The following is a 288358-nucleotide window of genomic DNA, read 5'->3' on the forward strand; positions in this document are numbered from 1 at the left end:
TGCATTTTTCAAACAAACAAAAATGGCAAAAATACAAGCCAATAGGAAATATGTCTGTCATGGTGAGAACAATGTCCTCACCAAAACTTGTAAATATCAGACAAACTCTGTGGCAACCACAGTGATAAACTCATTCAAAATGTTAGGGGGTGCTATGGAGTCCACTGGCCACACCCTAGACAAATGATAAAATAATTCTAAAATCTTGCCAAACTTTGACGGGTGTGCCAAGTTTCAAGAGTTTTGAAAAATGAAATATGCATTTATGAACTAGGGAGCACTGTGGAACCGATGAGTCATGTCTATGCTGACTTGCAATATCAAATCAAAAGATGTCCTAAGACAAATGTATGTGTAAACTTTCATATGTTTTTAGCCATCATAAGCCCCTCAAAACACCATGGGAAAATGTGAAAATCCCACATTCCATCCAACATGGCTGACTTCCTGTTGGGTGGAGTCAAATACAACCAAGTGAACTTTGTCTAACATGATGAGAGCAGTAACCATACCAAGTCTTGTGCACATCTGAGCAACTTCATCCCTACCAATGCCTGCGTTTGGAGGCGCTGTAGAGCTCCTCGACCACACCCAAGCTTAAACACTACATAACTGTTTGATTTTAAGCAGGTCTGATGTGTGTGCCAAGTTTCTTGAGTTTTCAAGCATGATGAATGCCTTATAAATGGGTGAATGCGATAAAAATCAAATTAATAATAATACAAATAAATATAGCTGCAAGCAGCGATGAAGGGCCCAACCACTATGGGTCCATTTCCACTCGGTGGCTTTCGGAAAACAAAGCATGATGGACACAGCAACAACTCAACATTAATGTAAACTTGGACCCTAAACATACAATGTGTATTAGATATATGCCACCATTCCAGTTTGACTACAACTTCATGTAATTTAATCCATTGCCATGACAACACTATTAAAGCTATCAAGCATCCCTTCAAAATGTTCCATCAGCAGTGTCTAAACAATTTAAGCAATTTGGGTAAATGTAAGAGAACTTTTTCAAAGTCTGTTTTAAGTGCCACACTTCCTGCTGCCAGTTGGTGGCACTATGACCATGACCCACAATAGCCACATACATGTGATTAGCCCCCAAGAAAAAACATACAACTCAATTTTGATCTAAATCACACAATGAATGCAGAAGATATGAGACACTTCCTGTTTGCCTATTTTTGCCATTCATTTAGTGAATCGCCATGACAACACCATACGATATTTAAAAATCTGTTCGCAGTTTAGCATCATCGATATCTTGGCATAATGTTGTCTAAATGTGGTGAAGAACAGTCTAATGAATCACCATTCAGAGAATCTATCTATCATCTATCTATCTATCTATCTATATCAATTTTTAATTGTAATTTAAACATTTTTGCTAACTGATTAATTTTAAATTTTTGTTATAATTTATTTATTGAAAAAAATATGTAGATCTAAAGATTATATTGCAATTAAATTATTTACCATTTTTATTTATCCATAAACCAGCTTTAAATTAAATTAACAAATTTAATTCATGGCATTAGGTGTTAAGGTTGTCTAAGTAGGTTTTAATATGAGCACATAAGTCATTTAGGCTTGTAATTTTGTTGCAATTCTGTTGTTGCATTTTTTTTCACTGTGCACTGTCAAAATAAATTTAAAGTATATTAAATTTGAGTCTGCATTTGTTATTCATACGCACAACTGTTTAAATAGTCTCTAAATTAATGTAGGGCAAATGAGGACATAAATTAGTTTAGAATACTGCATGTTCACACTGACCACACCCACAAGAACAAATAAATCAATCTGACTGGCAGATGAATCTGACAATCTGACTTTAGATGCCTATTCACGTGCACTGTTGAGGGATTCTGAAGGCATGACGGGGTGGAGCTCAAACTCATGCGCTGCTTCAGCTAACCAGCATGGCTTCAGGTATGCGATTTGTGAAACAGTTGCCACACTTTGCTTGTAAGCATCAAGGAATAAATTCTGATTGGATACATTTTTTATTATTATTATTATTAATTAAAAAACAAAATGCCGTAAAAATTCGAAAAACTTTGGAATATATCGGCAAAAATTCATTTTAAGGTAGCAAAACGTCATGGTTACTGGTGTAACCTCCGTTCCCTGATGGAGGGAACGAGATGTTGTGTCGATGTAGTGACACTAGGGGTCACTCTTGGGAGCCCGAGACACCTCTGGTCTTTGATAAAAGGCTAATGAAAATTGGCGAGTGGTATTTGCATGCCACTCCCCCAGACATAAGGTATAAAAGGTAAAGACATCATAAAGACGCGAGGAGACAGGGACAGGCCGAAAGGGAGGACTTTGTACTGATACACCTGACCCTCGAACGCGAACCGCAGGAAGGGTCTGTGTCGAGGAAGGATCGAGACGTGAAAGTACGCATCCTTCAGGTCTACCGCCGCGAACCAATCTTGATGCCGGATGCTCACCAGAATGCGTCTTTGTGTCAGCATCTTGAATGGGAGTCTGTGTAGAGCCCGGTTCAGTACTCGCAGGTCCAAGATTGGCCTCAACCCACCGCCTTTTTTCGGTACGATGAAATAGGGGCTGTAAAACCCTTTCTTCGTCTCGGCTGGAGGGACAGGTTCTATCTTGTCCTTCCGTAGGAGGGTAGTGATCTCTGCGCGCAGGGTGGCGGAGTTTTCGCCCTTGACCAAGGTGAAGTGAATACCGCTGAACCTGGGTGGGCGCATGGTGAACTGAATTGCGTAGCCGAGTCGGACGGTCCGGATCAGCCACCGCGACGGATTGGAAAGCGCAAACCATGCATCCAAATTCCGCGCGAGGGGGACCAAGGGGACAACGTCGTTGGACTTACCGGCAGGTGGGGCCTTGCGGCGGGGTGGAGCGCGAGGTGCCACAGCATGTCGTGGCCGTGCTGAGTCTAGGGACATTGAAGCACTTACCTGGCTCCTTGTGACCACCCCCGGAACAGCCTGGGACAGGGGAGGAAGAGGCCTGTCCTCGTAACCCATGGAAGCTGCCACATCAGGGGCGGCTGTGTGCAACAGCTGGGCGCTCAGGGGCGGAAAGGGCACCGCTGGAGTGCCAATGCTGCAAGAAAAAGCCTGTGGATGGTAGTCGTGGTGACGACCGTACGCACCGGGTATGTGACCCAGGGAGGAAGGAAGCCGCTCTTTTGCTGAACTGTTGGGTACCGCAGCCACTTGGGCGTGCAGCGAAATCAAACAAAAAGGCAACAAAAGATTTTCCACCCGGCCCTCCACTGAGGGATGGAGTGGTCTTCCTACCAGCTCCACGTGAGTGGGTTCCCTCGTCCCTGGGTTGCTCGTCTCAGGGGCACTTCGAGGACCTCCGTGGGTTCTTCGGTGCTGGCTGTGAGACGGGTGGCGTCGGCTTCCTGCGGTGGGCTCCATGCCAGGGCCGGGCCGAAGGGGTGGGCTGCAGTCACCGCAGGGGGACAACCTTGGCGACAAGCAGATGGGGTGCGGGATCTTGAGACATGCCAGGCAGGATGTGCCGGATTGCCTCCGTCTGCTGCTTCACCGTCAAGAACTGCTGGGCAAAGTCCTCGACGGTGTCACTGAATAGGCCCGCCTGGGAAATGGGGGCAGCAAGGAACCGTGTCTTGTCGGCCTCGCCCAACTTGACCAGGTTGAGCCAAAGGTGGCGCTCCTGGACCACTAGTGTGGCCATCGTCCACCCGAGAGACCGCACCGTGACCTTCGTCACCCGGAGGGCGAGGTCGGTCGCCGAGCGCAGTTCCTGCATCAAATCTGGGGCGGAACTACCCTCGTGTAGTTCTTTCAGCGCCTTGGCTTGGTGGATCTGCAGGAGAGCCATGGCGTGCAGGGCAGAGGCGGCTCGTCCAGCAGCACTGTAGGCTTTAGCCGTCAGGGACAACGTGAGCCTACAGGGCTTGCACGGGAGCTTAGGGCGTCCATGCCAGGTGGCGGTGCTCTGCGGGCATAAGTGCACCACGAGCGCCTTATCCACCGGGAGAATCGCCGTATAGCCCTTGGCCGCCCCACCATCGAGTGTAGTGAGAGCGGGGGAACTGCGGAGTCGGGGCCGGGCAGTGAAAGGTGCCTCCCACAACTTCATCAGCTCCTCATGCACTTCCGGGAAGAATGGCACTGGAGTGGGGCGTGGCTGCTTTGAGCGGCGCCGCAAGCCCAGAAACCAATCATCAAGCCTCAAGGGTTCAGGGGAGAGCGGAGGGTTCCACTCTAACCCGATGCTCGTGGCCGCCCGGGAAAGCATGTCCGTCATTTCGGCATCGGCCTGTGACTGAGCGATTGTCCCCGAAGGGGGAAGCTCAGCTGAGGCTTCTGTGTCCAACTGGATAAGCCCGCTCTCCGATGCTGTGCTGGAGAGCTCATCGTCTTCGCGAGCTCCGAACAAGAAGCCAGACTCGCCATGAAATGAGCCGGCGAACTCATCCGGAAGACAGATTGGGGCAGACGAGTGTGCTGGGGAATGGGAGGTCCGCGGGGGGATACCCGGCAGAGACGATCCCATTGGGGTCCCCAAATCACCCCCAATGCCAGCCGCGCTGGTCTCACACCCATAGGTAGAAGGACCGAGGCGGGGAGCCGCGACCACAACATTGCCATGGTCATGTTCACGCAGTGAGAACATGAACCATTCACAAACACTGCTTCCGTGTGGGTCACGCCCAGACACAAAAGACAGCGATCATGACCATCCGAAGTTGAGAGATAACGACCGCAACCAGGAATAACACACAATCGGAAAGGTATCTTTAAAAAGACGCGTCTTTAAAAAGACGTTCCGTGTGTGCGCTCTTTTAGAGAAATATATACTCTTTTAGAGGGGAAAAATGCTCTTTCAGAAAATATACTCTCTAGTTTTTCTGCCGAAGCGCCCAGGGGCGTTCTCTGCAGTGCACCAGTGCAGAGGAGGGAGAAGCCACTGAAATGCACCGTCAGATCCAGCAGAGGTGAATGAACAGTGATATTCAGCTCAATGTGCATGACCGTTCGGCTCCGAAGAGAAAATCTGAATGAGTGGTTGCATACCAGCTCCTTTTATACCCGTATGTCCAATTTTTATTGGCCTTTTATCAAAGACCAGAGGTGTCTCGGGCTCCCAAGAGTGACCCCTAGTGTCACTACATCGACACAACGTTAAGTGAGTGACAGATAGGGAAGTAAAAATTCACGAGTCAATTTTCTTCTCTGTTTTTACCATTTATTTAAAATGAGGCAAACTTGGTATCATTTTAATCTCCAGTCTTTTAGCTAACATCTTACATAGACTTTTAATTCTCAGATAGCCAGCAGAAGTGACCAGCCCAGTTTAAATCCCAGTTGTTCCTACGAGGCACGTTGTAACATTGTGTTACAATGTGCCCCAATTCCAAAAAATGATATGCAATTCCATGCAGTCAAATATGTAATTTACATAATTCCCCTCAATACGTGTGTGTGTAACACTGACTCAGGCTGAGTGCGATCCATGTGCGGTTTATTAACACAACAAGTTCAGAGATCAAACAGGCATGGGTAACATAACCAGGGCAACCAACAACATCAGAGACAGGGCAGTAACGTAGCCAAACAGGCAAAGGATCGGGGCAGGCAGCAAAACAACAATAGAGATAGTCCAGGCAAACACAGTAATAGGCAGGCAGCAGAGAATTGTACAAGGTAAATCCAAAGCAGAGTCAAACATGGGTAGATCAACAGAGTAATTAATAATGCTCAGAAATGTAGCTGGAGCAAACAAGTCTTCGCAATGAATGAACATATCTGAGTGATATGAGGCAGGTGTAGGGTAATCAATTCAGGCAAGTGGGCACTTGGGAAGTGTAGTTCAATGTTAATATTCAGGTGAGTGGGACATCCAGTGGTCGATTGAGGAACCTTCACCGGCGTTCATGACAGAGCGCCCCCACCGCGAGCGGCTCCTGATGTGAGAGCACATAAATACGATAATAAGCACGTTATTGAAGGCGATATGACACAAGATTGATTTGTCTTAGGATTTTGAACGGACCCACATACCTGGGACTGAGCTTCTTGCAAGGTAGACGGAGATGAAGGTCCCGGGTTGAAAGCCACACCCACTGTCCTGGAAAGTAGTTGGGACTGGGACAATGATGGTGGTCCACTTGTTCCTTTCCCTGTTGATGGCACGCTGTAGATGGACATGAGCTTGATCCCAAACAGCCTCACTATGCTGAAACCAGTCATTAACAGCAGGTACATCAGACGGTTCACCAGACCATGGAAATAGAGGGGGTTGGAACCCCAGAACACACTGAAAGGGCGAATCAATTTTGTGGAGGGTTTGAGGATCGAGTTCTGCGCATATTGTGCCCAGGGAAGAAAGCGGCTCCAGTTGACTTAATTCTGTTGACAGTACATGCGAAGGAATTTGGTGAGTTCTTGATTCAGATGTTCCGTCTGGCCATTAGACTGGGGGTGATCACCGGAAGTGAGACTTATATTGACATTTAGTCAAAAGAAAGCTGTCCAAACCCTAGATGTAAACTGAGGGCCCCGGTCAGAGACAATGTCTTCAGGAAGACCATAGTAGCGGAACACATAATGGAAAAGATGTTATGCAGTTTCAAAGGCTGATGGAAGCTTAGACAGGGGTATTAGTCGACATGCCTTAGAAAACTGATCAATGACAGTTAATATAGTGGTGTTAACTTGGGAAATGGGTAGATCGGTGACAAAATCAATGGCGATGTGGGATCCATGTGCGGTTTATTAACACAACAAGTTCAGAGTTCAAACAGGAGTGGGTGGAAACAGGTAACATAACCAGGGCAACCAACATTATCAGAGACAGGGCAGTAACGTAGTCAAACAGGCAAAGGATCGGGGCAGGCAGCAAAACAGCAACCGAGATAGTCCAGGCAAACACAGTAATAGGCAGGCAGCAGAGAATCGTACAAGGTAAATCCAAAGCAAAGTCAAACACAGGTAGATCAACAGAGTAAGTAATAACCCTCAGAAATGTAGCTGGGGCAAACAAGACTTTGCATTGAATAAACACATACATTGGGCTTAAATAGTCTGAGTTATATGAGGCAGGTGTAGGTTAATCAATCCAGGCATGTGGGCACTTGGGAAGTGTAGTTCAATGTTAATTTTCAGGTGAGTGAGACCTCCAGTGGTCAATTGAGGAATCTTCACTGGCGTTCGTGACAGTGTGTGTGTTTTGTCATCAATCCTTGCATTATTTCGGTCAATGCTGTGGCTTTGTTGTGTATATATTGTCAAGTGTCACAATTATTGTAAAGTTAATAAATGGCTTTTACTGACATGAAAACTTAGTTTATCTTCTAGGCTTTTACACGCTGTATTCATGAAACAAGACCAAATATGTGTAATAGACACGTGTGAAATTAATGTGAACAAAGAAAAATACATCGAACCCCAAGTGCATTTACACGAACGTAAGAAAACCAAAAAGTTTTCGTTTGTGCCCTGCTCTCTCCTACTGTATTAATAACACTTCAAATTCTAATCACATTTTATTACACAACTAATGGGGATTTTAAGTGAATGTTAGGGATTCTTTGTATAAATGCGGATTTTTTTGTCTCATTCTCAGCACGCAGGGTGAAGATTAAATGCAAGCTGTGATGTATGTGTGCTGTCTGCGGTGCCGCCAATGTTTAGAAGGATACACCGTTAATATGTAGATTATACAAACAGCTGCTGTAAATTTGGAAATGTTGTGACTGCTTCAGACTTTAAGCATTTGTTTTGCCGCAGTCAAACATAAAGTAAAGGGATGGGATTCCCATAATAACATAATACATTTGATAACTTCATCTCTATGTGTGTTATTGTCAGACATGAGATATTGTACGTCAGTGGAGAAGTACATAAATCAGCACTGATAAAAAGAGTCCGACTGAGTTGGATACATTTTTTTTTTTTTTTTGCTATTTGTTTGTTGATGAATTATGAGTGGAAAGCGATTGAAAATGCATAGGCAAAAAGGTCAATCAGAATGAAAGAATGAAAAAAAAAATTATTTATTAGGCATGTTATGCCAGCAGAGAAGGCTTTGCTGGCCCTGAGAAATCGCCACTGGCCATATACGAACAAATACAATTAGAGTTCATATATTTTAGCATTTATGTACACATTTAAATTCCACAAGTGTTTAAAAAAACAAGATACATATATGAAAATTGTAATTTTTGTGATATTGTCATATTCTGTATAATGCATATATTTACTGTATATACTTGACTTTTATATCAGTAAAAATATTTATGAAAACTTACTTTCAGCATACAAGTGTTCAGCATATATTGCCATTTTCAGATTCGTAGCCTAGAGGAGCGCGGGGCACAAACTAGCACAGGGTTAGTTGTCACACACATTGTTTAAATGTTTGTCACACATACTTGTTGTTATATCAACACTGTGTAGATAAAAAAAAAAAACAGGAAAATCCGCTCCAGCACGGCCCCAAAGCCGGTTTCGCGAACGTGGGAGAGAAAGCAGCTGTTAGTTTATCACTCAGAGATGCGGTGGACGGCTCGTAAACTGCCCCGCGGTCTTTGATTCTTTAATGGATAAACTCAGTGTTGGTCTCACCCGCGATGGCGGAAATACACAACAGTCCAATGTGGTTGGACTACAACACAGCAGATCTCATTCGTTATAACCGTACATTAAAGTAATACCTTGAATATTCTTAGCAGCAATGAGCGGACTCAGCGGTCCGTAAACTGCACAAGCAATAACCTTGATACACAAGAATAACACACTATAATATTCTATCTCTGCCCAGACGTAAACCTCTTACTTGAATCGCATGAGGATGCAGCTAGAATGTGTGTTCATCCGTCCTTTAACTCCGACTTATTTCCTTGAGGCTCGGGTGATGACGGGAGGCCGTTTCCTCGCTCTGTCGGCGGGCGGTACGGCTGCTGATTCTCGGCAGGCTGGGGGAGAAATCAGCGACGTCGACTTGATTGAAAATGGAAGATAAATCTTTTATCTCTTCACTTCTGCAGGCAAACGGATGAAGATGCGGATTGCTCGGCGGTCTCCTTCGGATCCGTTAGAGTGTTCGGTGGAACACAGAGTAATCTCAACTCATCCAGCAAGATGGAGATTGTATGGCCACAGTTTCAATTCAGACGTTACTTCTTTGTGCCACAAGGCTATACCTGAGAGCAGCGATGAGCTGCGTCTACGCACGGCGAGCAAAGTTGCTGGGAGCAAATCCCAGAAGCATCTCAGAGATATTTCTACTCCTGATGATGTCATGGTTGAGGGGCATTCTGTCGTCTGCCTCATCCAATAGGAGTTGAGAGTTCGATCCTTTAGTGAGCAAGGTTTCATGGGATTTGTAGTCTGTTTTGGACTCCCTTTGTTTGATTTTGGCATGGTTTTTATCAGTAAGATTTATGACGGAGTGTGTGGGCCTCAGTTAGGTTTTATGACTGAGTTAGGCCTGCCTTTGTCTTCTATCTGAATACATGAGGCCCAACACCAGCCATGAAACACTCAGTTTATATAGGAAGGAAATACACTGCGTGCCAGCGCTGCACATTAACAATCAGATTAAAACCTGGTTACCCCACACCTGAGAGCGATTAAGAGAGAGAGAGAGATAAAGACAAAACACACGCTCTACATACACACAAACAATATGGCCGAGAAGGCAATCACAGTGGGGGACATATTTCGCTTTTCTGTTTCCTGGAAAAGAGCACGAGCTGCATAAAAACTTGCTGACACTAAACGACATTGATAACAGCCAGAACAAACATTTATCATAAATTCAAAATAACACATTCCAGCGCCAGATCGGCAATCAAAACATACACAGATCAGATTAAACAGAAACTCCAACTCAAGAAATGGAGATGTTTAACACATGAAATGAGAAATATAGTTAACTGAAGAACGTAGTTACACATACTTCATATACATAATGTATGAAAGAGGGATCTCTTCTAGACAGACACGAACAATCTTCTCAGTGTTATTTTGGGAATCATTCATGGAGCTTGGCTGCCCTCTATTGGACATTTCTTGTAATTGCCACTCAGACCTGGGTTACATTTATGACATATTTTTCTATTATTTTTACATTTCAGTTGATATTTGACAGTTGAACACAGTCCCATCACCATCAATGGAGCACCGGTGGAGAGAGTCAGCAGCTTCAAGTTCCTCGGTGTCCACTTCACTGAGGAACTCACATTGTCCGTCCATACTGAGGCCGTTGTGAAGAAGGCTCATCAGCACCTCTTCTTCCTGAGATGGCTGAGGAAGTTTAGAATGAACCGTCACATCCTCACAAGGTTCTACACCAGCACTGTAGATAGTATCCTGACTGGCTGCATCACTGCCTGGTATGGCAATAGCACCGCCCACAACCGCAAAGCCCTGCAAAGGGTGGTGTGAACTGCCAGACACATCATCGGAGGTGAGCTTCTCTCCCTCCAGGACATACAGTATATACCAGGCGGTGTGGTAAAAAAGCTCGGAGGATCATCAGAGACTCCAGCCACCCGAGCCATGGGCTGCTCTCACTGCTACCATCAGGCAGGCGGTATCGCAGCATCAGGACCCGCACCAGCCGACTTCATGAGAGCTTCTTCCCCCAAAGCAATCAGACTTTTGAACTCTTGATCTCTCACGATAAATATAAATCAGCACTGCACTTTATTAATCTTATTATCTCACTGGACTGTTATAAATGATATTCTCTCTTAACAACACACTGGCAACTGACTATCAACCTATAGCCTGAATGTCAATATAGTACAATACAAACTACTGTATATTTTATATATACTATATATACTATTTTTATTGTATAAGGTGTATTCTATATTGTGTGTATTGTATACTGTACATTGTATATTATAATTTGTATATTGTGTTGTGTGTAATTATGTGTATATTAGATATGTAAATTGTGTTGTGTAAATCTGATTGTAAATTGGTATATGTCTCATCACTGTCATGACTGCTATGTTGCTCGAAACTGCACCCAAGACTTTCACCCACTATTGCACTTGTGTATATGGTTGTGTGACAATAAAAGTGATTTGATTTGATTTTGATATTTGTATTATATTTTATTTATATAAAAAATAAGAAATATGTTTATTAACAATAAACTTTAAAATCCAAGCATGCCAAATACCTCAAAACATGTGAATATGCACAAAAAGGAATGATGACATTAAATGCATTGCCATGCCAACAGTATTTAAGATATCAAGAATCCCTTCAGAATTTTAAATCTGCACTTTCTTGACATTACTAAATTTCTTTATCGAAGCAATTCAGGTTAACATAATAGGGATATTTCAAAGTCTGTTAAAAGTGACACACTTCCTTCCCCCAGTTGGTGGCGCTACGACCGTGACCCACAATAACCACATCAATTTGATCAGCCTGCAAGGACAAACATTTGGCTCAATTTTCTTGTAAATCTCACCATGCACGCAGAAGATATTTCTTAGGGCCCATTTCCTTATTCCAATTTTTTGACATTATTTTATTGCATTGCCATGGCAACACCGTTCTATATATCAAAAATATTTTCACAATTTAGCATCGTCAATATCTTGGCATGATGTTGCCCACATTTGGTACCTGTAACATGAAATCCCTGGGAGTATATCAAATTCCAGAGCATGCATTTTTCAAACAATCCAAAATTGCCAACTTCCATTTGGGCAGAGCTTATGACTGTCAGCATGAAAGTTGTCTGGCTTGATGAGATCTATATGTGTAGAATGTTTGGTGACTGTAGCTCAAAAGGGATGTGCTACAGAGCCCCCCGAACATGCCCATGTTCTAGGTGGTGCTGCAGAGCCCCCCCACATGACCCCCCTGCAACTTTGCCAAGCCCTAATGGCCAGCAACTCTTATGTGTGTGCAAACTTTCATGAGTTTTCATGCATGTTATGTACCCCAAAAGTACCGAAAACCTTGAAAATAAGAATAATAATAAAAATAAAAATAATAAAAAACATTCAGTGCTTGGTCCCTAATAATCCTTAGAAGAACAATAGGGCCTCGCACTTTCAGTGCTTGGGCCCTAATAATCCTTAGAAGAACAATAGGGCTCTGCACTTTCAGTGCTTGGGCCCTAATAATAATAATAATAATTTTGAAAAAACATTCCAAAAACAATAGGGCTTTAGCACCTTTGGTGCTCGGGCCCTAATAATAATCCTTAGAAGAACAATAGGGCTCCGCACTTTCAGTGCTTGGGCCCTAATAATAATAATAATTGTGAAAAAACTTTCCAAAAACAATAGGGCTTTAGCACCTTCAGTGCTCGGGCCCTAATAATAATCCTTAGAAGAACAATAGGGTCTCCGCACTTTCAGTGCTTGGGCCTTAAATATAGCTGTAAGCAGCAATGACAGGCCCAAGCACAACTGGTCCATTTCCACCCGGTGGCTTTCGGAAAACAATGCAAGGTGGAGACATGCATTTGGTATTTGACATTATTCTAAACAATTTTGAAGTAATTTGGGTAAATATGAGAGGACTATTTTAAAGTCTGTTGTAAGAGCCACACTTCCTGCTGCCAGGTGGTGGCGCTATGACCGTGACCCAAAATAGGCACATCCATGTGATAAGCTGCCAAGACTAAACATACATCTTAATTTGATCTAAATCACACATTGCACACAGAAGATATGAGACACTTCATGTTTCCTATTTTTCGCCATTAATTTAATGCCTCGCCATGGCAACACCGTTCCATTCATCAAAATTTGTTTGCAATTTAGCATCTTCAATGTCTTGGCATAATGTTGCCTAAATGTGGTGCCAGTCTTATGAATCACCTAGGAGTACTTAAAAGTTCAGAGACTGCAATATTAAAAAAATGGCTAACTTCCTGTTGGGCAGACCTAATGACTATAATTATGAAAGTTGTCCGGCTTGATTAGAACTATATATGTACCAAGTTTGGTGACTGTAGGTGAAAATGGGGGTGCTGCAGAGGCCGTCTTACACACCCATTTTCAAGGGGGCGCTTCAGATTCCCCTGCACGCCGCCCCCCTGCAACTTTTTCCCAGCCCTAATAGCCGATGACTCTGATGTGTGTGCAATATTTCATGAAATTTTAAGCATGCCAAGTGCCTCAAAAACACCAAAATATAGGAAGAAAGGAATAATAACAATTAATGTGTTGCAATGTGTTGCAAAAATAAAACAGTATTTAAAACATCAAATATCCCTTTACAAATTTACATCAGCAGTGTCTTGACATTATTCTAAAGAATTTGAAGCAATTCATGTAAACAAAAGAGGGCTGTTTCAAAGTATGTTAAAAGTGACATACTTTCTGCTGCCAGTTGGTGGCGCTATGACCGTGACCCATAATAGCCTCATCAATGTGATCAGCCCTCATTACCAAACATACAGCTAAATTTTCATCAGAATTACACAATGCACACAGAAGATATGTCACTTCCTGTTTCTCATTTTTCACCATAAATGTATCGCCTCGCCATGGCAACACCGTTCGATATATCAAAAATCCACTTGCAATTTAAATGTCTTCAATGTCTTGGCATAATATTGCCTTAATTTGGTGACAATCACATGAATCCCCTAGGAGGAGAATTCAAAAGTTCGGGTCCTGCAATTAAAAAAAAATGCACATTCAATCCAAAATGGCTGACTTCCTGTTGGCCAGAGCTAATGACTGTAATTTTAAAAATTGTCCAGCTTGATGAGAAACAAAATATGTAGCAAGTTTGGTGACCGTAGTAGAACTGACCCCACCACTTTTGCAAAAGGTGGCACTACAGAGCTCCCAGGCCACGCCCACTTGTTAACTTTTGCCCAGGCCTAATGGCTGACAACTCTGATGTGTGTGCAAAGTATCATGAAAATTCAAGCATGCCAAGTACCTCAAAAACATGTGAATATACAGTACATAAAAAGGAATAATGACATTTAATGCATTGCCATGTCAAGATATTAAGAATCCCTTCAGAATCCCTTCACAATTTTAAATCTCGACATTATTAAAAACAATTTGAAGCAATTCAGGTAAACATAAGAAGGATATTTCAAAGTCTGTTAAAAATGCCACCACTCTTCCTTTCGCCAGTTGGTGGCAACCCACAATAGCCACATCAATGTGATTAGCCCGCAAGTCCAAACATAGGGCTAAATTTTGATGTAAATTACACGGTGCACGCAGAAGATATGAGACACTTCATGTTTCACATTTTTTATGTTATTTTATCATGTCGCCATGGCAACACCATTAGAGATATCAAAAATTTATTCGCAATTTGCATCATCAGTGTTTTGGCATGATGTTGCCCACATTTGGTACCTGTAACATGAATCCCCTAGGAGGAGTATTTCAAATTCCAGAGCATGCATTTTTCAAACAATTCAAAATGGGAGACTTCCTGTTGGGCGGAGCTTATGACTGTCAGAGCGAAAGTTGTCCAGCTTGATGAGATCTATATATTTTCCAATTTTCGTGACTGTAGGTGAAAATGGGGGTGCTACAGAGCCCCCCATACATGCCCATTTTCAAAGGGGCGCTACAGAGCCCCACCTGCAACTTTGCCAGCCCTAATGGCCAACGGCATTCAAGAGTTTTCACGCATGTTAAGTACCCCAAAAGTACCGAAAACCTTGAAAAGAAGAAGAATCTTTAGAAGAACAATAGGGTCTCCACACTTTCAGTGCTTGGGCCCTAATAATACTTAGAAGAACAATAGGGTCTCCGCACTTTCAGTGCTTGGGCCCTAATAATAATAATCCTTAGAAGAACAATAGGGCATCCACACTTTCAGTGCTTAGGCCCTAATAATTTAATGAATCAATGAGGAACCAATGAGGTTTGATACTATCGTTTATGTACAGTACTTTATTAATTATTTTATTTTATTTTATTTTAGAGTGAATAACTATTTAAATTATGGTCTGTTCATCAAATGATCATGTGACTTCAGAAGACAGAAGGCACAAGCCGCATGGATTACTTTTATGACATTTTTGAGTGCTTTATTAAGTGTTACAAAGTGAGTCACTATGTACTGCCATTGTATTGAATTCCACCAATGGGACATTCATTAAATGTTTTACTTGTGTGTTCCATAGAAGAAAGTCATATGGGTTTGGAACGATATGACGGTGAGTAAATGATGACAGAATGTATTTTTATTTTATTTTTTTGGGGGGGTGGGGGACTATTCCTTAAATAATCACACTGCAGTCAAAAGTTTGGACACATTTGACTGAATTTGTTTCTCATGATCTTAAAAACCTTTTGATCCATTGTTTAAATGGTTGAATTAGTTTTGTATACAAATATACATTTTGCATCAAATGAATTTGTTTAAAAAACTAAAACTTTTCATGATTGTATTAATTAATTAATTAATTTCATAATTTTATTAATGAATTAGTTTGACCATCTAATGAAGGAAAAGCAGTCAACAAAGTATGCAGTGTACTCATGAGATCCACTACTGTTTAAAACCTTCCCAGGTGGCACTTTGTGAAGTAGGTTGAGAGAATATATTTCAAAATTCTACAATGTGGAAATTAGAAATATTTATGAATGAGCATGTGTGTCCAAACTTTTGACTGGTAATGATGACAAAGTGATGAGGTACCATTATGTGAGACATGAGGTGTGTTTCTTCCCACTGCCAGGGATGTAGTTAAGTTCAGTCACAATGCTTATACTACATACACTGATGTTGTATACTGTTTTAATATACACCAGGGTGCAAATAGCATATGCCACTATTTTCAACAAGTGTAAATATCATCTACTGTAGCCTACCATACCATAATTTGGTAATTTAATTATCTTGTTCATTTGCACATCATTTCATTAAAAATATTTATTAATTTGTTGTCACATCTAGATGTGTTTTTGTTCATGTTTTGTGTTCATGTCTTTTATTTTGAAAAGTGTTTCCATGTCATGTTATTTCCTGTTTCCATGCCATGTTTGTTCCTGTTTCCTTGGTCATGTGATTTCATGTTTCCCTCCATGTTCATGTGTCTATTTTTCATTGGTTTATTGTCTTGTTACCTTATTATCAGTTTTGTCTTGTCATTGGTTATCATTGTCATGTTTCTCTCTTGTCCATGTATTTAAGCCTCATGTTTGCCATTGTCCATTGTCAGGTATTGTGAATGTATCTTTGTTGGATTGGTTATGTCATGTCATGTCATGTCATGTCATGTCATGTCATGTCATGTCATGTCATGTCAAGTCAAGTTTAGCCAAGTCAAGTTAAAGTCAAGTTCATGTTTTTGTATTTTGTTCACGTTGGGAGTTATGGTTTTTGTATTTCACGATTGATAATAAACTGACTTGGGTTCATCACACATCATCGTCTTTATTGTCTGCCTATCATTGCCTGCATCATTACAGAATACCTGACCGACCTAAATGAACCCAGCAATCCAGCTTCTTCATTTTCACCAGGGGAATCGTTCCCTGGAAAATTATGTGGAGGACTTCTGCGCTCTGGCCTACTGGGTGGACTTTAATGAAGTCGCCCTTAAGGACATTTTCCGGGTGGGATTGAATTAGCCAATCTTTTCCCTGATGCCTGGCGGTCGCAGTCCCCTCAATCTGGCTTAGTATATTGACCTTGCCCTGCAGATTAGTGGTTCTATGTTCACTGCGGGGGAGGCAGATTCCGAGCCGGAGTCCCACGTCATGGCCGCCGAGCCCGAGTCTCACGTCATGGCCGCCGAGCCCGAGTCCCATGTTATGGCCGCCGAGCCCGAGTCCCACTTCATGGCCGCCGAGCCAGGGTCCCACGTCATGGCCGCCGAGCCAGGGTCCCACGTCATGGCCGCCGAGCCAGGGTCCCAAGTCATGGCCGCCGAGCCAGGGTCCCACGTCATGGTCACCGAGCCAGAGTCTGCTCCATGCCATGTCACAGCCACGTCTGAGTCTGCTCCATGCCATGTCACAGCCACGCCTGAGTCTGTTCCATGCCATGTCACAGCCATGCCTGAGTCTGCTCTATGCCATGTCACAGCAACACCAAGGTCCAGGCATGCCTCTGTTCCAAGGTCCAGGCCCGCCTCTGCTCCATGGTCCAGGCCCGCCTCTGCTCCATGGTCCAGGCCCACCTCCGCTCTATGAGCCAGCGCTCACGCCTGCCACGGCCAAAGAGTCAGCATCCACGCCTACCATGGCCAAGTCAGGATACTGCCGTACCATGTTACCACGTCATGCCATGTAACCACGTCAAGTCGCCACAGCCCCCCCCCCCACCCCCAAGCTCCCTCTTAAACTCTGTGTTTTTGTTTTGTGGCGTTCATGTTTGCCATTGTCCATTATCAGGTATTGTGAATGTAAATTTGTTGGATTGTTCATGTCAAGTCAAGTTTAGCCAAGTCAAGTCAAGTTAAAGTCAAGTTCATGTTTTTGTATTTTGTTCACGCTGGGAGTTACGGTTTTTGGATTTCACGATTGATAATAAACTGCACTTGGGTTCATCACACATCATCTTCATCATCTTCCTATCATTACCAGCATCGTTACATTTGTGCATGTTATATGTTTGTTTGTTAAAAAAAAAAACTTTTTTGTACTTCTGAAGTAGATATACCTGTGCTGATAAACTACAATTGATAGTTATACATTTTTAAGCTTTATGCTTTTGAATAAATAGAAATGTTCATTTGCACAATTTAAACTTGCTTGGTTATTGATGTTGGGTGTGTTTGGATAGGTGTACTTGTAGGTAGGGGCCCCCCCAGCTAACAATTTTTGGTTCCTAGAACATTCTGGGAATGTTAGTTTTTGGTTCCCAGAAAGTTCCCAGAACAGACATTCTAATGTTCTCTCTTGGTCCGCCAACACGGAAATAGAACGTTCCCTGCAGGTTTGGAGAACGTTCCCATAATGTTTAACTAACATTATCCTAACGTTCTCCTAACCTCTTACAGTATATACAGTAGATAGGCTCTACTGATATCCTTTCTGCAACCCTGCACCTCAATAAATCTACAATCCATGTCTTGCTCTGATTTATTGTTCAGTTATTTTTTTTAAAATAAGTTAAACACATCATAGCACATAATATGGAGTGATGGACAAATCAATATCCATCCATCCACCTTTTTTATCCACTTATATTGTTGCGGGGGTGCTGAAGCCTATCATAGCTAACTCAGGCTGAATTAAGGCAGGAAAACACCCTGAACAGGTGGATTAATAAAATATGTAAGATGGAATTCTTCCATTAATGTGTACGATTTAAAAAAAAAAAAAAAATTTTTTTATCTAACATTGTACCATACTGAAAACTGAGCTTTGATTTTTACCTTTCCTCATCTACCTCAGCACCAGACATTAATATACGTATATTGAGGTAAATTATTCCAAATAACCAATGACTTCAACACAGTCGAGGGTTTTTAAAATCAGAAATTTATTTACAGACATTAAACATTTAATAAACATTTAATCAACCTTAAGGGGCTAACATTTGAGTCATTTCTTACCACTGAAGTGTACAATTTAGCGGATACGCCAGCTTCTCTTCATTTGTAGTAAATAATCAAAAAACTTCTCAGTTACACTCCTACTGTCATGAATCCCGCCTCTGTAGTTCCTCCCGCTCACCACCAGTGGGCTCCATCACCTGAGTATTGACACTAACTCTTTAACATTTCCCATAATCCCCGTACCTGGCACTGATTACCTCCTCACCTGTTGCCTATCTACTCATCTATTTAAGACTCACTCTCACTCTCTCTCATTGCCTAGTCTTGTTTTGCCCTGGCTGACGTTTCTGAGTGTTATCTGTATTTACTGCTTAACCTGTGTATGATCCTGGACTGTTTACCCTGTTTTGACCCTTTGCTGCATGCTTACTGTTACTGCTTTGTTTACCTGTGATTGCCTGCCACCTGCCCTGACCTCTTGTCTGTTTTGTGATTTCTCTCTGATTTTACTATTGCTGGTGATTGACCCCTGCCTGTCTATATTACTATGTATACTGTTAATAAAGCTGCACATGGATCCCAACTCCGCTGACGCATCACTACACCTACATCATGTTCTTTTCGATTATATGAGTCAAATCTTTATCAAATCAGTAAAATTTTAATTGAATCTCACATCTAAAAATAATTATTTATTGAGAAAATCGACAAATGAATGTTAGACAGCGAGTTACTCCACCGGAATGACAGTTCATTTTTTAATTCAGCAGATTTATATAGATCAAGAATGATTTCCAATCGAAAGTTCACCCTATTCACTCTGAAGGACAGAGCTGTTGATCTGGACACTCTGAAAAGAACATGGCATTACTGTATGAACGTAATCTTCGCTAGCAGTCTTGTGGAAAGGCCCTTTGTGGGATAAAAAACAAAGGTCACATATTCATGACGACACAGATGGCATGAGAAACTTTGTCCAATCAAATGCTTTCTAGACATAGAACACTCCCTCCCCTAGCGTGTCTGGCTGTGTTTTAGCTGACGCTGATCATGCCTTCGCAGGGTACTTCGAAAGGATCACAGTCCATGTTGTAGTGTCAATTCTAAACAGATTTTACGATAAGAATCGGTGTTTTTACTTACTATTATCACCTTTCAGCCTTCTGAAGCTCTCACAGTTGAATGCAATTGTCTTCGTATGGAATAGATCATAGGAATGATGACTTCTAAATAAGACACACTGACCCTGAAGCTGTACGAAAGGAAACTCGCTGGAGTTTATTTATATTGTTCTGCAGATGTATGTTTCTTGGATATACCGCTCAAGTAAGTGTTCTTTATTCTTTATGCTTAGTGTATTGTGATACAAAATGTGGACAAATTAGCTTCTACTCACTTGTTTCACATTCATCTGTATTTGCACAATGGCTCCAGTCTTTTTCTCGTTTGAAAAACCGTTTCACTCGGAAGTACGTCACAATACAGTAGTAAAGTCGGTCATAACTTCCGTTTCATGGCGACTTTAAATAATTTTGCGAAGTGATATGGAACCGTTATGCGTTCAAGACCTGGAACTACTTCATAGCCATGCATTTACTGGAAAGTAATTGCACACCTTAGAACTGCTGTCAACCAATCAGAATCAAGCATTCAACAGCCCCATGGTATTAGACGTTTGAATGAACTTGAGTCTGTATCTTCTATACAAGTTATTATTAATAGTAATACATTAACAGTAAACAATTCACAAATTCATACTAAACACAGGATGATTGTATTAAAATTAGGGCTGGGAATCGATTAAAATGTTTTAACTAATTCATCGTACAATCTTCTGTAATTAATTGCAATAAACATCATAAATATATTTAATTTATACTTTGTCTTGAACTTGCAAGCAATTGGTTAGTCATCATTTATTGTTATTGTTCAATAATATTATGTTCAAATGTTCAGGGTGTTTTTTTTTTTTTTTGTGGATAGAGTTAATAAGACACAATTTTAAAGGTATTAATCTTTGATACAAGTATACGTATACATGACATAAAATCAATGGACATGCTGACAGCTTAAGGTTATTGTGTTACAGTGAGATTGTTCCTCACTGTTAGGAAAGCATAATGCTGTTATTAAAAGTTGAGCAAAATCCTCTGATTTTTTCCAGAATCCACCTCTTTTTTTCCAGTGGACTTTGTTTAATAATAGGATCAAATGGGCAGATTCAATTCATATCAAACTTTATTGGCAAGAGAAACTTAAGTGTACATTGCCAATGCATTATTTGAGACAATACATACAGATATAAAACATATTGAATGCTAAAGTTTAATTTGCTGAAGTTTAAAATCTCAAAATTATTATTTTCTCCGGCTTATTATGAGAAAAAGAAAGATTAGTTCACCTCTGGAATCTTCTTGTCGGAGTCGTTCGTTCTTTTGTCACTGCATAGCGTATACGGCTGTCACGTGACAGAAGACACGAGAGGTGAACTAATCATTTTGGTTTCCTTTGTGAGCAATGCAAAGTGTATACGGCTGTCACGTGACAAAAGAACGAACGACTCGGACCAGAAGACTCGGGAGGTGAACTAATAATTTCTGTTTCCTGTGTGAGCAATGCATAGCGTATATGGCTGTCACGTAACAAAAGATCGAACAACTTGGACCAAAAGACTAGAGAGGTGAACTAATCATTTTTGTTTCCTGTACAGCGCCTATGTGGTTTTCACGTAATAAATGAACGGAGGTTGCGCAATGCACATGCGCGGCCAGCACAAAATGAACGAATCACTCTTTGAGACTACTCGTTCTTCTGAGTCACATAAAAGATTTGTTCAAAATGAACGAATCGTTCATGAACGACCCATCACTAGTCTGCAGCTCGCTGAATGGACACATCCTTCAGTCTCTATCATGCACACATGCAGGGTCTCTCTTTCGCGGTTCCTCTTTTGAAACTGGCTCAGACAACAGTAGTTGCGCATTTACAGCAGCTTGCCCGTATCTCTCGCATGCCTGGTTCACACAAAGTCTTCATTCTCCATGCAGTAAATCCGCTCCCCAGTTTATTATGCCCGGGACATGTGTCTCGTGTAACGAAACGTGCACTGCTCCAAACAATTAGTTTCTGTGCTAGGATGTGCAGTCATGTCGAGTGTGTACCTCCTGAAAATGTATATATGCCAATTAGCCACAGAAAGTGGGGAAAAACATTAGTGAAGTTTCGCCCATTGTACAAAGGTGCCTCTGTTTGTTCCAGGCAGGCAGCATGACCCCGACCCCACCCTATTCGTAACCCTATGGAGCCAGTAAGGCTGAGTGGCCTGCCAGGAATAACCAGAGACAACTTTCTCCCCTCTCGCGAAGGCTCAGGAAGGGAAAAAAACAGATACTGCATTAATTGCATGAATTTGTTTTAACGCGTTAAACAAAAATTATTAATCGCAGAAATGAACACGTAAAATTTCCCGCCACTAATTAAAATACTCTGAGCTGAAAATATATTTAGAGGAAAATACCAGTACTCACATTTATTTAGTGTATCTATTTAAATTATATTTATACAGAAGGCTATATGCCATGCTAACTGCTGCGACTTTTTCATGTTTTCTTATATAGACCTCTCAGGGGGTTCACTCAAAACAAGGTGAGACAGCGTTTAGCTACTATGCCACCCGCAGCTGGAACCAGAGTTTAGATGTGCCCCAACATTAGCCACATTTAAATCCAGACTGACAACACCTCTGTTTAGCTGTGCATTTTCTGACTGAGCATTGTGCTGCACTTATTGATTTCACTGAATCATTTTGATTTTGTCTTTCTTTCATTTTAATTATTCTATTTTATTCTTTTTCTTTTATTTTTATATAACTTTTTCTCAATGTGTTTACAAATTTTGGTTATCCTCTGTTTAATCAGGGAAGGTTAACAACAGTTTCGGATGGTGTTAACAACTTAGTTATCCTCTGCTGTGCAAGGGAAGATTAACAATAATTAAAGTGTGTGTTAACAATTTTTGGTTATTCTCTGTTTAATCAGGGAAGGTTAACAACAGTTATGGATGGTGTTAACAATTTAATATTATTTTTTTTTCCTATTCATTTTAATCATTTTAATTTTTTTCAAATTTATTTTATTACTTTTTATTCTTATTTCATGTTCTTCATTTTTTTTTTCTTTCAAATGTTTATGTAAAGCACTTTGAATTACCATTGTGTATGAAATGTGCTTTATAAATAAACTTGCCTTGCTTTGCCTTGTATAAATAAAGCTTTATTTGAAGAAAAATGTGTGTCTTGTGTGTCTTTTGAGTTTCAAGCTGCACAACACTTACAGTTTATTATTGTTATTGTTAATGATTAAGTTGCCAGCTGGTGGCGCCCTAGGAGGCTGCCTAGTTTGCCTATGGCTAGAAATGGCCCTGGATGTCAGCATGTTTTCGGCTCAAGAATTAGAAGACTGTCAATGGGACATCTTGAAGAGCTCATCACTTGTTTTTTTTTTTTTTTACTAGCCAATAGGCTTTATTTGTCACAACCATTATTTGATAGTTGGTTGCACTGGGAACAAGGGTGTGGCATACTTATTTTAGAGAGCATTAAATTGGGAAAAATCTGTGTAGTTCAGGATGAGTCATCTATATTTCTGAAACACTGTAAATATTATATCTTATATCTGCTAAAAGTTAATTGTGTGAACTTTTAGGACTACACTACTTTATATGGGTTCAAAGCTAATAGGCATGGACTCTAATTTAGGTTTCATGGGGTCTTTAAATTTTTACTATGAATCTCCACTTTCACTTTCTTTTGTTTTTGTTTTTGGCGATTCACATTGTTTGTGCATATCGCCACCTTCTGTGTAGGGAGGAGAATTTATAGTAAAAAAGGACTTAAATATTGATCTGTTTCTTACCCACACCTGTCATATCACTTTCGAAGACATGGATCAAACCACTTGAGTTGTATGGATCACTTTTATGCTGCCTTTAAGTGGTTTTTGGAGCTTCAAAGTTCTGGCCATCATTTACTTGCACTGTATGGACCTACAGAGCTAAGTGGTTGTTCTAAAAATCTTTGTTTGTGTTCTGCAGAAGAAAGAAAGTCATACACATCTGGGATGGCATGAGGGTGAGTAAATGAAGAGAGAATTCTAATTTTTGAGTGATCTATCCCTATAATCCCTTTAATCCCTTTATTTATTTTTTTGCAATTCAATATGCTGTATCCTTCTGCTCATCTAAATTTAAGGAGAGAGAGGTCTAATGTTACAGGTACACAGATAGTTTAGGGCTTTTTGTTAAGAAAAACTGCCATACACAATAACACTGTGTGTGTGTGTGTGTGTGTGTGTGTGTTTGTTTGGGCAGGTTTAAGGGGTTTACGAGGACTTTTTAGGTTACAAACTGGTCATTACAAGGGTATTATGTTATAAATGTGGTTTATGAGGATATTTCTAGTGTCCCCATAATTCAAATAACTTAAAAAAACATACTAAATTATGTTTTATTGAATATGTAAAAATGCAGAAAGTTTTTTGTGAGGGTTAGGTTTAGGGGTAGGGTTAGGGGATAGAATCTATTTATACAGTATAAAAATCATTATGTCTATGGAGAGTCCTCATAATGATAGCTGCACCAACATACGTGTGTGTGTGTGTGTGTGTGTGTGTGTGTGTGTGTGTGTGTGGCACTTTCCTGACTGTATGTGTGTTTCATACTTGAAAAGAAGTCCTTTTCATCAGAAGTGTTAGAGGTATAATCTGGTGACTGGGACATGATTTCTTCTCGCAGATGGTCTCTGAAGTAGTCCTGACCTAACATTTAATGATCTTTAATTGCTACTAAACTTTTTTGCAAACATGCAATGCATTTTCCACATTTTTTCCACATTTAGAAGAACAAGACCTACTAGTCTATTTTAATTTAATGCTATTTATTAATTTTGTACATTTCAAAGTAGCGAGGAACGGCACATTTTTTAAAAATGTAGTGGAGTAAAAAGTAAGATATTATGCTTTTGAATGTAGTGAAGTAAAAGTAAAAGTTTCATAAAATAAAAATACTCTGATAAAGTGCAGATACCTGAAAAATTTACGTAAGTACAGTAATGAAGTAAAAATACTTTGTTACTGTCCACCACTGCACAGCAGTGCTGGTAACACAGTGGTTCTCAACAGGGGTGTTCAAAGGATGCCAGGGGTTGCTGAGAGCAAATTAGTTGAGAGGGGGGCATTAGGCCACAAATGGGGGCATTTATCAGTCATATTAATCAAATCTATCGTCAAGTTCCTCTTTGCATAAACACATTTATTTAGACTTGGAGTGTACAAGTTCTCCATTATACGGGCTGGTACGCATTTTTACCATGGTCATCTGAAGTATCTGGATTAATGACTTCAGGTAGACAGGTGGAGTCACAACCTTCACTAATGCACCTTTTTGGCTCTGTAGATGGCTTCATGGACAGAGCAGCACGAGCCCAGAGCAGGTGCGTTTTTATTCGCAGACTGGTCTCGATCTTTCTCAGTGCTGCGAGAACCACGGCGCGAGATGCGGAAACCATTTACATTCAGCACAGAATTCTCTGGTGCAAACCTCTATGAAAACCCTCAGTGAGTAAACTAGTTTAAAACCACATTAAACGGCCCTACATTCTAAATAGGATTAACAAGATGAACAAGAGAAAACACGGCGACATGCACAAATTACAAGTCTTTTCATACATCACCACCCTTGAATTTACTATAGTAACACTAAATGTACTTTAGGCAGAAACAGACAAGGTTGGAGAGTAACAGAATACATGAAACGGGATTACATATTTAAAATACAAAATATAAGCAACTGTATTCCATTACAGTTACAATTTAAATCACTGGTAATTAGAATACAGTTACATTCAAAAAGTATTTTGATAACTGAAGAGATTACTTTGCAGTTTATTTTCATTTGTTTCATTTAATATTTAGTCCTTTCAGATGGAAAACATTTATACATATAAATGATGCGATCCAAAGTGCATTTGAATAGCGGTGAAACGCTTTCTTATGATGGGTTACATTCATATGAGCAGACAGAGAAGTAAGTTTGAAGTAAGTTTGGAGCAGAAGAAATAAAAATAAACCTTGTGTAAATTGTCAGCTTTATGCTAAGCTAAAATGCTATTTCTAGCCATTTTACATGCACATGTTACCAGGCACGATCATATTTTTTTATCAAAAAAATTCACGTTGGATCATAATTTATTTTTTCTAGTAAGACCTATCAGGGTAAAAATCATATACTTTATAATAAGTTTTGTATGTTTTCCTGTAAAAATATCTAAAAATCCTTAAAACAAGATAAATTAGATTATTCTTGTTTTAGAAACAACACTGCATAAGATATTTAGGTTTTTCAGAGAATGTTTTTTTAACGTGTATTTTGTCTTAATGTACTGGCAGAGTTTTTATAGTCAAAACACGTGAAAAAAATCTACCAGTGCTGAAGAAGTAATCCAAAGTATTTAGAATATGTTACTGACTTTGAGTCATCTAACGGAATACGTTACAAATTACATTTTACCCTCCCAATCAGTTCCAAAAATAACCCTCCCAATCCTGGAAACAGATACATAATAAATATGATCATAATTATTGTATTATATTGTAATAGGCTACATTAGAGGAGTGAGGGAATATAATTCATTTTTTACATATATATACATATATATATATATATATATATATATATATATATATATATATATATATATATATATGATACATTTTCATAAGGGCAAAATGCACTTAATTTTATAAAAATGTAATAGAAATGCCTAAATAAAAAAAAACAAAAAAAAAAAACAAGAGATGACTGAATTTGAATCAATAAAAACCTGATGAAAGGAGAGTTACAACTGTCAGAATAAATTAGCCACATAAATTTGGTGTTAAGTTTTCATATATGACATAGATAACCTTACTGTTGTTAATATCAGTAAATTTACATTTAAATTTACATTTACTACATATGGGGTCAGGGAATGATGTAGGGGGGCGTTCATCCAAAAAAAGGTTGATAACCAATGTTATAGATGTAAAAAAAAAAAACAATGAACAAATAATATCAGCAGTCTGGTTTGCCTGTATGTATTGTTTGACTTCTCAGACATTGTGTGTGTGTGTGTGTGTGTGTGTGTGTGTGTGTGTGTGTGGGCAGGTTTAAGTGGTTTACGAGGACTTTTTTTTAGGTTACATACTGGTAATTACAAGGGTATTATGCTATAATTGTGGTTTATTATGATTTAAATCACTTTAAAAAACATACTAAATGATGTTTTATTGAAAATGTAAAAATGCAGAATGTTTTTTGTGAGGGTTAGGTTTAGGGGTAGGGTTAGGGTTAGGGGATAGAATCTATAGTTTGTACAGTATAAAAATCATTGTCTATGGAGATAGCTGCACCAACAATGTGTGTGTGTGTGTGTGTGTGTGTGTGTGTGACAAGCACTTATGTAAACAGACTTGGCTGTGTGCATCGGATAATCACACTCGATCAACATGTTTTCACTGTGAGTATACGAGTTTTAAACTGTTATCGTGGTGCTTTTGTGATAGTATGGCTGTCTGTTTCCGAAAACAAACTTGTTATATGTCTGAAAAGACTGTTTGAGTTGCTGTTTGTGTGAACGAAAACTGCATCTGCATCTAATAATTAGACGTGGCTGCATGCATGGGAAGATCGCGTTTAGATGTGATGGCTGTGTATATACAAGCTGTGAACTGTTTTCGTGGTACTTTGGTGACAATTAGTCTGTTTGTTACATAAAATAAACATATTATGTGTTTGAAAACACTCTTTGAGTAGCTGTTTGTTTGATGAATGACAACTGCTACTAATGTAAACAAATGGAAGAACGCTTCAGAGGAAGACTGTGTTTGACGTATTGCTTGTGCGTATAAGAGCTGTAAACTTTTTATTATGGTAATTTGGTGACTTTTTTGGTGTGGTGAGTTGGATGTATGTATATAAAATAAACTTATTCTGTGGTTTAAAAGATTGCATGAGTAACTGTTTGAGTGAATATAAATTACAGATGCTTGACATGTGCAACCTGTGTCGGCACTAAAGTGGATTTGAATCTGGCAGCTTGTAACATAACTGGCTGTTGCAGAAGCACATATGTGTGACGCTACTCTGCGGGGCCCAGTTATTAACCGTGAGTTGCCTATGGGCAGTTAGATTGGTATATTGCTTCAGTATGGAGTGTAGTCTCACTAAGCTTGTGGTATATCTGTATTATTGTCTGTTATGTTTGTTGTTGAAATGTCACCACTGAGACCTCAATATTTTAATTTCCTCTATAAGACCTTGCTTGTATTAAATTAATTGTTTGTATTACGGTTATCTTATCTTATATCTTACAATTTGTATCTAGCCTAAAGCTATTCGGAAGCAAACCACATACAGTATCTGTTTTATGTAATCAAACATTCAGATTCACTATTAAAACCAAACACTTCTATTGCCAATATCTACTAGTTTATAATTTCTAATATAGTCAAATCTCTCCTTTGTTTTAAAACCTGCATTTTATTATGCCCATTTTTTGAAGGAACTCACATTCTAACCTTGTAACTGAAACAGCCACCAGAGTGACAGTGTCCAGATTAATGCTTCCTCTTTAGTGATCCCTGTCTCTCAGAGCCATTGCCCTGGCCATGAAAATAAATTACATGTTGCCTCATCCATCCATCATGTTTAACTAATGCCAAAGTGTAGAATTTCAATGTGACACTTATCCCCAAATTCAAAAGATATGAGATGTGCGGTCTCTTGTCTCATTAAAAAACCTAGGGAGAACAGGGGCCAAAAACAGATGAAGGCATTTCCTTTCAACATTGACATTCAATCAACGTCTGAGTGTGTACATAGTGGGGAAAAGCTGATGAAAGACTAACATAATCAGAAGACTGACAGGCAACTTTAATAAAAATTCACATGAGGACAAGCCATGAACAGCTTAATTAATTAATTTGTTCATTAGTTCATTCATTCATTTGTTTGTTTGTCTGGTTGTTCGTTCTTTTGTTCATATGTTCATACGTTGGTTCATTAATTTGTTCATTAGTTAATTTGTGTGTTTGTTCAATTGTTCATAGGTGCTTTCATTGATATGTTAGGCAGTTACTTAGTTGTTGATTTAGTTTGTAAATTTGCTTATTTGTTTCCTTGTTTGTTCATTAATTTGTTCATTGATTCATCTGTTTATTCATGCATGCATTCATTCATGACATTTGATACATTTATGCATAATGTAATGTAAATTTATGTTAATTTCTTTGGCCATCCATAACTCATCACAGGTGTGACATCTAAGAGAATGAGTCTGCATATTTTGTCTTGATTAGTAACTGAACTATACACTTATGGCAGCTGTACTGCTATTTTGCTGCTCATTTTACATGAGTTAAAATGTAAAAATGTGTGCATATTTCACACCTGCTCTCCATGTAATAGCAGAAAATAACATAACCTTTCCATTTGTGCCACTTCTTTTCAAGCTACAGTATAACTTACCTATACCTTATATACCTTTGTAGCGCGGAGGAGGGCGGGGCCGGGCCGGAATGATGCACACCCAGACCCCAATCAGCCTGATGATGTGAGCGAGGGATAAAGGCGACCGGAGAGGGCAGCTCGAGAGAGAGAGCCCTGCATGTGTTTGTGTGTTTTTTTTAAGTTTATTATTAAATTATTATTTATATTGGCAAGCCAGTTCTCGCCTCCTCCTTTCCCTCTAACCCCTTTACACTGGTGCCGAAACCCGGGTTTCGGGATTTGAGGATCTCTGCCAACTGGGAGGACTCCATGGGGCGTACTTCAAGATCCCGGGTTTCGGCACCAGTGTAAAGGGATTAGAGGGAAAGGAGGAGGCAAGAACAATATATAATATATTGACAATATAAATAATAATTTAATAATAAACTTAAACAAAAACAAAAAAAAAAAAAACACACAAACACATGCAGGGCAGCTGCCCATAATTCTCTCTCTCTCGAGCTGCCCTCTCCGGTCGCCTTTATCCCTCGCTCGCCTCATCAGGCTGATTGGGGTCCAGGCGTGCGTCATTCCGGCCTGGCCCGCCCTCCTCCGCGCTACAACCTCATATTCTCCTTTCATTTACATATGATTTGTCACCATAAGCCATGTGATAAATGCTTGATGATGCTATTTAGTTTCTTTCAAATAGGCAAATGACACAGGATTTTCCTTCGCTTTTATACTGCAGAAACATTCTCATTCTGATCTTTTGAGTATGGAACGGTGTTCCTTTAATAAAGTGTACCCAAAATGACACAAAATGTGGTGAGGAAGAAACCAAACTAGTGAAGGCTACAGATTGAGACATTACAAAGTAGTGGATAATGTACTGGGGCATATATTATGGCAGTGGCAGAAATGAAACCTCCATATCAGATACAATGTTTATTTGTTTGTGAACAAGCCATGATTAAAATCAAATCTTTCCCTCACTCATATATACACACTGATGTTCCCACATATGTATACAAGATGGACATCTGCAGGAAATGAGAGGCTATCATGTTTTCCACTGGTATCCTTTTCTCCATTTCACTGAGGTGTAACACACACCGTTGTGATTGTCTCAGCAGAGCCTGTGTTTTGTCACAGCAGTATAGAAGCCTAGCCTGATGTCGCACCACTGTGTGCACCCATGAATGTCAATAAGCTAGTGGCCTCTGACTAGCCCACTGTCTAACGGACCATTACCCACTGTGATGAATTCTGTGTTTATGTCAACACTTTGACCCAGCACACTGTCCTGCTGTTGCTTTTCACAATGTGTCGACTGTATCACATTCAGCGAGGATGAAAGTTGCCATTGTGATTAGAATCATCAAATGAAGACAGTGCATAATTACAATTAATTACAAGTATCTCTATCATTGAGGAAAAATCATTATCATTTCATAATTTTACCCCCATAATAAACAAATACACTATGAGATCCACGCTTTAAAGTGATTTTACCACAGGCAACACACTTCATAGCTTTTTCAGTTTCCAGAAATGTGCCAGACTCAAAGATTTCAGACAAAATGTCTAAATTGATTATATATTTTTTAAATTTATTCTTGACAAACACATACTGTAGCTATTGTTGATCAGCATAAACCCCAACCCAAACAGAGTGCAGAAGATATGGAATATATTGCCAACATTTGGGAGTGATCATTTTGACAAGTTTCGTGGTTAGATTTGTAATATGATCCATTGAATCATTTCATATTGATGTACTGCTCAGTGTGTCCCAAACACAGCAGTTAGAGGGTGCCGCTAGCTCGTGCAGTGCTGACTGAAGTGCTCAATGCAGACTGTTTTAAAATGAATTTTGCGATTTAGTAATTGTGCAAGGCCATATCACAATTTCAATCTTAATTCAATCCATAATGTTGCCTTGATTTATTTCATATCAGAGTAGTGGAGTGGTGGTGGTGTAGTGGACTAAAGCACTGAACTGATAAGCAGAAAGTTGTTGGTTTGATCCCCATAGCCACCACCATTGTGTCCTTGAGCAAGGCACTTAACTCTAGGTTGATCCAGGGGGATTGTCCCTGTAATAAGGGCACTGTAAATCGCTTTGGATAAAAGCATTTTCCAAATGCATAAATGTAAAATGTAAATGCAATGTCTCTGAGGTCAAAATATGCATGTTTTAAAGTGTATTGGAAGGTTTTCCCTCAACGTACTGTAAGTGCCACTTTTCCAACTGCCATGCTGTTTTTTCCAGATTAATGTGACAAATACAATGAATACAATTTTTATATTACATGTTGTGTAGTGCCAGAAGCAGCAGTGGCATCATCCGAGGGAAGGTTGAATGACACTTGTTGAAGGGAAGGTTGAAGACAGGGCATTGTCATTAAGATATTAACCCCCAATGAAATATGAACAACCCCTGCTCTACCTTTTTTAAGTGATTAACACAATTCTCATGGGTCACAGTTTTAGTTTGAAGAAAAAAAAAAAAATAATAATTCCAGTTTAATCTGGAAGAATCTCATCCCTGCTTTATGGCTGCAGATCAATGTAGTTACTTGACTTATTAATATAGAATGTGTAGTCAAAGGTGTTCACACAGACTGATTATAACGTGAATTCTGGGATGGGATGTCGAATATTTTTGGGTTGAATGATTGAAAGGTGATAAGCATTGCGAAGGTCCAACTTCGTAAATGTAACTATGCTGGCAATGACAGGCAGACAATGATGATGAAGTGTAGAACCCAAGTGCAGTTTATTACTTGAAGCGTGAAAAATAAAAACGTGACTACAAAACATAAACATGAACTAATCTAGACTTGACATGACTTGACTTGACTTGACATAACATAACTTGACATGACTTGACTTGACTTCCAAACAACGTTACATAAACACAATACCTGACCCTGATACAATGGAAACATGACATGGGAAACATAAACCAATGAACAAACAGAACTCTAAACAAGATAACAAGACAATGAGCATAAACCAATGACATGACAGAACCAATAACAAGACTATGAACCAATGGAAAACAGACACAATGAACATGAGGGAAACAGGATGATCACATGACTTGACATGGAAACGGGGAATCCCATGACATGGCAGGGAAACAGGAAATAACATGACATGGAACTACTTTTCAAAATAAAAGACATAAACACAAAACATGAACAAAAACACATCTAGACGTGACAGTAAAGACGGAAGCTCCCTGCAAGAGTTCAAAGGCCGAGGACATCAACAGCAAAGAATAACGATTATTGACCGTGATGTCATTCAGCCCCCGATAATCTATGCAGGGATGCAAAGAGCTGTCTTTCTTCCCCACAAAGAAGAACCCCACCCCTGCCAGAGAGGAAGAGGGATAGATGATACCTACTGCTAGAGAAACACTGATATACTTCTCCATGGCCTCCTTCTCAGGGGCAGAGAGCAAATAAAGCCGGGAAGGAAATCAATAGCACAGTCATACGGGTGGTACGGAGGCACAGAAGCAGCTCGGGACTTGCTGAACATCGCCCTCAAATCGTGGTAGACCTCGGGTACTCCTTTGAGATCCACTGGCTCCTCCTGCACCACAGAACAAGACAAAACAGGGGAGAGAGCAGAACGAAGACATTGTGACAGACAAAAAGGACTGCAGTTTAATACAGAATTCTCCACCCAATGTGGGTTGTGTTTTACGGTCCACGGTTGTCCCAGGACCACTGGAGCTGAGGGAGAGTGGATGATGTAAAAACTGATTTCCTCCACACAGTTGCCGGAGATTGTGAGTATGAGAGGAGCAGTGATGTGAGTGACTTTGGTGAGAAGAGTTCCACATAGTATGCTGGTGGAGATGGGTTCCCTTTAACGGAATCTTGGGGATAGCCCACTGAGAAACCAAGTTAAAGTCCATGAAATTTCCTTCAGCTTTAGAGTCGACAAGTCTAGAGACATTATGAAGCAACTCCCATACTGTAACCTGGCCAAGAGGAAAGTCCTACTTACAGGGGATTTATCCAGCGGAGTCACGCTCACCAGTAACCCCCGTCCTACTGGTGAGCTGTCTTTTACCAGACAAAATGTGGCGTTGTGCCACGGTCGTCCGCAGTAAAGACAGAAGCCATTGGTAAGGCGGTGATAGTGTTCCTTGGGTGATAGCCGAGCTCTCCCAATTTGCATGGGCTCAGCATTTACTCTTTCATCTCTGCCATTTTTCAGCATGCATCATTTTTTTTTTTTTTTTTACGCATTATTCTCTTATCGGATTTCAACTGCGTGCATTTTTCCGCATGCATCCGCTTTCTATTTTTATTGCGATTAACCTGTGTGAATTTTACCGTGCACACCCGTTTTGTCCTCTGTGTTACACGTGTTATTGCATTGATCTTAAAGCACTGCTTATCAAGAATAACCATAATAACAAACAACTGCGTGAGGGATTCACATTGATCTCAAACCATCGCCACTCAAGAACAACCATAACAACAACAAACAATTGCAGTAAGTCATGGTATCCGCTCATGTTATTGCTTCCTGCATTACATGCCACGTTTACTATAGCTTATTCCATCAGCAGTGAGGGATTTACATGTGATAAATGTAAGGAATTAGTCAGGCTGACAGAGAAGATTAATGAGTTAGAGACACACATCCGAATGCTAGTGGAGGTCAGTGAGAAAGAGAAGCCGGTAGATACTGTTTCGGATGCGGGTAGTACAGCGAACAACACACACACTTTGGTTCCAGCTGTAGAGCCCCCGCAGCAGGGTGTTTGGGTGACGTCTCTGCGGCATTTTCGCTCAGCAAAGCGACACCACTCTCCCGTTCCTGTTAGTGATGCACCCACTGAGAATCATGTTGAAAGTGCCCTTGTTATAGGAGATACTATTGTAAGGAATGTGGAAATAGAGACTCCAGCCACTATTGTTAAATGCTTTTCAGGGCTCGGGTGTCTGACATCAGATCAAATTTACAAGTGCTGGCTAATGCTAAACAGAGATTTTCTAAAACTGTTATTCATGTCGGCACTAATGATGTCCGGCTTCACCAGTCGGAGATCACTAGAGGTAATGTTAAAGAGGTGTGTGAACTTTCAAAAATTATGTCAGACACTATGATATGCTCTGGCCCTCTCCCTGCTAGTCATGGTGATGATGTTTATTGTAGATTAGTGTCACTGAATGGCTGGATGTCTGAGTGGTGTCCAGGGAATAGCATATGATTTATAGACAGTTGGAAGAGTTTTTTTAGCTGACCTGCTAAAAAGAGATGGAATGTGCTGCTCTCCTCTCTAGTAATTTGGCTCATAGTCTTAATAGTGATAGTATTTGACAAACTGGGGCCCATGTCAGGAAGCAGACAAACTGGCTAATTCGAACATCTGCTAGCTTCCTTGAGATGTCACACAGGTCACATAAACTACAACACACAGAGACTGTATCACCTGGACATGGACTCAAGATGGCGCAGAGTATGGCTGCTGCGTTGCGAGCTCCGACACAAGATGGTAGTGTTTTGTTTGTTTTGTTCACAATTCTTATGTTTTTTGTCTTGGATGTTGTCTGCCTTATTGTCTACAACAGACAAACACTTTTGGACATTGGTTCAGCAATTTCACACCGTAAACCGGACTTCAAATTCCTCAATGCCGACCCGCTGTTTACAAACAAGTAGAGCCCTTTGTCTGGGCAGTCCGGATGTGGAAACGCAAAAGGAAAAGGGGAAACAGAGCCAGCGTTCTCATCAGAGTAAGACGCCGCGCAAATCGACCCCCGCTACCCACTTTTCTACTGGCAAAAATTGAGTCTCTGGATAACAAGTTCTGCGAGCTGAAAGCGCGGATCCCTTTCCAACGAGAGACGAGGGACTGCTGCATTATCTGCCTTACAGAAACTTGGATGTCTGCGGAGATTCCAGACTCAGACATTGTAAAGGTAAAAGCAGAGGTGGTTGTGTATGTTTTATGATCAACAAATCCTGGTGTGATCAGAGGAACATACATTCTATCAAGTCTTTCTGCTCTCCTGATCTGGAATTTCTCATGCTTCTGTGTCGACCATTCTGGCTACCGAGGAAATTCACAGCGGTCATTATCACAGCTGTGTACATCCCCCCACAAGCCGACACAGACCGGGTAATCAAGGAACTGTATGGGAGTATAAGTGAGCAGGAAACCGTGCACCCTGGGGCCACGTTCATTGTGACCGGGGACTTTAATAAAGCCAGTTTCAAATCAGTCGCACCAAAATACCACCAACACATTAGTTTTAACACACGAGGGGACCAGGTTTTGGACCATTGCTACTCTCCCTTCTGGGATGGCTACAAATCCCTCCCCCGCCCACCATTTGGCAAATCGGACCACTTCCTGTTTCAAACTGAAACAGAAAGCACCCACCCTCAGAACGATCCAGTGCTGGTTGGACCAGTCAGACTCTACGCTACAGGACTGTTTTGATCACACGGACTGAGAGATGTTCCGGTCCGCCTCTGATGACGACATCGAGCTTTATGCTGATAGCATAATGTGTTTCATCAAAAAGTGCGTGGAGGACGTGGTTCCGACCAGAACAATACGGATCTATCCGAACCAGAAACCATGGATAAATAGCGATGTTCACGCGGCACTTAATGTGCGGAGCATAATCAAGCCAGTTATGCCCTCCGAAAAACAAAGCAAAATGCCAATACAGGAGCAAGATTGAAGGACAGTTTAACACCTCCAACTCTAGAAGCATGTGGCAGGGAATTAACATCATCACGGACTTTAAAGGGACTACAAACTCCGCCATGAACACCGCTGCCTCTCTCCCAGATGAGCTAAATACTTTTTATGCTAGTTTTGAGGGAAATAACACCGCCCTCGTGGAGAGAGCTCTCGCGGCTGAAGCTACAGAGGTTACTTCACTCTCCGTCTCTGTAGCGGATGTAACCCGATCCTTCCGACGGGTGAATATCCGCAAAGCCGCGGGCCCAGACTGCATTCCGGGCCATGTCATCAGAGCGTGCATGAACCAGCTGGCTGGTGTTTTCATGGACATTTTCAACCTTTCCCTCTCTTTGTCTGTAGTCCCCACATGCTTTAAAACATCCACCATTGTGCCTGTTCCAAAGCAATCAAAAATAACTTGCTTAAATGACTGGCATCCTGTTGCTCTGACCCCCGTCATCAGCAAATGCTTTGAGAGAATAATCAGAGATTACATCTGCTCTGTGCTGCCTCTCTCTCTTGACCCATTGCAGTTTGCTTACCGCAACAACCGCTCCACTGATGATGCCATTGCATCTACAATACACACTGCTCTCTCCCACCTGGAAAAAAGAACACTTATGTGAGAATACTGTTTGTAGACTACAGCTCAGCATTCAACACCATAGTGCCCTCCAAGCTAGATGAGAAACTCCGGGCTCTGGGCTTAAACAGCTCGCTGTGCAGCTGGATCATGGACTTCCTGTCAAGCAGACACCAGGTGGTTAGAATAGGCAGCAACATCTTCTCATCACTGACCCTCAACACTGGAGCCCCACAGGGCTGTGTTCTCAGCCCATTCTTTTATTCCTTGTACACACATGACTGTGTGGCAACACATAGCTCCAATGCCATCATTAAGTTTGCTGATGACACGACGGTGGTAGGTCTGATCATTGACAATGATAAACAGCATACAGAGAGGAGGTGCACACTCTGACACACTGGTGTCAGGAGCACAACCTCTCCCTCAACGTCAGTAAGACAAAGGAGCTTGTGGTGGACTTCAGAAGAAAAGACAGAGAACACAGTCCCATCACCATCAATGGAGCACCAGTGGAGAGAGTCAGCAGCTTCAAGTTCCTGGGTGTCCACATCACTGAGGAACTCACATGGTCCATCCACACTGAAGTCATTGTGAAGAAGGCTCATCAGCTCCTCTTCTTCCTGAGATGGCTGAGGAAGTTTGGAATGAACCGCCACATCCTCGCACGGTTCTACACCTGCACTGTAGAGAGCATCCTGACTGGCTGCATTTCTGCCTGGTACGGCAATAGCACCGCCCACAATCGCAAAGCACTGCAAAGGGTGGTGCGAACTGCCAGACACATCATCAGAGGTGAGCTTCCCTCCCTCCAGGAAATATATACCAGGCGGTGTGTGAAAAAAGCTCGGAGGATCATCAGAGACTCCAGCCACCCGAGCCATGGGCTGTTCTCACTGCTACCATCAGGCAGGCGGTATCGCAGCACCAGCCGACTTCATGATAGCTTCTTCCCCCAAGCAATCAGACTTTTGAACTCTTGATCTCCCACGATCAAAATACATCAGCACTGCACTTTATTACTTTTACTCTTATATCTCACACCGGACTGTCATAAATTATATTATTATTATATTATATTCTCTCTTAACAACTACTATCAACCGACAGCCTGAATGTCAATACAGTACAATACAACCTACTGTACATTCTATATATACTATATATATATTTTATTTTATTTTTTTTATTGAATAATGTGTATCTATATTGTGTGTATTGTATACTGTACAGTGTATGTTATTATTTGTATATTGTTGTGTGTAATTATGTGTATATTAGACTTTAAATTGTGCTGTGTTAATTTGATGTTATTGTAAATTGGTATATGTATCATCACTGTCACGACTGCTATGTTGATCGGAACTGCACCCAAGAATTTCACACACCATTGCATTTGTGTATATGGCTGTGTGACAATAAGTGATTTGATTTGATTTGATTTGACCTAGATATCATATAGAGACTGTGTCTGTTCTCTGAACTACCAAACACAAAACTCTCACTAAATCATTTAGAAAAAATCTGATTAAGGTAAAATTTGAAAATAAAAAATAAATAAATAAATAAATAAATAAAATAATTAACATACGCATCATATAAAGGTAGGGCTACTAATAAAAAATATATTTTTCAACCAAAGCACTAATTGTAAATTAAAAGATTACAGATCATAGTTTAGATGCACTCTGTTTGACTGAAACCTGGCTTAAACCAGATGAATATATTAGTTTTAATGAATCTTGGCACCAACAAACATGCCACGCTCCAAATCACTAAGATAAATTTTTTTCCCCATTCTGATGGTTGATGTGAACATTAACTGAAGCTCCTGATCTGTATCTGCATGATTTTATGCCACACGACTGGCTGATTAGATAATCGCATGGATGATTGTTGGTTCCAGATGGCTGATTTGAGTATTTCTGTAAATGCTGATCTCCTGGGATTTTCACACACAACAGTCTCTAGAATTTACTCCGAATGGCGCCAGAAACAAAAAACATACAGTGAGTGGCAGTTCTATGGACGGAAATGCCTTGTTGATGAGAGAGGTCAACAGAGAATGGCCAGACTGGTTTGAACTGACAAAGTCTACGGTAACCACTCTGTGCAGTTGTGGTGAGAAGAATATCATCTCAGAATGCTATTCTGAGATGTGGGTTGGTGCAGCTTTGAAGGCACGAGGGGGACCTACACAATATTCAGCAGGTGGTTTAAATGTTATGGCTTATCGGTGTATATTCAGGAAGCCAAAAATTCTAGAAGAACTTGATGTAATAACAGAAAATATAAATACATTCTTCTTTAGTACTCTTGATAGTGTCGCACCCCTTCAATTAAAGAAAATTAAAGAAAAAATCCCCGCACAATGGTACAATGATCACACTCATGCTCTCAAGAGAGCAGCTCGGAAAATGGAGCTTAAGTGGAAGAATACAAAATTAGAGGTATTTTACGGTGCATGGAAGGATAGTGTCTGTAGCTACAGAAAGGCACTAAAAGCTGCCAGGTCAGCATATTTTAGCAAACTCATAGAAAATAACCACAACAATCCTAGATGTTTATTCAGTACTATGGCTAAATTGGTTAGGAATAAAGCCTCGACTGAACAAGATATTCTGTCGCAGCTGTTACGACCCTGGCTGTCCTCTTCCCATGGCTGCAGCATGATGGAGTTTTGGTTGGCTGGAGGCATAATTGTTTAATTGATTGGACTGTGGTGTGGAGTATAAAATAGTAGTTCTCCCTAGAATCGATGCTCGTTGGCATGCTCGCTCGTGGGCTGTTTGGCTCACTTGCTCTGGTTTCTCCTCATGAGTGAAGGTGCACCTCTTCAGAGGAGTCTTCGATACAACTCTGGCTTGATTCTCACTGGCAGCTTCAAGCCCATGTGATATTTGCTTTTGTTTAACCATTAGACATTCTTGTTATATGTTTGTTTATAATAAAATCAAATTTTAATTGCACCCTTGAGTTTGACTCCCCTTTATGTTGTGGTCTCAAATGAGCTGGCCGTAACACAGCACAATAGTAATGACTTCATGAAATTCTTTACTGCTAAAATTGAAATCATCAGAAATAAAATTGGAACTAAGCAATCATCTGTCATAGTACCTCAGAAAACAGTGTCTCATAAATTTCTTCACAAACAACTTCAATCCTTCGCTGTCATAGGTCAAGAAGAGCTAACAAAACTTATTGAAACATCAAAAGCCACAGCATGTATGTTAGATCCAATACCAAATAAGCTCTTAAAAGAGGTATTCCCTGTAATCTCAGAACATCTTCTTAATATTATTAACTCCTTGCTATCCCTAGGACATTTCCCAAGAAACTTTAAAATGGCTGTTATCAAACCGATTATTAAGAAGCCACAGCTTGATCCTGGAGATTTGGCTAATTATAGATTGATTTCAAATCTCCCATTTATGTCAGAAATACTAGAAAAGGTAGTGTCCACCCAACTATGTTCATTTCTACAGAGAAATAGTATATATGAACAATTTCAGTCAGGATTTAGGCAGCATCACAGTACAGAGACTGCACTTATCAGAGTTACAAATGACTTGCTCTCATCTGATCGCAGCTGCATTTATCTACTAGTGCTCTTAGATCTTAGTGCTGCCTTTGACACCATAGATAGATTCTCTTGGATATGCTTGAGAAATACACTATATGGCCAAAAGTTTGTGGACACCCCCTTCTAATTAACGAATTTGGTTACTCCATTAAATCCAGTAAAGAAAAATCTTAATGTTTCTTTATGTAATGGCTTGGGCTTTGTGTGCTTCCAAATTTGTGGCAACTGTTTGGGGATAGCCCTTTTCTGTTCCAGCATGACAATACACCTGTGAACAAAGTGAGGTCCATAAAGAAATGGCTTACCATGTCTGGCATGGAAGAAATTGACTGGCCTGCACAAAGCCCAGACCTGAACCCCACTGATCACTTTTGGGGTGAACTGGAACAGCAACTGTAAGTCAGGCCCCATCGAACAAAATCAGTTCCTGACCTCACTGATAGCCTTGTGTCTGAATGAGAGCAAATCCCTGCAGACATGTTACTACATACAGTATAGTGGAAAGCCTTCCCAAAAGAGCGGAAGCTGTTATTACAACAAAGGGGGAAATTGATGCCTAAGGTTTTGAAATCAAATGTTCATCAAAAACATATGGTGTCCACAAACTTTTGGCCATATAGTGTATGTTGGCATTTGTGGACTTGCATTAGCATGGTTTAGTTTATTTAGCAGACTGCTACCACTTTGTCTATGCAAATGAGGAATTGTCAAATCAAAAAAAAGTTATGTATGGAGTGCCACAGGGATAAGTTTTAGGGCCTCTGCTTTCCTACTTATATATGCTTCGCCTGGGAGATATTATCAGGAATGATGGAATAAGTTTCCACTGTTATGCCGACGATACCAAACTTGATATTTCTTCGAAACCCGACGAAATTTCACAATTATCCAAATTAGCAGAGTGTATCAATGAAATAAAAGATTGGATGGCCAGAAATTTCCTTCTACTCAATTCCAACAAAACAGAGGTACAAATTATTGGACCAAAAACCTCTAAAAATAAGCCGCTAAAATATAATTTAACTCTTGATGGATGTACTGTTACATCGTCTTCTACAGCAAAGTATTTAGGTGTTATATTTGATACCAACCTGTCCTTTGAAAATCAAATTTCCAGTGTTTGTAGAACAGCATTCTTACACCTCAGAAACATTGCTAAGTTACGACACATGCTCTCTGTTGCTGATGCCAAAAACTAATTAATGTGTTCATGACCTCAAAACTAGATTATTGTAATGCATTACTGGTAGGATGTCCAGCAAGTTCAATAAATAAACTTCAACTGGTTCAAAATGCAGCAGCCAGAGTGCTTACTAGAAGCTAGAAATATGATCACATTAGCCCCATTTTGTCATCATTACATTGGCTACCTGTTAAATTTCATATTAATTTTAAAATGTCATTAACTACATACAAAGCCTTGAATGGCCTAGCAATACTTAAGTGAACTTCTACCACGCTATATTCCATCACGTTCATTAGGATTGCAAAATTCACGACAAATGGAGTTATTGACTCCCAAAAGAAAGAACCGATTCTGAACACCTGAAACGAGTCGTTAGTAATTCCAGACTTACTTCCTGTACTAACCTACGTAATTTGGTAACAAAAAACTCGCCTCTGGTCTTCATTGGCTGCTTGCGAACAACTTTGACCTGCCCTCAAACACTAAGCGGTAGACCAGTCACAACAGACTGGGACATCCGACCAATCAGAGCAGAATAGGCTTTCTGAAAGGAGGAGTTTAGAATGAATCATTTAGAATGGATCATTGAATCATTGAGTCGTTTTTGACACTGGGAAAAAAAAAGGTAATGCTGCAATTTAAATTATGAGCAAATTAAAGTGTTTTTTGACCTTGGATGCATGTAAATCTATTGTATGAGACCTCTAAAACAAAATTAGGCACGTTTAAAAACCATAATAGGTGCTCTTTAAGTCTAGACTTGAAATGAGTCTTTCATTTATTTAGCCAGTCATACACCTAATTTATCCTTCAACTCACAACAAGGCTGCTTTAGTTAGGTCTGCTGGAACCAGAAACATTTATCATGATCTATAACTCTGCAAAAAAACTGAATGGCATCTACACTAATATTATTCTATTTGTTTCCCTGTCTCAACTGATTCATATCCCGAGGTTAATAGAGCCAGCCAGATCCAGCTCCGTTCCTACTTGTTGTCGGACTCCACTGCTACGTGTCTCTGAGTGATGATGACTAAATGTAGCCGGTGCCAGCCAGACATCACTTCAGTCTATTATGATGGACTTCAGAGAATGAACTGATGCCCATAAGTCATGGGATACTTCATATGCCACTGCCTGAACCTTGGACTTAGGATAGACCTCACCGAATGACCTGATGGTTGAACTGTGATGCAACTCACTGATCTCTGCCTGCATCACCTTGGTCTAACGATGGACTACACTTTTAAAATGGAATATATAGACTATTAATTAATTGCCAACAAAAGCTTTCATCAGCCAACTAACAAAGGACAATGCATCTATGTGAACTTCTGCAGTTAATCCAGGATGAACTTCAAAGACTTTAATCTTACAGTTAATACAAAATCTTTGTTTAAACATTGGCCCTTAACACTTACTTAGTTTACTCATTTTAACCATGACTTGCACTGCACATAAATAACCAATACTGGCATTATATTCATGCTATTTAGCCAGAAGGGAACTGCCCCCCACAGTGAGCCTGGTTTCTCCCAAAGTTATTTTTCTCCATTAACCAACATCTTATGTGGTTTTTTGTTCCTTGCCACAGTCGCCTCCCACTTGGTCACTGGGGTTCTATATACAATTGTTATTTATTTATTTTTTATAAACAATTTACAATCATATTTAATCAAACTACACAATTATGACTCTAAGACTTTATAAACACTACAGTTTCATTTTCTGTTAATGCATGATTTGAAATGATGTGCATTGTGAAAAGTGCTATACAAACAAAAATGACTTGACTTAACTATTGGCTGCGCAGTCACTGAACGGAGTGACCTGATGGTGGCAATGGCGTATGGCTAGCCTGTTGTCAACCCTGATGACTAGATCAACCAAGTTGTCCAGACAAGTGGGGAGGTTGAGTGCGTAGATCTCATTCTTGACCCGGTCAGAGAGACCCTGCAAGAACCAGTCCCACAGGGCTTGCTAATTCCAACCACAAGATGTGGCAAGAGTGCAAAACTCGGTCAAAAAGTCAGAAACTGACCGGTCTCCTTGACGGAGATCCGACAGCACCTTCACCGCTTCACTTCCAATGGTGGCACGGACAAACACCTTACAGAGTTCCACTGAGAAGGAACGAAAAGTCGAGCAGCACCTGTGATTGTTGTCCCAAACCACTGTTCCCCACTCAAGAGCCCTACTGGTGAGAAGGGTTATGAGATATGCCACCTTAGCAACCTCATACGGGAACAACGACACTGGAGAGCAAAAACCAGAGAACACTTGGACAGGATAGACTGGCAGGATTTAGGCTCAGAGTGTCTGGAGACAGTGGGTTCTACTGCAGGAAGAGTGACAGCTTTGGTGGGGGAGGGACCGGTTTTGGGAGAGAGCTGTAGTTGTTGTACCAGCAATGTTAATTCGGCTATCTGCCCAGCCATGTCCTTAATCGCTTGACTGGATGCTGTGAGTTGTTCCTACTGATGACAGAGGACAGCACCTGTTGAGAGATGGCATTGCAAAGACTGGATTTCTCTGCTGAATCCATGACTGGCCAGACTGCTCTGTCACGGGGTGTGAGAAGGAGGACTTAAATGCAGAGGAATCAGATATAACATTCTTTATTGAAAACAAGGTGAAAAGATGTGATACAGTGAGTATACTCTGGCACAGGTTGCAGCAGGGAGAACAGATGGAGATGGCAGACCGATGATGGCGTGAGAAGATGGTATGAAGAAGTGATGGTGTGGAGACACTCGGGCGGAGAAGGGTGGCAATGAGGCAAACAGAGGTAAGTAAGTGAGAAGAATCCACAGGATAGAGAAACACAGTCAAAGCGTAACGTAATCCACCAACTGGTAATTCCACACTGGAGAACTGGGCGAGAGAACACTAACAAGTCGACAGAGAAGCAAGACAACCTGAGAAAACGTACAAAACAATCTGGCGACCAACACAACACAAGAGGGATAATATATAGGCAGCGGTAATTGGAAACAGGTGAGAGTGATTGCCTCGCAAGTGGCGTGAATGAGCATTGCCAAGTAAACGCTAATCATGCCAACCGCACATCAAGATAACCAAACATGGAGAACAAAAACACACAGACAAACAGGACAAAAATAGATAGACCCACTGAGACCATGACACTTGTATCCAAAGCATCAGTGGAAAAGGTGAACACATTGAATTTAGGCATGGACTTTTTCATGTAGTCGAGTACTCTAACCCACAATTACTCGTAAATTAAAATTTAAGTTAAAAATAACAAGTATGACACAAACGTGAAATAAAAAATTTGTTTTAGTCACAAATGTTACCAAGAACGGTTTCAAAATAAGCTAGCTTTTAAAATTTCACATGTTATTACTCAGAAAAACAAGTGGTGAAAGTTGGCTTTTTTTTTATAAAATGCACTCTGCGAGATTAACACACATACACACAAGCTGGTCTGAAAAGCTTCTGAGTTTCTTGTACCGCTTCACATTGTCTTTCCACCTTAAAAGCAGATCCCTGACTGTTGGTATGTATAACTAACAAGAATAGAAAACCAATAGATTCAAATTAAAAAAGAATCAAAATATTACAACTATTGCCACACTTGTTGAAAGCAAATGATATCTCCTTCCCTCATCCAACACCTCGACGACACATGTCAACAGCGATCCCCAGTTGACTGAGTTGTAACTGCAAGATCTGGTGAGAGATTTAGAGGGAAACTACAGTATAATTCAGCATTGCCCACTGCAGGCAAATGCAGAAAAGGAAAATCAATTTGCAATATTCAAGTATTGTTTTTAATAGTCAACTAGCTGGTGGCATTTGGCAGTATCAGCAGAATGGGTTTGATTTCAGGGTCCTGACATTGATTCTGAAGTGTATCATCGACAAAAGTTTAGTTTTAAGAATTTTCGCTTTGCTTCAGGGCTAAATGCTCCCTGACACTGTGTAACACAGATGTCAGATTAAGAGATCAGATAATAGGCCCCTGTCAAATCCAGTCATTTTAAGTCAATGCTATGGCTGGAGGGCCTGGTTTAACTTCGCTCTGGAAGTATTGGGATGTCAGGTCATTTTATATTAAAGCTAAACCATACTCTGATCATGCAGCCAAATGTATTTATCATCATAGGCATAGACAATGCCAGTTATAATGGTATTTTACACTAAACACTATCTCTACATTTGGTTTTATTTTCTCAAGTAAAATAATGAGCTCACTTGTTTTACATACTTTTTGGTCAGGAGCATAGAGGATACAAAAACATAGAAAGCATTTAGGAAAGCTTTGCAAATGTATGCTCCTTAGGTGTGCAAAGTTTCCATAAAAGTGCATAAAAATGTAAAGTGATTGTTGATTTGTATGGATATGAGATTTGTATGTTGGAAAAAAATGGTCTGCAAAGCATTAATAAATTGCTAGTTTTTAGGCTTGATTCAACTATATTGCCTATATTTCAACTGTATTGCCTATGAACATAGTCAGATAATAGAGATGACATATTTGAAATAAATGTCAAGCAGGCTGTTCTGTTATTGCATATACTTCTATTTGAGAAATGTCAGGATTTGGCTGAAAGATTGTGATTATAGCAAGTTACACCTTTGAGTTCTGTGTGAAAATGTAACTATTACCATTACAGAGAGTCATTTAGTGGTCATCATGGGAGATACCCCAGACTCTACACTAAAAGTTCTAACCTCAGGTACTTAGAACATACTACAGTTTGACAGTTTAGCAAAACACATTTCCGATCTTTGGATGTCAAGTGATTTATGGGGTTGTTGGTGCAACTATCTTGCTTTAGCTCTGTAATGGAAAAGAGAACAGCAATTAGAGCCATGAGGCCAGATAACTGTTGAAAATTTATTCACAACAGATTGAGATAAATTGACTGCTGCAAAAAATGAGGCTGCTAGCTTTGCAAAATGGAAGTGATGTTCAACTGTTTTTGAATGCAAAAATGTGCTAATAGAAGGCTTATGTTTTAACAATGTTTACATACTGTATATGCCCCATAATTGCTGGGATAAGAGCCACAAATCCATATTCCAATGTATTTAAAATATAAGACACAGGTATCTCGCTAACACTTTACAATAAGGTTTAATTTGTTAAAATTAGTTAACATGAACTTACAATGAACAATACTTAAGCATTTATTAATCTTAGTTAATGTTAATTTCAACATATACTAATTGTAACAGGGGTGTCTTGGAGAGGAAGAGGAACAGAGGAGACGCAGGAGTAGATTCCTTTTAATCTTTCAATTATAAACGTTGGAGTGGAACAATCGCTGGAGTGGAAACAAACACTGGAGTGGAAAACAAACTATAAAGTAAAAGAACTATAAAGTATAAAGCTAACAATACAAAAACGTAACATAACACTTCAAGGACTAACCATGACTTGACAAAACTAGAGGGTATAGAAGTCAGTTGCAGATGATGAAGAACTGATAGAAGTGATTAGGGAAGTGAATCCTGGGAAATGGAGTCCGGGGGGGGGGGGGACTTCAAAATAAGAGTCCTTGAAAAAGAATGAGGGAGACAGAGTGAGACATTAATACATCTTTAAAATCAAAAGTTGTATTAGTTCACATTAGATAAAGCACAATGAATTAAAATGAACTAACAATAAACAATTGTATTTTTATTAACTAACATTAACAAAGATAAATAAATGCTGTAACAAATATATTGTTAATTGTTTATTCATGATAACTAATGCATTTACTAATGTTAACAAATGGAACCTTATTGCAAATTGTTACCGGTATCGCTTTATAGACAATGTTTCTTTTATTTGTCTTAAATATAGTTTTCCCTCTTCCCTTTGTAGGGCTTTACTGGTTGTTTAGATCAGTGTTACTATCAGAAATAGTCAGTATTATTTATTTAGTTATTAATTAATATTTAAATTAATTAATTGAATCTAACTCATTAAAACCTCATATGGGACTCCAGTAAATGTAGTGCGCTACGTTTAGGAGCAGGTTTGGTTATTAGCAATAATTAATAATTATCAAAGATAATTATTAATGATTAAAATCAATAGAACATTGATGAGAATCAATGTTAGCTTTTCTAATCCTTTAAATCAACAATTATCAAAGATAATCGTTAATTGTTAACATCGATGAAACATTAATTAAAATTAACACTAGCTTATTGATCAACAAATTCAACAATCATCAAAGATAATTATCAATTATCAAAATCAATAGAATATTAATAAGGATTAACATTGATGGGGAACCACCCTGGAATCAGGGACTAATAACCAGATGGTATAACAGTCTCAATATTAGACTGTTTTCTTAGGAAAATCGACAATGAAAACAATGAATGAAGGCTTAAATCCGAGCACTGACATCCCGTCAGCATGACACAGGTGTATGCAAAACAAACCAAAACACTTCTCTTTGTAATATAACAAAGTTTATTTATGCAGTAATATCAATTAATAATTAATACAATGCAGTCAATAAACTTCCGACATACAACTACAAACTAAACAGTGATATGATTAGATATGGAAACTAAAATAATCCTATAACACATAAGGTGTGTGTGTGAGAGTGTGTGTGTGTGTGTAAGGAGGGACGTGCACAAAATGGCGGACGTGACTCTCATGGAGAGTATGTCACGTGAGACTTCCGGCCAAGGAATATGGCCGCGAATGTGGGCGGAGAGAAACCAGTCAATGGTAGCTTAGGGACAAAGCTGAGCTTTATCACGAAGCTATCTACTAGCCAAAAATGTGTGCCAGAATGTTTGTGAGGGGTCGCGTGTGTGTGTGTGTGTGGTTAGTACGAGAGAGAGAGAGAGAATTAAGTGACGACCCCAAAGCCGATTTCGTGATCGTGGGAGAGAAAGCAGCTGTTAGTTTATCACTCAGAGACGCGGTGGACGGCTCGTAAACCATCCCGCGGTCTTTGATCTTTAATAGATAAACTCAGTTTGCCGGTCTCACCCGCAATGGCGGAAATGCACAACAGCCCAATGTGGTTGGACTACAATACAGCAAATCAAATTTGTGATAATTAATATCCTGAGCATTATTAATGAGCGGACATGGCGGTCCGTAAACTGTACAAGCAATAACCTTGATACACAAGAAAAACACACTATAATATTTTATCTCTGCCCAGACATAAACCTCTTACTTGAATCACATGAGGATGCAGAATGTGTGTTCATCCGTCCTTTAACTCAGACTTAGTTCCTCGAGGCTTGTGTGATGACGGGAGGCAGTTTCCTCGCTCTGTCGGCGGGCGGTACGGCTGCTGATTCTCGGCGGGCTGGCGGAGAAATCAGCAACGTCGACTTGATTGAAGATGGAAGAGAAATCTTTTCTCTCTTCACTTCTGCAGGCAAACGGATAAAGATGCGGATTGCTCGGCAGTCTCCTTCGGATCCATTAGAGTGTTTGGTGGAACACAGAGTAATCTCAACTCGTCCAGCGAGATGGAGATTGTATGGCCACAGTTTCAAGTCGGATATTACTTCCTTGTGCCACGAGGCTACACCTGACAGCAGCGATGAGCTGCCTCTACACACGGCGAGCAAAGTTGCTGGAAGAAATCCCGGAAGCATTTCAGAGGTATTTCTACTCCTGATGATGTCATGGTTGAGGTGCGTTCTGTCGTGTGCCTCATCCAGTAGGAGAGTTCGATCCTTTAATGAGCAAGGCTTAATGGGATTTGTAGTCTGTTTTGGACTCCCTTTGTTTGATTTTGGCATGGTTTTTATCAGTAAGATTTATGACTTATGTGGGGGCCTGAGTTAGGTTTTACGACTGTGTTAGGCCTGCCTTTGTCTTCTATCTGAATACATGAGGCCCAACACCTTTAAACACTCATAGGAATGTAGGCATATACTGTATAGCATATTCATATAGTTCGTAGAAAATAATTTTGGTGTAGAAAACACTCTCTAAAGTGTACTGAAGTGTGTAAATTCTGTGCCACTATAGCAATACTAAACGGAATTGCAAAAATAATCATTGTTTTTAAACAGATTCCAGAAAACTCACCCCTTCTTCCATTGATTGTACAAAGATAGTTAAACCACACCTCAAACTATTGGTTGAGCCTTTGTTGCAGTGTTGGGAAGGATGAGCTGCTCAAACAAAAACAAAAAAGCGATGTCGTAGACAGGTGTCAATAGGGCTGAAAACATCAATGCATTATGACTACATAATAATATTTAGCGTGGTAAAGTTGAAATAAAGTTCAATATTTCTTAAATATTTGCTTATGGTTCATAAGAGATCATCTGAAAAGTCCACACACTGTGCTAAAACGTCACTGGTGGCCAAGTGTTCAATGTAACTGCCTTGATTGTTCTGTCTTAAACACTTATTAAAAAAAACATTAACACATTCTAAAGATTGTAAATTGTATGCATAACTTACACTTTAATTGAATGAATGAATGAATGAATTAATGAATGAATGAATACTTGGACACCTCCGACAGTTTTGTGCTGTGGGTGGAATTTTCAGATAGTTGCTTACAAGCGCTTGTTATTGAAAGCACATCTGAGTTTTTTTAGGCATAATTCTCCAGCCACAACAAGCACTGACCGTTTGAGTTCAGTGTTTTATGCCTGTATGATATAGTCATATATTCTTTAATCTAACTGTGCTGATTATATCGTTTTAAAATTGTCTGCTCCAGAGAGCACGGGTAGGAGAAACCGAATGTCAAACGAATAACGAGTCAACAACTTCTGAAGATAAGGTTCAGCATTAATTGAGCATTTTTGGATACCTGCCAGCTCTAGTTTCAGTTCTACTTAATGTGGATTAAACGTTATGGTGTAAATGTAAGTGTAAGTTAAGTTACTTTTATCAAAAATCAAATCAAATCACTTTTATTGTCACACAACCATATACACAAGTGCAATAGTGGGTGAAAGTCTTGGGTGCAGTTATAGCGCAATTTCCCGCGTTATTATCATGAAACCCTTATCTGATTTTCTGCCTTACTGAATGCACCTGAGCCCATCTCGCTATAGATCGCTCTTATTTGGCAAGTATTCATTATAAATTGTATGTATATCTGTAGTGTTTTCTTTTCTGGAACAACATACAGTACACACTTATTATAAATAACATGAGGTATTTTTTCTCACTGTCTTTAATTTAGTGTTCCCTGTCTGTCACACACTCAACGTTGTGTCAATGTAGTGACACTAGGGGTTCGATCTTGAGAGCCCCAATCACCGTTGCTTAAAATAGAAAAGGCCACTGAAAAATTGGCGAGTGGAATTTTCATGCCACTCTCCGCCCCGGACACATGGATATAAAAGGAGATGGCGTGCATCACTTATTCAGATTTTTTCTTCGGAGCCGAATGCATGCATTGTGTTCGTCCTCTCACCTTTTGCTTACGCTGCTGGATTTTATGCCACATATCAGCGGTCACCCTCGCACGGTCGAGTGTTGTGCTTCCCCTGGGCGCTTCGGCGGCTGAATCCGCAGGTGCTAAAAGAGTATATTCAAAAGAGTTTATTTCCTTCTAAAAGAGCTTGCACAAATGTTTGGCGTCTTTTTAAAGATGTCCTTCCATGTTTGTGCTACTGGATGTGGTCATTATCTCTCTCTCCTCCGGACAGCCATGAAATGCTTGGGGCCCCAGCACGCAGAGGCAGCTTTCGTGGAAGGGTTATGATCTCATTGCGAGAACATTCCCATCAGAACATTGTGGTCGCAGCTCACTTGCTTCTTCATGAAGCAAGGAGCCACCGCGGCTGCTCCCCAACCCACTCAGTCCTGGGCTGATGCTCAGCCGGCCGGGTCCGCAAGCACGGCGGGCAATCTGGATGTGAATATGGGAGCGTATTCGCCGGCTCAACCCCCACGGACCTCCCATCCCCCAGCATGCTCGTTCTACCCGAAAGAGCTGTCGAGTGATACAGGCGGTCCACCTCAGGGCGGATTTAATGTGTCGTTCGTGGCTCGCGACGAGGATGAGCTTTCGGTCGCAGCATCAGAGGGTGGGCTTCTGCTATTGGAAGTGGATGAATCTTCTGAGCTCCCACCCACGGGCAGTAGAACACATGATGAGGCGGACGCTGAGATGGCAGCCGTGCTTACCCGGGCGGCTGCGAAATAGGGCTGAAGTGGAACCCTCCACCCTGCCCTGAGCATTCGCGGCTGGATGATTGGTTCTGGGCTCGGAGCGCGACTCACGGCCACGCCCCTCCATGGTGCCTTTCTTCCTGTCAGTGCACAAGGAGCTAACAAAGTCGTGGAAGGCACCTCTTTCTGCCCGTACATGCTTCGCGGGCTTGTCCATCCTGACTACCCTCGATGGCGGAGCAGCTAAGGGATATGTTGAGCTTCCCCAAATAGAGCGCACAGTAGCGGTGCAATTATGCCCGCAGGGCGCAGCCACCTGGCATGATCGACCAAGGCTCCCTTCCAAGGCCTGTAAGTTCCAAGGGGGGCTTTTTTTTCAAGGATTTCGCCCATCAGTTCTCAACAGTGAAGAAGCAGACCGAGGCGATTAAACACATTCTGCCACGGCGTGACCCGGCCGCCTTCAGGCCACAGAGGTCCCACGCCCAATCTGCTTCTCGCCAGAGCCGTTCCCCTGCAGTACCGGCCCCGGCTCCTGTACCATCGGAGCCCACACGCCGGCCTCAGAGAACATCCTCCCACGAGAAGTCGGCTCTACCTGCACGTCAGCCGGCCCCCAGGAACCCCAGACGGGCTTCGAGGCGGCCCTGGCATGGGTGACCCAGGGATGAAGCAACTGACTCCGACCGGTCAGCGCATGGTAAGTATTATACCGAACACATGGTCGGTAAAGCTTCAGTCTCCTCATTCCCTGGGTCAGCGCACTCGTGACGGCGCTGGAACTCTTTCCGGTCAATCAGGAGTACCTCCTGTTCCCTCGTTCTCTGTCGAGAGACAGCCGGCGAACAGGTAAGTGTGCTGGTCTCTGGGGCCGCTCGCCCACCCCAGTCACCGACCACCGTTGCGGGCTTGCAGACCAGCACGTCCCCCCTGGGCTGTCTTCCAGGTGGGGTGCCTGCTCTGCCCTGTCACGAACCACCCTGCCTGGGAACGGTAAGTCCAGTCATCCCCCTGGTGCCACTGTCATGGAGGCTGGAGGCCTGGTTAGCGCTCTCCAGCTCCTCACGTGGCTCATCAGGACGATTCGCCTCGGCTACGCGATCCAGTTCGCCAGACGCCCGCCCCGGTTCAGTGGCATCCTCTCCACTCTCTGTCCTCCGAGCATACCAGTACAAGGTCCTCCCTTTCGGTCTTTCCCTGTCTCCTCGTGTCTTTACCAAGGTTGCAGAGGCAGCCCTGGCCCCGCTGAGGGAGAAGGGCATACGCATTCTCAATTATCTCGACAACGGGCTAATCCTAGCTCACTCGCGAGATCTATTGTGTGCGCACAGGGACTTTGTGCTTCAGCACCTCGACCGACTCGGGCTTCAGGTCAACTGGGAAAAGAGCAAGCTCTCCCCTGTGCAGAGCATCTCTTTTCTCGGTATGGAGTTGGACTCGGTCACTCTCAAGGCACGTCTTACGACTGAACATGCTCAGCCAGTGCGCACCTGCCTTCAGGCAGAAGGTAGCGGTGCCAGTTAAACAATTTTAGAGGCTCCTGGCACATATGCTATCCTCGGCTGCAGTTCTCCGCCTCGGGTTTATGCATTTGAGACTGCTTCAGCACTGGCTACAGACTCGAGTCCCAAGACACGATCACTCAGGCCAGGGCCCCCTCTACGAGGCAGCTGTATACCTTGAATTGGCATCTTTTTGCTAACTGGTGTTCTTTCCATGGGGAAGACCCACAGAGATGCACCATCGGGACTGTGCTGTCTTTTCATCAGGGGCTGGAGAGACGGCTGTCTCCCTCTACCCTGAAAGTGTACGTGGCTGCCATAGCAGCTCACCATGATACACTGGACGGCAGTCCCTCACGACAGCGCGACCTGATCAACAGGCTCCTCAAAGACCTGCAAGTGCTCCCTTCAGAGGGGGAAGACCCAGCCTTGTGGTTGCTGTGTCCAGTTCACACCCTGTGCTTCTATCTGGACCAAACGCTGAGCTTTATATGCTCAGAGCAGCTCTTTGTCTGTGTTGGAGGACAGCGGAAGGGGAAAGCTGTCTCCAAGCAGAGGTTGGCCCATTGGATTGTGGATGCCTTTTCTCTCGTATACCAGTCTCAGGACTTGCTGTGCCCCTTGGGAGTCCAGGCACACTCCACTAGGTGCTGCATCCTCCTGGGCACTGGCAAGGGGGGACCTCTCTGGCAAACATATGCAGAGCTGCGGGTTGGGCTATGCCCAATACCTTTGCGAGGTTTTATAACCTACGCATAGACCCGGTTTTGACCCGTGTGTTATGTGGTAACAGCAGGTAGACCGGGCGCCCGTTTGGGTGTACCGCTTGCATTGCGCCTTTCCCCTTTTTCAAAGGTGATAATGTGCACTTTTTGTCCATAACAGTTCCCTGTACTGGTGAACACCGAACGCCTCTTTATTTCTTTAGCACTATCTGGTGACGAACGTGGCTGAGGAGTAACGCCATCAGGCCCAGTACTCGTGGTATTCCCCTTTTCAGGTGAGCCCGTGTACTTGATTCCCCTTTGGTAATCCCGTATGATGAGTTTCCACTGTTCGGTTTTCCCCTTAGGTGAAACCTGTGTTTCCCCTCGTCAGAGCTTTCTCTGTCTCGGCCACTGTGCTGCGGACCTCTCTGTAGATAGGGTCCTCCTGTGGTATCATTCCATATGTGTACTCCCCGTTGGTAAGTCCATGTGAGGTATGCTCCACATGTTAACCTCCCTCCGGCAGGATGTGGTCTCCGTAGTGCTCTCCTTCCTGGAGAGGGAAGAGCACTTCCTAGCGCTATTCTAGAAAGTGCTCGGCGGGAGATTGCTTAACAGCAAATTGAGAAAGGCACCGCCGGTAGCCTACTTGGGTAAGTGCCTCTTCCCCCTTAACGGGACTAGGGAGACGCCTTACCTAACTTGCTGGAAGGTCACAATGTGGTCGAGCGCTCACTGCAAGGCACGCAGCAGCTTGCCCGTGTCTACTCTTCCATGCCTCGTAACACGGTTCAGTGCCTGCGGCGTTTCCTATAGGAACCCCTAGTGTCACTACATCGACACAACGTCGAGTGAGTGACAGACAGGGAACGTCTTGGTTACTGATGTAACCTCTGTTCCCTAATGGAGGGAATGAGACGTTGTGTCCCTCAAGCCGTGGCGCTGAACCGGCCGCTGACATAGCCGGGACTCTCTATCGGCTCCTCAGCATATATCTGAATGAGTGATGCACGCCATCTCCTTTTATACTCGTATGTCCGGGGCAGAGAGTAGCATGCAAATTCCTTTTCTATTTTAAGCAAAGGTGATTGGGGCTCTCAAGACCGTACCCCTAGTGTCACTACATCGACACAACATCTCGTTCCCTCCATCAGGGTACAGAGGTTACATCAGTAACCAAGATGTTTTGCACTGAACAATGCAGAAACAAGACAAATGTACTGCAACAAGTTTGGCAAAACAAACAATGAAGCAACTCTGATGAAACAGCATGCTGGAACAGATGTAAAGAAACAGGTATGAAGAAACAGCAGCTAGCATTATACATGGGTACACCACCCCTGCAATAGCAAATTTATTATGAATACACTTAAAAACATAAAATGGGAACCTTTATAAACCACCCCACTAAAGCAATGCCTTACCTTCGGTGAGAAAGGCTCTTACCATACACTAAGCTCACCATATCAACGCACTTCAACTTAATAATATATATAGATTAACATTAGTAGGCTACTGTTGGGTACAGATGCAAGAATAAAAAGCAAATGTGCAACTAACTGGGAGAGAGAGAACAAAGCTGAAGAGTTGATCCTGCTGCTTCTTTTGCAAACAAAATGCAAGAGAAGCACTAAATAGTTTATAGGGAAGATAACAAACACAATGTACTCTTTATGAACATGAAGTCTGCATCTGAAACCAAAGGTAGCTGTCTTGTTGCCTTGCTGCCCTATCAGTCAGTGACTCAGCAGACGAAGGTACCTCCAGAAACTGGTTTCGGACAGGCTACTGAGGCAACATAACGTCACATCTTTGCTAGGATACCAGCAATTGATTATTGGCATCTGGTGTCCACTAAATGTAACGCGTCTGCTTCATTGTGGTTTGGTTGGACTGAATGGACTAACAATCTAGAACAATATCAGGAGAGTTTTGGCGATAACCAAGTGTATATTAAATAACTAAAATACGGGGGCCTGGGTAGCTTAGTGAGTAAAGACGCTGACTACCACCCCTGGAGTCACGAGTTCGAATCCAGGGCATGCTGAGTGACTCCAGCCAGGTCTCCTAAGCAACCAAATTGGCCCGGTTGCTAGGGAGGGTAGAGTCACATGGGGTAACCTCCTTATGGTCGCTATAATGTGGTTCTCGCTCTTGGTGGGCGCATGGTAAGTTGTGTGTGGATGCCGTGGAGAATAGCGTGAAGCCTCCACACATGCTATGTCTATGTGGTAATGCGCTCAACAAGCCACGTGATAAGATGTGTGGATTGACGGACTGAGATTTGTCCTCCGCCACCTGGATTGAGGTCACTATGCCACCACGAGGACCTAGAGTGCATTGGGAATTGGGCATTCCAAATTGGGGAGAAAAAGGAGAGAAAATAATAATAATAATAATAAATAACTAAAATACAATTTTCTCGCTAGAAATGGAATTAAAAAAAGTTAATAAAAACATATATTTATACACAAATTGGCTATCAAATCCCTCTTCCGCCGGCATTTTTTCTTTCTTCAGCTCAATCATTGTGGAATGGTGCGCATAGGATTGTGGGATTTCATAGGCAGCAAAGGATTCATCTATACTGCCTTCAAAAATAGATCAGATGAAGGTATCTCAGTAGACAGGATGTGACACGAACATTGGATTCGGACATGCCTTGGTCTCTTCCTACCTTCGTATACAGCCTCCGGAGGCAGCATTTTCCTGGTTTCGGAGGCAGCCCATTTATCAGTCAAATACTTAACACGTAGCGCACCAATCACAAGGGTAAGGCACACGTGTGCTCAATAACGGAGAATTGAGCTTAATATTAGCAACAGCATTCTCTAATAAGAGGCGCACACCAAGCGCTTAATAAGGAATGCGCATAGACACTGACAGACATAATAATGAGAAAAAATAAACACATTAAAGGCATCTTATTGGTCACTTATAATTATGATGCATGCAACTTTTTTAAACTCATAGTAATTGAGATAGATACATGCATTAAAAAATTAACTTGTTCACTGGACCATTTAAAATGAACTAGTGAATTAAAAAGTGTGCTTAAAAATTCTTAAAAGAATCTTAAAGGAAATGGCGACCATTTATAAGACCTGTACTTGCTGATTATTCACCTTATTCCTACATCCTGTGATGCTTTGCGCGAAATGTGAGAAGTACATCTGCTAAGAAGTAAACACAGTTGTAGCTGCATCGTACATTCATTAATTTTTTCATTGCGGTGTTGATCATTCATTCATACTTCTAGATGTGTGAGCACAGCCTGACAGAGCTTAATAAGGACAATATACGGATAGCCGTTCCATCTTTAATAGAAGTTTGGGAGGACAATGTGAAGAAGTGGCCTCAGGATGTATGCCACGAACTGCATGTTATCCCTGAGATCTGTAAGGACATCGTAACGTGTTCTTGCCAAAACAACTTGAGCAAAACATAATACAATACTCACTAAGACCATGCTTATAGCTGGTATTTGTTTTGTTCAATGATTCAAAATAAAATAACTCAAATCTCAACATGTCTCTGTTTATTGACTGATCGCACATTACATGTTGGTCTTGTACGTCTGTTTCTCAAACCATTTGTAACATTTGCTGTAACACATTGCTGTCTACTGGATTCTTGAAGAACAACAGGTATTGTAATTAATGCACATCATCACAGTATTCATATGTGGTCAGACGAGACACATCGCTGTTGGTCGCACAAATGCATCTCCTGTGAGCACTTGTGACATATATCATCACTACATCATAAATTAATAAACCGGAAAAATGTCACAAAAGACAAAGAAGCTTGTAAAAATGCCACACCAGGTACAGCTGAAATTTCATCTACAGTAAGCGCACACGAAGACAATGAAGAAGATCCGTAAAGATCTTGTACATATATATGTAAGCTATTTTTAAATTGTTCCCAATTGGACAGTTATTTCCTTTTAAAGCCATGTGTCACCAGAGTCATGAACAGTTTAAACTCTTGATTTAGTGCAGCGGTTGATTGACAGAAAAGGAGTGGCGCGTCGCTGCATTCCGGACGGTGTTTACAGCATTTCAAATGTGATTTTGACTACCTCCGTATGTGTTTTTTGTGATTCGATCACAAAAGGTTTTGCACCCCATTTACACCTGTATATAGTGCTGATCACTTATCATTGGATCATCCGAATCACATTCTTATACCAGCTGAAAACAGGGTCTAAATGACCGCTGCCTACATTAGCGAATGCTACAGATCTACTTCCAATGGAAGTTCATCACACGTCCGTTTCCCCAGTAAGGCCCCCAGGAATAAGGTGGATAGCCTACTGATTAAATTCTAACCTAAAATCTTGACGTAGACTATCATTCATTTTACCCAAGAAATTTCTGCAATAGTTATTCTAAATAACAGCATGGCAACTTGGCTTAAAGTTTGTGTGTAAAACCAGAATGTTAGGGTGTACTGACTAATTGAAACATTTGTCATGAGCCTGTTTGTTTATATATTTTAAAATTACATTTTTTAAATTTTTACTCAAATTTGGTGAATCTTTGTTTTTCTTTAAAAAAATTACATGTCTGCAAATATTAAAACAGCAAAACAAAATGTTATATGTGTACAGGGGACATTTAAGGTATAATACAGTTGCCCCCCCTACAAGCACACCCAGCCCAACCCTAGCCCCTGTCAAAATGGTCTAGAATCACCCCTGGTCTTAGAAGCGCCACAGAGACCGTGGCACTTGTGATACACTTATTTATAGTTGACTCCGTATGTTAAGCTGGGATATGAGAAATCGTTTAAATCAGGGACAGTAACATTTGCCTTCACATCTTTGCATCCCTACACATGCTAGATGTCAATACAGAACAGTGCCATATTACAGGAACCCCTAGAGTTAACCTGGGATGAACTGCTTTGTGCAAGGGCACAGAGGTGACATCACCCCCTTAAATGTTTGAAAACATATAAGGCAAGATTTTTAACCAATTGGTCACCCCACCCCACATAAAAGGATAATAAATCTCCAGTCATGGCAGAAAGAGAAACAGTACAATCCACTATACATACGTACAACCAAAAGGGCTATTTATATAACTTACATTATATAACTCCAATACTATCAGATTGCATTTATTTATTTAGTTCAGTTAAAATCTCAATAAATTGGGAACATGCAGATAATAGTATTTTTCTAAAAGACTGTACCAAACAAATAAAACCACTATTCACCCTTAAAGTGTGAGTGAATTGACTAAGTGCCTAATCCGGTTTGGAGTTAATGCGTTTTCACTCCTGTCTTGATAGCACAGGTCATTAACCATATACCTGTTTAATGGAGAGAAAGGAAGTATTTTGTTTTTCATTTTTCCTAACACATATGACAGAGGACAAGTTCAGCCATGCTGAAAGTATTTGTATGCTTATTTTGTGCTAACATATTCTTATTTGGATAGTTGGCAAATATTTTAATTATATTTGTCAAAACTTGCCATTAGTACTTTTGTCGGTTGAATATTATTATTATTATTTATATATATATATATATATATAAAAAAAAACATATTCATAGTTGTTCTGAATCTACTTTTTTTTTTACTAAAATTTACTAAGGCAGAAAAATGCAGAAGTCTTGCTTTTTAGTTAAATGTCAGAGGGAGAAATGGGTTAAATGTAAGACTGTTAAAGCTTTATGGCAAGGACTGTTCAAACAGAGTTCATTCCCACTTAAGAACATGTGAATAAATGGTCTTCACTGCTCTTTAAAACAGTTCCTAGAATAGCATCAGGTCACTAGACTTTCCTATAATGCATTTACCTTTACTGTCATTATAATACTGACACATTTATTACTCATAGTTGGTTACACAAACATAATACATCCTGTTACGTGTCTGGATGTTTGAACAGATAAAAAGGAAAAATAAAAGCATGTAATTGAAATTTAGATGGTCTTTTACTTAAAGTCTCAAGCCCACAGTCTAGAGACCATAGATAATTTCCTTAAGAGTAATGGAAAAAGAGGCAGTCCATCAGTTTTTAAAATAAGGACTTGTTATGAGTCACCATAACCTTTATGACAAAATACATATCTTTGTTAGGAGTAACTATTTATCATTGTATGTGTCGTATTTATTGAAAAACATTTCTCTCTTTTGGTGATGACAATTAATGATAGGACCTATAAACATGCATGTCTTATCTATATACAGGATTTCTGGATTAATTTTACAAATTTTTGGAGAAGTACAGGAGGGAAGTTATTATTCGTAGGTATTCGTACATGTACATTTACAGTAAACGTGCAATATGGACACTTTTGAGCTGCTAATCTCACCCCTAAACCTAATCCTAAAAATTTCTTAACAAGATAACAATATTTATTAAACATATTTTTTGTGTGTGTGTGTGTGAGTGGGTGTGTTCCGCATAACAAAGTCATACATGTTTGGAACAACAGAAGAGTAAGTTATGACAGTTGTCTTTTTTGGGTGAACTATTCCTTTAAAGTGATAGGCTTCAGTATATAAAAGCATAGGGCCTTGGAACAAATCTTCCACCGCAACCTACCTAATTCAAAATGCATCTCAATGAAGCCTTCAATGGCGTTAAATCCATTTCAGATATTGGATTGAGATGTTTATAATATGTTATATAAGCAGAACCAAAAAATCAGAGCCTTTTTGTCAATGGAATGTAGCCTGCATTTTGTGCCTTTTGCATTGCGAATTCAGATGCTGTTTTTCAAAGACGATAATTCTCTCAGGCATTTTTAGACTCCACTCCAGTCAATGAATACTCAGTTGTGCAGACTCAATCCTTTACCTTTTCACTAGTCTTTAAAATTTTGGCTAAATCAAGGGATTTTAACAGCCAGGTTTACTGTGAGTTCAAGTTTAACGTTTGGTTTAAGGATCCTTTCAACCCAATATGCCAAATTGGATATATACTGTATTTCCAGGTTAAACCGCCTGAAAATTAGGTACCAGTTTTGGTTTCTGTGGATATAAATAAAAAAAAGAAAGAAAAAAAAACTTCCCTAGCACTTGACACCCACTCACACCCCCCACAAACTCCAGCTAGAATTTTGACTTAAGATTCATCCAAGTGCATAAATGATTTTTTCCAACAATTTGCAGAGCAATGATCTGGTCTCTTCCATCAACATTTCTGTCTTGTGGTTGACTTCACAAATATCATAAGAAATGTTCCTAATAGTTAGTCAACTTTTTAATCTGGTGTAACCCCGGTGTTCTGGCCAAAGTCCCCCCATTGGTCCTTATCAATCATGGCCTCCTAATAATCCCCATCCCTGAATTGGCTCTATCACTCTACTCTCTCCTCTCCACCAACAGCTGGTGTGTGGTGAGTGTACTGGCGCACTATGGCTGCCATTGCATCATCCAGGTGGATGTTGGACACTAGTGGTGGGTGCGGAGAGTCCCCTGTTCAGTATGTAAAGCGCGAGTGTAGTGTTTGAAAAGCGCTATATAAATATAACTTTAATTCATTCATTAATTCATTCATCTGTTGTACTGTCAAGGTGTTTTTTTTTTTTTTTTTTTTTCATTATTACCTCATCACAGTTGAGAGTTAATAGCCTAACAGCCTTGTGTTTCCTAAGCAACAAGATTTGGTTTTGATTTCAGAGTACTTTTTTTTTTTTTTTTTTAATTATCTGGCAAGTCTGTGTTTACCATAGCATAAACTTGACACCTGGTCATTAATTGTTTTATAATTCAGTAACAGCTTTACATGTATCATGCTCGACTGATTATAGTAATTGCATTTATTTTTACAAATGAGCAAAACATTTTGTACATGCCAACAAGACTGCAAAATCACACGATACAGATGAATATTAATTTGTAAACCTAGGCGCGTCATGTACCTATATTTAGTGGCATTCGAGCTGTGAACAACAGTTTTGGGTGAACTATCCGAAGTTGCAACTCGACTGGACTGATTTAGACATTTGAATTGGAGATTTGTGTATTAGCATTTTTGACAAACCCTTTTTTAAACCAACATGATCTCATTGGTAGTACCCCTAAACCAAAACATAACATTACCTGCCAAAAATGAACAGTAAACATATTAACACCATGGTATTTTGTAGTAAAATCATAGTAAACCACAAAATTAAACATGGTTACTATTTTAGCACCATATTACTGTAATAATACCATGGTTAATTGCATTAAAATATGGCCAAAAACATAATTACTACAATATTACTGTAGTAAAAGCATGGTTAATTTTACCCGCATCAGAACTTTCTCATCAGAACTCCCCACCAAAAAAATAAATACAAATAAAATACAAATGAAATTTAAAAAATCAATCTTTATATTAATTTTTATTTATTATTATAAGTAGTACTAAAGAAAATATTAGGAGTGGAGACAGGATCGAAAAAAGTGGGACAAAGGGGAGAATCGAACCTGGAGTCCACTTGATAAACACTCATCCACACCATGCTATTGCAGCAACACTTGGGGTAGCAGTTTCACTTTCATTTCTGTGTTTCCACCAAACTATTGGAATCAGGGCCATACCCACCACAGACATTGAGGGGGACATGTCACCCCCCAATATTTATAATAGATAATAATAATTATATTTATCACACATTTGCACATATACAGTGAAATTCTTGTTTTTCACATATCCCAGCTAAGCTGGGGTCAGAGTGCAGGGTCAGCCATGATACAGAACCCCTGGAGCAGATAGGGTCAAGGGCCTTGCTCAAGGGCCCACCAGTGGCATCTTGGTGGTGCTGGGGCTTGAACCCCCATCCTTCTGATCAGTAACCCAGAGCCTTAACTGCTGAGCCACCACTGCCCCAGATATGGATAATAGCCCTGCTGTGTGGGGCAGGTGCTAAATAACAAATCAGAAAACAGCTAGTTGAAACAGAAATGGTAGGTATCATAGCTTCTCACCTGACTGGCTATGTGGATGATACCTAGCCCTTTCTTTATGACTGGTTCACTTTCCACTTAGCGATTATTTCAAAATCCATGTCAAAAGCTCACTGACTGAAGCACTGATTCATTTGGAGTAATTTTTCACAGAGTAAAACACTTATGGGATACTTTAGAACACAGAGCACAAAAAGAGTGAGTGGGATAAAGTTAGTTTGAGGTATCCACCTATGTAAGGGACAGCCTAAAAAGTCCATAAACTGTGCTAAAACGTCTGTAGTGTGCAAGCATTCATTCAATTGACCCTTCACTAAGCCTCACCTTAAAAGCATTTCTGACCAATTCTGCTGTATTTTAGCAACTGTTGCCATCCGCCATTTCTCTGACAAGTGTTTTTTTTTTTTTTTTTTTTTTTTTAAAGAGGGTCTACAGGAGTAGTGTGTGTTTAATTAGTTTTAAGTTGAATTGTTTAGAAATGATCTAAAACATTTTTAAAACATTGTTGCTGGGTCACTTGTTGTAGTGACACGAGGTACCTAGAGAGGATAAATGGTGTTTTTTTTTTTTTCTTTCTGTTAAAAAAAAAATCTTTAAATAAATCTTGAGAAGAGCACACTATGGAATAAACTGTGTCAGCCCTCATTACCAAATGAACATGTATAACATCAGCAAAACACCTACATTTGCTCCAAGGTAAGTTAAAGTGTATAACTTAACTTAACGTAATTTATAATTGTATTGATTCAGGTCTTAGTAAATCTGATAGTATATAAAGAGTTCACAGCATCATAGTGATGTGTTATGAGACCTTATGAGCAGTTCCCTTTCGGAGGGACTCTAGGATGTGTAGTGAACACGTAGGGAACATGTCAGTGGTCACGTGGTCTGAAGCCCTTATACAATCATGCCAGTTCATTGGCTGATGCCGCTTAAGTGATGCCCCTAAGGAGTTACGTCACTGGCTCCTTATAAGCATCAGCCCATAGCACCATCCATCTGATTTTCTTCACTTCAGTGCACAAATCTTGTCTCAGTCAGTGCTGTTTCTGGCGACTCATGTCAAAACTTTTTTCTCCATTTTTGAGTGGCAACACATAAGTTCATCATTGGAACAGCATAACTTTCAGAGCAAATTTCTTATGCGGCTTAAGAAAACCCACATTGCAAAGGACCGACGAGGACAATGGTCGCTTCATCAAGGCTCGCATTTTCTCGCCATGAAGCGCTATCTGTTGTTATAGTTCTACGGCCTCCGACTATGGAGCTACGTGAGCTTGGAACCATTTGGATTTCGGCTCTGTGCTTGAGAAAATGGAGTGTGTGACAAACATCAGACTTTTCTTCGTGTTTGGCACCCTCCCCCCTGAGCAAAAGCACCTCTCTCGCCCATCGGACATGATTGTGAGGCCTGGCGTTTGGCCCAGCTCGGCGGCCATTTTCTGTTGAGTCTGCGTGCAAAAGCCATGCGCTTCACGAGCCACTACCATTAAGAAACACTGTATAAGAGGTTTTGTCATTGGACGATAAGAAAACAAAATGGGCCCCTTTGCCCATAATGTCTTTTTCTTTGTTACTCTGAGAAAACACATGAATGAGACAGTTGGAGGCACGGCCTCAGCCTCTCTTTCTCTCTCCCCTGTTCAGAGTGCTGTCTCTTGGCGGATGAGATCCCATATGGACCGGTGAACCCTGGCCACAGAATGAGGAGGCTGGAATAAGAGAAAATTCCCCAACTGAGTGATGGCGAACCAATGCACTTCATGAGGGCATAGTCAGTGCCATTATTCTCTCTGAATTCTATCAGGAGATGCAAAGTATTTGAACTCGTTTTTTGCCATTTCATGGATTACGCAGGCATACTTGCAGAAGAGACGCTGACTGCTATCTCTGCTCGGTTTTTCGATGGCGGCATGGATGTTGCTCTTTTCAGACAGCTGTTGGGTCTACACACGATGGTTTTGCTGTCCAACCAAGCGCATCGCTTTAAGGAGTGTCTATTTGAGTTCACTGGCTCCGTTTGGACATGTCCTTGATCTCCCCCCATGGTTTGCGCTGGGGAATGAGTCAGTTAGGCTATGCTTTTTTTTTTTTTGCGAGGGTGATGGACAATGGACTTTGTGCCTCCTTCTATGAATTGAGGTTAGCAAATGCTTTCCCCACTGCATGTTCATACGAGGGCTTGGATTTTGGATCATGTCATTCAGAGGACCGTAGTCTTCTGGCCAGCCGAACATATTTATTGATGAAGCGGAGGACTTATTGAGTCAAGTTTGCTATTCATCATGCCTCAAACACTCAAAATTATGTCTCAGTCTCCCCCCGTGAATCACATTTTGGAATTAGTGTTGAGCATTTTCAACTAAGATCTCGCCTCTGCCCCCCTCGACCAAGTATCTTGGGGCATGTGTAACTCTCTCCAGTGTGCAAAAGCACTTTGTCTCAAGCACTACATGTTGTTCCCCCATTGCATATGCTGAGACCAGTTTAGTGCCCAAACTGTTCTCAGTACCCAATTTAGCTCAGTTTCTCCCCTGTATTTTGCACAGGCGAAGAGCATTGTAAGATATCACCATTATATTGTCCAACTGGATGAGGACATGACTGCCTCAAATCTCAGTAAGAAACAGGAATCAATGCGCTGGCACATCAGCGGCCGACAGCGTGTCTCTATGCCTTTCTGCCAGTCAACCTGCTGCACACAGTTCTGCAGAGGGTTTGGGAGGATCGAGTTTGGCTCCTATTTGTGGCACCATATTGGCCATCTCACATATGGTTTTCAACTCTGATCTCTCTCCTGGAGGGGATGCCTTGGGAGATTCCAGTCAGAATGCAATTCCAGTCAGAATGGACATGAGCCCCATCAACAAGAAGGCTATATACGTGTATTTTCGCCTCCTGATGTTCAGCGCAAAGTGAAGATTCAGTTCACTGCCCTATTGGTTTAATGTTGGAGTTTTCACAGGAACGTTTTTGGGGCCGGGGTTGCCCCAGAAATGCTTAAAGTTTATGTTGCCACTATAGTGACTGAACACATGCTTGTGAATAGGATATCTATCAGTAGCCATTTCCTTGTCTCTCATTTAATTTGCAGCGTGTGCAGAATTAGACCTTTAAGCCCTGTCCGCATCCCTTCATTGGATTTATCTGTTGTGTTAGAAGTGCTCTCGAGTGCCCCGTTTGAGCCCTTAGCATCAGTTTCTGATACGTTTCTGACTCTTAAAACTGCCCTGCTTTGGGCACTGGCATTGTTTAAGAGGGTTTGTGATTTGCATGCCCTGTCGATCAATCCTTTGTTTATGGATTTCACGCCAGGGTTATTAAAGTAATGTTCTGGGTTCAATACAAGTTAAGCTCAATCAACAGCATTTGTGGCATATTGTTGCTTACCACAAAAATAAATTTTGACTCATCAAATTAATAGCTATGTCTAGTCAACCTGCGGCCAGCGCTGAGTTGATGTGACGTATGTTAATTCTTAAATATTAGTAATATTACTATCATGGCCATTGAAAATAACATCACAAGTATATTGAAATACTATTTATGAGTGCAGCTTTTGGATCTTAGAGTTCAAGAGACCAATTATTTAAGAAATTATATCACAGTCAACTTCTCTTTTGAATACAAACAAAATTTATTGACTAATCTACAACATAGAACTAAACTAACACATATAGACAAGCATGAACACAGGTTAATAAATGAGTTTTGACAGGAAATTAATGGAAATTAACTGTAACAGAGGAAAAGGAATGGGTGTTGAGTCTATAGACCATTAACTTGAAGAACCCTTCGATACTTTATTTAAAAGGCCTTGATTTGAGATCGGGTTACTCAAATTATATAACAAAGAACCAGATTTCACGAAAGTCTTGAGGTAATTGTACTTGTGTTATGTTTCTTGGCATTTGAAGTCCTTTGGTTTGGTTCAGGGAGGTCTTTGTGCTTGTTCGATGGTCTTGAAGTTCTGATGAAGAACGTGGTGTCGCCGGATGGATGACGGAATGTGATGATATCTCCTCAGAACTCTGAGTTCCGAAGAGAGGTTACATTTTGGAGACGAGCAAAAGAGAGCACAGAAGAGAGAAAGAGGGGAGGTCAGGTATGGCCTTTTAACCCTTTCTGTTCAGTTCAACCCCCAAATGAATTCTACCTTATCAGAAGTGTCTTTACGAACTCACATGGTCAACTATCTCCCTCCTTTTGAAAGGTGATTTATCAGTCTTTGTTTTGAAGACCTCTTAAAATTCCTGCTCAAAAAGGGCATGTTTTATCATACATTTTAATATCATTATTATAAAAAGGAGTGGCATCAAAATAACCTTCAGTAACATTCGATACATTTAAAAGGAAACTCAATGATAGTAAATATGACTTTTGTCAGATTTTTAAATCTGGACAAGGGTTTGACTCCTGCGTCCCAGGTTCTCTCTGTTGGAACATTAGTAAAGTCATCGTTTTTATATTTTTAAGCTTGCTTGTGTGCCGCTCTATGCTTGCCACACAGGCTAAAACAATTGCCAGCTAATGTTTGCTTGGCATGATGGTATATCATTCCCATTGCATCATCATGCAGCGTAGAGTCCTTATGAATGGGAACGTCTCGGTTACATACGTAACCTTAGGTGTGTTCGACTTAATGCAGTGCTGAGCAGACCGATCAGCGCTGGACTTGAAGCAGTGCATGTTGGTTAGAATTTTTGTCTGACTTCTGACAGTGCCATCGCTGCGTCACCGTGAAGTTTGCCATCAAAGTACCGCGAGAGGGTTTTGAGAGCAGCCGCCGCAGTTGCTCCAGAGCAGCTGCACGAACTCTGAATGATGACACAGCTTATTCACAATTGGCCAGAATCACAATGTGACAACGGTTATACATTTTTCATGGGCTGCGTTCGCAATGGCATACTTCACATACTACTCTAACTACTTCTGATATGTCAGCCTATGGCAGAAATAAGTAGTCTGCCATTACCAAGGTGTTTATTTTGAAACCTACAGTTTGGTGAAAACTCTCACAAATCTATGTTTTTATAACAGTACATCATGTTTATATCATGTTATATTATGTTTGTCATATCACTATCATGTTTATTCATTAAAATAAAAAACATTCAAAATGATTAAAAATACTGCATCCTTTATTGGTATTAAAATAATACAGGCTTTTATTGGACTTTCTTCTTGTACACACAGCAGGCACTGTATAAGGCAGCACATAAACCTTTCAAAAGAACAATGTTTCTGATTATTTAGTGTAAAATTCAAGCACCTTTCTATCGGAATTACACTTTGACTGTAATAAAGAAAGCAAACATTGCACAATTTTCAGTGACTGGTGTAGGTTCAGCAGATGACGGGAAGTGTAAAGTGTCCATCTTGACTGCTCTCTTTTCAAGTCCTCCCCTGACTGCAACCGGCAAATCTCGCTGATCAGTAAATTCGAGATGCAGTTCAAGTCGAACACACCTCTTAGATCCCTGAGTGGGAAAGAGACACTGTGCAGCTGGCCATACTCTGTCAAAAGGTTCGTGCCTTTTGCAGAAAATCTGATGGATGGTGCTATGGGCTGACGCTTATAAGGAGCCCATGACGTAGCTCCTTAGAGGCGCCACTTAAGTGCCATCAGCCAATGAATTGCTGTGATTGTATAAGGGCTTCAGACCACGTGACCACTGACGTGTTCCCATTGCTTCATCTTGCAGCATCTCGTTCCCACCCAAGGAACCAAGGTTACGTACATAACCAAGACGTTCTGTTCATTTACATTAATGTGATCAGATGTGTAATTGCCATTAATTGACTCTTTTCAAGTGACTGTGATAACTGTTTGCCTCAATTCTGATTCATAGTCTTCACACTTTTCAATCAAATTATTAAAATTATGTAATTTAACAATTTAATTTACAAAAAAATGTCAGATAAATATGCTTTAAAATGTCACTGTTCATTCCAGACCACATAAGAAAATTATCAGTTCCATTTATGAGAATAATTTAATTATTCTATTAAATTATTTAAAGTATTTAACTATTTTATATCATTTAAATTCATCAAGACATTATTTTCACATTCCAAAGGTTGCAGAAAGCTGCCATTGGTGTGAATGTTTAACTTACTTGATGAATTTAATTGATTTATATATATATTTAAACTGTTTAATTGCACATTCTGGGAAAATCTTACCTGAAATAAATCAGGCTATTCACTAGCAGTGAATACAACTACCTACTACAACCTTTACAATATGAAAATAATATCTTGGTGAATTTTTGTGTTTTTTCAAAAATAATTGATCACTTTGTACACCTGGCATGCTGGCAAAACTTCATATGTAGCAATTCAGCCATCACACTGGCAGCATACTGCAGCCGTTAGAATGTAACTTAAAAAAAAAGTCAATTGAATGAATGCTTGGGTACAACCGACGTTTTAGCACAGTTTGTGGAATTTTTAGATGGTCCCTTACATGCATAACTTTATCCCGCTCGGTTTTTTTCTGTCTGTGTTCTAAAGTATCCTATTACTGTTTTACATAGTGAGAAACCACTCCAAATGACTCAGTGCTTCACTCACTAAGCTGTTGCCATGGATTTTGAAATAATCACTAAGTGGACAGTGAACCAATCATGAAGAAAGGGCTAGCCATCATACACACAGTAATTAAGGTGAGAAGCTATGGCACCTACCCTTTCCGTTTCGACTGCCTGGTCGTTGTGTTTTCTGACTTGTTGTTTTGCTTCCGTATTTGGTGTTGTGTTTTCTGATTTCTTCCTTTGTTTTCGGATCTGTCATTGTATTTTATGATTTGTTGTTGTGTCTCTGAATTGTTATTTTGTGTTTGGATTTGCCATTTTGTTTTCAGATTTGTTGTTTTGTTTTGCACTTTACAGCCACGGTAGTACAATGCAACCTCTGAATCAGCAGAATAGGGTTGGTGTCAGGATACCGGAAGATTTGGTAGCAACATGTCAAGTTTCTGTGATCATGTTTGGTTCAAATAAGGCGGGACTACAGCCGTCATATTAAGCATTATGATTTATCCTATTCACTTATAAATTAGTGGTCCATCTCCTTTCCTTACAGTATTTTGTCTCTGGTAAACCTCAAATTTCGATCAACATTGTGCATAATTTAAATGACGGCATTTAACATCATACACTAAATGCGAGGCAGCTCCATTTTCCATAACCCAACCTCTAGTTCCCCTGCAAGGACGCCAGCAGAGCTGAGAATGTGGAAAAATGTAAATAAATAAATGGAGTCGAAAAGATAATTCATCAATCTGTGCAGAGGCTGAAAGGATGGGGGAGACCTGGAGGTAAATGATGGATGTGCTCTGAGAGGAGGCAGAGGGTTTGATGACTTGGAGTTGTGGTACATAAAGCTCCTTCTTCTCCCTCAAGGCCTTTGTTTCATCACATTTTCATCTTACCTTTCCACAGAGCTTCCGCTCTGTTCCTCATGCTATGCTCTTATGTTATGAGCTGACAGGGTAGTCTTCCCTCCGAAAAAGAAGAAAATGGCCTTCGGTCTTGAGGGGCTTCTCACACGCTTCACATCCCCCGCGCTCCTCCTATATTATTAATTAGGTGTCCTTCTGGATCCACATTATTGCCTTAAACCAAATACTGCCTGCACTGCTCAGTGCTGAGAACCTGTGTGCCTCTCCGAACTGCAGATGGAGGGAGAGAAAGAGAGAGGGAGACTGAAAGATAAAGTGAGAGAGCTATAGTTAGTGATGTAAAGCAAGGGAAAGAACGAGAGAAAGAAGGATAGGAAATGTGAGAGGGAAAAAAGCAGGGCTGACTTTCTGTGTGTGTGTGTGTGTGTGTGTGTGTGTGTGTGGATATGACAGTGTGTGCAGCCGGCCAATCAGAACACCCCTCCTGAGCTGCAGCAGGCTGGCAGATTTGGGAGCTAGCGGTCTATTCTGGGGTGAATTGTAAGCAGCATACATAGTCTCAGTGTGACTTAAAAAATGTGGAGGAACATTGGCAGCACTCCTCCGTATTCCAAAGCCCTGTCATCTTTTAAGGAAAGACTGAGACGGTAAGATACACTCTTTATTGTGTTTGGCTCTCTTGTCTGGCTGATTGAAGGTTTAGTGCTGCCGCTGTTTGTCTGGCTTGTGGTGAGGCAGCGTTCAGAAAAAAAAGTCTGAGAGTTGGTCTGTGTTCACGCATGTGGTCATTGACAAAAAAGAACAACGGGAAGAGAACAGGAAGGCAGTGGCTGTCCATTGATCTCTGCCTCTCTTATTACTACAGCACTTTATCCTGGCTGCATTTAATTACTCAAAGCTTCGACTCACTTTCCTGTGAACAAACAGCACACCAAGTGAAGCTGTTGAAAGCTGTTGTGTCTGATTCTCTAGTGCGTACTTGAAATGTACTCCAACTTCTTTCTTTCTTTTCTCTCTCTCTTAGTCTTCTTAAGGCAATCCACAGTTGTTGGCTCAAAAATATCATGGTGTCAAAAGTAAATAAATAATCATTTTCACCATGATCATGTCTTCATCTCAAGTTTCCACACCTTCATATCTCACAAGTTTCGCTTTGCATGTTTGGGGAATGCACGCAGAGTTGCAGGAATTCTTTATCAGCGCACATGCGGCTTGGGAAAGCATTCGGGCATTCAGAGTAAATTGGGTATGCATAACAATCAGACACTGAGGGTTGTCTGAGCATGATAAAGTGATTTCCCAAGCTTTTATATGATGCATGTGGGAAGTTGTGTGATCTGCAGGGCCAGCAGTGCTTGAGCTAATGCCTCTGTGCAGTGGACATGCCAAGGTGTCAAACACACATCAGTGGATTCCTGGGGTCCCTCCCTTGATATTGCTAATCCTAGTGAGCAATCAGTCTCAGCATCACCTACTCCTCAAGACACTGGATTGAGTATAAACGCAGGGAGGGCCAGCACAGAAGATGTGGGGTTACAAAACCACTTCAGTTCTATAAAAAGAATTGCAATTTAGTACTGAGAAGTGAATAAGATATGAGAAAAAGAAGGAGAAAATATGAAATTGAATCAAGTGGGCTGAGCCAACTACACTAGGAAAATTTTAATGCTCCATGTCTCAAATTGATTTTTTTGTTTTGTTTTTTGCAGTAGTTCTGACTGATCGAGATCTATATTAATGTTATCTCACAATAACTAATGACTCATAAATTCAAATTCAATGAATATTCTATCAGTTACTTTTCTTTGAATGTAAAAAAGGGATTAATTCAGGTGTTATGGATCAACTGGGGATTGTTAACTGGGGATGTGCGCATGCACGTGAATAATTTAACTTGCCTTTTCAGCACATTCGTTTCATGTGAATTGTCGAGCAAAGAAAAGACGTTTTGCACATTAAAAAATTTTTGGTATCATTATTTTTTTTTTCAAAAATGTCTGTTCTAATGAATTTGACACAGTTTAAGAGCAATTGTAGTTTCACAGAGTAACATGGTCACCCATGTTAATGTGTCACATTGGTTTGAATGGAAACTGGCGATTACATTTGTCAAAGCAGTAAATTGCATGTTTAATTACTTTATTTGCAACACTAAAGCAGCATATGCTGATATGTGTCAATAATATACTTTCAATTGCTTTTGTTTCTTTATAATGAATAATGGCTTGATGAACTAATAGTCTGAGTAAGTTTTTCCAACAAATTGAATGAATACTTGTAGGTGGGACACTGTTCCAGTGGTAAGTCATACTGGCGGTAAGCATAGCAACCTGGGTTCAAATCCTGATTAATCAGTATAAATTTGAATCTTTGCTGCAGATTATAATATATTTTTAACAGGTCAGTTGAAAACAATTTTGTAAATCACATACACAGACACAATTTATTATATTGTTTTAAATAGATTAATCAAAATTTAAACTGAATCCAACAGCCAGTAATTACAGTATACATTATATATACTTTTCTGAGAATGGTTGAATTACTGAGACCCCCCCCCCCCCAAAAAACAAAACAAAAAAAACATGAACTACATTTTCTACAAGTTTAGAGGCTTTTTAATATTGTCAAACAATTTTAAGATTTAAGATTGAAAATCTTAAGATTTTGCCTAACAAACAAAACCATTATGTTTCTGAAGAACTTTCTCATGCTTTCTCAGAGCTTTCTTTGTACTTGCTCTCCACCAAAAATATTGCACTGTTCTGAAAGATCATCTTTTGGCAGTGTCATGGGTAGTCAAACATACGACATTGCCATGCACATAACTTTTGAAAAGTAAAATATGCTATTATAACAATTTAAATAAAAATGCAGATATTCACAGAGAATTAAACCCAGGTCTGTATGCATGGTTAGCAAACACACTACCCCTAAACCAACAGACCTTCTAACAATTGTATTATCAACTTTATCAAGTTATGTTTTTTTTTTTTTGTTTTTTTTATAAATAAAAGTAATTTAAGAGTATAGGCCTATTGTTGACACATATACGCCTATGATGCTTTAGTGTTGCAAATTCAAGTTTTCCACATGCGATTTTCTGCTCTGACAAATGTAATCACCAGTTCCCATTCAAACCAATGTCCCACGTTAACATGGGTAACCAGGTTACCCTGTGAAACCATTAAAATTGCTCTTAAACTGTCAAATTCATTGGAACAGACATCAATCATACAAAGCGGGTTAATAATGATACCACATTTTTTTAATGATGTGTAAAACGCCTTTTCTTGGCTCCTTGGCAATTCACATTGAACGAATCTACTGAAAATGCAAATAAAATTATTATGCATGCGCATATACCCAGTTAACACGATCCCCATTTGATTAATAGCACAGGCAATTAGTGGAGTGGAAAGACAGAACAAACATGGAAGAATTGTCAGTGTGAGAAGACAGCTCTCAGCCACTGTTTCATTCCAGCCCCACTCCATTCCAATTAGCATCCTAATTAGCTGCACTGGATTCTAATCAGTATTACAAATTTGTTTTGAAGACTTCAAGAAACCTGCATGAATCAGTTAAGACACCATTGCTGTTGAAATGCAGATCAAGGGTACATGAGTTATCAGTGCCTTCCAGCATGTTTGGTTTCAGGTGTTGCTTGAACATTTATTGGTTTGCATGTGTAACACCTTTTTTTCGTGCTCAGCGTGCACATTCATTAACCTTAAATAGCGTACTGATTCTGTGTAGACAGTTCCAACATCTCAGCTCAATTCACTTACTAACTAACAAATTGATCCTTTAATTCTTTATAAGCTGTCAGTTACAAGTCAGTTTTGAATAAGCATAACATTTGCACTGTGATGCATTGCCACCAGAAATGTTTAAAAGAGACTTGAATGTGGAAATTGGTAGTTATATAAATCAGCAGATGAAAATGTGTTTTGTTTTAACTGGTCTTGGCTTCTAATATAGAACGTTAATTGAGAGATGAAGAGTGTGTATAACAAATTGCGAGGATGAGGTTTCAGCAACCGAAAACTTAGGATAACCGTCTGTTAACGTAAACCACTGGAACAAAATGAAAGCAAGCTGTTGCCCAGTATAAGTCAAAATGCACTCAAAAATAAATTTTGTTTCATGGCAACACAATAAGCTTGAAAGTGTGCATAAAGGCTTTGCTCTCTCATCTACTCTTGAAAAATCTTCAGCAAGCCTCAGTAAATAAGTTGCATTTCTGATTGAGAAGATGGACATTATTCTGAGAAGCATATTCATATCCCTTCAATACTAGACTCAGGCCTTCAGATATCATTCTTTGAAACAGTATACTTATTTTATTCTCCTTTCATATTTAACCAGTAAAAAGCAATCAGATTTTGTAAATTTTCCTTTTTAAAATAAAAAAGGGTTGAGAGCATATTACAACACACAACTGGCTTGCATGACTTGCTGGAAAATAAAAAAAATCCTTAATTTACATAATTGGAATTTAATTTGAGTGCAGTTAGCATAAATTATGAAACTGGGACTTGTACACTAAGTATTTTTTTTCTGTTCAGAGACAGTGGTACTATATAGGTACAAATGTCAAGTGTGCAGGGGTTCTTTGTCAAAATTTAGGTTCCTTCTACAATATGATTTACTTTTTCCTCTCTTATGACAGCGTCACCATCCAGTGGCCTGGGGCCAACAGACTGGTGCACAGAGTTGCATCAACCCCACCTAGTTCAATCAGGCATGCTTACATCAGTTTCGTTTCATTGCACAGATAAGGCAAAAAAAACTTGACATGATGTATTTATAGATGTTTATTTTCAGCCCAGTGCTCATCACAGTCATGTATACAGGTCGAAATGCAAGTCTAACCTGGTCTTAATGAGGTAAGAGCAATAACACCATTCTAAGCTGGTTTGCTGGTCGCATGTGGTCTCTCAGGTTGGTCTGGTTTGCTTGGTTTTCAATGGATTTTAGGCATTTAGCAGCTGGTCAAACTGGGAGACTAGCTGGCTGACCAGGTAAAACCAGCTGAACACCAGCTTGGCCAGGCTGAGAGACCAGTTAGACCAATTGAAGACCAGTTTTGCCAGGCTAGGAGACCAGTAAGACCATCTTAAATCAGGTATGACCAGTAAATGATCTTAGGCTGGTTTAAAGCTGAAAGTTCTGCACCACTGAAGGGAATTGCAAAAAGAAACATTGTTTTCAAACAGCCATTCGAAAACACCCCCCCTTGTCTACTGTTGATCGAACAAACAGATAGTCCCTCCCCCAATGCCGAGTTGGAAGGGTCGCTCAAACAGAGGAATTTTTATAGCACCACAGATTCCTTTTACAGTTTTAAGAAAAATAAAAAATAACCTACAAATATCTTACTTATATTGTCTCTGCAAAAAAGGCTGAGATAGGAGAATGTATTTTATGACTAAAAAAGTTACATCAGCTTTAAGCCGTTTTTTTTTTTTTTTTTTTTTTTTCAGCTGGGTTTTGTGGCATAGAAGATTGTTTATGTATACACATCTGTGCATATTACTTTCAGAACATTGCTGTCATCTCTGAACTTTGTTTGTGAAGAACATTTGATGAATATCTCATGTGGACTGGGTTTTTGAGTCCCTATGTGCTGGAGTGGCCATGAATGTCTGAAAACCTGATCTGTATAGCAGAATCTGGGTGTGTATTCCTTAGACCCTATAAAGTTAGTTTATGAAAGATTCTAAATGTGACACTTAGAAGAAGTGTCTGAGAGGGGAATTGTCCTGCTTTAAAGGAATAGTTCACCCAAAAAGGAAACTTGTCTCATTATTTACTCACCCGCATGCCATCCTAGATGATTTTTAGAAGAATATCTCAGCTCTGTTGGTCCATTCAATGCAAGTGAATGTTGGCTAGAACTTTGAAGCACAAAAAAGCACATAAATGCAGCATAAAAGTAATCCATACAACTTCGTTGGTTAAATTCATGTCTTCAGAAGTGATATGATAGATGTGGGTGAGAAACAGATAAATATTTAAGTCCTTTTTTACTCTATTTCTCTACTCTTCTCTCCTATGCACATTCACAAAAGGTCTCCTTTTTTTTTTTTCACAACTTTGTGCATATTGCCACCTACTGGCCTGTTGTGCAAATATTATTTATTTATTCTTTTACTTTCCTTTACACTTACCTTTTTTCTTTCTACTCCCTGCCTAGCAGGTGGCAATATACACGAAGAATGTGAATCGCCAAAAAACAGAAGAAGAAGAACTCTGTCCTTTCATTAAAGGAGGGCTGGTGAAAGTGTAGATTTATTGTAAAAAAAAAAAAAAAAAAAAAAAAAAAAGGACTTAAATATTGATCTGTTTCTCACCAACACCTATCATATTGCTTCTTAAGACAGGGGGTGCTTCTCATTTCTAAAATTATGCATCCTCATTTCCTTTCCTTGCTTCCTTTCCTCGCTTCCTAGCTCCACCCTCTTAGGAAATGAGGAAAAGATCCAAGGAAATGAAACAAGTACGGAGGTATCAAAGCAAGACAGATTTGTCAAATGAAATGTCCTGCTCACTCACGCATCACTTCCAAGTGTGTTTTTGCGTAGCTGCTGTACTTTGGCGCACTAGCCGTAATATTATTAAAACTTTATTAATTAATATATTCATAATAAATCCAAATAATTCAGGATGCACTGTTGAAGTATGTATCAATTATGGTTTATTTAAACTGCAAAGGTGATAGATAAATTAAAACTATTGTGTCAGATTTGAAGGGGGAGGCGAATTAAGACATGCATCAGGTGCTTCGACCAAATAAGTCTTCCGCATAGGATGCTCCTGTGTTTCCTCGCTCAAGCGTCCTCAGTAAGCTCCCTGTCCTCTGTCCTTGCCTCCTCGCATTTTGAGAATTGATACATTCTTCATGATGGTGGACGGAGGAGTGAGGAAATGAGGATGCACAATTTACGAAATGAGAAGCACCCATGGATTTAACCCCTGGAGTTGTCTGGATTAATTTTTTGCTGCCTTTATGTGCTTTTTTTGAAAAAGTTGAACTTTACCCTTTGGGTAGCTATAACAGTGTCATTTAGAAAATGGGCGTGGTCAAGTGTACAAATAAGCCCATAATTCCTAAACAAAACTCACAAAATTAGGTGAGCACATGCAATATATGATTCTAAATAAGCATGCAGACTTTTATGGAGATCGGACCATAGGTGGCGCTATGAGCTTTAAAAAGCTTTTAAAACCATGTATTTCCTTAGTAAATTGCCTGGATTGGCTGTAAATGGTCTATTCCATCTATGATATAGGTGGTTACATGCTTGCTAAATTAAGCACCTGCGTAAAAAGGTATTATGTTTTAAGGCTTTAAACTGCTTGAAACCCATTAATTGCTGCTCGCAACTATATTTCTGTTTTGTATTTGGTTTAACTACACCATACACTAGCCTTGTGTAAAAATCAAATGCCCATTTACCCCAAAAGCATGGTTCAGCAAAAGTAGAGGTAACTGGTTTTAACAGAAACTTCTGTGTTGCCATGTAAATCAGTGTTTACAATATATCACATCTATTTCTGAATCTGCTAATGAATATTTAACCTAACCTAACCTAACTTAGGCTCTTTCTGACTTCAATACAATTTTGATTAAAACGTTCTTTTTTCTTTTCTTTTTTTTTTTTTTTTTGGTGTTATGGTCTAGAATTATTCTCTCAGCATGTTCATCATTTGATATATCAGTGCCTTTTTCACAGAAATATTAGAAAGCTATATCAACAAAAGCACTTTCAATGAAAATTAAAGACCCTTTCTGCACTCAGTGTGCCACTGATACTGAATTATTAACACTGATGTGAACTAATAAATACACATCTTGAAATGCTGAATATATGTATTAAATAACATTTCTGCAGAAAACACTGTGAAAATATAAAAATAAAAGTGCTTGTGACAAGGAGGAGGGCGTGGCCTGGCCGTGAGGGTGCACGCCTGGCACTGAGTGGCTCAATCAGTGGGAGAGAGATAAGAGGAGTCGGGGATGCCAGTGAGAGAGAGAGAGAGAGAGAGAGAGAGAGAGAGAGAGAGACACACACACACACACACACACACACACACACATATATAGCTGTGTGTGTCGTCGACGTTTGTTATTTTGTTCCAGTTCAGTTTGATGTTAAGTTATAATTAAAGTCTTGTTGAATGTTGATCTGGTTCCAGCCTCTTCCTTTCCCGAACCCCGTTACAGTGCATATGGAGTTTATGGCCTGCTACTCTTGAGAGATTAAATTTGCATTCACATGTTTAGATGTAGCTAAGGTGACCGGGAATGCTGACCCTGCAGCAATTTCACTGTTTGTTGATTTGTTGATTGTTTTTTTGTTTTATTTTTTAGCTTTTTGACATATGAATTGTATTTATTTTGAGAAGGAGTGATGCATTAACCCTAAAGCACTAGGAATTTTATTTGTGTGTGTCAGTATATCTTATGCTGTCGGAGAATGAAGAGTACGAGGGAGTTTCTCCACAAATGATGAACCAGAATTGACAAGGAGCCAGAGGAGTCAGGAGCTATCAGCTTCTATTTCAAAGAAACAGGGACATATATTGTACAACAGTGATCTTCAGAATGCTGTTCAGCCATTTCAATCCACTTGCCATACTGAGCTCTCATTAAAGAGGAGCCTTGCACCACCAGTCGTGATCCCTGCTATTCGCTGTAAAAAAATTAATAAATAAAATTTACCCTGCTGCTTTAAAATTTTGAGTTAACAATAAAATTAATGTTGAACTGACATACCATGAGAGTGGAATCAACAAACAATATTTTGTTGAGACAACTAAATAATCCATTTACAATTTTTTTTTATTTTAAGTTGTGTGGACTTAATACGATTTGTTCAAATAACTTGAATATTCTGGCAGCCGGTGTTACCCAGTATGCATTGCAGCACCCACAGTTTTGATGTTTTATGTTCTGATTAATGCTAAATGCCAATTTAAATCAGTTATTTTTGCCAATGGTTTCAATGAATAGTTAAGTATCCATTATGGCATATGTTTAATTTTGTTTTGTTTTATGTGCTCACCATTTAGGAGTAAAGTAGCACCAGATGTTAGGCAGCTGCATTCTATTTTTCAAACACTTTCTGACTTAGAGTGAAAGATGCAATACAGAGTTCATTCCATTTCATTTTTTTCAAGCATTATATGCTTTGATCTGTTTATACTATCACTGTCACAAGTTTGGTGAACTTGACTTATATGTCAGGAAATACCAGCAATTTTAATGCTGTTTTCATCGGAATTATCCTACTTCCCACTTCTGAAGTGGTAATTATGAGTACGTCATGTTCACGTGCTTTGTTGTCAGAAAGAATGTGAAACATGGACGGCACCAGGTTCATTCATACATATTTCTTGAGGAACTTCTATTTTGACACCATAATACATATTGCTCAGTTAGCTTGCTGACGATAATGGAATTTTGGTCAAATACAAGCAATTTTCACAGTGTAAAAATGTACAACATGCATAGAATGGTTGCTGATATACAGGTGCATCTCAATAAATTAGAATGTCGTGGAAAAGTTCATTTATTTCAGTAATTCAGCTCAAATTGTGAAACTCGTGTATTAAATAAATTAAATGCACACAGACTGAAGTAGTTTAAGTCTTTGGTTCTTTTAATTGTGACGATTTTGGCTCACATTTAACAAAAACCCACCAATTCACTATCTCAAAAAATTAGAATACATCATAAGACCAATAAAAAAAACATTTTTAGTGAATTGTTGGCCTTCTGGAAAGTATGTTCATTTACTGTATATGTACTCAATACTTGGTAGGGGCTCCTTTTGCTTTAATTACTGCCTCAATTTGGCATGGCATGGAGGTGATCAGTTTGTGGAACTGCTGAAGTGGTATGGAAGCCCAGGTTTCTTTGACAGTGGCCTTCAGCTCATCTGCATTTTTTGGTCTCTTGTTTCTCATTTTCCTCTTGACAATACCCCATAGATTTCTATGGGGTTCAGGTCTGGTGAGTTTGTTGGCCAGTCAAGCACACCAACACCATGGTCATTTAACCAACTTTTGGTGCTTTTGGCAGTGTGGGCAGGTGCCAAATCCTGCTGGAAAATGAAATCAGCATCTTTAAAAAGCTGGTCAGCAGAAGGAAGCATGAAGTGCTCCAAAATTTCTTGGTAAACGGGTGCAGTGACTTTGGTTTTCAAAAAACACAATGGACCAACACCAGCAGATGACATTGCACCCCAAATCATCACAGACTGTGGAAACTTAACTCTGGACTTCAAGCAACTTGGGCTATGAGCTTCTCCACCCTTCCTCCAGACTCTAGGACCTTGGTTTCCAAATGAAATACAAAACTTGCTCTCATCTGAAAAGAGGACTTTGGACCACTGGGCAACAGTCCAGTTCTTCTTCTCCTTAGCCCAGGTAAGACGCCTCTGACGTTGTCAGTGGTTCAGGAGTGGCTTAACAAGAGGAATACGACAACTGTAGCCAAATTCCTTGACACGTCTGTGTGTGGTGGCTCTTGATGCCTTGACCCCAGCCTCAGTCCATTCCTTGTGAAGTTCACCCAAATTCTTGAATCGATTTTGCTTGACAATCATAAGGCTGCGGTTCTCTTGGTTGGTTGTGCATCTTTTTCTTCCACACTTTTTCCTTCCACTCAGCTTTCTGTTAACATGCTTGGATACAGCACTCTGTGAACAGCCAGCTTCTTTGGCAATGAATGTTTGTGGCTTACCCTCCTTGTGAAGGGTGTCAATGATTGTCTTCTGGACAACTGTCAGATCAGCAGTCTTCCCCATGATTGTGTAGCCTAGTGAACCAAACTGAGAGACCATTTTGAAGGCTCAGGAAACCTTTGCAGGTGTTTTGAGTTGATTAGCTGATTGGCATGTCACCATATTCTAATTTTTTGAGATAGTGAATTGGTGGGTTTTTGTTAAATGTGAGCCAAAATCATCACAATTAAAAGAACCAAAGACTTAAACTACTTCAATCTGTGTGCATTGAATTTATTTAATACACGAGTTTCACAATTTGAGTTGAATTACTGAAATAAATGAACTTTTCCACGACATTCTAATTTATTGAGATGCACCTGTACATAAATGAATTTGACCAAAATGGCATGCACGAACAATTAGCTGTATTTAGAAAAATGAACAAATCCTGTCATTCACTACAGAAACCGTAGTCTCCTCCGTACATGTGAAAGTTTAGAACTCATCCCATCTCAGAAACTCACGTATCAAAATTATCTCAGAGTTTCCCAGTCGTAATTATGACTTGAGGGGTCATTCATCTGCAACTTTAGAGTGGGAAACTCATATTTACGATAATTCCAATAGCACGTGAAGGCAGCATAACTACTGTAGAGGAGACTGGCTTGATCTCCAAAGCCAGAATGTGCAATAGTCTTGTTTTGTAGGCACATAGACCTCAACACTTGACACACAAACCTCAATAATGGTGACCATCTACAAACATCAAGTAAAAAAAGATAAGCTCTTAAGCCAATAACTGACAATGATGACAAAAACAACAGCATAATTTAAATAAAGTCAGCAAAACATTAACCTGTTTGTTTAGACAACTTTTTTTAAGCTTGTTTGGACAGCATTTGTGATATTGTCTTTATATGAATATGTTTTTTTTATGTAGATTCAGAGGAATTCACATTTCTTAGTATCGAAGACCTCACTATAAATGAGAAGTTACTTGACACCAAATGTAGTTGATTCAACAAATGTTTTTAAGTTAACTCAATTTAAAAAACAAGTTGAAAACCATTGACAAACATTTTAAATTTTTGAAGGTGGTTAGTTGTGTCAACTCAGAAAAGCATGTTGACACAACTAAACGCTATATATATATATATATATATATATATATATATATATATATATATATATATATATATATAATTTATTTATTTATTTTACAGTGATACTGGAATGGCTGTTCCATCAAAAATGTATAGATGTTTCACTGAATGGCAAACAGCTAGATTGTGATGGGCTTTGATTGGAATGAAATAGTTTTTGGGGAAAAAAAGGCCAACCCAAGGAACTTTTTTATTGCTTAGAGGTAACTCTTTCATATCTCAAAGTTCTCAGTTATGTTTCATTTAAGTATAAAATATGTTCTCTGTAATTTCTGTGGTGGTCCGGTAATAGCAAAAAACAAACAAACAAAAAAAAAAAAATAACAAGATTTCGCTTTACGCCCATCTTGCGAACATTGGCTGCATAAACTGCTGCTCTCGTGCACTCTCATTATAGTGCACAGAAGAGCAAAAGTCTGTGAAGATTTTCACTAAACAATACATTTCATTTCAGTTTGTTTCTTTTCATATTATTGTATGCCTTAATAACAAGGCATGAGTTGCTTGGAATAACTTATAAGACTTCTAAATTACACTTTTGTGTCTTTTTTGAAGCTTGAAGACAGGTCACCAATCACTGCCATTGTATGACATCAGTGATCAGACTCTTTTTTTAATTTTTTTTTAAATTTTTTATTCTTTTAGAATTTTTCTCTCTGTGTACTGAAAAAGAAAGAAAGTCATGTGGGTTTAGAACAATATGAGGTTGAGTGTATGAGGTTGATAATGACTGGATTTTTATTTTTGGGTAAGCTATCCCTTTAAGATTACTCTAGAGAAGATACTTCTCTTCTATTTCTCAGTAGAAACATCTGAGAGGCAGGAGACTTTAGTTCGCCATTTCATCTCATTGCTGTCTAAGAACAACAACTTATAATGTATATTAAAAAGATCTTATTTGTGACTTTTTGTTCACATGGGAATTGTCATATCTTTCCATGTTTAGATCCTCGCCGGAAGGGTTAATCCAACATTTAATGTGGAATTATGTAATCGCTGGCTGTGTTTCACTTTGCCCCCATGAAATTACAGTTTGTCATCTTCCTTCACACAGATGTTTCATGGATATCTGCCTCTAGTGAGACTTCAGTGGACACCCTCTCTCCAGTGAATCAACGTCTCTCGTTCTCGGCCCAGGATGTAAGTGCTGCCTGCTTGGACTCCTCAACAACAGGATTTTAACCATGGCTTTTAGCCAAGCCCTGCGAACTGGTCTGATCAGCGTCTAAAGCCGCCCGCTGTGGGAGACCTCTAGGTGTGCTAGAGTGGGAGTTCTAACGTTGCGACTCTTTAACATGAGAGCAGCCAGCAGCCCTGCCTACCTGCCCCCTCTGCTGCTGTGCCTGTGTGTGCTCCAGAGGAGCTATGGGAGCCCTTCTCCAACAAGCATTGTCAAACCCACGCTCAACCACAACCCGACCAAACTGCCCGATGGAGAGAAGGATGCACACCATCGGCCCAAAAGAGGTTGGATCTGGAATCAGTTCTTCGTTTTGGAAGAGCACATTGGACCAGATGCACAGTATGTGGGGAAGGTAATAGCCCTTTCATTCTGATTGAGAATTTGTTTTCTGCCATATGGCTGTCCATGCACAGGTATCGGGAATGAGCTGAAAACACAGCTGATTATCTAAATCAAACTGAGAAGTACTCTCTAGGGTACATTATGGTTTGTTGGACGTTGAATGGCACAATTCCACAAAAGAGTGGAGATGTGAGCTGTTAACCAGAGATTTTATAATGGCTGTGCGTCAAATTACTACATTGTAATTGAAATCTAGTCTTTACAACGTCAATGTGTTCCTGTAATCATGTCATTTTCTTGGAACTCAGTAAACAGTGTTGTAGACTAATCACAAACAGATTGCATGTTCCTTTGAACAGCGTGTTTAAATTTTTTTTTTTTTTAAGAAAATTGATTTGGCTTGCAAATTAAAGGCTGACCCGTAACATCCATCCCACTAATAAGAGCGTAATTATTTTGACACTGGGCTACAGAGAAAATAACAGATCCAGATTTTGTGGTCAGAGATAATGATTAGATTTATTTATTTATTTATTTTTTTTTTTTTTTTGCATCTGTTTAATTCTTTGTACTGATATACAAGGTTGTAAACAGCTAACATATTCTTATGCTAATCAGTATAATGGTGCCTTATATTTTGTAGTATCAGTATAATGGTGACTCTCGACAAAATCCAAACTCCAAGCTTATAAAATTCAACAGGAGCACAATCAATTATTTTGTGCCCATTCAGTTTTTTGAAGACTGGCTGACTCTATTGAAACCACTGTGTTTCATGAATTGGAATAATCCAATGTGACACTGACATCATTTGACATTGACTCAGTGAGGTGAAGGTTAAACTGAAGAAAGTAGAGTTTTTGAAGAAATGGCTGAGCAGTCATCAGTTTCAATTGTCTACATCTACATCCCTCAGGAACTGAGCCAAATGTGTGTGCTGTGTTCCATCAACATCATATGACAGGTTCCTTTAGATATATCCACTTGAGTGTTAATATAAAAACATGCACATATGCAATGCATATTTACATGGGTAAACAATATTACGTGGGTCCATACACATACTACGGTAGATCTAAGGTGAAATGTCCACTGTGTGGTGCTAGAAGTGAGTAAAATTTTCCCCCAAGCAAATTATGCATTTAAGGTTAATGCTCTATCAAATTTTAAATGAATAAAACCTACCTCCCTTCCCTAAACCTAAATGATTATGTCATAAAGAGCAAATGTGAGATACAAATCTGAAATGCTGAATCAACCAAGTAATTTCATGGTGCTTCTATGACACTTTTGGCTCACGTCACGTGTCGACTTGCTTGTTCTTAAGGACCCGGTTCTTTGCATTGCAAGTGCAACAAGCTATCAGTTCAGTTAAGCTGAAATGGAATCACGCCTGAACAAGCTTATAAGTGTAGTTGGTTGTATACTGTAATGCAAACATTAAAATGTATCGCCATGTCGCCAAGTCATGCACTATTGCAGAAGTGATTTAATGTCATAAGATAGCATTGTGCAAGGAAAAGTAATTGTTTATGTAAGGAATAATTGATGACAGACCGCTGAATTGTTGAAAAATAATGCACACCCCAGGTGGTAATGGGGTCATTACACCTTGGTGTGCATAATATTTCAACAATTCAACGGGCCAGAGTCAATTATTCTGCTCATACCACGGTTACCACACCTTAAGATGTTGTTCAGGGTTTTATCTCAAGACATTTTCTGGTTTTTGTCCCTAAAACGCTCTTATGAGAAGAACTACTTTCGCCACGGATTCAGCATCTTGCTTTAATACTGTCCGAGCCTTGGGGGCTTGGGTAGCTCAGCGAGTATTGATGCTGACTACCACACCTGGAGTCATGAGTTTGAATCCAGGGGTGCTGAGTGACTCCAACCAGGACTCCTAAGCAACCAAATTGGCCCGGTTGCTATGGAGGGTAGAGTCACATGGGGTAACATCCTCGTGGTCGCGATTAGTGGTTCTCGCTCTCAACGGGGTGTATGGTAAGGTGAGCGTGGATCGCGGGGGGTAGCCTGAGCCTTCACATGCGGAGTCTCCACGGTGTCATGCACAACGAGCCACGTGATAAGATGCGCGGATTGACGGTCTCAGAAGCGGAGGTGACTGAGTCTTGTCCTCCGCCACCCAGATTGAGCTGAGTAACCGTGCCACCAGGAGGACCTACTAAGTAGTGGGAATTGGGCATTCCAAATTGGGAGAAAAGGGGATAAAATAAAAAAAATAAAAAAAATAAAAAAATAGGGGGCCTGGGTAGCTCAGTGGTAAAAGATGCTGGCTACCACCCCTGGAGTTCGCTAGTTCGAATCCCAGGGCATGCTGAGTGACTCCAGCCAGGTCTCCTAAGCAACCAAATTGGCCCGGTTGCTAGGGAGGGTAGAGTCACATGGGGTAACCTCCTCGTGGTCGCTATAATGTGGTTCGTTCTCAGTGGGGCGCGTGGTGAGTTGAGCGTGGATGCCGCGATGGATGGCGTGAAGCCTCCACATGTGCTATATCTCCGTGGCAATGTGCTCAACAAGCCACGTGATAAGATTGACTATTTTAGACGTGGAGGCAACTGAGATTCATCCTCCGCCACCTGGACTGAGGCGAGTCACTACCCGACCACGAGGACTTAAAAAAGCGCATTGGGAATTGGGCATTCCAAATTGGGTGAAAAAGGGAAACCCCCCCCCCAAAAAAAATAATAAAAAATGTAAAAATGTAAAAATTTAAAAAATACAGTCATTGCTGGTTCAAAAACGTCACTTTAGAACTAGCAATGGAGGATTGCGAGGCTTGACCTGCTTTACTTGAGGATTTACTGTATAATGAGGTAGTGCGTTTGTGCGTGTGTGTGTGTGTGTGTGTGTGTGAATTTGTATGTGAGTTTGTGTTTGAGGGATCGAAAGAAGAAACTCAGAAGACTCAGAATTTTGGGATTACCTTTTTTGTTGCAGCTCTCATCAGAAGTAACATCGCTTCAAAATCACCATGTAAGTTTAAGCACTTCTCAGCAGCAGCGAGTGTCGCCATATTTCCATTGTAAACTGTAACAACTTTTTTCAACCCTACTGAGATGCAGGAGTGCGCTGACATGACGGCTCTGTTTTTCTCTCGCGATTGTGTGCGTATGCGTATAATGTCTGTGTGTCCACGTGTGTGGGAATGTGTGTGTGAGAGGAGGAGGGGGGCAAGGGTGTTTCCCACAGATATTTCAGATAATATAGAAACTGTTGTATTGATCAAGTGTATCTAGCTTTGATACAGCTCAAGCCTTCGTTGAACTAGCAACGGAGGATGCGCTGCTTCTCGGCATTGGAGTAACAAGGTAGTGATTGTGTGTGTGCATATGCATATGTGTGTGTGTGTGTGTGCATATGTTTGTGTGTGTGTGAGCGAGAGAAAGAGAAAAACTGAGAGAGATCGCAAGTTGAATTGCCTGTGTTTAAAGTGGGTCTCGTTAGGGATAACATCGCTTCAAATTGCCAAAGTGTAAGTTTAAGTCTCAGCAGCAGCGAGTGTCACCATTCTTGTATATAGCTTTTCTATTGCTAAACAACTGTTTACAATCGCAGTGAGTTGAGGGGGAGTGCTGTCTTTGCTACCAAGAGAGTTTGTGTGAGAACGAAAGTGTGACGAGGCAGGCGAGGAATGATGATCTAAACGCTGCTTTATTAACAAAAGGATAAACAAAGAAACTCAGAATATAAAAAACAAAACACGGGAAACCAAGCACAGAACATGACAACACATGTAAAGACTGACAAAGAAACCAGGGGAAAACAAGGGCTTAAATAGATGGGGGCAAACAAGGGAATGAGGAACACCTGTGGAAACAATCAGGGGAAAACCTATCATAAAATGAAAAGGACTACAAACTAACAGGAAACAGGAACTAAACAAGAATTTCAACATAAAAGTCAACACAAAAACAGAAAATATGTGACAGAGCCCCCCTTTTAAGGAGCAGATTCCAGATGCTCCAAAAAACAAAAAACATATTGTCCATAGAGTGTGGGGGAAAACCGGTAGTTCAGGGGGGAACAAGGGGCAAGGGGAGCAGAGGAACAAGGCAAAGTCAGGGAGGCTTGAAACCAAGTCGGAGCTGGAGGGATGGAGAGCCAGAGTGACGCTGCAGGCTTGGAGGACCAAGTGGACCAGAGCAGATCAGGTGAACGGCCAGGAGACCAGGGAAGAGAATCTGTTATCCAAAAGTCATTGTTGTTGTAGCACCTCTAGAGTTCATTTCACCAGGAAACCATGATATGTACAATGAGCCATTTGCAAAATTTGTAAGCATAGCAAGGATGTAACTACATATTCAGGATTGTATACCATATGTAAAGATTTAAAAATTTAATAACACTGTGTAACAATTTTTATTTATTTATTTATTTTTGGTTCCTGGGTAGTAAATGTTATTTCCTAATTGCTTTTGTCTCAAAAGTATTGAAAATGGCTATTATTCCCCACAGACTTTGCTTTTGTGACTAGGACAGTGATATTTTGAAATGTACCCATTTCCAATGAGAAAATTGGCGAATTTGTGTCTTTTTGTTCACATAAAGTCAGAAAAAAAAAACATTTGTATCCAAATTAACATGTATTTGTACTAAAGTAATACAAAAATGACTACAAAAGATTTAGAAGTGAGTAGTTTGTCGAGATTTGTGTTTATACTGTAAATCACTTTCATGAATCAGCCCCCAGTGTTGTCTTCCATCATGTTCTCATTATACTGTCCTTGGTAGCGGCATTCAAAGTCCAGTATATCCTGATGGAAGAGCTCGCCTTGCTCATCCGAGTATGCTCCCATGTTCTCCTTGAATTTATCAAGATGAGAATAATTACCACAAAAGTAACCACTAAATTACCATGGTTGCTATTACCACCATATTACTGTACTAACAACACCATTGTTAATTGCATTAAAACTATGGTTTCTGCCAAAGAACACGGTTACTACAATATTAGTAATACAGTGATGCAATTGACACACAAGCAATGCCGAGCCACGGGAACGAGTGCGATCGACAGACTCCGCCTCCAGATCAAACCATTCTCTGCACTCCTCAACATTCACTGTGACCAAATCACTGCGATTAAATCAACATTAAATTCATTTTTATCTATTATTTTAAGTAGTATTTAAGGAAAAAATTAAGAGTGGAAACAGGAAATCGGATGGGAAAAAGAGTGGGACAAAATGTGGATTCGAACCACGGTCGCTAAGACAACAGTTCACATTCACACACCGTTTTTACACCGTACGCCACTGTAGCGACATCTGTTGGTTATTTTGTCGTATATTTCTGTGGTTCCACCAGACAATTGGGGTGCAAATAGTTGCAATGTGTGGCAGATGCTATTTACACCAGAGGGCGCAAATAGACACTCTGATTATTTATTCAGCCTTAGCAATACAAGTAGTCTCTAAACTTGGTCTTAAAAAATAATTGGAGTAAATGATGTACCGAGTTGAGTCATCAACAGAAAATGCAGAGCTTTTGTTGCGTAATTTTTCCAGACCAGCAGAGTCCCTGTCTGGAAGACTAATATTGTGAGAAAGAAAACAGTGTAAGAAAATTTCTACTTGTATCGAACAGCCAAACACAGACACTAAAATGGTCCTTGTTCTGCTCACATGGGTGCCACTTAATTTCATGCTGCTGTGGTGTTAAACTATGTCACTTTCAAAAACAGATAAGAAATTGCAGTGGGACCAAGTTTTGTGGGTTAGCAATGTAAACGACAAATGATAGTTGGTTAAAATGAATGATCCTGATTTTTTTTTTTTTTTTTTTTTCCGGCAGAAAAACTGTTTAGCACAATAGAGTTTGGGTGTCTTATTTGAGAGAAATGTATGGTAAATTGCAAAAAGCTAATGGATAATGTTTTATTTATCAAATTCCTATAAAAAATAATTATAATTAAAAAAACAAAAATAGGTAAATTAATTTTTGCCTCCCTCTTCTTCCAGAGAAAGAATGTAAACAATGTTTTAAACTTCAAATAAATATTTACTCTCTAAGCTATATTTTGTGTGTTGGATCATACCTGCTCTCATGATCATTCCATTGTACCAGGGTACATTGGTGCTAAAAACCCCCCAGGGTAAAAGGCATTTTCCCTATCTGTCACTCACTCGACGTTGTGTTGATGTAGTGACACTAGGGTCACTCTTGGGAGCCCGAGACACCTCTGGTCTTTGATAAAAAGGCCAATGAAAATTGGACATACGGGTATAAAAGGAGCTGGTATGCAACCACTCATTCAGATTTTCTCTTCAGAGCCAAACGGTCGATGCACTGGTGCACTGCAGAGAACGCCCTTGGGTGCTTCGGCAGAAAAAAGAGAGTATATTTATCTAAAAGAGTATATTTCTCTAAAAGAGCGGCGCACACAGAACGTCTTTTTAAAGACGCATCTTTTTAAAGATGCCTTTCAGTTTGTGTGTTATTCCTGGTTGCGGTCGTTTCCTCTCAACTTCGGATGGTCACGATCGCTGTCTTTCTTGTCTGGGCACGACCCAAGCGGAGACAGTGTTCGTGGATGGATCATGTACTCACTGCGAGAACTTGACCATGGCAACGTTGCGGTCGCGGCTTGCTTTTGTAAGAAAGCAAGCCACCCCAGCGGCTCCCCGCCTTGGTCCTTCAACCTACGGGTATGAGGCCAGCGCAGCTAGCATTGGGGGTGATTTGGGGACCCCAATAAGACCACCTCCGCCGGGTATCCCCCCACGGACCTCCCATTCCCCAGCACGCTCTACTGCCCCGATCGGGCTTCCGGATGAGTCTTCCTGCAGGAGAGGTTGGAAGGGTGGCTGTCCCCTTCCACCTTGAAGGTGTATGTAGCTGCTATAGTGGCACACCACGACACAGTCGACGGTAAGTCCTTAGGGAAGCACGACCTGATCATCAGGTTCCTGAGAGGCACCAGGAGGCTGAATCCCTTCAGACCGCGCCTCATTCCCTCATGAGACCTCTCTGTAGTTCTTCAGGGTCTACAGAGAGCCCCCTTTGAGCCTTTGCAGTCAGCTGAGCTTAAGGCACTCTCTTTGAAGACTGCCCTCCTGACTGCGCTCACTTCCATCAAAAGGGTAGGAGACCTGTAAGCGTTCTCTGTCAGCGAAACGTGCCTGGAGTTCGGTCCGGGCTACTCTCACATGATCCTGAGACCCCGACCAGGCTATGTGCCCAAGGTTCCCACGACCCCTTTTAGGGACCAGGTGGTGAACCTGCAAGCGCTGCTCCAGGAGAAGGCAGACCCAGCCCTGACGTTGCTGTATCCGGTGCGCGCTTTACGCATCTATTTGGATTGCACGCAGAGCTTTAGTGTCTCTGAGCAGCTCTTTGTCTGCTTTGGTGGACAGTGGAAAGGAAGCGCTGTCTCCAAGCAGAGGATCGCCCACTGGCTCATTGATGCCATAACTATGGCATATCACGCCCAGGACGTGCCGCCCCCGTTAGGGCTACGAGCCCATTCTATATGGGGTGTTGCGGCCTCCTGGGCCTTGACCAGGGGCGCCTCTCTAACAGACATTTGTAGTGGCACGCACAAGCAGGTAAGTCCAGGACAGCCAGCCGGGTGTATCGCTTGCGCATAGCGCCTTTCACCTTCCCTGAGCTGAAGACGTGTGCCGTTAACTCCCAGTAGTGTTCACAAACTGTGTTCCCTGGTTGATTTCCTCCAAGCCCTGTGGCAGACGAGTTTTCGGAGAGACTCAATGCCGGCCCAGAACACATGCTAACTAAAGCCCTGTACTGGGGTAGGTGCTCCGCATGTGGCAGTTCCCCATAGGTAACCCCATGTGACGTATATCTTCCGCTAATTTGTTTCCCTATAGGCAAACTTCATCTTCCTTGGGCAGAGGCCCCTCTGCCCCAGTTTCCATGCTTGTAGTAACTCCTCCCCCGTAGGGTAGGACCTACCATGGGACTTCTCCACATGGCATACTTCCGACATAGCTCGGCAAATACCATGTATTTAAGTTCCACTTAAATACACCCCCCTCTCTCTGGGCGGGGTGTGGTCTCCACGGTGTCCTCCCCTTGGGAGGGACCCCCCCGACCGACTAGACCTGGTCGGCCCAGTCAGTTAATCCCCCTTTTTTTGGGGAGTGGAAGAAAAAGGGGATAAGAGGCTACGACTGGGCTAGCCCATCTCTATCTTTTGGGTAGTCGACTTGTCCCAAAGGGCCGTTCGACTCTCATAACAGTGTTGGGGGAGGTTACGTGTCAGCCTGATGCTCTGGCTACGAGGCACACAGTGGTCTGCCTGTCACACACCGCCAGTTCACGTAACACAGTTCGGCCAGTTGCGGCGTTTTGTATAGGGACCCCTAGTGTCACTACATCGACACAACGTCGAGTGAGTGACAGATAGGGAACGTCCTGGTTACTTGCGTAACCTCCATTCCCTGATGGAGGGAACAATACGTTGTGTCCCTCCTGCCACAACACTGAACTACCCGCTGAAATGGCCGGACCTTGTCTTGGCTCCTCAGCATAAAACCTGAATGAGTGGTTGCATACCAGCTCCTTTTATACCCGTATGTCCGGGGGAGTGGTATGCAAATACCACTCGCCAATTTTCATTGGCCTTTTATCAAAGACCAGAGGTGTCTCAGGCTCCCAAGAGTGACCCCTAGTGTCACTACATCGACACAACGTCTCGTTCCCTCCATCAGGGAACGGAGGTTACGCAAGTAACCAGGACGTTTGATTTTATTTTCTCCCAAAACACTAAACAGCAACACAAACCACTACAGTACTTTTCTTAACATCTGTTTGTCATTATACACTGCAAAATATCCCAGATCCATGAGGTCATCGCATGCAATGTCTAAAGTTTGATTTAGAGGTCATTTGATCTAGTATTTAATATTAGTTAAATGTTGCAAATGTATGTAGCTAATGTGAAACCCTTAAATTGTCACATGTTTGCAGATACACAGGACATGATAAAATCCAAAGTGCCTCTCCTATACTCCTTTCCTTTCGATGGTGATGAAAGGACAAAAAGCACATTTATATTGAGACAAACTATTTGTCATATTCAGTTTTGTTCAAGGTGTTTAAATCAAATGTTTTTTAATAACTGTTAAATAAGTGAAAGGAAAGTATTTGGGTAAAAATCCCCCCTTTTGCAGGGGATAAAGGCCCCATAAAACACATTGTTTTTAGAAAGTTGGGCAAATAGGTTTGTAATGAAAAATTTCAAAGTGGGCTCACATTGAATAATGATTGATTGTTACTCAAAAAAGCATCTTGCTGTCTCAAATGTATTTGCGAAAATTTAAAAATGTTACCCTATAGCTATTGTCCCTATTAACACGATATTATTATAATGGGGTGGTAAAATGCTCCCACACCTTTAAAAAAAAAAGAAAAAAAGAAAAAAATCTTCACACAAATTATGTTGCTCCTGTTGTTTCTGTTGGGGGTCAATTTGACCTTAGCAAGAACATGTTGTATAAAATACAACAAAATAAATCCAGAGTAACAACTGACAGGAGTGTACTGGTATGTTATGTACAGCACTCAGATAATCTTAGTATTGTTGCATTTATTCATGTTTTATATTTGGGGTCTCTGAGACCACAAACATAAATAATATAATATTTTACATGCAAGATGTTTGAAATATGTAATCAAGATAAACTTCTGTTCCATTCTCATTGTTTCACACTTGAAATATCAGACTGTAAATAAGCATGATATTTAGAAAAATAGGTCCAAATGTATTATTCTTTTGGTAAAATATAATAATAAAATATAAAATTATTATATAATAAAAAATAAAGAAATAGAATTTTTTACTTAACAGTAAAAAAAAAAACTGAGCACATGCATGGCGTTTCAAACTTGTATACAGGCCCACATTGCCTTAAAAGAGATGTTGACTACACGAGGATCCCAAAAATTGTTATGCGGAACTTCCAGGTTCCAATTGCGTGTACAGGTGCTGGTCATATAATTAGAATATCATCAAAAAGTTGATTTATTTCACTAATTCCATTAAAAAAGTGAAACTTGTATATTATATTCATTCATTACACACAGACTGATATATTTCAAATGTTTATTTCTTTTAATTTTGATGATTATAACTGACAACTAAGGAAAATCCCAAATTCAGTATCTCAGAAAATTAGAATATTGTGAAAAGGTTCAATATTGAAGACACCTGGTGCCACACTCTAATCAGCTAATTAACTCAAAACACCTGCAAAGGCCTTTAAATGGTCTCTCAGTCTAGTTCTGTACGCTACACAATCATGGGGAAGACTGCTGACTTGACAGTTGTCCAAAAGACGACCATTGACACGTTGCACAAGGAGGGCAAGACACAAAAGGTCATTGCAAAAGAGGCTGGCTGTTCACAGAGCTCTGTGTCCAAGCACATTAATAGAGAGGCGAAGGGAAGGAAAAGATGTGGTAGAAAAAAGTGTACAAGCAATAGGGATAACCGCACCCTGGAGAGGATTGTGAAACAAAACCCATTCATAAATGTGGGGGAGAACCACTACGCACAGACGTATGCAAGACATGGGTTTCAGCTGTCGCATTCCTTGTGTCAAGCCACTCTTGAACAACAGACAGCGTCTGAAGCGTCTCGCCTGGGCTAAAGACAAAAAGGACTGGACTGCTGCTGAGTGGTCCAAAGTTATGTTCTCTGATGAAAGTAGATTTTGCATTTCCTTTGGAAATCAGGGTCCCAGAGTCTGGAGGAAGAGAGGAGAGGCACACAATCCACGTTGCTTGAGGTCCAGTGTAAAGTTTCCACAGTCAGTGATGGTTTGGGGTGCCATGTCATCTGCTGGTGTTGGTCCACTGTGTTTTCTGAGGTCCAAGGTCAACGCAGCCGTATACCAGGAAGTTTTAGAGCACTTCATGCTTCCTGCTGCTGACCAACTTTATGGAGATGCAGATTTCATTTTCCAACAGGACTTGGCACCTGCACACAGTGCCAAAGCAACCAGTATCTGGTTTAAGGACCATGGTATCCCTGTTCTTAATTGGCCAGCAAACTCGCCTGACCTTAACCCCATAGAAAATCTATGGGGTATTGTGAAGAGGAAGATGCGATATGCCAGACCCAACAATGCAGAAGAGCTGAAGGCCACTATCAGAGCAACCTGGGCTCTCATAACACCTGAGCAGTGCCACAGACTGATCGACTCCATGCAACGCCGCATTGCTGCAGTAATTCAGGCAAAAGGAGCCCCAACTAAGTATTGAGTGCTGTACATGCTCATACTTTTCATGTTCATACTTTTCAGTTGGCCAAGATTTCTAAAAATCCTTTCTTTGTATTGGTCTTAAGTAATATTCTAATTTTCTGAGATACTGAATTTGGGATTTTCCTTAGTTGTCAGTTATAATCATCAAAATTAAAAGAAATAAACATTTGAAATATATCAGTCTGTGTGTAATGAATGAATATAATATACAAGTTTCACTTTTTGAATGGAATTAGTGAAATAAATCAACTTTTTGATGATATTCTAATTATATGACCAGCACCTGTACATGAAGCATAGGGGTGGGCAATATGACCAAAATCTGATATAATGATATGAGTAATTTTATATCACGATAACGGTATATCACAATATGGTTATTACAATATGGTTATTTAATATATATATATATATATATATATATTTAAAAATGTTAAATAAACATAATGCCTATTTTTGAATAATAATACAAAACATGGTTTATATATTAAATAACAATGTTGTAATGCCTAATTTTGAATAATCCAGTCAGTGAATTAAATACTTTATAAATGAAAACTTCCTCATATAATTCTCTTTATTTTGAACTTGACAAACATAAAAAAAAAAAAAATAAATAAAAAAATGGGTTTTAAATCAACCTTACCATAATGCTAAATTTCACATTATGCCACATTTCAGTCTGAAGTTGTTGACTACTATTCTTTTTATTATTATTACAAACTTTCCTCAAGAAACTCAACATCTTCTCAAAGCAATGCAACAAAGGAAATAATACATAAGAAAAACAATATATCCAATGAAAATAAACTCTTCATTAGGCTCTTAATGCTTTAGTAATCTCTATTGAGTATATATGAATATCTGAAGGCAAACATGGCCAGTTTATGTCCTAATATCTAACATCATTCAAACAGAATTTTATTAAAGGTTATGATGTGTTATTAAAAAAAACCCAGCATGACACATAATTATCGGCACATGACACATTGTTTTAACTGCTTTCCTCGTCAGTAGGGGTTAGAATGTCAGGCTGTTTAGCCGTTTGAGTAGAATTCAAATGGGTCACGTAAGTTTTGTGGTTTGTGTGCGATATCGAGAGAAACCTGATTGAGTAGCACCAGTGATCCCACTCTGCGCTGTCCTGTCTCTAGAGCACAAATGGGAAGCCTGCTGGACTCGCATGCTCTGTATCACTTCTTCTAAAGCCAAACCAATTCCACACAACAGAGAACATACCTTTTATTCTTCACAATCTCATCCTCATCTTTTTGTTCACAGGGATTTGAGAAACTAGCAGCCCCTCCGCTTTCCTCCTATTTTTCTGACAGAATGTGTGCTCCTTATGTGTAACATGAATAGAATGCTGTGCACATCACGTATCCGTGATAGAGACGATAATCCAAAATTTCTACCGGTTTATCTTGTCTACCTGTATATATCACCCACCCCTAGTGAATCAGATTCGTGGATGTATAAGTCGTACGTTTTTGTACAAATTAAGTCCTACGAATTGGCACAAATTTGCCATCTCGTAGTATTATGATGAATTCTTATGACACTATAGCCCTATTCGGACGGAATTCGTTTTCTAAACGACATTTGAGTTTCAATTATTATCACCTGACATCTGAAATTTAATGTGCTGATTCCAACGGGACTAAAGATCTCCATGTTTATTACAGAGGTGGGTGTGTCTGTTTTCTAGATGTGGGCATTACAGAAGATTAAACACATAATTTTGGTGAAAAATTAACATATCTTTTAAACTTGATCAGTTTAAATTTAAAACTACTTACCATTTTAAAAATGAATTTAAAATAATTAATTATTTAATGTATTGATTTAATTGTAGTTTATTAATTATACATGATAAATTACTTATTTTAAAAAGACTATTAAAATAAATTTTTATAAAAGTGTTTATAAAAGTGGCTGCTTATAATAAACCCAATGAAATAAACTATAGCCTACTTATCTGTGAATTATATAATTATAACATTGCGTAATTGAGCAGAAAAATTAAGATGAGTCTCTTACGTGATATTAAAGTGGCCATTCTTAGCAGTTTCCACGATTTGGCTCTCCTTGTTAATTTTATTTTTTTTATTTTTTTATTTTATTTTTTTGTCGTATGGCAAAAAATCTACATCCAAATTGAAAGCCACGCAGCAGGCAGAAGATTGCCACTCATAAGTACGATCTTAACGGTAGTTCATGTAGGTCAAAATACATAAGGAGAAGGGTTGTGAAAATTCAATATCAGCAATCACAGACATTCGCATTCGGAAGGGAATTGATTTCTCAGAGTACCCTTGAGTTAGCCGAAAAACAGTAGGCAATTTGCTCTGGAATTTTTACAGAGGTTGTATGAGAAAAACTCAGACTTGTCAGATTCGGACAGTATTAAAATCACAAATTACATCTGTGAAACACGAATTTCCCTAACCTCTTCAGGGAAAACTAGTCCCGTCCGAATAGGGTTTATGTTGCAAAATCTTCAGGTGAGCTCCCCAACTCTAACCCTAACCCTTTTTATTTTAATTTGACTTTTTACTCAAAATATTATAGTTACTGAGATATAGGGACTTCCCCATGTGACAACTAAAAATCAAAAATCAAAATCAAATCACTTTATTGATTTTTTGAACTAGCCCCAAATCTCCCCTTTACCGGAACTGTGAAATACTAACTATATGTGCAATATGTAAAATAAACTGACAATAACTGCTGTTACAAAATGTTTGAATGGGGGTGTCGACAAATTATCTCCATGATTACCGTATTGTAAAATTAGGAAAGTCATGAACTGTCAATCTGATACTTCAGTGTTCAGGGTTGTGAGGGTTACTTTTTAACGTAATCCTTTACAGATTACTGATTACTTTTTTTAAAGTAAATTTAAAAAGTAAAGAAAAAGTTACATTTAATCAGTAACTTCCAAATTCCAAAACCCAGTTACAGAAATATGAGAGTAATTTAATAAGATTACTTTTCATTACTTTTGGATTACACATATTGGCACATATGTAAATAAATTCAATAAGATCTCTAAAACTTTTAATTATGCCTTGAATGCAAACAGAACATGTTTGAGTAATATTATGAATACTGTTGTAGCTGTTATTATATCTAAGGACAATAAACATGTACACTGCACCCTACCAAGAAAACAGTTTCAGAACAACTCAAGAAATCAGGTGAGTTATCTGTCTGCTACAGAAAAAGAAAATTTATCATAAAGCAAATATAATCAGAACAAATGCATTGAATTATGTCTTGATTAACATTAAATCTGACAGGATAAACCTCAGATTCAAAAACACTGCAAAGTGTAATTCTATCATGTATTGCAGTTAGTGTGTATAGGCAATTGTAATTTGCACTATTCATTAACTTCAGACTGTAGCCTATTCAACAGCAGTGTCGGGCCATGCATTTAAAGTCTAGGCCTTCAGTGTGATTCATGCCATTAAGAAAACACAGTTTCAAAATGAATAAGACACACTATGCCTTTGGGCATCATACGTTATGTCGCAGATAACTAGTAATACCAATTGACATTTTAAAAACACGTCTACGCATGAAAGCCAGAACTTGAAACGACACTTAATGCTGAAGCAAGCCTAATTTTAAGTGCAGCATGACTGTTTTGTGAAAAGAATTTCTCCTGAAACAGACATTCAAAAATCATAATTTTTCATATGAATCTACCAAGGAGGTCTATAATACCTGGAAAAATCGATCTAATAATATTTGCAATGTAAATGTTGCTTGCAATAAATTTCATTTTGTCAGGGTACACGGTTATGCTGCGTTCTATCCAAGTTGGATGAGAGAGATCCTACTTGATATCTCTGACCATAAATGCATTCCATTCCCCGATATTCGGAAAATGACATTTAAGGAAACAAAACAGCAACGCTTCCGTTAGCTTAGCAGGGGTTTGACTCTCATTAGTGATGTCTCTTATCAACCCAACTGATAAACAATACTGCAGCACTAGCATTTGTGCTACAGGTGTACGATTATCAAAAGAGATTATAATTTACCATGTTTTATACACCTGTTTCTGCAGGCATTTTTTTAAACAAGCTTTAATATCATGTAATGTGGAAACGAACTCATTTATCAATATTACTTAATAAAGTGAATGTTTCTTACTTACTTTGTATATCTCCCTGAGTGTCGACATGTTTGTGTGACATCATGCCCCTGCATCTCGGTGAAATCAGAGTTGAGAATTTCTGCACGAGCCAACAAGTTTCACTGACTTCAAGATGCATTCCATTGCACTTTTCCTAGTAGGAAGTTGTAAAATCCGACTTTCAGAGTTGAATGGAATGCAGCACTACTTTTCAAAACTTGATCCGACACTGAATTCTCAAGCAGCCTAATTTACACTTAGAAAACTCCTGATGTTGCTATAACAATGCAAAAAGCACTTACCAATTTGCTTGAAGTGAAAATCAGTCCTCCTTTCCTGTTTAATAAATTAAGCAATCACACGGTCATGCAGAACATCTCGTGTTTTTAAATCCATAAGGATCTCTTTCTCAATGGTGATGTGGCAGTGATGACAGCCAACTCATCAGCAAGATCTCGCGCTCTTCGCTTTTGAACTACATACATCACCTAAAGCGTCACTCAAGGCTAGCTAGAAGGCCTCGACCGGGACATATTCTAAAGATCACACCCTCCAAGAAAAAATAAATAAATCTGATTGGCTGATGAATCTGACAATCTGACTTTAGTTGCTCATTCATTTGCACTGTTGAGGGATTCTGTAGAAATTCTGAAGGCCTGATGGGGTGGAGCTCAGACTCACGTGCTGCTTCCAGCATGCGATTTGTGAAACAGTTGTCACACTTTGTTTGTAAGCATCAAGGAATAAATTCTGACTGGACAAACTTTTCATTTTGCTCTATTTGTTTGTAGATTAATTAAGAGTGGAAAGCGGTTAAAAATACATAGGCAAAAAGGTGATTGAGAATGAAAGGATGAAAAATATTTAATTATTTGGCATGTTAAGCCAGCAGAGAAGGCTTTGCTGGCCCTGAGAATTTGCCACTTTTCAATAGGTCGATCACACGTTATCATCATCATCATCATCATCATTGTTATTATTGTCATATTAGATGCTGGAGAGTGTCTTTCCCCTGCTTGCTCATGATCCAAAGTCAGACATCACCAGCTAACAGTTTATGGCTGATTTCTATGTTTATGTTTAAGGAGGATTTTAAAGGGGAAAAAAAACAATATCTAGTTTTAAAGAATAGATCAAAACAGATTTAAATTTTTAGTGTGTCTTTTCAATTACTTATTCCTAATTACTATAAGTGTCGAACATGTTACATTTGCCAGAATATCTCCTTCAGCCAGACATTTGAACAGTTCTCAACAATAATTTATTAAAATCAGATAAATTCTTAATTGAACTTTCTTTCCTGTGAATTTAAAACACATTTTCAATTAATTTGGTATTTATGTGTACAATTTGGATTTGTTAATAATGATCAGGGATGCGAAATCATGAGAGGTGAAAAAGTGTCTGTATCACTTTATGTCAGGAAAATTCACTATTTCTTTTGTCAGAAATTAAAACTTGTAATCCTGACAGTAATCCCAATTATTTGAAAATGTAACTAATCTGATTATGATGTGTTTTATGTAACTGTAACAGATTACAGTTACCTACATTTTTGTATACTGATTACCTAACACCGTTACAAGTAATCCGTTACTCCCCAAGCCTGTCAATGTTAAAAAAAAAAATGTAAGCCACTAAAAGGGGCTTGGGGTCAGAACCTGAGGGTTAAAAAAGTTGAACCAAGAACTAGAAAGTTACTAATGTCATACTCCTGCTCTTAGCAATATACCCTTGAACAGGGCACCACAGGTTGCTCTAGGAGAGACTGTTCTTCCAATTACTGTATTGTAATATACAGAAGAGTATCAGCCAAATGGAAAAAGGCCTTTAAATATTACATAAAAAAATAAAAAATAATAATAATCCACAATATTTTTCTGATTCTGTCATACAGTAGTAATACACTCATTGTAGGAATCAAAGAAGTGAAACATCTGTGGTATCCATTGGTTACTGAGTGTCTTCTACACAATAGCAGACTAAGTTTTTGGCTAAGCGAGAAACGCGCTTTCTTATGGGGTTTGATTCAGCAGCTCTTTGATTTAGTTCACTCTTCTCTTTTATATTGAATAAATAAATAATGTGAAAATGTTGCCAGCAAGAACCCCAGCACTCCTTTAGTTTGAAAAAAAAAAGAAAAAAAAGAAAATTTTAAATATTTGTTTTGTGTATTTTGGCTAGCAGATACAATTTGTTCATTATACTGTTGATTATTGCTATGGTAAATATGCTCCCCTTTCATGTGTTTTCCTTGAATAGGCACACACACACACACATCAGAGAGAGATGGAAAGACACAAACTATTACACACACACAAACAGCTTAAGCTTTGAAATCTGTAATAGAGAGCTACCAAGCTACTGGCACTCTGAAAGGTCTCTTAATCTCTTTAGCAGCAGACTGGTAGCACACATTAGTGTGAATGTGTGATAAATGGTCTATATGGTGGAGAGTGTCTATAGTGAAGCATACTTTGGAATTGAGGAAGACAGGACACAGAGATTGAGACCAAGTCCACTGCAATGCTATTCAACTGGCCAAAGTCAGTCTGGTTGAAGAATATCTGTCATCACAGCTTTAAGATGGGGGATTATATTAAACTGCTCACCTCCCTCTCACTAATGGCAAATTACCAAACTCAGTGCCACCCATGCACGTTTCCTTATTCTGATGTGAAGGGCTCTTAGTGCTGTGTAAAATTGACCTTTCCATCAGCACGCCGGCTTTAATTTGCGGTTAGCAGCGAAGGCTGAGCCCTGATTTAATCAGTCCTTTCCTTCTTGTAGCGTGGGCAGTTTATCAAGCCTGGCACAAAGCAACCTGGGCTCTCAGGTCTGCAGTAGGAGTAACTGCAAACCCTGTGTCACTGGCATGTCTGTTGAGAGACATGTATACCCAAATATATATTCTTATATATTCTTTAGAGCATTCGTAATGTAGACATTGGTATGAATATTGATACAGCTTTCAGAATGTGGCCAGTCTTAACGAAGCGAGACACCTCTAATGAGGAGCTTGTTTTGACAATACGGGATAATGTTTCTTCAAAGTCTCATTTATATATTCACACACACACACACACAGACACTTTAAAGAGAAACCAGTAGAATACTCAACTGAATTTTCACAATGCAATATTTTGTAGCTATACTGTCACCTCCTTACACCTCCGAACATGCAGGAATTAAATGGCTTCTAATCCACAATAGGTGTTCTAATGCATTTAAATGATGTAAATGCATCACTTTAGTACCATAATAAAATGTCTTAGAGCTCAGTCTGAATGAAGCGTTGACTAGAGTGGGTGTGAGTTGTATGCATTGGACTAGGTGTAGGGTGAATACAGGTAAAGTGGACACTTAAGCATAATCATCTATCATTATGTGTATATTCTTCCATTACTAAAAATCAGCCATACAAAACAGGATGACATTGAAGTAGCCATTTGGATTTTTTTTTTTTTTTTTTTTTTTTTTTTTTTTTTAACATTTTAAGCAATGGCAATAATAACAAGTTCTCAGAAAGTGTCCCACTTTACCTGTATTCACCCTATAATTGATTGGAAGAATGTATTCCAAGCTGCTTCAGTCTGCTTAGCATGCAGCAAGTGCAACATACCCAGTTTGTTTCAAATAGTTAATTAGTTTTCATTGTAATCAAGTGTTTCCTTTCATTTGTTATCATATTAATTGTGTTTGAAACATTTGTATATTCTAGGCTGACAGCTTTCAGATTTGATTGTACATCTGTCAGGTGGGCTTATCAAACCCTTTTATCTGTGTGGTAATGCCATGCTAGGGTACAACTTCACACCTTTTGCTGCACAAGTCTATGTGTTTTATCTCTCACTAGTCTTCTCTCTAATCTTCTCCCCTGTTTTTATGTAACTTCAAGACATTTTCACTAGGAATGTTGACTCCTAAAGTCCTTTTTGATACCAATCCTCATTCTAAAAATACAGTGGGTTTGGAGAACGCTATAACGTAAAACTAATGAGAAATATTTAAGAAATATTCTGCACTATTTCTTGGTCACTAATTAAATTTTGCTTTGAACATTTTAACTCCTTATGAAGGGTCAATTTTCTTTGCATTAAAGCATACAAGATTCTATTTGGAAAATTTTCAATTCATGCTGGCATAACATGGATCAACAGGGTTTGCACAAACTTGTGGAGTCCATGCCACCTTGAATGCATGTTGTCATTAAAGCAAAAGGGGGGTATTTTAAATACTAAGACATTCTGAAATCCATGTTAAGTTTTAAATTCAATTTCACTCAAATGGTTTTGTTGATTGTAATATAAATTGTAATGAAAAAAAAAACTAAAATTTTTCAATACAAATCAGAAACAAACTTTTGATAGACTCTTTTGATTAAATATACTGTAAAATGTAGTAAACCTAAGGGGTTCTCGGTAAAAAAAAAAACGAACTGTACGGTTCACCACCCACGATTTGGTAAGCATTGGCACTGCGGTTCACCTAAAGTTTATTGACGCATCTGGAGCACAAGGTTTTGTGAAAAAAATAAAGCATCAAATAGACATGCAAAACCTCCGTTAATGCACCTGAATGGATCTGTAAATGGAAACGCTCCACCTGTGTTTCATGTGGGTCAACTTGATGACATCAGTCTTCTGCAAGCATTGTTTGTAGTTGAAAATGGCAAGTGGAGAAAACGAGCCGCTGATGGAGAAGCCCCCTGTGTTATTCAGGTCTACTGTCTGGAAATTTTTTTGTTTTGCAGTCAATTACAACAGCGATGGTCAAAAAACTTTTACAAAACAAGCACTGTTTGCAGACATTGCTCGACACGAATGCTGTATACTGGTAATACATCGACATATGATCATTTACGCCGAAATCGCTGGGGAAAAATCACAGAGCCGTAGGTTAGCCAAAACTGCACACTCTCCCTTCCATTTTTAAGTGCTGATTCGGACAGGCATTAAACAATAACTAAAAGGATTGGGGTGTTCATTGCCAACGAAATGTTTCCCTACTCTGCTGATGAATATGTGTGATTTCCGCGTATGATTAAAACACTCGAGCTGTGTCACAACATCCCTCATATCCATTTTAATAGTAAAGTTCCTTCTATATTGATGTACAGCTTCCGAATATTGAATAATTGTGCAGTAGAGTTTGAAATACATTTTATGTTGATTCATGTAGCGTAATAGTGCATGTATTAAGTTAAAATGTTGATTTATTAATTAGAGAAAAGGGTTTTTTATTTAAAGACCCAACGAAAATTAACCATGCTTCTATGTGGCCCGGGTAGCTCAGCAAGTATTGACGCTGAATACCACCCCTGGAGTTGCGAGTTGGAATCCAGAGCATGCTGAGTGACTCCAGCCAGGACTCATAAGCAACCAAATTGGCACGGTTGTTAGGGAGGGTAGAGTCACATGGGGTAACCTCCTCATGGTCGCGATTAGTGGTTCTCGCTCTCAATGGGGCGCATGGTAAGTTGTGCATGGATCGCGGAGTGTAGCATGAGCCTCCACATGTGGAGTCTCCATGGTGTCATGCACACCAAGCCACGTGATAAGATGCACGGACTGAATGTATCAGAAGCAGAGGCAACTGGGACTTGTCCTCTGCCACCCTGATCGAGGTGAGTAACCACGCCACCACAAGGACCTACTAAGTAGTGGAACTTGGGCATTCCAAATTGGGAGGAAAGGGGATAAAAAAAAAAAAAAAAAAAAAAAAAAAACATGGTTTTACTATAGTAATATTGTAGTAATCATTACTGATGTCACCATGGTTTTCTTTGCAGAAATCATGGTTTTGATGCAATTAACCATGGTTTAACAACAGTAATACTGTAGTTTCCATATAGTAACCATGATTATACTATATATTGTAAACATGCCAGTAACCATGTTGATTTATGGTTACTATGTTTTTATTACAAATACCATAGTTAAACTATGGTTACTGTAAAACAATGATTTTTATTAAGGGCAAACCTGTTGAAGTGTTTGTTACCAAATAGAGTATTCTTACTTTGGATTTGGCAGTAATATTTTATTTTATTTTCTGTACATTGCAAATACCGAACCGTACCGAAACCATGACCCTAAAACTGTGATACAAACCGAACCATGAGAAATTTGAACTGTTGCACCCCTAGTAAACCTACACCTTGGGGACGTGTGATATTGGTGATCCAGTGCCATCTTCTCAAAAATATTTATGTGTGACATAATAATTGGAAAATAATAAGGCTGGTGCTACTTGCACCCTGGTGCAAATAAATGTAGATGCTATTTACCCCCACCCCCCCATGAAAATAGTGGACGTATACACACAAAAGTTACGAAGGTTGTACTTCTTCAAGAATGAAAGTGACATTGATGAGTTTGCAGGTTTGTGTATGAAACTGGTTATGCAATTTCACTGTATGCAGGTTTCATTCAAGCTGTCAAACCACAAGAAGATATACTTGTAGCTGAAAATACATTGTGTTGACTAGATAAAAGATGCATATACACAATATATCATCCACTGATGCCTGGAGTAAATAATCTTTGTCCTTTGATATTGATTTAGGTAGAATTTAATGGAAAACTATGCAAGAAAGCTCCGTGGCACTGGAGTTTTTTAGCAGCCTCGAGAGACGGTGAGCCCATGGGTTGTACATACTTTCATAGAAAAGTATTGTTTTGAATTTTAGAACACGCCATGTTGTCCGTCAGATACGTCCGGTTTGCGACCCCCTTTAATTTACTCTGCCGCTCACACTTTTACCAAAGTTGTGTTGGAAATATGTTTGAAAAGACAGACTATTATGCAAGGGGTAGGCCTATTTATATATGAAAAATCCCAATATATATCGATAATCATCTGGAATATCTTCAGATTATCGATGCGTGAAAAAGGCATCGATCCCAACCCTATTTGCAAAAGACTATTGGGGTGCAAATAGCTGTGTGGCAGGTGTTATTTACACCTGGTGCAAATAGTCACTCCTAAATAAAAAGGAACAGCACTGGGATATTTCCTATAAAGTATTTGCTTAATGTATCCTCTGATTAAGGAGTTGAATAATAGGTAAGCATGATTCCCTATCTGTCACTCACTCTACGTTGTGTCGATGTTGTGACACTAGGGGTCACTCTTGGGAGCCTGAGACACCTCTGGTTTTTGATAATGCCATAGTGGTATTTGCATGCCACTCCCCTGGACATACGGGTATAAAAGGAGCTGGCATGCAACCACTCATTCTGATTTTCTCTTCTGAAAACGGTCGATGTCTACTGAGCTGACTGTTCATTCACCTCTGCTGGATCTGATGGCGCATTTCAGCAGCTTCTCCCTCCTCTGCACTGGTGCACTGCAGAGAATGCCCCTGGGCACTTCGGCACAAAAAAGAGAGTATATTTTCCTGAAAGAGTATATTTCTCTAAAAGAGCGGCACACACGGAACGTCTTTTTAAAGATGTATCTTTTTAAACATGCCTTTCCGTTTGTGTGTAATTCGTGGTTGCGGTCGTTGCCTCTCAACTTCAGATGGTCACAATCGCTGTCTTTCGTGTCTGGGAGTGACCCACACGGAGGCAGCGTTTGTGGATTGTTCATGTTCTCACTGCGAGAACATGACCATGGCAACGTTGCGGTCGCGGCCTGCTTTCGTAAGAAAGCTGATGAGCTCTCGAGTGCAGTATCAGAGAGCGGGCTTGTCCAGTCGGACAAAGAAGCCTTAGTTGGGCTCCCCCCTTCGGGGACGATTGCCAGTCACAGGCTGATATGGAGATGACGGACATGCTTTCCCAGGCGGCCGCGAGCATCGGGCTAGAGTGGAGCCCTCCTTTGCCTAGCAGTTCTCAACAGTGAAGCAGCAGACGGAGGCTATCCGGCATATCCTGCCCCGGCGCGGCTCAAGATCCCGCACCCCATCTGCTCATCGCCAAGTGCATCCCCCTGCGGTGACTGCACCGCTCCGCCGTAGCCTGCCCCTTCGGCACGGCCCTGGCGTAGAGCCCACTGCAGGAAGCAGACGCCACCCGTCTCACGGCCAGACGCCAAGAATCCACGAATGTCATCAAAGCGCCCCTGAGACAGGCGACCCAGGGTCGATGAAACCCACTGCATTGGAGCTGGTAGTAAGACCACTCCATCCCCCGGTGGAGGGCCGGGTGGAGAATCTTTTGTTGCCTTTTCATTTGATTTCGCCGTATGCCCAGTTCAGCAAAAGAGCGGTTTCCTCCTTCCCTGGGTCACATGGTGTGCACGGTCGTCATCACAACCACCGTCCACCATTTTTCCCTTGCAGGATTGGCGTTCCAGCGGTGGTCTCTCCGCCCCTGCGCGCCCAGATGTGGCAAACATCTGCCCCCGATTTGACAATCTCCATGGGTTACGAGGACAGGCCTCTTCCTCCCCCGTCCCAGGCTATTCCGGGGGTGGTCACAAGGAGCCAGGTAAGTGTTTCGATGTCCCTAGACTCTGCACAGCCACAACATGGTGTGGAACCTCAAGCTCCGCCCCGCCACTAGGCCCCACCTGCCGGTACGTCCGATGAAGTTGTCCCTTTGGTCCCCCTCGCGCGGAACTTGGAGCGTGGCTTGCGCTTTCCAATCTGTCGCGATGGCTGGTCCAGAACGTCCGACTCGGCTACGTGATTCAGTTCGCCAGGCATCCGCCCAGGGTCAGCGGTATCCTCCTACGGAAGGGTGCGATAGAACCTGTCCCTCCGGGCCGAGATGAAGAAGGGGTTTTACAGCCCCTGCTTCATCGTACCAAAAAAAGGTGGTGGATTGCGGCCAATCTTGGACCTGCGAGTACTGAACCGGGCTTTACACAGACTCCCGTTCAAGATGCTGACGCAAAAACGCATTCTGGCGAGCGTCCGGCATCAAGATTGGTTCGCTGCGGTAGACCTGAAAGACGCGTACTTTCACGTCTCGATTCTACCTCTACACAGACCCTTCCTCTGGTTTGCATTCGAGGGTCAGGCGTATCAGTGCAAGGTCCTCCCTTTCGGCCTGTCCTTGTCCCCTCGCGTCTTCACGAAGGTCGCAGAGGAAGCTCTTGCCCTGTTAAGGGAGGTGGGCAGTCGCATTCTCAACTATCTCGACAATTGGCTAATCCTAGCTCACTCTGGGGACATGTTGTGTGCACACAGGGACTTGGTGCTCTCGCACCTCAGCTGATTAGGGCTTTGGGTCAACTGGGAAAAGAGCAAGCTCCTCCCGGTTCAGAGCATCTCTTTTCCCGGTTTGGAGTTGGACTCCGTCTCATTGACAGCATGCCTCACGAAGAGCGTGCACAGTCGGTGATGACCTGTTTGAAGGCGTTTATACAGAAAACAGTGGTTCCACTGAAATTCTTTCAGAGGCTCCTGGGGCATATGGCATCCTCAGCAGTGGCCACCCCGCTCAGGTTGATGCATATGAGACCGCTTCAGCACTGGCTTCAGACTCGACTGCATTGGCCCGCGGCTGCATTGGCACATCAACTGCCTCGAGTTGCTGGCAATTCTGCTCGCCCTGCTGAGGTTCCAACCGTTAATCCAGGGCAAGCATGTGTTAGATCAGACAGACAACATGGCAACGGTAGCATATGTCAACCGCCAAGGTGGTCTGCGCTCTCGTTGTATATCACAACCCGCCCACTGTCTCCTCCTCTGGAGTCAGCAGCACCTCAAGTCGCTGCAAGCCACTCACATCCCGGGCGACTTCAACACTGCAGCGGATGTGCTGTCACGGCAGATTACCCTCAGGGGAGAGTGGAGACTCCACCCTCAGGTGGTCCAGCTGATCTGGAGTCGATTCGGACAGGCACAGGTAGACCTGTTCACCTCCCAAGAATCCTCCCACTGCCTGCTCTGGTACACCCTGACCAAGGCACCTCTCGGCATAGACGTGCTGGCACACAGCTGGCCCCCTGGCCTGCGCAAATATGCGTTTCCCCCTGTGAGCCTACTTGCACAGATTCTGTGCAAGGTCAGGGAGGACGAAGAGCAGGTTGTCCTGGTAGTACCCTACTGGCCCACCCAGACGTGGTTCTCGGGCCTCACGCTCCTCGCAACAGCCCCCCCTGGCTAATACCCCTGAGGAAGGACCTTCTTTCTCAGGGACGGGGCACCATCTGGCACCCACGACCAGACCTCTGGAATTTCATGTCTGGCCCCTGGACGTGATACGGAAGACCTAAGCGGTCTACCACCCATGGTGGTAGACACGATCACTCAGGCTAGGGCCCCTCTACGAGGCGCCTGTATGCCTTTAAGTGCCGTCTGTTCGCTAAGTCTGTTCTTTCCGACAGGAAGAACCCCAGAGATGCGCAGTTGGATCTGTGCTTTCCTTCCTGCAGGAGAGGTTGGAAGGGCGGCTGTCCCCTTCCACCTTGAAGGTGTACGTTGCTGCTATAGCAGCACACCACGACACAGTGGATGGTAAGTCCTTAGGGAAGCATGACCTGATCATCAGGTTCCTGAGAGGCACCAGGAGGCTGAACCCCTCCACCTCGTTCCCGCATGGGACCTCTCTGTAGTTCTTCAGGGTCTACATAGAGCCCCCTTTGAGACTTTGCAGTCAGCTGAGCTTAAAGCACTCTCCTTGAAGACTGCCTTCCTGACTGCGCTCACTTCCATCAAGAGGGTAGGAGACCTGAAAGCATTCTCTGTCAGCAAAATGTGCCTGGATTTCGGTCCGGGCTATACTCAAGTGATCTTGAGACCCCGACCGGGCTATGTGCCCAAGGTTCCGGTGCGCGCTTTACGCATCTATTTGGATCGCACGCAGAGCTTTAGGATCTCTGAGCAGCTCTTTGTCTGCTTTGGCGCACAGCAGAAAGGAAGCGCTGTCTACAAGCAGAGGATCACCCACTGGCTCATTGACGCCATAGCTATGGCATATCACACCCAGGATGTGCCGCCCCCGGTAAGGCTACGAGCCCATTCTACCAGGGGTGTAGCGGCCTCCTGGGCCCTGGCCAGGGGTGCCTCTCTAACAGACATTTGCAGAGCAGCGGGCTGGGCAACACCCAACACCTTTGCGAGGTTCTACAACCTCCGGGTGGAACCGGTTTCATGCAATACATGCGGATAAGTCCGGGATAGCCGGCCGGGTGTATCGCTTGTACATAGTGCTTTTCACCTCCTCTGAGCTGAAGACGTGTGCCATTCATTCCCAGTATTGTTCACAAACTATGTTCCCTTGTTGACTTCCTCCGAGCCCTGTGGCAGTCGAGTTTTCGGAAAGATTCGCTGCCGGCCCAGTACATGTGCTAACTAAGAGCCCTGTTCTGGGGTAGGTGCTCCGCATGTGGCAGTTCCCTGTAAGGTAACCCCATGCGATGTATATCTTCCGCTAATTCGTTTCCCTGTTGGCAAACTGCATCTTCCTTGGGCAGAGCCCCCTCTGCCACAGTCTCCATGTTTGTAGTAACTCCTCCCCCGTTGGGTAGGATCTACCATGAGACTTCTCCACATGGTCGGCAAGACCATGTGATGTTTTTTCCAGTTAAATATCCCCCCCTCCCTCTGGGCGAGGTGTGGTCTCCGCAGTGTCCTCCCCTTGGGGGGGACACCCCCCGAATAGACCTGGTCGGCCCAGTCGGATATTCCCCCTTTTTTTGGGGAGTGGAAAAAAAGAAGGGGAAAAGAGGCCACGACTGGGCTAGCCTGTTTCTATCTTTTGGGTAGTCGACTTGTCCCCAAAGGGCCGTTCGACACTCATAACTATGTTGGGGGAGGTTACGTGTCGGCCTGGTGCGCTGGCTACAAGGCACACAGTTGTCTGCCTGTCACACACCGCCAGTTCATGTAATACAGTTCAGCCAGTTGCAGCGTTTTGTATAGGGACCCCTAGTGTCACTACATCGACACAACATCGAGTGAGTGACAGATAGGGAACATCCTGGTTACTTGCGTAACCTCCGTTCCTTGATGGAACAACACTGAACTACCCGCTGAAATGGCCGGACCTTGTCTCGGCTCCTCAGCATAAAACCTGAATGAGTGGTTGCACGCTAGCTCCTTTTATACCCGTATGTCCGGGGGAGTGGTATGCAAATACCACTCGGCAATTTTCATTGGCCTTTTATCAAAGTCCAGAGGTGTCTTGGGCTCCCAAGAGTGACCCCTAGTGTCATTACATCAACACAACGTCTCGTTCCCTCCATCAGGGAATGGAGGTTACACAAGTAACCATGACGTTATTATACTCTGAGTCAAACCTTTTGTACTCAGAGAAACAAATGATTTTGCCATAAATGTTGGAGGCAGGTTCAAAACAAGGGTCACTTCATTTCAAGTACAATGTGGGAGGATTCTTCAAATCTTTCACACTGTTGCAGCAGGTCAATATGAGAGCACACAAGCAAGATGAAAGGTGGAGTTGAGCATCCTTAAGCAATAGGTTTAGGTCTGTGTGCTCATGAGTGTATGTTTCTGTGTGCCTGTGTGGCTTAATATGTGCCTTGCTGCATTGCAGCTGTAACCAGGCATACAGAAAGGTTTGTAGATAAAGCAGTAGCCCCAGGAATAGTGTGGTTTCAGGCCCACCTGCCATATATATTATCAGTGAAGGTAAATGTCCCTCTTAGCCAGGGGAAAAGGTTTGGAAGGTGAACGTCATTCTGACTAATTGCTCACAGCAGTGGGATTACAGGGGCTGCCAAGAATTATGAGAACACAGTGGGAAAAAGAAAGCTGCTTGAATAGCAACCCCAGTAACATGCCAAGTAATGTGTTTTTATTTATTTATTTATTTATTTCACACCAAGGGCTATGCTCTGCCAATTTCTGCTGCTCTGTTTTTTTTGGATCAGACTCATTGCTTTTTTTGTGGGGCCATATTAGCGATCATTAGCAACTGAAATGGCAGCATTTATTGTTGGATAAGTGGCCTGAACATAGCTGTGTTTCTCAGTCTCAGGTTGGGGCTCTTATTCAACTCCCTGTACATCCCTACTTCAAGCTTTCTGCTGTTTTTTATGCATATTGTGCAATTTTCTTTACAATAATTGTATGTGCATGGCATTTGTGCTACTAATTAAGTATGTGCCACAGATGGTTTTGTATATGAATTTTACAGGGTGCTGTACTGAAGGCTGACTTGAACAGAAGTGAGCTTTCATGATGTTTTTCTATAAACATTTTTATGAATTTATAACAATATAAAAGCATTTGCAGTTATTAACATGTAAAAATAAAATGAATAGTCAAAATTTTTTAAAAACATGCACACACCAAAGCAATGTTTGTAAGGTGCCAAGTCCAATACAACAGACTCAAATCAGAGAAACGTTTGCACACTTACTGCTCCAAATAAGTAACCATGTGGTCAATGCTTCGACCCACACACAAGTCTAAATTTAACTCTTTGGCTGAATTTTAAATTACTATGTAAGTTCAACTTAATGGTGCACTCAGTAACTTTTGTCTTTGTGTCATCTTGGACTTACACTGGCACTTAGTGGCTTGGATGCAGCATAATTTAAAATCAGTAGTTTTCAGTTTCGGATGGCATTGTAGACATTTTTTTATTCACAGTCAGCCATGATTATTTTAATCAATGAGTGAAAGTGTCAAATAACAGGACGGTTACTGAGATTAAGCGAGTAGTATTCGGCTTGTCATGTGATTCTACCATGGCAGCCCCCATGTGCAGACCCTCTCCATGTAGAATAAAACAGCTTTTATTAGGTTACTGATATGACTGGAGTCTCCTTTTCAATGTGAGTGGTCATAATTTCCTACATATATTGCAAAATAACAATTCATGTCTTTAGGAGAAACTTTTTAATGAGGAAAAAATTACTGAATGCACCTTTAAATACTTAAAGTAAAGGGAACCTAACTAGGTAGTACTAGCTAGTAAAGTGAATGCTAGCATGCTGAATTCATGCTAATATGAAGCACTATGGTTTTATAAGCATATAAATAACACACACACACACACACAAAAAACATTAAACACTAACAAATACTCTTCTTTACATTCATCTTGCACAAAGACTCACTTAACATTTCATTTCAACATTAACTCTCCCTGTTGAGTGTCATGCAATGCACGCTGGGAAATAGAAATCCTCTGCCCAGTTTCAGTTAAATTTAAGTTCCTGTAAATTTAAAGAGACAAGTTCATTAAACTCAAAACAATAAAACAATTCAGGTTATTTAAAATATCAGGTTACTTAAAATACTGTATAAATATGAATATTGTAGCAATATACGCACCGCTATTATTAATAGTCCGGTGGCGATGCATTTTTAAAAATTTAAACACTGAGTGTCTAGTCTTAGATACTGTGGCATTGAGAGAGTAAGTATCCCACATAGGGGAGCTTATTGGATTTATTTTCTTTGCACATTGTTTTTGGATGGCTTGAATGAGGAGTTTGACATGAAGCCATATCATTAAGATTTTGAGTGTTGGTAATGTCTGTTTTTTGTTGTCTTAATTTGTAAGTTCAAAATATTTGTATTTTTAATATATGTGGTAAGGAGATGCGGACATCAGATTGGTTGGAGCTATTAACAGAATGAGGTCTTTGAAGCATTAGCGTGATAGCTAGAGACTGCACATTTTCTCTGGGGTCTAAATATCCAAACAACTTATTTGGATATTTAGACCGCATCACAGAAAATTCTTACCTCAAAGCAGTATAGGCAATATTCTGTGATGGAATATATTATTGCATAACTAATAGAAATGTGGTGGAATTAACCCGTGTTTATTAGAAAGTATTCTTTCACCCCTGTAATGCATGTACTGTATATTTTTGTTCTATTTGGGACTTGGGAGCCACAGGCTTTAGCCTCAAAATGTCACTGTAGCTGAGTATCTACCATCCTTTTTTACCCATGTATTAAAAAATATATCATGAAAGAATTTATATTGCAATGCAGAAATGGGAAATAACAGCAAGGGTACGCTGTTAGCCTTATTTCAGTCTGTGGAAATTGAGTGACAAACATTTCCTTTGCAAAGTATTTCCTCAGAACACATGGGATATCCTCCTGCTCATTTCTTATATGTAATGTGAGTTCTATTTAAAGAGTATGCTAATTACAAACCAAGAGAGTTCTGTGACAGGAGCTGGGACATGCTACAGTCATTACTGTGATAAATGTGTCATGAAAAAATAACGCAAAAGCTTGAACTGTACAAGAGATTTTTCACTCATCCCCCAAATGTACAGGTTTTGCATATTTCAGAAGCATTATTTAAGACAGGAGTGTTTCTTTGTCTTTATTTCATCACTTCTGAATTCGATCATTTATTTCTAGGTCTGTGCCCTTACATTTTCTTAAAACGAGTTGATTTACAGGTAAAACGACTGACAAATACAGCTTCACTGTATGAAGTTACTACACTGTAAAAAGAACACTGAAATGTACAGTAACTGGCTGGCAGCAATTAGCTAGTAATTTGTTGTTGTACATTACACAGTATACTGTAAAATACTGTAATTGTTATTACAGTAATAATCACAGTACTGTAATTCTCATCAGAGTAATAGGATGCTGTACTTTTTATCACAGCAAATATTATACTACTGGAACCGGCATTCTGCATTAATTTTAATACTGTAAATTAATAACTATAAAATAATTACATACTGTAAAATGAAGACACTGTTTTTGTCACAAAAATGACATTTATTATATAACTTCATTCAACTTTCAACATTTAAATGTGAAAATATATAGGCACTAAATAGATTTTATTTTGTATTTTTCATTTTGTAAACATTTTTCATTTTGTAAGCATTTTTCATTTTGTAAACAATAACACTACTTTGTTCAAGTTACCCCAACAATGTAAACTGCATGGCCTGAAATTTTTTGTTAATCTTTCATGCATATTTAGAGAGAGTTTTAAAATGATTGATTTATTGTTTGAGGAGTTTTATTTAATTTGACTGTACGTCTAGAGACAAATATAAAAGAACGGAAAATAAAAAACAAAGGGAAGGAGTTGTTAATCATTAAGATGTGTGCAAGTCCTCTATTGTTTTACATTTGCTTTCTGAGACTCACTGACAGTCACATATATCCTAGTAACGTTGATTCAATGTAAAAAAACACACAAACACATCACTTTGTAGAAAATTCTGTCACACAAGTTATTTTCAAGTAAAATCCAAGCACTGGAAGCAATTAAAATGTTCAGTTAAAAGTGGAAATGTATAAAAACACAAAATAAACATGAACCAAAAACTGTAGAATTTTAAACAATAAAATATCTAAGACTACTTTATTGTTCCTGAACTGGATTCTGCTTCCTGAACTGTATTCTTCTTCCTGAACTGGATACTTCTTCCTGGGCTGGAGTCTTCTTCCCTGCAGTGAAAGGAATTAGTTACTAATGTAGAGCTTTATAGGCAAGACTGATGGCTCTATGACAATTTTTGTTGACTCATTACTTACCATTAGAAATACCACAATATGTTTCTACTACTGACAACACTACATAAAAGGGCAGTAGCATGGTGCAATGATACACACACACACACACACACACACACACACACAAGAGCATTATTAAGTCCCACCGCCGTGTGTTCTGTGTAACAGTGAATAATGTCTATAAATAAACTTGAACTCTAGTGTAATGTCTTTATGGAAAGTATTCAAGGTAAATACTAATTAACAGTCTCACCTAGTATCAGTTGTTCTGCCAGTCATACTTAATGAAGTCCCTGATGAACGATGCCACATGTGGATTGAGGAACTCATTCTTTTGTTGGACCATCTTGACAGTCCTTCTGCTCTCCTGAACTTGGAAGCGCACATATGCTGCCTTCATGTGCTATCGGAATTATCCTTCTTCCCACTTCTGAAGTGGTAATTAGGAGTACATCGTGTTCACATGCTTTGTTGTCAGAAAGAATGGGAAACATGGATGACACCAGGTTCATTCATACTTATTTTTTGAGGAACTTTTATTTTGATGCTGATACAAGCTATTTTCACAATGTAAAAATGTACAACATGCATAGAATTGATGCTGATATACAAAACCTGTCATTCACTTCAGAAACTGTACTCTCCTCCGAAATGTTGAAATTTAGGACTTCTCCCATCTCGGCAACTCGGGTATCTCAGAGTTTCCCAGTCTTAATTACAACTTGAGGGGTCATTCATGTGCAACTTCCGAATGGGAAACTCGTATTTACGATAATTCCGATAGCACGTGAAGGCAGCATTACTCTGCTCTGGGTTTATCCTGACAACAAATCTGTAAATACAAAAGACATCATACATTAACCTAGCCAAGGAGAAAAACAGTGATAGTTTGGATTCTTACCCATATAGTGGTATTTGCTGCTCCATGGGAGTGTAATACATCCACCAAGTTCCTATCCTGTCAAAAATGTTGTGCTGTTTAAAAGTCTTACCCGTTGTTGCGTTTTGTTTCGCCTCAGCCCGCTTCAGTACTTGGTAACCTATGCCTCACGGTAGCTAGCAAGAGAAAAACGAGTGACAAGCTGCTCCAAACGGAGCTAGCTAGTGCACCAACACACACACACACGCACACTATTCCAATTTAACCTTTATCCAATAATGTTACTCCTACACCAAACTGATAACATTATCAACTAAATGTCACCAGATAACAAAATCTATCAAAATTTCATGTGCAAATAGTTTCTTTTGGTAATATAAGGAGGGTGCCTCTCTCTACTTCTCTTTCCCAGTGCACTCTTAAAGTTAAACACACAGGAAACTTTACATAAGGAAACTGTACTAAATTATCGTAGCATTGCAAAATAATGAGCAAAGTTACATTGCTAAAGTCAAAGGATGAAGAAAGTGTGGAATCTTTTCAGTAAGCTCTTGCAACAAAATAGTGTGGAGAAAAGCAGGTGGCCATCAGCATATCGTTATACTCCCATAATTTGTGTAACTGTTAACGTTACAGAGGATATAAACATGTCGGGTCCTCCTCTGTCTGCATGATAACAAAAACTAGAAAACGTCTGTGTTGGAAATAATGCAAAGTGTACCATCATCAAAGACAGATTATTGTTTCTACTGTTGTAAAAATTTACTGTATTGTGATTCACAGGAAAAATATATTTACTGTAGAATTCACCTGCCAAATAAATTTGATCATGATGCTTTGCAGATCTACAGCAACATGCTGTATACAGGTTCTACAATAAGCATTTGTTCATTATACAGTAATAATGCTGTGAAAACTACAGAATTTTGTTACAGTGAATATATACACAGAGGGGTTCAAAACTGAGTTCTAAACAAAGGTTCAAGAGGAGCTTGTCAAGCTAGTCCTGTCAATAATGCAAGCACAAATAAGCAGCTGCTTACCGCGCATTACCGTGACTATTCTTCCGGCATCCATCCACCGCCCCTTCTCCTCCTCGATTATTAACCTTAACTAACATTAGTTAAGTAGTCCTGAATGGGGAAACTTAGAGCACAAGCCGAGCAGCATGCTCAAGTCTGTAATGTTCGAGCCCCTCCTTTACGGACAGCAAGCCAAATTTGTTTACCCTTAACAATCTGTTTACCATTTCTAATTCAGGCTAGTGATGGGAAGATCGAATCATTTTTCTGACTTGAATCTTTGAGTCTTGTTCAGCAAAATGAACGAATCTTTATTCAAGTCATTTCGTTCATTTAAGCAGAATTAAATTAAAATGTTACATTTTCAATAGCCAAATCCCCCCCAACACGTCTACTTACGCAAACTTTGATTATAGTCCCAATAAGGAAAAATTGATAATGCAGCCAAGGACAAATTATGAGAAACAGAAATTATTAGTTCACCTCTGGAATCTTCTTGTCCGAGTCGTTCGTTCTTTTGTCATGTGACAGCCGTATGTGCATAGCGTATACACGTGACAAAAGAACGAACGACTTGGACCAGAAGACTCGAGAGGTGAACTAATCATTTCTGTTTCCTGTGTGAACAATGCATAGCGTATACGGCTGTCTCGTGACAAAAGAACGAACGACTCGGACCAGAAGACTCGAGAGATGAACGAATCATTTCTATTTCCTGTGTGAGCAGTGCATAGCGTATACGGCTGTCACGTGACAAAAGAACGAACGGCTTGGACCAGAAGACTCGAGAGGTGAACTAATCATTTCTGTTTCCTGTGTGAGCAATGCATAGCGTATATGGCTGTCACGTGACAAATGAACAAATGACTTGAACCAAAAGAGTCAAGAGGTGAACTAATCATTTATGTTTCCTGTACAGCACCTATGCGGTTTTCATGTAACAAATGAACGGAGGTTGCGCAATGCACATGTGCGGCCAACACAAAATTAACAAATCACTCTATGAGACTACTAGTTCTGCTGAGTCACATAAAAGATTCATTCAAAATGAGCGAATCATTCATGAACGACCCATCACTACTTCAGGGGCTAGGTGGACATGCAAACTCATGAAAGTACTACATACTGTGGGGTTCCAGTGTCCATGTGAAAATGCTTCTATTTTTAGAATGTACATGAATTTTAGAATTGCTTTGTATTTTGTGTCCCCCTGTTGCTATAATGACAACATGCACTACAGCTTGCATGGACTTCACAAGTTTGTGCAAAACCTGACGATCCATTTTATCCCAGCATGGTTGGAGAATGTTCCAAGAGCATCTTGTGTGCTTGAATGGAAGCAAGGAAATTTGACCTTGTGTAAAATATAGTTAATATAGCCAATTTTACTAATATGCTTATATGATTAGTGACCTAGTTTAGAGAAATAGTGCAGAATCTTAAATCATTCTTATTTAAATATCTAAAATATTCTAAAATACAGCAAGCTAATCAGCATTCCAACATACAGGATGTGATAAACTAAGCAATTACGTGGTTTTAACTCCACAGTACATTTATATTGGGTCATGGTGAAATAGCAGTGTTACAAAAAATGTTATATTTTCTTTTCTCTTTCAGTTACACTCAAACTCAGACAAAGGTGACGGCTCGGTCCAGTATCTGCTCTCTGGAGAAGGTGCCGGTACCATATTCATAATCAATGAGATAACAGGTGACATTCATGCAAAGAAAAGCCTGGACAGGGAAAAAAAGAGCCATTATGTCCTCCATGCTCGAGCCATCGACCGCTTCACCAACCGAGCTGTGGAACCTGAGTCCGAATTCATCATCAAGGTCCAGGATGTGAATGACAATGCCCCCAAGTTCCCAGATGGCCCCTTTTCAGCCTCTGTGCCTGAGATGGCAGACATTGGTGAGTCAACGTTCAGAACCTCTGGGCTGTAGTAGGAGTTGTCTGGAGCTGTGCTAAGGCAGCAAGTGAAAATTTTGTCAGTAGAGCAAAGGTTTTATAAGCTAGGTCATCAGTTTCAGCAGCACTATAGAGTCCTATTGCAGATCTGAGCCTTGCTGGCCTGGACCGGAGCTTATATCGCACTGCTGGTTGGATTTATGGTGTGATTTATTAAATCTATGGTTTCTTATAGAAAGCCTCTCAAGGGGATACTGTGTATTGTCTGTTGTTTAGAAATAGAAAATGTGGTTTCAGGAACCTCTTAGATTCTGTATTACACACTCTAACCTAATAGTCTCAAATTCATACCAATATCTCAAATAAAATCCATGAAAGTATATTTGCTCACACCAGAGACTGTATTGGAGTAGACGGATAACTCGTAGGACAGTGAACAGGAGAACCTGTAATGCTCAATATAGCAGCAGTAGGAATGGAAGTCTTACCTGTCAGTAGGGTTGCCACTTTTGAAGTTATAAAATATTGGACACTTTCTCTAGAGTTGTTGACAGGGGTGCTGCTGGCTGAAGTTTTCAGATGGCCCCTTACCACACCCTCAGCAGTTTAGCACAATGTGAGGGCTTATCAGACAGTCCTTTACCTACAGTAGGCACAATTTCCAAGGAATATCAAGGTTAAATTAACTATCTTGAACTTGCCGTGACACCATCGGATCGGTTTAAATACGGGACAAATCATGTGCCACGTTGATTAGATATGGGGCGCATCATTTCATCTTTAAATACAGGACGATCGTGTATTTTACAGGATGGGTGGCAACCCTACCTGTCATTTAAAAATATTAAATTATTTTTTTGTTACAGTTTTTAGTGTGGTTTGAGCTGAAGAAGCAAAATTTATGATACCATTTTTGTCAAATGTTTTACTAATTTGAAATATGTTACTGAAACATAATCTTGAAAAACACTTTAGGAGATTTTGGTCTCTCTTCATTCAAGGTGATTGGAGCTGCACTTGTATGTCTATTATCTACATAAAAATGTAGCTGCCCAGAGGCATTACAAAGATGGCCGCCGAGTCAACTGACTTGCTTTAAAGGGATAGTTCCCCCAAAATGAAAAATCTCTCATCATTTACTCACCCTCATGCCATCCCTGAAGTGTATGACTTTGTTTATGAGTATGAACACAAACAAAAATGTTTAGAATAATATTTCAGCTCTGTAGGTCCATACAATGCAATTGAATGTGACCAGACCTTTCAAGCTTCAAAAATCACATAAAGGCAGAATAAAAGTAATCCATGTAACTCCAGTGATTAAATCCATGTCTTCAGAAGTGATATTATAGGTGTGGATGAGAAACAGATCAATATATAAGTAATTTTTTACTATAAATCTCCACTTTCACATTCTTTCACATTCTGAAAGTGAAATTGAGAGATTTATAGTAAAAAGGGATTGAAATATTGATCTGTTTCTCACCCACAGTGATTGCATCGCTTCAGATGACATATATTAAACCACTGGAGCTGTATGGATTACTTTTATTCTTCCTTTATGTGATTTTTGGAACTTGAAAGGTCTGTTCACCATTCACTTGCATTGTGTGGATCTACAGAGCTGAACTATTCTTCTAAAAATCTCCGTTTGTGTTCAGCAGAAGAAAGAAAGTCATAAACATCTGGGATGGTATGAGGGTGAGTAAATGATGAGCGAATTTTCATTTTTGGGTGAACTATATTTAAGTTTTCAAATAATATTATTCTGAAGAGCTTCCATACTTATTGTGCTGCATTTGAAAAACAAACACCAGCACAGTGTTGTGTTTACCTTCTTTTACACTAAATATATCCATTTTAATTGTCAATATGAAATAGATTTGTGCTATCCAATCTTATAGATGAGTAATCCACATGCAGAGCTTGTAGACTGCATCAGTGGCCATGCACATCAGCCCTGCAGTAAATGGACTGACAGGAAAGTGCTAATTGTCCACGGACTCCTCCTTTCTATCCAAATCAATCAGCTGGACACAAGCCAAGAGCTGTGAAATTATCATTCCTCACAACCTGTCTGAGTACAATCTTTCCCCTGGGCACAGCTAAGGTGAGGGCGAGGTTTCTTTTTTTCACTTCTGGCCTTGAATCCACCACTTTTCTCCTCTTATTCTCTCTCAAACATCACAATGATACTGTGCATCATGAGTCTGAGTCTTATAAAATATAACACAAACACCACCACTGAGCTGGTAAGCTCCCTGATTCCACTTCCTTGCCTGTGATGGATAAATCACTAGCACCACTGAAAGACCATTCCACTCCAGTCAACTAGGGTCTCTGGCTATTAAAGAGGGGCTATTCTAGAGCCAGGTGCTTTTTCTCTTTTGTGTCAAGGTTCTGATCTTTTTTTAAACTAAGAATGTGCCTCAGACTAGAGCAGTGTTATCTCCACTGCCCAAGCTTCACACTTTATAATTGCATTAGATGCTTTAAGATTTGAAGAAGAGAATCGTGATAGGTGAATTCAACCAGGTACACATCAAGGAGGGATGAGATGAATCACTTGAGTTAGCAAAAGAAAAATCAAGGCATATGAGAACCGCATCTGCTTCAGTTTGCCAAGGAATTGGAACATGCTTGTGGCATGCATTCATGGGAATAGATGTAAATCTGAGTATTAGCAAGCCATGTTGGGAAGTAACTTAAAAAACGAAAAGCTACATTGTTATTTTTAATATCACATTGTTTGCGCAGGCAGCCTTACAGAGGCAATAATCAAATGCACTCTTCTAAACTTTCCTTGCTTTCATGTACATAACGTTGCAAAGGTTGACTCTTTCTAGTGAATCGGTTTGCTCAGATTAAAAAAACTAAATGAAAACAAATGATTAATAAAAAATAAATAAAAAATCATATTTTTTATAGCAAATACATTTGTAAATTGCTATTGATCATTAGTATGTTTTCGAATTGGTTATATAAATTAGGGTGTATTCCAATTACAACTTTTATTTAGTTGTATCCGTTTTAACGTAACCCTAATTGAGATTATCCATTCAGTCAAAAACCCTCATTGTTTTTGTAAAAGAAAATGTTGCTATATTTAATTTATATAATTGAATAGTTTATATGAAAAAAAAGATATTTCCCTATGAAGTAGCATTAATGTAGTTAGCTAGTTTTTGCAAGTAGCTAGACATATAGTTTAATTAATTTATGAGATAAGCTACAGTTTCAAAGTTTCTTCAAAGTATGTGAATGCTTTTAACAGTATTAATTAGAAATATTGTTTGTCCACCCAGGAATGTCGGTATTGCAGATCAGTGCCACAGACGCTGATGACCCCACCTATGGGAACAGTGCCAAGATCGTCTACAGTATTCTGCAAGGGCAGCCTTACTTCACTGTTGACCCCAAAACTGGTAGGAAAACACCTATATTGCTCTCTATTGTTTTGTTGTTTGGATGCATAGCTGTTACTGGGTCAGACTGACCCTACAGTACATGACAAATCAAAGCTTAAAAGTCACAATTTGCTGTTTGTGTCTAAACCTGTGTGAGAGACATGGTGAGAGCGAAAGCATTTTACATTGCCAGGTTTAAATCACATCTGTAAAGGATGTCGTAAAGTTTCAAGCTGAAAGTTGATGTTAAGTTGCAGTAAGTCTGTGTCAAATCTCTTAATTCGGCAAAAAATATTCACAATCAGGTCTACTTACCAATGAATAAAGGCAAAAAGGCCAAAAATAAAAAAGAAAACCCACAATAGCATGGAATGGGTCAATGTTTTGAGATGCCATTGATTATGGAAGGCTCCACTAGAATATTTACTGATTGTCTCTGTGGAATCATCAGAGAATGATTCATTCTACAATAACACACCATAGGAAGCACAGATACAGTTTCTCCATTAAACAGATTTCTGGTTCACAAAGGAACTTACAATTTATTGTGCTATCCTCTGTGGACTACAATTGATGGACCCTCGCATTTTTGAGGAGCTTTCATGCATGTTGTTTCCTCCTTTGAAAAAATAAAAAATTAAAAAAGCTCCTTGCTACTTACACAATTCATCTTTTCTTGCAGTGACTTTCAGAGGATCTTAGTCAAGAATTAACCCTCATGTTCTGTTAAAATTAACTTTAATGTTTTAATGTTTGGGGTCATAGGGACCCCAAATGTTGTCCATGCAAAAATAATAATAGTAATTTCAAAATTATTATACAAAATTAACATCTTACTTTCTCTTAAAGTTCTTCTAAAATGTTTATCTGATCTAATCAGAACCCAGTAGGAAAATTGAAACCATATTTTATATCATAAAAAAGAACTTCTCAGAAAATTGCTTCTATTGAGAATAGTAACACTATTTCTCCTTGGGGTTAATTTAACCTCAGCAAAAACACATTGTAAAAAAAAAAATACATTAAACAAATCAATATCAAACCAGGCAGAAGTGTACTCCTATACTGTATACACCAATCAGATAATCTTAGCATGAGAAAATTTCATGCATTTATACCTGGTTTTATTTGAATGTTGTCTGAGAACCCAAACAGAAATAATGTAACATTTTTCAGTGAGGACACTCACTGCTTAATAAAAAATAAAAATAGCCTTGCTTTCCAGAAAAAAAATATATATATATATATATATATATATATATATATATATATATATATATAAAACAATTATTTTCAACAACATTTACAGAGGTTTACCCTTAAAACAACAAGAAAAAAAAATTGTCAGTGGGGTAAGAAAAATGAACTTATCTCTTTGAATAAAGTTGATTTTTCTAACCTAATTTGTTTTTGTCTTGTTTTAAGCATACACCTCACGAACGTTTGTCAGATTTCTGTAAACACTAGACATTAATATATTAATATCTTATGTCTTATGTCAAGTAAATATATCTTGTTTTAGGAATGTTTAAAATCTTTTTACTGGAAAACAAGACAAAAATACTGGGGAAGACCATGAATTTTGCAGTGCTAAAGTATGTTGTCAAGTTGATTTAAAAAAAAATAAGTATTACGTTTTTATAAGATCAAGAAAAGGCATGCCTTATCGACCTGATACTTGAATGTTAAGTTTGTTTTTCAAGCTATTAAAATGGCCTTAGGATCTCTCAGAGGGTTAAAAGAATGGATTTGGATTTGTGTTAGACAAACAAAAAGAGGATAGTGTTTATTGCTCTCATGAGTGGGGCTTGAACTTAGGCATCCACATTTAAATTCCAATCTATCATGCAGGAAATGTGAGAACTATCACTCTCAGTTGTATCTAAAAAATAAAATCAATAAACCTTCATTCAGAAAAATGTTTATGGATGGACTTACATAGCACACTCAAGTACTCTCGCAAAACCAGGGCAGATAAACAAATTGTTCTTGTGATACTGCAGTATCAACACATCATGGAAACATAGCACTGTATGTCCTGAGCTACACTGCTGGGGGAAAAACGCACAAGCTCTGGCCTACTTGATATGATATACCACTCGCCTACGGTGTGTATCCTAATTTAATGTCTCCCCTCCTACCTCCTTTGTTTTCACTCTGTGCTTAGTAACAATTTGGTTCAATTTCTACAGTTGTGGTGTTTGTTTATGTCAAGTTGAATGTGCCTGGAGGGAGTTTGTCCCAGTTTGAATGCACCAATCTGCAGTGTGTTCATCCCAGAGCAAATCTGGTGCAGGATAAATATGCTTGGCTTATATGTGTTTGTTTGCAGCTGAGTGTGCCAGGATGGAGTGTGTGTATATGTGAACCTCTATCTGTACTGTAAAAGGTAAAATGGTTTGCAGCATCTGTTCCAGCTGTTAATATGTCTATAGTTTAACAGTGCCCTGTCAGCCACAACACGAGCTGCTGACCCAAGAGACTCAACTCAGCACCAATACACACTTCCATCACTTTGAAATCCACTGTGAAACCCAGCCATTTTATACAGAATTGCTTCATGTGTACTCCACTCTGCATTTATTAGGTTGGCTTAAAAAGAGCCAACCTACTGATCTACTATTTAAGCTTATTAATTTTTTAATTCTTCTTCTTAGACAAATTTATCAAGTTTTATGCTATGTCTTTTCTAACTGATCGGAATTACAGTATTCCCGTATCAGATTTCCAAACAGGACTGATTTTAAATTGACTGTCATTCAAGGTGTGAAAACTTTTACCTGTAATAACTCCTTTAGAGGTTTCAATCTACTTACTATCACTCCACCACACATACTTTCTATGTATCTATCACTCCATCACTTTCTTTTCTATCTTTCCATCACTCCACTCTTTTTGTTCTTTCTTTCACTTAATTAATTTAACACCCTAGCAACTGCATACAACCTAGCAACCATTTAGTGCACCCTAGCAACCAAAACCCATTGACTGCCATTCAAAATGGCTTAGATGGATATCTCCTGATCAGAATGTCACAGAGTCTTCAGGTGTGACTCATTACATTCAGTCCAGCAAGCAGCCTTTTTAGGGTACATTTACACAACAACGATGTACTAAAAACGGAAAACACCTATATTGCTCTCTCAATATATGGATCATCGTTTTGTTGGTTGGTTGCATATCTGTTACTGGGTGAGATTGACCCTACAGTACATGACAAATCAAAGATTAAGAATCACAATTTGCTGTTTGTGACTAAAGCTGTGTGAGAGACATGGTGAGAGCGAAAGCATTTTACATTGCCAGGTTTAAATCACATCTGTAAAGGATGTCGTAAAGTTGCAAGCTGAAAGTTGACGTTAAGTTGCAGTAAGTCTATGTCAAAATTCTTAATTCTGCAAAAAATAATTCACAATCAGGTCTACTTACCAGTGAATAAAGGCAAAAAGGCCAAAAATAAAAAAGAAGACCCACAATAGCATGGAACGGGTAATGTTTTGAGATGCCATTGATTATGGAAGGCTCCACTAGAATATTTACTGATTGTATCCGTTGGCATAGTCATCAGAGAATGATTCATTCTACAATAACACGCCATAGGAAGCACAGATATAGTTTCTCCATTAAACAGATTTCTGGCTCACAAAGGAACTTACAATTTATTGTGCTACCCTCTGTAGACCACAATTGATGGGCCCTCGCATTTTTGAGGAGCTTTCATACATGTTGTTTTCTCCTTTGAAAAAATAATAAAATAAAAAAGCTCCCTGCTACTTACACAATTCATCTTTTCTTGCAGTGACTTTCAGAGGATCTTAGTCAAGAATTAACCCTCATGTTCTGTTAAAATTAACTTTAATGTTTTAATGTTTGGGGTCATAGGGATCCCAAATGTTGTCCATGCAAAAATAATAATAGTAATTTCAAAATTATTATACAAAATTAACATCTTACTTTCTCTTAAAGTTCTTCTAAAATGTTTATCTGATCTAATCAGAACCCAGTAGGAAAATTGAAACCATATTTTATATCATAAAAAATAACTTCTCAGAAAATTGCTTCTATCGAGAATAGTAACACTATTTCTCCTTGGGGTTAATTTAATCTCAACAAAAACACATTGTAAAAAAATACATTAAATCAATCAATATCAAACCAGGCAGAAGTGTACTCCTATACTGTATACACCAATCAGATAATCTTAGCATGAGAAAATTTCATGCATTTATACCTGGTTTTATTTGAATGTTGTCTGAGAACCCAAACAGAAGTAATGTAACATTTTTTCATTGAGGACACTCACTGCTAAGTAAAAAATAAAAATATTCTTGCTTTCCAGAAATATATATATATATATATTAGGGGTGTAACGGTACATGTCACGGTTCGGTGCATGCAGTCAGACGAAGAATACATCTGAGTCAGTCACAAGCAATCCACGCGTCAATCCAGAAGGGGGCACACGCGGTAATGCAATGCTGTTTGCTAACCGCCACAACAGGAAAAAGAGCAGAAGAAGAAGAGACCATCTATGCACCAACCCAAAACTAGAATGGCTTCTCCTAATGCACAAGTTTATTTTTCATTATTCTATTTATTTTGTACTTTTATAACACAAGAGATGCTTTTCAGTTTTGTAGCTGATTGTGACCAAATACCTTTTGTTTTTTATCAAAATATGGCCTATGCAAGAGTGCATTCTGTTTACTGCTTAGTGCTTAATACACTAAAGGAGGCTGTACTGTATCAACTACCTCAGGGGAATCTAAATGCCGCTAGGTGGAACAAACTGTAATTTGCACTACTCTCTGTTCAAAATAAATGAAAAGAAACCTAGCGTTTGGGATTTGTTGCTTTTTTCTGTTGTACCGATCTCGTATCGAACCGTGACTCCAAAACCGTGGTACGTACCAAACTGTGACTTCTGTGTACCATTATACCCCTAATATATATGTATAAACAACAATTATTTTCAACAAAATTTACAGAGGTTTACCCTTAAAACAAGAAGAAAACAAAACAAAAATTGTCAGTGGGGTAAGAAAAATAAACTTGTTATCCCTTTGAATAAAGTTGATTTTTCTAACCTAATTTTTTTTTGTCTTGTTTTAAGCATATACCTCACTAAATGTTGTCAGATTTCTGTAAACACTAGACATTAATTTATTAATATCTTATTTCTTATGTCAAGAAAATATATCTTGTTTTAGGAATGTTTAAAATCTTTTTACTGTAAAACAATACAAAAATACTGAGGAAGACCATGCATTTTGCAGTGCTAAAGTATGTTGTCAAGTTGATTTTTTTTGATAAGTATTACGTTTTTATAAGATCAGGAAAAGGCATGCCTTATCGACCTGAAACTTGAATGTTAAGTTTGTTTTTCAAGCTATTGAAATGGCCTTGGGATCTCTCAGAGGGTTAAAAGAATGGATTTGGATTTGTGTTAGACAAACAAAAAGAGGATAGTGTTTATTGCTCTCATGAGTGGGGCTTGAACGTAGGCATCCACATTTAAATTCCAATCTATCATGTAGGAATTGTGAGAACTATCACTCTAAAAAATAAAATCAATAAACCTTCATTCAGAAAAATGTTTATGGATGGACTTACATGGCACACTCAAGTACTCTCGCAAAACCAGGGCAGATTGTGGCAGCGGGGGCGTGGTCAAGCGTCCGCCTGGAGAGAGAGAAAGCAGTAAGGGCACTTGCACCTGAGCTAGATTATGTGTAACACTTGTCTCTAATTCCAGTGAGCATGGGGAGAGTGGCATATAAGCAGCCACGCCACCAGCAGAGAGAGAGAGAGAGAGAGTCTGGCACAAGGAAGGCCACGGTGCTCCTGAAGCTGCTACGTTTAATCTGTTATGTTTGTGAAGCATGTGTTTAAGTTACTATGTGCCTGTGAAGCTAATGAATTTAAGTCAACGTACCTGTGAAGCTGACGGGTTTGTGCAGTTGTAAAGCATTGAAGTGGCTGATTAAAAGTTCTACCTGAGCCTGGAAAAACCTGCTTCCTGGTGTTCTCCTTCCCTTCTGTTTGTGAGCTGTTACACTGGTGCTGAAACCCGGGATCTTGAAGTACACCCCATGGAGTCCTCCCCGTTGGCAGAGATCCTCAAATCCCTCCCTGGCTTACACCAGGCCCACCAACAATCCCTGCTTGAGCTCTGGCAAGATCAAGATCGCCGGTTCTTTGAGATCCTTCGGGCTCAATGCATGCGATCCGGAGCCTTCTCAGCCAGGAGAGAGCCCCGGCCACCTCCCCAGACAACCACAGCCCCATACCCCCACCCACGCTTCTGAAGATGGGGGCCGAGGACGACCCGGAAGCCTTCCTCGACTTGTTTGAGGACATATGGAGCTGGCTGCATGATCAGTGGGCGGCCAGGCTTCTCCCATTGCTGTCCGGGGAAGCCCAGCTCGCAGCACAACAACTGCCGGCGGCGAACCTCCTGGCTTATGAGGACCTGAAGAAGACCATCCTGCAGCAGGTTGGCTGCAGTCCGGAGCATCATCGCCATCTCTTCTGGACAATGAAGTTGGAGATGACCGGCCGCCCATTTGCCTTCACCCAACGGCTCCGAGATGCCTGCCGGAGATGGCTGCTGGCGGGGGATCGTGACGTCAAGGGAATAATCGATCAGGTGGTATTGGAGCAGCTCGTCCATCGGCTACCATGGGGAACAGCGGAATGGGTCCAGTGCCACCGCCCGGCGTCGCTGGAGGAGGCTGTTCGATTGGCGGAGGACCATATGGCAGTGTACCAGAGGGCAGAATAGCCCTCCCACTTTCTCTCCCCTCCCCCTGTGTTTTCCCCATTCTCTTCCCCCTCCCCTCTTCTCTCTCACTCTGCTCTCTCCCCAGAGCCCGTTCCTGCCCCGTGGAGGTGAGGAGTCCCGCCACTGAAGCCAGTTCCCTGCGCCCGGGGTGTTGCATCGCCCGCAGCAACGATAGTGCCCCGCCGCTCTCCCCCTCAGGTGGAAGTGTCCGCCAACGCAGGTACTGGCGTGGTGCCTGGGCCGGTCTGCCAGAGTTGCGGGGATCCGGGACACTTCCGGGATCAATGCCCTGTGATGGAGCTGGGAACGGTGGTCCGGATCTCTGACACTCTGCAGGCTACCCCCGATCGGGTCGTAGCATACCGGATACCAGTAAGTGTCAAGGGGGTTACTCACCAAGCATTGTTGGATACGGGTTGTAATCAAACCACTATCCACCAATGCTTGGTTCAGCACGAGGCTTTGGGCACAGCTAAAACAGTGAGGGTGAAGTGTGTGCATGGGGATATTCACAACTACCCTGTGATGACCCTTGTGATTAAATTTTGGAGAACAAAACATAGAGTGGAGGCCGCGGTTAGATCCCGCCTCACCCATCTGCTGATTTTGGGGACTAATTGGCCTGAATTTAGAAATGTATTAAAGGGAATATGCGCGGATGGGTCCTGCACTAAAGCAATGAGATGTGAAATGTGCGATGTTTTGGCAGGGGAGGCGGAGCCAGGGCCGTCTTCGTCTGCTCCACGTCAGGATGATGTGGGGGGGGGGAGGCTGCAGCCCTTCCCGTCCTCAGGGAATTTCCCGAAGGGGATTTCCCTTTGGAGCAGTCACAAGACGAAACCCTCAAGCATGCCTTTGACCAAGTGAGAGTGATCGATGGTCAACAACTCCAGCCGAATGTCGCCCTTTCATATCCTTATTTCGCAATTATAAACGAGCGGTTGTATAGAGTGACACAGGGTGCTCAGACAAAGAAAGATACAACCCAGCTCTTAATACCGCGGAGCCGTCGGGAAATGGTGTTCCAGGCGGCTCATTATAATCCTATGGCGGGTCATCTAGGGGAAAGAAAAACACTGAACCGCCTAATAGCCCGTTTTTATTGGCCGGGCATTGGCAGTGATGTCCGCAGGTGGTGTGTGGCATGCCGCGAATGTCAGCTGGTGAATCCACCGGCCACCCCAAAAGCGCCATTGCACCCTCTTCTGCTGATAGAGGTCCCCTTCGAGAGAATTCGAATGGACCTCATTGGGCCATTAGAGCGGTCAGCACGTGGACATCGCTTTGTATTGGTCCTAGTGGACTATGCAATGCGATATCCAGAAGCAGTGCCTCTGCGCAACATCTCAGCACACAGCGTTGCGGAGGCACTCTTCAAAATAATCTCCCGTGTGGGGATTCTGAAAGAAATCCTCACTGATCAGGGCACAACTTTTATGTCACGGACACTACGTGAGTGGGGGTGGTGGTATGTAGCCGTCCCTACCGATTGCCCGAGCACAAAAAAAAAGTGTCCGGGAAGAATTGGATGCAATGCTCGATATGGGGGTAATAGAGGAATCTCACAGCAATTGGTCCAGCCCGGTTGTTCTAGTTCCTAAGAGCGATGGGTCTGTACGGTTCTGTGTGGATTATAGAAAAGTCAACGCGGTGTCTAAATTTGACGCATACCCAATGCCTCGCATTGATGAGTTGCTCGATCGGTTGGGCACTGCTCGATTTTATTCGACACTGGATTTGACAAAGGGTTACTGGCAGATCCCCTTGACACCAATTTCCCGTGATAAAACAGCCTTCTCCACACCGTTTGGATTACACCAATTTGTGACATTTCTGTTCGGTTTTTTTGGAGCCCCGGCTTCGTTTCAGCGTATCATGGACCGACTCCTCAGACCGCATTCGGCTTACGCCGCTGCCTACTTAGATGACATCATCATTTACAGTAATGATTGGCAGCAGCACATGCAGCATCTGAGGGCGGTTCTGAGATCGCTGAGACGAGCGGGACTCACAGCAAACCCCAAGAAGTGCGCGATTGGGTGGGTGGAGGTACGGTATCTGGGGTTCCACTTGGGCCATGGGCAGGTGTGTCCCCAAATTGCAGCGATTGCGACCTGCCCGAGACCTAAGACCAGAAAGGAGGTGAGACAGTTCCTGGGGCTGGCTGGCTATTATAGGAGATTTGTGCCTAACTATCTCCAGCTCACTGACTGATCTCACTAAAAAGGGAGCTCCAGACCCGGTCCAATGGATGGAGCAGTGTCAACAGGCGTTCATGCAGGTTAAAGCCGCACTTTGTGGGGGACTGCTTTTACATTCACCCGATTTCTCTCTCCCTTTTGTCTTGCAGACGGACGCATCAGACAGAGGGCTGGGGGCCGTACTCTCACAGGTGGTGGAGGGGGAGGAGCGCCCAGTGCTGAACATTAGCCGCTAGCTCTCGCTGAGGGAGACTAAATACAGCACCGTAGAGAAGGAGTGTCTCGCCATCAAGTGTGCGGTCCTCACTCTCCGGTAGTACCTGTTGGGGTGGGCCTTCTCCCTCTGCTTGGATCACGCCCCACTCCAATGGCTCCAACGCATGAAGGATACCAACGCGCGGATCACCCGTTGGTATCTGGCTCTTCAGCCATTTAAGTTCAAGGTGGTCCACAGACCGGGAGCGCAGATGGCTGTCGCTGAGTGGCATATAAGCAGCCACCCCACCAGCAGAGAGAGAGAGAGTCTGGCACAAGGAAGGCCACGGTGCTCCTGAAGCTGCTACGTTTAATCTGTTATGTTTGTGAAGCTGATGAGTTTACGTTACTATGTGCCTGTGAAGCTAATGAATTTAAGTCTACGTGCCTGTGAAGCTGACATGTTTGTGCAGTTGTAAAGCATTGAAGTGGCTGATTAAAAGTCCTACCTGAGCCTGGAAAAACCTACTTCCTGGTGTTCTCCTTCCCTTCTGTTTGTGAGCTGTTACACAGATAAACAAATTGTTCTTGTGATACTGCAGTATCAACACATCATGGAAACATAGCACTGTATGTCCTGAGCTACACTGCTGGGGAAAAAACGCACAAGCTCTGGCCTACTTGATATGATATAACACTCGCCTACAGTGTGTATCCTAATTTAATGTCTCCCCTCCTTCCTCCTTTGTTTTCACTCTGTGCTTAGTAACAATTTGGTTCAATTTCTACAGTTGTGGTGTTTGTTTATGTCAAGTTGAATGCACATGGAGGGAGTTTGTCCCAGTTTGAATGCACCAACCTGCAGTGTGTTCATCCCAGAACAAATTTGGTGCAGGATAAATATTCTTGGCTTATATGTGTTTGTTTGCAGCTGAGTGTGCCAGGATGGTGTGTGTGTATGCATGAACCTCTATCATTACTGTAAAAGGTAAAATGGTTTGCAGAATCTGGTCCAGCTGTTAATATGTCTATAGTTTAACAGTGCCCCGTCAGCAACAACACGAGCTGCTGACCCAAGAGACTCAACTCAGCACCAATACACACTTCCATCACTTTGAAATCCACCTTGAAACCCAGCCATTTTATACAGAATTGCTTCATGTGTACTCCACTCTGCATTTATTAGGTTGCTTAACGACCATTTAGTGCACCCTAGCAACCAAAACCCATTGACTTTCATTCAAAATGGCTTAGATGGATATCACCTGATCAGAATGTCATAGAGACTTCAGGTTTCACTCATTACACTCAGTCCAGCAAGCAACCTTTTTAGTATCACCCTGGAAACTGCCTAGTAACCAGATGGGGTTACCCTAGCAACCAAGTAACAAATCAAATATCTCTGCACCAGAATATCGTAGAGACTTCCAGTTTCATTCATTTCACTCAGTTTAGCAAGGAGCCTATTGAGTATCACTTGGTAACTGCCTAGCAACCAGATGAGGTTACCCTAGCAACCAAGTAACAAGTCAGATATTTCTGCATTAGAACATCATAGAAACTTCAAGTTTCATTCATTTGACTCAGTTTAGCAAGGAGCCTTTTGAGTATCACCTTGGCAACTGCCTAGCAACCAGATGGGGTTACCCTAGCAACCAAGTAACAAATAACAAATCTCTGCACCAGAACATAATTGACTTCGGTTTCGTTCACTTGACAAGGGTAGCAAAGAGCCTTTTGAGTATCACCATGGTAACTGCCTAGCAACCAGATGAGGTTACCCTAGCAACCAAGTAACAAATCAGATATTTCTGCATTAGAACATCATAGAGACTTCTGGTTTGTTCATTTGACTCAGAGTAGCAAGGAACCTTTTGAGTATCACCTTGGCAACTGCCTAGCAACCAGATGGGGTTACCCTAGCAACCAAGTAACAAATCACATATCTCTGCACCAGAATATCGTAGAGACTTCCGGTTAATTTATTTGACTCAGGGTAGCAGGGGGCCTTTAAAGTATCACCTTTGTAACTGCCTAGCAACCAGATGGGGTTACCCTAGTAAACAAACAAGGAGCCTTTTAAATATCACCTTGGTAACTGCCTAGCAACCAAGTAACAAATCACACATCTTTGCACCAGAACATCGTAGAGACTTCCGGTTTCATTAATTTGACTCAGGGTAGCAAGGAGCCTTTTGAGTGTCACCTTGGTAACTGCCTAGCAACCAGATGGGGATACCCTAGCAACCAAGTAACAAATCACATATCTCTTTACCAGAACATCGTAGAGACTTCTGGTTTCGTTCATTTGATTCAGGGTAGCATGGAGCCTTTTAAGCATCACCTTGGTAACTGCCTAGCAACCAAATGGGGTTACCCTAGCAGCTAAGTAAAAAATCACATATCTCTGCACCAGAACATCATAGAGACTTCCGGTTTCATTAATTTGACTCAGGGTAGCAAGGAGCCTTTTGAGTGTCACCTTGGTAACTGCCTAGCAACCAGATGGGTTTCCCCTAGCAACCAAGTAACAAATCACAAATCTCTGCACCAGAACATCATAGATTCTTGTGGTTTCATTCACTTGACTCAAGGTAGCAAGGAGCCTTTTGAGTATCACCTTGGTAACTGCCGAGCAACCAGATGGGGTTACCCTAGCAGCTAAGTAACAAATCACATATCTCTGCACCAGAATATTGTAGATACCTCCTGTTTCATTCATTTGACTAAGTGTAGTTAGGAGCCTTTTGAGTATTACCTTGGTAACTGCCTAGCAACCAAATTGGCTCACCCTAGCAACCAAGTAACAAAACACAGATCTCTGCACCAGAACATCATTGAGACTTCTGAGTTGGGTCATTTGACTCAAGGTAGCAAGGAGAATTTTGAGTATCACCTTGGTAACTGCCAAGCAACCAGATGGGGTTACCCTAGAAACCAAGTAACAAATCACATATCTCTGCACCAGAATATTGTAGAGATTTCTGGTTTTGTTCATTTGACTCAGGCTAGCAAGGAGCCTTTTGAGTATTACTTTGGTAACTGCCTAGCAACCAAATGAGCTCACCCTAGCAACCAAGTAGCAAAACACATTTCTTTACCAGAACATTGTAGAGACTTCCGGGTTGGGTCATTTGACTTAGGGTAGCAAGGAGCCTTTTAAGCATCACCTTGCTAACTGCCTATCAACCAGATGGGGTTACCCTAGCAATCAAGTAACAAATCACATATCTCTGCACCAGAATATTGTAGAGATTTCTGGTTTTGTTCATTTGACTCAGGCTAGCAAGGAGCCTTTTGAGTATTACTTTGGTAACTGCCTAGCAACCAAATGAGCTCACCCTAGCAACCGAGTATCAAAACACATATCTCAGCTCCAGAACACCATAGAGACTTCCAGTATGGGTCATTTGACTCAGGCTAGCAAGGAGCCTTGTTAGTATCACCATGGCAACTGCCTAGTAACCAAATGCAAAAGCCTAGTCTAGCAAAGCAACATGCTAGAAACATGCTAAAATATGCTAGCAATGTCTAGCTAAATGTTAAAACATGCTAGCAACATTCTAAAACATGTTAGCAATGCCTAGCTAAGCATTATATCTATCAATAATCTTTCATAATAGGCTATTTCAAGCCAACATAAAGTTTGTCCTGATGAACTTTACTTCTGTAGTTTATCATGTGTTATTGCTTATTCAGTCTTTCTCCCACTGGGGCCTTTGGGACTATTGTGTCCCTCCACTGAAGCAGCAGATCTCTAATGGTGGTTTGTCTTCTAGTGGTGTCTTCAGTGCTAAAACTCTATGAGACTAGTTGGACAGTAATACCCTGCTCGGTCACTCTCACAACTCTTTTATCCTATCTTTGATCTCTAATCCCCTGTTAACGGGTATCATATGAAGGTTTTGATAGGATTATGAGGCCATATTATAATGTTCAAAGCAGGAGTTTTATCATAGTGTGTTGCCAACCTGGTCTCATTGTGAAAACGTGACTCTGTATTAATTTTTTTGCAAAACTTGTAAAACGTGTCTCCAGGTACAATTCCCTGCAGTTTTCAGGAGAAATGAACACTAGAGGTGCTACAACAACTGCGTTTTATTCACTTCCATTCAAATCATGACTTTAATGGCTGATTATGACATTATAAATACTTATTTTTCTTTCTATTACTCAGAACCTTTTATGATATCGACACACTTTTACTTAAACACATCTGTTGAAAAACAATACATTTTCAACACAATACATATCGCGTTATACAGGGGCCACAATAATCAAAACAAGCAAGTACAAGTACCCCCCCCCCCCATTATTTATACCATGATCAATGGAATTATGTAAAGGCCTATAGCATTTTCACATAGTAAAGCAGTGGTGCAGACTCACACCATCAAATCTTAAAAAATAATTTCTGTGCTACATAATCTTTTTTGATCGACTTTTCTCATTAGCTTCAATAAAAACAGGAGGTTAGATGACAAAATGTGGAAGAGTGGTGCTGAATAAGGTGAATACTATAATATAATATGGTGCAGAACAGTACAGTATAATGAAGCATAGCATAGTATAGCTATATTTATTTTCTGTATTTGTCCTAAGCTACTGCTGCCACCAAATTGTTATACAAACATGGCATTGTGTCTTATGCTCTTGGCTGAGAGTTAACTCCATTCCATCTTTGTGTAGTAGTTAGCCATCCTCTATCTACCTGTGGGTGAGGCTTAACCTACCTGATGTTTCACACTTTCACTAGAAAGGGCTGACTATCTGTTGTTCGATAGGAAATTTACTCAGAGCACAAAGAAAAGGGCTTACCCTGCTCTGCATCAGTGTCTGTTCCTGTTTAGGTTATTTACTTTTTTTCTCTGTTTTGTGGCTACTAGCTGAATACTAAGAGCCTGTTTAACATGAACATTTTGCTTTTTTTAGTTAGTTGTCTGCTGAAATCCCCTGTCCTGGCAGGTGGCTTCTGCTCTCAATGAGCTGGGTGCAATCTCTATGACATTCTCTGGGGCTGAACACTGCCATGTGTTTATTTGTTCTGGCGGATTGAGGTATCTGTTTGCATATTTTCTCTCACTCCCACTGGTCTTGTCCATTTAAAAAGGGAACATTGCATTTTTTTAATATATAAAAACTGTCCGTCTTACACTTTCACACATAACGTCTCGGTTACGGATGTAACCTCGGTTCACTGAGATGAAGGGAACGAGACACTGCATCATGGGGAAATTCCTTTTCCAACGACCTAGTTGAAACCCTTCTACAATAACAGCAATTATAAGATTGGCCATGGTGTTTAAGCCCTGCCCTTTTAGGCGCAAAGCTGTCCAGTATATAAGTGGGCGAGAAAACACAATTTTTCAGAATTTTCTGACAAAGAGCGCATCACTCGCACCTCAAAAAACTCTGAGTCTGTAGTGCAGCCAGCATACACAATGTTTCATTCCCTTCATCTCAGGAAACCGAGGTTACATATGTAACCAAGACGTTCCCTTATGATTACAGTTCACTAGACATAAGCTAACGCATATGGGGAACAGAATCCCATCACGCCGCACTACACGACATAACTCTCCCAGAAAGCATAATGCTCGAAAGAACATGATGTCGCAGTCCTGTAGGACGGTGACTGACATGAGTATGCCACAGTGAATAACCCTCATGGTGGGCCAGGAGTGGAGCACTTATAATGGATATAGGAACTATAGTCATATAGTATGAATTAACCCCTTCACGAACCCAGTCAGGAAGGAAGTTTTATTTACAATGAAAGTGCTTGTAACTTTATGGGAAATGACAATGGCCTGAATGTGGGCGGTTGTGTAAAATGATAGGGGAGCCCGTACTTATAAAGGGTTATAAGCCTAGTCGGTTTGACCAACGAAATAGCAAGCACTGTAGACAGAAAGGACTTGCAAAGAGAGAGACGTAACATCTAGGTTGTAAAATCTTGCAAATGTGTTTTGAGAAGACCAACCTGCTGCAAAACATATGTCTTGTAAGGACACACCATTCGTCCATGCCCATGAAGAGGCCAAGCCTCTAGTTGAGTGTGCTTTAACACCAATTGGGCAATTAACACCCTGCAACTCGTAAGCCAGGGCAATCGCATCAATGATCCAGTGAGAAAGTCTTTGCTTGGAGATGGACATTCCTTTTGTGCATCCTCCATAGCACACAAAGAGCTGGTCAGACAGTATGAACTGGTGAGTGCATTCAACGTACAGTATGTGTGTAGCGCTCACACAGGGCATAACAAATGATATGACTGTTCATCATCCAAATTAAATGGAGGAGGGAAAAAGGCTTAAACATGAAACACCTAGGCTCTGAAAGGCATGGATAAAACCTTAGGTACATAGCCTTTTCTGGGTTTGACGGTGGCTTTTGAAAGACCAAACTCCAGACATGAATTGTCGACTGACAGTGCTTGCAAATCACCGACCCGTTTTACTGAGTCCAGAGCCAGCAGTAATGTGGTCTTAAGAGAAAGCACACGTGAGTCCAGAAGCTCGAAGTGGGGCCCCGTGAGCGCTTTTAAGACCAAAGTTAGGTCTCAAATTGGAAATGTAGCCAGGCAGGAGGATTTAGCTGCCTCACTCCCCTATGGAACTTTGATTAAATCATGTTTGCCTGTAGTGGTGCTGGCTTCAGGTGTATGATACGCAGAGATAGTTGCTACATAAACTTTGAGCATTGACGGAGTGAGCCCTACGTCCAAACACTCTTAAAGAAATATAAGAATTTCAGGTATGGAGCACTTCACTGGGTCTTTGCCGCATGAAAAGCACCAATTAGTGAACACATTCCATTTCAGTGCATAAAGGCATCTCATAGATGGCACTCTAACCTGTAAAATGGTGTTCATAACCGACTGAGTCAGTTCTGGCATGTTTAGCGCAATCCGTTCGGGGGCCACACATGCAGGTTCCGCAGCTTGGGCTGGGGATGCCAGATTGTGCTCTGCGCTGCCCTCCTCAGCGGTATTTCCTTTGGAGTGTCATCCAAAATCTCTATCATTTCTGGAAACCAGGACATTGGGCCACTTCGGTGCAACCAATAGAATCGTTTCCTTGTCCTCTCGGACTTTGCATATGACAGAGTGAAGAAGGCACACCAGGGAAAATGCATATTTGCATTTTGCAGGTAATTTGTGGGCCATTGCGTCCACTCCTAGCAGAGCTTGGGACTTGGAGTACCAGAAGGGACAGGAGGAGGCGACGCGTCAGTCTCATCATTGGCAGGGAATGGATTCTGCCTTGGTGGTTTATGTACGCCACAATTGTCGTGTTGTCCGAGCAAATCAGAACATGATAATTTGCTATTTTGGATTGAAAAGCATTCAAGGCTAGGAAAGCAGCTGACAGCTCCAGGCGCTTGATGTGCCATGCCCTCCTCGCACCTGTCCAGGTGCCGAAGGCCGGGTGTCCTTCGCACAATGCACTCCAACCTGCGTTGGAAGCGTTCGTGGTCACCACTTTCCGCCTGAAAACCTGCCCCATCATGACACCTTGATAGTAGAAAGCAGGAGCTGTCCAAGGGTGCTTTAGCAGTTAGACAGCGGTGAGATATAGCGATGCGCATGTGTCCTTGGTGCCAGGCATGCCGTAGAACACAGTGCTTGAGGCAGTACTGAAGAGGTTTCATGTGTAAAAGACCTAATGTAATGATGGCGGATGCCGCCGCCATAAGCCTTAATGCTTTCTGAAACAGCTTCAGTGGAAGTGTTCTCCCCAGTCTGAACTGAGACAGACACCGGAGAATGGCCTGAACACACTCACTCGTGAGATATGCACGCTCGCTTATGGAGTCAAGACGGACTCCCAGAAAGGAGATTTGTTGGCTGGGGGAGAGCGTGCTATTTGCCAAGTTGACATTGAGGCCCAGGCTGTTAAGATGTTGGAGCAATAAGTACCTGTGCTGGCATAACAGAGCCTCTGATTGGGCCAGTAATAACCAATTGTCAAGGAAATTCAAAATGTGCATGCCATTCAGTTTCAGAAGGGCGAGTACCACATCGATGCACTTTGTGAACGTGCGAGGTGCTAGGGACAATCTGAAGGGCAGGACTTTGAAATGATATGCTTGACAGTATGGAACAACCTCTATTGTGTTCTTTGCGAGAAGATTGTGTATTTCAGCTCATAACATTGGCGCATCTTTGGGTGGAACCATGGAAGACCATTGAAACGGAGCAGCCGATGTGCAAATTGGATTGTATAACCACGTTCGATCGTTTTTAGCACCCAGTCGGAATTGCCAGTAAGAGCTTGCCATGCGTCCGCGTAATGGGGCAGAGTGCGATTTGGTTCGTTCATTGTATGATATAATGTGCCGCTCACCATTGGGAAGCGGTTATGCATAATGTGTGGGCTTTGAAGTGGAAAAAAGCTCTTTATTGATAAAGTGTGAGCGTCTCGTGCATATGCAACGAGCGCTGTACTCTTTTTTTTACATTCTTTATTTGAATGTGAGACACAGAAGCAACATTTTGAATGAGGATATTCCTTTCCTGACAAACAGCAGTGGGAAAGAGGGGAACAGCATTGTGTGTTTCAAATAGAGCCTTCTTTGGGACAGGTCCGGAAGGAATGGAGAGCTTTGCATTCCACTTCATAGGGCTGTGCTCGTCAGGAGGGTGGCTTTTTCCACATCACGCTTGTCTCTGAGGGTCAGCCAGATGTGATGATCCAGGACCACCAGGTTGCCCATTGATTTGCCAATGGCCTATGCAGTGTCTTTAGTGGGCCTCAGTGCTAAGTCCGTAGTGGTGCGGAGCTCTTTAAGCATCTCTGGACCGTAGTCTTGCTCGTCCATTTGCTTGAGGAGCTTAGCTTGGAAAACTTGGGGCACGCCATCGCATGGAGTGCTGAACCAGCTTGGCCCGCTGCTGAGTATGCTTTTCCAGCCAGTGTGGACATTAGCTAACACAGCTTGAAAGGATGAGTGGGGCGTGAGGTGTGCCGCTGCCACCTCTTCCACAGGGGGTAGTTGGGCATAACCTTTGTCTTCCCCGTGGTCCACTTTAGTGAGAGTGGAATCGCTGTGCGAGTGAGCTGAATAGGGTGCATGGCAGGTTTTTTCAGTTCATTATGAACCTCCAGGAAGAATGGGGCAGATCTGTGGGATGCGGTCGCTTGATGACGTCCGGACTGCAGGAACCACTCATCAAGGCGAGATTTTTCCAGTTCCTCTGGAAGAGACCACTCGAGACCGAGCTCTTCAACCAACCTTGAAAGGACGTGAAGCATCTCCTTGTCAGTGGTGCATGCATGCTACTCACCCTCATTGGGGGAAGGGGTGGTGACGTCCCCAATTGAACACTTGCCAGTGTCAGATGCAATGAGAGACATAACATCATCCCCAACATCAGAACTGCCAAACGTAACGAAGTCGTGCACTCCTGCAGAGGATCGAAGCTTATCACCCATATACTGTACTGGCACGGACACAGTACATGGAGATTGAGGGGCTTGCAGGGTGTGTGCAAGCAGGAGGTCCACCTCAAATTTATCCTGCTCAACCTCGCAGCCCCGCCGTGCCTCATGTGATCCCTCGGGAGTCACAGAATAGGCAGGTGGGAGGGCGCGGGAAGCTGAATCGTCCCTCAGAAGGAGGGCGATTCGCAAGCTTCGTGAGGGCAGTCTGTCTCCATGAGAGCTGCCACTGCATGGGTGCAGCCCAGACAGCGAACGCAGCTCTCATGTTGATTTGACGGCGGGATGTGCCCCTCGCATAAGGAACACTTTCGGAATGATATCTTTAAAAAGATGCAAACACTTAAGCGGCTCTTTTATATATCACATATCTTTATATAAATATAGCAGATAAAGCAATAAAGGAAACTCAGGCCAAATCGCTGTGTGGAGTAGGTGTGTTGCTGAAGCAAGGACCCGTTCACCAATGAAGCATCTAACGGCAAGGTGTAGAATGTCTGCAGGAACACTGCAGGGGAGCGAAGAGTCTTCTAAGCTTACGAAGATTCTGTCCACTGACTCGTGTATTTCTACGGCGACAAATGTAGAGGGCTTCTAAGACGAGAGATGACTTTCTGTCTTGAAGGAACAAAATTCTGAGAAGTTGTGTTTTCACGCCTAAAATTGTGGGGCATAAACACCATGGCCAATCTTAGAATTGCCGTTATTGTAGAAGGGTTTCAACTAGGTCGTCGGAAAAGGAATTTCCACATATGCGTCAACATGATGCAATGTCGAGTGAACTGTAGTCGTAAGGGAACATTGATATTGAAATTCCCTTCATGTCACTTGCTCACAGATACTCTGTGTTTCTTGCTAGGATTTTGGAATTGTTTATGTATAAATGTATCTGTGTTTATATGTACAGTAGGTCTGTTGGAAATTATTTTTATTTCTTATTGAAAAAAATATCCACTAAGCTCTCTATTCAGACACATATGCCATTGTAGAGGCATTTTAACTGGTCTATCAAAGGGCTGGGTTTCATATCCTTCAAGGCTGTACAGTCATCTGGAAAATTATGAAAAATGGAGGATGAGTAAAAAAAAGACTAAATGTCTGCACACTGATATTATTGCTCCAAAATTTATTCTAGCAATGCAATTTTTCAACAATGCAATCAGGCAAAACCCCGAATGAACCCCATTTAGTGAGTGATGAGATCATCAGATAGTACATGATTTAAAACAATTAATCAATAATAAAGCATAGGGCATAGAATATTTAAATTTTGTTTTCTCATAAAAATAACAATTTCAAGTATGAAAAAAACATCTACTCATCTACTATATATTTTGTATTCTTTTTTGCAGAGTAAAAAAAAACTGCAATTAACTATGGAAGCCGCGGAGTGCCGATTAAAAATTAATGAAGAAGTCAATGATAAATCTATTAATTTAAAAATAAAGACTTGAATAAATAAACCAATTTATAAATGGACAAATAAATAGACACATTTAAATGTGTTTAATTCACATTTAAAAATGTAATTATATTTAACAATTAAATTGTGCATTAATAAATCGTGTTTTTAATTCATGTTTAAAATTACATTAAATGTAAAAATAAAATAGCACATTAATAAGTCATTTAAATGCACCTTTTAATTTGTGTTTTAAAAAAGCATTTGACAATTCCTTTTCTTCATTCATTTGCCAGTTGCTTTTCTTCGTCTGTTTGCCAATGGCTTTTCTTTTTCATTTTACTTTGGCTTTTCTTTTTCGTTTAACTTTGGCTTTGTTTTATCCATTTGACAATCAAGTTTAAAAAATGCCTTTCGACAGTGGCGAGCCATGCATTTTAAGTCTAGGCCTTCAGTGTGAATTCACTCAGTGTGGATTCATGCCATTTAAGAAAACACAGTTTCACAATGAATAAGACACCCTATACCTTTGGGCATTATACATTATGTTGCAGCTAGCAATAATACCAATTGACATTTTAAAAACACATCCATGCACAAAAGCCAGAACTTGAAATAACACTTAATGCTAAAGCAAGCCTAATTTTAACTGCAGCATGACTGATTTGTGAAATGAATGTCTCCCGAACAGACATCCAAAAATCATAATTTTTCATATGAATCTACCAAGGAGGTCTATAATACCTAGAAAAATTTATCTAATAATATTTGCGATTTAAATGTTGCTTGCAATACATTTCTATTCGCCAGGGTACACGGTTATGCTGCGTTCCATTCAAGTTGGATGAGGGATATTCCTACTTGATATCTCCGACCATAAATGCATTCCATTCCCCGATTATTCGGAAGATGGCGTTTAAGGAAACAAAACTGCAATGCTCCCATTAGCTTAGCAGGGGTTTGACTCTCATTAGAGATGTCTCCTAGCAACCCAACTGATAAACAATGCTGCAGCGCTAGCATTTGTGCTTCAGGTGTACGATTATCAAAAGAGATTATAATGTTTTATACACCAGTTTCTGCATTTGTTAAACAAGCTTTAATATCATGTTATGTGGAAACAAACACATTTATCGATATTACTTAATAAAGTGAATGTTTATCATTTACTTTGTATATCTCCCTGAGTGTCGACATGTTTGTGTGACATCATGCCCCTGCATCTCAGTGAAATCGGAGTTGAGAATTTCTGCACGAGCCTACAAGTTGTAATTCTGACTTAAAGATGCAATCCATTGTACTTTCCTAGTAGGAAGTTGTAAAATCTGACTTTCTGAGTTGAATGGAATGCAGCACTACTTTTCAAAACTTGATCTGACACTGAGTGCTCCAGCAGCCTACAACCCCAATTCCAAAAAAGTTGGGACGCTGTGTAAAATGTAAATAAAAACAGAATGCAATGATGTGCAAATCTCATAAACCCATATATTATTTACAATAGAACATAGAAAACAAATCAAATGTTTAAACTGAGGAAATGTACCATTTTAAGAAAAAAATAAGGTAATTTTGAATTTGATGGTCGCAATACGTCTCAAAAAAGTTGGGACAGGGGCAACAAAAGGCTGGAAAAGTAAGTGTTACTAAAAAGAAACAGCTGGAGGAACATTTTACTAAATAGGTTCATTGGCAACAGGTCAGTAACATGATTGGGTATAAATAGAGTATCTTAGAGAGGCAGAGTCTCTCAGAAGTAAAGATGGGCAGAGGTTCACCAATCTGCAAAAAACTGCATCTACAAATTGTGGAACAATTCCAGAATAATGTTCCTCAACGTAAAATTGTGAAGATTTTGAATATCTCATCATCTACATTACATAATATCATCAAAAGATTGCGAGAATCTGTAGAAATCTCTGTGTGCAAGGGACAAGGGCAAAAATCAATATTGGATGCCCGTGATCTTCGGGCCCTCAGGCAGCACTGCATTAAAAACAGGCATGATTATGTAATGGAAATCACTGCATGGGCTCAGAAACACCTCCAGAACTCATTGTCTGTGAACACAGTTCGCCGTGCCATCCACAAATGCAGGTTAAAACTTTATCATGCAAAGAAGAAGCCATATGTGAACATGATCCAGAAACGCCGCCGTCTTCTCTGGGCCAAAGCTCATTTAAAATGGACTGAGGCAAATTGGAAAACTGTTCTGTGGTCAGACGAATCGAAATTTGAAATTCTTTTTGGAAACCATGGATGCCGCGTCCTCCGGACTAAAGAGGAGAGGGACCATCTGGCTTGCTCAGTTCAAAAACTTGCATCTCTTATGGTATGGGGGTGCATTAGTGCCTATGGAATGGGCAGCTTGCACATCTGGAAAGGCACCATCAATGCTGAAAGGTATATACAGGTTTTAGAGCAACATATGCTTCCATCCAGATGACGTCTTTTTCAGGGAAGGTCTTGCATATTTCAGCAAGACAATGCTAAACCGCATACTGCATCTATTACAACAGCATGGCTTCGCAGTAGAAGAGTCCGGGTGCTGAACTGGCCTGCCTGCAGTCCAGACCTTTCACCAATTGAAAACATTTGGCACATCAAGACCCAGGACTGTTGAGCAGCTAGAATCCTGTATCAGACACGAATGGGACAACATTCCTCTCCCAAAACTCCAGCAACTGGTCTCCTCAGTTCCCAGACGTATATGGACTGTTGTTAAAAGAAGAGGGGATGCTACACAGTGGTAAACATGACCCTGTCCCATCTTTTTTGAGACATGTTGCTGCCATCAAATTCAAAATGAACTTATTTTTTCTTTAAAATGGTACATTTCCTCAGTTTAAACATTTGATATGTTTTCTATGTTCTATTGTGAATAAAATATGGGTTTATGAGATTTGCAAATCAGTGCATTCTGTTTTTATTTACATTTTACACAGCGTCCCAACTTTTTGGAATTGGGATTGTAATTTACACTTAGAAAACTCCTGATATTGCTATAACAATGCATAAAGCACTTACCAATTTTCTTGAAGTGAAAATCAGTCCTCCTTTCCTGTTTAATAAATTAAGCAATCACACGGTCATGCAGAACATCTCATGTTTTTAAATCCATAAGGATCTCTTTCTCAACGGCAATACTAGCAGTGATGACAACCAACTCGTCAGCAAGATCTCATGCTCTTCGCTTTCAGATTACGTACATCACTTAAAGCGTGATTGCGTCACTCAAGGCCAGCTATAAGGCCTCGACCGAGACCTTATCCTAAAGATCACACCCACAAAGAACAGATAAATCAATCTGATTTGCTGATGAATCCGACAGTCTGACTTTAGTTGCCAGTTCATTTGCACTGTTGAGGGATTCTGAAGAAATTCTGAAGGCCTAACGGGATGGAGCTCAGACTCATGTGCTGCTTCGGGCATGCGATTTGTGAAACAGTTGTCACACTTTGCTTGTAAGCATCAAGGAATAAATTCTGACTGGATAAACTTTTCGTTTTTCTCTGTTTGTTTGTAGATTAATTAAGAGTGGAAAGCGATTGAAAATACATAGGCAATAAGGTGATTGAGAATGAAAGGATGAAAAATATTTATTTATTTGGCATGTTAGGCCAGCAGAGAAGGCTTTGCTGGCCCTGAGAATTCGCCACTGCCTTTCGACTCAGTTTTAAGACACACACCCTCTCCCACGTCCCACTCGAAAGAGATGTAAGACGGTCTGTCATTGGACAGCTATTGATAGAAGTTTACGTGCTATGAAGCCTGTGCAAAAGAAATGGACACGAGGTGTATCAGAAATTAATGGACACTTCTCGCTGCTGCAGATAAAGGCTGAGCACAGCCCTCCCCAATCATGCACTGTGGTATGTGTACAGGAAGGGAGACTGTAACGACGATGCCATTAACAGAACCAATCCGTGCCACTGACTGAAAGCACGCGGCCGCCATGCTCGCGCTCCACCGGCGTGAGGAACAGATCAGCTGGATAAAGATACCGGGACTCCGGGCTGCAGCAGCCACTAGATCCTACCTAAAGCAAATGCTTCTCTGTGCGGCCAGACCTTCCCTCATCTGCTCCTATCAAGTGGTGACACCATGTCCACTTTCAGTGATATCACATTCCACTTAACACACTTTATGTCCACCTTTTTAATATTTTAAATTATTTTTGTATTGAAATAATTGCCTGAGTATGATCGGGAAAAGGCAGACTAGTTGATACACAGAAGGTGAGCACACTTTGTTGAAAATGGTAAAGCCCAACAGTAAACTACTGTTGTGTTTTACTTGTTGTCAAGCAATTAAATGGTCTCTTTGGAATACTAATGTAATGATGAGTCAACAGAGTTGAGATCCAAGTGCAGCTTTCAATAACAATAAACGTAGTAATTCAGACAGGCAGGGGTAAATCACCAGCAGCAGTAATATCAAAGGCAGTCTAGAGGGGTATTCAATAAACAGGCAAGAGATCGGAGCAGGCGGCAGACAATCACAGGTTATATCCAGGTAAAACAAGGCAGTAATAGTAGGCAGGCAGCAACGGATCAAAGACAGGGTAAACAGTCCAGGATAATACACAGGTAATTCAACAAACTAAGAAAACGCTCAGAAATGTCAGCCTGGGCAAAACAAGACTTCGCCATGACAGTGAGTGATAGTGAGACTTAAATAGTTGAGTGAATTGGAAACAAGTGAGCAGGTAATCATTGACAGGTACAGAGTTTATGGGAAATGGAGTCCAGAGAGTTAAAGTCAAACCCCAGGTGATGGAGCCCTCTGGTGGTGAGTGGGAGGAACAACAAAGGCGGGATTCATGACAACTAATTTAAAAACTGTATAATATCTACCTGCTGTGTACATGACTATTTATAATGTTGCAAATAAAGTCTGTGCTTCAAAATATTGTGTTGTGCACCTCTTCATAATGATCACAAATTGTGAATCACACACCCATAACACCCAGACTACAACTGCAAGAGAGGTATATGATAAAAGTAGCAATACTTATACAAATTGTGAAGTATTGCTACTTTTATCACACACCTCTCTTGCGACTGTAGTATTGGTGTTATGAATTTAACATTAATTCATTTACAGTTTAATTGTATCAGACTAGATTGTATTTTACATTTAATTGACAGATAATGGCAACTAACATGTCATAGATGTTTGAGGTAAAATGCCAAAGCTTTAGGCTAAACATTTTCTGAATAAAAATGATCAAAAATCAACAAGAGTTTTACATTTAACTGCAGCAGCGACAAGTGACCATTAACTTCTGATACGCCTCACATCCATTTCTTTTGCACAGGCTTCATAGACCACATAAATCTTTATCAATAGCCATCCAATGACAGACCATCTTAATCTCCTTTCGAGTGGGACGTGGGAGAGGGGGTGTGTCTTAAAACTGAGTTGAAAGTTCGCTGACTGCTCCCACATGTCAACTGTCCAATCGCATTTTTAAACTCGATTGTCAAATGGATAAAGAAAAGCCAAAGTAAAACGTAAAATGAAGAAATTGCCATTGGCAAATAGACGAATAAAAGCAACTGGTAAATGAATGAAGAAAAGCAATTGCCAAATGCTTTTTTGAAACACAGTTTAAAAGGTGCATTTAAAAATGACTAATTAATGTGCTATTGTATTGTTACATTTAATTGCATTTTAAACATAAATTAAATGCATGATTTATTAATGCACAATTGTATTGTTAAATATAATTACATTTTTAAACATGAATTAAATAAACACATTTAAATGTGTCTATTTATTTGTCAGTTTTTATTTTCAAATTAATAGATTGATAATTTATTTCTACATTATTTTTTTAATTGGCACTCCGTGGCTTCCAAAAGTAACAAGTTGCTTGCAGTATTTTTTAATTTTTATTTTTTATCCACTAGATAATGCAGCTATTTTGAATGGCTGTCAATGAAGAAAGATGCTTTTGCAGCCAGATGGTGTAGTTGCAACATCTACTAGCAGGGGCTAACTAGACCGTGTTAACAAGCCATACCTTGAACCCTTTGTTGCATTAGTACACTGATCTAAAAATTCTCCTGATGTAAGATGGGAAACCTTAGACCTAAAAGTATTGAGGCATTTCATATGCAATTATGTCATCAAACTGCAAGGGCTGCTCTGTGAATTCCACACGGTCTTCAGAATTTTTTCCCTTAGACCAACTGTCCTGCATTTTTTAGTTGAAATGCTGCAGCATGTAATAACATCAAAGGTCTTACATGGTATTGATTTTTAGTAAAAGTGAGTTAAAATGTATGGGTATGAAAACCAATACTATAATAAACATTAAATATTATTTACCCACTGTTATGTACTGGCAGAGGCCTTGCTATTTCAGAAGATGCATTTAACTTTTTGTCTTTAAACATCACTTTGCTGCCTATGCAGTGCACAGGGACCTGGGCGTGTCATGTCAACATCACCATGGGATCTCATGGTATAAATGGGCACAAATGCAAGTTCGCATTGCAAACCCAGGCTGTTCAGCTCTCCAGCCATCCCTTCATCCCTCTATCTTTCTATCCTCCTTCTCCTAAGGGAATGGCTGGAGCAGATGGCAGACTTTGCCAAAGAGCTGTGGAGTGTGCAGGAGATGATGGCCAGTATACTTGGTGCTTTGTGTGTGGGTGTGTGCGTGTGTGTGTGTGTGTGTGTGTGTATGTACATGTTTATACTACATTGTGGGGACCAAATGTCCCCACAAGGATAGTAAAACCTGAGATCACCTACCTTGTGGGGCCTAGCATGAGGGAAATGGCTTATTAAACATATTAAATGTTTTTTTTTTTTTTTTAAACGTAAAAATGCAAAAAGGTTTCTGTGAGGGTTAGGTTTAGGGGTAGGGGTAGAGTTAGGGGAAAGAAATTATCGTTAGATCTGTATACAATCCATAAAATGCATGGAAGTCTATAGAGAGTCCCCACAATGATATAAAAACAAGTTTGTATTTGGACATGTGGGTTCATGCTGAGGTCTGGAGTCCCTGATTTCACCACATACATAAAGTACAGGGAGGTTAGGGGTCGGTCCATGCCTGCTGGTGCATTGTCAAGTTCGAAGAGATCCTTCAACAAGTTGGAGCAGGGACAAAACAGGATAAACACTTGCTGTGAACTCACCACCTCAATAAACAGAGGTCAATCTGCAGTGTACACATGAAATTCTGAACAGGTGCCCTTCCAACAGACTGGGCTGTTATTGCTGGAAATGCCAGCAGGTGTTGCTAACAGCTTCATTAAACAAATTTTTGTCATTTACTCACATTAATGTCATTCCAAACCTGCATGACTTTCTTTATTTTGTGGAACGTAAAAGGTGACCCTGGACAATCTTTTCCACATAATGAAAGTAAAAGGGAACTGGGTCTGTCAAAATCCAAAATGACAAACGTAGCACCAGAAAATATCATAAAAGCAGTCTATTACTACTCAGGCACTATATTCCAAGTCTTCTGAAGCTACTGTATAGTAGTTATAGCTTGGTGTGAGGAACAGACTGAAATTTAAGTTTTTATTCACTGAAAATGTTCTCCTTCACTATAGTTCTCATAACAGATGTGGTACCATTGACTTAAATTATGTTTGGTCTTAACATGCAAGAACCTATTATGTTTGCTGTCAATGTCACCGAATGATATCCACATGCCATTTTTGTTGTCCATATGACTTTTGTAGTCCATTTCAGAGTTTTAGCTGAGCAATGGTTGTCAGTAAATAGCGGCTTCCTTACACAAAGCTACCATATGTCTTCTGAAGACATGGAATATTGTGCAGAAGTCATGTGGACTTATTTGTCATTTTTGGAGCTTGATAGCCCCTGATCCCCATCCACTTTGATGTGTGGAAATGAGCAGCATGAACATTATTCAAAACTTCTCCTTTTGTGTTCCACAGAAGAAAGGAACTCTTATGGGTTTGGAACAAAGTGAGGGTGAGTAATTGAAACTTTCCCATTAACCCTCTGGGGTCTGAGTGTGTTTTGGGCCCTGGAGAAGTTTTGACATGCCTTGACATTTGTGCTTTTTTCAGTTGCTTAAAAACATATTAATGGCTAAAGTGATAACACTGTATTCAGCACAAACTGGGCTACAATAATATGTGAACAACATGTATGTACATGTTTGTATTTTTGAGAAAATAACATTTATGCGTGTTTTTTTGAAAAAAACAAAAAGTTTAAGTCACTGAAATAAGGCCATATAACACATACTAAACATTTGTTCCCAAAACCTTTGAGAACTGGATCTTGTAGCTTAGAGTTTTTGCTACAAAATGATGTGAAAACCATCCTGATCTCTCATTCAGACAAAACAATATAGTAATTTAACTTTTGTAAGACACTTTTAGTGTTAGAAAGGCCATATGTGAGGAGGCGTGGATGATCATGAATATTGATGTGATTCACACCTGAGGAGACAAAGACCCCTCCCCTGAGAGAGAATTAATGTGAGGAGACTTAATGATTGAATGTATTGTTTGTAGCTTATTCACAAAATCAAGTTTAAGTTAAAAGAAGTAATCTGACTATACATTTTCTTTACATAAAGACTTAAAAACTATAGACCTACACTACCGTTTAAAAGTTTTAGATCTGTAAGATTTTTTAATGTTTTTAAAAGAAGTCTCTTCTGTTCACCAAGGCTGCATTTATTTGATCCAAAATACAGCAAAAACAGTGATATTGTGAAATATTTTTACAATTTAAAATAACTGTTTTCTGTTTGAATATATTGTAAAATGAAATTTATTCCTGTGATCAAAGCTGAATTTTCAGCATCATTACTGCTGTCTTCAGTGTCACATGATCTTCAGAAATCATTCTAATATGCTGATTTTCTAATAAGGGCATATTTACAGCACATTTTACACATTTACACCCGAACAGATATTTGCAAGCACAAGCTTCGTTGATGATAATGAGGCAGCATGAATACTAGTTAAAATATAATCTAAACATTCAGATTATTTTTATATCATATTTATATCATACAGCATACAATTTAAATACCTGCTTTAGCCGAAACAACATTTAAATGTATCTAAAACTTGCCTATTAGGACATATTTCAAATTTCAATCCTCTGAATCCTGGCTGGCAAGTCTGGAAATAGTCCAACTAGTAAAATATGTACATGTTTATATAAAATAGCATGTCAACTAATGTATGTAAAACTAAATGACTTACTCATCTGAAATTGTATCCTCGGCTGGATCAAGTCACTCTTCAAATGTTCCTCGTCGGAGTCCCGCTCTTCTTCTGAGGAAAATGTGAACTCTTCGTCACTATCCAGGACCATCTGAAGAGCTTCCTCACCTGTGTAGTGTGCCATCTTCCAAACGAGCAGAAAAGTGAATGAACTTGATGCTTTTTAAGGCATTGTTGGGGGCGTTTACCATTTGCATTGATCGCCTCAGCACATTACTGTATGAATAGCGCGCTCTGCTGGTGGGTGTGATCACATTAGGGATAATTAGCTGAGCCAGGAGAAACTGTACATCTCTTGGTTTCATACAGATTACATTGCAGGAGAATATTTGTTTTAAATTTGAATTGTTTTATTTAAAAGTAGACATTTTAAGCTTTCTTTAGACATATGTTTTATGTTTGTCTGATAAGTATTCGCAGAGTTTCAGTTCATTTTTGTGATGTGTTTCAGAAAGATGCTCGCGGAGACAGAGACAGCTGAAAGGGCACCCTGTTTATTTTCTTTATTTTACAGAAGCACAAGGTTTTGTTGTTATTGTGAGTGTACACAAATAAAATACCCTTTATAGTTTCTAATGATGTCTTACGCTTATCAGTATGCCCAAAAATGACAGAGTATTTTAAGTTGTTTCCACTGTTATGAGGAAAAAAATCCAGCAGGACGTGCTGGTGCGTCCATCGACCCCAGAGAGTTAAGCCTTCTATCTGGTGTAGGAATGTGTATTTGCAAAAAACTAGAATTTCATTTTGAACCTATAATGATGGGAAATGGGTTATTTAGGTCAGCAGAAGCTATATTTATCCTTTTTGCCCTCTGGGTCACAGGTGTCATCAGGACCGCTTTGCCAAACATGGACAGAGAAAGTAGAGAGAAGTACTCTGTCATCATCCAAGCCAAAGACATGGCCGGCTCTGTGGGGGGTCTGTCTGGATCCACCACAGTAAACATCACCCTGACCGATGTCAACGACAATCCACCAAGATTCCCTCAAAGTATGGCATCTCCTTCTCTCTCTTTCATCATGGAAAAGTCTGGACTTTAGGCACGCATTTACTACAGAAACCATCTAATCCTTAAATCCCTTTGAATATCCTGTGAATTTATGCCAAATGGCTGCATTCATTTGAGATTTATTTTGTGCAAGTAAACAACATTTATTGAGCAAACTTGAGCTTATCCTCTATAAACCCTTGAAATTAGCTCAGCACAAATATCACTCTTTAAGATTTGAATCAAAAGCTTTCTAATGTTTAATAAAATCACATCTGTTCCATTTGTTTATTCTCTGCTTCAGAGAACTATCAGTTGTACGTTCCAGAATCTGCTCAGGTAGGGAAAGCTGTTGGCAAAATCAAAGCCAACGATGAAGACCTTGGTGTCAATGCTGAGATGACATACAGAATTACCAATGAAGAAGGGGCTGCCATGTTTTCCATCTCTACTAACAGTGATAAGAGCGAAGGCATCATCTCCCTCAGAAAGGTCTGAACACGACATGCCCCATTTACACAGACATACCACAAACTGATAGCTTCAAATTTGTGGTTCTGCAGCCATGTCCTGTCTTTGGCCAAAATGTAATTTCTGCTTCTCCCTTGATATTATAACTGATGTTCTTTCCAGCCTCTGGACTACGAGAAGAAAAAGGCCTACTCTTTGAACATAGAAGGCGTCAACACCCATCTCGATCCTCGTTTTTCTTACCTGGGCCCCTTTAAAGACACCACCATGCTAAAGCTCATTATTGGGGATGTTGATGAGGCTCCGGTCTTTACTATGGACTACTATATCATGGATGTGTATGAGAATTCTCCAGGTGGGACAGAGGTTGGCATGGTAACTGCTCAAGACCCCGACAGCACTAGAAGTAAAGTCAAGTGAGTTTTCCAAGAGAGCAATACTGTTATGTGGCCTTGAAGTATATTCTAAATGGCATTAAATGCTTTCAGAGCAAATTACAGTGCTTGGTAAAAAGAACATACAATACATTTGCCAATAGTTTTGAGGAGAAATATTCTTTAGAAAAAGTAACATGGCTTTCAGTGAGTGATGAACAGTGTATGGATGTTTGAATTCTCATGAATGATTATAGTTTGTTCATGTTTTTTTGTGTTGTAGCTGGTTAAGTGTTTTCATTATAAATATTTACTGATAAGCTGTTTAGGTTGATAAAGTGGCAGCATCCACACAAATATTGAAATGCTTTGTATAAAAGCAAGATGATGTGAGTTGCTGATGATTTATATCTGAGTAGCTAGCACAGTTAAGTCTTTTGACTATTTTTCGAACTTAAGGTCACCTTACAGCATTAAAACTCCTTTAAAGTATAATTTATTCTCATTATATTTGCATTTTAAATGTTTTTTTTTTTGTTGTTGTTGTTATTGTTTTATATTGAAGATCTTTTGAAGAACTTTCATATTGCAATTTTAGGTACTCCATTGACCAAAGTGCAGAAGGAGGTACACTTTTCAGCATTGATGCCAACAGTGGACTCATTAAAACCACCAGGAGTCTAGACCGAGAGGAGGTGGCCTGGCACAACATCACTGTTATGGCTTCAGAGATTGGTATGTACTGCTACAAGGCCAGAATCCTGTCTGTACTCATCAATTTTTATGTGGGTTTCTGAGAAAAAACATAGGGAATCATTTAACCAATGATATCTTCATTTTGAAACAAGCGTTCTTCTTGAAGTATGGACTGGAAACAGCTTGTCCAAGAGGGAATCATTGGCCCTGAATTCTAAATCATTGATACTGACCAAAACAAATGGCTTCTTGTCAGAGTGTTGAATTGTGGGATTGATGCTGAGGTGGCAGGTAGCATGCTGGTGTGGTTTTGAGGGTGGATAGGGTCAATACATTTTTCTTCTCGTTTTCCTTTTTTCTTCTTGCAGATGCATATCTATGCAATTAGCTTTCCTCTGCCCCTTTCTTCACAGTGGTGTTCAGCTAATGGGCTGAGACTGTCCTCTGATAGTGCTTGCTGATACTAGGCTGATAATGTTTGGTCACGGAAGTTAATATCAGTGCAATCATACTGAACTACGTAACATGCACAAACTGACTCCAAAACAGGCATAATTTGATGTTCCCACACCATATTCACATTCCCACACCAGTAAAGCCCACAAGAGAAGTATGAATCTACTATATATGTGAAAATATAAGAGCTTATTTGTATCTCACTGAAAGAATATCACCATTAATTTTAATCTCACTGTAAGAATACCACCATTAAAAATAAATAAATAAATAAATAGATAGATAGATAAATAAATAACATGATACACTATATGGCCAAAAATATGTGGACACGCCCTTCTAATAAACATTCAATATCATTGTGGCAATGGTTGGGAGGGCCCTTTTCTGTTCCAGTATAATAATGTCCCTGTGTACAAAGTGAGATCAATAAGGACAAGTCTGGTTTAAGTCCGGAACTGAAGAATTGACAGCCAGCACTAAACTTAGACTTGAACCTCACTGAACACATTTGGGATGAAAAGGCCCCATGGGCCACCACCAGTGCCTGACCACACTGATGCTATTGTGACTGAATAGGACCAAATTTCTTGCAGACATTTTCCAATATCAAGTGGAAAGCCTTCCCAGAAGAGCTGTTAGGGAGAACCATCTACCATTAATGTCAATGGTTTTAAAAAGAAATGTTCAACAAGCACCTACAGCCTGATCTCATTAAATTACGTGACAATGGCAACATTTTTCAAAACCAAAATTATGTGCTTCATTGCACCTTTGGCTGCAGTTTCTTAGTGAAGTGTCCAGCAGGGGGTGCCAAAAGTGAGTAAAATGATGTTGTAATCAGACAAGGTTTTTAAGGAAAATATTCCAGTAGATGGATGTTTTTATGAGTAAAACATACCTCCCTAACCTTAAACTTTATACTTAACCTAACCAATAGTGTTAAAAAAGATTAATGACAGGTGAACAAAACAGACATCCTTGCACTTAACCAAAGCCTTAACCTAATAATGTTTTAAAAGCAAATTTCGATATGAAAAGCACATTTATTGAAGCAACCACCTTATTTCGTGGCACTTCTATGGCACTTTCACTTTACTTTCACTCCGAGCGTCCTTGACTGGACTCGAGGCTCGGCCTCCGAGTCCAAAGTCCAACACTCTATCAGGTGTGCTAGAGCGGAAGCTAGTCATGTTTGAATATGTGTGTAAATGTAGGTGGGTCTGCAATACAAGTGCTAAAATGTATTGTTTTTCAAATGATGCGTTAGAGTAAAAGTGTTTCGATATCATAACATAGCAGTGTGTGCGTAATAGTGCGTAAAAAAGTCATAAACAGCCATATTACACGTGATTTGTATGAAAGTGGAAAAAAAATGCACAGTTGTTTCAATGCTTATGGAATAATGTAAATCAATGTAACAGTCCCTGTCTTTGCAGCCTGAAATTGTTCAGAACATTCAGAACATCTGCACTAAAAACAAGCTAGCTGCTGTGCAACGAATGAAACAGAACACAGGTGTCTCGACATGCGAGGCAAGTTTTTTTTAACTTGACATGGTGTCTAAAAAAATGTGCTGGTCCTGCTCGAGATGCTGAAGAAACAGCGAGACGTGGTGCAACAGTCAAACATGTCCATCCAGCATGTGTTAACATAGGAAAACAATTGAAAAATAGAGCAAACGCATGCAAAAACATGTTCAGTGTAAATTCACTGAATCTGTGACTGAGATTGCATGTGCGAAACAAGTGAGGTAGTCCGTTTACATTTTTTTGTTAATAACAAACCCGAACCCAAACCAGATGTCAAACTTGAAAAACTGACCGAACCCTGCCAGAAACCCGGCAGTTTCTCGGGTCCTGTCGGGCCCGGGTCGGGTTGCAGACCTCTAGCAGATCCTATGCGTGCAGCGTTTTGGTGTCCACATACTTTTGGACATTTAATGTATAATACAATGTTCTGAAATAAAAATGGATTGTAAATTACTTGAACCAGATTTCAGGTCAACAATAACTCTGTCTTGAGCATAAAAGATGGTATTCATCTTCAGATGTTGATCCAAACTTTATGCTTGTCTCTGTCTTGTCCAGAAATGCTGTGAATGAAATCATGTGAAATTCCTCATACATCAATCTTCAAGGTTTTTTTTTCCTTCGTCTTGTAAATAAATCAACACCCCCATGATTGCATGTTTGTTTTCTAGACAATCCAAATCTGGTGAGCTTTGTTCCAGTCACAGTCCAGGTCTTGGATGTCAATGACAATGCCCCCTATATTGCCACAGACAGCGCCCTCACTGTGTGTGAAAGCTCCAAGGCAGGCCAGGTTAGTTATCTCCTCTCAGTCTTTTTCTCAGTGTCTCCTTTTACTCTATCATTCAGTTTCAACCTGTCTCATTCCCTGTGTTTATCTTCCATCTGAACCCTGAAACTCCCTCCCTGCTTCATTCTCCTATCTGCTATGCTGTCTCTTTATTTCATTTTGCCCCTGCTCTTTTTCTGAAGATTTTTTTGTTTTCTCAACCCTCTTCCTTTTGCTGTGTTTAAAGGGTATGTTTATCCAAAAATGAAAATTCTGCAACTATGTTGATCTAAACCCGTATGACTTTGTTTCTTCCGTGGAACACAAAATGTGGTTTTAGGCAGAATGTTAGCCTCAGTCACCATTCACTTTTATTGCATCTTTTTTCCATACAATTTTCAATGGTTGAAAGAAGGTCATACTGTTTAGAAAAACATGATGAGGGTGAGTAAATGACAACAGAATTGTAAGTTTTGGGTGAACTTTCCCTTTAATTCTATCTTTATTTCCTTCATGCAGACAAATGAAAACATATACACACATTCCCACCTACACCCATGCAATAGACACATGGGTAAACACGGGAACAACATATGTGTCACGTCTAGATGTGTTTTTGTTCATGTTTTGTGTTTATGTCTTTTATTTTGTCAAATCAAGTCAGGTCAGGTCAAGTCAGGTAAAGTCTAGTTTAGTTCATGTTTATGTTTTGTAGTCACGTTTTTGGTTTTCACGCATCAAGTAATAAGCTGCACTTGGGTTCTATGCTTCATCATCATTGTCTGCCTTTCATTGCCAGCATCGTTATAGAATACCTGACCGCAAAATGAACCCAGCAGTTCAGCTTCTTCGTTTACGTCAGGGGAACCGTTCCCTGGAGGAATATGTAGAGGACTTCTGCGCTCTGGCCTGCAGGGTCGACTTTAATGAGATTGACCTCAAGGACTGTTGCCCTACTGATAAGTGGTTCACCGTTCACTGTGGGGGAGGCGGATAACGAGCCAGAGTCCCACGTCACGGTCGCCGAGCCAGGGTCCCACGTCATGGTCGCAGAGCTTGCGCCACCTTCTGCCCCGGATCCTGAGTCTGCTCCATGCCATGTCACAGCCATGCATCAGCCTGCTCCATGTCATGTCACAGCCACGCCTGAGTCTGTCCAATGCCTTGTCACAGCCACACCTCAACCTGCTCCATGCCATGTCACAGCCACACCTGTGTCTTCTCCATGCCATGTCACAGCCATGCCTGTGTCTTCTCCATGCCATGTCACAGCCATGCCTGTGTCTTCTCCATGCCATGTCACAGCCATGCATCTGCCTGTTCCATGCCATGTCACAGCCACGCCTGAGTCTGCCCCATGCCATGTCACAGCCACGCCTGAGTCTGCCCCATGCCATGTCACAGCCAAGCCTGAGTCTGCCCCATGCCATGTCACAGCCAAGCCTGAGTCTGCCGCATGCCATGTCACAGCCACGCCTGAGTCTGCCCCATGCCATGTCACAGCCAAGCCTGAGACTGCCCCATGCCATGTCACAGCCACGCCTGAGTCTGCCCCATGCCGTGTCACAGCCACGCCTGAGTCTGCGCCATGCCATGTCACAGCCATGCCTGAGTCTGCTCCATGCCATGTCATGAGCAAGCCTTTGATCCGTGGTCCAGGCCCACCTCTGTTCCAATGTCCAGGCATGCCTCTGTCCCATAGTCCAGGCCTGCCTCCGTTCCAAGATCCAGACCGCCTCTGTTCCACTGTCCAGGCCTGCCTCTGTTCCACTGTCCAGGCCGCCTCTGCTCCACTGTCCAGGCCTGCCTCTTCTCCACGGTCCAGGCCCACCTCTGCTCCACGGTCCAGGCCCGCCTCTGCTTCACAGTCCAAGCCCACCGTACCATGTTACCACGTCATGCCTTGTAGCCACAAGTCGCAATGGCCGCCACCCCTCCCCAGCTCCCTCACAGTGAACTTTGTGTTTAAGTTTTGGGGCGTTGGGAGCCGCCCCTAGTGGGGGGGATATGTCACATCTAGATGTGTTTTTGTTCATGTTTTGTGATTATGTCTTTTATTTTGAAAAGTTGTTCCTTGTCATGTTATTTCCTGTTCCCTGCCATGTCATGTGATTCCCTGTTTACATGTCAATTCTTGTGATCATCCTGTTTCCCTCCATGTTCATGTGTCTTGTTTTCATTGGTTTATTGTCTTGTTAACTCATTATCAGTTCTAGTTTGTCATTGGTTTAAGTTTATTAGTCTTGTTATCTTGTTTATAGTTATGTCTGTTCATTGGTTGTCTTGTTACCCTTGTCCATGTATTTATACCCTCATGTTTGCTATGGTCCTTGGTCAGGTATTGTGTTGTAATGTTTTTTGGAAGTCAGGTCAGGACAGGACAGGTCAGGTCAAGTCAGGTCAGGTCAAGTCAAGTCAAGTCAAGTCAGGTCAGGTCAGGCCAAGTTAGATCAGGTCAAGTTTATGTTTTGTAGTCACGTTTTTGGTTTTCACGCTTCAAGTAATAAACTGCACTTGGGTTCTACTCTTCATCATCATCGTCTGCCTGTCATTGCCAGCATCGTTACAATATGCTCCCTTTACGACATGTCTAACACCATCAGGGAGGGATTTATGTTGCTCGGCAGACTTCGTAGGCTCTTAAACCTTTAAATAATTAAATATGTACCAATGTATTCACCAGCAGATAGCAGTCTACATTGAGTACACTAAAAATGGCTTGGAGGAAATATTAATCATTCGAATCTAGGCCCACATGCAGCAATGCACAGCAGTGCAGTGGCATACCTGTTATAGCTTTACCCTTCAATGTGGTTGCTAAGCAGTTGGAGACACATAATCTACACACAGTGGGGAGGCGGCCATTTTAAGATTTAATATCATTGGTCCTCTCCAAACACTTCTGTTCACATTATTGGAGGTAAACCTTAAAGGGTTTTAAATAAAGGTATGGTGTCTGTGATTAATATACATAGTTGTAGTCTTCATCTTGGACTTTTGTCTAATTAAAGGCTGCTTTTAAGGCACCATGGAGCTTTTTTATATGCAACTTAATTCAATCCAAGTAACCCATTTACTTGTCCTTAGAAGGCAGAGTTCCATTCACAAGTGTAGAAAATGACTCCCATTTATTATAACTTTTTGTCTGCTGAGCTCAAACTGGCCCATCTATTATTGAAATGAAACCTTCTTTCCAGTTACCAAAATTTGTGATTGTAACTGCGCAAGATGATCAGAGATTGCTGTCATACTGTGGTCCTTTATTAAGTCTAAACCATATTGTGTGTACTGGCATCAACTGGAAGCTTTTCTCCCTTTGATCTGCTCTGCATTGATCCACTACACTGCACTGCATAAAACCATTCACCGTAATTTGACAAAAAGCTGTTGTGCAGTCGCTTAGCCTCTTTTCACACTTTTTCCGATTGCCTGGATTCAAACCCAAGTTCGATTCCACCACCCTTGCCCCACTCACATTGTACTTTGGGGTCCGAACCATAGTACATTTGCTTCATCAATGTGAGTACCACTCTAAGTTGTAATTGCAACTGCACTCCACTGCATCTACCGTAGGTAATGACTCAGGAGGAGAAGATGCAAGTTTCACTGTGTTATATATGGTTCTACACTTTAACACCCTGTCTACACCAGTTGCAAGCAGCATTTTATTTGGAGCATATTTAAATAAATTCTGACTGTTAAATTAAAGCCAGCCCATGATGTTTCTGGTTTCTGGTCTACTTAATCATTTTAAATCATCTTTTGTTTTTAACCACATGTATACCCAGTTTTAGCAACAACAACATTATAATAATATTTATATAATAAGTAAATGTTTATACCTGTGGATTTCTATTTAAAATAAAGTTGGATACAGGTTATTTACCCATTTAACCTTCTCATTTAAAGGAATATCCCGGGTTCAATACAGCTCAATCAACAGCATTTATGGCATAATATTGACTACCACAAAAATGTATTTAGACTCGTCCCTCCTTTTCTTTAAAAAAAGCAAAAATCTGGGTTCCAGTGAGGCACTTAAAATGGAAGTTAATGGGGCCAGTCCGTTAAAATACTCACTATTTCAAAAGTATAGCCACAAGACATAAACAATATGCGTGTTAACATTATTTTAGTGTGATAAAATCACTTGCTAATCTCTCTGTGTAAAGTTATAGCCAATTTAACAACTTCGTTGCCATGACAATGTAATGTCAACAAACCCTAAAATGACTGTAGAAATTATGATTTAAACAAATTTACAACTCAAATAATACATGAATTTTAACAGAAGAATTAATGTTAGTGTTTCTATAACTTTATAAGCTTCCCATTTCTGCCTTTAAACCCTCCAAAAATTGTCCCCCATTCACTTTAGTAGTACGTGCCTCACTGTTTTTTTCTTTTTTTACCTCCTGAGACCCCTGCTTGACTGCTGTGTGAATTTTCCATTTCCCTTTTTGATTTTTAACTAGTAGCACCTAATAAACAAGCAAAAATAAAACAAATAAAACAAATTTCTAGAGTAAGTAGTTTTCCTAAAAATGTATGTCCACATATGTGGACAGCAGGACTAAGTTGAGAAATTGTAAAAAATACCAAGCTATAGAAAGTCTGATTTTTTTTCATCAAATTGTTTATGTTTCCAGGAGTGTTGGTTATTCATGTTTTTGAGACATTATAGACATTACAGCAGATTTTCTGTAAAGCTGAAAAAATTATTATAATTATAAGCATCATCCAATCACTGCCAACTAGGGATGGGAATCGTTAGGAATTTAACGATTCCGGCTCTGATTCCTCTTAACGATTCCGGTTCCTTAACCATTACAGTAACGGTTCCAGTAGTTCTTTTAGTACTTTTGAGGAAGAATTATTTGAAAATGAGAAATGCAATTCTTATTGGATTTACTGTCCTCTGCAATCTGTTGCCAAATGATGAGATCCTTTAAAGATTTCTATAGAGCAGATATAACAAATCAGAAATAAATGTTATACAATTCTTGTAAAAGGTGTATTTGCTGACTTTTTAGAGCCATATATCCAATCCAATAACTGATTCTAACTAGGCTATATCTGGACTGTATCTAAACAAACAAGAAATCAACAAGGCATTTCCATCCACAGAACTGCCCCTCACTGGATGTTTTTTGTTTTTGGCACAATTCTGAGGAAATTCTTGAGACTGTTTTGCACGAAAATCCCAGGAGATCAGCAGTTACAGAAATACTCAAACCAGCCCGTCTGGCACCAACAGTCATCCATGCAATTATCTAATCAGCCAATTGTGTGGCAGCAAAGCAGTGCATAAAATCATTCAGATACGGGTCAGGAGCTTCAGTTAATGTTCACGTCAACCATCAGAATGGGGAAAAATGTGATCTCAGTTATCTGGGCCGTGGCATGATTGTTGGTACCAGACGGGCTGATTTGAGTATTTCTGTAACTGCTAATCTCCTGGGATTTTCACGCACAACAGTCTCAAGAATTTACTCTGAATGGTGCCACAAATAAAAAAAAAACATCCAGTGAGCGGCAGTGCTGTGGACGGAAATGCCTTGTTGATGAGAGAGGTCAACAGAGAATGGCCAGACTGGTTCAAACTGACAAAGTCTACGGTAACTCAAATAACTGCTCTGTACAATTGTGGTGAGAAGAATAGGTTGGCACTGTTTTGCCGGCATGAGGGGGACCTATGCAATATTAGGCAGGTGGTTTTAATGTTGTGGCTAATCGGTGTATATATATATACATTTCCTTGTATTACAAAACTTGTGTATCTTTAATTAAACATTGTCATATGAACAACCAGTCAGTAACTGCACTGCTTGATTAAAGTCTCACAGGTCTAAAGTCACGTGACATAACAGTAACTGTTCCAGAGACAGTTTAGACTGTGTTCTGTTGTCTAATGTTGTACTTCAAACTTGTAAGACTTCAACAGTTCTTATTTAATTTCGAGTTGGACATTCATTACTCATCAGTGTAAGATTAATACTCTACCGGACTAGACCAGAAGTGCTATGTTTCGCGCTTTAGATTCAAATGAATCGGCTCATATGAGTCATCCTTTCGGGAATCAGACTGTTCCGGAAGCGCTGTATGTTTCACACTGTAGATTCAAAAGAACCGGCTCATCTAAATCGTTCTTTCGTGAATCGGACCATACCGGAGGCACTGTTTGTTTTTGCACTGTAGATTCAACATTGCCGGCTCATAAGAGTCATTTGTTTGTGTGTTTTACACTATTGACCCAGTAACACTATTATTAAATTGCCTTACACTATTGACTATTCAGCTTTTGGATGAACCCATTTATTCTCAATGTGAAAATGCATAATAAATAATAGGAATGCATTAACTAATGTTAATGAATAGCATCGTTTTGCACAGTGATAACAAAACTGAACATAACAAAATGTATATTAAAAAGAAGCTAAATGACCCACAGATGTGTTAGAGATGAAAGTTATTAAAAATAACTAACATGTTTTTTTCTTATTTTGAGGAAATGCAGTGCCAGTTTCCACATGTGGACATCATGTTTATCAGGGTGCTGTTGTGCGAAAAATGAACTGATTTTTTAAAGCGGCATATCAAATGAAACAAGAGACTCTACTATTTACAACCAAACAGGTTTCAATGGAAAAACTTTTAAAGAGATTTCTTACCAGAGGCACTTATATTGGTGCTGCATCTGTAGGAGTGCTTCAAGGAAATCAACGGCATGCTGTTGTGTCACGTGACTTGTTGCGGCAGAATTTAACCCTTTAAATAACAGTCTAGAGTCTTGAACAGTATTCAGTCGGTTTTTATTCCTTTTAATTATGTGTTTCATATAGTGAAGCCAAAATACAACATCCATGCATGTGGACGTGGGGTCGCACAAGGTATAAAAAAAAAAAGGAGGGATGAGTCAAAATAATTTTATGTGGTTATCAACATTATGCCACAAATGCTGTCGATTGAGCTTAACTTGTATTGAACCCGAAATATTCCTGTAATGATGAGTCAGTGGAGTTGGGATCCATGTGCAGCTTTATTAACAGTAAACGTAGTAATATAGACAGGCAGGGGTCAATCACCTGCAATAATAGTATCCAAGGTAAATCAGAGAGATAGTCACAAAACAGGCAAGAGGTCAGGGCAGGCGGCAGGCAATCACAGGTAATATCCAGGTAAACAAAGCAGTAACAGTAGGCAGCAAAGGGTCAAAACAGGGTAAACAGGCCAGGATCATACACAGTTTAGGCAGTAAATACAGATAACGCTCAGAAATCTCAGCCAGGGCAAAACAAGACTTAGCAATGACAGAAAGTGAGAGTGAGTCTTAAATAGCTGAGTAGATAGGCAACAGGTGAGGAGGTAATCAGTGCCAGGTACGGGGATTATGGGAAACGGAGTCCGGAGAGTTAGAGTCAATACTCAGGTGATGAAGCCCTGAGGCGGGATTCGTGACAATTCCTTTAAGTCATCTCAAGATCACAGCTGATTGGTGCATGCTAAAAGGTGCAGACCACCCTTTCAAGCAGTCGATGTTTGTGGTTTGCTTTTGAGTTTGAAAATCACTTTCACACCTACCAAACAAACTGAACTCTGACAGCAATCAGAATTGGGTCTGCTCCAAAATCTCTAGTGTGAAATTGCCCTAGAGAGAGAAATCCCTGATCTCATATAGATCGTGCAGCACAGAGAGGTGAAGAGCTTCAATAATTGGTCTATATTCTGCATTAGGAGATTCCCACTTGTAGTTGATGTGCTAGCAGGAGCCAATTAGGTTAACAAGCTGACAAAACATCATGAGACTGAGCTATGCTTGAAGCCAGCTATCTATTCAATGTTTGTGATCCAGACAACCCACTTGGCAAGGGGCTTTAGGTCAGCAGTCTGAAGTTAATGTCTTTCAAATGTGGAGAGGAAGAAGAAGCCCAGGTGGTGCAATTACATTTCTGGTTTATAGGGTGTGACAAAACCTGTCTCTTGGAGAAGCAAAGTGCCTCTTCTAGATATTTTTAGTGCCATTTTTCATTCAATTCAACCTTCATTTTTTGAGTGGAGAATGAACTAAACTTTTTTTTGTTCCTCCTTTTTTTTCCTGTCTCAACTTTTCTCTATCTGTTTTTGTGTTTTGTTTTTTTTTCTTTTCTTTTTTCTTCTCGTAGGTGATTCAAACCATCAGGGCCACAGACAAGGATAACTTTGCGAATGGCGGGTTCTCATTTGCTTTACCAGAAGACCTTCCAGAGAATCCAAACTTCACCCTGAAGGACAATGAAGGTAAAAGGTTCCTGTAATTGCATGTGCATTTAGTATCAATAAAACAGTCTGTTGTCAATTATTCCTTACATAAACTACTCCATAGTGCCAACAAATTTTTGACTTGATCTAAAATAATCTAAATAGCAGAATGAGTTTTAAAATGATTTGACAAGCCAAGCCTGTGTTTTAGGAGTTGATTAGAAAACAATTTCTGTATTTAGCCAACATTTAGTTGTACACTGGCTCTCATGAAAGTCAAATAAGATCCGACTGATCTTAAGAGCCTCTCTCAGTAATGGAATCTTTCTGTTTTCTGACTGATTTCATGATGTTTGCTCGGGGCAAACCCTCAGTGCCTCTCCACAAACATATTTAGTACTACATGTTGTCACACAGATCACCCTCATTTTCTGGCTTCTCCTCCCCTTCTCGCTCTTTTTTTATATATACCGTTGCAATGCCAGTAGTGCTGTTTCCCAGGAAACCAGGTCTGTGTTTGTTAGCTCAAGGCTCCCTGGTGGAGATGGCTGGGCTGTAATGATTCCTTTTAATGCTGGACTACCTCTTTTGTGAATCAGGGCTGAGTGGGGAGCTGCAGGTGGACTGGAAGTTTAACAGGGCAATTAGGGAGATAAGAGGCAGACACTAAGAGACCAGAGTTCAGAGCAGCAGTGCTTTAGAGCTTTATTTCAGTTTATATCTTACAACACGTGCCAAGGCCCCCTCAATCTGTTCCATCCTTAGAAAAAAACATCCTTGTGGTTGGACTATTTGAACAGTTTTACACATTAGGGTTGGGGTACTCCTCAGAAACAGTCAATGTGATTTATTGTTAACAAAAGCTAAAAAGAAATCTAAATATTTTTGATAATTTAAAAAAAAAAAACAATTTATCAAACAGAAACTAAAATAAAATAAATTGTCATGACTTCAAAATGAACTAAAATAATATAAAAAAAAGTTATTAATTGTAGTATTAGTTTTTGACAACACTGTATGTTATAAAATTGCAATAACACTAGACAGCAAGAAATGTAACTCTGTTAAACATATTTAAATGATATTAAAGCATGAAATTTGTCAGCCCTAAAATACTAAAATTTCACTAAAAACAAAATGAAACTAGAAACCCCTGAAAAAACTAAAACTAAACTAAAAATTACAATAATAGAGTGAAAACTAATGGAAACTATTACCAAGCGCACACTACATGACTTGCAGTCGGAGCCCTGCGACTCACAGTCTTGTTTTCTGTCGTGCTGGAGCACACGCTACACAACAGACTGGATGTATCAACGTCCCCGACTGAGGCCCTGTGTACACCTGGCATTAAGATGTGTTATGGGTGAACTGATCACAAGTGTAAAAGCGAGACACATCACCGTTATACATGGTCATCTCTTTTGACAATTTGTGTTCTGATTTCGAGGGGAGAGTCTCTGATTTCATGAGGACATACATCAATCATTAAGTCTATGTATTACTATATGTATATGTATACAGTATGTATGTATGCATATAATATTTACATAATTTGGAATAATTTTCTGCCACTTTTTTTTCTTTTCTTTCCTTCTGTAATCTGTAAAGTAATTTTAGTTCAGTAACTGTTACTGAGCTTCTAATGTGCGTGTTTCAGATATCCGGCAAAGTTTAAACTATTGTTTTATTAGGGAGATCTCCGCTGCTGTGGCACTACGAGCACAATGTCTGAATGTGTTTGAAGTGGACAAATATTAAAACCGCGTTACAGCTGTCTTTGTTTAGTGTCGTTCCATTTCACCTAAAAAACACATCTTAAAATTACGATAAGGAAATTATTCACAAACGTATGCAATTTATACGTGATAACATTTCAACAATCATAAAGTAACAGCTTGCGCACGTTTTTGCATATATTTGCACTTATTTGCAAAGAAAAAAATTTAACCTTGCTCTCCTCTTGTACTCTCTGTATTTCATTAGCTGTTGTTCATTCACTCATTGGGACAGTGTACATACCTAATGACAAGACAACCAGAAATCGACTCTGGTTTGAAATCTGTTGTCGCGTCTGTGACTAGTCAGGGTGTTTCACACTGTAGATTCAAAAGAACCGGCTCATCTAAAACGTTCTTTCGTGAATCGGACCATACCGGACCATAATAAATCTCATATATTTAGATCTATATTTACTAAGTTTTAGAGAAATAGTTCACCCAAAAATTAAAATTCTTTCATTATTTACTCACCCTAATGTTGTTACAAACACGTGTGACTTGCTTTCTTCCACAGAACATTGAATGTTTATTAAAAGTCTTCACACGTCCTTTTCCATTTATAGAAAATGAATAGTGACCCACAAAACCGCAGTAAAAAAGAAATAATGTAAAAAAAAATTCATTTTTAGGTGAACAATTCCTTTAAGGAGCACTCTGTTGCAGCCACTTGCTTGCTGACTGGGTGGGTGTGTAGGACTGTCATCCTAGATCACAGTGATGTTTCTTCAGTTGTGCTTGTGGCAATGCAGTGATTATGCCAGTGTCCACATGACCACACTGCTTGACAGGGTGAGACAGGTGTGGTGATGGAAAAAATATGACTGAAATTCCCTCTGAAGTTATTCTTATTTTCCCTCTGGTAAATGGCAGTAGGTTCAATTTAATAATACCTTGACTTTTATATTTTTCGACATAGTTCTTATTCTGAATCTTAAAAGCATTCATTATGGAGGTTTCCATGATTTCTGTAGAATGGGTGATGAAACACATGAGCTCTGTTCCAAAACTTAGTGAGCTGCCTTTGGATGCAGCATTTTAAGGCATCATCCAAAAGGTAGGCAACTTTATTATGTTACGTTTTTCTTAGGCAGCATCACATGTATAATTCGCAGCGTAGGCAACCTTAAAATGTACTTTGATAAGTTTGGTGGAAAAATAAATGCAAGATTGCAGATGAAGCGAGAGGAATTTTGATTATAAATATAAACATGCTTATTATGAAGGCAGGAGGCTGCAACACAGCTCACTAGGTTTTGGAAAGACCCATGGTGTGCCCCAGTACACAAAGATAGCCGAAGTAAAATCTGATGCTGTGCCATAGCTTTGTCAAGAGTTTAAATGTGTGTTTGTTATGCATGTGTATTAGCATGTCTCATTTGAGATGTGGGACATAACACTGAGAGGGTACCTCCTGGGCCAGTTCTCCTGCAAGTCATATACCTCCACCATTTAAACACTCACAACAGCTAGAGCAATCAGGACTCATGCCAAAATTGCAGTATTGACAGTATTTTTTGTTGCTGCTATTTTCTATTTATTTGTTTATTTATTTTTTGTTTATTTATTGCACAACACATCTCACAGGGAAGATTAATTATCTGCAGTGCATGCATGATTCACTTGCTTGAATTTCCCATACATTTATAATTAAAGACGCATTTTCCACTTAGCCCAGAGTCACTAATGATCATTCTACCCTTTGTCATTACAGGTTCATTTTATTATTATTATTATTATTATTTTTATTTTATTTATTTTTTTACTTACAGTGTTTGGACAAATTAAATAGTGTCCACCTGCAGGCCATTTAATAAAACCCCTGCAGCATGAAATCAAACACAAACTCGGTAAACCTAAGGATTACCACATTATGTCTCATCACTGTCACGACTACTGTGTTGCTCGGAACTGCACCCAAGAATTTCACACACTATTGCAATTGTGTATATGGTTGTGTGAAAATAAAAGTGATTTGATTTGATTTGATGAAGAGCTGATTTATGCATAAATATTTCAGAGATGCTAATTACAGTGGTGTTATCCATAGACCTGGGTTTGATAATTCTCCTCCTGAACAAGTTCTCTCTGAGTTCATTGAAGACCTCTATCAGAAGCATACCAGTGGATGTATGAAAGGAACTGGTCTCATTTGTTCAATTTTAACTAGTTATTTAAATGAATTGATTAACTTGACTTCAAAGCAGTGATAAATTCTGTATTTTCTGTGGCAGCTTGCCTTGAACCTAATCATGCTCTAACTACTACTGTTAATGTTACCTAGCAGGTAGTTATGCTAGATTGTAACAATCAAAATAACTTTTAATGTGAATACTAGGATCAGTGGTGTCAGTCCCATGTTGTAAATGCCTCACAAAACTGTGTGGTGCCCTTGGGCGTTTTTAGAACTTTCAGATGCAAAATCAGTTTTGAATAACTTATGGAAAATTGGTAAAAAACAAAATAATAATTTTCGGTCATGGAAATAATTAGACTTTTTTCAATGAAAAAGAATAGGCCCCCAAAGATTTATTTATTTATTTTTCTTATGGGGTTTCCGGGATTTGCCCCCGGGCACCCCGTCATTTGTACACTGCTTTCTGTAATATATAATGCATGCGCAATAGCTGCTGGTTCTGAATGTCTTAAATCCCTGGAGAAAAACTGCCCTGCCTCTCCTAGGAGCTTATATCCAAAGGGAAACAGGGTTTGCCTTTGCAGCCCCAGTCCATCCCATAAATCTCCCCCAGGCTCAAGAGTCGAATGACACTTCCCTGCTCAACACACATCTCCAATGTGCGAAAGCTGCATGACTCTGCATACACTGAGGTGCTTAGAATTTGCCTGTGGGTGGGTGGGTGAGTATGTGAGAAATGAAGGTAGAGACAGCTAGACAGAGGGTGAAAAAGCCTGCACAAGCCTCTCAAAAATGAGAAAAGTTGGTGCACTGTGGGGAGTTAATAAAGCATGACACTTTTGTCACTGTGTGGAGTTTACACACTGCAAGCACACAAGTGCTCAAACACTCCTTTTTCAGAGGTACAGCAGTACAGCATGCTGTTTTAAAAATCATACACAAGTCAAGATGGACCAGTGTGGTTCTGAAAAGAAAATTAAACCTTAATGAAATTGTTTGATTATGTCAGATTGCAATGATTCTGGTGCACCCAGGTAAAAAAAAAAAAAAAAAAAAAAAAAAAAACTATATACACTATATTGCCAAAAGTATTCGCTCACCCATCCAAATAATTGAATTCAGGTGTTCCAATCACTTCCATGGCCACAGGTGTATAAAATGAAGCACCTAGGCATGCAGACTGCTTCTACAAACATTTGTGAAAGAATGGGCCGCTCTCAGGATCTCAGTGAATTCCAGCGTGGTACTGTGATAGGATGCCACCTGTGCTACAAGTCCAGTCGTGAAATTTCCTCGCTACTAAATATTCCACAGTCAACTGTCAGTGGTATTATAACAAAGTGGAAGCGATTGGGAATGACAGCAACTCAGCCACGAAGTGGTAGGCCACGTAAAATTACAGAGCGGGGTCAGCGGATGCTGAGGCACATAGTGCGCAGAGGTCGCCAACTTTCTGCAGAGTCAATCGCTACAGACCTCCAAATTTCAAGTGGCCTTCAGATTAGCTCAAGAACAGTGCGAAGAGAGCTACATGGAATGGGTTTCCATTGCCGAGCAGCTGCATCCAAGCCATACATCACCAAGTGCAATGCAAAGCGTCGGATGCAGTGGTGTAAAGCACGCCGCCACTGGACTCTAGAGCAGTGGAGACACGTTCTCTGGAGTGACGAATCACGCTTCTCCATCTGGCAATCTGATGGACGAGTCTGGGTTTGGCGGTTGCCAGGAGAACGGTACTTGTCTAACTGCATTGTGCCAACTGTGAAGTTTGGTGGAGGGGGGATTATGGTGTGGGGTTGTTTTCAGGAGCTGGGCTTAGCCCCTTAGTTCCAGTGAAAGGAACTCTGAATGCTTCAGCATACCAAGAGATTTTGGACAATTCCATGCTCCCAACTTTGTGGGAACAGTTTGGGGATGGCCCCTTCCTGTTCCAACATGACTGTGCACCAGTGCACAAAGCAAGGTCCATAAAGACATGGATGAGCGAGTTTGGTGTGGAAGAACTTGACTGGCCTGCACAGAGTCCTGACCTCAACCCGATAGAGCACCTTTGGGATGAATTAGAGCAAAGACTGCGAGCCAGGCCTTCTCGTCCAAAATCAGTGTCTGACCTCACAAATGCACTTCTGGAAGAATGGTCAAAAATTCCCATAAACACACTCCTAAACCTTGTGGAAAGCCTTTCCAGAAGAGTTGAAGCTGTTATAGGTGCAAAGGGTGGGCCGATGTCATATTAAACCCTATGGATTAAGAATGGGATGTCACTTAAGTTCATATGCGTCTAAAGGCAGATGAGCGAATACTTTTGGCAATATAGTGTATATATATATATATATATATATATATATATATATATATATATATATATATATATATATATATATTTTTTTTTTTTTTTTTTAAATTTGGAGATAGTTGAACACATAAGTAAGGGATAATGTACAGTCAGCCAGTTATTATTACAAAATAAACCCGGACAGAGGGGTCTTGTATCACCCTGGCTTATTATGCGGCTTCTAACCAAATAAATAAATAAATTGACATAACATATTGAATTGTGTTGAAATTATGTAATTACGTGAGAAAAAATAAATAGCTGAACAGCTGACATCAACCTGAAGCTGTTGACCGGATTGAGGGGGGGGGTGTTGGGGCAACTGCCCATGTCGCCCATGCCTAAATCCGCCACTGACAAGCAACATGTGATCGTTATTAGGGATGGGTGATACCACTTATTTTCTTTTCGATCCGATACCAATAATTTCAAATCCAATATCATCGATACCGATACCAATACCAATACTTCTATTGATATATATATATATTTTTTTTACATTTGTGGGCCTTAACAGAAAATTATTAGACTTCTGTTTTGTTTACCCTTACAAAAATTAACCATGGTTTCACTACAGTAACTATAGTTTAACCATGGTATTTAGTTAAACCATAGTTACCACACAATTAACCATGGTTACTACTACAATATTACTGTAGAAAAACCATGGTTTCAGCCAAAAAAAACAAAACATGGTTACTACAATATTACTTTAGTAAAACCATGGTTAGCTATTTTTATTTTTTATTTGATTACTTATTAACAACATTTACACACAATTATAAGAAATAAGAAATGTCACCTTTAGCTACAGTATGTTGTTATTTTAGTGTGAATTTACTCCAGAAGCAGTGGTGTCGTAGTGTCTGAAGTGGTGGGCATACAGTAAATTTATGAAAGACCCCCCATAAAAAAATAAATAAAAAAAAAACACATGCACCCAATCTCTAAAATTAATTTACATTTATATACAGTACATATGTAAAAAGTGTAAGAAATTTATTTTTCTGTAAAAAAAATAAATAAAAATAAAAAGAACGACTGTTGTAATTATAATCCCACATAAACTTACAAAATGTATATCAGAGTTTATTGCTGGCATGGTGTACAGGACACTATTAAGAACCATGGTAACTTGATGTTAAATATGTATTTAAATTAACAGGTGTCATTAATGTTCCTTTTATTAGGCTACTTTGAAAATTGTTAATACTTTATTATTACTCTAACTAATAAACTAATTCATAATACGCAATAAACCATTGTAGCTAATATGAGTGTAGTAATGTTCACGTTAACACATTATCTTGTATTAATATATACGTATAGCCTACATAAGAATGAATGGTTATTTGTTTTATTTGTGTATTTTAATGTGCTTTTCTGTATATAGTGAAATTGTTTTCCTACTTAGAAATGTAAATTGAAATTATTTGTTATCACGAGAAAAAGGTAGCACCGACAGCAGTAAAAAGCAAAAAAAAATAAAAATAAAAACAAATTTCTCCCCTTTTCTCCTCAATTTGGCATGCCCAATTCCCAATGCGCTCTAGGTCCGTGTGGTGGCGTAGTGACGCCTCAATCCAGGTAGCGGAGGACGAACCTCAGTCGCCTCCACGTCTGAGAATCCGTGCATCTTATCACGTGGCTTGTTGAGCGCGTTACCGCGGAGACCTAGCACATGTGGAGGCTCACGCAATTTTCTCCGGCATCCATGCGCAACTCACCACGCGCCCCACCGAGAGCGAGAACCACATTATAGCGACCACGAGGAGGTTAACCCAACGTGACTCTACCCACCCTAGCAACCAGGCCAATTGGTTGCTTAGGAAGCCTGACTGGAGTAACAATATACATATGTTTACTTTTATCAGGGAAATACATTTACAGTGCAAATTATGGTTACTCCTTTTGCATTAGATGCTGGAAATGTTCTGCCCCTTATTGAAATAACCTAATCGTTATTGCTCCACTCCTCTCTACTCGTTTCAGTCGGCAGCCAGGGCTGTTCATTTCTGGCCACAATAGTGCCGCTACAAGGGGAGTTGGTCAATCTGAGACCCATGTGGTCCTTTTTTCTTAAATTAATATGCCGTATTTTAAAGCTTGTGACACTGTACACACTGTTACGACATTTTCCTAACCTGCTTGATTGACACTGTGTACTAACGATCTAACACCTAGGCTCAAAATCCATCATGGTGGACAAAATTAATCGCAGGTGAAGGTTTTAATCACAGGTTAAAATTTTAATCTCTGATTTGTTAAACCGTGTTTAAAATCAAGTGGTTAGATCAACAAATCCTGGATTAGCTCTAAACTTTGCTTAATTTAATCCTTATTGGTGCAACCCACACACAGTCTCTTCATGTGTCTGATTGGGTATGCACATTCCATTTACACTTGGCCACATAGTTGAGCAAAGTAAACAAATCTGAACTAATATTCCCTGCTATATGCAAATGTAACACTTAAATGAATATTTCGGGTTCAATACAAGTTAAGGTCAATCGACAGCATTTGTGGCATAATATTGATTACCATAAAAATTTATTTTGACTTGCCCCTCCTTTTCTTTAAAATAAGCAAAAATCTGGGTTACAGTGAGGCACTGACAATGGAAGTGAATGGGGGCCAATCCGTAAAAGTTAAAATACTCACTATTTATAAGTATAGCCACAAGACATAAACAATATGCGTGTTAACATGATTTTAGTGTGATAAAATCGCACACTGACCTTTTCTGTGTAAAGTTATATCCAATTTTACAACTTTGTTGCCATGACGATGTAATGTTAACAAACCCTAAAACTATAAAAAGACTGTAATGATGATTTAAACAACTTTACAGCTCAAATAATACACACGTTTTAACAGAAGAATTAATGTAAGTGTGTGACAAGGAGGAGGGCATGGCCAGGCCATCAGGGTGGACACCTGGTGCTGAGTTAATCAATCAGCGGGAGAGAGATAAAGAGGAGACGGGGATGCCAGTGCGAGAGAGAGAGTTGCACACAGCTTGCTTATCATATGCAATCATCGTTGGGCTGAAAAGTCAACAGGGTGAGCGTCACACGAAGCTGTGTGCGTGTCTGCTGGCATGTGTGTGCCAGAGCGCACTGTGTATATTGTGTCTACGTGAACTGTATGTAAATAAAGTCTACAAGATCTGTCCATCCGGCTCCTGCTTCCTCCTTGATAAGGTGAGACCAGTGAGATCTGCCACAAAGTGCTTTTATAAAATTATAAGCTTCACATTTCTGCCTTTAAACCCTCCAAAAATTGGCCCCATTAAATTGATTTGTAAGTGCCTCACTGTTTTTTTTTTTTTTTGTTTGTTTGTTTTTTTTTTTTTTTTTGAAGAATAGGAGGAACAAGTCGGAATACATTTTTGTGATAACCAACATTATGCCACAAATGCTGTCGATTGAGCTGAACTTGTATTGAACCCAGAATATTCCTTTAAGTTCACTTCGGTGATCATGCTGATGCTGGGCAGTGACATTTTTCTGCATTTAACGTGGCTCATAAAAACTACAAACATGAGATGGCAAAAATTGCTTTGATGACAGCTGTAAAGGCAACAGCTGTTATGTGCTGGCATATTCTTTTTCGTAATGAATCATTTTGTTTCGATAACAGTTTCTTTGAACGCTCTCTTTGCTCTATGTGGCAATTAGTGTTTGAGATTCTTGGTTGCTCCATCCATGTGTCTTATCCATGACTGCTGCGAGTGGTGGTGGCGTAGTGGGCTAAAGCACATAACTGGAAGGTTGCTGGTTCAATCCCCACAGCCATCACCATTGTGTCCTTGAGCAAGGTACTTAACTCCAGGTTGCTCCAGGGGGATTGTCCCTGTAATAAGTGCTGTAAGTCGCTTTGGATAAAAGCGTCTGCCAAAATGCATAAATGATTGTGTGGATTGCGAGTTTTATTAAACTTCCATATTCTGACATACTGTAGTTCGGTTTGGGAGAAGTAAAGCTTAGTTATGTATCTTGTAGAACCAGATGCATTTACAATACATTTGTACACATTGTGTCTTGAATGCATCTCAAACCACCTCCTGAGGTTTGAGTGATCAGATCCCTATCTGTCTCATGTGTCATGGAGGGCATTTACACTGTTTTTCATGATTGGATAGCTATCTGCTTCTTAATTATTGAACTGTTGTACATGATATGAATACACAAGCAAATGCATAAAACTATTCAATATCGTGAGGAAAAGTTTTCCAAATGTAAATATGTAACACTGGCTGGCAACAGGTAGATGCAGAAACGATGACAATGAAGTGTGATGAACCCAAGTGCAGTTTAAAAACAAAAGTTAGATCCAGTAAACCCTAACTCCAAACATGACTACAAAACATAAACAACTTTAACTAAACTTGACATGACTTGACTATGAAACCAACATTACACAAAATACCTCACAAAGGACAATGGCAAACATGAGGGTATAAATACATGGACAAGTGTAACAAGACAACCAATGAACAGACGGAACTATAAACTAGATAATAAGACTATTAAACTTAAACCAATGACAAACTAGAACTGATAACGAGTTAACAAGACAATAAACCAATGAAAACAAGACACATGAACATGTAGGGAAACAGGATGATCACATGATTTGACATGGAAACAGGGAATCACATAACATGACATGGAACCACATGACCTGAACAGGAACTAAACTTAAAAAAGACATGAAAACAAGAACAAAACACATAAATGTGACAAAATACTCCCCAAATGAATTTTTGTAGTGTGGACTACACATAGCTGTTCTCATTTTATCTGTGAAAAATCAAAAACTAGAGCAAGCAGCTTGAAAATGAAACAACAAATTGATGCAAACAAAAATATGTTCTCCATTCTCACAGGCAACTGCCAAGGATGGGAAGCAAATTGTTTGGTTTGCCTTGTGTTGCATAGCATCCTTTATGCATGCAGCCAGTGAGAATAATCCTCTGCTCTCTCTGACAGATAGCAGCGCGAGCGTGTTGGTGCGCAGGAAAGGCTTCAGCCAGGCAGAACAGGAGCTGTACCAACTGCCGGTGGTTGTGTGGGATGGAGGAGAGCCTGTCCTCAGTAGCACCAGCACACTTATGCTGAGGGTGTGTCCGTGCCAGAACGGGGCCAGATTGCCTGTGTGCAGGGCTCAAGCCTTCCTCTCCTCGGCAGGACTCAGCACTGGAGCCCTTATTGCCATCCTGCTCTGTGTGCTCATCCTCTTGGGTAAGATTGGAAACACAGTGGCCATAAAAATAGGTTATTTCTATCTTTCATGTGTTTATGTGCGATCAGGGAAAAAAATTAGACAAATTGGGGTTCAGAAGTCTAGTCAAAAGAGACCAAAAGTCAAAATGCTCCTATTTTGCATTTTCCAATTTTTGCATTTTATTTATTTATTTATTTTTATTACAAATGATACTATCAGTAGAACAGTTTGAGTGAAAATGTTAAAATTTCATAATTTCTTAGTTTTTAGTATGTCCCTATTTTACTTCAAAGACAGCATGCACTCGAGCTGGCATGGACTCCACAAGTTTGTGCAAAACCTGATGATCCAAGTTATCCCAACATGATTTGAGAATGTTACAAAGAGCATCTTTTGTGCATCAGTGGAAGCAAGGAAATCTGTCCTTGTATACAAAGAAGTTAACATGGTCTATGTCACAAATGTGCTTATTTGATTAGTGAGCTAAATGTACATAATATTTTATGCCATAACATGTATTTGTTGTAAATCTTTTAAGAAAAATCCAAATCCAAAAAAGAAAAAAAGTTTAAATGAAGAAAATCCAATTTTTCCATGTTGTCTCAGATTTTGGAATCTCACTTTATATGAGAGCATAACAGGGGATTACACAGGAAGGAACAGAGAGATTTTAGATAGTAATAAAGCAAAAATAATGTAAATTGTGGAATAATGCATATTCAAGAACTTCTTCTCAGTTGATTTCTTTTACTGTACCTGCCAACCTAAGAAACCTTGCCTGAAAATCCAGTGGTTGTAGATGAGAGGTTTCACCCTGTAGGATGTGAGAACGTACTCGTAGGTTTTTACAGCAAAACACAATACAGCTGATTTCACATCAGTGCATATTGTAATAATACCTAAACTCAATATGTTTGAATTAAAGGAACAGTTCAATTAAAAAGAATAATTCTCGTATTATTTACTCACACTTATGTCATCTCAAACTCGTATGACTTTCTTTTTTTCTGCGGAACACAAACTAAGATGTTTTAATGGAGATATAATGTATGTTTGTCCGTACATGCAAATGAATGGTGACCAAATTTTCAAACTCCAAAAAGGACATACTGTAAAGGCAGCATAAAGGTAATCCATAAAACTCCAGTGGTTTAATCCATGACTTCTGAAGCAATCCAGTCGGATTTGGGTGAAACCAAAATATAACTCCTTTTTCACTGTACATCTTGCCATTGCAGTCTCAAGGCACAATCATGATTTCAAGCTCGATTACACTTCCTAGCTCTTGACATATGTGCAGAGTGCTAGATGGCACTATAGGAAGTGTAATCGAGCTTGAAATCAAGATCGTCAAGGAGACTGCTGATGTAAAGATTTATAGTCAGAAAGGCATTATATTTTGGTCTGTTCTCACCCAAAACCAATTGGATTTCTTCAGAAGACACAGATTAAACCACTGGAGTCTTATGGATTATGTCTATACCCTTATGGATTACGTTTATGTCCTTTTTGGATCTTAAAAATGTGATCATTTAGTTGCACTGTATGGACAAACAGACAACATAACTCCTTTAAAATATCTACATTTGTGTTCCGCGGAAAAAAAGTCATACCAGTTTGATTCCACATAAGTGTTAGTGAATGGTGAGAGATTTATAATTTTTGGGTGAACTATTTCTTTAAGAGACACCGGCATTTATGGCAAAACTTCATTGTTTTCACATCAGTGCATAAATGATTATTTATCCAGACAAAGCTTTGCCCCGTAACAGTATAAGGATGGGCAAGGAGGAGGCGGGAACCAGCTGAACAGTAAACATAAACTTTATTGGTAAACTTAAAACCAACATAAACAAACGTGCAGCGTGGCCGCGTGCATCTCTCTCTCCAAACTGGTGTCTCCGGCCACCCCTTTATCTCGCTCTCCCGCTGATCAGCTGATTCAGCACCAGCATGCCACCGGTCTGATTAACCCCCCTGACTAACCCCTGCCTTTACAGAAGCTCTGCCCTTCCGGCCGTTCTGTCAGCCGGTGGCCGACCCCACCTCTTGTGAACCTGGGGGGAGAGACGAGGGGAGGCATGGGGAGAGGGAAAAGGCGAGCAGAGACACACAGAGAAAGAAGAACTTGCTCGCCGGCTCCCAAACGCGCTGTTGCCCGGTCCTCAACCGCTCCACCGCCCTCTGGCGGATGCCAGCTCGCGCCTCCCCCAGTGGACAGCAGCGAGTCCTCTGGCCCCTGGCAGACGTACCCACTCCTCCCCTTCTCGGCAGATGGCCGCGGTTCCTCAGGCAGCGGTGTGGACTCCGTGACAGTGCATCCCTCCTCCCTCCTGGGTTTCCGCACCACTGTAACAGTATAAGGACAGTCAAGGAGGAGGTGGGAATCGGCTGAACAGTAAACATAAACTTTAATGGTAAACTTAAAATCAACATAAACAAATATGCAGCGCGTCAGCATGCGTCTCTCTCTCCGAACCGGCGTCTCTGTCCACCCCTTTATCTCGCTCTCCCGCTGATTCAGCGCCGGCCGTGCTCCATCACGGCCCGGCCACACCCTCCTCCTCGTAACAGCCCCCTTTTGAAAAAGTAATCTCAGAGACTGTACATTTTGCATGCCTGTACGAAGGGAGACTGTACATTTTGCATGCCTGTTTTGCATGCCTGTACACTGCAAACTCATGATAACAGTAAAGCTAATTCAAATCACCATTAACAAGGATGAATAAACTGAGCTTGTGTCTTCTCTCTCGTAGCAATCGTGGTTCTGTTTGTCACTCTGCGAAGTAAGAAGAGCAAGAAGGAGCCTCTTATCATTTCGGCGGAGGATATTAGGGAGAACGTAGTGACGTACGATGACGAGGGAGGAGGCGAGGAAGATACGGAGGCCTTTGACATAGCAGCGCTAAGGAACCCTGCTGCAGCGGAGGAGATGAAGTTGAGAAAGGACCTTCAGTCGGAGGTATGGAGAGCAATGGAGACAGAGGCTCTTACACCTTCTTTGACTTTACCAGATGAGGACATCCATGAGGTGATTAAATTGAAGGTGGTTAAGGCCAACAGGGATATGAGAGGGCCTCCATATGATTCTCTTCAGACGTATGCTTACGAGGGCCGTGGTTCGCCATCTGGTTCCATCAGTTCTCTGGATCTGCCTGAGCCTCAGTCAGACCTGGACCTCAGTGAGGTAAACAACTGGGGTCCTGAGGTACAAATACTCTCCAGACTCTTTCAAGAGAAAGGCAACCAGCACACACCATAATGGCTGTGCATGTTTTGTAAAACCAGAAGTTGTTTGTTGTATTCCTGATGTCTGGTCAAATGGGACTGCAGAGAAAACTTTTTTTGTCATCTAATTTTGCTGTGGGATTATTTGACTTGTTTTTCACTGGCCTCTACAAGTGGAAGAAAGTAAGTTGATTTTTGAAGAAAAAGTTTAAAATCGAGAAAAAAATGAGAACTCTTAAAGGAAGCTATTTTCCCTGGTGTATATTTTCTATTGCTTAATAAAATTCATGATTACAGATAAGTAAAATGTACCTCTATTGCATATTTGTCTTTTTTTCAGTGTGCTAATATGGCAGAAATTATCCAAAATGCACACTACAGTTTCCCATCTGTTTTATGGTGAAATGTTTCATACAAAACAGATTATTTTCCCTCTCACAATAGAAATCTGATTAATGTTTCTGCAGCTTGTAGTCTTTAAGTTACCATTCTTACCCATTATGACGCACCCTTCTTTACTTGATCAACATTCAACATAGAATGTACAACATTCAGTATAAATCACCTCTGTCAAAACCAAGAACTACCTTATTATAATTCTCATGAGCACCGAGAGTTTTAATTGGATAGCAACAGCATTCTGTGAAAGATAATTGGATTCAAATGCTTGAGTGGGCAGCTTTTATTACTTTCCTAGGACTTATAAATCAACTGTGAAAAGTCTGTGTTGCAATCCAGTCCTGATCAATTCCCATGAGCCTTAAAACATGCAGATAAAGAGCCAAAAGACTGCTTTAATACCCACCGTAATGATGGTGATGACTTCAAACATTCCACGTGCAGATTTCTCTGATCTAAATGTGCTCAGCTGTCAGAAGTAATGTTGAATTATTTTCGAGGACAACTTTTTGAAAGCTGAGAGAGTTTCAAATGTGGGTTCTTTTTCTCTGACGGCAGCATTATCTTATTATCAAGCCTAGTCCAAATATATAACTACTGACAGATAAATCAGTGCTTTTAAAAAGACAATTCAATTGGTTAAAATAAACACAAGGTATCCCTGTTTTTAGCAGGCTATGTGCTGGTTGGTTAATCATACAATCTGTCTTACTTCTTCAAAACTATTTTTCCGGAGTATATATTGTAATTAGCTGTAGCTGAGTGCCTTTGAAAATTGTGATTGGTATATAGGAGCAAGATAAGGGCTTGTTTCATAACCATCTTTAGCACAAAATTTAATGTTGCGAGGAATATTAGATGATAATGGTCATATCCTGAATAATACATTGCCTCATGATTGTTGTTCTTTAGACGGTGTATTAAATTAAAATAAGCTTTTCATCCAGGCCTTCTATAGAAATTGGTACCTTTATGGCTTTGGTACAGCCAGTAAATAAAGAGGCATGTGTAGACCCAATTGATTTTATCTTGACTGGTATTTAAGACCATAACAGTGACAAACATAATTGTTATGACAATAATAATAATTTGCACTCTGTAATCAGGCCACTGTCTGAAAATGATCAAATAACATCAATGCTACTGAAAGCAGTATATTGTAACATATTGGTACCTTTAAAGTACACCTGGAAACAGTTTTTTTTTTTTTTAAGTTATACAGTACAGTATAGCAATATTTAAGGATTTAAACAAGGAAGACTCCATCTCAAGCATTTATGCTTAGGTTCATAAATACTGTATCTCATAAAGAAAGACACTACAGGCTAAAAATTTTGTTTTTCATTTACAAATATTTTTTCCTTAGAACAACTATGCTGATAAAGTTGAAAGAGAAATCAAAATTTCTGCATACATGAACATACATGAACCATGCTTTACACAAAGTTTCTTAATTATGTTCTGAAGGATATTACAGAACGATATTGTTTAGATAACTTTTAATTCTTGATTTGTTATCAAATAAATATGGTCAAGGATGGGTAGGCCTATTCTCAAAATGGGCACAGATGTGTATTCTCAGTCTATGCATAGAGTCTAATTTGGATATGTTTTTGGTACAGCTTGCCTTGCAGCTATTACAAAAAATATTTCAATAATGAGGGTAATAATTTGAGAATATGAGCCTTGATGCACCCATTCCCTCTACCACCCTCCTTTACATACTCAACATACGTACCATAAAATACTGAGAATGACAAAAGATATAGAGGAAGGGTGGACAGACAAAAAGAGAAATATGTTGTCTTGAGAGGATAAGTTTGAATAGTTTCCACTGCACAGTGGCACTTTTGGCAGAAGGTTTGGAGAACCATATACAGTCTGGGATTACAAATAATTTAATGATGTTGTTGTTGGTTAATTCCATTTAATATTGTAATTTTACTGAAACCATATTACATGAAAACCAAACATATTTCAAATTTAGCACTTAAAAGATTTTAATGTGTGATGTGCCTCAAATAGCCTATGTTTTTATGCTATAATGTCTATGCCTCTATGAAATTCCCTCTTGCTATTTACCCAAATCCACACATAAAGAAAACAACACACCACACCCACCCAATCCACCAGTGCATTTTTCAGACTTCGGTCATTATTGATAATTTGTAGATTTAGTTTGCAATGAAGAAGAGGCTTTTTTTTTGCAGTTAATGATGATGATGGTGGTGATGATGATGATGTAGACTGTTGATTAGCCTCATCACAGAAATGGACATTTCCTACACAATCTGGCAGCTCATCAGCACTCTGACCTTGATTATTGCAAGCTGAATACATCATTATTGTGCAACCCAAGGCAAAGAAAGCATTTTATTTAAGACAATTGGAAGTGGGGTGGGTGAAAGAGGTCTGGATTTTTACAAACTGACCAAAATTGACACTGTATGACTTATTCATATTGCTATATTTCAAACCTGATTCTTTTATTGTATTCTTTTCTTTTTTAGTTACTTTGAATTCAACAAAAATGTATTAAGTGAAGCAATTCACCACACTGATTGAAGCAAGAAAGGTAATAACACAGGTGTGATATAAAACCAGTCTACTCAAAATACTTATGATAATATCAAAAGGACAGACAAGGGGACCCAAGACCTAGACTTTCACAACTTCAAGGATTTGCGGACTTGTGACCAAGGTCTGTTGCATTTATTTGTGGTGTGAGCTGATTTCTCATTTCTTCACAGACCAAGTTTTGACCTCGCTACTCGTCTGATGGGTGAAGTGTGCAACAATTTGATAAGAAAGTATCAATTTTGAGGAATAGATTCCTATAGATCTATTATGTATTTGCATCTAAAATTGTTAGCATAAAAAAGGTGATAACTGACCCAACCTCTTCCATTTCTGGGCTAGTGGTACAGTCTTTCAGTTCTTTTCATAACCATGGAAAAATGGTTTCATAGTCAACTTAGATTTTGTTGACAGATTTCTCCTGGAAGAGGAAGAGGCTCAGCTCAAGCTCAAAATTTACCCCCCAAAAAGATGCTTACAATAAAGGACAGCAAGCACATGGAAAGATCATAAGTGTTTTTAGATAAATAATTATAGAATATTATCTCCTTAGATGTGTATGAGAACATGACAAATAATGCTGTAGTAGGACAGTTTAAGCACAATGTTTAACCTCCCCCAAAATGTGTGAAAGAAATGCCAAATCAAAGGCTAACGGAAGAGCTAAATCTTGGTAAATTACACCGAAGCAGCCGGCTTCCAGAGGCAGCCTTGTGCAAGGGCCTGCTCTGGATGGTAGGTTTAGACAAAGGAATTTTATGCAGCCAAAGGGGGCTGTACCATGGAAGTATTGCACAGAAGCAGCCAGTTTGTGGAGGCAGCCTCACACAAGGCCCTGCTCTGGGTGGAAGATTTTGACAAAGGACTTTTATGCATTAAAAGGGGGCTACAGGGGGCAGTCCCATATGTATAGTGCGGAGATGCAGCCAGCTTGCGGAGGCAGCCTCACGCAAGGCCTTGCTCTGGGTGGTAGATTTTGGCAAAGGACTTTTTTGCAGCCAAAGGGGGCTGTACCATGGAAATATTGCACAGAAGGAGGCAGTTTGTGGAGGCAGCCTCACACAAGGCCCTGCTCTGGGTGGAAGGTTTTGACAAAGGATATTTATGCAGTAAAAGGGGTTGTACCATAGAAATATTGCACCAAAGCAACCAGTTTGCAGAGGCAGCATCATGCAAGGGTCCACTCTGGATTGAAGAGACAGGAAAATATGGGTTATATAAATGAACAGAAGGGGATGGAACCGTATCTGTAATGCTCATTGCAGCTGGTGTAAAGCAAAGATTAAGGGCTTCAACAGAAGCATTGTAAAATACTGCTGCGGCAGTAGAGTAAAGTGGGCCTCTACGGGAGCAGAGTTAGGGCGCTGCTATGGCAGTGGAGTTGAGTATTTAAGCATAGTGAAGAAGCTCCTGTGGGAACACTGCTGTGTTTCCGTTGTTGTAGAAGCAATTCGATAAAGGTATTGAACTTACAAATTGAGAGCACCTGTAAGGGAAGCAGAAGGGTAGTTAAGGAAACTTTACAATTTCATTTGTGCACACATTCGAGTGGGTCACTGCTGCACTGCTGCTGCAGTATCAAGTGGGGCACTGCTGCGTCAATATCAAAGGCGAATGGAGTACTGCTGCGGCAGTATCAGGCATGGATGGGGTACTGCTGCAGCAGTACCGGGCGTGGATGGGGTACTGCTGCGGCAATATCGGGCATGGATGGGGTACTGCTGCGGCAGTATCAAGCTCAAACTGGAGGAGTGAAAGAGCTTCCATTGTTGTAGATGCACTTCGATAAATGTATCAAACTTAGAAGTTGAGAGTGCCTGTGGAGAAAATAGAAATGTTTTCATACTTGTAAGGGAAGCAAAAAGTTAGTTAGAAAAACATGCCAATTTCATTTGTGTGCGACTGTAAGGGAAGCAAACGTTAGTTAGAAAACATGATGATTACAGTTACATTCAAGCGGGGCACTGCTGTGGCAGTATCAAGCGTGAGCGGGGCAGCAGTATCAAGTGGGGCACTGCTACGGCAGTATCAGCTCGGACTGGAGGATTTTTTAAACTTGAAGATGAAGAACTTCCCTCCACTACCTCCATGACAAGGAGACTGTGAATCATATCAAATGAGGCTTGCAATGTCGCAGAAGGGGCAAGAGCTTCTAAGCCTTGAAGGAACAGGCCCAATGACACCCAAGCGGAGCAACAATAATGTGAGCGACAGAATAAAATGATCTGGCAATAAAAGAGCTGCAGCTATGTACTTACATTTACATTTACATTTATTCATTTGGCAGACGCTTTTATCAAAAGCGACTTACAAAAGAGGAAAACATAAGCGAATAATCTTAAGGAGACAGTGGTATGAAAAGTGCCATATTACAAAGTTTCACTAGCATCAGAATAGTATTCAAAACAGAATAAAGTGCAACAGGATGTTTTTTTATTTATTTTTTTTAATGACTGGTTAAGTGCTCATGGAAAAGATGTGTTTTTAGTCGTTTTTGAAGACAGAGAGTGAGTCAGCTTCACGGATGGAGTTGGGAAGGTTGTTCCACCAACATGGTATGAAGAAGCAGAAAGTCCGGGAAAGTGTTTTGGTGCCTCTTTTTGTTGGTACAACAAGGCAACATTCCTTAGCCGACCACAAGCTTCTAGTGGGTGCGTAGCTCTGCATAAATGATTTTAGGTATGCTGGAGCAGACCCAGTGACTGTTCTGTATGCCAGCATCAGAGCCTTGAATTTGATACGTGCATCAACCGGCAGCCATTGGAGAGAGACAAGGAGTGGTGTAACATGCGCTCTCTTTGGTTCATTAAAGACCAGACGTGCTGCTGCATTCTGGATCATTTGCAGGGGTCTAATTGCACATGCAGGGAGGCCTGCAATGAGAGTGTTACAGTAGTCCAGTCTAGTTATGACAAGTGACTGGACAAGCAGTTGTGTGGCATGTTCAGAGAGGAAGGGTCTTATCTTCCTGATATTGTAGAGTATAAATCTACATGATCTTGCAGTCTTTGAGATGTGGTCTGTGAAATTTAGTCTGTTGTCGATGGTTACCCCTAGATTTCTGACTGATTTGGAAGGCGTTGCTGTTACTTACAGTATCTCAATAAAGTTATACTAATACCTTACTTACCCGCTACTAAGTGTTACTCTCCTGACCACGAGCACATACTGTATGTGGTAAATGGGGAAAATTACCAAATTGCATTGATAACTTAAAATAATTGTAATGTTGTTAAACTAATATAGAGAGCATTAAAGGGACGCTTATATTTTGACCATCATACCGTATGCAGAAAATGAACTGCATGTAGAAACTTGAATTTCAAACATTGTTTAGAAGGCCCCATTGTTTTGAAGGGTTCCTATACTAATAAAATAGTTAATAGCTTTAGTAACACATAAAATACAAATATCTAAACTGTAATGATGCCAGAATGAATCTAATAAAGTGAAACATGTAACATAGCTGGATATAGGGATTTGTACCTTGATTTATCTTGAATTAGAGCAGCAATCTTCTTTGTGCTGTTAATGAAATATGGAAATGTAATGAGCAATGTCTACCACTAGGTATCGGAGGGCACACAGCAATGGATGGTACTTCTCCTTTAGGAGAACAGTGGATGTAGACATACGAAGAAACTCTTTGTGATCTGATGCGCGATAGCAGCAACCAGCAGAACGCCAGCATCATCATCTCAATTTAATGGATGTAATCAGACCCCATACACAGAAGAACTCATGCATAATGGCGTGCATGAATATTTGAACCTGATTCCTGTTAGGGAGAACACTCGGGCATGCAAACACTGTGGTAGACAGACCAACATTTGTGAAGCAAAACTCATTCACCGGCATGGCGCAGCCACCATGCTGGCGAAGCGCACAATCACCTAGCATGATCGTTGTGAACCGAGTAATCTAGTATCATGAAATATTGCCACTTGAGAAATGAAATTGATGCAGTATGAGGGATATGTTGAATGGAAAATTGAGAAGATTGATTGTAGAGGCCTGAAACCCCATCCACTACCAGCTGTACAGTATTGATGACTTCCTGGGAATACAGCTTTAGAAACAATTTAATGTGAGCAACGAAATAAAATTATATAAGAATAAAAAGATCTGCAGCTCTGCACTGTATACCGAAATGCAGGAGAAATGGTCTAGCCGGGAATTACAGCTTTATAAACAATTATGTGAGCTACAGCATACAATTATCTGAGAATAAAAAGAGCTGCAGCTCTGCCTGCATACAGATATGCAGCACAAATAGATTTGCGATCAATATTGAATGGATTGACTTGGGTGAGGAGTTTTCTCTGGAGCTGTCAGAGAGTGGGAGACAGCTAAAGCGCAGTAATTAAACTGAGTGGAACCACCTGTGCGGTAGAACCGGATGAAGCACTGGAGTGCGTGGGAATAAAATGCCTCCGTAAATTGAAGCTGCAATTGGAAAGACAGGTTAGAACACAACAGTTAAAATGGCAGCCGCCAATGCTGCAAAGCTATGATGTGCACTGAACAGGGGCAGCAGGGGCACGAGCATTTCATTCACAATTCTAAAGGTGCCCTTCTGGTCATCCAGAAAAAAAAGTAGACATTTGTATAATTAAATTAAAATAGTTAAATAGTGAAAAAAAAACAAAAACAAAAACAAAATAAAATTAATCTCATAATAATCTCATAATAACAGTAATAATGTGTTATTATGAGGTTTATTTGTGAATCGCGGGGGTATTAAAGAAAATGAAGCGTAGGTGCCTTTAACAGCGCGCTACAGCAGATCGGGGCGCAATTTAATCGCAAGTGATCCTCCCTATGCCCTAATCACTCCAAAGCCCATGAAAAGTAGGTACTCTGAGGGAACACGGAATTACTATATAAATGTACCTACGTAATGTGGAAGGGCCCGTTCATTTCCTCACTTTGTTGGAACAAGCTTTCGAGTGGCGTCCTCTCACACAGCAGTGCCCTTTGAGGGAGCAACAATGTCGTTTTGATTTCGCCCCGGAGCATCGAAGTCGCGTCACGGAGCATCAGCTGCTTTTTTTTATTTTTTATTCTGTTTGTGTTTCATGAAGTTACGAGCAAAACGCGACAGAACAGATCTGTTTTCAGCATATACACTCTAAAAGCTTTTTTCTCTCTCTCTCTCTCTCTCTCTCTCTCTCTCTCTCTCTCTCTCTAGGCCAAATTTAATTTGATTTAATTTAATACGTGACTGAAATAATATGTTGTTTTCTAATCGCAAACTTTCCGATCGACACAATGATTTGACCATATGTTTGCCAGTTTTTGTAGAGTAAATAATAATATTTCATAAGTTATGGAAACGGAACACTTCTAATCTGTCAGCAAATTAAAAAGCACCTGGTAATAGTTGGCTATATTGCCTGTATGCAGTGTAACGTTTTTAAAACGATACCAATTATGTGTTACTGAGGCGAGTAGCCTAGTTATTAATTATTTTGATGATTTCTTTTTCAGCAAGAAATGTCAAAAGTATGTAAAAACATGTTTATGTATTATTATTTAAGCAACTCAAGAGCATGCATACAGTAATTTCCTCATTTATTTTCTGCCTGCAATGCAGGCAATATGAATAATAATGTAACTAAACATGTGCATATACTTTGAACTCATTTTTGATGCTACAATAATTTAATGAACACTTTTGAATCCAGAAATTACATTGCTTGCATTGTTTATTTATAAAACATATAGTCAGCATTTTGGCTGTGTAGCCTACTCACAGAATGACGCAGACACACCAACGCAGAACTATAAATGCAAACCAACAAACAAAAATGTCCACTCAATGTATTGTGTTGTAAATTCATCAGCAGATTAATACTCGATTGCTACCACATTTCCGACATCACATGGCACACCTGCAAGTGTAGACAGCTTTATTAATTATAATTGGACCGGTCGCATAGTTTTCAGTGATAGAAATGTAATACCTCTTTTGTAGAATACTGCCATTAACTGAAGGAGCAGTCTGATTCAGGCAAATCCAGTTTGGTTTTTGTTTAAACTAGTAGGTATTACCATTTTTGGACATGTGGGCTACCCATTCAAAACCATGGCGATGAGGTCAGAATGGAAGCAGTAGAGATAAAATGATAAAGTGAGAGGTGAGAGAAATGAAAAGAGTGATAAGACAAGAAAAAGATAAGAGCCCTATAACAAAAAAAACAACAACAAAAAAAAACTGTGCCGTTACCAGGGTAATACCATTCTACTGAATGATTAATTATTCATGATACTGTCATAGTACTCAAAAATACTTCAAAAAATACCATGGTTTTACTATGACATGGGATTATCGCAGACCATATCTGAAAAAAATTAAAATAAAAAAATGTAAAACATGGTGCTTTTTGTTAGGAATACAACAGAATAGGCAATTATTTGTAAAAAATAAAATAAAATAGCCAATTATTTGTAAAAAAAAGAAAAAAAAAGAAACAATAATAATAATAATAATAATAAAAAATGTATGTTTATAATACAAGAAAAATGCTTAAATACTCAAAAAGCAAGTTAAGTATATATATATATATATAAGTGCTACTCTTTAAAAAAAAAATAAATAAATAAAAAATAAAAAAAAAATTATCAGTGCCCTTTTTTATCCTTTCGCCCCTGTCCCTGCTAAGGTCTGTGCATGCCACTGCTGCAAAGTATAAAAATAAAGAGCTGCTGTGGCAGCGTCTGTTGAATAATGTGATTATTTGCTATGGAGGAGCTTATCTGAATAGGGCAAGTGCTTCGCAGGTCTCTAGTTGCATAGATCTGTTGCGGAAAGTGCATAGGGTGCTTCTCATTTCTGAAATTGTGCATCCTCGTTTCCTTTTCTTTGCTTCCTTTCCTCATTTCCTTTGCTCCACCCACTTAGGAAACGAGGAAAGGATGGAATGAAAGGAAACGAGGACAGAGGAATCGAAGGAAGATTCGATGGAATGTCCTTCTCACTCACGCGTCACTTCAGAGCGCCGTCTCTGTGCGGCTGCATTACATGGGAGCACTTTCCATTATATTGTTGAAACTTGATACATTTATATTTTCATTATAAAACCTAATAATTTAAAATGCACAGTTAAAGTACACAAAGGTGAAGCATGAATTAAAACTGTTGTGTCAGATGTGAAGGGGGAGGAGAATGTATGCGTGCGTCAGGTGCTTCGACCAAAAAGTCTTCCGCATAGTAAGCTCCTGTATTTCCTCGCTCAAACATCCTCGGAAAGCATCCTGGCCTCCTCATGGTGCATTTAGCGAATTGATACATCCTTCATGATAGCGGACTTTGATCGGTTTCTGGGTCACGGGCTCGAGGACGGAGGAGTGAGGAAACGAGGAAGCAAAATTAGGAAATGAGAAGCACCCATATTAGGTCATCTGTCTCATACATCTGACATGGGTATTTGGGCGGGGCCAAATGCCGGAAAGACTGTCGCTAGAGTGAGGCAAGTGGCGGCTTATACACTGTGCAGCCTGCAGGTTGATTGGCTGATTAGATGAGCAAGCTCCTCTCAAAATTCAGTTTAAGAACTCCATTTAATATCTTTCGGCATTGTCTTTTTGCATACCCTGTTCTACTTATACAGAGTCCAATTAGTGTAGGAATTCATTATTGCTTGCTGCTGAGCTGAGTGTCCCAATTCTGTTCCACAGTCAGACTTCTCAGATCAGTCAGTTTCTGAACTGTGAGATGAACAGTCATTGTAATGTAATCTAAAGAATTACAAAATATATAGGGAAATGAGTCACTTGAAAGTTGCTTCTGCTGACCCAGCAAATGTTTCAGAAAAAATAGCTGGGTATGATAAATGCATTTAAATACGTTTAATTGTTAATTATTTAATTGTTAACAATTGTTCATTTTTAATAAAATGCCTTTATCGTGATTTTTTTTTTTTTTTTTTGATAAATCAGTGTTGAAGTTAGGTTTGCCTACAGTATTTGTGCTAATGACTAGCACACATTTGTTGTGACAGAACTCTGTTGGAATAATGCTCAGTGTACGCCTACTTAATGTATTATGCAGAAATTTTGGAAGACACCCCAACAGACCCGCCATAAGTATTTTCTTCCATTGTTATACTCTCAAAGAAATTAAAACATCCCAACAGTTTGTGATTCAGTTAAAAAAATTATTTTCATTATTTGTTGAGATATTTTTGTGTGAAATTCTGTAAATAGACAATGGTATAATGTAGGGTTGCAACTAACAATTATTTTGATAATTGACTAACAATTATTAGAATGATTATTCGACTATTCGGGCGATTATTGCAATGATTAATCGTTAGCTCTTAACCGACTATTCAGCTTGTGCCCCGACTTAAAAGGTTGTAATAAACATGCTTTCTAACAATAAAGTTGAAACAAATAATCTTTTAAAAATACCTCTAAATTACATTCACTGAATTAAAGGAAGGAAAAAAAATACTTTTTATTAAGTAAAAAATCCTATTGTTATCAAGTGTTTTTGTCATTTTTTCCATTAAATTATTTTGTCTAAAAATACATTTACTTGAGAAGCAACATATAAGATATTTAGACTTGCTTTAAGAGACAAATATAAGTGTATTTTGTATATAAGTGTATTTTTTCACTTGGATATACTTCAGCGAGTGCAGTAAAGACTAAATATACTTATGTTCAAGATCTATTCTCTAAAAGCAAGTCTAAATATCTTATATGCTGCTTCTCAGGTGAATGCATCTTTTTTTTAAAGGATTTTTAGATATTTTAAAATATTTGTAATTTTAATATTATATTCAGCATTCTCAGATAACACGTTTTTATTCTGTAGTATAGCTGGTGAAGTAAATGTACATTGTTTTAAATGAGTTTTAGATATTTATATTGGAAAACAAGCCAAAACAAAAACAAATCAAAAACAAATTTTGTTGCAGTGTATAATGGGGCGAAGACTACCCTCTCTAACCTTTTTGTTCACTTCAGTCCATTTTTAACTAACAAAAAAATTAACTCTCTCTATTAATGAAGCTGCGTATTGCGTATCTTCACGATAATAAACACACAGTGACGCATATATTATGATACAATAAGTCGTGAGCCGTCACGATATAATCTAGCTGCAGCAAGCACGCGTGCTCAAGGGATGAGCGTCCCCGCGCCAGAGTGTGCATCAGCCGGGTGCAGTTTCAATATCTCCCCCTTAGATAAGGACACTTCACGCAAGAAGAGGCGCTGATCGCACAGAGAAATGGCAGTTTCAGAGTTTGTAGTTATTTACATGACCTGCTTCCTTATTATTTGAACTTTAATAAAGCTATAACGCATTCAATTTAACTGTATTAAATATGTAATGCCGGGGTGTTTCCTTTAAAGACGCTTGACACGCAAGTTTTGCTTCAGCGGAGCGGTAGCTCCGGCTCTGATTATTCCACAACGAGAGTGCTTCTGTATTTACTTTTTTGGTATTTTTGTATAATTCCCTCATACTTTGCGATCTATATCACCTGAAGCTGATTGGAAATTTTAGAATGCAACTGGATTGTGAGCTGTCTTCTTCCTCTCCTCAGTCAGACGCCAGCTGCAGTGCTGCTCTCACATATCATCATTAGAGTTTCGTATGATCTCATGTTACGTTAATTGACATCAAATTACTATTCGGCAACAAACATTTTTGTTGACAATATTTTATATTTGCCGTTGTCGATAACGTCGATTAATCGTTTCAGCCCTAGTATAATGAAATGTTGGAACAATCAGTCATTCCTTTTTGTTATTAACAAATTTAATTGATTCCATTCACAAAATAAATAAACATAACATTAAATACGGAATCAAATTATATACATACAACTCAATTTGGCTGGGAACATAAGTGAAAAAGTGACCTTCCGTTGATGTAAGAGTTTCTTGCATTCCTTGAATCAATCACGATTCTCTCTTGTCGAATTAGCAAATTCTGGGAACAAGAAAATTCTGTGGTTCTTCCAAGAAAGCCTTCCTTTAATCCTCGCCTCGCATAACACAAGATCTTTATTGGATGATCTCAGAAATATGGCCAGAATTGATTGGGGACTGTCTCCCTCAGAAGATCACTGAGCCGGATCCCTGTGAGCTCGTTCGATTTCCAGCTTATGGCCTTTTATGTCGAGCAGACTCGAAAAGAGCCTCTCCAGGAATTTCACCATTTCCCGACCTTCTTCAGCCTCAGGAATTCCAGTCGAATGTTATTCTGCAGACTACGGTTCTCCATATCCTCCAACTTCTCCCAGATGTGCTCGAAATACACCTTGGTCGCTAGCGGATTAGCATATAATTCCCTCTCCGATGACTCCAGATAATTGATCCATTTCTCGACATCCCCCACTCTTGTAAACACCTCAGTGAATTTCGTCTACATGGCAGTGATCGATCGACATATTACAGCAAGATCCTCCAAGTCAGCAACGACTTTCTTCAGCATTGCCGTCATGTTCAACAATTTTCGTCTAATTTCCCTCACTTTCCCGGCCAAATCAGCTCCCTGGCTCGGGGCATCAGCTTGAGCACGTAAGTGTTTTTAAATGTCTCTAGAGCCCAAGGATTTTTAATTCTTTGACATAGTATCTTCCTAGAACAGTTATGGAACAGGGTGCATCGAATCTCACCAGTTTATGACATAAAAAGTATTAAAACGAGCAAAGTGCACAGAGCTCACTGTTCACACATCCGAACCTCGCATGGCGTCACGTGACTCTCCAGTCATTATTCTTTCATGACTGATTCTTTTGTAATTGATTATTGTCTTGTAGTTCTGCTTGTCTTTTAATTCTGATTGTTCAAAATGAGCCCATCCAGCAGCTAATGATTTCCTAGGTATGTTGCAGGGAAATATAATTGTTTTATGCGTGGCAATGCTTTTGAACCTTTGCTTATGAGTTTTCCGACTGTGATATTAAAAAACTCAAGTTCAGTCCAAAACAAAAATACTGAACTAGATATGTAAGGCAAAATAACCATATAAAAGCATAACCATATAAAAACATTGTAGTCAGGGGCCCTTGGGGTTGGCAGGCCCATGTTTCTTGCTAGAAATATAAAAATCATTGATTGTTTGCTTTTGAAAATGTTTTCACACTCATAACTGTGTATATGCCTGCACAACCCAATACTGGATATTATAGAAAAGTGCTTCTTTCTTTCATACAGCTTTTGTCGTCTCTTTGTTCTTCTTTTTCAGATGTACTAGTTACCACAAAAATAGACCTTGAATGAGTCCCGCAATGTCAAATGCATTTGATCCCGCACGCATAAATTGCTTGGGGAATCAAACTGTGATGAGCTGTACAACACAGAGCTTGCTGGTGGGCAGCAATTTCCCATGCTGCTTTTGATGACTACTTTTATGGTGCAGGAGCTAGTGGTGGTGGATTCTCCACACCACTGTTCAACATGGCAGCTTGCATTAAAAATAATGAACTACATAATTGCCCATTTCATTACTGGCCCATAGATGACACACAGCCTTTTTGTGTGTAGATTGAGGGTAATTACTTCCAGGGACCTGGATGCCCTTTCTAAGAAGTTGTGCTGTAGAGAGACTTGTTTATCTACCATTTTTTCCCACTGAGAAGCAATGAGCGCTCTCCAAGCCCATTTTATCAAAAAGGGCAGAGACGTTGTGGAACTACAAATATCCTTATAAGGCTTTCTGTTTTTTTACATTTACTGGTCTACAATTTACAAAATTGCTCAAACTTAGGCAATAAACATTGTGAAGTGGTTGTTAAAGGGATAGTTGGCCCAAAAATGTGTAATTATTTATTCACCTAAAACCTGTGTGAGTTACCTGGCTAGCAGAATGTCCAAGCTACGCTGCAACCTAGTCTCAAAGAATGAACGTTAGTATAAATATAAACTGTTGAACCATGAACGCTGAATCTGTTCTCAAATCAATAGGGCAGTAATTTTATTTCTTTATTCTGTATGTTCAACTTTTCTTCTTCTTAAAAAAAATAAAAAAATAAAAATAAATAAAATAAAATAATGTGCAAAGAGAGGCACCTTAACTGACCCAGCCTCTTCAGTTTCTGGGCTACTGGTATAGTATTTCAGTTTTTTATACATGGAAATATACGTTTCATTGTCAACTTAGATTTTGTTGACAGATTTCTCCTTTAATATCTTTCAGCGTTGTCTTTTTGCATACCCTGTTCTAATTATACAGAATCCAATTAGTGTTGGAATTCATTAATGCTTGCTGCTGAACTGAGTGTCCCAATTCTGTTCCACAGTCAGACTTATCAGATGAGTCAGTTTCTGAACTGTGAGATGAACAGTCATTGTAATGTAATCTGAAGAATTACAAAATATATAGGGAAATGAGTCCGAAGAAATTGCTGGGTATAATAAATGTATTTAAATACGTTTAATTGTTAATAATTTAATTGTTAACAATTGTTCATTGTCATTGTTTTTTTACATTTACTGGTCTACAATTTACAAAATTGCTCAAACTTACCTCATAGGCAATAAACATCGTGAAGTGGATGTTAAAGGGATAGTTGGCCCAAATATGAAAATGTTTTAATTTCTTATTCACCCAAAACCTGTGTGAGTTACCTGGCTAGCAGAATGTCCAAGCTACACTGCAACCTAGTCTTGTAGAATGAATGTTACTAAAACTACATTTTTGCAAGCTGACTTTTACATGCTGAATTCTGTTTTGTTTCAGTTTTCTGGAGAAATCAACAATAGAGGCGCTACAGCTGTGCATTTGATTCACATTCACACACATCATAACTACAATGGCTGATTATGACTTTATAAACACTTTTATTTTTGCACTATTATTCACACACTGCTGTTATCACATCAAAATACTTTTACTCTAACGCATCATTTGAAAAATTATACATTTAAATTATACATTTAATTAAAGATTCTATTACAGACGCACCTACATTTACACACGTTTTCCAATGTGATTAGCTTCGGCGGTAGCGCACCTCTTAGAGTGTTGGACTTTGGACTCGGAAGACCGCTTTTAGAGACAGTCAAACACGCAAGCTGACACGTGAGATGAGAGTGTCATAGAAGCAAAATGATTTGGTTGCTTCAGAAAATGGGCTTTTAGTTTCTCATTTTGTTTTTGGACACTATTGGTAAGGTTTAGGCATTTTCTCAACCTAGAACTCCAACTCCAGAAGTCTATATATGCTAGTTGGCCACAAGTGCACCAGGGGCAAATCTAGACAGGAGAGATGTATCATGTTAACTTACGGCAAGGTCAGTCAATGTTTTAAGCAGGAAAGTCTCCTCTCTCAAAACAGTACATCAAGAAGGCCAGATTATTATGTACATATATTTACAATTTAATATTGAAGTACCACCTTAATGTTTTTGCAAGTCTGCATTCAACAGACTACAGGAAACTCAGGTCTCCAAAATACAAATATTGTGGAGCGGAAACTAAAAATAAACATTCTTTAGATAGTCACAGAGATCATCAGACAGAACCATCAGTGTCATCTCACAGAGGATGCCACTCACATATCTTGCTGGTGACAGGAGCACTGCCAGCAGGCAATAATAAAGATCACAATACTTGCTGTTGTATTGACTTAGAAATGCTCTTTCTCATCTGAGTTAATTAAACTCCAGATTTGTTTGTTTCTCATCTGCTGTCTTAAATCCTGGGCCCTTATTCATCAAAACCTGTGATCCTCCTTGCACATCCAAGCCCAGATTTCAGTGTTTAAAGTAATTTACATAAGAAAACCGAAAAGGACCTTCCCTTTTATCAGCTCAGGTCTGACAAACTGCACCAATTAACTACACGATCTAGACAAACCTAAAGCATCCACGCAAACTTGCTTAGTGACACTATAAACAGCAGATGGCTGAATAGGACTACATACTTTTAGATGATCAACAGAGTAGACAGCAAAAACTGAAAGCATAATTGCCAGACTATGTAAATGGAATACTATTAGTGCTGTCCCTATGGAGCATTTGGGCAGGACACTTTGCAGAAAAAATTGCACACTGTGAAACAGTTTTTGCCCAAATAGTGTTCCCCTTCATAGGAACTCGAACTGCGTAGTCACATTGGAACACGCCCTGAGTGTCACGTGGTCTGAAGCCCTTATAAAATCTCGCCAATTTATTGGCTGTTGGCCCTAAGCGACACCCCTAGGGAGCTATGTCACAGGCTCCATAAAGGCACTCGCTTCGCACCATCGAATCAGATTTTCTGATCTTCAGTGCATGATCTCATCTGGCCCGTGTTGTACCAATGACTCATTTCGAAGCGAGGATCATTACTATTCTCCTTTTTGAGTGATAACACAGGATGGCATTTTGGAAGTGGTTACCTCCTTGCACACAGTTCATCGTCGGTGAAGATTCCCAAGACATGTGTATTGCCTGTCTGAGTTTTTACCACACGAAGGTCACGTTCGAGGGTTCAGATTGCCCACAGTGTGATTTAATGAATGTCAGGACGCTCCATGAAAGGCTCGCCACCTTTGGAAATTTGGTCAAGCCGCGTGCTGGTGCAGACCGCCTGTCTGCCAGTGCCACATGGCTGTTTGATTCGTGGGAGGCTGGTGCGGATGCCGAGGAGATGGGATTTAAGCAGCAGGCCAACCTATGGTTCTGTCACTCTCCCCGGATTCGGCTAGATGTTCTCCCATGGAGTTTACACGTGGGCATTTGCGTCATAGCCCTGAGGCCCACACTGTAGTTTCCTTCAGCGTTGAGGACGCCATATCTATGGCGACATTGGATTCCGAGGATCTCGCCGGTGGCCAGGCTGAAGCCTTGCCACCTAGCGGTCAGATTTCCAGACCTTTGGCAACTTATGTGGAATTTCTGGAGGTTATTACACATGCAGTGGAAAAATTGCACCTGAATTGGCCAGATGAAGCAGTCGGAGGATCGTAAATCGATCTTAGATGACTGTTTTTTTAGCGGGCCAGTGCGCAGCTATGCCTTGTAGGCCGCTCCCTTTTTCCCCAGACCTCCATCATGAGATTTTGAAGTCCTGGGATCAATCTTATTCAGCCAGGATTACAGAGTTTTCTGAGTTTTTTCATGTGTGTCGAGCTTCCAACCATGGATATGCTTCGATCCAGGCAATGGAAGAGACGCTGGCTGTCCATTTCTCTCCTTCTTTGGTGACCACGTTGAAATCGAGGCCTACTCTTCCTTCGAAGTGTAGGGCCTTGGCCCACTTAAAATGGCAGCAGAGACCGCATGGCCCTTTGTTCTATGATCAAAAGGAGAGACATTGAACTCAGTTTCCCAGGATCCTTCACAAATTCACAACTGGATGCGAAGTCCCGCCCATGGACCCAGTCTCAAATGCCATTGGTCGAGCGGCCTACGACCGATGACGTCATCTCGTCAACAAAACCCGCGGACAGATGAATTTCGGCTCTCTGTGCTAAGCTCTGCCTGGCTGTTAAGGGACATCTGTACTGTGCACGTACTGAAGGAGTTTTCCCTCCGTTTGGACTGAGAACAAAGAGACCACATTTTTCTAACCTCACCATTTGGCCACGGTAGAGTAAGATTAACTTAGCTTTGTTCAAGTCTTATAGTATACTTATACAGTATCAATCAGTTCAGTTTCACTGATTTCCCAAGTAAGGCTTGATATCTGGGCAGATTTAGTTTAGAAACTGTGATTTTTTTTGTGAATCTAAATCGTATTTTTGATTCTAAATGCTGATGTTTTGAGTATATTTGTATGTTAAACTCTGCTCGCTGCTTCGAGTTGGGAGATTTGTATTTAGTTTTCTTTTGGGGTCACGTTTGTTTTGTTGAGTGATTTGAACTAGTAATTCAGTCCCGCTGTTACGAGCGGTTACCCTTAACTAAACTGCATGCATTTTTCCTCTCTCTCTCACTCTCATTCTCTCTCTCTCACTGATATTCATTGAGTGAGCGGCACCTCGGTTTGTGTTCGACTCAGGCTGGTGAACCAAATTCTCCCACCTGTTTTGTCAGTTCCTTTGTGTGTCCGCTCATTTCCACCACACGTGGTATTAGCTCCATTTTGGATATAACCCTCCATTTTGAACCTGATCCTCCATTTTGATTCCTTTGTTACCACACCTGGACACACACACACACACACACACACTAGCATATAGCTCCACTGTTAGCTTAGGATATCCTTGATTTTATTTTTGGATTATATTCGGATAGTATTGGCTGTGTTCACTACTGCTTGATTATAATAAATCTTGTTATATTATAATAAGTACTCCTGTTTGTTTTTGTTTGAATGTTGTGTTGAAGCCAACCTCTGCCACGTGAAGAACTCCCAAGTTACCTCAGAGTACTATTATGTTATTGGTGTTAGAATCTAACTGTAACTAGATTACTATTAGATTTGTATACCAATAATTTAACTAGTTTTTCCCCTTTTTGATTATTTTGATTAACAATTAAGATACTCAACCTACAGGGTAGATTTTGTTTTATGAGACTCAATCAGTAACTTGCTATCATTTTTCTCTTTTCAAAGAGTGATGCCCCGAGAATAGAGTTTAGTGAATTAAATTCTATTTAATTACTATTTAGTTATTTAATTGTTATTTGATTATTCCATAATTAATAACAATTCATTATTTCTGGAGAATAGTTTAATGAGTTAAATTCTATTTAAATTCTATTTAGTTATTTAATTGTTATTTGATTATTCCATAATTAATAACAATTGATTATTGATTATTTCTGGAGAATAGTTTAATGAGTTAAATTCTGTTTAGTTATTTAATTGTTATTTGATTATTCCATAATTAATAACAATTGATTATTGATTATTTCTGATAGTAAAACTGATTTAAAAACCAGTAGCACCTACAGAAGCCATGCAAAGTTACTTCGTTCTTGTTGAGCAAGGCCTACCAGTTTCAGCTTTGCACACGCTGGTGGTTTTGCAAGCCTACCAGGCCCATTTTATGAGGGATTTAGATGAGGGACCTGGACTGGATGCTGATGCCGTCAAAGAACTGCGGCGAGCTTCTAATTTGGTGCTAAGCGCTAACAAACATATCGCTTGTGCTGTTGGTCGGAATATGGCGGGTCTCATGGCGGCGGAATGCTATCTGTGGCTTACGCTCACAGATATTCGTGACAAGGACAAGGCTTTTCTAATGAACACCCCTGTGTCATAATCCGGACTGTTTGGTGATGCAGTCCAGTCATTGTAGAAAAATTCCAGGCTGTGAAACAACACACTGCCTTGTTCCAGCAGATGCTTCCTTGTAGAGAGAGAAAAAAGCCTGCCACAGCTCTGGTGCATTCACGTTCTGTATCTTCGCAACCAGAGAGCCGCATAAGGCACCAGACACGAGTTTTGCACCCCCTCAGAAAAACTGGGGTCTTCTTTCATTCCTGCCATCATGGGCACGTCCGCATAGGCATTTGGATGTTGGACCGGCCCCTTTTAAACAGCCATCAGGAGACCAGAAGCGAGCCTGACAGACTTGCAGTGAAACGAAGGGTGAGCCCCCATTCAGTGAATGAAACCAGACCGTACAAACGTATCCGTGTTGTTCCTGTTTGCCCTTCAGACAGTATCAGGTTGAGTTCGCCATTGTTCACGCTTCGAACACCCGACAGCCAGAATATAGTTCAGTTTCCCCCCGCAGCTTGCGCTGGGGAGCAAACATTAAAATCTCACATTCTGAATTCAGCCTCTGTCTCCATGACCAAGGGTCTCGAGTCATGCATAACAGAATTCAATCTTCATCAAACACAAGTGTACACAAGACACAAGTGAACAAAAGCACCACACGTTGTCCCCCCATAAAGAATGCTGGGGCCGTTGTGGCGAACCAGTTTTCCCAAATAAACATTTCCCCCAATGTTTGTACATTTTCCCCGTTGAAATACCAGGGAAATTTTATTCTGTCAGCATCCTTGCTGCAAATGCATCTCAGGGCATTCATCTTTCATGCTTGAGTACAATAAAGGCAAAAACATTATCAAATTCCTTTCAACCAGCCTCAGTAGTAGAGGAGCAAAGGCTTCCCTCTGCTGTGCCGCTGGTTTGGGGGCAGTCGCCAAAAGTAAGCAAAGCGTGCCATCTAGTGGTTACAGGTCGTGCTGCAGGCAAAAGCCATGCATTTATCCAGTCTGTCAGCTTGGCAGCAGCTGAAGGGCATTTCGATCTGGGTACTTCAAATGATAAAGCATGGTTATGTAATTCAATTCAGACGAACTTTGCTGGTGTTAAACAGGGTCGTTCTGACAGACGTTTCTGTTCGAGAAGCCCCGTTTTTGATTCGGGAAATTCATTCTCTCTTAGGAAAAGGGCCAATAGAGGATATTCCCTCTTCTCAGAAAGAGTGTGGTTTTTACATCCATTATTTTCTGGTCTTGAAAAAAGATGGCGGCTTGCCTCCCATTCTGGATTTTAGATGTTTGAATTCCAAACTAAAGAAATGTCAATACAGAATGCTGACGCAGAAGCAAATAATGTCACAAGTGCAGCCGGGGGACTGGTTTGTGACAACAGATTTGAAGGATGCTTATTTACATATTCAGATTGCGCTGAAGCACAGGTGCTTTCTCAGATTTGCTTTCGGGGGCAAAGTGTATCAATTTTGCATCCTTCCGTTCAGACTTGCACTGGCATCACACACTTTCACAAAATGAATGGGTGCAGCTTTGACACCCTTGAGGCTTCAGGGCATCCACGTTTTTAATTATCTTGACAATTGGTTGGTGCTAGCCCACTCGGAGACTTTGGCTGCCCAACATTGAGATGTCATTCTCAGCCATCTGAGCAATCTAGGGCTGTGTGTTAACCCAGATGAGAGTGTCCTGTTGCCAAGGCAACTGACTCTGTTTCTAAGGGTGGAACTAGATTCGAGGGTGATGCAGGTTCATCTCTCTCCAGCTCACGTTCTGTCATTCTGCCAGTGTCTAGCGATGTTCAGAGTGGGACACGTTCTCCCTGCGAGAACATTTTGGGGCTCATGATCGCGGCTTCCGCTGTCATTCTCCTGGGCATGTTGCATGAAAGACCTTTTCAGTGCTGGATGAACTCCGCAAAGGGACTTCAACCACTGATGCAGGCATTCCGTCTCTTCAAAGTGATGCGTGGGTGCTACCTGTTACCATGGAAATGGACCTGCCTTCTGATGTCAGGCGTTACATTAGGACAGGTGTGTCCACACAAAGTTATAACGACAGACATCTCCTCCATGGGTTGGGGCACTGTATACGAGGGTTGCCCAGCCTATGGGGTCTGGATGGGCCAGCAGAAACATTGGCACATAAACTGTCTGGAGATGTTCACGGTGCTGCTGGCATTAAATTTTTCCATGTTGTCTCAGGTTTGGAGCAGCATTTGGCACCCCCGGCCAGACTTGTGGAAGTTATGGGTATGGCCCCTCAATTGGTCGCTCTTTTGAATGATGGGTTTTCCCCCGCTGTGGTTGATACCATTCTGAATGCTAGAGCTCCATCAACTAGGAATCTTTATACGTTCAAATTGCACATTTTTGCTTCTTGGTGTACAGTGCAAGGTGAAGATCTAGTTCACTGCCTTTTTGGTACAGTGCTGGATTCGTTGCAAGAGCATTTTGGGGCTGGGGTTGCCCCGGCAACGCTTAAATTCTATGTTGCCGCTATAGCGGCTGAGCATGCGCTTATCTCTGTCAGTAGACTTTCTCTTGTTTCTTGTTTTATGTGTGGGGTACGCAGGCTTAAACGTTTTCGTCCCGTCCGCATTCCTTTATGGGATTTATCTGTTGTTTTGGAGGCGCTCTCGGGGGCTCCATCTGAGACATTGGCAACAGTTGCTGATAAGTTTTTGACTCTTAAAACGGCCCTGCTGTGGCATCGTTTAAAAGGGTTAGTGATTTGCATGCTCTGTCTGTTAATCCTTTATATATGGATGTTGCGCCATGGTGTTCAAGGATGGTGTTAAGACCTCGTTTTTTCTATTGGCCCAAGGTCATTTCTACATCATTTTGCTCGCAGACTATTAATTTTCAGGCTTTCTGTCCTCCCCCATTTGAGTCGGAGGAGCATGAAAGATTGCATATTCTTTGATCAGTTCAGGCGCTGTGAGATTATGTTGACCGTACTAGCCAGTGGCATAAGTTAGAGCAGTTATTTGTGTGCTTTGTTGGCCACAACAGGAGTGTTTCGGTGTCCAACCAAAGATTGTCTCATTGGCTAGTTAATGCAATTTCATGTGCTTACGAAGCGTGTGGTTTACATTCGCCTTCGGGTATTTCAGCTCATTCTATGAGGAGCATGGCATCCTCATGGGCTTTGGCTAGAGGTGCATCCTTGGAGGACATTTGTATGGTGGCAGGATGGTCCTCTCCGCATACATTTATTAGATTTTATAATCTGGACGAGGGTTTGACTCCTGCTTCCCAGGTTCTCTCTGTTGGAACAGGAATAAACTCATAATCCCCTCTGTTTTATTCAGACGCTTTAGTTCGCTTGTGCGCCACTATATGCTTGCCACACGGGCGTAGACAGTTTACAGCTACTCTCGCATGGCGTGAATATATATCTTTCCCAATGCGACTACACAGCTCGAGTTCCTACGAAGGGGAAAGTCTCAATTATGTGAAGCGTAACCCTGGTTCCCTGAGAAGGAACAAGACGCTGCGTAAGCTGGCCATATTCTGTAGCTGCTGCATGGGCTTGTGCCTTCATGCAGAAAATCTGACTCAATGGTGCGAAGCGAGTGCCTTTATGGAGCCCGATATGTAGCTCCTTTGGGGCGTCGCTTAAGCGCCATCAGCCAGTAAATTGGTGTGATTGTATAAGGGCTTCAGACCACATGACACTCAGGGCGTGTCCCAATGTGACTATGCAGCGTCTTGTTCCCACTCAGTGAAAGTGATTTAAGTGTAATTGGGCAGATCGTTCATGTGATAATTGGATTCGACCATTTAACAAGCAGGTTGAAGGCTGTGCCATGTTAATGGCTGAAAGTCTCGATTCACACTCAAGGCCTTAACCAGAAATCCTTAAAAAAGATGTACTTTACTGGCAGAATTTGCATATGCTAACGTTCATGCACAGTTTAGGCAGACTAGTCATTATTACAGTAGCTGCAGTTTCAGCTGGTTGTTACTGTAATGACAGTCTATTTCACGGATTGTTGCAAAACGCAACAGTAAGTGTTGTACTTGAGTATTTTTATGTTATTTAAATCTGGTCAAATCTCATGCACTCTTATCATATTGTGGCATAAACTTTTAATTAATTAATTGAACACTTAATACTCAATACAGGTCACACATTTAAAATGCAGCTAAAAATAACGTATGTTAAATTTCTATGTTTACCAAACAGTGAATGTGAAAATGGATGTTTGAACCAGAAACATCAGTTATACTGATTTGTCTTATTTTCTTATATGTTCCAAAAACAGAAACTGAGAGGCATGATCCTTTGATATATTATTTTTTTCTAATTTAAATTGAGAGCCTGATGAACAATCCACTGGGCTATATTTTTTAATCTTGTATTGATATTTAAAGCCTCTTCAAGAAACTAAAACTATTGCCATGAGACAATTAAAATGAAAGGAAATTCAAGGTTCAATAAAAGTTAAATTCAATGGACAGCATTTGTGGCATAATGTTGATTACCACAAAAAATAATTTCGAAGCATCCCTCCTTCAATTGTAATTGAGGCACTTACAATGGAAGTGAATTGGGCTGATTTTTGGAGGGTTTAAAGGCAGAAATGTGAAGCTTATTATGTAATAGAAACACTTACCTTCATTCTTACATTAATTCTTCATGTATTTGTAGTGGAATAAACAGTGGACATTGCACAGATTTTTCTGTAATTATTGTACCACGCATGTGGGTGCATGGGTTGTCCAAACATAGGCCTTTAGGGATCATATAAAATGGAACTTTAGGGCACTGCTTATGTGTCAGAGCACCGCTTGTGCGTCACTGCCTGAGGACCGCCCATTCCGGTTTTGATCCCTTCCGCTTTGGAGGTATGTTTTGCTTGGCTAACTAGCTAACACTAATATGCTTGATTTGAGGTAACCGGTTTGTTTATTTGGTCGATAGCTTCGGTACGGCAGTTTATCGCTGTGGTCGGCTGGCGGCTGCCAATCCTTCAACATTCTCCCTCCGCATTCTAGTGCTTTACTGGCATGTTGATGCCTTTTGTTATTCGCGTGGGTGCGCGATTGGATCTACAGTTGGAGCTACAACATGAAGGTATGTGGAACATTCGCTATTTAGGCATACTTTTAAATAGTTGTGTTGTAAACAATCCTTTGTTTAATTTTTAGGAGGAATAATCAGTTTTCTAGGAAACATCTCGTTGATTAATCTGGCGGGGCAACATTTCCCCACGGAATAATCTGTGTTTTAGGAAACCTCTTGTCTGATTTGCTTCTTTGTTTGTAGTTGCTTGCTTTGTCTTCAGTTTGTGTGTTTTGTTATTGTGTTTTGTCATTTTGCAATCCAGCTGCCTGCTAATGTCAACTGGAGAGTATTAAGTCTTCTGTGAACCTTCTTGGCAGGAGCTGGTGGGTGACATGGTGATTCTCTTTGCATTTTTTTGGTTGTTGATTTACTGTTTTGAACTCTGTTTATAGAGAGTGGTTGAACATATAAGCAGGTGTTTCACGTCTCCATTTTTCCCTGCTTAACAACTGAGTATCACTCTCTTTTGTGCTGTCGTAGTTTTATTTTTCATGGTTTAACTGTAATCGATTATTATTTTTTTGGGTGTCAAAATTGAGTGTTTATTATTTGTTGGTTAATTTCTGTCTCTGTTCGCAGGAGCTGAGGCCCAGGGCAGGCAGCTAGCCAGCCTCCTTGTGCGGTGGTGGTACTTCTGTCACTGAGTGATGTGTATTCACGCTTCACCTCATTTGTGTGCTGGTGTGTGCGTGGTGAGATTTGTGCACCGGGTGGTGAGATTTCGTTATATAGGAGCCTTGTGCTCGTCAGCTAGCCTACCTGCCACTGGTAAGCCTCTGCCTCTCATTTTGTAGTGTTTGTTTGTGTTCATATGTGCATTCTTCTGCCCAGGTCATACAGTCTTTTAAATGTTTTAAAGTTACTGCTTGATTATTGTAGTAAATAAAGATTTTGTATTTGGCATCCATGTCTCTGGTCCTTTTTTTCGAAACAGGTGAACCTGTGTGCCCTGTATGGGTGATTGAAATAAATATGAATATTTTCCTGTTTAACAGGGTGGAGTAGTCAGCTACATTTACATCCTTCATTTTGCCCTGCTTCTCCCTAACCCACCGCCACATTCTGCCGTAGTCGTTAGGATATTTTCTTTATTTGGGCTGAGATGTGGATGCTTATTTTGGATGGATGTTCTAACTGTGTGATCTGTGTACTGTTTTGGATGGGCTAGTAGACTGTGTTTTTCCTTTTTCTCTTTGTTTTCTTTTTTGGAGACAAAGCAGCAGTGTCTTTATTTCAGTGGACTTGGAGCATTTCAGTAGCTGTTCTCCTCACCTACTCCCTTTGCTTGTACTGAGGTTGTTCTGGTAAGTCTTATTGTGTTTAATGATGGAAGAGGAATTGCAGGAATTGAGGGATCTTGTTGCTCAGTTAAAGGCGGATAATGAAAAGTTGCAGCAAGAACAGGGTCATGCCGCTCCATATAGTCCAATAGCTGGCCCCTCTAGAGAACCTCCTATGCCCTCCACTGATCAATCAGTGGGTGCCAGTGCCACATTAACCGAACGAATTGTGTTTATTCCGAGGGACCGAAAATGTACAATATTTAATGGTAGGTCAGGTATTGGCATAAATGAAAGGAAAGAGGAAGCGAAAGCTTGTATACGAACTTGTCATCTGTCGGTGGCATATCAGGCGTTTTTCCTATTTGATCATTTAGAGGAGAGGCATGAAAGGAGATTCGATATCATTCTGTTGAGCGTGGAGACCCCGAGAATTTTTTTTCAGTTTTGCAAGAGCTGTATGGGTGCTCCCAGTCCTATGTTGCCCTGCAGGAAGCCTTTTTCTCTAGGAGGCAGCGGGAGGGGGAAACCTTGTTGGAGTTTCCCTGGCCCTGTTGGGCCTCCTAGAGAAAGTTAGGCAGAAATCACCTAATGCCATGCCAAATGCTGAGGTTTTGTTGAGGGATCAATTTGTTGAATATGTTATCAATAGTTCCCTTTGTCATGAATTGAAACAATTAGTTCGCCGCCAGACCAACTCTACACTATTAGAGGTGCATAGCGAAGCCATTCGATGGGAGCGGGAGGGAATGCCGGGTGGAGCAAATGATCGAAGACTTTCCGTTCCTTTGGTGCATGGGTTTCAGTATGGAGTACAGGGGGTGCACGATTAGAGGGTCGTAGCTCGCCTGAGAAGTCTGAAATGGGGGAGCTAAGAGAAATGTTAAAGTTGCAACAGGAGCAGTTAAATCAGCTCACCCAGAGTATTGCATGGTTGCAGGTTCCCCATTCTCACCCGCGTACGCAGTATTTTTGTAGACCAGGCCATTTTGAAAGGGAATGTGAGGGGGAACGTTTCTTGTCCCGGTCGCCCTTGCATCCTTGTGCTGATCAAGCAGTTGCTGGGGATGGGCAGCTGCGAGCTGACCACCTGTCAGAAAACTAGTTCCTGCCGTGCTGAAGAGCCACAGCTCGGTTGGGGAGAAGACCGGCTCCGTTTGTAGTCAATCCAGTTTGATTCCAAATGTAATGTCCTCCTTTCCGCATCTGGATGTTTTAAATGGCGGCATGTTAGTGCCCCGTTTAATTGATACTGGTTCAATGGTATCAACAATCACGGAAAGTTGTTTTTTCAGCATTCTGAGCCATGGGGTCAAGACCGTTTGAGGTCGTGTTCATGGTTGCAGCTAAGGGCTGCAAATGGGCTCTCCATCCCATATATTGTTATATGGAGTTGGACATCGAGCTCTGTGGTAGGGTAGTGCCACGATGTGGGGTGCTGGTGGTCAGAGACCCTCCTGGTGGTTTGCGCTCTCGAGTCCCTGGTGTGCTGGGGATGAATGTACTCGGGCGATGCTACCAGGAGCTCTTTGTACAGCATGGCCCTGCTCTGTTTGATTTTCCCCCGGTTTCTGGTGCACCACTTTCAGATTTCAAGCCTTACAACACTGCCATCAATGTAGTGATCAATCTCCTGTTGAGTGTACGACCAAAGTAAAGGTGCGCGGTCCTCTGGCATGTGGTGTCTCAGGCGGTACAATTAAGTTGGTTGTGGCAACTTGTGCAGAACAGTTGGCAGGTGGCACAGTGCTGTTTGAGCCAACTGAGTTGGGGTTACCGGATGGTTTGTTAGACTCCCCCCCTTGGTGTGAGTGACTGGAGGTACTGTTTATGTGCTGGTGGTCAACACAGGCACCTCCAATGTCCTGCTATTTCCATGTAGATTATTTGGTACCCTGGCTAGAGTTCATGTAGTTAGCTTACCAGCAGGCATCACTGAAGTCAGACCTGCAACAGCAAGTGCTTATTCCCAAGCCATCCAAGCAGCTGGTCCCAATGTTTGTGAACAGATTGCAGCAGTGGATTTGACTGTGTTGCCAGAAATGGAACAAGGTAAGGTCAGGGCCTTGCTTATGAAGTATCAGATGTGTTCTCTGCATATGATGGTGATTTGGGATGCACAAATCTAATCTTTCATGATATCCAGCTGTTAGACGACGCTCCTGTGTGGCAACGACATCACTGTGTACCTCCCTCAGAGCATGAGGTTGTGAGGGACCACATTAATTAACTGCTGGAGTCTCAGGTAATCAGGGAGAGTTGTAGCCCCTGTGCCTCCCCAATTGTTTTGGTTAAAAAGAAGGATGGTAGTCTACACATGTGTGTGGATGGGACTAGATGGGATGCGTTCCCCTTGCCTCGGATTGAGGAGTCACTGGATGCGTTGACAGGGGCCTGTTGGTTCTCTACCATGGATTTAGCTAGTGGGTATACCAGGTCCCTGTCACAGAGGGGGATAAGCCTGAGACCGCTTTTTGCACCCCTTTCGGTCTGTTCGAATGGAACTGGATGCCGTTTGGGTTGTGCAACACCCCCTCTACCTTCCAGCGACTTATGGAGAGGTTATTTGGAGACCAGTAGTGTCAGTCTTTACCTGTGTAACATGACTTCACAGCAGATGGGAAGGAGGACACAGGGAAGCGGGTTCCAGTCTCAGGTAAGACTTTTTAATCGGCCACTTCAATACTTTACAACTTCACAAACTCATCAGCTTCACAGGTACGTAGTCACTTAAACACATTAGCTTCAAAAACACAATAGGGTAAACACAACAGCTTCTCAAGCACCATGGGCTTTCTTGTGCCAGACTCTCTCTCCCTGTCTGCTGGTAGCGTGGCCGCTTACATGCCGCTCTCCCCATGCTCACTGGAATTAGAGACAGGTGTTAGACATAATTTAGCCATTACCGCTTTCTCTCACTCCGGACAGACACTTGACCACTCCCCCGCTGCCACATATCCCCACCACCCAACTCAGGCCGGGGAGCCATCCGGCCTGTCTACCACTCCCCCCCATTTCTGGAAAGGAAGTCGGCGAGAGCCATCTGTGCCCCCGGTCTGTGGACCACCTTGAATTTAAAGGGCTGGAGAGCCAGATACCACCAGATGATCCGTGTGTTGGTATCCTTCATGCGGTGGATCCATTGGAGTGGGGCGTGATCTGAGTACAGGGTGAAGGCCCGCCCCAGCAGGTAGTAGCAGAGAGTGAGGACCGCCCACTTGATGGCCAGACACTCCTTTTCCACGGTGCTGTACTTTGTTTCCCTCAAAGAGAGCTTGCGGCAGATGTACAGCACTGGGCGCTCCTCCCGCTCCACCACCTGTGACAGTACGGCCCCCAGCCCCCTGTCTGAAGCGTCCGTCTGCAACACAATAGGGAGAGAGAAATTAGGTGCATGCAAAAGCGGCCCCCCGCAAAGTGTGGCTTTAACCTGCGTAAACACCTGTTGGCACTGCTCTTTCCACTGGATCGGGTCTGGAGCTCCCTTTTTAGTGAGATCAGTCAGCGGGCTGGTGACGTCTGAATAGTTAGGCACAAATCTCCTATAATAGCCAGCCAGCTCCAGGAACTGTCTCACCCCCTTTTTGGTCTTGGGTCTCAGGCAGGTCACAATTGCCGCCGTCGTATCAATTTGGGAATGCACCTGCCCCTGGCCCAAGTGGAACCCCAGATACCGTACCTCCATCCACCCAATCACGCACTTCTTAGGGTTTGCTGTGAGCCCCGCCTGTCACAGCGACCTCAGAACTGCCCTCAGACGCTGCATGTGCTCCTGCCAATCATTGCTATAAATGATGATGTCATCAAAATAGGCAGCGCCGTAAGCAGAATGTGGTCTGAGGACTCGGTCCATGAGGTGCTGAAACGTGGCCGGAGCCCCAAACAAACCGAATGGAAGTGTTATAAATTGGTGTAATCAGAACGGTGTGAAAAAAGCAGTTTTTTCACGGGAAATTGGTGTCAAGGGGATCTGCCAATAATCCTTTGTCAAATCCAGTATCGAGTAAAATGAGCAGTGTCTAACTGATCGAGCAACTCATCAATATGAGGCATTGGGTAGGCATCAAATTTAGGCACCGCGTTGACTTTTGTATAATCCACACAGAATTGGACAGACCCGTTGCTCTTAGGCACCAGAACAACCAAGCTTGACCAGTCGCTGTGGGATTCCTCTATTCCTCCAATATCGAGCATTGCATCCAATTCGTCCCGGACTATTTTATTTTTATTTTCAGGCAATCGGTAGGGATGGGTACGTACCACCACCCCTGGCTCGGTCTCGATGAGGTTCGTGCAACCCGGTAGAGGGGAAAACACATCCACGAATTCTTGTTGTAGTTCAGCAGCCTCTGCGAGTTGGTATGGTGAGAGGTGGTCTCCGCAAGTGACCGGGGTGCCGTGATTGTGTTTTGTGTTACCCCCAGCCCGAGCTCCGCCCTCTCCGGAACTACCATAGCCAATGTCACAGGGGCCGCCTCCCTCCACAATTTCAGGAGGTTGAGGTGATAAATTTGATGCGCGCCCCCTCTATCGGTTCGCTTTACCTTATAATCGAGATCCCCCACTCGTCGTGTGACCTCAAAGGGTCCTTGCCACTTGGCAAGTAATTTGGAGCTCGATGTGGGGAGTAATATGAGTACCTTATTTCCCGGTGCAAATTCCCATAGCCGAGTTCCCCTGTTATACAGTCGGCTCTGTCGTTCTTGAGCTTGGAGCAAATTCTTCTGTGTTAGTTGCCCCAAGGTGCGGAGTTTTTCTCTAAGATCAAGAACGTATTGAATTTCATTCTTACTGTTTGAAGGTCCCTCCTCCCAAGCATCACGTATGACATCAAGCACGCCGCACGGGCACCGCCCATACAGCAGCTGGAATGGGGAAAACCCCGTGGAGGCTTGCGGGACCTCTCATACTGCGAATAACAGGGGATCGATCCATTTGTCCCAATTTCTAGTATCCTCGTGCACAAACTTACTAATCATATTTTTATGGGTTTTATTAAATTGCTCCACCAGTTTCACCATCTGTTTGTGTATGGTAAACGCTGGTGCGAATTGACTTAAATGCCCAATAATTCGTAAAGCTCGCATAGTGTCCATGACATAAAGGTTGTGCCCTGATCGGTGAGGATTTATTTCGGAATCCCCACCCGGGAGATTATTTTGAAGAGTGCCTCCGCAACACTGCATGCTGAGATGTTGCGCAGAGGCACTGCTTCCGGATATCGTGTTGCATAGTCCACTAGGACCAATACAAAACGGTGTCCACATGCTGACCGCTCCAATGGCCCAACAAGGTCCATGCCAGTTCTCTCGAAGGGGACCTCGATCAGTGGAAGGGGGCGTAAAGGCACTTTTGGGGTGCCCGGTGGATTCACTGGCTGACATTCACAGCAAGTCGCACACCACCTGCGAACATCGCCGCCAATGCCCGGCCAATAGAAATTGGCTATTAGTCGGTTCAGTGTTTTTCTTTCTCCTAGATACCCTGCCATGGGATTATAATGAGCCACCTGGAACACCATTTCCCAACGGCTCCACGGTATTAAGAGCTGGGATGTATCTTCCTTTGTTTGAGCATCCTGCGTCACTCTATACAACTGCTTGTTTATAAATGTGAAATAGGGATATGAAAGTGTGACATTCGGCTGGAGTTGTTGACCATCGATCACTCTCACTTGGTCGAAGGCGTGCTTGAGGGTTTTGTCTCGCAACTGCTCCAAAGGGAAATCCCCTTTGGGAAATTCCCCGAGGATGGGAGGGGCTGCAGCCTCTCCCCCCCTCACGACATCCTGACGTGGAGCTGATGAAGAAGGCCCCGGCTCCGCCTCCCCTGCCAGAGCATTGCACATTTCACATCTCATTGCTTTTGTGCAGGACACATCTGTGCATATTCCCTTTAATACATTTCTAAATGCAGGCCAGTTAGTCCCCAAAATCAGCAGATGGGTGAGGCGGGAACTAACCATGGCCTCCACTCTATGTTTTGTTCCCCGGAATTGAATCACAAAAGTCACCACAGGGTAGTTGTGAATATCCCCATGCACACACTTCACCCTCACTGTTTTAGCTGTGCCCAAAGCCTCGTGTTGAACCAAGCGTTGGTGGATAGTGGTTTGATTACAACCCGTTGACCGTGCTTGGTGAGTACCCCCCTTGCCTCGCGGACGGCGGTCTTTCCTCGACCCCTCCGCGTTTCTGGCGGACGGCAGGGCACTCCTCTTCCCCTGGCAGTGGCTCCATTGCTCTAGGCGGTCAGGGAGTCCAGTCCCCACTCGCCTTGTGGACGGCAGCTGTTCCCCGTGTCTGGGTGGTCGGGCTACTCCGTCCCCCTGTGGATGGCAGCAGCGCTCCCCTGTGTGGACGGCAGTGTCGAGAACTCTACGACAGGCATCCCTTCTCCCTCCCGGGTTTCGGCACTAATGTAAAGGGGTTATAAGGGAAAGGAGGAGGCGAGAACCGGCTTTTAATAGTGAATTAAAACAAAAAGACCAAACATAAACACATAAAGGGCAACTGCCAGTAGTTCTTTCTCTTTCGAACTGCCATCTCCGGTTGCCTTTATCCCTCGCTCGCCTCATCAGGCTGATTGGGGTCTGGGCATGCATCATTCCGGCCCGGCCCCGCCCTCCTCCGCGCTACACTCTGCTACTCCCTAACCCACCGCTACATATTATTTTAACTTTATACCACGGGTCTGTTGAATGCTTGATTCTGATTGGTTGACTGACGTTCTAAGGTGTGCAATTATTTTTCAAGTAAATGCACGGCTATGAAGTAGTTCCAGGTCTTGACCCCATAACGGTTCCATATCACTTTGCCAAATTATTGAAGTTATTTCAAAAAGCTGCACAGGCTACCACAGCAAAATAATCAGTAAAAACAAAAACATTGGCTAAGTACATTGGATAAAAATGACAAACAATGTCAATAATATCCAAAAATATTTCAATTGCACATGCTTTTAATATGTGCAAGTGTTTCATTGTATTTCACCCTAATCCAGCCTGTTCAATTATTGAAAAATAATTTGCTTTGCATCGTGACTGTAGTACCACCTCAGAGTGTGCATTCTTTTCCAGTAATTCAGCAGTCCGTCGTCAATTATTCCTTACCATTTTTAGTCATTTTAGGGTTTTAGAGTTCATTGACATTATGTCATCATGGCAACGAAGTTGTAAAATTGGATATAACTTTACACAGAAAAGGTTAGTAAGTGATTTTATCACACTAAAATTATTTTAACATGCAGATTGTTGTCTTGTGGATATACTTTTGAAACAGTGAGTATTTTAACGTTTACGGATTGGCCCCATTCACTTCCATTATAAGTGCTACACTGTAACCCAGAGTTAAAGGTGGGGTAACTCAAAATTAATTTTTGAGTAAACAATTGTATTGGTAAACAATATTATGCAACAAATCGATTAAGCTTAACTTGTATTAAACTCTGAATATTCCTTTAAGAACAATTGGCCTAAGATCAACTATATACAAAGCTCTTCATGATAGGATTTGATCATGTCAGTGTCTGAATATTGAAGGGAGCGAATGAACGATATCTGAATACAGATACTCTCTGTCAGAAGATGACCATCCTCTGAAGCCTTGTTTTTTTTACTAAATGAAACCACTGCTCTCCATACTCTTGTTGATTTCTTTGAGGCAATAAGAGCTGCCACATGAGAGGGATGTGGTATAGCCTGTCCAGAGTAGTAATCATTTGTCAGGCTGTCATAGGTGTGGGGTTGGCTGAATGTGAAAGCGCTGGCTTCAGGCATAGTTAGGAGCCAGTTTATAGATCTGATACTTTGTCTGTGACACTGTAGAACACAACTCACACCAGGAAAACTTCACCTTGTTACACTTTGGGTGTTCCTGGTCAAAAATGACCGGCCTATAAAAATTGCTTATAAATCTCTCATTATGTTATTTTATCAACAAATATTGGATTAGATCTTTTTGCCAACTAGTTTCCTTTCAATTAGCACAGGTTTTGTATTTCTTTTTAGAACTTATTGATCGTAGGCTTCATTGACCTGAGCTTATGCACCTCTGTTTTTGAGTGAAAAAAGCATTATTTGTGGATAATTTTGGCTATATATATATATACAGATATATATATACAGGTATATATATATATATATATATATATATATATATATATATATATATATATACATGTATATATATATATATTATTTATTTATTTATTTTATTTTTTTCCCATTTTCACCCAATTTGGAATGCCCAATTCCCAATGCGCTTTTAAGTCCTCGTGGTCACGTAGTGATTCACCTCAATCCGGGTGGCAGAGGACGAATCCCAGCCACCCTTCGTCTGAGACCATCAACCCGCACATCACGTGGCTTGTTGAGCGCATTGACATGGAGACATAGTGCGTGTGGAGGCTTCACGCCATCCACCGCGGCATCCATGCTCAACTCACCATGCGCCCCACGAGAACGAACCACATTATAGTGACCATGAGGATGTTACCCCATGTGACTCTACCCTCCCTTGCAACCGGGCCAATATGGTTGCTTAGGAGACCAGGCTGGAGTCACTCAGCACGCCCTGGGATTCAAACTAGTGAAATCCAGGGGTGGTAGCCAGCGTCTTTTACCACTGAGCTACCCAGGCCTCCGTAATTTTGGCAATATTAAATAAAATATGAAAACATTCTGTACTATTTATCACACTAGTGTGCTTTAATGTTAACCAGGAAGTTTGTTTTGAAATGCTTTTATTTTGTACAAAATAGCACAAAGTCACACTTGTGGTGTTCCCGGTCAAAAATTACTGGCTATTGAAAATGAATGGGGGAAATAAAAAATAAGAGAATAATTGAGTGTTCAGGAGCATGTTCATCATGTTCATGTTCACATATGTGCATGTGTGCTTGTAAACATAAAGGCCTCGGACCTGTGATGCGCACATACAGTACACACACGTGCGCACACACACACAAACACACATGCTCACGTACATGCACAAACTCTTTTAAGTATTACATGCTTTCTTTTTCACAGAGATTAACTTTATCCTACCCTGAACTGCATCCAACATCCATTCATCCATCCAACATTACCACACACGCATAAACACACCAGAACTGTCTTTTCCTCACAGTGACCCCTTTCCAACAGAATCAATAGAATTTTGGTGTTCCCTGTCAAAGATGACTGGCCACTGAAAATGAATGGGGAAGATCAAAAACAAACAAAAAACAAGACATTTATTTTGAAATGCTTTTATTTTCTGAAAAGTGGCACAAAGTAACACTTGTATTGCTTCCTGTCAAATCTGACCAGTGTAACAAAGAAAACTGGCCTAAACCTATTTACACATTAACACTGTCATATAAATAACATTTCATGGAACAAAAATACCAACACTGTTCATATTTCTGTTATATTTTCTAATCAACAACAAACCAAATCAATGAACACCTGGTTGATTTGTGTCCTCATGCACATGACTGACAATAGCTTTTTGTATGTGCCTTACAAATGTGTGCTTGACATTTGAAACACACAATGCTTAATGAAAGAAAGATCATCAAAAAAAGATTCTATTGGAGAGGGGTCACTGTGGAGCAAAGACAGTTCTGGTGTGTGTGTGTGTGTGTGGTAATGTTGGATGGATGAATGGATGTTGGATGCAGTTCAGGGTAGGATAAATTTCATCTCTGTGAAAAAGAAAGCATGTAATCAGTGTTGGGTGTAATGCATTACCAAGTAATTAATTACTGTAATTAAATTACTTTTTCATTGAAAAAAGTAATGGATTACTCTTAATTTTTCAGTAATTTAATTACAGTTACTTCTGATGTAATTGTGTTAAATACTTTATAGACTATAGAACAATTCTATATTAAACAATAGTGAATTTAAAATAGTAATTTAATGTCTAATGTTAAAATATATGTTTTCTAATTTAATGCTGCCCCCTTAAATTCTTTGGCCAGTTCATGAATAATTTCTTTGATTTTATATGATTTATTTGAAAGAATTAAAAGAACAGTTTCATGTCCATCCTTGTTTTTTATCTGGTTGAGGTTGTTTTAGAAAGTAATTAGTAATAAGTAATGCAATTACATTTCAGACAGAGTTATTAGTGCAGTAATCTAATTACACAGTAGAAGATGTAATTAGTAGTTAGTAATTAATTACATTTATAGAGTAACTTACCCAATACTCAAAAGAGTTTGTGCGTGTACACAAGCATGTGTGTGTGTATGTGCGCGCACAGGTCCGAGGCCTTTATGTTTGCAAGCACACATGCACATACAGTATGTGGACATGAACATGATGAACATACTCATGAACACTAATTTTTCTTTTATTTTTGATCTTCCCCAATCGTTTTCAACGGCCGGTCATTTTGGACCGAGAATACCACAAGTGAGACTTTGTGCCATTTTGTACAACATAAAAGCATTTCAAAACAAACTTCCTGGTTAAACATTAAAGCACACTAGTGTGATAAATAGTACAGAATGTTTTCATATTTTATTTAATATTTCCAAAATTATCCACAAATAATTTTTTTCACTCAAAAATGGAGGCGCATAGGCTATATCAATAAGTTCCAAAAAAGAAATAAAAACAAGAGATCTAATCAAATATTTGGTGATAATATAGCATAATGAGATATGTATAAGCAATTTTTTATAGGCCGGTCATTTTTGCTCGGGAACACCAAATTAGGTAACAAATTTAAACACATCACAAGGGTTAACCATCCCCTCAGAGCCTGGAGCCCAGCTTCAGAGCAATGGCATATCTGTAAGCTCACCTGGGCACAGTTCACAACTCTGCCACTGTCACAGTTCTTTGGCAGCCCTGTTCCTGGAACATGGAGCTATTTTTACTTGGCACTCTTGTGTGACTGGAATCTCAGAAGTCAAAAGCTTCTTTAGCTGAAAAATAAAACTTACTTGATATGTTGCACAATCAAGAATGAATAAGATCCAGCCAGGCTTCCTAAGCAACCAAATTGGCCCGGTTGCTAGGGAGGGTAGAATCACATGGGGTAACTTCCTCATGGTCGCTATAATGTGGTTCGTTCTCAGTGGGGTGCGTGGTGAGTTGAGCGTGGATGCTGCGGTGGGTGGCGTGAAGCCTCCACATGCGCTATGTCTCCGTGGCAACGCACTCAACAAGCCACCTGATAAGATGCGCCGGTTGGCGGTCTCAGACACGGAGGCAACTGGGATTCGTCCTCTGCCACCCGGATTGAGGCGAATCACTATGCGACCACGAGGACTTAAAAGCACATTGGGAATTGGGCATTCCAAATTAGGGAGAAAAGGGGGAAAAAAATAAATAAATAACTAAAAATAAAATAAAAGAATGAATAAGAAATGGCAAACAGTAGGTACAGTTCAATCTTTTAATGAGGAGTGACACTATGAAGAAATCCTACTGCATTTGTTGGTTACTAAGTTTTCAGTTCAAAAATAAAGGAATTCTCTTTTGGCCAACTATTAGGAATTAGTGTAGTTAGGCACAGAAATGTTATTCATTTCTATCGATCAGTTTGGGAAGATTGTGGAGAGTGGAGTAGTTAATCTACAATGACAGATGTTCCACAGTTTGTAGTGATAGAATAATTGACCCTTTATAGCCCCTACCTCCATTTGATTACTGTTGCTAGGCCTGACAAGCTTTACTGTCAGCGCTTGTTCTGTTGCTCTCTACCATGTCGAAAAGGAGTAATCAAACTGAGTGAATGACCTCAGAAGCTGTTACATTAAATAACATCTAGTAATTATATATTCTTTAGTCGTCAAAATGCTTTCCAGTGTGCTTTAAAGCTATATTTCAAACGTGACATTGGGCAAAGAAATATGGAGAAGTTTGATTTAGAATGAGGCAAACACTTCAACTAATAAGTGAAAAGCCTCAATTGGTAGTTATGACATTAGATAAAAGGACTTTAAGAGAACAGAACTGTTCGTACATTTCTAAAACATACACTGTAGTACTGTGAACTTTTTTTCACCATTACTATGAATCAATATGTAAATTAATTAGCATTAAGTAACATTAATTTAACTTGGAGCAAATATATAGCAATGGAAAAAATTAAGAGACCACTGCAACTTTATCAGTTTCTCTGGATTTACTATTTACAGGTATGTGTTTGAGTAAAATGAACATTTTTATTTTATTCTATAAAGTACTGACAACATTTATCCCAAATTCCAAACAAAAACATTGTCATTTAGAGCATTTATTTGCAGAAAATGACAACTGGTCAAAATAACAAAAAAGATGCAGTGTTTTCAGACCTTGAATAATGCAAAGAAAACAAGTTCATATTTATTTTTAAACAACACAATACTAATGTTTTAACTTACGAATAGTTCAGAAATCAATATTTGTGGAATAACCCTGATTTTCAATCACAACTTTCTTGAGTCTTGGCATGCTCTCTACCAGTCTTTCACATTGCTGTTGGGGGACTTTATGCCCCTCCTGGCACAAAAATTCAAGCAGCTAGGCTTTGTTTGATGGCTTGTGGCCATCCATCTTTCTCTTGATCACATTCCAGAGGGTTTCAATGGGGTTCAGGTCTGGAGATTAGGCTGGCCATGACAGGGTCTTGATCTGATGGTCCTTCATCCACACCTTGATTGACCTGGCTGTGTGGCATGGAGAATTTTCTTGCTGGAAAAAACAGTCCTCAGAGTTGGGGAACATTGTCAGTGCAGAAGGAAGCAAGTTTTCTTCCAGGATAACCTTGTATGTGGCTTGATTCACGCATCCTTCACAAAGATGAATCTGCCCAATTCCAGCCTTGCTGAAGCACCCTCATATCATCATCGATCCTCCACCAAATTTCACAGTGGGTGCAAGACACTGTGGCTTGAAGGCCTCTCCAGGTCACCGTCAAACCATTAGATGACCAGGTGGAGGATCATTGATGATCTGGGGGTGTTTAAGCAAGGCTGGAATCAGGCAGATTCATCTATGCATACTGTCAGTTTCCTTACATGTCCTCACTTTATTCACAGATAATACAGTAGATGCTACTCAGAGAGTTTTCATTTAGCGCATCTTTTATGCATATGGCACAATATGCTTAAATCAGTGCCTTTTACATTCATTAACATTTCTATTACTACGTGGGCTACAGCTCTATTTATAGACATGTAAGTGACCAGTGGACATTTTTTAGGTCAAACAGGCATGGCTAATGAGATCTAGACAAATGTTATTAAATTAAAGCTTTATTCAAATAAGTTGTTCCATTCTTAATGAAGGCATAATGAAAGACAAAATATTAAGCTCTTGCATCATATAAAGCTTTCAATAAAGTGAACACATGACTGATGAGTCAGGGTAACATACTTTGTAATATGTATTTTTATTCATAGTAGCTTTAAATTAATAGTTCACAAAAAATTATAATTATCTCACAATTACAACTCTACAAAATCTACAACTTGTAAAAGTTGTAAGACTTTCTTCTGCGAATTACAAACAATATTGAGAAACAGTATGAGGTGTTTGTGTCCATACATTGCAAGTTGTTGGGGTCCAAAAAGTGTAATATATATATATATATATATATATATATATATATATATATATATATATATATATATATATACACACACACACACACACACACACTGAACAGTTTTTTTAAGAATACCTACACCTACTTAATCATGCGATTATCTAATCAGCCAATCATGTGGCAGCAGTGCGATGCATACAAATTATGTAGATACGGGTCGGTGAGTTAATTTAACACACTACAGTCTCTAGAGTATACTCAGAATGGTGCCAAAAACAAAAAACATCCAGTAAGCGGCAGTTCTGCGGACAGAAACGGCTTGTTGATGAGAGAGGTCAACGGAGAATGCTCAGACTGGTTCAAGCTGACAGAAAGGCTACGGTAACTCAGTTAACCACTGTGTACAATTGTAGTGAGCAAAATAGCATCTCAGAATGCACAACACATTGAACCTTGTGGCAGATGAGATACAACAGCAGTAGACCACGTCGGGAACTTTGTTAGGACCAGAAGAAATTAATGTGAGTTTGAGATGGCATAAAGGCAAATGATAAAATAATTATAATTTCTGGGCGAAATATTCCTTAATCAATTACTTTGCATCTTGTGGCAAAATTATTATTTAAAAAAAAAAATATATATATATATATATATATTTGCACAGTGATCATTTTAAAGAATTTAAAGAATTTCACGATTAATGTTTGCTAATAGCATTGTTGTATATGTCATACACATTTTTAAATAATGACGCACATTCAAAGCATCATGGTGAAAATGTCACCAGATGGGCATTTATCGTGCAGGAATGTGGCAGGAAGGGGGATCTAAAATGTTTCAAGGTCTGGGCTTATTAGCTCATGTGCTGGTTACATCAAGGTGTTAGTGTAGGTAAGTGGTGTTGGCAAAATGTCAGGCAAGCAGCATGGTCACAGAGCGCTGGGTGGCCCAATCTAGTCACGTCCATGAGAACACAGGCATTAGATTCCTGTGGAGACTAGGGATGGGCAGATTGATCCTAAAGTAGATACTTGCGATACTGATGTCGATCCTCACACAAAAATATCAATTCAATTCAATTTTTATTTTATTTTTTATTATTTGATTACCATGAACATGAACAATAAGCATAAGCTTCAAAGTGAAATAAAAAGGATTAGGCTATATTAGCAAATACTTGTACAGGATAGGAACTATTTCTTATTCTGCTCATCTTAACATGCATGTTGAAAGATACAAGCAGACAAGCGCTTGCGCCATCACAATGCTCATTCAAACAAGAGGGATCAGTGCCATGTAGAGGTAATGACAGAAAATCAGAGAAGCAGCTTCTGAACAGTAGTGTAGTCTAGGGCATACGCAGGCATACGCCATATGCCCACCTATCTTTCTTAGGATTTTTGTGTATGCCCATCTAAAATAAGTGATGATGCGTATGGCCGCCAGAACAAGTAGTCTTTTGACCCGGGATTTTTTCAGTCTACTAACGTCATGCCGCAGCACCGTTTAGTGATTGCACACACACACTGGTGGCCAAAAGTTTGGAATAATGTACAGATTTTGCTTTTATGGAAATAAATTGGTACTTTTATTCACCAAAGTAGCATTGAACTGATCACAGTGTATAGTCAGGGCATTAATAATGTGAAATATTACTATTACAATTTGAATTTGTTTTTCAGAACTTCTTAAACTACTTCAAAGATTTCTCATAAAAAAATCCTCCACGTGCAGCAATGACAGCTTTGCAGATCCTTGGCATTCTAGCTGTGAGATTGTCCAGATACTCAGATGACATTTCACCCCACGCTTCCTGTAGCACTTGGCCATAGATGTGGCTGTCTTGTCGGGCACTTCTCAAGCACCTTACAGTCTAGCTGATCCCACAAACTGGTGTTGAGTGGGTAGAATTCAATGAAGCTGTCAGCTGCGGACATGTGAGGCATCTAATTCTCAAACTAGAGACTCTGATGTACTTATCCTCTTGTTTAGTTGTACATCTGGCCTTCAACATCTCTTTCTGTCCTTGTTAGAGCCAGTTGTCCTTTGTCTTTGAAGACTGTAGTGTACACCTTTGCATGAAATCTTCAGTTTTTTGGCAATTTCAAGCATTGTATAGACTTCATTCCTCAAAACAATGATTGACTGACGAGTTTCTAGAGAAAGCAGTTTCTTTTCTGCCATTTCTGACCTAATATTGACCTTAAGACATGCCAGTCTACTGCATACTGTAGCAACTCAAAAACAAACACAGACAATGTTAAGTTTCATTTAATGAACCAAATAGCTTTCAGCTGTGTTTGATAAAATGGCAAGTGATTTTCTAGTACTAGCAGTATTAGCAATTTAGCATGATTACTCAAGGATAAGGTGTTGGAGTGATTGCTGCTGGAAATGAGGCCTGTCTAGATTTGATCAAAAATTACTTTTTTTCAAATAGTGATGGTGCTGTTTTTTACATCAGTAATGTCCTGACTATACTTTGTGATCAGTTGATTGCAGAGGTGGGTAGTAATGTGCTACATTTACTTGAGTAACTTAAAAAAAAAAAGAAGAAAAAAAAAGACTTTTAGAGTAGGTTTAAAAGTGGGTACTTTTTACTCTCACTCAAGTGAATTTCTAATGAATTTTTTTTTACTTTTACTCCTTTATAATGGGCGGCGGTCCTGTCGTTACATTACTGGGTTTAATTTTAATGCGCAATTTATTGAGAGATTATTGAATGGGACTTTTATGAGAGCGGAAGTTCACACAGCTGCGCAAGCTGTCACAGACTGTCACTCAAGTCATCAATGCTGCAGCATCAAACTCTTCAAAGTGAAACACTTTCTTTGCTCAGCACAGTGAAAAAAAGAATAGTTTCACCAAGACAGGCTGATATTCAAGATTAAAATCTCAGCTTCAACTTAAGGCAGCACTCTGAGGTAAGTTTTGGCTCTAATGCTAACACGGGCGTTTCTGTGTAATGTGATGGTCATTTTCAGGGTGATAATGTAACTGGGCTTTTATTACATCAGTTTTTAAAAGAAAATTTTAAAATCAGTGCAACAATATATCAGTGCACATTGTCCCGCATGTCATGAGCAGTATTTGTGCATATACTGGAAACTAAGCTACTTCGGGTTGATTAACTGTATAAATCCATGTAAACATACTAGTCTGATCCACCAATCAGAACGTTCATTTCAGACGTGATTGGATATTTGCCATGGTTACAGTAATATTGTAGTAGTAACCATGGTAATTGTGTGGTAACTATGGTTTAACTAAATCCCATGGTTACACTATAGTTATTGTAGTGAAAACATGGTTAATTTTTGTAAGGGTAAACAAAACAGAAGTCTAATAATTTTCTGTTTAAGCTCACAAATGTAAAAAATAATAATAATAATAATAATAATGACGAATTATGACTAAATATTATTTTGTAAACGACCAGTTTTACTCCAAGAAATCACAAAAAAAAAAAAAAAAAAATCAATTTAATAGAAGTATCGGTACTGACGATATTGGACTTAATATCCAGAAAATAAGTGATATCGGCCGTCCCTAGTGGAGACCGTCTTTTTGACCCTCATGATGATAAGTGAGATGGGGGGTTTGTGACAAGAACATATCTACACCGCAGCAGGTGGTAAGGCAACTCCAAGACTGCCTACTTATTTGTGAGAGACTCTCTCTCTGTTGTAGCATATTGACCTTCTGAGAGATGATAGCCCAGGGACGTAGATTTCATGGGGATAATAATAATCAAAACAAGCAAGTACAACCCCTCCATTATTTATACCATGATCAATGGAAACATGTAAATGCTTCCTGCTGCAAACCACCCCCCCCCCCCCGCCGCCAAATATTTTTTTTTTAAATTTAAGTAATAAGTTACTCATTTTATCTAAAGAATGTACAAATTAAATTTAATAGAGGTATCGGTATCGGCGATATTGCCGTAAAAGTACTTGGTATTGGATCAAAAAGAAAACAAGTGGTATTGCCCATCCGTAAAAAAATACTACTGTACTATAGAGACCATTGTAATCAGACATGAAGCAGGAGAGCAGCAATGCATCATTTTAGTGTGTTCAAAGTTGTCAAAGGCAACAGTAGAAAAATAGCAGACTGATGTCATTAACAATTGTGACTGTGGCTACATTTTTGCTAAATGATTTTATGTGGTTATCACAGCATTTTTTAGGTGAATTGTCCACTGTGTGGGGCTATAAATGAATTAAATGTTTACCCAAACAGTTGAGGTTTTTAAGGTTAATGCTCTTTCGAGTTTAAAATAAACAAAACCGACCTCCCTACCTTAAACCTTAAACAAACCTAATCGATGCTCTCATGAAAAGAAAATGTGAGATGTGAAATACAATTGCTCTTTCAGCTCACATGTTGACTCTTGTGCTCAGCAGCACTCCTAACCCGGTCTTTTGCATCGCATTTTCAAGTGTAACACTATCATTTTAGCTACTTTGCAATTTGAATGCATTTGTGAATGTAGATGGTTATGTAATGCATTCATTAACATGCATCACCTTAACATGCATCAAAAAAGTGTTTATGAACTGATAATGCCATTTCACTAATGATTGTGTAAAAAGGAATAAAAGTCATGTTGTATTAACACCTCTAATGTTAATTTCATCAGGGAACTGCCACTATACACACAACGAGCCACACAAAAATTATTTTGAAAAGGTTTAGTAGTAACGTGATTCTATGAGACCAGTTTGCAAAATAACATTCTCCTTTACAAACTAAAACTGAAAACTGCTTAAGCTTAATATGGCATTTAACATGAATTAACTGCTTCAACTACCACACTCTCATCTTTCTGCTTCCCATATATGAGCTGTTCTGTAAACACGCAAAATGATTGTCAACCAAAAGTGCCTCAAAATCTTCTGATTCACTTAACAAAGAATCACACTGCCAAACAGAGGTCAATGCCCTCCTTATATATATTAAAGGCTATCTTCTCTTTCGCTAAAGGAGAGGCACCTGCCAGCAGCTTCTTGAAAAGGTCAAGCATAGATATACAGTGCATCCGGAAAGTATTCACAGCGCTTCACTTTTTCCACATTTTGTTATGTTACAGCCTTATTCCAAGATGGATTAAATTCATTATTTTCCTCAGAATTCTACAAACAACACCCCATAATGACAACGTGAAAAAGTTTGTTTGAAATCTTTGCAAATTTATTAAAAAATAAAAAAACAACAAAAAAATCACATGTACATAAGTATTCACAGCCTTTGCTCAATACTTTGTTGAAGCACCTTTGGCACCAATTACAGCCCCAAGTCTTTTTGAGTATGATGCTACAAGCTTGGCACACCTATTTTTGGGCAGTTTCTCCCATTCTTCTTTGCAGGACCTCTCAAGCTCCATCAGGTTGGATGGGGAGCATTGGTGCACAGCCATTTTCAGATCTCTCCAGAGATGTTCAATCGGGTTCAAGTATGGGCTCTGGCTGGGCCACTCAAGGACATTCACAGAGTTGTCCCGGAGCCACTCCTTTGTTATCTTGGCTGTGTGCTTAGGGTCATTGTCCTGTTGGAAGATGAACCTCCGCCCCAGTCTGAGGTCCAGAGCGCTCTGGAGCAGGTTTTCATCAAGGATGTCTCTGTACATTGCTGCATTCATCTTTCCCTCGATCCTGACAAGTCTCCCAGTTCCTGCAGCTGAAAAACATCCTGACAGCATGATGCTGCCACCACCATGGTTCACTGTAGGGATGGTATTGGCCAGGTGATGAGCGGTGCCTGGTTTCCTCCAGACATGATGCTTGCCATTCAGGCCAAAGAGTTCAATCTTTGTTTCTCATGGTCTGAGAGTCCTTCAGGTGCCTTTTGGCAAACTCCAGGCGGGCTTTCATGTGCCTTTTACTGAGGAGTGTCTTCCGTCTGGCCACTCTACCATACAGGCCTGATTGGTGGAGTGCTGCAGAGATGGTTGTTCTTCTGGAAGGTTCCCCTCTCTCCACAGAGAAATGCTGGAGCTCTGTCAGAGTGACCATCGGGTTCTTGGTCACCTCCCTGACTAAGGCCCTTCTCCCCCGATCGCTCAGTTTGGCTAGGCGGCCAGCTGTAGGAAGAGTCCTGGTGGTTCCAAACTTCTTCCATTTACAGATGATGGAGGCCACTGTGCTCATTGGGACCTTCAATGATGCAGACATTTTTCTGTACCCTTCCCCAGATCTGTGCCTCGATACAATCCTGTCTTGGAGGTCTACAGACAATTCCTTGGACTTCATGGCTTGGTTTGTGCTCTGACATGCATTGTTAACTGTGGGACCTTATATAGACAGGTGTGTGCCTTTCCAAATCATGTCCAATCAACTGAATTTACCACAGGTGGACTCCAATCAAGTTGTAGAAACATCTCAAGGATGATCAGTGAAAACAGGATGCACCTGAGCTCAATTTTGAGTGTCATGGCAAAGGCTGTGAATACTTATGTACATGTGATTTTTTTCTTTTTTTTCTTTTTAATAAATCTGCAAAGATTTCAAACAAACTTCTTTCACGTTGTCATTATGGGGTATTGTTTGTAGAATTTTGAGGAAAATAATTAATTTAATCCATTTTGGAATAAGGCTGTAACATAAAAAAATGTGGAAAAAGTGAAGCGCTGTGAATACTTTCCGGATGCACTGTAAGTTTCACTTTACCCAGTCATACTATGAGTGCATCTACTAGGCGGCATGAGGTAGAAATTATTTTGCCATCCTATTTTTGGACTACAGCCATAGAATAACTGATATCTGCAGCATCATTTTGACTTCGGTTCCTTTTACTATTACCATTTTAGCCACAATGCCATATTGATTTTCTATAGCTATGCTGTTAAATTAGCATTATATTATCACTTCTGTCATGCCCAGACACAAAGCACAGAAGAAATTTCACAACCATCCATTTACTGATGACAAAAAAACAAAAAACAAACAAACAACAACAACAACAACAACAACAACAACAACAACAACAACAACAACAAAAAAAAGCGAGAGAGATTAAAAAGCTTGATTTGAACAATTTGTAAATTGATGATTTGTAAAAATCAGTCAATGACCCTTTCTATTAGTTATGTTCTTAAAATAAAGCTTAGCAATTCACGTTTCTCACTCTTAAATAGCAGGGGGTGGAAGAACAGTGTGTTTGTATAAATATTGTTCTAATGCAGATTGTAATGATTGGCACCTCAGGAGGGCCAACACGGAGTACTGAGTTTAAGCATGGTGTAAACTTGGCTCATCTCAAATGCTTTGATATGAAGGCACATGCATCCTGCTGTTTGTCTATATCCAGAATGTATTGTGAATGTCAGTGTAGGTTGAGTCAGCAGGATTACTCTCCTGCTTGTCTACCACAGTGGGGAGGCTGACAGGAAAAGTGCAGACAAAGAGGATGAGAAAATAATGTCAGTCCACTGTGACACAACACTTTCACTGTTCTACCCCAATAATCCAGAATAAAAGGACTGTTTAGTTGCTTCAAAACTAGACTCAAGAACAAAATGGAATGTCTGAGAAAATACATTTAATAAAAAGGTTGTCGAGTTCTCTTCTCCATTCCCAGAACTTCAAGAACAATAGTTAAAATGTTACCAAAGTCTAATTTACTTGGATGTAACAGTTGTTATTCAGAATTAGGGTGCCTACACAAGAGTTTACATTGTGTCAGAGAACACTGCAAATCCATTGATTTCAATGGGGTTGATGCATCAGTAGGACATACATGAAAAACAAACGATTAGCAAAAATGAAGCACCGTCACCATGACCAAAAGTTGCAAACAAAAAACCAAAAGTTGACCAATATGGATTTTAGATGGCCACTGTATTCCCACTTGATTTTTTATTTGAACCAGCTCTTTCCACACCCACAAAACGAAGCTTGTGCATCCCTCATGTGGCGTGTAGTACGGAGCAGATACGGTGGAGTTAAACGTAGGGAGATGGAACCTATGTTACAATTTACGAGATTGTAGGTAAATGTAGCCAACTACACCACCCTTGGAATATATACTGATGTGGAGTTAAAGCCACCCACAAAAAAGGAACACAGGCACGTTTCCCCCAGGAAAGGTCAAGAGATGTGAATAGCAGTACAAAATGCATATTTATTTGTGACATATCAATAAAAGGAAGCAGTTCAAACTGTGTAACACTGAAATGTTCACAAAAACAAAACAAAACAGATGTTAACATTCAAAAAATAAAGTCAACATAACAATTGGACACTATATTGCAAGCACTGAGTGGCAAAACACTACGATGGATAGTAAAATCTTTAGGGCTAAATTAGGCCCAAATCAGAGCCCAACTCACCAGCACAATATAACAAGGAACAGCAAACAAACAGCACGCATGTATGGGTAAGTACATAAACACATATAAAAATACACACACATAATACATTGACAAGATTCATCAGCCAAACAAACAAAAGCACTAGCATAAGCTGGTTTAACTCAAACAGCTTCAAACAAGAAAACTAAATCAAAACTATAAAACAAAACAGCAGTGGTCAATGGGAACACAGCAGGCAAACTCCGCAACTCTAGCCACAGATGAGATGCTTCAGCCGGTCAACAAGCCTACCTTAAAACAAAACAAATATTTAAAAATAAAGAAAGAAACTGTGACAATTTAAAATGCTAACCAGCACACATACCAGAATAACAAGGTGGCTGGTCAGACCATGCCAAAACCGGCAATGCAGTTACATGACAGATACAGTAGCTAAGCAAAAAAACAAAAACAAAAAAAGAGAAAGAGAGAGAGCAGCTGATTTACAATGATGTAACAGCTCCGAGAGGGAAACATAAACAAAGGTTTAAAACACCTGGGGATGAAGAGTCAACATTAAGTTCCCTATCTGTCACTCACTCGAAGTTGTGTCGATGTAGTGACACTAAAGGTCACTCTTGGGAGCCCGAGACACCTCTGGTCTTTGATAAAAGGCCAATGAAAATTGGCGAGTGGTATTTGCATGCCACTCCCCCGGACATACGGGTATAAAAGGAGCTGGTATGCAACCACTCATTCAGATTTTCTCTTTGGAGCCGAACGGTCATGCTCACTGAGCTGAATACTACTGTTCATTCACCTATGCTGGATCTGACGGCACATTTCAGCGGCTTCTCCCCCCTCTGCACTGGTGCACTGCAGAGAATGCCCCTGGGCACTTCGGCAGAAATAAAAGAGTATATTTCTCTAAAAGAGTATATTTCTCTAAAAGAGTGACACACACGGAATATCTTTTTAAAGACGCATCTTTTTAAAGATGCTTTTCCGATTGTGTGTTATTCCTGGTTGCGCTTGTTATCTCTCACCTTCTGACGGTCACGATCACTGTCTTTCGTGTCCGGGCACTGCTCACGCAGAGACAGCGTTCATGGATGGTCATGTTCTCATTGCGAGAATATGTCCATGGCAACGTTGCAGAAAGAAAGCGAGCCACCCCAGAGGCTCCCGCCTCGGTCCTTTTACCCACGGGTATGAGGCCAGCGCGGCTAGCACTGGGGGTGATTTGGGGACCCCAATGGGCCGCCTCCACCAGGTATCCCCCCGCAAACCTCCCATTCCCCAGCACACTCGTCTGCCCCGATCGGGCTTCCGGATGAGTCTGCCGGCTCGTCTCACGGCGAGTTCGACCTCTTATTCGGAGGCCACGAAAGTGATGAGCTCTCGAGTGCAGCATCGGAGAGCGGGCTCGTCCAGTCAGAAGCAACAGCTGGACTCCTCCCTTCGGGGTCGATTGCCCAGTCACAGGCTGACGCGGAGATTACGACATGCTTTCCCGGGCAGCCGTGAGCGTGATTGGTTCCTGGGCTTGCGGCGCCGCTCAAAGCCACGCCCCACCCCCGTTCCTTTCTTCCCGGAAGTGCATGAAGAGCTGACAAGGTTGCGGGAGGCACTTTTAACTGCCCGGTCCTGATCTTTTCAGCTTCCCCGCCCTCACTACCCTCGATAGTGGGGCGGCCAAGGGCTATTCGGCAATCCCCCAGTGGATGAAGGTGCTCGCGGTGCACCTATGCCCGCAGAGCGCCGCCACCTGGCGCAGGTGCCCAAAGCCCCTGTCCAAGGCCTGTAGGTTTATGTTGTCTCTGATGGCCAAGGCCTATGACGCCGCTGGACAAGCCGCCTCTGCCCTGCACGCCATGGCTCTCCTGCAAGTCTGCCAAGGCGCTAAAGGAACTGCACGAGGGTAGTTCCGCCCCGGGATTGATGCAGGAACTGCGCTCGGTGACCGACCTCGCTTTCCGAGTGACGGAAGTCACAGCGCATTCTCTCGGGCGGACGATGGCCACACTAGTGGTCCAGGAGCGCCACCTTTGGCTCAACCTGGTCGAGATTTGTGAGGCTGACAAGACACGATTCCTTGCTGCCCCCGTTTCCCAGGTGGGCCTATTCGGCAACACCGTCGAGGACTTTGCCCAGCAGTTTTCGATGGTAGAGCAGTAGATGGATGCTAGCCGGCATATCCTGCCCCGGCGCGGCTCAAGATCCCGCACCCCCTGTGGTGACTGCACCGGCTCTGCCGCAGCCCGCCCCTTTGGCCCGGCCCGTTGGCGTGGAGCCCACCGCAGGAAGCAGACGCCATCCGTCTCGCGGCCGCCCAGAACCCGTGAAAGGCTTCAAAGCACCCTTGAGATGGGCGACCCAGGGACAACGAAACCCGCTGCTCTGGAGCTGGTAAGCAGATCTCCATCTTTTTGTTACCTTTTGCATTTAATTGCGCTGCATGCCCAAGTGGCTGCAGTACTCAAGAGCTCAGCAAGAGCTGGGTCACGAATCCGGTGTGTACGGCCGTCATCACGACCACCGTCCACCACACTATTTGTCAGGTTTGGCACTCCAGCGGCGGTCTCCCACCCCTGAGCGCCCAGCTGTGGCACAAATCCGCCCCCGATGTGACAGTCTCCACTGGTCACGAGGACAGGCCTCTTCCTCCCCCGTCCCAGGCTGTTCCGGGGGTTGGTCACAAGGAGCCAGGTAAGTGCTTCGATGTCCTTAGACTCAGCATGGCCACGACGTGGTGTGGCACCTCGAGCTCCGCCCCGCCACGAGGCCCCACCTGCTGGTACGTCCAATGACGTTGTCCCTTTGGTCCCCCTTGCGTGGAACTTGGACGCATGGCTTGCGCTTTCCAATCCATCGCGAGGGCTGGTCCGGACTGTCCGACTCGGCTGCGCGATTCACTTTGCCGGGCATCCGCCCAGGTTCAGCGTTGTTCACTTCACCTTCGTGAAAGACGAAAACGCTGCTACCTTGCGCGGAGATTGCTACCCTCCTACGGAAGGGCGCGATAGAAACTGTCCCTCCAGCCGAGATGAAGAAGGGGTTTTTCAGCCCCTATTTCATCGTACCGAAAAAAGGCGGTGGGTTGAGGCCAATCTTGGACCTGTGAGTTTTGAACTAGGCTTTACACAGACTCCCGTTCAAGATGCTGATGCAAAAACGCATTCTGGCGAGCGTCCGGCATCAATTTTGGTTCGCGCCGGTAGACCTGAAGGATGCGTACTTCCACGTCTCGATCCTTCCTCGACACAGACCCTTTCTGCGGTTTGCGTCCGAGAGTCAGGCGTATCAGTACAAAGTCCTCCCTTTCGGCCTGTCCCGGTCTCCTCGCGTCTTTATGAAGGTCGCAGAGGCTGCCCTTGCCCCATTAAGGGAGGTGGGCATTCACATTCTCAACTATCTCGATGACTGGCTAATCCTAGCTCATTCTCGAGACACAGGGACCTGGTGCTCTCACACCTCAGCCGACTAGGGCTTCGGGTCAACTAGGAAAAGAGCAAGCTCCTCCCGGTTCAGAGCATCTCTTTTCTCGGTTTGGAGTTGGACTCAGTCTCCTTGACAGCGCACCTTATCAACGAGCGCGCCCAGTCGGTGCTGGCCTGTTTGAAGGCGTTCAAACAGAAAACAGCAGTTCCACTGAAACTTTTCAGAGGCTCCTGAGGCGTATGGCACCCTCGGCGGTGGCCACCCCGCTCGGGTTGATGCATATGAGGCCGCTTCAGCACTGGCTCCAGACTCGAGTCCCAAGATAGGCATGGCGCCACAGGACACGTCGCATGGTCATCACGCCGGTCTGTCACCGTCTTTTCAGCCCTTGGACCGACCTCTCGTTTCTATGGGCAGGTGTTCCTCTATAACTGGTCCCCAGGCACGTCATGGTCACAACAGACGCCTCCAAAATGGGCTGGGGCACTGTTTGCAATGGGCACGTAGCCGCCGGCCTCTGGACGGGTCCGCAACTGCATTGGCACATCAACTGCCTCGAGTTGTTGGCAATTCTGTTCGCCCTGCGGAGGTTTAAGCCATTGATCCAGGGCAAGCACGTGGTAGTTCAGACAGACGACACAACAACGGTAGCATATGTCAACCGCCAAGGCGGTTTGTGCTCTCGTTGTATGTCACAACTCGCCTGCCATCTCCTCCTCTGGAGTCAGCAGCACTTCGAGTCGCTGCAAGCCACTCACATCCCGGGCAACCTCAACACTACAGCGGACGTGCTGTCACAACAGGTTACATCTCAGGGGAGAGTGGAGACTCCACCCTCAGGTGGTCCAGCTGATTTGGAGTCGATTCGACAGGCACAGGTGCACCTGTTCACCTCCCAAGAATCCTCCCCACTGCCCGCTCTGGTACGCCCTGACCGAGGCCCCCCTCGGCATAGACGCGCTGGCACACGGCTGGCCCCCTGGCATTCGCAAATATGCGTTTCCCCCAGTGAGCCTGCTTGCACAGACCCTGTGCAAGGTCAGGGAGGATGAGGAGCAGGTCATCCTGGTAGCACCCTACTGGCCCACCCAGACGTGGTGCTTGGACCTCACGCTCCTCGCGACAGCTCCCCCCTGGCGAATTCCCCTGAGGAAGGACCTTCTTTCTCAGGGACGGGGCACCATCTGGCACCCATGGCCAGACCTCTGGAATCTCCATGTCTGGCCCCTGGGCGGTGGTAGACACGATCACTCAGGCTAGGGCCCCCTCTACGAGGCGCCTGTATGCCTTTAAGTGGCGTCTGTTCGCTAAGTGGTGTTCTTCCCGTCAGGAAGTTCCTCCCTGGGCCCTGGCCATGGGTGCCTCTCTAACAGACATTTGCAGAGCAGTGGGCTGGGCAACATCCAACACCTGTGCAAGGTTCTACAACCTCCGGGTGGAACCGGTTTCGTCCCAGGTAGTGGCACACAACACAAGCGAATAAGCCTGGGATAGCTGGCCGGGTGTATCGCTTGCACATAGCCCCTTCCACCTCCCTTGAAGCTGAAGACGTGCGCCATTAGTTCCCAGTAGTGTTCACAAACTTTGTTCCCTGGTTGACTTCCTCTGAGCCCTGTGGCAGTCGAGTTTTCGGAGAGACTCGCTGCTGGCCCAGTACACACGCTAACTAAGAGCCCTGTTCTGGGGTAGGTGCTCCGCATGTGGCGGTTCCCTGTAAGGCTAACCCCATGCAATATATATCTTCTGCTAGTTCGTTTCCCTGCTGGCAAACTGCGTCTTTCTTGGGCAGAGCTCCTCTGCCCCAGTCTCCATGTTTGTAGTAACTCCTCCCCCATTGGGCAGGATCTACCTTGAAGGCTCTCCACATGGTTGGAAAGACCGTGTGATGTATTCTTTCACTTAAATATCCCCCCCTCTCTTTGGGCAAGGTGTGTTCTCCGCAGTGTCTTCCCCTTGGGAGGGACACCCCCCGACTAGACCTGGCGGCCAAGTCAGATAATCCCCCTTCTTTTTTAGGGAGTGGAAAAAGAGAAGGGGAAAAGAGGCCACGACTGGGTTAAGCCTGTCTCTATCTTTGGGTAGTCGACTTGTCCCCAAAAAGGGCCGTTTGACACTCATAACTATGTTGGGGGAGGTTACGTGTCGACCTGGTGTGCTGGCTATGAGGCACACAGCAGTCTGCCCACCACACACCACCAGTTCACGTAACACAGTTCAGCCAGTTGTGGCGTTTCGTATAGGGACCCCTAGTGTCACTACATCGACACAACATCGAGTGAGTGACAGATAGGGAATGTCATGGTTACTGGTGTAACCTCCTTTCCCTGATGGAGGGAACAAGATGTTGTGTCCCTCCTGCCACAACGCTGAACTACCCGCTGAAATGGCCAGACCTTATATCGGCTCCTCAGCATAAAACCTGAATGAGTGGTTGCATACCAGCTCCTTTTATACCCGTATGTCCTGGGGAGTGGCATGCAAATACCACTCGCCAATTTTCATTGGCCTTTTATCAAAGACCAGAGGTGTCTCGGGCTCCCAAGAGTGACCCCTAGTGTCACTACATCAACACAATGTTTCGTTCCCTCCATCAGGGAATGAAGGTTACACCAGTAACCATGACGATTCTCAACGTAAGAAACATCCTCAAGTTTGCTACCAGTAAGTTGGCATAGACCAAACAACAGGTCATGACTTAGCCAAAGAGCTAAAGGGAAGTAACACATCTTGATCGCCCCCTGGTGGCTGGCTGCAGTATAGATCATAAACCCCACCCCTCCATGTTAGCAGATGGGACATGAGCTAAACTCAAATACATTTTTCCCAAAGATGGTTTCTGTCATTTTAGGTAGTTCTTATCACATTGATGTATGTTCAAGTGTTCATTTTTCTGATAAATTTGATTAGTTATTTGATGCTATAAAAAGGGGGTATGACGTCATGATTGACAGCTGTGATTGACAGCTTCTCTGAGTGAAGTAGTCGTGAAGGCACTTGCGGAATTCTTTTCGAGAACGTCGGGAGGAGACGAAGTGTTAACTTTAACTTTTAACTTTCCATAACTGTGACTGTCTGTTTCAAACCGACAAAATGAATTGTTCTGCAGTAAACTGTACTAACCGACCTAAGGGATGTGAGGGATCATTGCAGGATTTCGGTAAGTTAAATTTGTGGTTTGTAAGCTAATCAGTAAATTAATGTTATTAGCTAGCTAGCTTAGACAGCAGTCTAACGTTAGCTATGTGTAAAAAAGCAGGTGATCAGTAGCTAGCAGTTACTAATATTTTTTTATTTTTAGAAAATAACATGGTAAAAATATGAATTATACTCTGTCTAAAGATACTGTGGCTCCACCTCATGATCTCTACTGAACAAACTCCGGCTCCAAATGACATCATCAGCGCAAGATGGCAGCGCTCATTTCCGAGATATTTTGGCTTCATTTTTGTACAGTGGGAGGAAGTGGAGACGCGTCGTCCATCTTTATATACAGTCTATGAACTCAACAAGTTGCTACTGAATTTTCCGGTACCCTAACACCAACCCTATTCAGTCAAGTTGCTGACAAGCGGCCTGCACCATTAAACATCTTTGCATCATTTCAAATGTGTTTACCTTTTTCTGTGGAACTACTTATAGCAGGTTGTATGAGCAGCCTCCAAGACACAGGCTGTGCTTCCATGGGAACTAGGAAGTAAACCCGTTCACATAATCAATAATGAGCACTGCAACATTGCATTTTCACTTTAAGATTGCATTTTTACTCCATTTCGGTTAGGTTTAGGGTTGGTATTTAGGTAGGGTGACCATACGTCCTCTTTTTCCCGGACATGTTCTCTTTTTCAGACCTTAAAAAAGCATCCGGCCGTGATTTCTAAATTTGCGTAAATGTCCGGGATTCGGCTTTAGTTGCATTATTATATGCATCTGGTCTAATACTTCATTGTGTGTGCATGCATATTTGCATTGCTTTAACCCCTCTTTGTAAGTCCCGCCTTCTCGCGCACCAATTGGTCGATTATAAGAGGCTTGCAGCAACTATTGGCCAAATTCCTGCCTGTCAATCTCTCCGTGTACGCGCAAAGTGCTGTTGTGTTTGGCATCAAACCGTTGCTTGACAGTAGCAGCAAATGACAGCTGAGTGGGAACAATGCCCAGACGAAAGTGCAAATTTACAGAAGATTTGCACAAATAATTCCCATGCTTTTGTCCAGGTCGAGAACCGAACGTATGACATGTAAAGCTGGCACTTATGTGTCAGTTGCTAATAAAGGTGCAAGTGATTTAGAAGCACACATTAGCGCTGCGAAGCATAAAGTGTCAACAAAAGGTGAAAGTTGATCAGGTAAATTAACAGACTAATTTTTGCAACCAGGTAAAATTGTTATCACATTGCAAAACATTCAGAAGAATGTTGGAAATGTGTATTTATTTATATATATTTATATTATGCTAATAGAATGTCTTTTTCACTTTATTAAAGTTTGCATTCATTGTAACACTGTTTTGAACCTATTATTCCACCCCACCCCAACCCCCCCCCCAGCGAAAAAAAAAAGGTGTCCTCTTTTTGGAAAACCAGAATATGGTCACCCTAATTTAGGTTAGAGCGAATGGTTAATCAAATATGTCTTCCTGTTGCCAGTAGTACATTATTTGAAATCAACTCCCACCTACCCGCCAAATTCGGGTAAGAATCAGCAGTGGTGCAAATCGCGTCTGTGACGTTTCCAGGGTTTTTCCTTCACTGAAAATTCTGTGAATGTCGGGAGACTAGGGCCGCTGCTGAAGCAAATTTAGCTGTATTCATTTCACGTTTGGTGCTTTATAAGCTCTAAATATGCCTCTCAGAACTTACAAGTGCATTTGTGAGGGGCAAATGAAGTGTGCTTTCGTGAGAACCATCACAGCACACATCAGCTTACTCCAGAGATAAGATCGGCAGCTCTGGGACAGCACAGAACGAAACATGTAAGATTCAGTCTGGCTCCACTCGATATTGCGGCAGCCGGTGGGGACCACAACACTTATGTGACCCATTTGAATTCTACAGAGAACTTTATAGTATAAAGCGCTATATGGAAGAAGGCAAACCTCTAAAACTGCGAGACAGCCCCTACATTATAAACAGCACTGACAAGGCAAAGAGGAGAAAAATACCCATCATCCTTACACATTCTTGCTATTTTTTTTATAGTTGTTTTTATTACAACTGTGAAAGTTGTAGTAAGAGGTTTAAATGTGTTCAGGCTATTAGATTTTCATAACAAATACTATAGTTTACTTATTTATTTTTAGAAAAGACTATCAACATTAACCTAACCACAGTAATGAGGAGCCATCCATGATCTTACATGTGGTAATTGCCTTATCATTACAAATGCCACAGTTAAACAATTGTAGAACAATGGTAAATGTTCATATAGGCAAATGAAGAGGTTATGAATTACGGACAAATTCTTGAACATTTTTTCTCCTGTTCTGTCATACTCCTGTTATAACTGGTCATGTTTGTCTTAAGATATTCTAAAGGTGACTTAAATCATAGGCTTGTGTCTATAATTCTCGTTCAAATAAATTGTCCAAACAAATGCATGTAGTACAATCTCCAGTTACCTTTTATCAGTTTTTGTGGGGCAGGGGATTTAATGCAGAGTGGCTAGTGACTTTGGAACCCTAGCTGCCCTCACAAAAATCAAACTTGTCGAAAACTCGCCACTGATTAATTTCACATACAAATTCATTTTTGGGCAAACTTGCAGCAAATTGTCTGATTTCAGCTGAAGAACGTTCGACATACTGTCGCCGAATTACAGTGAGATCAGTCTGCATTCCTTTCTGTAGTGTGTAGGCACCCTTAGACCAACTTATGGCAACTTTTACCCATCCAAAAACAATTTTCCCTACTGGCTTGGACTGATTGCTTCAGCAGTATGATTGATGACACAGGAGTGATGAGGGAAGTTGACACTGCTGTCTGATGGAGATGTTGTGGGGGCATAGGGAAGTTGATGATATTTTGATGAGAAGGAAAGCAGTGCAGGCAATTGCAAATATCCCAAAAGAGAGGCACTTCTACCTAAGTTAGGGTTCTACATAAGGGTAACAAAGGTTAAAACTAATGAAAAGAAGAAAGGCCTGCACTAAAAAGAGTTGGAACGGTTGATCTTTACACTTTGAAGACAGTAAGTTTTAATGTGACCTTTCACTTTGGAACTGGGGCATTAGAGTGGGGTTGCTGCAATACATTGTAACTGACTGATATTCATAGAGTAACCCAGGGGTTTTGATCTAATTTTTATGCATTGTCATTCTGAGTCTCCACATTATAGGAAGAGCAAAAAGTTTTTATTTTGGGTTGCCTCCAAAATATGTGACTAAAAAGAGCCTTCAAAGGATTGCAGATTTTGTTTCTTACTATGTTCCTTCCCCTGGGTAAGTTTTTTTTATCAGGTACACTCCTCATTCAAGGACAAATAACAGAATGGCTCTGGAAACTGAGCAGCAAAAACTTCAAAGAGCACTTTCAAAGAAATCGAATGGGAATGGAGGCGCAAAACACGATGGAGAGGTGTAATTGATCTCATTATTATGGAAGCGCCGCAGTTTACTCTCCTTTTGAGGGAGGAAAAAATATTTCTCTCCTCTGTACCCAACTGTAAGTTATGTGGTTGCTGTGAGAGTGTGCAAGTGGTGTTTGGCCAATTTCAGAATTTATTTTTGGTTAAAATATAATGGTGAAATTGCAAATTTGCTTCTTTATAAGGGCATCCTCTTCAGTCTAAAATTCTGAAGCTTGTCTGAGTTGCCATGGTCATGGGTCTACTAAAAGGAAACAGGACACAACACAAGCCTTAATATGGAATCTTCAATTCACCACTGCATCAAATAGGGAGCTTACTTCACTCTTTTATACTGTTGAATGTTATATCCAATAGGGATGTGCATGGATAATCGACTAATTGAATAATTGTTGTGCACCAGGTAGTCAACTATTGAAAAAGCTACTTGAATAATGCAAATTAATTTTCTTTTTCGCATTTGCCTGCATGAGCAGCGCTGAATTACACTATTCCCTTAGAGTCTCTAACCACATCCCGCAGTTACAATTAAGTCCACTGGGGGGGGGGGGGCACCTCTTGTGGAGGAGTTGAATGAGAAAAGATTGCGTCTGTGCATTAAAGCAAAGCCAAGTGTGGCAATACTTGTAATATTTTTGCTGCATCCGAATATCCATACTTCCCTACTATACAGTATGCAAAAAAGTATGCCAATGGAGTAGTATGTCCGAATCCACAGTATTCGTGATGTAGTAAGCGAGAAGTACTTGGATGACCTACTATTTCCGGTGAGTTTCTGAAGTGCAGATCGACTGGACAATTTACAATCCCATAATCCCTCGGGAGCTGAGGCGACTTCACATTCAAAACACTGGATTTAAAGAGACAGTGGTGAACCATGTGTCAGATGGCTCATCTCAACTTAAGTGCTATATATACCAAGATAATTGTTCCTTGTGCTTAAATGGTGCTTGTTTAACAAAACCAGTGCAGATAGTTTCCGTGGTCATTGTTCTTATGTCATATATGCGGGTCACCATACAATGCTCACGTCCCCGGATGAAGTATGTCCGAAATCTATTCATACTATTCACATGCATACCTAAAAGAACGTACTGTTTTGCCAGCAGATAAGTCATTCTTATCAAATACAGTTCATACTGTGACAGTAGGAGGTTTCGGACGCAGCATTTGATTTGTATTGAGTTATACTCTATTGGTATTTTGTTCTTGTTGGAGTCATGCAAACTAATGGACGAGGATATGCTTTTATGGTGGAAAAATTGTGGAGAGGTACATGAAGCTTATCAAACCAGAATGTGTGCATGTGCGTTAAGTCCCTGAACACAGACAGCCCAGCTAGCCTAATTACGTGGCCATTACGTAACTGCAACGTAATTTGATAACCAAACTTTCGTCGTGGCAACATAACTGATTACGTTGTGACAACTGGAAAAGTTCAATTCCTGGATTCGTTGCCACAACGTAACTGGAATGGTGCCAGTCCATCATGACGACGTTGTGGCAACGTCCTGGATCAGTAGTTGTTTGTTGGTAACCAGTTGGCAATTTTTGTTTTTAATGATTATTCTATGGGCGGACATGCAGTAGTCCAACCTAATTTATGTCCTCATTTGCCCAACATTAATTTAAAGGCTATTTTTTGTGGGTACTCAAAGTTCGGCTGCCTCTGCGTTACGCACACACATTGTTAAGAACACACAAGACGTAAGCTCCTAAGTTTGCATCAGATCTAGGTGAGAGCTACATTTTGCATTTACTGATCGCGTCTGAGAGCTGCCTGTGACGTTTACTGATCGCGTCTGAAAGCTGCCTGTGACGTTTACTGATCGCGTCTGAGAGCTGCTTGTTACATTTACTGATTGCTTCTGAGAGCTGCTTGTTCCGTTTACTGATCGTGTCTGAGAGTTGCTTGTGACTTTACTGATCGCGTCTGAGAGCTGCTTGTAACTTTACTGATCATGTCTGAGAGCTGCCTGTGACGTTTACTGATCGCGTCTGAGAGCTGCCTGTGACGTTTACTGATCGCGTCTGAGAGCTGCCTGTGAGATTTACTGATCGCGTCTGAGAGCTGCCTGTGACGTTTACTGATCGCGTCTGAGAGCTGCCTGTGACGTTTACTGATCGCATCTGAGAGCTGCCTGTGATGTTTACTGATCGCTTCTGAGAGCTGCCTGTGACATTTACTGATCGCGTCCGAGATCTGCTTGTGATGTTTACTGATTGCATGTGAGAGCTGCCTGTGGCGTTAACGGATTGCATGTGAGAGCTGCCTGTGGCGTTAACGGATTGCTTGTAAGAGCTACCTGTGGCGTTAATGGATTGTGTCTGAGAGCTGCCTGTGGTGTTAACGGATCGCATCTGAGAGCTCCCTGTGACCTTAACGGATTGCGTGTGAGTGCTGCCTGTGGTGTTAACGGATTGCATGTGAGAGCTACCTGTGGCGTTAACGGATCGCATCTGAGAGCTGCCTGTGGTGTTAATGGATCGCGTCTGAAAGCTCCCTGTGATGATTACGGATCGCATCTGAGAGCTGCCTGTGGCGTTAACGGATCGTGTGAGAGAGCTACCTGTGGTGTTAACAGATCACGTGTTAGCGCTGCCTGTGGTGTTAAGGGATCGTGTCTGAGAACTGCTTGTGATGTTAATGGATTACGTGTGAGAGCTGCCTGTGGCATTTACTGATCGCGTCTGAGAGCTGCCTGAGATGTTTACTGATCGCGTCTGAGAGCTGCCTGTGGCGTTAACAGATCGCATTTGAGAGCTCCCTGTGATGTTAAAGGATTGCGTGTGAGAGCTGCCTGAGGTGTTAACGGATTGCATCTGAGAGCTGCCTGTGGCATTAACGGATCGTGTGTGAGAGAATTACCTGTGGTGTTAACGGATCGCATCTGAGAGCTCCCTGTGACCTTAACGGATTGCGTGTGAGTGCTGCCTGTGGTGTTAACGGATTGCATGTGAGAGCTACCTGTGGCGTTAACGGATCGCATCTGAGAGCTGCCTGTGGTGTTAATGGATCGCGTCTGAAAGCTCCCTGTGATGATTACGGATCGCATCTGAGAGCTGCCTGTGGCGTTAACGGATCGTGTGAGAGAGCTACCTGTGGTGTTAACAGATCACGTGTTAGCGCTGCCTGTGGTGTTAAGGGATCGTGTCTGAGAACTGCTTGTGATGTTAATGGATTACGTGTGAGAGCTGCCTGTGGCATTTACTGATCGCGTCTGAGAGCTGCCTGAGATGTTTACTGATCGCGTCTGAGAGCTGCCTGTGGCGTTAACAGATCGCATTTGAGAGCTCCCTGTGATGTTAAAGGATTGCGTGTGAGAGCTGCCTGAGGTGTTAACGGATTGCATCTGAGAGCTGCCTGTGGCATTAACGGATCGTGTGTGAGAGAATTACCTGTGGCGTTAACAGATCACGTGTGAGAGCTGCTTGTGGTGTTAACGGATTGCGTGTGAGAGCTGCCTGTGGTGTTAATGGATCATGTCTGAGAGCTGCCTGTGGCGTTTACTGATCGCATCTGAGAGCTGCCTGTGATGTTTACTGATCGTGTCTGAGAGCTGCCTGTGGTGTTAATGGATCATATCTGAGAGCTGCCTGTGGCGTTTACTGATCGCATCTGAGAGCTGCCTGTGATGTTTACTGATCGTGTCTGAGAGCTGCCTGTGGCATTAACAGATCGCATCTGAGAGCTCCCTGTGACGTTAAAGGATTGCGTGTGAGAGCTGCCTGAGGCGTTAACAGATCGTGTCTGAGAGCTGCCTGTGGTTAACTGATCGCATCTGAGAGCTGCCTGTGGCGTTAACAGATCACGTGTGAAATCCATCTCTGCTAAATAATCTCTGACAGAACATTTTGAGGGACAATGACCCAAATTAGGGCGAAAAAAAACCATAGGCAATTTAAATATTTACCTTATTTTTGTTAATTAATGTTTTTAAGATTATGAACTCATGTTTATGTACTTTTTGATATTAAAATGTAATGTGTAATATACCTTTCTGAGTGCAGAGTCCTATTTAGTATTGTAGGTAAATGTGGTTTGCAGTGACTGCCTTGATTGACACTTGATTGTAAAGTTACAATAATGCAAAACACGAAAAGGAGCATACATAACATTGCAATAGTTATATTTGTCCTGCTATAAAGTTACGGTTAATTTGCTTAAAGCAAGTTAACAACATTGAATAAATTCATATGTAAAAATATTTAGGGTTTATATAACATTTATGGAGTGCCAAGCTTTTTGTTTACACACGTTATGATAATGTCAAATAAGACAAATAAGTGAAACATTTAATAAATCATGAATATTAATTTAAACCTAGTATGACCCATACGGGTGACCATTGTTAAGAATAATAAGTATTTTATGGATTATACAGCTTATAATTTTCATATTTTACAGTGTAAATATGTATGAAGCCAACTAAATGAGTAAACTCCATTTGTGAAAGTTTTCACAAATCATAAAGATCTATTTAAACCTAGTGTGATTATGAGTGCTTAATTATAGGCCTTTTACTATTTTTATGGCTTAGATCATTAATATTTCACAATGCAAATATGCACTTTTCCATCAAAATGAAATCCATTTGTGAAATTGTTAACAAATGCAATTCTATTTGAAAGTAGTGTTCTTACTTACAATAAGCAAAGTATTTCAAGAAAATCACCCCCCAATGCCTAAATACTGATTTCTCTAATACGTTATTGTTTCAGAAACTTGAAACATTTTACAGATCATGAAGGACTATTTGAGCCTAGTATGACCTATCTAGGTCATCAGTTTTTAGAGATAAGCTGAGTTCTCTATGGCAAAAGACCATTACTGACACAACCTATATTGTTCTTATTATAGCCTACAAGGCAATTAGGATAGTAAGACGCAACCAATCATGGTGAAATGTGATTGTGAAAGTTTTCACAGATCGTGCTCTATCTAAAACAATTGAATTTGTATGGTCACGGACTGCGGGTTTAATGGAAATAGCCATTTCCAAAAAAAATGTGCTTACTTTTCACTTTCCCAACACGAAGACTTAATAAGAGTTGACAGATAAAAACTTTGCTGGTTAAGATGAAAGTGTTTTCACTCTTCTAGGTGAAGGCCTACAACCTTTTGAGCAATACTGTTGTGCGCTACATTCAGGAGCGGGTTTGGCTATTAGCAATAATTATCAAAGATAATTATTAATGATTAAAATCAATAGAACATTGATTTGAATCAATGTTAGCTTTTTAATCCTTTAAATCAACAATCATCAAAGATAACCATCACTTATCAAATTCAATAGAATATTAATTATTATCAAAGATAATCATTAATGATTAAAATCAGTGGAACACTGATTAGAATTAACACTAGCTTATTGATCCTTCAAATCAACAATCATCAAGGATAATTATCAATTATCAAAATCAATAGAATATTAATAAGGATTAATATCACCACGGTACCACCCTGGAATAAGGGACTAATAACCAGACAGTATAACAGTCTCAATATACATAGGATTGTTCTCTTAGGAAGGTCGACGTCCCAAGGATATCGACATTCAAAAGGAAAACAATGAAGGCTTGAATCCGAGCACTGACATCCCCTGTCAGCCCTTGACACAGGTGTATGCAAAACAAACCAAAACACTTCTCTTTAAAGTATAACAAAGTTTATTGATGCAGTAATATCAATTAATAATCAATGCAATGCAGTCAATAAACTTCCGACTTCCAACTACAAACTAAATTGTAAAATGATTAGATATGGTAACAAAATAAGCATATAGTACATGAGAGGAAGGTATGTGTGTGTGTGTTTATGTGTGTGTGAATGGGTGTGTGTATGTGCGTGTGTAAGGAGTGACACGCACAAAATGGCGGACTTGGCTCTCATGGAGTGTACGTCACGCGAGGTTTCCGGCCAGAGAATATGGTCTCAAAAATCCCATATCGGTCGGGCTCTAGTGATTAGTATGAGAGAACTGAGTGACGGCACCGTAGCCGGTTTTCGCGATCGTGGGAGAGAAAGCAGCTGTTTATCACTCAGAGACGCGATGAATGGCTTGTAAACCGTCCCGCGGTCTTTGGTTCTTTAATGGATAAACTCAGTATGCCGGTCTCACCCGCGATGGCAGAAATACACAACAGTCTAACGTGTTTGGACGACAACACAGCAAATCTCATTCGTGGTAACAGTACGTTACAGTAATACCTTGAGTATTATTAGCAGCAATGTGCGGACACGCGGTCCGTAAACTGTACAAGCAATAACCTTGATACACAAGAATAACACACTATAATAATCTATCACTGCCCAGACATAAACCTCTTACTTGAATCGCGTGAGGATGCGGGTAGAATGTGTGTTCATCCGTCATTTGACTCCGACTCGGTTCCTCGAGGCTCGCATGATGACGGGAGGCCGTTTCCTCACTCTGTCTGCGGGCGGTACAGCTGCTGATTCTTGGTGGGCTAGTGGAGAAATCGGCGAAGTCGACTCGGTTGAAGAGGTAAGAGAAATCTTCTTTCTTCACTTCTGCAGGCAAATGGGTGAAGACGTGGATTGCTCAGCGGTCTCCTTCGGATCCGTTAGCTTGTTCGGTGGAACACAGATAAATATAAACTCATCCAGCGAGATGGAGATTGTATGGCCAGTGTTCCAAGTTGTACGTTACTTCCTTGTGCAACGAGGCTACACCTGAGAGCAGCAGAGCTACGTCTAGGCACGACATGCAATGTTGCTGGAAGCAACGCCCTACTGATGGGTTGTTCATGAACGATTCGTTAATTTTGAATGAATCTTTTATGTGACTCAGAAGAATGAGTAGTCTTAGAGAGTGATTCGTTCAATTTGTGTTGGCCACGCATGTGCATTGCACAACCTCCGTTCGTTTGTTACGTGAAAACTGTATGTACAGGAAACAGAAATTATTAGTTCACCTCTCGAATCTTTTGGTCCGAGTCGTTCGTTCTTTTGTCACATGACAGCCGTATACGCTATGCATTGCTCACACAGGAAACAGAAATGATTAGTTCACCTCTTGAGTCTTCTGGTCCGAGTCGTTCGTTCTTTTGTCACGTGACAACCATATATGCTATGCATTGCTCACACAGGAAACAGAAAGGCTGTGTGTCGTTTGGAAGGATGCGTCCTCCGGAGGTTGCATTTGTCGGCCGCATACGTCATCGAGGCTGTCTCGTTTCAGAAAAGTGAGCAGCACACTTCGAATGCAGCCTTCAAATGCGACCTTCTTTCACGGCAATTCAGAGAATGCATGAGGTGTATCTTTCATGGGCACTCACAACCTACAATTCTTTGCTTCAATGGAAATGTCTAAAAAAAATATGCCAATTTGCCCATAAATATGATGTTCAAACGCAAGGAATGTTAATTCCCAAGTTGAAGTACCTCAGTAGATGGGTGCAGAGTATATAATATGTATAATTATATGAATATATAATTAAAATAAAGTATTAGACTAAAATTACACCTGTAAAATCTATTTTCGTTTCTCTTTACATCATTATAACTCTCCTAAAATGTACCTCATGCATTCCCTTCCAGAGGGACTTTGTTCCCTTCTCACTCAAAGCGCTCGCGCTTGTTAAAGAGTGGTGTGCTGTCATAGCAACCATGTTAATTTATGTTTCTGTTCGTCCTACGAAGGCCATCTCGTTTAAACGAGACTTGTTTAAAGGATGACACTCAGCATACTGCAGTCTTCAAAGGACGCGACCTCCGGAGGATGCATCCTTCCAAACGAGACACAGCCAAAGTTCACCTCTCGAGTCTTCTGGTCCGAGTCGTTTGTTCTTTTGTCACGTGATAGCCATATATGCTATGCAGTGGCAAAAGAATGAATGACTCCGACAAGAAGATTCCAGAGGTGAACTAATCTTTCTGTTTCTCATAATTTGTCCTTGGCTGCATTATCAGTTTTTCCTTATTGGGACTATAATCAACTTTTGTGTAAGTAGAAGTGTTGGGGGGGATTTGGCTATTGAAAATGTAACATTTTAATTTAATTCTGCTCAAATGAACAAAATGAACTAAATGACTTGAATAATGATTCGTTCCCTATCTGTCACTCACTCGATGTTGTGTCAATGTAGTGACACTAGGGGTCACACTTGGGAGCCCCAAACACCTCTGCTTTTTTGAAAAAAGGCCACTGAGAATTGGCGAGTGGAATTTACATGCCACTCCCGTGGACATACGGGTAGAAAAGAAGCTGGTATGCAACCACTCATTCAGATTTTCTCTTCGGAGCCGAGCGGTTCTATTCATTGAAACTGAATTCATCCACGAAGTTCATTCACCTCATCTGCTGTATTCTACGGCGCATTTCAGCGGCTTCTCCCCCTCTGCACCCGTGGAGTGCAGAGAACGCCCCTGGGCGCTTCGGCATAACAACTAAAAGAGTATAATCTAAAAGAGTATATTTTCTTTCTAAAAGAGCGGCACACACGGAACGTCTTTTTAAAGATGCCTTACCGTTTGTGTGTTATTTCCTGGTTGCGGTCTTTATCTCTCCGCTTCTGACGGCCACAATCGCTGTCTTACGTGTCTGGGTGCTGCCCACGTGGAGACATAGTTCGTGGATGGCTCTTGTCCTCATTGCGAGAACATGACCATGGCAACGTTGTGGTCGTGGCTTGCATCCGTAAGAAAGCAAGCCACCCGAGCGACTCCCCGCCTCGGTCCTTCTACCTATGGGTATGAGGCCGTGCCGGTTAGCACTGGGGGCGATTTGGGGACCTTAATGGGACCACCTCCGCCGGGTATCCCCCCATGGACCTCTCATTCCCCAGCAAGCTTGCTTGCCCCGGTCAGGTGCTCGGACGAGATCGCTGGCTCGTCTCAGGGCGAGTTCGACCTCTTGTTCGGAGCCCAGGATGAAGACGAGTTATCGAGCGCAGCACCGGAGAGCAGGCTTGTCCAGTCAGATGCAGAGGCTTTGACTGGGCTTCCTCCTTCGGGAGTGGTCGCCCAGTCCCAGGCCGATGCGGAAATGACGGTCATGCTTTCCCGGGCGGCCGCGAGCGTCGGGCTAGAGTGGAACCCTCCACTCTCCCCTGAACCCTCGCGGCTCGATGATTGGTTCCTGGGCTCGGGGTGCCGCCCACGGCCACACCCCGCCCCGTTCCTTTCTTCCCGGAAATGCATGAAGAGCTGACAAGATTCCCGGTCCCGGTCTTTCAGCTCCCCTGCTCTCGCTACCCTTGATGGTGGAGCGGCCAGGGGGTATTCAGTGATCCCCCAGGTGGATATGGCGCTCGCGGTGCACTTGTGTCCGCAGAGCGCCGCCACCTGGTGCGGGTGCCCGAAGCTCCCATCCAGGGCCTGTAGGTTTATGTCGTTCCTGACGGCTAAGGCCTACGGTGCCGCTGGACAAGCCACCTCCGCCCTGCACGCCATCACTCTCATGCAAGTACACCAAGCCAAGGTGCTAAAAGAACTGCACGAGGGTAGTTCTGACCCAGGATTGATGCAGGGACTGCACTCAGTGACTGACCTCGCTCTCCGGGCGACGAAGGTCATGGCGTGGTCTCTCAGGCAGGCGATGTCCACCCTGGTGGTCCAGGAGCACCACCTTTGGCTCAACTTGGTTGAGATGCGAGAGGCTGACAAGGCACGGTTCCTTGACGGCCCCATCTCCCAGGTTGGCCTATTCGGACTTTGCCCAGCAGTTCTCGGCGGTGAAGCAGCAGACGGAGGCCATACAACATATCCTGCCAGCTCCTGGACTTGCCCACGGCTGCGTTTGCACATCAACTGCTTAGAGTTGTTGGCAGTTCTGCTCCCCTGCGGAAGTTTCGGCCGTTGATCCAGGGCAAGCACATGTTGGTCCGGACGGACAACACAGCGACGGTAGTGTACATCAACTGTCAAGGTGGTCTACGCTCCCGTTGCATGTCACAACTCGCCCGCCGTCTCCTCCTCTGGAGTCAGCAGCGCCTCAAGTCGCTACGAGCCACTCACATCCCGGGCGACCTCAACACCACAGCAGACGTGCTGTCACATCAGGTTACCCTCAGGGGAGAGTGGAGACTCCACCCTCAGGTGGTCCAGCTGATTTGGAGTCGATTCGGTCGAGCACAGGTAGACCTGTTTGCTTCCCGGGAATCCTCCCACTGCCCGCTTTGGTATGCCCTGACCGAGGCACCCCTCGGTATAGATGCACTGGCACACAGCTGGCCCCCTGGACTACGCAAATACGCATTTCCCCCAGTGAGCCTACTTGCACAGACCCTGTGCAAGGTCAGGGAGGACGAGGAGCAGATCATCCTAGTAGCACCCTACTGGCCCACCCAGACGTGGTTCTCGGATCTCACACTTCTCGCGACAGTCCCCCTGGTGGATCTTTGTTTTCCTTCCTGCAGGAGAGGCTGGAGGGGCGACTGTCCCCCTCCACCCTGAAGGTATATGTAGCCGCTATTTCGGCTCATCACGATGCAGTAGATGGTAAGTACTTAGGGAAGCATGACTTGATTATCAGGTTCCTGAAAGGCGCTAGGAGGTTGAATCCCTCCAGACTGCGCCTCGTCCCCTTGTGGGACCTCTCTGTAGTCCTTCGGGGTCTACAGGGAGCTCCCTTTGAGCCCTTGGAGTCAGCTGAGCTTAAGGCACTCTCTTTGAAGACTGCCCTCCTGACTGCACTCACTTCCATCAAAGGGGTAGGGGACCTGCAGGCGTTCTCTGTCAGCAAATCGTGCCTCGAGTTCGGTCCGGGTTACTCTCACGTGATCCTGAGACCCCGACCGGGCTATGTGCCCAAGGTTCCCACGACCCCTTTTAGGGATCAGGTGGTGAACCTGCAAGCGCTGCCCCAGGAGGAGGCAGACCCAGCCTTGGCGTTGCTGTGTCCGGTGCGAGCTTTATGCATCTATTGGATCGCACACAGAGCCTTAGAAGCTCCGAGCAGCTCTTTGTCTGCTTTGGTGGAGAGCAGAAAGGAAGCGCTGTCTCCAAACAGAGGATCGCGCACTGGATCATTGACACCATCGCGATGGCATATCAGGCTCAGGATGTGCCACTCTACCAGGAGTGTGGCGGCCTCCTGGGCCCTGGCCAGTGGCGACTCTATGGCAAACATCTGCCGAGCAGTGGGCTGGGCAACACCCAACACCTTTGCGAGGTTCTACAACCTCCGGGTTGAGCCGGTCTCATCCCGTGTATTGGCAGGCACGAGCAGGTAAGATCCGGGACAACTGGCCGGGTGTACCGCTTGCACATAGTGCCTTTCCCCTCCCTTGAGGTGAAGAGGTGCGCTCTTGACTCCCAGTCGTGTTCACAAACTGTGATTCCTGGATGAATTTCCTCCTTAGCCCTCTGGCAGTTGAGTTTGCAGAGAAACTTACTGGCCAGCCCAGTACATGCGCTAATGAGCCCCTGTAATGAGGTAGGTGCTCCACATGTGCTGGTTCCCTGATTTGACTCCATGTGATATCTTCCACAAAATCGTTTCCCTGTCAGCAAACTGCATCTTCCTTGGGCAGAGGCCCCTCTGCCCCCTGTCACCATACTCTGTATTAACTCCTCCCCATTCGGGTTGGACCTACCATGGGACCTCTCCACATGACATACTTCCGACAAGACTTGGTAAGACCATGTGACATATTCCACTCAAAATCCCCCCCCCCCGCCCTTTTGGATGGGGTGTGGTCTCTGCGGTGTCTTCCCCTTGGGAGGGACACCCCCCGACGCTGACACTTATTGCTCCCAGTCAGTTAACAAATTCCACTCTTCTTTGGGGAGCAAAGAGAGGGAAAGAGGCCTCGGCTGGGCTAGCCTGTTCCCATAGTTGGGCAGTTGACTTATTCCTGATGGAGCGTTCGATGCTCATAAGAGCGTTGGGGGAGGTTACGTGATGGCCTGCTGTGCTGGCTACAAGGCACACAGCGGTCTGCCCATCACACACCACCAGTTTACGTAACACAGTTCTGATAGTTGTGGCGTTTTGTATAGGGACCCCTAGTGTCACTACATCGACACAACGTTGAGTGAGTGACAGATAGGGAATGTCCTGGTTACTTTCGTAACCTCCGTTCCCTGATGGAGGGAACGAGACGTTGTGTCCCTCTTGCCACAATGCTGAACTACCCGCTGAAATGGCCGGGACCTGGTCTCGGATCCTCAGCCCAAAACCTGAATGAGTGGTTGCATACCAGCTTCTTTTATACCCGTATGTTCGGGGGAGTGGCATGCAAATTCCACTCGCCAATTCTTTTTGGCCTTTTTTCAAAAAAGCAGAGGTGTTTGGGGCTCCCAAGAGTGACCCCTAGTGTCACTACATCGACACAACGTCTCGTTCCCTCCATCAGGGAACGAGGTTACGAAAGTAACCAGGATGTTAATTTTGCTGAACGAGACTCAAAGATTCAAGTCAGTAAAATTATCTGATCTTCCCATCACTATAATGCCCAGAAAGATCTCATAGGTTTTTCTACTCCCGATGACATCATGGTTAAGGGCACGTTCTGTCGTCTGCCTTATCCAATAGGAGTTGAGAGTTCGATCCTTCAGAATTTCACACGTAAGTGTAAAGTGAGCAAGGCTTCATGGAATTTGTAGTCTGTTTTGGACTCCCTTTGTTTGATTTTGGTGCGATTGTTGTAGTTAGGCTTTATGACTGTATGTAGGCCTGCCTTTGTCTTATATCTGAATACCTGAGGCCCAACAAATACAAAATAAAGAGGTTCGCTATGAAAAATACACCGATTATGGACTGGAGGACCACGTCACCTGAATTCTAAAATAGTGAACAATAACAGGAGATATTATTTACATGTCTACAGCAGCACATGGTGGATTTATAGACAAATAAATTTGAATATCGAACCGCAAACTATCTTTACTGCAGTAAGTAGACCTAACATATGACATAGGTTACATGACCAGTAGAAACACATATTAGTACAAATAACAACAGAACACTCCACAGAAAAACAATACAGACAATAGACTACATACAGACAATTTACAATTCGCAGTGAGCTAGAACTATGCTAAAGTAGCTAAACTACATCTCTTTTTACTGTTGTGCAAGTTGCACATCTGCATATATTGAAGTGATGTAGGCTGTACATTGTGAGGTTGGATCAAGTTTTCTTGTGCAAAAGAAAAAGACAGGATTGTAGAGGCAACAGAATATGCAAATTAAAATTTTAAATATCCTAGTGTATGGAAACAGTACCCGCAAATGGTGGATCGCAAGAGAGGCACAAGTACCGGTGACGGTGCGAGTTGGAGCTGTCTGTGACGCTGACGGATCAAGAGGGAAGCGCAGGTAACGGTGATGGATCATGAGGAAGATGCTTAAAACAGTGACGGAGCCAGAGAGAGCTGTCTGCAGCAGTGGCAGGATGAGTGATAGCCAAGTGTGAGCTGCATTTAGTGGTGGCAGGTCAAGTGAGAGTCGTGACAGGTCAAGTGAAAGCTGCCATTGGTGGTGGCACATCGAGTGATAGCCGAGTGAGAGATGCCTGCAGCAGTGGCAGGTCAAGATTTTACCCCCTCTCAGAAATTGAGACCTATTGCCATAGAATTGCAACGAAATTACAAGCCTAAATGACTTTTGTACTTTTTTGTACCAGCTTAACACCTGCCTTGAATTTGTTAATCTGATTTAAAGCAATATTAAGTATATATACAAAATGGTTAATGACTTCATTACAAAATAATCTTCAGAAGATATACATATATTTTCAATAAATAATTATATAAAATTTAGCAAAAATGTAATATTAATCAGTTAGTAAAAAATAGGGTTGAGCGAGTACTCGGCTGAAACAAGTATCCGTTACGGATAATGTACTTTTTACGAGCACGAATATCATCCGAGTGAAATGTGTCAATATTCGTACTCATGATGAAGAAAAATCCTCATTGGGTAGTACTACCAGCTGCTAGCTACACACAGAGCTCCGCCTCCTCGCCTACACAGACTGCTGCAGTTCTGCTGCCCACACAGACGCAATCTCGCCATCGTCATAGGCAACCTCTCTGTCAGCTCGTGACTCTTCTCTCTTAAAAGGTAATCTCTTGTAAATTCAGCCGAGTTACTTTGAGAACTTGGCTCGAACTGGACTTGGTGCAGTTACAGCTTGTGACTCTCACTGCTTCTACCGGTTAAATCAATTTTCGGCTCGCTCCTACCTTGGTAAAACATCTGACTTCAAGAATACAGCCACAAGGCTGAATGCTGTCTGTGCATAAATCACCCAGCTTCACACCATCAGTTCATTTAAGAAAATAATAATTAAATTAAAATTTTAAAGAGTAAAAAAAAAGAGAAAAAAAAGAAAGTTATGTGGACTATAAAACTGTAGTTCATGCTTTTTCGTACTTCATGTGTTCATCGATTCATTTATTCATTCAAGTTTATAAAAAACTGTAAATAGTGCTCTTACTCTTGTGATCAAAAACATTGCTCTGAAGCTCAATTCAGAGGCTGTTCTGTAAATAGTGTTTTACTAAATATAGCAACTTCTGATCAACCCATATCCGCCCACTTCCGGTTTAAGCCTCGCCCATTCCGAGTACGGATACGGATACAGATAATTTAGTTGGTTGAACAGATACAGATAATGGTGTACTCGCTCATCCCTAGTAAAACAAAATAAAAAAATAAATAAATAAAAAAATTTAATTACCAATTAAAAACGATTTTATATATATATATTATATATACAGTTGCAATCGAAATTATTCAACCCCCCAAGAAAGTAAGGATTTACAAAGGTAAGTTTTTCTGATGACCCAGAATTTTTAAACTTTACATCTATATCAGTTGAGTGACACATTCAAAGTCATAGTGTGAATATATAACCTAATATTTCTAAATAGCAGGATTTTTTAAAAATACAGCCATGTCATAATTATTCAACCCCTATTGCATGTAGCTGTTTCTTAAATATGTAAGGCTACACAAGTAATTGTTTTAAAACAAAATTAAGTCATCAATCTGCAATGGCACTTATTTAAGTTTTAAAATGTAAGTTTAGCATTGTAAGCAAAAATGTATTTCTATGCAATTAAAAATAAGCTGTCACAAAAGCTAATAGAGGAGATTATTTCTTTACACAAGAAAGGTAATGGCTAAAAGTACATTTCCATGGCACTTCAATTTCCAATAGACAAAGTTGGCAGCACCATTCATACATTTTTTAAATATGGTACAAAAGCAACCTTCTTGGGGTGTGGAAGAAAGCAAAACTTCACCAAGGGAAATGTTGACTCCGGTTGACTGAATATTCAAGAAGTAATTAGGAAAGACCTGTGGAGTCCTAGAAGAAGGTTTTATAGACGTATGACACTAAACTGAAAATGAGTTTTAGACCCATGGGTCAGCAGTACGTCTGGAGTTAGATGAAAAGGTGATGACAAGAATGACACCATCCCCACAGTCAAGCATGGAGGTGGGTCAGTCCTGTTATGGGGGTGTTTTGCGGCTGCAGGAAACGGCTATCCTGACTATGTGACTGACACCATGGATTCTTTCAGGTATCAGGCCATTTTGGCATGAAAAATTTGAAGCTCGGTGATCACTGGACTTTCCAGCAAGACAATAACACCAAGGATTCATCCAAGTTGTTCAAAATCTGGTTCAGGGATAGGTCGTGAAATGTCCTTAAATGGCCCTTTCAGTCCATCATTAAAATCCCATTGCAAACCTTTGCTGGGATTTCAAGGAAGCAGTGGTGGCACAGAAATCAAAGAAAGTCAATGAGCAGGAAGCTTTTGCTCATGAGAAATGTGTAAAAATTCTAATAGAGAGATGTCCGAAGCCTGAGAACACTTACCTGAAACATTTATTTGCTGTTATTAAGGATAAAGGATGCTCCACAAATGATTGACTTTGGGGGTTGAATATTTTTGACATGACATTTGTGGAGAGAATTAGTTATTTTTTATTTTAAAATTTGGGTGAACTGAACTCTTTGTTCTCAAAATCACTCAAATGTGTATTAAAAACTTACATTGACTGTTTACTGAGGTTTTAGTTGATGTGTTTTTATTCACATCACCAGAATGTATTGCTGGTCAGGGGGGTTGAATAATTTCGATTGCAACTGTATATATATATAGAGAGAGAGAGAGAGAGAGAGAGAGAGAGAGAGAGAGAGAGAGAGATGAGATAGATAGATAGATAGATAGATAGATAGATTCACATTTATATTATATTATGTACACATTTATTTTAACAAATAGCATCAAACATATTTACAGACATAAAAGCTTATCAGGACACTACCGTTATAAACATTTGGCATAATGTTAGTGGACATTTCACAGATGTGAATAATCACAGATGCAAATCTATTAACAGAACTTCAACTACAGTAGAAGGTAATGATGTTACTTAAAGTAATAGTTCACCCAAAAATGAAAATTTGCTGATAATTTACTCACCCTCAGGCCATCCAAGATGTATCTGAGTTTCTTTCTTCATCAAAACAGAATTTAAGATTGTTAGGATTTCATTTCAGGCCTCCTCCTTTAAACAATACAAGTGAATGTAAATTTTTTTGATGGTCCAACGTGCATATTTAGGGTACATCAAAATAATCCACACGACTCCAGTCGACAAATAAAGTTCTTCTGAACCCAAATGATTGATAATTTTTAGAAACAAAACAATACTTATATACTTTTTAACTACAAATGTTCGCTTCCGTACATCTCTGTGACGCGCACTCGTGAGAAGGATGACGTAAGATCATTGGTAAGGTGACGTGTGGAGGAGACTTGTGATTGTGATTGTGTATATATATATATATATATATATATATATATATATATATATATATATATATATATATATATATGGCAGTGGGGGCATGGTCAAGCGTCCGTCCGGAGAGAGAGAAAGAGGTAAGGGTGCTTGCACCTGAGCTAGATTATGTTTAACACCTGTTTCTAATTCCAGTGAGCATGGGGAGAGCAGCATATAAGCAGCCACGCCACCAGCAGAGAGAGAGAGAGAGAGAGAGTCTGGCACAAGGAAGGCCACAGTGCTCCTGAAGCTGTTACGTTCATTCTGTTGTATTTGTTAAGCTGATGTGTTTAAGTAACTATGTGCCTGTAAAAGCTAATGTGTTTAAGTGACTACGTGCCTGTGAAGCAGATGAGTTTGAAGTAAGAAGTCTTACCTAAGCCTGGAAAACCCGCTTCCCTGTGTTCTCCTTCCCTTCTGCTGTTTAGTTCGTTACAGTATAATTCTCCCCAATTTGGCAAGCCCAATTCCAAATGCACTCTAAGTCCTCATGGTGGTGTAGTGACTCACCTCAATCCGGGTTGTGGAAGACAAATCTCAGTTGCCTCCGTGTCTGAGACCATCAATCCATGCATTTTATCACGTGGCTTGTTGAGCGTGTTACCACAGATACCTAGCACGTGTGGAGGCTTCACGCTAATCTCCACGGAATCCACATCTCTTTTAGATTAGTAACCTACAGGCCACGCAAAATTTTGAAAATTCATGTAGGCTGATAATATATCGTGCTTGCAAATTCCCTATGGATAATGCACAAACATGACATAACTCACAACTCACCATGCTCCCACTGAGAGTGAGAACCACATTATAGTGACCATGAGGAGGTTAAACAACGTTACTCTACCCACCCTAGCAACCGGGCCAATTGGTTGCTTAGGAAGCCTGATTGGAGTCACTCAGCATGCCCTGGATTCGAACTTGTGACTCCAGGTGTGGTAGTTAGCATCTTTACTTGCTGAGCTACCCAGGCCCCCCATCCATCATTATATTAAAAGATAATTGCTTATGCGTATAATGTTAAATATGTTTTAACTTTGCGAAAAGCAACACATTCTATCTTCAGATAAATGTAACTTTTCTGTGTTGCGACTGGAGATGTTTTATAGCCTACATTTTAAATATCAAATTCTGGTCATCAAAACACATTGCAAAGTTATTGTGGTTTCAGTTTGTAATTATTCACATTTTGTGGATGTCTTCCAACAGATCTAATTCAAATCACTGGTATTTTTTATTTTATTTTTTTACTTGAATTTGACATGCAGGCTCTTATATTGTGCAGATGATTCAGAATATTTAATGTAAAATCATTAATCATCTGAGACTGTAGAGCAAATAGATGCAAAAGCAAAGGATGCATGAGATACTAATTAGTATGTAAACATTTTGTTTTATAATGACACATTTTGCAAGATTTCATGTCCACTCAATCATCCAAACAAATTGTACAAAACTTGAATGATAGGGTTATTATTAAACTGCTACAACACAAATCTGTCATAGAAATGATTATATATATATATATATATATATATATATATATAAAACATATGAAATAATAAAAATGGGATAGCAGCAAACTGGGCTGGTTGTGGCATCATCACAATCACATAGGAGAACTGTTGTAGCCGTACGGGCACCTGGGATTTCGAAGAAGCATAAAGGTCATATTTTAAAGACTCACTGAAGCTATGGTTGAAGAGAAAAAAACAACATTTAGCATATGGCATTTATTCCCTCATTATTCCAAAACATACTTTTATATGTTTCTTAACATTAAATACACTACATTCCTCCCCTGAATATACAACGTCCCCCAGTTCAACAACATTTTTTTAAACACACTACAGAAAACCCACATACCCATACAACAACAAAAATAATCAGACACCCCTTTTTTTTTCAGGTCACAAGTGTTTTTACAGATTTAACCTCTGTGGAACTCTTTTTACCTGACAAGGCCGAGTATGAACAGACTCTTTTGATACTTCTGGTTCAGCCATTGAATTTTCACTCTCTCTCAACCCAGGAGTTTCCTACAACATCATTCGTTAAGTGTCACACAAGTTTTCTGCTGAAAGTGCTTCCTCATCCTGTTCAGTAGTCATTAATTTTGTTGCTCTTAACTGATCTACTTGCTTTTTGTAGGACTTGCCCTCAACACAGACCAGGAAAGTAACTGGACCTAACGGACTTTCAATTTCTCCTAACTTCCACTTCTCTTCCACTTCTCTTCCCCTCCCCTGAATTGTTTCACAAGTACCTTTTGTTGTGGATAAAATACTCTCACACGAGCTACCCTTGATTTTTGTACTTGCTGTTTTTCTTGCATTTGAGAAGAGAACTGAGGCTGTATCTGAGACAACCTCGTTCTAATTTTTCTTTTCAGAAACAATTCAGATGGAGGTTTTTCTGTCACAGTCAAGGGAGCATTTCTGTAACTGAATAAAAATCTGTCAATGCAATGTTGAACCGTGATGTCCCATTCTTTTTGTTTTTCCAATGACTGTTTAAAGGTTTGCACCAGTCTCTCTACTAAACCATTTGAGGCAGGATGGTACGCTGCCGATTTGACATGTTTTACCCCATTCATTTCCAAAAAGGTTTCAAACTCCCTAGACACAAATTGAGGTCCATTATCTGAAACTATTACCTTAGGTAATCCATAGTTGGTAAACATACTACGCATAACCTCAACTGTTGCTTTGGCAGTAGTATTAGTCATCAACTTGATCTCTGGCCAACGTGAATAAGCATCAATGGCAAATAGAAACTGATGCTTCCCTTTTTCACAGAAATCAATATGTACTTGTAAAGGACTTTCACAGGGAGTACAGGGGAAACCAGGTTTCTTCCACTCAGGTAAGAGTTTCTTTAATGGAATAACTTTTTTTTTTTTTTTACAGAGATGCCACAACACGTCAGCTTCATACTTTCATGATACTCTTTAGCTTCACAATATAGACTTTAGCTTCCCAACAAGACTTTAGCTTCACAACAAGACTTTAGATTCATGAAGAGCTTCAAGACCCAGACTCTCTCCCCGGTCTGCTGACAGTGTGGCTCTTTTATGCGGCTAAAGAAGGCACTCCAGTTTTCAGCCCCAAAATCTTAACCAAAGGCTGGTGATTGGTGATGAGCAGAAATTTCCTACCATACAAATAGTCTCTAAACTTCTTCACTCCAAAGATGATACCTAAGGCTTCCTTTTCGATTTGGGAATAGTTTACTTCCGACTTGCGAAGCATATACAATGGGTTTTTCCATACCATCGGGCATCCGTTGCGAAAATACTGCCCCTACTCAATATGCAGATGCATCACATGCTAGCAATATGGGAAGTTGGGGGTCGAAATGTGTTAACACACTTGATGACGACAGATTTTTAGCTTCTTCAAACGACTGTTGACAGGCCTTTGACCACTGCCAAGGTCGGTGCTTGTTGGTTTGATTACTGTTGACATGTTCTCCATGAATTTGCCATAGTACGAAAGCAATGCTAAAAAAGCTCTGAGCTCAGTCACATTTTTAAGTGCCGGGGCTTTTTCTTTTGTTTTGTTTTGTTTTGTTTTGTTTTGGGGGGGGGGGGATTTTTCCACTTTTTCACCCAATTTGGAATGCCCAATTCCCAGTGCACTTTTAAGTCCTCGTGGTCACATAGTGATTCGCCTCAATCCAGGTGGCGGAGGATGAATCCCAGTTGCCTCCACGTCTGAGACCATCAACCCATGCATCTTATCACGTGGCTTGTTGAGCGTGTTGCCACGGAGACATAGCACATGTGGAGGCTTCACGCCACCCACCGCGACATCCGTGCTCAACTCACCACATGCCCCACCGAGAACGAACCACATTATAGCAACCACGAGGAGGTTACCCCATGTGACTCTACCCTCCCTAGCAACCGGGCCAATTTGGTTGCATAGGAGACCTGGCTGGAGTCACTCAGCATGCCCTGGGATTCGAACTAGCGAACTCCAGGGGTGGACAGAAAGCACATTTGTCCCTATTCACTCTAATACCTTTGTCTTGTAACCTTTTTAATACCTGTTTGACATTCTTCCAATGCTCACTTTCATTTTTACCAGTGATCAGAATGTCATCCAAATAACAGACTACATTCTGCAGACCCTGTAAAGTCTGATCCATAATGCGTTGAAAAATTGCTGGTGAACTAGACTGATTCATGTGATACAATCCTCTGGGAGTGTTAATAATCAAGTATGGCTTAGACTGCGGGTCTAACTCTACTTGCTGGTATGCCTGAGTTAAGTCTAGTTTGGTAAAGTATTTACCACCTGCCAACCATGCAAACAGGTCCTGGGGTTTCGGCAATGGATATTTGACAACAGCTAACCACGGGTTGATTGTAATCGCCACAAATGCGCACGTCACCATTTGTTTTTGGTGCCGCCCAGTCGCTGTACTCAACAGGTGTAATTACACCCTGCTTTTCCAACAGTTGTAACTGTTGTCAACCACGTCTCTTATGGCATAAGGTACCGTTCTGCTCTTGCAAAATTTTGGATTGGCATTTTCGACAACCTGTAATTTGGCGCATACCCCTGAAATTACTCCTTGGTCAGCGTTAAACACACTGGAGTATTTCTCAAACAGCTCACGTACTGGGTCAGTCACTTAATTCGCTCTAGACCAGTCTAGCTGTAAATGCTGAATCCAGTTTCTTCCCATGAGGCTAGGCCCCTTACCCTTAGACACTAGTAAGACCAGTTTTTCCGACTGTTCCTTACATGCCACTGTAACCTGAAACTGACATAACAATGGAATTTGCTCTGAGTAGGTCCTCAAGGTTACATCACAAGGCTGAAGTTTACATTTTTTGAACCTCTTCCTGTACAAAGTCTCTGAAATGATGGACATGGCAGCTCCTGTATCGACCTCCATCTTTAACTTAACACCATTATACTGGATCATTACCATGTATGGTTTTACATACTCACTGTTCCCTTTTAATGCAAACAGTCCACAGTCCTTGTCCATGTCTGACTGCTGCCCCTCAGCCTCCACTGCGGGCTGATTCAAATCATCACTGGAGTCTGGTGGTTGTACTAGCTGATCTGCGCTCCATTTGTCCTTTGAAGTATTGGGCGTCATCTTCTTTCTTGACCATGGCACGATCTCTCCTTTGTTGACCCCTTCCGTAGAGATGTATTTCGTCTCGCATTCCCAAACCAGCTTATTCGCGGCTCGTGATTTTGAGAAACCACGCTGTTTTTCCCCGGGCTTTTCTGTGGTGTGGAATTATTTTAGGCACGCTCTAAATGTCCCTTTTTCCTGCAGGCTCGGCATTGAAAATCTTTATATTTGCATTTGGATGCAATATGTCCCTTTCCAAGACACCTGTAACAAGGGGTTTGCTCACCCTTCTCATGACTGCCCTTCCCTGGCGTTCTCTCTTCTGCTCCCGGATGCTCTCTCGCCGGCTTGGTATAACTCACACTGTCAGTTCTCAGCGGCGCATGCTGAAATGCCTTTAAACTCGTAACAGTACATTCAAAATTGTTTACAATGTCCAATACCTTAGGCAAGATCAGTGGTTCACCGTAAGCTGCACTCAAATGCCGAGCTCGTAAATCCATACTGCATATTCCGTATACGAGCTGGTCCCGCAACTGTTCCTCCAATGAAGCACCGAACTCGCATGTGGACGCTAATCCCTTTAATGCAGCCACGTATTCAGACAGGGATTCCCCATTCTGCTGCTTCTGTGCATGGAAACTGTATCTTTCACTCAAAACATTTTTCTAGGGTACATAAAAGTCTCTGAGCGCTTTCAAAATGTTGGCTAATGGTGTTTCCGATGGTCTTTTCAGTGCCAATAAATCCGTGAGCAATGAAAAGTTCTTTGCACCGAACACAGACAGAAAAACAGTGCGTCACTTGCCTTCTTCGATTCCATTGGCCTCCACAAACTGTGCAAAAGGCTCTTCATAATCTGTGAAACTCTTTCTAGCTTCTTCGAAACACAGGCCCGATTCCGTGCTAAACACTGCCATCTTCTAATTCAATGCTTGCTTCAAGTCCGACTCCTTTTTAGCCCCTTTCTCTTATCCCATCCTCGTTGCCAATTTGTTGTTGCTGCACAGCCATCTGGGATTTCGAAGAAGCATAAAGGTCATATTTTAAAGACTCACTGAAGCCATGGTTGTATTAACCGACTTCATTGGCATGCCCCCAACGATCAACAAGTTAGCCAGTCCTACCCACAAAAGACAGGAGGAGGCACTGGTGCTCTATTTTTTATACACATGCATAACAGATTGTTATAAATACAATCTTCCTTAATAAACAAACTATGCCATATGGCATTTATTCCCTCATTATTCCAAAACATACTTTTATATGTTTCTTAACATTAAATACACTACAAGAACAATCACAATATTGACCACAGTCAATATGGTCAATTATAATATATATATATATATATATATATATATATATATATATATATATATATATATATATCAGAATATATAAATTATATGGTCAATTTATACCAGACCAGCTTCCAAGATTGTCAGATGCACGGTGAATGACTAGTTATTTATCAACATACACAGTTAGAATGCTGAAGTAATCTAACTAAAGATATTCAAATCTGCTTCCGAGCTGACACAGAGAGAGACTGCATTATATTCACAGTTCACACATACCTTTGATGAGGCAGCTGTCTTTGGTTTTGGATACTACTGGAAAACTGTATTGGTTCATCTGTGTGTTCTTTTATCTGGGTCCCTCTTTTTTTTACGTGTCTATTAAATCATTTTATTGTTTGTAATATGCCCTGTGTTTTACACCTTTTTAAATCAACATATTGCATTCAACACTGTGTGACTTGAAGAGGTAAGGGCTAAAGTTATTTCCTTATCCCCAATAATAGGATACAAAGCAATATTTGTTCATTATCCTACTTTGTCTAATTCTGCTGACTTTATGACTGAACTTTGATATCAATCTTGTCTTACTGTGAATTAAGTCAAATTTCCCTCTTGAAAGAAGAATTACACAAAACCCACATAAGTTTTAAAACACTGTTATTTTACTCGATAAGCTTGATAACACTGTGCAAACAGTTTAGCTTGATAACACTGAGCAAAAAGTATATGGTCATTCTACGACTATCATATAAGTCATATCATGCAAGTTATAAATACTTAAACATCTGGACTTGTATATAACGGAACATCTCCTTATGGTTCAGCACGTGTCTACATACAACATAGAATGGCAGTGACAGCCAGCATGCCCTCATCCGCTTTCATTTATTTCTGTCTATATTTATTCTGGTTCCGGGGCGTTTGTAGATCAGTGGTTATGGACAGATTAGATGTCTGTATTTATTCACTTTTCTTGGTGCAAAGGGCAAAATGGCACGTTTACCTATTTAAATGAATAGCAGATGCTAAAACTACATTGAATTATAGTCCTTACCAGGAATATACTTTAACGTCTGTTGTTGTTTCTGCTTGAGAACTGTAAGGGGGAAGTCACCCACTGGCCCAAGGACGGTATCCAATGGCGTGGCTGAAGGTCTCCTGCATGTTCTGTCTTATCGTGCGCGACATTAAATAATACTTTGATTATTTGATTTGAGTTCCATGTTTTTTATTAATCTTATCATTAATTCTTTTCTTTATTTCATCTGACTCCAATTATGAAAAACCTCGTTGATGTATCTATGCTCTGAATTTTAGTAATTCTCTCTTCTAGACTGCATTTGTTATTTCAATGTTATTTGGGTCCTGTGCTGGTCAGACACAGGTCCTTTAACTACAAATTCATCAGTTTCAGATATTAGTAAGTTTTAGACTAAGTCCTTATAGGTTCTCGGCTTTATCCGTTTAGTCTTATTTGGCTAAGTTCTATAATAGATTCTCTGTTTACCGTTTAACCCCAGTCAATTAAGTCCTGTTTTACAGGTTCTCGGTCCTACATTTAGTATTCCCATTTAATTCTACTTGGCTAAGTTCTATAATAGATTCTCGGTTTACCGTTTAACCCCAGTCAATTAAGTCCTGTTTTACAGGTTCTCGGTCCTACATTTAGTATTCCCATTTAATTCTACTTGGCTAAGTTCTATAATAGATTCTCGGTTTACCGTTTAACCCCAGTCAATCAAGTCCTGTTTTACAGGTTCTCGGTCCTACATTTAATATTCCCATTTAAACATTTGCCAAACATAAGAAATACAAATTGCAATTACCTGGTAGTGAAAAAAACTACATGCAAACGACGAAGCATGGGAGATCTGATTTACAGATTCCCCGAGCTTCTCTGCCATCCTTCCTTAAGTACCAAATGATTCCATTGTTATTTCAGATGTGTGTGTTTGATGTTATTTAGGATTTGGTTAACAATTTAGGGAGTTGTAGTCAACCTTTGATTGAGTAGGTTGTTTGATGTTTACAAAGAATACACCTAATCTGCATACAGCATCTGGTCTCTGTGTGAGACTTGGGAGGGGCATGCCCTGGATAGAATACTGTATTTTATTAAGTTCTTAAATCTTACTTGTGATTTGACTTTGCTGAAAGGGAATGAGACCGTTTTACCAGTTGCACTGAGACCTCTTGAATGATACCAAACATATATGATCAGAAAACCTTTTACATTACAGAACAGCATAAGTCATAACTTAGTTTTTAGTGTCCTTAAAGTGACCAAAGTTGAGAGAGAGAGAGAGCAGATGTGAGTGTGATTTGCGTTTTATGGTCCCCAATCAGTGGGGTGTGTTTTCTCAGGTGGAGATGCTCCTGTGTGTGAGAGTTTTATGACGTTGGTCCTCGCAGAGCTCTTTGACTTTCCCTGAAGTGATGCAGATAATTTTTGTGACAGTCTTATAGAACATACTATTGGTAGTTGTCAATGCATAATTAATGAGGTACATCTGTGCAGGTTTTGGGGACTGTTTGGGGGTGTTATTATTTAACATTTAAAAGTTGTTGGGGGTTATAGTTATGTTTTAAGTCCCATTTAATGTTAGTTATGTAGTTTTATTTTATGACATGGGTTTATTTTTTGTTCCCATTGGTGAGATTAGTGCTCCTTTGAGTTAGTTGTGATACTGTTAAATGTAAAGACTAACACACAGTTTTTAAGAGTTCAGAAACAAGTGAATCAATTGGTTTAGTAAACAATCTGATGAATGATTTTACAAATGATTGTGTATATTGAAGTGCTTGTAGTGCCACACCTTGGTTACTCCTACTGGTGAAATCACTTGATTTGACCAGTGTGATGTACGCTTAGAAGCATTGGAGCATTGGAGCTGAGAATTTTTGCATGAGCCTACAAGTTGTAATTCTGACTTCAAGATGCATTCCATTGCGCTTTTAGTAGGAAGTTGTAAAATCTGACTTTCAGAGTTGAATAGAACGCAGCACTACTTTTCAAAACTTGATCCGACACTGAATGCTCAAGCAGCCTAATTTACACTTAGAAAACTCCTGATGTTGCTATAACAATGCAAAAAGCACTTACCAATTTACTTGAAGTGAAAATCAACCCTCTGTTTAATAAATTAAGCAATCACACGGTCATGCAGAACATCTCGTGTTTTTAAATCCATAAGGATCTCTTTCTCAGTGGTGATGTGGCAGTGACAGCCTACTCGTCAGCAAGATCTCGTGCTTTTCGCTATTGAATTACGTACATCACTTAAAGCGTGATTGCGTCACTCAAGTCCAGCTAAAAGGCCTCACCTGTGACATAGCCTAAAGATCACACCCACCAAGAACAAATAAATCAATCTGATTGGCTGATGAATCTGACAATCTGACTTTAGTTGCTCATTCATTTGCACTGTTGAGGGATTCTGTAGAAATTCTGAAGGCCTGAGGGGGTGGAGCTCAGACTCACGCGCAGCTTCTACTAATGAGCTTGGCTTCTGGCATGCGATTTGTGAAACGGTTGTTACACTTTGCTTGTAAGCATCAAGGAATACTCTATTTTTCTCTATTTGTTTGTAGATTAATTAAGAGTGGAAAATGATTAAAAATACATAGACAAAAAGGTGATTGAGAATGAAAGGATGAAAAATATGTATTTATTTGGCATGTTAGGCCAGCAGAGAAGGCTTTGCTGGCCCTGAGAAATCACCACTGATCAAAACAAATTGTTTGTTAAAGTTTTAAAGCTTTATGAAGTGTGTTTCTTAAGCCCCCATCACTTTTTAATGTTTGCTGAAGCCTGTGCCATGTATCACAAAAAAAGATGAACAAATTCTGGATTCTAGGATTGGTTTTAGTTTGACAAAACTCATCAAATCCAATCAGGCTTCATTAGGGTTAAGTGATATTAAGACGCTCATTACCAATTTTCTCTATCAATTCAGAGTTTGATCCCAAGGTTATGATTAGTTCACGAGCGCATTCACATGAATGAAGCGAACAGCCAGTCGCATGCGAGACAGCGTAAGTCACATCTTGCGAGAGTGTCAGCGAGATTTACTTCTCCGCTGAAGATGTTTATGAAAATTATGATAAATTATAAGAATTTAAACAGATATAACATAGCACAAGAGGACATTAAAAAAATATGAAAAACACATTTGCACAACACAAATAATCTCTATGAAATCATGAATAATTATAATACATTCACACAGCACAGAGGAAGAATTTTAAGGCATTTACACAGCAAGAAGTAACACTGCTGCTGCTGCTAGAGCACAAAAAAAAAAAAAACTGAATGTGATGAAAATATTAAAATAAATAATATATTGATGTAAAAGTAACTTTATATAGGTCCACAACAAGAACATTCAGGCTTGTAATTTTAAAAGTTTAATATCTTGATTTGAAATTTAAATTAAAGCTTTATTATTCATTTAAATTACTTAACAAGTAACTTAACTTAATATAATTTAATACCATTAGACATTAATACACTATCGAATAATAAAAATGTGACCAATTGGAACATGAGTAGATTGTATGCACTAATAAAGACTTATTCTTTCTTTCTAGCAGCATAAGACACAATAAAGGCATATTTGGTGTGCTAGTGTGCTTTTATTGAACTTCAGGTGAAATACTGTATGGTAATGGCATCTCTGCCAGCAAATCCTAATAAGAAGGGGTTTGGGTGAATTCACACTTTTCTGATATATCTTCTGTATATTGTGGAGTGATTACGTTTTTAGATTTTAAAGCCATTCGATCATTATTGATATTGTATTAATATCTTACTTGAAATTATATAATTATTTTAGGTTTATTTATTAATATATGTTTTATGGCCAGTGTGGGAATATGATTGGGAAAAAAATAGAGTGTCTTTAAACAAATGCAAGACTTCCAAAAATATATTTCTTGCAATAAATAATTATCATAAATAGCTTACTTTGTAAATTTCTAAAATTGTCTCATTGGAGTAAGAGATACTGGGGGAGTGACTGTCACTTTGCTCACAGCTGATTGGATATTTTTATGTCAGCCGAAGTTCAGTTGAGGTGTAGGCTAAAAACTGTTCAATCTATAGGTTGTTTGTTTCAGGAAATCTCTTTTAATGCATCCTGTCAGCAATTTCTGGACCACTGGAGTACCTCTAGTAACCAGCTTATTGGACAGTTCACTATCGTGGTATACTGAGGTTTGCATTTTTGTTCAAGTTAAAAAGTTTTAAATGTGTTTAACAGTCTACAGTACTGTATATCATGAGTCCTAACCTTGTAGCATTCACCTCTTTAGATTAGTTGGCACTGTCTCAGTAGCTAAAGGCGAAGGCATCCGCACAGATAGACTTAGTGGAGATAAGGTCACAGTAAACACTAAGCCGTTTACCTCCAAGGGAGAATGAGACAGAAGACAGTCAGTGGATCAGGAGAAGCATTCTGACAAGCAGGAGGGATTTTCCACATAAACAAAGCTTAGCACCGATCTTGCCACTTTGCACTGAAAATGAACCAGCTGTATTATTTGAAAAGAAAGTAAGTTGTCTATAACATAAAGCAGTGGTTCTAAACCGTTGTTACTCTAAGGCTCCCTCATTGTCAAAGACAATATTTGAAGGCTCCCACAGTTATATTTTTCAACAATTATATATTTTTGAAATAATGAATACTTGACTTATTTAAGAAAAACAAGAGCTCTCAAACCATTTTTTTAAAAATCCATGTAATCTGACAAGGACATAGGGTAGACCGAGTACAGTTGCAACACTTTTTGCTTTTTGCTGTACTGCACAAATACAGAGATAAATAAACAGGCCATTTTTTTTTACATGAGATACCTTTATCTGTCTAGTAACAAAATGAATGTCAAAAACATGCATACATTGTTACTGTTTTCATTAGTTTTTAAGACAAATAGTGCTTTTGTTACAACTGTCCCCATACCAGGTTGTAACACTACCCCGGGACAGTTGTGTGTTAACAATGTGCTTAATAAGGCATTATGCCTTAAGTGAAATATATTGACCCATTTTATATTCTGTGATTGTTTTGAAATATTTCTAATACTCTCTTAGTTTTCCTCACCCTGATACAGGCATCCTATGTAATGCACACACATGCAAACAAACCAAAATACTAATTTACAATCATATTTTTGGACCAAATCTACTTTAAAAAATAATTTACACTGCATAATCCTAGGATGTCCCAAAATAAATTAACTGAAGGTAGACAAATCAATAATTACAACAAGCAAAGTTCCTTGTGTAGGAACTCGAGCTGCGTAATCGCATTGGGACATGCCCTGAGTGTCACGTGGCCTAGAGCCCTTGTACAATCACAGCAATTTATTGGCTGGTGGTGCTTAAGCAATGCCCCTAGGGAGCTACGTCATGGGCTCCATAAAAGCACTCGCTTTGGCACCATTGAGTCAAATTTTCTGTTCTTCAGTGCACGATCTTGTCTGGCCCGTGTTATACCAATGACTCACATTGAAGCGAGGATCATTATTATTCTCCCTTTTGAGTGGTAACACAGGATGAAATTTAATAAGCGACTCACATCGTTTTATACAGCGTAATTTCAGAACAATTTAATGTGTTTTTTTCCAAACATTACAAGGGTCAGACGGGGACAGCGGTGCTGTTTGAGGCTCACAATTTCTCACCACGATGTGTTATCCCCACTTGTTCCAGTTCCACGGCCTCCAGACTGGAGCTCCGTGTGCAGGGGCAGTTTGTGATTTTCGGCTTTATGTCTGAGAAGATTGGAGTGCAAAAGGACATCGGATTCTTCCTCGTGTTTGTCACCCTCCCCTTTAGCGAAAGCACGAGCCTTGTCTGAAATGCTCTGAGGCTTAGCTCGGCGGCCATTTTATGATGAACAAGCTTGCGAAAGAGTTACCATGTGCATCTTGAGCTGTCGCTATTAAAAACGCTGTATGAGAGAATTTGTCGTTGAAGGAAACAAATTGGCCCCTTTGTCCCTATTGTCTTTTTCTGTGTAGCTCTGGGAGACTGCGCATGAATAAGGCAATGGAGGAGCAGCCTCTGCCTTTCTGTCTCTCCCCTCCCCATTCAAAGCATATTGCTCGCGGCAGAGGGGATCATGCATGGACCGGTGAGCCCGGCCGCAGAACAAGGGTGCTGGAATAAGAAAATATTCCCTAACGGAGTGATGGTGAACCAACGCGCGAGCACTTCATCTGTGCCATTATGCAAGATATTTTAACGTGGTGGTTTTTTTGTCTTTTGCCCGTTCGTAGACCACGCGGGCATCCAGGCGAGACAAGAGATGCGCACAGCTATCTCTGCACAATTTTTCAGTGGGGGCATGGATGTCGTTCTTTTCAGTCAGCTGCCGCGGATGGCCACCTCAGTGTGTAACTCTTCAGTTCTTTTGTTGTTTTTGTTTGTTTGTCCTGTGTTTAGTAATATTTTTCCAGTCAGTTTTACCAGGGATGAACTGCTGAACATTCGGCAGCATATACCAGACAACCTTTTCCCGGTTTTTGAATATTCGGACGTTTTGCTGGACATTTTAGTCAGAGGCGCAGCTGTGTTGTTTAAACGCGCTATGAGATGCAGGCGAGGGAGACGAGCAGGTGCGCTGGTCAGGCTCCATCGGTGCGGCTTTCGAACAACGCTGCCGAGCAATCATCTAGCGAATCTCCGCTCTCTTCCTTACAAAATGGATGAACTACATCTCCTCACCTGTACAAACAAGGACTTTTCAAATTCTGCTGCCTTGTGCTTCACAGAAACCTGGTTGAGTGAAGCCATTCCGGACAGTGCAATACATCTGCCGGGCTTTCAGCTGTTCAGAGTGGATCGCATCGCGGAGTTAACGGGGAAAACGAGAGGAGGTGGAACATGCTTTTACATCAGTGAAAGTTGGTGTACAGATGTAACAACGTTAAGGAGGATGTGATGTCCTAATTTGGAAGCACTCTTTATTAACTGTAATCCATTCTACTCACCACGGGAGTTTTCCTCGTTTATTCTGGTGAGTGTGTATATCGCGCCAAATGTGTGTGTGAACACAGCGCTGCAACAGCTGACTGATCAAATCACAGACACAGAACAACAATACCCGGACTCAGTTATTATTATTCTTGGGGATTTTAACAAAGAAAATCTCACACATGAATTGCCCAAATACAAACAGCACATTACATGCCCCACCAGAGACAGGAACATACTGGATCGTTGTTACAATACAATCGTACAACAATAAAGTATGCATATCGCTCTGTCCCTAGAGCAGATTTGGGACTCTCTGATCACTGTCTGGTTCATCTTCTTCCAACCTACAGGCAGAAATTAAAATCAACCAAGCCAGTAGAAAGGACTGTAAAGAGATGGACCAATGAAGCAGAGCGGGAACTACAAGCCTGCTTCGATTGCACAGATTGGAGTGTTTTTGAGGCTGAAGCCACAGACCTGGATGAGCTCACAGATAATGTTACATCATATATCAGTTTCTGTGAGGATATGTGCATTCCTACTAGGACTTTTTTAAAGTTCAACAACGACAAACCGTGGTTTACAGCAGAGCTCAGGAAGCTTCGTCAGGCCAAAGAGGATGCTTACAGGGGTGGAGATAAAGTCTTGTACAATCAGGCCAGGAACACACTGAACAAGGAAATCAGAGTGGCTAAAAGAGGATACTCTGAGAAGCTGAAAAACAAGTTTTCAGCTAACGACCCTGCATCAGTGTGGAGTGGCATGACAATTCACAAATTACAGGACTCCTACTTCCAACCCTGTGGTGGACCAACAACTGGCTGATGACCTGAATGTGTTCTACTGCAGATTTGAAAGGCCCAATCTCACACCCCACACCCACTCTGACCTTCACTTCACACAAACACCAACACCTCCTGCAACCCCCCTCCTCCCCCCTCCTGCTACTCAACCTGCACTTAAGATCTGTGAACATGATGTGAGCCGGGTCTTTCGGAAACAAAAGACGAGGAAAGCTTCAGGCCCAGATGGCATCTCACCAGTGTGTCTTCGATCCTGTGCTTACCAGCTGGCCCCCATCTTCACACAGATCTTCAATAGATTGAAGTCCCATGCTGCTTCAAACGCTCAATCATTATTCCTGTCCCAAAGAAACCCAAAATCACAGGACTTAATGACTACAGACCTGTCGCCCTGACGTCTGTGGTCATGAAATCATTAGAGACTGGTGTTGGCCCACCTGAAGAACATCACTGGACCCTTTCTAGATCCCCTTCAATTTGCTTATCGAGCAAACAGGTCTGTGGATGATGCAGTCAACATGGGATTGCATCATATCCTGCAACATCTGGACAGACCAGGGACATATGCAAGGATATTTTCTGTGGACTTCAGTTCGGCTTTCAACACCATCATCCCAGCTATACTCCAGAATAAATTACACCAACTCTCTGTTCCCATGTCTATCTGTCAGTGGATTACCAGCTTTCTGACAGACAGGCAGCAGCTTGTGAGACAGGGGAAACTCACTGAACAATCAGCACTGGTGCCCCCCAGGGATGTGTGCTCTCCCCACTACTCTTCTCCCTCTACACCAATGACTGCATCACCAAGGACCCCTCTGTCAAGCTCCTGAAGTTTGCAGATGACACCACTGTCATCGGCCTCATCAGAGATGACGATGAGTCTGCATACAGAAGGGAGGTTGAACAGCTGCCTGTCTGGTGCAGTCAAAACAACCTTGAGCTGAACATGTTCAAAACAGTGGAGATGATTGTGGACTTTAGGAGGAACACCCCAACACTGACCCCCTCAACATCCTAAATAGCACTGTGGCAGCAGTGGAGTCATTCAGGTTCCTGGGCACTACCATATCACAGGACCTGAAGTGGGAGGCACACATTGTGAAAAAGGCCCAGCAGAGGTTGTACTTCCTTCGCCAGCTGAGGAAGTTCAACCTGCCACAGGTGCTGCTGATACAGTTCTACTCAGCAGTCATTGAGTCTGTCCTCTGCGCTTCAATAACTGTTTGGTTTGGTTCAGCTACGAAATCAGACATCAGACGAAGGACAGTTCGGACTGCTGAGAGGATTACTGGTTGCCCCCTGCCCCCCCTTCAAGAACTATACACTTCCAGAGTGAGGAAAAAGGCTGGAAAAATCACTCTGGACACCACTCACCCTGCCCACTACCTTTTTGAACTGTTGCCTTTTGGCCGATGCTTCAGAGCACATTCTTCCCCATTCTATGCTAGGGAAGATGGTTTATCCGTGCATCCTCTACTGTAAATACATTCAGAGTGACTGCTATTTATAACTGCCTGATCGAATTCGGCCTCCGTATCCCTGACCAAGGGTTTCGAGACATGCATAACAGAATTTGATGTTCATCGAGCATACAGTGTACACAAAACATACAGTGAACATAAGCACCACACGTTTCTGTTTAGAAAGCCCAGTTTTTGATTTGGGAAATTTATTCTCTCTTAGAAAAAGGGACAATAGAGGAGATTCCCCCTTCTCAGAGAGAATGCGGCTTTTACAGCCATTATTTTCTGGTCCTGAAAAAAAAAAAAGACAGCGGCTTGCATCCCATTCTGGATTTTGAGACGTTTGAATTCGCTCTAATGAAATTTCAATTCAGAATGCTGATGCAGACACAAATAATGTCACACATGCAGCCAGGGGACTGGTTTGTGACAATAGATTTGAAGGACATTTATTTCCATATTCAGATTGTGCCGAAGCACAGGCACTTTCTCAGATTCGCTTTCGGGGCCAAGCGTATCAATTTTGCGTACTTCCGTTCGGACTTGCACTGGCACTTTGCACTTTCACAAAATGCATGGATGCAGCTTTGACGCCCTTGAGGCTTCAAGGCATCCACATTTTGAATGATCTCGATGAATGGTTGGTGTTTGCCCACTCGAGACTTTGGCTGCCCAACATTGAGATGTCATTCTCAGCCATTTGATCTAGGGCTGTGTGTAACCTAGACAAAAGTGTCCTGTTGCCAGGGCAACAGACTTTGTTTCTAGGGGTGGAGCTGGATTCGCAAGCGATGCAGGCGCGTCTGTCTCCAATTTGCATTCTGTCATTTCTCCAGTGTCTAGGGGCCATTTCTCCAGAGTGCCCAATAATTCATAAAGCTTGCGTAGTGTCCGTGACAGAAAGGTTGTGCCCTGATCGGTGAGGATTTCTTTAAGAATCCCCACCCGGGAGATTATTTTGAAGAGTGCCTCTGCAACACTACGTGCTGAGATGCTGCGTAGAGGCACTGCTTCCAGATATCGCATTGCATAGTCCACTAGGACTCATACAAAGTGATGTCCGTGTTCTGACCACTCTAATGGCCTGACGAGGTCCTTGCTAATTCTCTCGAAGGGGACCTTGATCAGCATGCCGCACACCACCTGCGAACATCGCCGCCAATGTCCGGCCAATAAAAACGGGCTATTAGTCAGTTCAGTGTTTTTCTTTCCCCTAAGTGTCCTGCAATCGGATTATAATGAGCCGCCTGAAACACCATTTCCCGGCGGCTCCACGGTATTAAAAGCTGGGTTGTATCTTCCTTTGTTTGAGCATCCTGTGTTACTCTATACAACCGCTCGTTTATAATTGCATAATAGGGATAGGAAAGTGCAACATTCAGCCAGAGTTTTTGACTATTGATCACTCTCACTTGGTCGAAGGCGTGCTTGAGTGTTTTGTCTCGCGACTGCTCCAAAGGGAAATAACCTTCGGGAAATCCCATGAGTATGGGAGGGGCTGCAGCCTGACGTGGAGCTGACGAAGACGGCCCAGGCTCCACCTCCCCTGCCAGAGCATCGCACATTTCACATCTCGTCGCTTTTGTGCAGGACCCATCTGCGCATATTCCCTTTCACACATTTCTGAATTCAGGCCAATTAGTCCCCTAAATCAGTGGATGGGTGAGGCGGAAACTAACCGCGGCCTCCACTCTATGTTTTGTTCCCCGAAATTTGATCACAAGGTTCACCACGGGATAATTGTGAATATCCCCATGCACACACTTCACCCTCACCCTTTTGGTTGTGCCCAAAGCCTTGTGTTGAACCAAGCATTGGTGGATAGTGGTCTGATTACAACCCGTGTCCACCAAGGCTTGGTGTGTACTCCCCTTGACTCTTACTGCTATCCTGAACCCTCCAGCCCGATCAGGGGCAGCCTGTGGAACGTTGGGGATCCGGAGTACAGTTCCCAGCTCCATCACAGGACACTGATCCCAGAAGTGTTCTGGTTCCCCGCAATGCCAGCAGGCTGGCCCTTGAGGGGGTGAGTGCATCTGCCTGAGGGGGAGAGCAGGAAGGCACTGAAGTCGCTGGGAAAGGGATAAACCGGCGCAAGCGAGAAACTGGCTTTGGTGGCAGGTTTCCATGCCCCCGGGGTACAGGAACAGGGCCTGGAGAGAGGACAGAGTGAGAGGGGAGGGGGGAGTGGGAAGAGATGGAAGGAAGCACAGGGGGAGGAGAGAGAGAGAGCGAGAGGGCGCCCTTGGGCATGCTGTCATATGGTCCTCCTCCAGCTGGACCGCTTCCTCCAGCAACGCCGAGCAATGGCACTGGACCCATTCTGCCGCCCCTTCTGGAAGCCTGCAGATCATCTGTTCCAGCACCACTTGGTTGATAATTCCCTCGATGTCGCTGTCCCCCACCAGTAGCAATTTCCGGCAGGTGTCATGGAGACGTTGAGAGTAGGCCGGCCTCTCCAACTTCATCGACTGGAAGAGCTGGTGGTGTTGTTCTGGGCTCCAGCTGACCTGCTGCAAGATGGTTTTCTTCAAGATGTTGTAGGCCAGGAGACTAGCCACCGGCAGTTGTTGAGCTGCGAGCTGGACCTCCCCGGACAACAAAAGGATAAGCCGGGCCACCCACTGAGCATGCGACCAACGGCAGATCTCAGAGGTCTGCAAGAACGGGTCGAGGAAGGCTTTGGGGTCATCTTCCATGCCCATCTTCACGAGTGAGGGCAAGGGACTAGTGTTGTCCAGGGTCACAGCCAGGGCTTTCTCCTGGCTGAGGAGGCTGAGGATTGCCTGCCGGTCCTCTGCTTGAGCCCTGAGGATCTCATAGAATAGGCGATCTTGGTCCTGAAGGAGCTCAAGCAGGGCCTGTTGGTGGGAGTGGTGCAGGCCGGCGAGAAACTTGAAGACTTAAGCCAGTGGTGAGGACTCCATGGGGCATACTTCCTTTGGTTCCATGTTCCCGGATTTTGGCACCAGTGTAACAAAACTTCACACAGGGAGGGAAGATTGACACAGGGAACCGGGTTTCTTCAGTCTCAGGTAAGGCTTTTTAATTGTCAACTCTTTTGAGCATACAGCTTCATAATAACTCAATGGCTTCACAATAACTCATTAGCTTCACATTAACTCTTTAGCTACACATTAACACATCAGCTACTCAGCGGGACTCTAGATTTCTGGCTCTCTCTCTCCCCTTCTTGTCGGTGGCGTGGTCCTTTTATACCACTCTCCCCAAGCTCACTGCAACAAGAAACAGGTGTTAATCATAATCTGGCTTAGGTGTATGCACCCTTCCACCTTCTCTCTCTCCGGGTGGACGCTTTTTTTTTTTTTTAATTGATGACTTGGACCAAATAATAAAGAAAAGCAGCCAATAAGTGCCCAACATACGTGGGAACTCCTTCAATACTGTTTAAAAAGCATCCCAGGGTGATACCTCAAGAAGTTGGTTGAGAAAATGTCAAGAGTACATGTCTGCAAATTCTAGGTAAAGGGTGACTACTTTGAAGATGCTAAAATATAACACAGTTTTGGTTTATTTTGGATTTTGTTTAGTCACAACATAACTCCCATAGTTCCATTTATGTTATTCCATAGTTTTGATGACTTTACTATTATTCTAAAATGTGAAGAAAAAAAGAATATATATATATATATATATATATATATATATATATATATATTTATATATTAGACACTTTTGCCTAGGTTACACACAGCCCTAGATCAAATGGTTGAGAATGACATCTCGATGTTGGGCAGCCAAAGTCTCGAGTGGGCAAACGTCATGGTTACTTGTGTAACCTCCATTCCCTGATGGAGGGAACGAGACATTGTGTCGATGTAGTGACACTAGGGGTCACTCTTGGGAGCCCGAGACACCTCTGGTCTTTGATAAAAGGCCAATGAAAATTGACGAGTGGTATTTGCATGCCACTCCCCTGGACATAGAGGTATAAAAGGAGCTGGTATGCCACCACTCATTCAGGTTTTATGCTGAGGAGCCGATATAAGGTCTGGCCATTTCAGCTGGTAGTTCAGCGTTGTGGCAGGAGGGACCAACGTCTCGTTCCCTCCATCAGGTAACGGAGGTTACACAAGTAACCATGACGTTTCCTGTCTGTCACTCACTCGATGTTGTGTCGATGTAGTGACACTAGGGGTCCCTATACGAAATGCCACAATTGGCTGAACTGTGTTACGTGAACTGGCGGTGTGTGGTGGGCAGACTACTGTGTGCCTCATAGCCAGCACACCAGGTCAACACGTAACCTCCCCCAACATAGTTATGAGTGTCGAACGGCCCTTTTTGGGGACAAGTCGACTACCCAAAGATAGAGACAGGCTTAACCCAGTTGTGGCCTCTTTTCCCCTTCTCTTTTTTCCACTCCCTAATAAAGAAGGGGGATTATCCGACTGGGCTGCCAGGTCTAGTCGGGGGGTGTCCCTCCCAAGGGGAAGACACAGCGGAGACCACACCTCACCCAAAGAGAGGGGGGATATTTAAGTGGAAGGATACGTCACATGGTCTTTCCAACCATGTGGAGAGTCTTCAAGGTAGATCCTGCCCAATAGGGGAGGAGTTACTACAAGCATGGAGACTGGGGCAGAGGGGCTCTGCCCAAGGAAGACGCAATTTGCCAACAGGGAAACGAATTAGCAGAAGATATATATCGCATGGGGTTAGCCTTACAGGAAACCGCCACATGTGGAGCATCTACCCAAGAACAGGACTCTTAGTTAGCATGTGTACTGGGCTAGCAGCGAATCTCTCCGAAAACTCGACTGCCACAGGGCTCGGAGGAAGTCAACCAGGGAACAAACTTGTGAACACTACTGGGAATTAATGGTGCACGTCTTCAGCTCAAAAGGAGGTGGAAGGCACTATGTGCAAGCGATACACCCGGCCGGCTATCCCGGGCTTGTCTGCTTGTGTTGCGTGCCACTACCTGGGACAAAACTGGTTTCTCCGGAGGTTGTAGAACCTTGCACAGGTGTTGGGTGTTGCCGAGCCCACTGCTCTGCTCCAGGGCCCAGGAAGCCGCTACACCTCTGGTAGATTGGGCTTGTAGCCCTACTGGTGGCAGCATGTCCTGGGCGAGATATGCCATAGTTATGGCGTCAATGAGCCAGTGGAAGATCCTCTGCTTGGAGACAGCGCTTCCTTTCCGCTGTGCACCAAAGCAGACAAAGAGTTGCTCAGAGATTCTAAAGCTCTGCATGTGATCCAAATAGATGCGTAAAGCACGCACCGGACACAGAAATGACAGGGCTGGGTCTGCCTCCTCCTGGGGCAGTGCTTGCAGGTTCACCACCTGGTCCCTAAAAGGGGTGGTGGGAACCTTGGGCACATAGCCTGGTCGGGGTCTCAGGATCACGTGAGAGTTACCCGGACTGAACTCCAGGCACGTTCCGCTGACAGAGAACGCGTGCAGGTCTCCTACCCTCTTGATGGAAGTGTGCGCAGTCAGGAGGGCAGTCTTCAAGGAGAGTGCCTTTAGCGTGGCTGACTGCAACGACTCAAAGGGGGCTCTCTGAAGAACTATAGAGAGGTCCCATGAGGGAAAGAGGTGTGGTCTGGAGGGATTCAGCCTCCTGGCACCTCTTAGGAACCTGATGATCAGGTCGTGCTTCCCTAAGGACTTACGGTTGACTGCGTCGGGGTGTACTGCTATGACGGCAACGTACACCTTCAAGGTGGAAGGGGACAGCCTCCCTTCCATCCTCTCCTGCAGGAAGGAAAGCACTGATTCGACTGTGCATCTCTGGGGGTCTTCGCGTTGAGAAGAACACCACTTAGCGAACAGACGCCACTTAAAGGCATACAGGCGCCTTGTAGAGGGGGCCCTAGCCTGAGTGATCGTGTCTACCACCATCCAGGGGCCAGACATGGAGATTCCAGAGGTCTGGTCGCGGGTGCCAGAGTGTCCTCGTCCTCCCTGACCTTGCACAGGGTCTGTACAAGTAGGCTCACTGGGGGAAACACATATTTGCATAGGCCAGGGGGCCAGCTGTGTGCCAGCATGTCTATGCTGAGCCTCGGTGAGGGCGTACCAGAGTGGGCAGTGGGAGGATTCTTGGGAGGCGAACAGGTCCACCTGTGCCCATCCGAGTTGACTCCAAATCAGCTGGACCACCTGAGGGTGGAGTCTCCACTCTCCCCTGAGAGTAACCTGTCGTGACAGCGCATCTGCTGTAGTGTTGAGGTTGCCGGGGATGTGAGTGGCTCGCAGCGACTTGAAGTGCTGCTGACTCCAGAGGAGGAGACGGCAGGTGAGTTGTGACATACAACAAGAGTGCAGACCGCCTTGGTGGTTGACATATGCTACCGTTGCCGTGTTGTCTGTCCGAACTAACATATGCTTGCCCTGGATCAACAGCCGGAACCTCCGCAGGGTGAGCAGAATTGCCAACAACTCGAGGCAATTGATGTGCCAATGCAGTCGCGGACCCGTCCAGAGGCTGGCGGCTGTGTGCCCGTTGCAAACAGTGCCCCAGCCCATTTTGGAGGCATCTGTCATGACCACGATGTGCCTGGAGACTAGTTCTAGAGGAACACCTGCCCATAGAAACGAGAGGTCGGTCCAAGGGCTGAAAAGACAGTGACAGACCGGTGTGATGACCACGCGATGTGTCTCGTGGCACCATGCCCATCTCGGGACTCGAGTCTGGAGCCAGTGCTGAAACGGCCTCATATGCATCAACTCGAGTGGGGTGGCCACTGCCGAGGATGCCATATGCCCCAGGAGCCTCTGAAAAAGTTTTAGTGGAACCACTGTTTTCTGTTTGAACGCCTTCAAACAGACCAGCACCGACTGGGCGCATTCGTTTGTAAGGCGCGCCATCAAGGAGACTGAGTCCAACTCCAAACTGAGAAAAGAGATGCTCTGAACCGGGAGCAGCTTGCTCTTTTCCCAGTTGACCTGAAGCCCTATTCGGCTGATGTGTGAGAGCACCAGGTCCCTGTGTGTGCACAACATGTCTCGAGAGTGAGCTAGGATTAGCCAGTCATCGAGATACTTGAGAATGCAAATGCCCACCTCCCTTAACGGGGCAAGGGCAGCCTCTGCGACCTTCGTGAAGACGCGAGGAGACAGGGACCGGCCGAAAGGGAGGACTTTGTACTGATAAGCCTGACCCTCGAATGCAAACCGCAGGAAGGGTCTGTGTCGAGGAAGGATCGAGACGTGGAAGTACGCATCCTTCAGGTCTATTGCCGCGAACCAATCTTGATGCCGGACGCTTGCCAGAATGTGTTTTTGCATCAGCATCTTGAACGGGAGTCTGTGTAAGGCCAGGTTCAGTACTTGTAGGTCCAAGATTGGCCGCAACCCACTGTCTTTTTTCGGTACAATGAAGTAGGGGCTGTAAAACCCCTTCTTCGTCTTGGCTGGAGGGACAGGTTCTATCCCTTCCGTAGGAGGGTAGTGATCTCCACGCGCAAGGTAGTGGCGTTTTCACTCTTGACCAAGGTGAAGTGAACACCGCTGAACCTGGGCGGGTGCCTCACGAACTGAATCACGTAGCCGAGTCGGACGGTCCGGCTCAGCCATTGCGATGGATTGGAAAGCACGAGCCACGCGTCCAAGTTCCGTGCAAGGGGGACCAAGGGGACAATGTCGTCGGATGTACCGGCAGGTGGGGTCTCGCGGCGGGGCGGAGCTTGAGGTGCCACACCACGTCGTGGCCGTGCTGAGTCTAGGGACATCGAAGCACTTACCTGGCTCATTGTGACCACCCCCGGAAATGGGGGCAGCAAGGAACCGTGTCTTTTCGGCCTCGCCCATCTCGACCAGGTTGAGCCAAAGGTGGCGCTCCTGGACCACTAGTGTGGCCATCGTCCGCCCGAGAGACCGCACAGTGACCTTCGTCGCTCGGAGAGCGAGATCTATTTCCGAGCGCAGTTCCTGCATCCAATCTGGGGTGGAACTACCCTCGTGCAGTTCTTTCAACGCCTTGGCTTGGTGGACCTGCAGGAGAGCTATGGCGTGCAGGGCAGAGGCGGCTTGTCCAGCAGTGCTGTAGGCTTTAGCTGTCAGGGACGACGTGAGCCTACAGGGCTTGGACGGGAGCTTAGGGCATCCGCGCCAGGTGGCGGCGCTCTGCGGGCATAGGTGCACCGCGAGCACCTTATCCACCAGGGAATCGCCGTATAGCCCCTGGCCGCCCCGCCATCGAGGGTAGTGAGAGCGGGGAACTGCGGAATCGTGGCCAGGCAGTAAAAGGTGCCTCCCACGATTTCGTCAGCTCCTCGTACACTTCCGGTAAGAATGGCACTGGAGTGGGGAATGGCTGCCTTGAGCGGCACCGCAAGCCCAAGAACCAATCATCAAGGTTCATGGGAGAGCGGAGGGTTCCACTCTAACCTGACGCTCGCGGCCGCCCGGGAAAGCATGTCCATCATTTCGGCATCGGCCTGTGACTAGGCAATCGTTCCCGAAGGGGGAAGCCCAGCTGAGGCTTCTGTGTCCGACTGGACAAGCCCGATCTCCGATGCTGCGCTCGAGAACTCATCATCTTTGCAGGCTCCGAACAAAAAGCCAGACTTGCCATGAGATGAGCTGGCGAACTCATCTGGAAGCTCGATTGGGGCAGACGAGCGTGCTGGGGAATGGGAGGACCGTGGGGGGATACCCGGCGGAGACGATCCCATTGGGGTCCCCAAATCGCTCCCAGTGCTAGCCACGCTGTAGGTAGAAGGACCGAGGCGGGGAGCCGCTGGGGTGGCTTGCTTTCTTACGAAAGCAAGCTGCGACCACAACGTTACCATGGTCATGTTCTCGCAATGAGAACATGAACCATCCACAAATGCTGCCTCCATGTGGGTCGCTCCCAGACACAAAAGACAGCGATCATGATCATCCGAAGTTGAGAGATAACAGCCGCATCCAGGAATAACACACAATCAGAAAGGCATCTTTAAAAAGACGTGTCTTTAAAAAGATGTTCCGTGTGTGCCGCTCTTTTAGAGAAATATTGACTCTTTTAGAGGAAAAAAGTTCTTTCAGAAAATATACTCTCTTGTTTTCCTGCCTTAGCGCCCAGGGGCGTTCTCTGCAGTGCACCAGTGCAGAGGAGGGAGAAGCTGCTGAAATGCGCCGTCAGATCCAGCAGAGGTGAATGAACAGTAGGATTCAGCTCAATGAGCATGACCGTTCAGCTCCGAAGAGAAAATCTGAATGAGTTGTTGCATACCAGCTCCTTTTATACCCGTATGTCCGGGGGAGTGGCATGCAAATACCACTCGCCAATTTTCATTGGCCTTTTATCAAAGACCAGATAGGGAACAGCAACCATTCATTGAGATAATTCAAAACGTGGATGCCTTGAAGCCTCAAGGGCATCAAAGCTGCATCCATGCATTTTGCGAAAGTGCGCGGTGCCAGTGCATGTCCGAACGGAAGTATGTATATATATATATATATATATATATATATATATATATATATATATATAAATAATAAAGAATGAGAAAATGTTTCAAAATGTTTGACCGGTAGTGTATATCATTCCCAATGCAATTATTCAGCTCGAGTTCCTACAAAAGGGAATGTCTTGGTTACATGAAACGTAACCCTGATTCCCTGAGTGGGAATGAGATGCTGCGGAAGCTGGCTATATTGTCTAGCAGCTGCATGGTCTTGTCCAGAATGTCAGATGCTTAAGCTTTTAGTAGCCAGGGTTGAAGTGTTCGAGAAGAAGTGTGGGAGACGGAAGTTGGACTTCAACAGCTTTTATGAGAGTTAAACAGATTGCATATATTTCTTCTAGGTGATACAAAGAGATGTTTATCTGTGTCTTTGTCGTCATAGTTGTTGTTGACTTCATCTGTTTTCCATTGTTTCCGTCTGTCTAATGCTTAAGTGTGTCGGAGCTTGCAACGCAGCAGCCATACTCGGCACCATCTTGAGTCCAGTAGCATGTATTATCTCTTAGGATAATGGCAGAGAGTAAGTGTAAGGCAACACTGTCAGTTGAGCTCCAGTATCTATTAAAAAGTTTCAGTGTCTTAAATATGTGCCCTTACATACAAGTCATCTAGCTTGCAGATTACCACTCCCTCAAGGGCTCTGAGAGAAGGATGATCTAGTTTCCAAATTGTATTGACCCCTTGGCTGTTGGGACCGCCCTCAGCAGTTGCTGCTGGACATCAGGTGACAGCTGTACTGCTGAGCAATCATGTCAGACTGAGAACGATTGTAAGGCAAAGGATGATTTGTGCAGCCTGGTCTCTCTCTTTCTTTATTCATTCGTTAGCCCAGTGACCTTTGTTTTACCACAGTATCTACATATGTCAGTTAGTTGAGATCCTCTTTGTTGAGGTTTTGGAGTAACTTCACCTCTTCCTATTTTTCCTTCCTATATTCAGGATTGCCAGAAACTATAACTCTAATTTGTTTAGATATTTGATTATCAATTAGAGGAACATCTCTAGCAGTAGGAAGTAACTGTTCCACACTTAAAGCAGAGTCAGATGGAGTACTTAGACCAGCATGTTTAAGACAAACTCCTTTCCATATTTCAGGCCTTAACCCATTAAGCCACATTGACAAGAAGGGTGCTTCTCTGCCAGCTAATTTTAGAAATGTTACTGGTTCCCTATCAGAAAGGATTCCAGAATGCATAGAAAATGTCTCACACATTCTTTCAGAGTAGTCTTCAACACTCTCATCTGTTTTCTGTTTACAAGCAGTTATTTGTCCCCAGTCTATTTTTTGTTGTTGGGCTTTCCTCCACCATGCTCTTAGTGCTTTCCACCCTTGCTTTTCAGCATCCATGTCTATTTCAGTCATGTCTAAGATTTCTCCTAGAAGTTCTTTCAATTCTATCCTGTCTCCCACTGAAAAATTGACAGCCACAATGCTATATCCATCTTTTACAGATAGACTATAGATATTTTTATCACTTCTAATTTGATCAGTGCAGAGCGAGGATCTTTGTTGACATTTCCTACTTAGACCAATCATGTATTTCTTTTGGAGTAGGAGGTTCATATCTGTATTCAGTTGAACTAGGAACTTGAACTTCCTGTTGTTTAACTTGCTCCTTTCCATCATCATCCTTTATTACTAGAGGATATTTCTGTTTCCTACCTCTTCGAAATTTGAAATAGACGAAGGTTTATGACATCATCAGCATTGCTATCACTGAAACTATCACTGTCAGAATCTGATTCAAATGCTCATGACTTTTTAGTTATGTCAGGAGATTTCCTGCTGATCTTTTAACTCATCACACCAGGTTTGAATCCCTTTTAACTTAATTTCCCAACACTGTTTATCTTGTTCATAATTGTCTTTAGTTGTTTTATTTTCCCATTTTCTACAGTGTGATAAAACAACCATAATCCATGGGGTTTTTCTTGAATCTCTATCTTTCATCTGCTGAATTTTTCCCCATGCTTTTTTATATATCATCTGGACACCACATATCACCCCTTTTGGACTTTAATTTGATATTTTGCAGTAATTTCTGCCTCAGTTTTGTCCAGTTTCATGAATTATCTTAAATGTTTTGATAAAACATCTGTCACCTCAGATATCAGGAACACCTCTACCGCCTTTCACTGTAGTTGGAACTGAATCCTTGGCTACTAAAACTTTTCCCTTTACCATAATGGCTCTAACAAAAATTCCTACACTGTAACCCAACCAACGTAGTTCCCAAAACGTCTCCGGTCGTTGCCGTGACTCAAAACACAAAATTTGTTTTATTTGTGCAAATATATCAGGCGTGCTCTTAGCACCCAAAGGTTTTTTAATGGAGATGACAAATAACCTACTCACACTGTTCTGCATAGCGGGCTCGATAGAAGGATTTTATTTATTCCTATGTCAAATGCCCAGAGTCTAGTTACTTTCAGCCGTGATTCCATCCCATTCTCGTCACCAGAAATGTCAGATACTTAAGTTTTTATTAGCCAGGGTTAAGGTGTTCGAGAAGAAGAGTGGGAGATGGAAGTTGGACTTCAAACAGCTTTTATTAGAGTTCATCAGATTGCATATAGTTCTTCTTGCTGATACACAAAGATGTTTATCTGCCGTCTGTTGACCATTGTTTCCGTCCGTCTAATGCTTAAGTGAGAATAGGTGCTTTATATACACAGGTTTATGCATGCCTTTGCAACTCTTTTCTTAGCAAATGTACAAACAAGGTAAGATGCAAAGCATCCTGCTGCAGGGATGTGCAGGTTATATTTTGGAAGCTTCTGAAATAGGAGCAGAACCCTATCTGACCCTTTTGATCCTGACCTTACAGAGAGCAGTGCCTAAACTCTTGTCAGTAGCAGATATACACAGAGCATTACATTCTGTTTTTTTCAAGAAGTCAGAATTAATAAGTCATAAAAAAATATTGTTAGAAAATAAAAAAAAAAAATAAAAAAGGGATCAGCAATTTATTTGCATAACATATTTTTACTAAATAATATATTACACTAACCAGGTAGATGCATAGAAACACAGTGAACTAAAGCCACAAGTCTGATAATGTTCTGTTTCAAAATGATAGCTATTTATTAGCACGTGCTCACTGCGCTGGTAACACCCCATTCACAGAAGGAATTATGCAGATCAGCCAACCTGATCTCATGAAAATTTGTACATATTTTACAAGTTGGCTATTTCGTATGATTTCGTACGATTTAGTTCTTATGAATTTGTACGATTTCATCACGTGCAAATGCCCAGATGTGTAATGCGGAAGCGTGAGTTCTGTGCGCAAGGTGTCAAGAACATGCCAAAACCCCTTATCTAACTGATCAGTAGTGTGTAAACATAAGAAGCTGTTGTGTGTGACAGAAACAAATAATTGTACCGTATTAGATGGAAACGGTGTCCAGCGACGTCTTTTGCTGTAGTGAAATTTTTACGAAAGACAGTGCAGTCTTACGATATCGTACAAATTAGCCAAATTTAGAAACGTCGTACGAAAGTCGTAAATTCCGCTGGGCAATTTTTGTGAATGAAGCGCAGTTTACAATGAGCCTAATTTACACAGAAAGGAGGCATCAGGCGTGTTTGCTCGGAAAGGAATGACAATGACTTCATTTAAATACTCAAGACTGCACCTATTAAAATAGATTACGGGTGTTTAGTGAATAAGACGCAGGTATTTGCGCTGAAATACCATGCGCAAAACTGCCGCAACTGTTTAGTGAATTACCCCCTGAGTTTTATTAAACCTTTTCCAAAACCATGTCATGTCATTTTTCCTATTATAAATTTGAGGCAACAAATTATAAATATCTGACAAATGTTTGCCAAGGTTGTGTGCTGCATAGAAGAAATTGGATTTTAATTGGAATTAATTTATTAAAATAATTAAATAATTATTTAATTGTGACTAATTTTAAGACATATTGTGGCCACCTTTATAAGTTTACTGAGGCCCTCGGCCCCTCGGATGAGAACCACTTACAAAGAGGAGGTCTGAACAAGGAGAGGTTTAGTTAGACACACAGATTGAGCCTTGTGACTGTCAACCTGAACCATGGGCCAGTTGTTGTGGCATAATCAGGGCAGGACATAATATAGACCTAGGGTAAAATGAGATAGCATGTGTCAAAGTGCAACATATGAATATGTGTCAAGGAGGATGTGGACCAAATCAACAAGCCAAGTGTTAGGTGCAGAACATCATGAAAAAAATTCCAAGGCTATTTTTTCTATTACCCTTTTGTAGTAGCATATGAACCCATGAATTATGGAAGGTTGCCAGTTGTGTTAATAGCACAATCAGTGCCGCCACTGTGGTCATTCACAATAGACATCCTGGCCTCTTAAGCCTTTTTGCTGTCTTTGTATATATCTAGAGAGATGGAACTCAGCATGCACTAGGTGAGTAATGACTGGATTGTTGGTCTCCCTTTCAGACAGAGAACCCCATGCAAGAGGCTTTGAACCCTCCTAGACTGCACCTGTGGACAATGCCAGGCTCTCAGTATAAATAGCTATATTGTCTTCAGGCTGTTAAGCACTCAGAGCGTGTGGGAGGTGTACTGCCAATTAAAGCTTTTGTGTATGAGCCAAATGCATCGACTCCCTCAGCAGTGGATAAAACAGTGGCTCATCCTGATTACTTTTTGGCTATTGAGACTGCATTGTATTACATCCTGTGCTTCAGTAAGTGCTTTCAACCTTTTGTTTAGCATATTCTCACTTCACTCATTATTTCACAATTTTAATGTGACAGATGACACAATCAAAATATGTCTTATTGTGGCTATGTGCTAGTATAAAGTAGATGGGGATTTAGGTTTGATGCATGGCATGCTCAGCATTCACTTTATTTTGCTGCTCACACCATGGAATCAGAGGAGTTTCATGGAGTAATATGCACAGTGTAGATTTCAGCAATTGCAAGCTGTCAAAAGTTAGTCACCCCAGCTTGTGTTACATGTTACATGCATAATAAATGGATAAATGATAACAAAAGAATTTAAGGCAGCACTTTACATTGTTGTTTTCATTAACAGTGCTATAGTTAAAAGAATAGTTCACCCAAAAACGAAAATATTGTCCTAATTTACTCACCTTTTGTTTCCAAATCTGTATGACTATCTTTCTTATGCGGAACACAAAAAGAAAATGTTGTAGCGAATATCCTGGTCTGTATTTTCAGTACAATGGCAGTTTATAATTACTCACTTTGAAGCTTATAGGACCCAAAAGTATCATAAAAGTAGTCTTTTGAAGGCCTATGAGAAAAAACATTTGTGAAAATCTTGGTCCACTGTGCATTCACAAGGGCTAAAAGAGAAGCTTGTTCATAGTGCCATGCGTGTTCACGCTTGAACTTACATTGTTTTTAGTGCTTCGTTAAAACATCTTTTGTGTTATGCATAAGAAAGTCATACAGGTATGGAACACATGAGGGAGAGTAAATTATGACAGAATTTTCATTTTTTGGGTGATCTATTGTTTTTCGTTTTTTCTATTTCTTATCATAGTTAAAGTTCATTTCTACATACACATACATTTTAAACATTTAAAGTTAATGAAGAACTATGCAACATGAACAATTATATATTTCTATAGTAACACTAACCAAGATTAAAAGCTGAAAAAAAAAAAAAAAAGTTCATTGTTTGTTCTTGATTTTATTTTATTTTTATTTTTTAAATGCAACTTCAGTTAGGACAACTCTCAGAGATAAAGATTTTTATTGATTATTATGACAGTTAAGTAAGCTTAGTCTTGGCAGATTAGATCTGCTTTATGAATGCTGCTGCTGCTGCTTGACCTGAGTCAATATGCTGCTGCTGTTGGCACGAAAACATGATGCTGCTAAGACAGAAGATACATGCTACTGCACCAACATCAAGATAAGCCCCCCAACAGCTATATTTAAAGATAGATAATACAAGCAAACAGCAATGTCTCCCCTGTCCCCCCTCCCCCCAAGAAGATCTTGCCATGTATCCTGAAATGTGTTCCCGATAGGTTTATCTAGTGACCTGAATGACTGTGTGTAAGAGTAATTAAAACTGACTAATCGGACTATGCATGCACTGAAGACTATAATATTTCTAAAGAACACAATGGGCCCTGCGTATAGGCAGGGTTAAGTCGATGGACTAGCATGCGTGCCGACAGGACACCCCAGCAACCACCTGAGCAATTATATAGTGACTGAGTCAGACTGGGCATGATGTAACGTTCGTAAGATGCTGAAGATCAGCGTCCATTTCTCTGTGGCAGAGGGAACCTTGGGTGCTGCAGTAGTTGCTGCTCTGCTCCTGGAGAAGTGCTGGTGTATACTTGTGTGTCAAGTCTTTGGTTAAACATGGTTGCTTAGCTGGAGGAACAACAAATTCATCATGGGTTCCCATTGCTGTAAGGAATAGAGGATCCGAGGCAAGGTGGAGTACCAGGATCGCAGGTATTGGGACATGGCGAGAGAGGACAAAATCTGTGTTAGTACAGGCTATGACAATTGATATACCATGGCATGTCCATTTACGAATCCTAAAAGGAAGACAGCACATTAATAGTAGTCAGGAAATCTTAGTAAGTGGTCTAAAGAAGGTTGAATGAAAGAGTTTACATGTGGATTCTCCAGACCTTAAAACCCATAAAGCTATGTGGAAAACAAATCCTAGTGTGATCAAAACACCAGGCCTTGACCGATGCACATGTACATATGCCATTCTATGTCCTATTTTTTGTGTATGTCTGTTTATACTCTTACTTTGTTTTATATTCTGTGTCTCACTGTAATGTTTTGTGTGCACTTGCTTGTTTCTCCTATCACCCAAAAAAATTCCTTATGTACGCGAGTACACTTGGCAATAAAGCTCATTCTGATACATAATAGTACAATACATAATAGGCCACTTGAGCCTTCCATTCTGTCTGTCACTCATTCTCACCACTTCTAGGTCTGGGAAGTGGAAGGCTAGCCGCTAGGTTTAGACTTTCTGCTTATGAACTCAGAGTCCCATGCTGCATTGCAATGTAAACAAACATGGCGGCGCACATGACCGGCCACTCACTGCGATCGCAGCTTACCCATCGTAATTAATCCATATAAACATCTTTAAAAAAAAAAAACACAAAAAAAAAAAAACAAACACCACATGATATGTTTGAGTATATATTTTTAAAATTGTCCTCCAGTGCATCTGCTGTGACTAATTTAAACTTAAATATTACAGCATGCATTAAAGAACTCATGATAGGGATTAATAGTACAGGAAAACTCACGAAAGGTAAATTGATGACGTTACCTGCTTGTCCGATTGCGAGGTATTGCTGCTGCATAAACCACTGACAGCCGGAATGCTGAAGCCAGAATAGAATGCTGAGTGAATTCTTTGCAAAGTCACGGCAATCCGATGGGAAATCCGGGCAGCAATGTGGCCAACCGAAGAAGCTGCGTGTGGTGATTGAGTGCTACAACCTTTGGATTGTTTCATTGCAATTTTGCTTCAACTACTGGATAGTTATTTGAAGATGTGTCAAGATTTTACATTATACCTGGTGGATAGAGGGTACAGATGCAGCATTTGTGTTGTCGTCTTGCATTGGCTTGGTTATGG

At 41.2% G+C, this 288358-nt stretch overlaps 1 protein-coding gene across 1 annotated transcript; it reads left to right on the forward strand.

Annotated features, from left to right (window-relative positions):
* Positions 1-70197: 70197 nt before the first annotated feature.
* LOC127442357 (cadherin-18-like) lies at positions 70198-179894 on the forward strand. The gene is made up of 12 exons (XM_051700317.1): positions 70198-70319; positions 82629-83109; positions 118399-118693; positions 121996-122115; positions 152184-152351; positions 152654-152841; positions 152983-153236; positions 153793-153929; positions 156550-156671; positions 164810-164924; positions 176130-176381; positions 179121-179894. Exons 2-12 carry the CDS (start codon positions 82870-82872, stop codon positions 179624-179626), a joined length of 2397 nt encoding a protein of 798 aa, XP_051556277.1. The 5' UTR covers positions 70198-70319; positions 82629-82869; the 3' UTR covers positions 179627-179894.
* The last annotated feature ends 108464 nt before the right edge of the window (positions 179895-288358 follow it).

This window comes from Myxocyprinus asiaticus, chromosome 6, assembly GCF_019703515.2.
Source record: "Myxocyprinus asiaticus isolate MX2 ecotype Aquarium Trade chromosome 6, UBuf_Myxa_2, whole genome shotgun sequence".
In the NCBI taxonomy this organism is placed as follows: Eukaryota; Metazoa; Chordata; class Actinopteri; order Cypriniformes; family Catostomidae; genus Myxocyprinus; species Myxocyprinus asiaticus.

What these genes read in the sequence shown, in the direction of transcription:
- LOC127442357 (XM_051700317.1), top strand. Translation starts at nt 82,870, where the DNA reads ATGAGAGCAGCCAGCAGCCCTGCCTACCTGCCCCCTCTGCTGCTGTGC. An exon ending in ATGCACAGTATGTGGGGAAG is followed by an intron (nt 83,110 to 118,398) that starts GTAATAGCCCTT and finishes TTTCTCTTTCAG; the next exon opens with TTACACTCAAACTCAGACAA. An exon ending in TCCACCAAGATTCCCTCAAA is followed by an intron (nt 152,352 to 152,653) that starts GTATGGCATCTC and finishes TCTCTGCTTCAG; the next exon opens with AGAACTATCAGTTGTACGTT.